The sequence below is a fragment of the Coffea arabica genome, chromosome 7e (assembly GCF_036785885.1).
Source record: "Coffea arabica cultivar ET-39 chromosome 7e, Coffea Arabica ET-39 HiFi, whole genome shotgun sequence".
Lineage (NCBI taxonomy): Eukaryota > Viridiplantae > Streptophyta > Magnoliopsida > Gentianales > Rubiaceae > Coffea > Coffea arabica.
In genome coordinates, this window is record NC_092323.1 from 3580939 (window position 1) to 3794135 (window position 213197).

The window sequence follows — 213197 nt, forward strand, 5'->3', positions numbered from 1 at the left end:
GCTAATTAAGAGGAGAATTAATTGTCTTACTGATTGTAAGCTTCTCATGAAGTTGAAGATTAGAGGTATTTGCTTTAGACGAAATGAAATCGTTGGACTAACCATGCCCAAGTTGCTATAATTAATCAAAACAAAATAGAATATGCAAATCAACTATATTGATTCGAAGTTAATATCATGATCTATATACATGTAATATATATTAGAACGTATTTTTTTTTATTGATTTGATACAGTTAGATAATTTATCACCTGATTAATTAGAACATTTAGGATTATACTTGATGCTATGGTCATATTAATCTTTTAGAATTACCACAGCTTTGATATAAAGTAGAAAATATTATATGCTTGTAAAAAGTATTGGTATTACTCCCAAAAAATTTATTAAGGAAAATCCTAAACTTTTTAAGAAATAAATGAGAGGAGAATTCATGAACTATTCTGACATTTTTACCACATCGGGATCGCATTATTTTGAATTAGCGAAAAATTAGGCTGATACAAAGTAAGCTTTTGTTTGTAAATTTGAAGAATCCGAAATTATATAATGCTAAATTTTAAAAAAGAAATTTGTACAATATTATATGTACACGAAATATTAACAAACAAAAGCAATCACGAAATATTAAAAATAATGCAATTAGAATAAATTTAAAACTCTATTTTATGTACACGAAATATTAACAAACAAAAGCAAGTAGCAACTTGAGAACAACTAAAAAAAAAAAAAAGGAAAAAAAGGGGAGGAAAATAACATAGTCTTAAAAGGCATAATAAATTATTATAGAAGTTGAGCAAGTTTAACTATTATTATAAGAGTAAAATAAGCATGAATTTTTATTTCAAGTTTTTTTTCTTTTAAATAAAAATTAAAAAAATTGATTGAAAATATATATATGAGAATTTTGAATACAAATTAATCAATGAATTATTAACACATGTCTAAATGCAAATAGTTGGGCACATGTGTATTGAATCTTGTATTTATTATTTTGAATTACTTTTAAACAAGTTGGGTATTGGGTACTCAAATAAAAAATCCAACCTGCGCCAATGAATAAGTTGGATTGTTCTTACCCAATCCAATAAAATTCATAATCCAATTGACCCAACCCATCCTTTAAAATTAATGGACGGGTTGTTAAGTTTTGGACTTTTTTGCCAGCTCTAACTCTAAGATAGATGATCAGTTGGTAGGCACTAGGCAGTAGGCAGGCAGTTTATGTGAGGAGAAAAAACCCAGAAACTGATAATTCCCATATCATATGTGATTGTCGACCCACATTTGCGCGTTTCTTATAATATCGTGTTCTTTTTTTTCGGTTAAAGCCGTGTTACGGTAATACCAGCAGACTAAAGGAGAAGCTACGCTACTATTTTCCAAAAAAAAAAACAAAAAGAAGAAAAGATTACAGCAGCAGACACGCATCACGCGTAGTCAAGAACAAAAACAAAACGATAATAAATTGACGAAGAACTTGCCGCCTAGTATTGGTAGCTTAAAGGAGTGGGAAAGTTAAAAGTTAAAACCGACAGCGTTGAGACTAAAAAAAGACGGCAAATCTTGTGCTACTACTGACAAAATTAACGAGAAATCAGAATTACTGGTACTGGTGGGAGTATCTAATAAGCCGACGCCGACCTCCTTGTAAGCAAACTCCTCGACGGCAACAGTTTAGTTTACTATACAGAAGGCTTTCATTGCATGTCCTCCTTTATGAACTAGTCATCGTAGAAAATTGAAATGGAGACAAATAAAATTGGTGCACACATATTTCCAAACATTCATTTATTGCAAGTCACGTTGTGGACTTTCTGAAGACAATACAAAGGTCAAAGTCCAAGTTAAGGGCACCCGAGTGGTCTTATTTTCACGCTTCTAGATTCCATCCATTTTAATCAAGCACTCTGACTCTTTTACAAATCGACGTGGAATAAACTCAACTCAACAAAAACTAATCCCTCTTCACATCTTGGCGGTTCTTATTAATTTACGCTTATTAGTCGTACTGGTGCGTGTCTCATTTTCATCATTTAGAACTTGCGGTGACATCCGGGAGCGTTTCAAGGATTTATTGATTTCGGCCGGCCCAGTTCCTGTAAGATACAAACACACAAATGGACCATCTTGTTTTGTAGCTCTATGTCTTCCCCACAAGTTTACTAGCCCAATTAGATATCATGAGAGGAAGCCCGTGACTCGGCCTCAGACAAGACACTTGACAAAAGTTTACAAAATGTTCAAGCACATTCTAGCCCACTCGTTAAATCTCGGACAATTGTTGCTGTAAGATGTGCAATATATTTTTTTTTCAAAGCTATCCCAGATGTGGTTTTGGTGGAACATCGTGGCACGAAACTGTTTCGGTTTCCTTCTTATCCAGAAAATTTTTCCGTAAACAACATATCTTCTGAGAGAGAACACATCTTGAAGGGTAGGTTTCAGTTTCAGAGCACATGATCGATGATTCGGCGCAACATTGAAAGGTCATGAGTCGCATCATGGGTAGGGATGGCAACTGGGGCAAAGGACTCCTCTCCATCCCTCGCCCCGCTGCCTATTAATTCCCCCCTCCCCGTCCCGTTCCGTTTCTCTCGCGGGGTTAATAAAAATGTGTTATATAATTTTATTATAGTTAAATTTTAACAAATAATTAAGTACTAAAATATCAACACATCACCAAGTTATTATTCATTGTAATTTCACAATTGTAACTCACAAAAACAATCAAACAAAAGTTATTTGAATACAATCCAATATGATGAAATATAACTAAAATAGTCAAATTTTTACTTTGGCACAAATACAATCATTAATTCATTATTGTGCTTGTGCTTCTTTTTTTTTTGAGAAAAAAGTGTTATTGTATTAAGTGTAATTAGAAATTTAGTATAAATGTATTAGTAAATTTAGTATAACTAATTAAATTTCTATTAGTAGATATATATAATTATTAGTATAATTGATAATATCAATTATATCACATATACTAATATACATCATATAATACATATAACTAATAATATCATTATCATAAGTTGTAACTAATTAAATTAAATATTATATATAATTATATACATATATATTTATTTATATATATTTTAGCGGGTGGCGAAGCGGGGGATATACCCGGCCCCGTTTCTAAATGGAGGGAAAAAATTCCCTCCCACCTCGTCCCATTAGCCCCTTGGGGCACCATGCCTAATCATAGGCTTCCATGGACCACAATTTAATGTGCACACATGCTAAGAGGGTTTTCTCTCCTCTCACCATTTCTTATAATTTATTTTTTTTAGCCTTCCGGTTCATCTCATGTATATTATATCATAGAAAATATTACAATGTTATATCAAATAATATTTTAAAATAATTTTCTATTCAAACGCACCCATAGATAGATTAGCCAGCCAGAAGGCCGCAACTTGGAAAGTTTTCGATGAAGTCCAATTTCAATTTCTATCGGGTGCCATGAGCCATGTGCAGGAGAAGCGTAGCAGCATCATAATCATTCGGTGGTGGTTGACGTGACGCGGGACATACAAACCTATGCGTTCAAGAAAGGAAAGGAAATGAAATGAAATGAAATACTACGAGTCTAGTAGTAAAATACTACTTGTATTTCTTTCAAAGAGAAGGCGACGGAGCATTGGATTGCGTGGAGTTTAGCGGGGCTGAATATCTCAGCAAGTCAAGGCAATGGAGTACTGCATCACAACTATGGAATTCTTACTAATCATTATGCTGCTCAAAGATGTTAACAGCACACCAAGAAAAAAATGTAAAAGCAATAAAAGAAGGATGATACTGGCTGCTAATCCCCCTCAGATTTCAAGGAGTTTTGGAGTTTGCATGCATGTGGGCCTGAAGTCTCTCCTGGGTCCTGATTAACCCAATAAGTTCATTACAAAATGTTGAACAGGTCAGACAGAAGCGTTTTCCTTCGATAGGGAGGACCCTAGATTTCCATGGTTTGTCGATTCATTTTCCGAGAGGCCAAAGAAAGAGGCTTTTTAATAAAAAGCCTAGTAGTTCAACATTTTTTTTATTATTATTATTTTTTCACATGCAGTTGTCATTTATAAAATTCGAATTTTAAACTTGACGGTAAAAAAGATTCCAAAAGCCTTGGCCACCGGATCGTCGAGTCGACCCCAATGATTACCTAGTACGTATTTGAACTTTAGGAATTGAAGCAGTTAGTCATGATCCAAAATCATGCAAGGGAAGTGTTCTTCTTTCTAGATCAATATGGAATTGTTCTTCTTTTTCCTTGAAAATAAGTAGTGTTACACAATTAAGAAGGCAGTGGTTCCAAGATAATCCTTCAATAATTGAATATAACTCTGTTGTATTGTTTTGGTTTTGCACATATAACATGCGTACGTTCAGACCCGTTAATATTAAGAAAAAAGACATTTATTGTAACAAAAAAATACCGCCATCTTTTCCCGGCAAAATCTTAACTACACCCAGAGAAAAAAAAAATTGTATCACAAAACAGTATAGTGGCAAGACCTTAAATAGCATTTGAATTGGACGGACCTTCATACCTATAAAGTAAATCGAATTTACCTGGATCCAACTTTCGGGGATGCAAAGTCATCCAAAGCATGTTTGGTATCCAAAGTTTCAATTGATATCAATCGCTTATTATTATTATTCATAATTGACTATCTGCTCGTGTTGGATCAGCGCAGCTAGGCTAATGTTTTCCAAAGAAGAAAAAATAAAATAATAATGGTTTCTCTCTGCATAAAACCGCCCAAGTTGTTAGCTTCGTAGAATCATTTCAATATTAGCGAGCTAGGTATTGAGTCCCGCATAATTGTCCGGGGAGATGAGTGATATTTTTATAGCATCGGAGTGAAACTGTTAGAAACCTTGAAAGGGAGGTTTCTGAAAAATTATCCCTTCTCAAAGGGTAATCGGTCCTTTTCCATGAGCCGCAGGATTAATGAAACATGAACAGAGGACTTGGTCGCCACACGGGAATTCTCATTCAATTGGCCCACATGCATGGGGCATGATGAAACGAAATATTTTAGACAGAAACGTATTCTGTCATCTGATTGGTTGTGGTTGACTTGGCGACGAGTCGCCCCTCCTCCATCTGACCCAAACATCTTTATGTCTTTGATCAATCCTCCTCAAAGTTCAGGATGTTTCGTGATGAACCCTGAACATACGTACATACATTACAATACCCTAGCATACAATCATTTCATCCCAAGCCCAGCCAGCAACATCTCGAATCAACTTAAATATATATACATATCTGTGGGTGTGTGTATCATAGAATCAGTATAATGTGTGTGTGTGTGTATATCTATATATATATATATATATATATCTTCACCACCGCCATCATGACCATATCTTCTTGTTTTTACTAGGATAGATATCATCATCATCCTCGATCACCGTCGACTTTACTAGTTTACCAACCAATTTGATCATTATGATTCGTGATGCACAAATTGTAAAAGAGTTTTTTAAATGTATAGTTTTAGTTATAACTCTCTTGTACAACCTTTTCTGCACCTATTAATGAAAGCAATTTAATGTTTTTTACTCAAAAAAAGGGATAAAAATCTGAGAAAGTTGCTCGTAAAAAAGATTTTGAAACTTGTAGGAGAACTATTCTATTACTAGCTAGAAATCGACTTTCATTAGCAGTAGTACGTAGTTCATACGAATAGGTGACTAAGGAAGTTGGTTAATATTGCATGGAAACCATAATTAGCAAGGTGAATTGCAGTAATGGATCATCAATAATGAATCAGCACATTGAATGCTACGCGGTTTTGGTGAGGCAGAGATTAGAGAAGAGGAGCTACAGACAGTCACCCAGCTGCTGACCTTAGCACATTAGCTAAGATGGATGGATGGATAGATAGGCCATTGCAGTAAATGCTCTTTCTCTTGCTTGCTGTCACCTTTTGACTCTTTGAATACACCCTTTGCTTCTTTTAGGTCAGCGTTTATAGTTAGGAGGTGGCGGAGGGGTTTCCTTTTTTTCTATATATGCTTTGCAGATCAATAAATCTTAGCGTTGGACAATTGTCTCAGCTTTTCCCAAGAAGAGAAAAATAAGCACGGATCACGACTAGTGGTGCAGAAATAGCTGTCAAAATAGAGAAGAACACAGCCCCAAGTCCAGCAAAGTTTTAGGGTGCACCGAGGGATAGCTTCTGAGAGGGATATCTCAGAAAGAGATCATCAAACGGTATCACAGACTACAAGACAAAGGGAAGGTGAATAGAGAGAGGGAGAGGGAGAGATGGGTAGACCTCCTTGCTGTGATAAGGTGGGAGTTAAGAAAGGTCCATGGACTCCCGAGGAGGATATAATGTTGGTCACTTACGTTCAAGAACATGGTCCTGGCAACTGGAGGGCTGTTCCTGCTAACACAGGTTTCTTCAACTCTTCTGCTTACATTAATCTCACATATTCTTTCTTTCTTTTTTTTTTTTACTACAAATTCTAAAATATTTGGATGCAGAATTCTGATTTCTGAGTTTGGTTTGCTACATGATTTTGACCCGTCAGGTTTACGTAGATGCAGCAAGAGTTGTAGGCTTAGATGGACAAACTATCTGAGGCCTGGGATCAAGAGGGGTAACTTCACGGATCAGGAGGAGAAAATGATCATTCAGCTTCAAGCCCTTTTAGGGAACAAGTATGCTTCTTAAATTTCTAGCCCTTCTCGTTTTTACTGACGATAATGATAACGTCGTTGAGCGTTTGGGTTCAATGTATATATGAAACTGGTGTTTTGGTTTGGGTACAGGTGGGCTGCGATAGCTGCTTACCTGCCTGAGAGAACGGACAACGATATCAAGAACTTCTGGAACACCCATTTGAAGAAGAAGCTTAAAAAGCTTCAAACGGGCTCAGACAGCAGCTCCCCAAGAAACGCGTTGTCATCTTCCCACTCCATTTCTAAAGGCCAGTGGGAAAGAAGGCTCCAAACTGATATCAAAACCGCCAAACAAGCCTTGCACGATGCCTTGTCATTGGAGGGATCTATCCCTGCGCCTGATTCCAAGCCCTGCGATGGTCATCTGTCTTACACAGAACCTGGCCAAGGATCGTCTACTTACGCATCAAGTACAGAGAATATAGCAAGATTGCTCAAGGGTTGGGTCAAAAATCCTTCACCTCGTAAATCTGAGCAATCAAAATCTTCCAGCACTCAGCAATCGTTCTGCAATGCCGCCACGGATTGTACCTCCAGCGATGGGACTCCTAGTGCCGAGAGCAAAAGCGGAATAGATTTATCCGAAGCATTTGAGTCCCTTTTTGGATTTGAGTCTTTCGAGTCTTCAACCTCTGAATTTTCTCAATCCACCTCTCCTGAGGCCAGCATTTTCCAAGGGGAAAGCAAACCGGACCAAGATGGGGCACAAGTTCCATTCTCTATGTTGTTGGAGAATTGGCTGCTCGACGGGAAAGATGATTTGACTAACTTCTCATTCGATGAAACTGCAAATTTGTTTTAGTAGTAAGAATTCTCCTTTTGATTCTTGGTGAGATATTGAGAATTAACTCTTACCATTATCTTGTTAATTTTAGGCATTGACATTTGAACGCTTTTTTTGAGTCCTAGTGTTGCCCGCCCGTTACAGATTTAAGAGATTTATTAGTGAATCATCTTCTGTGCCTTGAAACTCGTGTGTAAAAGCTAATTATGCTAAGTGAATACAATTCTAGCTCTTGATTATACAAATTGCACCTGCTAACAGTTTTTACTTTTTACCTTTTACCGTTAGAAAGGAAATTTTACCAAAAGGATATAAACCATTTAGGTTTATCATGTATGGAATGTCACCCTCTTCGACAGAATAGACATCTGCAACAATTAATTCTTGAAACGATGATTGATCCTATCTCAGAAGGAAAACTTTATTTTGTTAGTATACATACTTTGACATGCCAAAACAAAAAAAGGGTACTTGCCTTTTACTGCAGGTTGAATTCGTAGGCAGATTGGCACTTACTTTATGTTGAAAGGGTTACTGAAATGGCAAAGTTTGTATATATTTAGGAGGGCAGATTGAACGCTACATAAAGGGGTCATAGAATATTGTGAGTGTTACCTGGAGTTAGTAGAAGATGTTTTATTTTTAGTACCATCTGTTACAAACTGGTATTGATTTAAAGAAGACGAACAGGCTGATGAAACAAAACTAGAAGCACCAAGATCTTCTTCTTTTTTAACCCAACTGATAATATGAGAGCGGTTAATAGTAAATACTGAAGCCAAAACAAATGGAGGATGGAGAGCTGTGGGCTTCAGTTTCAGCTTAACACTCAAAAAACCAGGCGAGAAATAAATAAGCAACGAAAAAGCAGTGGCTGAATGCCCTTTTTGCGTCTTATCTGATGTATTAGTTGAGGACAAAATGGTCTTTCTTATACTTTCTGCCTATATACTCTGCTTAATTCCATGCCTCGTATCGTATCTATTTACAGCTTAAAAAGATAAACGGGTTTGAACAGAAACTTGTTAGGCCGCTGATCCGTATCTGATCCCCACGTCCAACAAAAAAAAAAAAGAAAACTCACAAGTTGTAGTGTTTCAAAGAAGTACTGTACTACTAATTTGAAAAGGATGGACTCTTGTTTTCTTGATTTACTAGTGCTGGACAGGTTGTAGAAAATTAATTAATTGTCAGATTATTGTTTGAGGATGTGTGGATAGCAATCTCCTTGGACATCTACAGTTCAGCCTTAAATGCTTACATGTGAAGTGTTTGAATTCTCATAAAAAAGCAAAAAAAAAAAAAAAGAAGTGGCTTGAAGCGCCGCAATAGGAAGTTATCCTACCTGTAAAACCATACACTTAGCATCACTCTTTGCCAATTGGTCCGAGTCAATTCACGGCAACAGTTAATTGGAAATTTTTTTTTTTTTTTGTTGTTGATAAGAGAATCCTCAGCCGCTCTTCGAGAGTATATACTAGATAAATTCAATTTCGTACGAAAACTCGCCAACCACACAAAGGAATAAGACGCATTAAGCAGACCATGTGTGATAGACAGATGTTTTAGGAGAGATTTGAATTCAGAGTGGTCAGAAAGACATGACACCAACTCTACTATCTTGACCAATTTAAGAGACATTTAATCACTAACTTAACCCCTTCTTAGTTGTTAAGTAACTGATTCCATTTGGATTTAAGTTACATGATTTTTTTTAATTAGTATTCCCATCGTACCATTTATTCAGTCATATTTGGGGAATCCAATTTTTTAAGAATAATAGTTTGATTGTAATGTTTATGCTTCTCTTTCTAATTTTATCCCCACAAATTCATAATTTAAATTTGAATAGTAACATGCATATGATTAGAAATAAGGGTTATATTGGAAAAAGAGACTAAAAGGTGTTTTAACTTTTCTGACATGATAATTGTTTCGAGACATTCCAAAATAGAAAGTACAACACTTTCAATGGGACGGAAGGAGTATTTTTGTGATATGATTTATATGAGTTAAAAAAATGAAAGAAACTTGAAACTTTGTGTTTAGAAAATAATTGACAAAATTTTCCCCAAATAATAATACAAATTAACAAGCAGAGAAGAGAGGCATTGAAAACCCAGATGGAGAGAGATATGGACGCTGACAAGCAGAGAAGGGGAAAGTATTAAACTTGAAGAGTCGATTCAAGAATTGTCACATGGCAAGGGACCCTACTTCCAGCAGCCAATATCTCTTACGGGTGGCGCATCCATGGCATCGCCTATGGGCAGCTACAGCAAACAAGCAACGCAAGGACGACAGAGGCATGTGCCCCTCCAAACGAATTGGCCTTGTTATGTTAACCACCGTCACCCAGTCACCTCCCCCTGCTGTGCTTGTAATTGTATTAAGTGAGAGGCACGTGCACCCTTTACGCTTGGGACTGTTCAGTACACATCCTTGTTCGTTGTTCCATTCAGGTATCCTTTTTCCCTTTCTTTTTAGGGTAAATTATCCATTTGGCCCTTGAACTTTTAGTTTAAATAAAATTAAGCTCCTTAACTATTTTTAGGTAACTTTTAGTCCTTAAACTTGTAAAATTGTGCACCCGTGACCCTTTTGGCCAGTTTATCCAATTTTGCAACCGAAAAGTCAATTAACACACGAATGGCAATAAATTGAGTGGGAGGGCATTTTTGTCCACATATATTCTAAGCAAAAGAGAACAACTTCTCCTCCTTCCCATTTCCTAACCTAGTTGGTGGTGATGGCCAGAGAACCTTTCTAGCAGAAGTGAGATCCCGATGATGGGCAGCTTCATTTGTCGACGGCGGTAATGATTGCCACTGCTAGTTGTAGTAACAGGAAAGGAGAAACAAGAATAGCCGGATCAACAAAATTCAGCTGCATTCCCACATTTCAATCAGCTACTCAACTGTAGTCCCTCCTACTATTACAACTAGCAGATTGAAGGGAATTTAGAAGCGGATTGCGGAAACAGGTGGCGGTGGTGGGGTTAGTTGGTTGTGGGAATTAACAGGCAGGCGTACTAAATCATCGAATGATTGAACAAATTGGAAAGGCGGGCAGCGGTAAAAGAGTACTCTATACTCTTTGGAAAATCACAATCAAAATTAGCACCGCCTCCGGCCGGAGGGGGCGGGGGGATTGGTCGGGTGTGTTGTTAGAATGTTAGTTTTTCGGTTATGGGTTTGTGTAGTGGAAAACTGGATAGCTATTACATTTGGGGAGGTGGGGGTGGGGGTGGTCCTCCTCCTCTGAAGTTTCATCTTCATCCCCAGACCTATTGAAATGGTAGTTGTGGATTGCTGGTGTGGTAGCATCGCTCACCCGTTCCCGTTAGAAGGAAGGAGAAAAACAGGAGGCTGCGGAGGAGTAGTTCCTTTTTTGCTTAGAATATGCGGACAAAAATGCCCTCTCACTCAGATTACTGCCATTCGTGTAAATTGACTTTTTAGTTGTAAAATCGGATAAACTGGCCAAAAGGGTTATGAGTGCATAATTTTACAAGTTTGAGGGCTCAAAATTGTCTAAAATAGTTAAGGGACTTAATTTTACTTAAACTAAAAGTTCAAGGGCCAAATGGATAATTTGCTCTTCTTTTTATCTTCTCTTTTTCCTCCTCATTTTTCCCAAACTAGAGTTAGAAGTAAGCGGCTATGGATTAATGGCTCCCTATGGATTAGGTGATTTTTTAGTTGTTTTCCAAAACATTTTGTTGTAGCATTGTCTAGGAAAAAGTTGCACTCTAATTATTTATTAGGGTGTCTTTAAAATTTAAAACTTTATTAGAATTTATATATATAACACCTATCACATTCCACCACCCCTCTCCACCGCCACCACCCCTTCCCTCCGATAGGGGAAGGATGAGTTAGGTGTTATTCATACCGGAACAGGGAGTTCCAAACCTCTCACTTACTTAAAAAAAAAAAAAAAAAAAAAAGGTCCAATTGAAATACATTAAAAAAATGGGCTGCCATAATAGTATATTATCATGACGTCAAATCACTGCAAATCAAAAGTATTCTGGATGCATCATCCCTAAATAATTATTTTGGTTTTGTCCTCTCAATATAACAACAACCAAAATAAACAAAGACTTTTTATGTTTTGTTCGCTTAAAAAAAACACGAGACAAGTGATACCACAAAAAGATGATAGGGCTTACCATGAAAACTCTTAAATAACCATTGACATCCTAAATTGTATGTACTTTTAGGGGAAAAATATACGTTGTTCAAAAAGCGCTACCAATCCCATTTTTTTACTATGGCTTTATTCTCAATTGATTTTTGCTTTTTTATTTTTGAACAATTATTTTGTTATACTCTCAACTAATTTTAAAAAATTGATTTTAGAATTTTTGGGCTCAAAAAAGTTGAAATCAGAAGAAGCAAGCCGTGACGTGCTTTTGGATCTTGATTCTGGCCTATTATTTTATGTAGACAGAATTACCCTTCAAATTTCAGTATAATTACTAAACTATCTAAAAATTATATAACCTTTTATGGTCTTTTTATTTTCTTCTTATTCTTGTCTCACTTCCAAATTCATCTATGCGACTCTGATTTTTCTCATCCACCATTTAATCTTTATAAGAAAAGTAATTAATTAAAAATTAATTAATTAGCAAAAAAATTTATCTATGTAGCATATAAGGAGCAACGTGGTCATTTTCTTATCAAAATAAGCTTTTTAACATTCTTTAAGAACACCTATGCATTTATTAAAATTGCTTTTTTTTTAAACAATAAACGATAACATATAAATTATTTCTAAAAATCTTATTTTTCAAAAATCAATTTTACAAAATCAGAATTAGTTGAGAACACACCCTATGTATCCCTAGGCCACAAAATAAACTAACCCATAAATAAGATTCGAGTACACACCTCTTCTCAAAATTCTAATATTCATCGTCTCTCAATTTCCTTTTTTCTTTTTGTTGTTATTTTGACATATAAAGCAGAGCGAAATTGCATTTCTATCACTACTTTTTAAAAGAAGGAAAGTGTCGGGAAAATTGTGATCTTGCATTTGAAACAAGTGGAAAGGGGCGAGATTCCCCTCAGACTAATACATGGAAATTTCTATTCTGTCATTTGTTTCTTTAGTCAGCCCGCTGGCCTGCGAGCTGCCCTCAAAGGCCTGAGCCCGAGGTGCAAGATCTGTCTTTGGATAAAAGTGGAAGTTGAGTGAGGCACTAGGCCCAAATGAATTGATACAAACTCTTAGCTATGGGCCTTAATGCACCATGGATTAAGGTGCTCTCCTTTGTTGGATGTTGTTGTTCTTTTTGTGGGTTGGGCTAGTTTTAACTCTGGGAGTTAAAACTCAAGATCCAACTTAGGTGATAGGTACAATTTTCAGATGACGTGAGGTTCCAATCATTAAACATTTCTTGTTCTTCCGTTTCTTGTAAAGTTTGCAATCTCCCTTCCTACCCAAAAGAAATTATGCAAGATTAACTTTCTCTAAACTAAAATTTCATAGTGAAAGATTTCAACGTTGGATAATTTTTATCGGGCATTATCATACAAAAAATTGAAATTTTCAAAACAAGTAGAAAGCACATAAAAAAGATTTGGTAGAGATATTAATAAGACATATGTGAAGTTTCTAGTTCGACTCAAGAATTCTCTTGTTGTAAGCTTTGTAATCTCTCCTTAACAAAAGAAAAAGAAAAGGCGAGCTTTGGAAATTTGTTTACTTAAACAGAAGCGACAATGTTAATGGCCGGAGAGAGTACATTTAATATGTTGCTCTCTTTTTTCTTCCGACCAATGGAGTACTTTTTTTTTTTTTTTTTTTTTTTTGAGGTTTGAACACAGGTCTTTCCATTGTAAACACTAATTAATTGGTCGAACTCAAATTGATCAAATCTGGGTCGTTCATTCAAAATTTTTTGGTTTTTGTTTAATTTGAATTGGATAGCCTAGTTCTGGCGAATTTGAGCTAGCCGAGATTGAATCCTTAATCATGAGATGCGATTGTTGGCAACCGCATAAGTCCACGATCAGTTTCACTCTCACCACCGTGACATTAGTGGCCGCATGGATGATTATGACAGAGACTAACTGATAGAATATAATCAGTAACAATTGAATAAAAACAATAAAAGTAAGACAAGAAAATTCATATATTGCACACAGTGAATGTGCATTTCATATGTAGGTTGTATATATTCAATGTGGAAAACGATTTTTTCACTGTGTGTTTAATTAGAGAGAAAAAGAAAAGAAGTGAATCTTCTTTTTTTTTTTTTCTTTTCCTTTAAAAGAAAAAAATATATATCTAACGTATTATGTAGTTTTAGTATAGTAGCAAGAAGGTTTTATGGGATCTCAAGAAAGAAAACACAAGAAGGTTTTCCTCTGAACGTCGTCACTAGTTGATACAACTGAAAGATCGAAGAAGGTTGACGCTCTTGAGTTGCACCAGGGCTTTCTCAGCATTGTCCGCTGTTACAAATGAGATCCAATTCGTGAACCGCGTTTGCTGTTCGACTACTACAAAAAACGAGATAATTTTCTATTCGAAATCCCGAATCAGCATTTTCCTGGAAAGGCCAAGCGAAGAAGTGAAGCAACTGAACTACTCTGCATCAGTATTGCGTCGTTTCCTTTCATATCTGTCAGGGCTCTCTGGCCCTAATTCAAATTGTGTCTGTGTATCTTCTTCAATTGTAAAACCATTTGAGCATTTGCAAGCTGAATGGAGATTGCCATAAAAAACATAGGAGGAGGTATCTTCTTCTTCATCTGATAAATGTTGCTCGTTCTGTTGTGTACGTAGTGCAATCTGCTTTAATTAATTTGAGCTTTTATGTTGATTCGAAAAACGCAAATCGATGTTGCCAAAACAACACAGTCGTACAATCTTCTTATCTTTGATTACGAGGATATCTCAAACTAAGGAAAAGAAAAGGAAAAAAAAAAAGGAGAAAACTAGATGAGGCCTCGAAGATTATGGCCTTGTGTCGTTGTTGATATGGTTTGAGGCTGGTCCACAATCACTGTTTGCTTCGGGATTAAGAAAGCCATCAAAGTGATGCATACTGTGAATGCACGATATGGTGAACAAACAAATACAGAAATGGGTGTCCTGTTTGTCAAGTTGCATCAATCAACGCCAAACTTTCTACAACTAAGTAAGCATTTCCCCCCCACCCCCCTTTAGTTCCATAATTAATTAAGACCATAATTATTGTCCTGTTACAGTGATTTGTTTTGTCAAATCAGATTTATCCGGAAACCAAAAGAAGGAAAAGCTGGTTTAGAAGCCTAAGATGCTCTATTAATGGTCCCAAAAACAGCTACGACGGTAAAATCTTTTTCTTGTGGGCATCAAATTTTGGATGGGTTGGGTTGGTGAGAAGCAAATTTGCCCTCAGCTTTCATCATTCTCCCAAAGCACAATCATGCTTGTGAGTCTCTGTCAAACTTCTACTCTGTCATGAATCCAGACTAACTACCTGCTTTGCCTGTCTTAATCACCATTAACCCCCACTAACTACTGTCCTGATCAAACTGCGTTACTCACCCCCTGCAGCTTTCCTGTTGGCTGTCGTACCCTTACATTCCACTTAGCACCTGTCACCTCCAAAACAAAACCTTGTACCCTCACTCTCATCTGGTACTATTTTTTTCTGCACTACCAACGATCCCAATTCCTGATGAAACTAATTTCTGACTTTGGCACCTGCATCAGAACGAAAACTAGCAGCCTTAATATTTAAGAACCCAAGCCTGAGGAATTTTTTTTCTCTTTGAAAGAGCTACAGGTAAATTAGTATTCGAAATAGGATTAATTTTGTATATATTGACGGAGTCACGATGTATATACTAGAGAATATGGATGCATATCACGCGTTAAAATTTGAAGTTTAAATTCAAATCAAGATTAAATGATATGCATCCATAGAAGTTAGTATATACATCGACAATATATTTAAAATCAATCCTTCTTTGCTTTCCTCTTATACTATTGAATGAGCCGTTTTCTTTTCCTCTTCCTAGTTAAACTAGGATGATTAATATAGGCTCATCTTGGATTGAGAGTTATTCTCACTGACTACCTTTTTTCTGTGAAATTTATAGTAACAAACTTCAAAAATAAATCCAAAAACACACTCTCAAATTCACTAAAAAATAAAAATAAAATGAACCTTGAACTTTATTTTTTCTTCCACATGCCACTACCACGGGCGTTCATCTTTTTTCTTCTTCTTCTTCTTCTTCTCTCCCTCTCTCCTTCCTCTCTTCTCTCTCTTCCTCTCTAATGCGCTAGCCGTAAACAATCCAAACGTGACCAGAGAGGAGGAGTAAGGGGAGAGAGGGAAGGATGGACCAAAGAGCTCTCTAGTTGTGTTGCTCACGATCATATCTAGTTGCAACTAGCGTGACCACAGATAGGGGAGGAGAGAGGGTTGTAGATGGAAGGAGGACCGAAAGGTCGGTGGTAACACCGGAGGAAGGTAGGGATGGTGGTGGGTAGTGAAACTTTTAAAAATATTTCATTAAAATTCGAATTTAAAAAATATCCTAAAATACATCTAGAAAAAACACTTAATTCAAACAAATAATCTACATTAGTTGTTTTTCACATATTTTGTTATGATAAAATTTTTGAAAAACACTCTAAAAAGACATCTAATCCATACGTAACCATAGTTATAGTACATTTTTTTGGGTGCATGAACGATGACATGCATCTATGCACACAACTCGATGTGTTCGAACCAAATACTCCCTCCGTCCCACTTTGATAGTGCTGTTTTTTTTTCACACAGTTTAAGAAAAAGTAGTTAACTTTGTTGGAAAAATAAATTTAGATTGCTATTTTTCTAAAATACCCTCACATTAAATAGAGTACAATTTTATGGGAATTTGAATTGATAGTAAAAAAAGAATCAACTCTCATTAAATGGGGTAGGTTTATAGTAACAATAACTTACATTGAATAAGGGCATTTTAGAAAAATTAAAATGCAACTACATTCTTCAATTGGAAAGCAGACTACAATTTGGGACAGACGAAAAATGAAAACAGAACTATCAAAGTGGGACGGAGGGAGTATAATTCTTTTAACTACATGCTTGAAGTCTTTCCTACTACTTCCTGTGTATGTTCAGAATTTCTTTAAGCTCTCCCAGAGATCTCTGCATTTACTTATTAATGCTTTGAGCTGTCCTTTGGAATGCGCAGTAGGGCAACTAACTACAAGGGGCTAGAAAGTGAGAGAGAAAAGTTCACCCCAGTAATTATTCCCTCCGTCTCACTTTGATAGTTCTGTTTCTTTTTTCACACAGTTTAAGAAAAAGTAGTTAATTTTGTTGGAAAAGTAAATTTAGATTGCTATTTTTCTAAAATACTCTCACATTAAATAGAGTACAACTTTATGGGAATTTGAATTGATAGTAAAAAAAGAATCAACTCTCATTAAATGGGGTAGGTTTATAGTAACAATAACTTACATTGAATAAGGGCATTTTAGGAAAATTAAAATACAACTACATTCTTAAATTGGAAAGCAGACTACAATTTGGGATAGACGAAAAATAATTTGGGACAGACGAAAAAGGAAAACAGAACTATCAAAGTGGGATGGAGGGAGTATAATTCTTTTAACTACATGCTTGAAGTCTTTCCTACTACTTCCTGTGTATGTTCAGAATTTCTTTAAGCTCCCAGAGATCTCCGCATTTACTTATTAATGCTTTGAGCTATCCTTTGGAATGCGCAGTAGGGCAACTAACTACAAGGGGCTAGAAAGTGAGAGAGAAAAGTTCACCCCGGTAATTACTTCCTCCATCCCACTTTGATAGTCCTGTTTCTTTTTTCACACAGTTTAAGAAAAAGTAGTTAACTTTGTTGGAAAAGTAAATTTAAATTGCTATTTTCCTAAAATACCTTCACATTAAATAGAGTACAACTTTATGGGAACTTGAATTGATGGTAAAAAAAGAATCAACTCTCATTAAATGGGGTAGGTTTATAGTAACAACAACTACATTGAATAAGGGCATTTTAGAAAAATTAAAATACAACTATATTCTTTAATTGGAAAGTGAACTATAATTTGGGATATACGAAAAAGGAAAATAGGACTATCAAAGTGGGACGGAGGGAGTAATAATTAGAGGGGAAAAGAAAAACCATTGACTTAATACTCGAAAGCAGCTTTTACGCTGAGTTTATGAGTTCATCGAAGGCCGCCAAAAAGCTAATAAACGTGGACTTTGTTAACTGCATCAGTCGGTCAATGTACATAGCTTAAAATAAATATGGTACATGTTTACCTGGAAAGTCGATCCGACGTCGAATCAGCAGAACAGGGATCACTCCTCTGCCACGACATACATAGCCACATAGGAGAAATGACCGCTGGTGTGTAGTATCAACCATCAACTATCACTTGTCGGAAATTTTTGTGAAATTTGCATTTTATCATCAAATTAAAGGATTTTTATCAGGTATTTTATATACATCTAACCTATCATACGGATATCTATTCATAATTATTTTCTTTAGTTAATTTTACCTGAATCCTTAAATGACAACTTAATAATTAGTCACTGGATACTCATTAAACAGATTTAAAATCAAAGCTGTGTCAAGTCGAATGTTTGGTGTTTTTGCTCTCATCGATCGATGACACTCAGGAAATTAGCGTTCCAAATCTCCATATTATTGTATTTGACCTAAAAAATTCTTATTATTCCTGTATTCTTTTTACAAATTTCTACAAAATAAAATAGGATTAATACTTTAAAAAATCGACCGTTTGACAAACAAAAAACCAATAGAGATATGTATAGACTACAGACGGAATGATTAAAATTTTGATTGAAAAAGATTCAAGTTATTGCTTTGAAGACAATGATGCATGCGAATATTTGCCATCATCATTACCCAAAACATTTGATTGATTGGGACCGAGAGAGAGAGAAAGCAAAGGACATAATCCACATCCCGAGAAACAAATCTCCATCCACTTCGATTCATTCGGTACTGACGGCCACGTTAGATTTTGGTGTTTCCGTAAAATTAGAAGGCCAACGGATCGCTAACCCAAAAAATTGTTACGCCAAAACAGAGTATGAACTGTTTCCATCGTTATCAAAATAATAGAGTGCGAGTTATTGACGGAGCAAATGACAAATAGCCTCTGACAGAAAAGGTTGAATCGAATTCGTTGGATTTAGTGCTTCGATTGGAGTGCTAATCGGTCATTGTGTCCTTAAACCTAAGTGCATTAGGCCAAGATCTTGTGCCTCTAGCTGAACCGTAGCATCTGCATTTGGAAGCTTTTTTTTTTTTTTGTAACTGACAAATTTTCATTGTAAAGATCGAACCCAATAAACCCCATCCTAATAAAGTTGTGATCATGATTTTACAGGGAATCTTTTAGAGTTTGATCAGTAGCCAATAGCGATAAGGCGAGTCACGTACATCTCCTGAAAGTTGAAACTGAATGTCAAAGCAAAGAATTCCTCGAGGGGACCGCTTTCCGGGCACAATTTTCCCTCCCTCCATATGAAATAGGAAAAATAGTAACGCCTTTTAAAAAAAATTATTATTATTATTAGTATTATTATTGCCAAATTGACTCGTGGTGAGTGTGGATGTAATTGGATATAATTTTTCTTCTTCACATGGAGATTGTAGACTTGGAACGAGCTCCACCATCAATTAGTGAGGGCGGAATAGCTTATTATATGTTTCCCCTTTTGCTTGTTTTTGGTCCTAAACGTGTGGTTGTGATTAAAAAAATATATATTTGAATTAATTTTGTATATTCACTAACAAATATGGATGCATGTTATTGAGGCCGTGTTTAATAATTTAATTGAACCCTTCATGTTAATGAATTCAAATAGAGTATTAATATGCTGAAATGTGTTTAATAACAAAACAATAAAAACGTCTTAATTATTTAAGTGCTTCTGAATTGTTTATGCAAAATTTACTGAAAGCAATAAGTGATACATTATTCACTTATTACTTAATGCAGAATGCTTCCAAATATTAAGATTTCAGTAACTAACAATTCAGCAATTAAATGAATTCAGATTAATTTCAAATACCCTTAATTTTTAGTTTGAATTTTAACTTCAATTCTTGTACGCACGATATAAGTCCATGCTCGTTAGTGCATGCACTTTTAGTGTATATAAGATCAATCCAAAATATTTAATGGATTTGAAGCCTGAAAAATTGTATTGAAACCCAATCGTTTTATTGATAAAAATTAGCAAGTATTGAACATTTTGGCTTTAAAAACCGGGGGATTCGATGTATCAGTAGTTAAACCAGTAAACTGTTCCTTCCACGGTAAACGTGGACAGATAGTAGCTCCACCAGAAACTTTCCAAGTCAATATACAGTGATTCATTTCCAATAAAAAATAATTCTTCCACAAGGTGTTGAAAAGAGAATGGTTTATGAGCTGTACATAAGCATTGCCCCCTAGGGTTAGGGTTTTCCCCAGAAGTAAGAATAGATTTATGTATATGTGATCTACTAGCTAGCGAACATCTCCTTCTAAATTGATCTCCTTTCAATCCTGCAGGAGGGTTCTTGGCTGATTCACCGTAGTAGTCTGAACATATACATCCATAAGGGTTCTTGTAGTAAGAGCTGGTAGAAGACATGAAGAAGCGCCAAGTGGTGGTAAAGAGAGATGAATCTTCAAAAAACGCGACGAATTCGTCGTTTACGGTAAGGAATGTAAGATATGGAGAGTGCCAGAAGAATCATGCGGCTGGCGTTGGAGGTTATGCTGTGGATGGATGCAGGGAGTTCATGGCTAGTGGGGAGGAGGGGACAAATGCTGCACTCTCTTGTGCTGCTTGTGGCTGTCACAGGAACTTCCACAGAAGGGAAGTGGAAACCGAGGCCGTCTGCGAAGGTTCTTCCCCGTCCTCGCTTGGGCGTACATAGATAAACTCTCCTAATATTTTTCTATCTCCAAAATACAAGTATGTTGATGGTTTGTTGTTTGCTTTATTAGTTATTACTATGTTAACCAGGGGTTGAGTTGAATTGCGTGTCTGCGTTTGTGTTTTTGTGTGGAAGCTCAAGAAACAAGCAGGAGTTCTTTTATGTCTTTACTAAATTATGAGATCGTCAAACTGCCTTTCATGGTTTATTACCAAGGGTGAAGTGGGTGGTAACTAGGCATTGCCATGGGCTAAATTTGCTATGTCCTTTGTTCAGAAACATATATATATGATTGCCTTATTCTGTGATTTTCTTTTTTTGTTGTACCTTGAAATTTGATTAAGCGGAAGTCCCGTGAGTTCATTCCCTTGATTCTTAATTGCTATGGAATCGAATTCTACAATTTATCTGTGCTCAAAGAACCCGTCTTTTCTCCTTGTAGTTGAGTTGTTTCGATTGATCATTGATCCTTCAAATGCAAAGAATGTTGCATGAATGCTTGATGTGAAACAACACAAGATTGATCTCATTCAGAACTACCACAACATACTATGAGATGACCTAACTAATGAATTATTAGTATCGTATGGTCATCCTTAACGTCCCTTTTTTCAAACAAACAGCGAATCTGTTATGCCATTTACCTGATACCTTCTTTAACCATGGCTATGTTTGGTGACACAGACCATGACGCTAGTCACGTCTAGAGTTGGGTGGCTTTGGATTTTGCCATGGTTCTTGGACATTTTGGCACGTCAAACACGATGATAAATATATATTGGTGGTCAGGATGAGTGGGTTCCTGATTGTGCTGATGAGGTGTTAGAAGTTCTAGGCCACAAAACTGATTGCTTGGATATGTTACAACTATAGTATACCTAACCTGCAAGAGTAGTCTTTCTCTCAAGATAATACGCGTAACCTAACCTGCAGGAGTAGTATTTCTCTTATACGATAATACGTGTAATGAAGGTTTTCTGCAACTGAATGTCCAAGTCTTACCCTACGTGCCTGTGATCGACGTGGGGCTTCTGTAGTGCCAAACGGATGAGTTTGGGAATAAAAAGAACCAAGAAGATTGGAAGAATAGCCACGTTTGTGTTCTTCCAAAAACATGCTTAATATATGCCATGTGCTATGGATCAGCAAAAAGTGCCCAAGTTAGGTAATTGAGTATGGAGGGGGGGAGCAATTATTAGGTATGCGTTGATTTAAATCAGGTGAATGTCAAATCCTCCCAAAACTGTGGCCATTGTATGTTTTTGCGTTTTGGACTGCTGCTCTTTGTCCCGAATGCCGGCGGAGAAAGGCTTCCTGGCTTTGGCCAGCTCCGGGATATAAGCGTGAGACATTACGCACGGATCAGATGCACAGAAACCACAAATTCCATTTTCATTCTCTTTACGCACTGGCCGAGTCTTACAATCCACAGTAAGGTTTTTCCCGTTACAACTTGGCCGGAGAATCTCGGAGCTTCATTATGCATTATTGACGATCCCCTCGTTACCTGGAGTCGCATGACTTCCTTCCAAGGAATATATCGGTCGCCTGCTCAGCCGGGATATGTGACTGTAACTTTTCTTGGCTCTCATTTTCAAAGGATGAAAGAAACCAAGAAAGAGTACTGCGTCGCAATTCGATTCCTTCATTGCAAAGTAAGTACTACATGATTGGTATATTGCCATTCGTTACTATGATCAAGAAAATATACAAGAATAGCAAATATCTCGTCTACTACTCGCAACTTGTAACAAGGGCTCTGAGAGTTTTGAAGTGTGTTTTTCGTTTGCGACTTTAATTAATTAGGGGTGCCATTGTCCCCAACGCGACACTCAATCAAAAAGTCCGATGTTGTTGGGCCATCAGGGCCAGAAAGAGTCTGGCAAGCTTCTTGGTTTTCTTTGGACATATGTATCGCTACATCTGGAATTGGATCTTCAACTCACCTAAAATCTTGGTCTAAAATTGGAAATTCCATTAACCGTCGGTTCCATTTTCCATTTTTTGTTAAAGGAAATCTGTTGATCTATTAAGTTTTTAGTATTTTACCATGATCAAAATCTGCACCCCCCCCCTCCCCCAAATTTTGAGAAAAAAAAAAAGGCCCAGATCACCCGTCAGATGTGAAACAGAATAAATCGAAGCGTCAGACTAAAAACAGAGAGGTTAAGATGGACACTGGCAAGCCCAATGCAAAATTGGGCCTACGGTCCATCGTTAGCGTAAGGGTGCTTTTAGATTTACAGGCATCTCGAGAAAGACGGATTGAGGTTCTGCTTATATTGTGACAGAAGATGAGGGGGATAAAAAACTCTCATTCCTTTAGCTTTCCTTTATTATCCCCTTAGCCAATTGTTATCCCTTTAGCATCTGTTATTCTCGACAAGGACCCGAAGATCCCATCAGTTGTGCTGCACTAACGAGACCGTCAAAAAAGGATTACATCTTTATACACATTCTATTCCCTGTTCGCAACCATACCTTTTTCCTTTTTCTTTTTTCTTTTTTTTCCTTTTTTGGGCTTTGGGGTGGGGGTGTGTCCTTTTCAAATTCAACTTTTGAATTCCAGATGATCGATAGATTAAGTACCAAGACAATTAGACAGCACGTAAATTTTTCCTAGTTCATGTAACTTCAAGAATATAATTTAGTATGTTGCATATATTGAGGTCTCATTGAATTAGAGAAGAAGATAGTACTAGTCCGTTTACTTTCTTGTTCTGCCGGTTGACAAGAAACTTTCTTAAAAGGTACTGCCTGATTTGCCATTGTGTCCATCAATACTGAGTTGATTGATTGGGTATGAGCCCATTTTTTTGTTTTTTAAAACCATTTTTTGGGGGTGCTTGTATCAATTTTGAATGCCTAAACGACTACACAAATTACTCATATTTTTGGGTTAATGGCCACCATCAACACATTAAGGCTTCGTTTGGGAGTGGAGGATTCGGACAGAAAAGAAAGGGAAAGAAGAGAAAGTTAGCTTTTCTTTCGTTTGTTAGTTTTTAGTAGGAAAGAAAAGAAGGGAAATGGAATGATTTAAGAGGATGAATAGTATGCAAAATTTTTCCTTCCAAATTGGAGAGAAATGGAGAGAAAGTTGGAAGAAGCTTATGAAATTTTTTTAAAATACCCATTTTATCCTTAAAAATGTCTTGAACAAATATTTAATGACTTTCATATCCAAAATCATTCCACTAATTCTCAAAACTCCCAAACAACATAACAATCCCTTCTCTTCTCTTCTCTTCTCTCATAACTTAAGTTTTCCCTTCTTTTCTTTTCTATCCTAAACTCCCAAACTTAGCCTAAGGCTTGGTGGGGTGGATGACAAAGGTTCCTCCTACCAATTTGTCACAATTAAATGTGGCGTTGTTTAAAAAATTTAGACGGATGCATGTGTGTGTGTATATTTAGGTAGGTATGTGGCATCTACAATTTTACAGTGTTTGGCTGTCGGCGTTGTCGCTAGAGCATCTTCTGTTCCGGTGGAAAATTCAGTGAGGGTTATCGGAAAACAATTATATATGTACCCTTCTCTTTTTCTTTTTTTTTTTTTTTATTTCAATTACATCCCCCCTCTGGCTGGGATACGAGAGAGAGAGAGAGAGAGAGAGAGGAGGGAATTTGATTTGTAACACGTGAATCATGAGGAAGTTAAGTTTCTAACTCTTTTCTGGACAACCAAAGTGCGAACAAGTTCATAATCATCACGTGAACGCTATACTAAATTGAGCATTTTATAAACCTTGTTAAGGACTGCATGCATGATTCCTGTCGTATGAATATTACTGCTGTCTCTGTATGCTAACATATTTGACAGATCGAATCCATCACAAACCCCACAACCCATGCCTACGTTACCTTATATATAATTAAAACATCATAACAAAGTATATATGCTAGCTGTACCTTCCTTAATTGTCGACGGGTAGCAAAAAAAACAACAACAAACAAAAAATATGTTACCTACGGAATTCAAGATAACGGCCGGGTTCAACTCTGATCACATAAAAGGGTTCCTGTAGAAGAAAACAAGTACTCCTACATAGCTGCATAGACATATAATATATGCGTATATATGGCAGAAAGGATGAGAAATGGAGGTGGGGTTATAACTTATAAGATGGCGCTCTGAGGCGGGGTTTCCTGAAAGCATCTTTCTTTCATTAAGCAGTCACTAGCTGCCGGTAAACTTTGGACAGCCATTTTTCGCCGAAAAATTGCGTCATTTTTTCGTGATCACATTTCCCAATTGCCTTTTTTCTTCACATACATCAAATCGCTACAGTGATTTTTCTACAAAAAATCCAAGAAAATGCAATCCAAACAAGGCCTTAACTAAACAACACCAATGACCAAACCAGAAGCTGGGCTACTTGCCAATCTGGCTAAACCAACAAATACTTGCTTCAACGCATTAATTGTTGACAACGATAAGCATATAAAAATGCCCTTCCTTCAAGCCATGTTCCTCGTAGATCTTGTCAAATGCAACCATGCAAATAGTAGAGTAAAAAAAAAAAAAAAAAAGTCAATAAATAGTAACTAACAAATAAATATTTTTTATTAATAAAAGTCATGTGCAGAACATAAAAATTAGACTACAGTTCTTTTCTGATTAAGTCAATCGTGTACAAATAAGAATTGTAGCTGGTTGAATTTCATTTAATTTGTCATTTGTTTTATATTTGTATAATGTTTTTTCCTAATGTTAATTAATAAAATGGTTTGGCTCATTAGGCATTTGAACTGAGAGTTTGTTTATTTTAGGAATTTACATAAAGACAAATTAGCATTTCCTTCAAGTAATATTTGAAACTTATAAACAACAATTTAAGAACTAATAATAATAGTCTATGAGGAATTTTTGAAAAGTCTAGGGGAGAAGGGCCCCTCCCCCTCCGTGTGAAAGAAGTCATCGTAATTAATTAGGCGTATTCCATAAAAAAGTTTTTGAGTTAGTGAAACTTTGAAACACATTAATTACGATATTGAGAGGTCAAGATCATTAGGAGCTTTTGAAATTTAAAACGTGCTGTTATGCACCTAGTCCTAATCCCTCCCTGAGGATACAGACCCACATTATTCAAAGTCCACTAATTGAAAACAAAATTTGCCAAATTAAGGAAGTGAACGACCGTTAAGAGAAGAATTGAGCGGTCTGGTCTGCTCAAGTCCGTAATCCATACATGCATATGTTACATAAAAGTCACTCGGCGGTAGTGAATCATCTCCAGCGACATCACATGGCCGGCCAACAACAACAACAACGAAAATAGGCCTATCATCAAATTTGCTTCCGATTTTGGTTAGACAAAGAAAGCTTTTTCTTTTTTCTATTTTTCCTCTTTTTTTGGCCCCTTCTTTTTAACACATAACTTTTCAATAATAATAATATAAGAATGCGCCTTTAAAAACGTTTTTAACATTACTTCACTTAATTAGACGCGCATGGAACCCATCGGGAGCTGTCTCTCTTTGTGATTTAGGTAGCGTGCAGTAGCTTTCCTGGATGCAGAGAGATCTTGAATACTGGACCACCGTGCTTAGACGAGTGGCGAAAACTATTAATGGCGGCTTTGTACGGACCATGTGAACATGAATACGCTTCCCTTCTGAACATTAGGGATCAAGCCACCAGCTCTTTGCCCCGGTGGTGGTGGTGGTGACTGCCAAGCACTCACTCAAAAGTTTATTAATCAACTGCTCTAATGCATCGATCAAATTGATTTAAGCAGTACATGGTTGAACAGTGCCCTCGAACAAATTTAGAAGGACGAGATTTTCATCATTCGAAGAGTTAAAATTTTAACTTTTGATTTTTAATGTTGAAACGATGCGATCAATGAATGGCGGTTAATAATCAACTTGGGAGAATTGTTCTATAGTAGTAGTATTTTAAAACTAACAGGTTTTCTGGAGTCTCGCAGAAATGAAATGGAGCCTAGGGAACCAACGAAAATGTACAACAAGTCGCCAGCTTGAAATAGTGAAAGTAACTAGTAAGTACCACTCATACATCCTTTGTAAGACGGAGAGGAAATTGAATTGGTGCGACCGCAACCACGTATGTGCCTAGCGTCTCACTCAATTACACAACCAAGGGGACCGCTTTCAAAGGGGTGTAATAAAGTGCACTGCTCTTTTTGCAGGGACGGATGAGGGGCACGTGGCCCTTTTCAGTTATACTAGTACTAAATTTCGTTATTATAAATTTCAAAGCCACGCTTTCAAATGTTGGTCTGTTTGGATTGTGAATTATTAGAAATATTTTTACTGTAACACTTTTTGTGATGTGATGTATGTGAGATAAAAAGGTAATTGGAAAGGTAAAAAGGTGTATTGAAAATTGTAATAATGATGTAAGCAAATAAATTTGGGGAAATAAAGCCTAATCCAAACAAACCAGTTATTATTACCATCATCTTTTAAAGGATATAAAACTTGTTACCATTCATTCCCAGCTTCGTGGCTTCTCAAACCCTGCGTTTGGACTATAATTATTTGAGTGGTCCATTTCTTTTCTTTTTTTTTTTTTTTTTAAATCCAACTTAAACATTCTTTCATTTGCCAAAGGACACATCTCTTGCTTTTTGATTAGCACTCGAGCCGTGATATTTGAGTTGGACTCTCTTTTTTTAAAAAAAAAATCCGTGGATCGAAGCTGCATTTAGCACAATTTCCTACTTTGAATAAATACATCAAGGAAAAAAAATGATTTTTTGTCAAATTGCCATTTACCCCATCCTGTTTCCATAGCTGTGAAGAATGATAATGCAGTGACATTATTATAATCGAGGCGAAAAGCTGTAATCCCAGGCAGGCGAAGAGAATCCAAGCAAGATATTATTTTATCATTACTATTTAGTGCCTCGTCGTCCTTTAATCCTTTTCCCCGGGACAATGTATGTTTGGTCCGATCAATACTCAAATCGTTATCACGTCGCGCGACAACTCATTTCCAATCTATGATCCTCCCCACCACCGGACGCCCCCCCCCCTTTTTTTTTTGTTTGGCCCCCTATCTCGCGTTTGCAGCCAGCCATCAACATCCCTCAAGATAGCTGAAAATTTTTTATAATCAACCAAACGAACCCTTAAGGCAAAACCAAACTAATAGGAGCACTAGCATCTCGAAGTTAATAATATTATTGTTTGGCTGCTGATGAGAAAAATTCACGAACTAAAGGAACCAATCCACAAAATTAGGTCCCGATTAGGATTTGATGATTGGCAGTGGCTAAAGGAACAATAATTAGTACTCTGTGCGTGATAACGATAGGTGTTCCCAGCCCAGCTGTATAAATCTCAAGAATATCCCCCCACAATGTTTTGAGTTAAAATGGGGAACAGACCCATGTTTAGGTTGTTGTTGGACCTTAAAACAGTTGGGAACTCGGACACAAGTTGTGCGAAGGAGCCCCCCACCACCTCAAGAAAACAATAACATTCCTGACTGACTTCACTCCTCACCAAAACCCAAACAACCCACAGAACAGAAGTTGACAGACAAGACACTACACTTCCGTCGTCTGCCTAATCCTAGCCCCTAGCATAATAATTAGTAGAAGAAGAATTGCTTCCCTTAAAAGGAAAGAAACAAGTGTCCTAAAAGAAATGCTAAACAAAGGCTTGATTGTCTTTGTTAGCAACAACATAATCTCTTCTACAACCAATGGAATGGATAGAGTGTGATTTCTAATTAAATATTAAACAAAAGGGCTTTAAACAAATACTAGTCAAAACCACATCATGCATAATCTTTACTTTAAGCAACCCCTTGAATTAGTGGCCTAGTACTACTTAATTAAATTAAGTTTAAGGTTCATAAAAAGAGATTGTCGGAATTAACAAACATTAAAAGAGATTCTCTCCACCATGTCTAGAATTGTTGCAACTGGGAACCGCTAATTATTTGATTAACCCCATTTAATTAATTAAACCCCCCCTTCCCAATCATTGTCCACCACAAAAGTTATTAATATACTACTAATACTACTAGCGCTGAGGATAAGAGACTCTCTTTTTACTTTTTTTTTAAAAGTTTTCTCTTTTCATTCCGGATCGGTATTATGCATTAAATCGGAAAAGAAAAAGTAATCGGGGTGACTGATGACGATAATAGTTTTCTAAGGGCGCCCGTAATGCTACTGCCGCTCCAAATCAAACAGCAGCTAATTCAGACTAGACCGCTTGCTGGTTTCTTTGCTACTGAAAATCGGACAAGAGTCATTAAAACACTTGTTGTTTTCTCTCTCGAATCTCCACCCCTTGGCAGTCGGTTCAGAGGATAGCTGGATAGGGAATCAAATCTCATCTTAGAGCATGCAAAGAAGATTAAAAGGAAGAAGTAGTGGTGGATCACTTTTTAACCATCACCTCCCCCACAGAACCACCATAATCAAGAGTGGTGTCCACTGAACTCAAGGCAGCAGCAGAATCCCCAGAACGAGCAAAACTTAAAAAACAAACCAAGAAAAGGTGGGAAAATGCAAGGATTTTAAGCAAATCAATGTGTCAAAACGAAAAATAAAAAATTTAAATTCCCAATTGAACAATAGCCCCTCCATTTTTATCTTTTACTAAATCTTTTTCACGGATCGCTAGTCGTTCGTTAGCTAAGAACAACATTCTCAAAATAGGGGGAAGAAAGGAACAAAAGAAAATCTAATAAAGCAGTAACTAACAGTAGCAGTCTCAGCTTAGTGTCTCCACTCTCTTTTTCTTTCTGATAGCTATCACCTACTAAAACTTATTATTCATCCTTCATCCATCCATCCATTCCAAAAGATCAAGAAGAAGAGGATGACCCGTTAGTGGCCACAACATGAGCACTAACACTATCACTATGGTGCATTAACTCGTGGTTATGACTCCCGTTTTTGTTGTCATTGTTGTTTTCATGATTTTGGTGGTGGTAGTGGATAGTGAATTCCATACCGTTGCCGTTGTCTGTCGTTGCTGCTGCTCCTGCGGCCGCGGAGTTGGCCCCGCCGGAGGAAATGTTAGCTTGATCTCTCTTTCCAAAAGTGTTTTTGTTGTTATGCATCCAAACTTTGAGCACCCCTTTATCCACCCCAATTTCGTTGCAGAATTCCGCGATCAAATCTTCGTCTCTCTTCTGAATTTTCCATCCAACTTTCTCAGCGAAATCCAGCATTTTTTCCTTCTGATCCGGAGTGAATTTTGTCCGGTACCTCTTCCTCCCATTCGAGTTTCCAGCCGTGACAGCGGCGCCCGCGTTGGCCGTGGGGGTTATGGGGATGTTGCTGTCCTGGGGCGGGCCCGACAAGCCTGCACTGAGGGCGAGAAGCATGTGGGGAGCCGAGGGGTAATATGACGAGGAGATCGGCGGAGGAGACGGAGAACTGGGGCTGCTGTGTCCACCGCTGCTACGTTGAGCTGGTGGGAGCGGAGGTGGAGGATGGTGGCGGTGGTGGGGCTGGTACTCGAGAGCTGCGGTGGTGTTAGGAGGTGGGAGCGGCTCTTCAGGCTCCCGGCGGTGGAAGTTGCGGTGGCAGCCGCAGGCAGCGCATTTGAGGGAGGTGGGGTCAGTGGGAGTGGCAGTAGGGGAAGGCATGAACTCGCCGCAACCGTCGACGGCGTGGCCTCCCAAGCTGGCGGCGTGGTTCTTGAGGCATTCCTTGTAAGTAACCAGAAGGGTAGCATGTGGGTGGTGGTGGTGGTTGTTGTTGTTGTTGAAGCTGGCGTGGTGGTGGTGGAAGTGGTGGTGGACAGCAGGGTGGCGCTTGAGGACGCCGTTAGAGAAAGAAGAGGGCTTAGATGGTTGGATCCGCGTTGGGGTTTCGGTTTCAGCTTCGGGGGTTTTGACAGATGCAGTGGTGGTGATTGTGGTATTAGTGACAGTTAAGTCCATGGCTCAAACATGTAGAAGAATTTTTAGTTACAAGTGCTAGTCTGTTTTTTTTTTTTTTTGGGTGCCTTTCCTTTAAGATAGTTGAGGATTAGAGTTAGGGTTAGGGTTTTGGACGAAAAAGATGTGGAGCTTTCTCCATGGAGCTGGAAGAAGAAAGGAGGAGGAGAGATGTAGCTAAGCTTCAGTGGGTTAAGGTGGGGAAAGATAGATGGAAAGAGAAAAGAAATGAAAGACTGAGGGAGCTGTGGTTATGGGAAGGGGAGGGGGGAGGGGTGGGGGGCAGGGGTGTTTTTGGAGTTATGGATGGGTTGATGATGGAAATTGATGCTGCTGGCTGGAGGATGGATGACTGTAGATAATAAAAATCTCGGTTTTGTGGTCGTCCTTCTTAACCACTTGTTTTTTTAACCCGAGTTCTAATCTCTGGTTAACTTCCTCGTCCCCCATGTCATGAACCGCTGCTATAAGTTTTAATGCTGCTCCTCCTGCTGCCATCAGCTCTCTCATCCGTGTCTAATAAATATACCACTCTTTTATCTTTTCTACCCCCATTTCGTCTTCTGTGATGCAATAATCTCTGAATTCAGTGGTTAAAAAGGGAAAAATAAAATACGAAAGAAATAAGACATATATTACTTTCTTTCACATATTTCCTTTTGGAGTCGATTGCAAATTTTAAATATGTTTACAGGAAAATAAAAAAGAGCAGTGATACATAAGGTAAAGCTGATTAAGAATTAGTATATATAATTGCGATGCAAGCAAAATAGTACTGTAGCACTATTGGATTGTAAGTTATTTGAGATTATTTGGGATATTTTTACTGTAGCACTTTTTGTGATAAAAAGATATTGGGAAGATAAAAAGGTGTATTGGAAATTGTAAAGATGATGTAAGCAAATAAAATTGGGGAAATATGAAGCAATCCAAACAAACCCTCAGCGAACATTTTACTATCCAAACACACTCGAACCAGAATTGAGATGGTAAACAAGAAATTGGAAATATGTTCACAGAATTGACCCCTCCCGCCCCTCCCCAAAAAAAAAAAATTAGTTTCCAAGATAGTTACTATCCAAATTGAGATAAATTAATAATTAATTATTAGAGTTTCAGCAGTCTCAATAATGGGAATTGATTGGTACATTTGATTTGAGCGAGTGATGGGCTTGTGGAATGCATCTAGGCTCTAATGCAGTTGACTTGCCCCTTAAGTACCACATTTATCAAACTAGTGGGAGAAGATTATTAGTGTGGAAACTGGACTTCTTTTTCGCTTTTTTTCCTCCCTCCTAAGTAAATGTAGAGTAGAATAGAGGCTAGCATTTGTTCAAGATTTCCTCCTCAATTAACTTTGCAAAGAAGTACGAGTGTTCGTAGTTTATCAATGATCACTTTTCATTTTTAGTAGGGACAGTATTGTAACTTGTGGCATAGCTTTCTTTCTAATAACCACACATTGTGAGATTTTATTTTTTTTTTTTCCCGAAGGGTATGACATGCTCTGCCCTACAAAATGAGAAAAAGTATCAACTTTAAGCCACTTTTGAAGCGAACATATATATAGTTGTAATAATTTCAAGCCGGTTGCTTGCAGTTTAATGGGCGGGTTTGGGCCGGCCACAAAAGGATTATTTTAAAGTTGGACAGTCGTAGTGAAGGGTGCATACACTTTTCAGCCAACTCATTAGTTCTGCTGCTCAATCAGTCAACCTCCAAAGACTGGCTAACTTCATTTTAAACTGTAGCTAGGGTAGGTCAGTTTAAGGGTAAAAAAAGAAAAAAAAAACTGAATTTAGATATAATACTACAGTACTCTAACATGGCCAAATTGCTGAGTTCATTACCAATTACTTCAGGAGGAGGGACTGGAACGGTTGTCTCATCTCGGAAGGTTCACGGCCATGATTAAGTCAAAAAAATTTATGCGGTTCAGATCACTCCTTGTAATTCGATTTTTACGTCGTGTGGGATCCACAAAAATATTATTTACTCGCTATTGTTCTGTTGTTACACCTTATGATGTTACACCTTTCGGAATGGTTGTCACCTTCCGGAATGGTTGTTCTGACAACCGTTCCAGCCCCCGGATCCATTACTTCATAGTCACTACTGAGTTCGAACAGGTGCCAAAACTATTGCCTTTTTTTTTTTTATTTCTTCATTCATTCTCCTTTGAATTTCTTGAAAAACCTTTTCAGTATAGAGGCAAGACTGGAAAACAATGCACGCAGGTCTGCAGCATTTACTGCCCTTAATTTGTCAAAGTTGGCAGTAAGCAAACAGCAGACCCTTTGTAACACTCAACCACACCATTTGCAGAATTTGACCAGAAGTCCACCCCCAGTTTTTGGTACCCATGACGTCTGATGATCACCTCTTACTGAGCACAAAAATCTTCATCTAAACACCTCAAGTTACCGAAATAACCTCTCACTGCTCTACACAGCGTGCAACATTTTGTCTTTTCATCTAAGCACTAAAGGCTGAGCACATTGCAGGCAACATTAGTCTTTTCACCGCAAGTCCAGCATTCGTCAAAGACAGCACCAACACAGTCGCCATGCCCCCCACCCCCCGCCAACACCCCACCATTATTTATGGAGTAGTATTTGGTTTGGTCGTGCTAGCAGAATTTTCAGACGTTGAACGCTTTGTCTGATACTCCTACCACCACCAGCAGCGGTAACCTGTACTAATAGGTGATAGAAACGACGTCGTGGCGCTCCTATTCGATCGCAGCCTGATATTTACTGTACTTGCCCTTTTAAGTGTAGTGGTGGCAGTATTCCAACAAATCGCAGTTGTACCTTTGTGTTCCATACGTAAGCTTTTTTGGAGTTTTAGTGCATGAGAAATTGAGTACTTCGCCATTAATTAAATAACCTGCAATTAAGCCTCCTAAAGCATGATGAAATCGAGCCACGTATGCTCAATGCATGCTTATGCGGCGACACGTGGGGCGGCAGTACTTTTGAACTTTGATTTCCAGCTGCCACGTATCACTCACCATGCTCCTTCCGTGTTTTGCTGGGATTAATTGCTTGTGTACTAACAACTCCTTCAAACGCTGTCCTAATTCATAAATCTCACTTGAGTAGACCTGATCTTCGTAGATCCAATGCTTCAAATCGTGTCACATCACTTGTATAAGATCAAATCTATAAAGATCAGATCTATCCAAGTTTTAACCATCTCTTGAAGCACAATAATGTACTACTATTATTTGGATAGAAAATTATTTAATTTTCTTTTAAATAACACTTACAAACACTATCTTATCTTATCGTGTGATATGATGTATATAAAATAAAAATAATTTAAAAATATATCTATAATATGATTAAAAGATCTTTCATTCATTTATTTATTGTAAATAATAGTCGATCCAAACATGTATACATGTTTGTAAGTGCCCAACGGGTAAAGAGATTTAGAGAGTGAAACATCAATTATGAATTGCAGGTAATGTCAAAAATTCATAGCCATGTGTATATTCTCTCTATCGCGTTACGTAGAGTCGTGCGTATAAAGAGACCCTTCATGCAATGATTATTTCTCTGAAAAGCATGTTTGAATTGAAATTTTTTTGGGTAAAAATTACTCGGCTTTGCTTGATCATATTTGTTAATTACCTTTTTTAACTCATATACATTACGTTGCTACAGTAACTTTTTACAAAAAAGAAAGTTCTAGAATATAACAATTCAAAAGGGATTTAGCTAACAAGATACACGGTTTTCTTTGTAATAAATGAATTTATACTTTTGTTTTTTTTTTGGGTAAGTGAATTTGTTCAGATTATACATCTATATATGATACCAGATTGTACGCAGGAACTAAATACGACCATGGCTTTCCCGAGTGAGTTTGCCATTGCTCCACCGAAGGCAAGGAAGGGATGAGTCAATACTGGGACGATGACAATGAAAGGCAAATTCGATACAAACGACTGGGAATGCGTATAAATACTAATTTTATGTATCTGTGAGTGAGCATGCAACAAACTGTACATGTGGGTTTGTTAGGTCAGTGGATTATTAACAAAAATTTATTTGCTCACGTCGTCGACAAACTTTTCATCCATCATTCTATATCATATCAAAAAAATATTACACTATTTAAAAAAATATATTCCAAATAATCTGTTATCCAAACACATAGGATTGTACTCGATGAAAACGATAATTTCCTTCAAAATCTTTTCCAGCCAGGTGTCGAAAACTAATTAATTTTATGCTTGAACGCTCTTCCTCTTTGACTGCTAGTTGTTTCCTTTTTCGAAAGTTTTTTAACTTATCAAAGTCTGTCGTATTAGAATATTGAATTTATTAACCACTGAATAAAATTGCTAATAGATCGTGGTTAGTAGAATTTTGTTATTGGAATTTGCTTTTCCTTATACTTCTTTTTTTTCCCAATTAAAAACTTCGAGTTGTTTCCTTGTACTTTTTTTATACGATTCCAAATAATTACTTGTGAAGAAATTTCTTTTAATGTAAGCACATTTTCTAATCACTTTTTTATAATATCTCTCATACGTTACATCACATAAATATATAATGGTAATATTCTAAATAATCTTCAACCAAAATAGACGGTTTATAACACGTATTACATCACAAATATATTATGCTCCAGTATGCATCCATCCGCCAATCAAGGGTCAAGGCTATTGTAGGAGGGACGGGGTTGGTACAATAGAAAATTAGACTCCTTGAGTTGTGAACAAGAGATAGACCAAAAAATGTTCATGTAACCAAAATTCTTGTTTGAATTGCTATTTTTAGAATTTCTTTTAAAAAGAATAAATTATAACGATTTGATGTGTTTGAGATAAAAAGATCACTGAAAAATTGATTCATGAAAAAACGCAAAAATTCACAATCCAAACACCGAATGTCGTGTGTACTAACTACACCTGTCTTCAAGCAAAGGATTCATATGAGCATCTGTAACGCCTGCCCTCCGTACACTAAGAAGGTCTTGTCTTACTTCAGAGGAAAAAAATTACAAACAGAAAAAGAAAAGGCAAACGGTTGATTGCACTGAACAAGGAAGGTGGTAATTAATTTATTTTAGCAACGGCACAATATTGTGAAAAGTGCGCGTTACCTGCAGTGAGGTTCGCACGTCAGCGGGTCGGGTGAGATCATCAATCCAATCATGCAGGTGCCAGTAGCTAAGGTTTAATCATCGATGTGTGTGTATCCAACTCCAACCAAACCTTGAAACTCGCAAATACGTTATCGTCTACGGATGACCTGATACAAATCCCAAGAAGTCACGAGATTAATTAGTTGTAATACTACCAATTAAGTAACTGATAGTAGAGTATTAGTACTACGTTTTATTAAACCGGTAAGCTGGCCCTCTTTTCAGTTTTGACATAAGGAAGAGCTACCTTATTTATTTAGTTTATATATAATAGAGAGATAGCGACATGTGACCTTAAATTATTTTAGATTGACCATAACATGCTTATAAAGTGAACTTCGGTTCATTGAGGTCAAGTTTATCAATGCCATAAAACAAACAGCTTCTTTAATGTCTTTATTTTATTCTAAGTTTAAGGAGACAATTACTTCACTATTGACCATCAGAAGACGGTCTAGACAGAGAGATTTTTCTGTTTGAATTGCAATTTTCTGAAATTTTTATAAAAAAATATATAGTGTGACGATTTAATATATGTGAAATAAAAAAATATATTCATGAAATAAAAAAAAAAAAAAAAAAAGCCTTTCCAAACAAGACATTCAACCTCACGGAACTTGGAAGTGTTAAATAACACCCATCGTTCAATTAGCTTGTGCTGATTGCCGGAGACTTGGAAGAGATCGAATCACCTCCAAATTAGACAAGCGCATTTGCATCCACTAGATTTAACAAGCCAATGACCTGGCATTTGATAGAAGGTCACAGGATTAGAACCTGCGACCCCCTTCTCATGGGAGGTACTACAGAGTAAACGAATCAGCTTAATGGATCTATGAGAGGGACAAATTTCCCCAAGTATACTGTAATTACCTTATACTAATATCTGTCTTTTATTATAATTTTGATCAATTATTCTATTTCTGAGTAAACATATATAGATCTCGAAACGATAGTCACCGGTGAATGCTAATATGTTTTTCCAAGTATATTATTGTAATTTCCAATGATAAAAGTATAATTCATTTTTCTTACTTAAAAGCTTTTTTCTCTGTGTTTTATGTATGTATACATACACTTTCAGAATATCCAACACCTGATAGAATGCTAAGGACATCCCTGCCAATTGTCGTCGTGCTCTTTTTTCTACCTGAAGATAATGATGAGAATGTTGATGATCTAGCAGCTATCAAACAACAAAGGAAACCTGTCATGGATGTTCTGCTTTCAAATTTGTCGTGTGCGAAGTTTGACATGTTGATGGGAGCGCAAATTATCACAGCAGTTCGTTAATCCTATAATCAGCTGTCTTGCAGCAGAATTGCATTTTTATTTGTGGTAATCGAGAGGATGCGTCATAGATGCTATTCCTGTATCCAACTTAGCAATTTTATTGGTGCCCTTTGTTGTATCGGGGAGGATTCTAGAACGTCATTAAATTGCTAAATGGTCTCATGCTTGCTTCCGAGATTAGCACATATGATGGTATTGCTATTTCTAGAAAATGGGTCCTGTACAAGCTGGGGTGCTCCAACAGATCAGAACCCAGAAACAAAAATAAAGGGCAAAAGATATCTCGCTTGCTATTGCGGACAAGTACGTACGTGCAAAAAAAAAAAAAAAAAAGAGTCGCATTTTCTCTGATTTTGCTGTCGCAAAATTCTGCTGGATTAGTGATGATCTGTAACCTATTCCTACATCTCTTTTCGTGTTTTTGTAAAACGAGAGAAATTAAGTGCGATTCTTTTTGAATTAATAAGCTTTTCCAAAATTCTTGAAATTATAGGACCAACAACTTCATTGCTATGTTTGGATTTCTCAATTTTTTAAAAATAAGTTTTTCATATATAATGCTATATACTAATACACAAACAAAAACAACTCAAAAAACATATTATATTCATACAATATATCATTGGAAAAAAAAGGAGAGAGGGGGGAAGGATGGTGGGGGGTGGTGGCTATGGTGGCGGTGGTGGGTGGTGTAAAATTTGAAAAAAAAATCCCAAAAATGTGTAAATTATAAATATATCCCAAAATATATTTTAAAAAACAACTCAAAAAACATCTATAATAAAAGTTTTTTATATACATAGATACTATACAATTTTTGAAAAATACCCTCAAAAACAGCTAATCCAAACAGAGTCTTCATTACTCCATATGGTTTCATTTGTTGTGATTTACGTGCAATTTTCTCTAAAAATTTGTTGTGAGTTTTTAGGGCACTCATTATCCTCCTTGTCTGTTTGAGTTGTTTCAAGGAAATATCAAGTAACATTTGATGATTGAGCACGCTACAAAAATTGACCTCAAATACGTCAAAGTGAGTTTTAATTTTGCTTCTCTAACTCAAAATTCTAACAAGTTGCCGAACATGCACATGGCCAATTTAGTTACACTATCCAAAAGAAAAAAGGACAAAATTTTGTACAGAAGAAAACGATGGGTTTTTGAGATTTTAGTTCAGATTTCATTAATTCATTCCCATATTGGACAGAGTTGTCTAATTCCACTCTATTTTCATTTAATTACATTGATGTAAATTGAAGTGAATGGTCGATAAACGTCATACCTCATCTCATCCGTGAGGAAGATGAACGGATAAGGATGTAAAAATAATCTGGCAATTTGCACTGTGTGGACCTGATGGTAACACTAATAAATGGCATTGTAAGAATTTATATATTTTAGCTACCATAATTATGAGATGTTTTGGGCCCCAGTCCAGCATGGTAGGAATCGGAAGGGCCAACGAAGGGTAGGGTAGCCCATACCTCTCCCATTACCATTACTTGGTACATGCTCCTACATTCACTTTATTACCGGTAAATAGTACTACCATTGCGTAGTTATGATACTCATCCTAATGGATTACTTCTCTACTAGTGTGAATACCCGTGCTACGCACGGTGCTGACATTATTGAAAAAGTAAAAATAAAATGTGAATAAAAAAAGTTTAAAAATTATACCAACACAATTAAAATGTAATATCTGTCTAACAATAATTTGAAATATGATAGAATGTGCATATCATTCAAGAACTGCCTTTTTTTCGGAAGATAGATCCTAAAAAGTGAGATTTTGGTTTCAAACCAAGGTCTCCCTCCTTCCTTTTCCCTTTTTAAATTTTTTTTTTTATTTCATATTTATTAAAGTCTTTCTTACTGTATGCTAGTAAGCGTTTTATATCTCCTAATATTTTACAAGTGAGAGTTTTTTTCTCTCTCCTAAGATATCTCAGTGGAAGTTTTGTTTCGTTTAGCTCCAAGAGTGTTTTCAAATCTATATGTTAGATCTAAAATTTTTTAAACCTTCTCGTCAACCTTAGCATAAGCTTTGAAATTTAACCAGTAGATCATAGAGAATAAACATGCACAGATATCCACGGAGAGCTTCAAAATTTGGGCGATTCATGTTGGTACACCAATCTTTGAGATCAGAAAGCTTATGTACAAGGCTCTGTAACTGGCCCCTAATCCTTACCACCGCAAGTGGTATACATTAGTGCAATGGTCTTCAATCAGTTGGAGGTTGAAAGCTCATCCAACAAATTACTACTACTAAATAATTAATAATCATTTGGCATGGTTAATCATTTCCAATTGATCTATCTGGGGGGACAAGATGCACTATTGGCACAGTGAAAATTAATAATCAACGAGGACAATTATGAACTCATAATCCGCTTTCGATTTAACTTGCTGAATTTCAGTGCTGGCCCAATGCATGAACCGGAAGCGAAGACAAAGAGATAATTAAAATGAAAAGGAGTTGTAGTCCAATAACTGTTACTAATTCTACATCATCTAATTTCCTTTCTGGAAGATTATGTTGCCGGGGATAATCAAGAAGAATCTAGAAAAAATCAAGAAAGAAGCCAGAAAAAGTTGTGAGAAGGCAGGCTTTAGTGGATGAAAATTACAAAAGCCCTAAGGGTCAACGTTCGTGTCGACTTTTGAAGCCCATCTGCCGTAGGCAAACAAACCACGAGCCCCTTTTTTTTTTTTTTTTTTTTTTTAAGCCTCTCAACCAAAAGCAGAGGTAACGTTTGTTTGGATAGAAATTATTTGTCAAAAAATTATTTACTTAATCAGAAACACAATTTTCAACCTACTTTTTTAATCTCATATACATTACATCTGAATAGTCACCATAATAATTATTTCAAATAATATTCTATGTAAACACCCAGATCCATAAATACCTCTCCAACTCCAACTCCGCCTTCCGAGAATGTTAATGCTTTTGACCAAAAAAAAAAAAAACTCCACCTTTGGAAGGTAATTGATTTCTCCACACACACACACTCTCTCTCTAAGATCGACTACACCCCAACTCCTTGGCACTCTTTTAGAGTTTAGTGTTCAAATGCGTTATAATTATTAGAAACGGACGCCATCCACAATCATTGCTAGTTGGAAGTGGGCTTTTCTTACAGCCCAAATAGGATGAGTTTGTTTGGTATGTTTTTGGGCCTGCTGCGACTGCCCAAGTGATAAGATTCCTCAATATCTGACCATTCCAACTCAGGGTCCAAGAAGATGAAATCAGTTTCCCGCTCAAATATTCCGCCCCCCTCATGGTTCATTATACTAACTCGGAACCTTTATTTTGAGTTTTGAAGTTCTCGACTTTAATACTCCTATTTCATTTTCATTTTGTTGTTTCTCGTTTGTAAAAATGCCGGAGGATATCGAGATGGAATCGGCAGCTCCTGACGACGAGGTAGCAGGCACCGGTTCTCATTCGACTCAGATGGGATCTAGAACTCCTAGGCTCTTCATAAAAGAGATGGTCATGAGAGATTTCAAATCCTACGCCGGCGAACAGCGCGTTGGCCCTTTTCACAAGGTTAGGGTTGCTTTGCTTCACTCCTTTGCGGTGTTTAGCCTTTCTTTCTTTATTTTTTCCCTTAATCTTCCTGTTTTTGTTCTCTTTTAATTAAGTTCTGATACAGAGGTGTATTGAGCTTTCCTGTGCAGAGTTTCTCGGCCGTGGTCGGTCCAAATGGTAGCGGAAAAAGCAACGTAATTGACGCTATGCTCTTCGTGTTTGGAAAGCGAGCAAAACAGGTGAGTGGAGAACCTCAACTGTCAATTAGTTCAATTCACTAAGAAAACTGAATATGAATTTGGAGCATAATTGGGGATTTTTCTTCTAATTACTTGATCATGAAAGTTGTTTTTGATAAAGAAAATTGAAAGAACTAATAAATTAGAGCATCATTTGAGTTTTGGCGTAGCCACTAGGGCGTTAGGAAGCTTATGCATAAACTATAATTTTCCTATCTCGCATATCCTATATCATTGTCATAATTTTCTTGTCTTCAAACTGAAAAAATCGAAGCTTGATCCTGAACGTCTTTGAAATACTTGCAGATGCGTCTCAACAAAGTATCAGAGCTCATTCACAATTCGACTAACCATCAGAATTTGGACAGTGCTGGAGTGTCAGTCCACTTTCAGGAGATAATCGATTTGGTAGTTGATTAAGTTATTTAATTGTGCATTAACATTCAATTTCGTTGGGCAGTAGATGTAAGGCGTCATTTCACTTGCCATAGGATGATGGGACATATGAAGCTGTCCCTGGAAGCGATTTTGTTATAACACGTGTTGCTTTTCGAGACAACTCCTCCAAGTACCATATAAACGACCGGGGAAGTAACTTTACTGAAGTCACGAAGAAATTGAAAGGGAAAGGAGTGGACTTGGACAATAATCGGTTTCTGATCCTTCAGGTTTGGATGTGTTCAAGACTTTTATTTGAAAGGAAAAGGTGCTGAGAATGTTTGTAATGGCAATGAACGGAAGCGATTATTGTTTCTTCAGGGTGAGGTGGAACAGATATCATTGATGAAGCCAAAGGCACAAGGACCCCATGATGAAGGATTTCTCGAGTATCTTGAAGACATAATAGGAACTAACAAATATGTAGAGAAAATTGATGAATCATTGAAGCAGTAAGTTACTGAGCTGTTTTCTGCCAAATGTGCTTTCTTTGAACTTTGATGCATCTCTTGGAGTTCTTTTTTTGAGCTAGGACATTGTTCCAGTCTACCTGAAACCTACTGCAGTTCTGACTTTTGAATGGAAGTTATTCCTGGTTGAAATTTCTCTTGTTGCTTCGGCTTAGCCTTCTTTTCTGTTTAAGGTCTATTGGAATCTGTTGGTTTACTTCTGTCCTATCATTTCTAAATTGAAGAAGCCAAAGTTGAATTTGTGCCCTAACTTATTTTTGCTTTTTTATGTATATTACCTGATGCAAGAGCATTGAATTTCTTTTGTGCCTTGTACTCTAAGATGTATTTCTTTGCATTATAGGCTGGAAGCCCTTAACGAAAGAAGGTCTGGTGTGGTTCAAATGGTGAAGTTAGCTGAAAAAGAAAGAGATAGCTTGGAGGTACAAATTAGAGTTTTGCACAAATGGATGCTCTGTAACCATTGTTTCATTCAGTTATATCGAATGTGCATTTTATCAGGGGGTGAAAAATGAAGCAGAAGCTTACATGCTTAAGGAACTATCCCTGCTCAAATGGCAAGAGAAAGCTACTAATCTAGCCTGTGCAGATAACACTAAAAAGATTGAGGAACTGCAGACAAATGTTACCAGCCTGGAAGACAATCTTAAAACTGAACGGTAATGCTGCCAGACAATTTTTTGCTACTTGTTTATGTTTCTGCACTCCCACAAGAATGATGGTGTCACTTTTCAGGGAGAAAATTCAAGGAAACCACACAATGCTGAAGGAACTTGAAGCTTTGCACTTGAAATATATGAAAAAGCAGGAGGTCCTCCCTATATCTATGTAGTTGTTTTATCCTCCTTCGTCAGAAATTTGGTTTTGGTCTTGTTAAGGAACTTTTAAATGGCCATCTATTATGAAATCTTTTGACAGTTTGAATTCATAGCTTTTTCTACATATCCTTGTGGTTGAATTTGTAGTTTCTTTGAATTTATGCCCTTACATCCAAAAGATCTTGTTTGATTGGATAATTCAGGAACTTGATAGTGGACTCAGGCATTGCAAAGACGAGTTCAAGGAATTTGAAAGGCAAGATGTGAAGTATCGTGAAGATTTGAAACATTTGAAGGAAAAGATTAAGAAAGTAGTTGATAAACTTGCAAAGGTAGCCTAACTAAAGATATCATTAACTTGATAATGTATGAGAACATTTTCAAGTAGGGACCACATGCTTCTGTTTATCTACACTGCAGGATACCAGAAAAGTTGATGACACCAGGAAGGACTGCGAAGAGTCAACAAATCTGATTCCACAGTTAGAGGCAGACATTCCAAAACTGCAGCAAACTTTGATGGAAGAGGAGAAACTTTTGGATGAGATTATGGAAAACTCTAAAGGTGCTGTCTTCTTTTGCGAAGTAGATTTTGGTTTTACACGTTTAATTTCCGATGTCCCCTTCTCTTTGTTTTTCTTTTCTTATGAAGTTTTAATCACCTCCATCTCTGCTTTTCATTTATCATTACTTTCCCTATTTTCATTTCTGTTGAATCATGTGGAGGCATAATTTAAAACTTCTATAGTGCTGAAATTTAGTTCTTGCTCACATTGGAAAACTTCTGCATGTTTTAATCTAAGTATCTGTCAGATAGATTGTTAAGTTACTTTAGTTTCAATGATGCTGATTGATGAGACATCAAATTTATGTAGTTTGAATTGAAGACTTTCAGTACCTTGTATTTTGGCCATAAATCTAGTCTTTGTGTTTTTCTCCATCCTACCATCAATTGCATTTTTTTTTGTTTTAAGTTTCTCCAAGTCAGTTTCTGATTTGTCCTCTCTTCAATGTTTTCAATGAGCAGTTGAAACTGAGGTTTTCCACAAGGAGCTTGCTGAAGTTCGTTCTGAACTACAACCGTGGGAAAATGAACTGATTGAGCACAAAGGAAAACTTGAAGTTGCATGTACTGAAAGTAAACTTCTGAGTGAAAAGGTAAGTATCCTACCAATGAGCACATTAATTTAGTTTATAATACCTTAGGGCAAGCAGACGTATCTTGCTTGCTATTCCCTTGAGTTAATTTTCAGACTGCAGACTCAAATGTTCAAGAACTTTTTGGTATTTTACTGCTTATGTTTTGAAGCTCTTCCAGTGTCTGTTTGAAATGGATGGGATTTGCCTGACCATTGTGTTTGATCATTTCAGCATGATGCTGGTCGTGCTGCTTATGAGGATGCTCAAGAACAGATTAGGGAAATACATAGGAGAATTGATGCAAAGGTCTCAAGTATTACAAGCATCCAGAGTGAGTTACAGAAGAACAAGCTAGAGGCATTAGAAGCTCGAGGGGTTGAAAAAGTGTGTCTTTGATTTGTTGATTTTGCTTTCTTCATTTGTACTTACTTTGATAAGTTGAAATGCTGCGGCATTTGAAACTTGCAGAACTGCCTTGAAGAACAAGAAAAGTTAGTTCTTCTCGAACAGGCTGCTAGACAAAAGGTTGCAGAGCTCATGTCCGTAATGAATTCTGAAAAGAGTCAAGGATCTGTCTTAACAGCGGTATTGCGGGCTAAGGAATCAAATGCAATACCAGGAATATATGGTCGAATGGGCGATTTGGGTGCAATTGATGGTGAGTACATATTTTACTTTTATATTATTGTATATTTCAATGTCTCTTTTGTTGTTGCAAGTGAGTGAATTCTGTGCTAAACCTAGAATCTGGGTGCTAAGCATTTTCATGTACAGTATCTATCTATCATGAAAGCAAGGGAAACATATGAAGTAACTTCCTTTAAATTGATTTCTGACTCTTCAGTGATTCTAGTCTTTGAATAATAAAGTGGTTCCTGCTATCAAATGGAATTCTTTTTGTTATCCTCTTTTTCTTTGGCAATGGTTAAGTATTCTATTGGTGATTTGAGTAATGCTTGAAACATTTGCACTGTTATTCTGGTCTGGCAAAAGTGTACACTTCTGTGGCAATGTTTTGTTTTGCCGTACATATCTTAATCTGTTTGCGAAATGTTTTTGCAGCAAAATATGATGTTGCAATATCAACAGCATGTCCTGGACTTGATTATATTGTGGTTGAAACAACTGCAGCAGCGCAAGCTTGTGTCGAGCTCCTTCGGCGCCAAAACCTTGGTGTTGCAACCTTCATGATTTTGGTAGATTCTTGGTCTTAAACTAAGTGGTTTGCGCATGCAGTGTCCAAGCTTTTTGTGTTAATGATTTTTTCAGAACAGTTGTATTGAGTAGCCACGTGAGTGTCCTAATTGGCTTAATCTGTGCTGGTTTTATACTTGCTTGCATTGTGGTGATTATTATAGTTCTAGGTGTTCCCTAGGGCCTGCTTCTTTGATGACGTTTTTGCTTTATTGTTGCTGTTGACACTGGAGATGCTGAATTTTTATGTACCAAGCGATCCGGTTATTCAACAATCCATTTCATTATCAGGCAATACCATCTATATGTGAAAATGGACAACTGGCAACAGTTATTGCATCACTTTACGGTTAAAGAAAATAAAACATCACTTATGGGTACTGCCACTCATGACTTTGTGACAAGTTTGACATGTACAAAGCTTTAGTGGGCTATACTAACTGTGAAGATATGTATTTAATGTCTTTTAGTTGTCTAATATTTGTCCCACTTGTTTTGCAGGAGAAACAAGCCAACTTTTTGCCAAGACTGAAGGAGAAAGTTAGCACACCTGAAGGAGTTCCCCGACTGTTCGATTTGATTACGGTTCAGGATGAAAGAATGAAACTTGCCTTTTTTGCTGCACTAAGGAATACTGTTGTTGCGAAAGATATTGATCAGGTTGATCATTACGTGTTCTGCAGGATATTTTCTTCTCTCAGTAGTTTGTAGGAACAGAATGTTCTGCCACTACCTCAGATTATCCATCTTTAGAGAAGCTTGCAGAGGTTCTGAATGTTGAAATAATATTGCTACAAAAGTTCTGCAGAATGCAGGGAAATCTAAATCGACGTGGAGAAAGGCTATTCATACTTTTGTGAAGTGTTAATTTTCTTTTTTCCAGTACAACAAAGTTTGGTCAGGAGAACGGAAAGCAAATACTTTTTATTGTTGTCGTAACTTCTTGCATAAGCCTTGATCTTGGTGAAATACTGTCATTTCATGTGATTTTACAAGAAAAACAAATATATTATCATGCATTCTTCTCTGATTATGTAGGCAACACGCATAGCGTATGGTCGAAACAAAGAGTTCAGGCGTGTTGTAACTCTTGATGGTGCTCTCTTTGAAAAATCTGGTACAATGAGTGGTGGGGGAAGTAAACCCCGTGGAGGCAAGATGGGTACAGCTATACGAGCTACTAGTGTCTCTGCAGAAGTTATTGCAGATGCTGAAAAGGAGCTCTCTATGCATGTAGAAGGTTTAAATCATCTACGCCAAACAATTGTGGATGCTGCAAAGCATTACCTGGCTTCAGAGAAATCAGTTTCACATTTGGAGATTGAACTAGCAAAGAGTCAACAGGAGGTTCTGTCCAATTTGTTCATGTGCCATGACTGTTCCCATGTTGTGCTTGATTATCAGTTTAATGAAAATCAATTTTGTCTCAGGTTGACAGTTTAAAGTCACAGCTTAGTGATCTAGAAAAGCAACTCGAGTCTCTAAAGTTCGCTTCTTTTCCCCGAAAAGATGAGGTTGATAGACTTGGAGAATTGAAGAAAATAATATCTGCTGAAGAAAAGGAAATAGATAGACTTACACAAGGTTCAAAGAAGTTAAAGGAGAAGGTATGTGATTCTGCAGTCTTGACTGGTCAGGCATCTTCACCAATTTAGTTCCTTTCTTTTGATTTTTCTTGCAACATTTAGTTTTAACTATCTTTATTCGACTAATTAGGCTATGGAGCTTCAGAAAAAGATTGAGAATGCAGGCGGTGAAAGGTTGAAAATTCAAAAGTCAAAAGTTGATCGAATTCAGTCTGTAAGCTCTTGAAATAACCAAAACAGATGTAAGGTTCTGTTAATACGCTTCATAGTTACTGAAGCTACTTATTTGGCAGGACATAAACAAAAACAGGACAGAGATCAATCGCCGCAAAGTTCAAATCGAAACAGGTGAGAAAACAATAAAGAAACTGAGCAAGGGGATTGAAGAATCAGAGAAGGAGAAAGAACGGCTTAATGGACAGAAAGAATCATTGAAAACAACCTTCAAAGAGATTGAGCAGAAGGCATTTATTGTTCAGGAGAATTATAACAAGACACAGAAGGTTAAGCTTAATCTAACAATTTTTTCATTGGAAAGTGTTTAGCTCATGGTTGTTATGCTTGTTTGTTGTTTTTCTCTTTTCTGGCATTAGTTCTAATGAACAAAGACTTGCTTTCAATAAATTGGAGAAATTTTCCTGTCCTGATATTGCAGCTAATTGATCAGCACAAAGATGTGCTGGACAAAGCCAAATCTGACTATGAAAAGCTGAAGAAAACTGTGGATGAGTTGCGGGCCTCAGAGGTTCTGTTATGCTGGCCTCTTTTTTGACTTTCACTCTCTAATCTCTCTTGTGCATGACAATGTAAATACCATTTAGTGATGCAGGTTGATGCTGAGTACAAGCTTCAAGACATGAAGAAGATTTACAAAGAGCTGGAAATGAAGGGGAAAGGATACAAGAAAAGGCTAGATGATCTGCATATTTCTCTCACCAAGCACATGGAGCAGTAAGCTATTGAATCTCTCAACGAATTATTAACCCCCCCTGTCCTCATGATATATATGGATGAAAGTTTGTCTTTTATGTCCATTACACATTTTTCTCTTCTTTTTCTTAGAATTCAGAAAGATTTGGTGGACCCAGAAAAGCTCCAAGCAACACTGACAGATGAAGTTCTTGGAGAGACTGGTGACCTTAATCGAGCTCTTGAGATGGTGGCCCTCCTTGAAGCTCAACTGAAAGAGATGAATCCAAATCTTGATTCGATTTCCGAGTATCACTCTTCGTCAATTTTATGAAGTAGGAATTTAAAATGTATTTCCTTAACTTCTGTGCTGAATAATTTCCACTCTGTCAGGTATCGGCATAAAACATCTTTGTACAACCAAAGAGTTGAAGATCTTAGTCAAGTTACACAACAGCGTGATGAGAAAAGGAAGCAATACGATGAATGGAGAAAGAGAAGGTAGGCTTTTGGTTCTTCTAATGAAGTATCTGTTTGCTTCAATCATGACAACTATATGTAGTTGTACATTTCAGGTTGGATGAGTTCATGGCAGGTTTCAACATAATATCATTGAAGCTAAAAGAAATGTATCAGGTCTGTTCAAGGAGTAGTTCGCAATCTCATTCGCTTTGTGTGCCCCATCTCCAAGCTTAGCTTTGTCTGTTGGATATTTGTGCTAGTTATCCAGAAGGCTGAATTACCAATACAACAATTTGGACTTTGTGAAATTTGCCTGAGCATAATAATAGGCACTGCTACCGATGATGAAATACCATATAGGATTGATAAATTAGTTGGTGGGCAACTGGCTACCTGTGATTGTTCTCAAACTGTTTTCAGCATTTCTTTGAACTACACTGCTGCTAGCAGTTTTCATTCATTGATGAAGGTCATTTTTTATTTTATTGCAGATGATTACTCTTGGAGGTGATGCAGAACTTGAGTTAGTGGACTCTTTGGATCCTTTTTCTGAGGGTGTTGTTTTCAGTGTCAGACCACCTAAAAAGAGCTGGAAAAACATTGCAAACTTGTCTGGAGGTGAAAAGGTATTTGGTTAGTTTTAAACCTTCATTGTTCTTCTGGCCTTTATTACATGGTATCCAACTAAGTCGATGGTTCTTTAAAAACTTATGTTTGGAGTCTAATCTTGTGAGTTGACTCTTAATTTCAGACTCTCAGCTCTTTAGCTCTTGTTTTTGCACTTCACCATTATAAACCCACTCCATTATATGTGATGGATGAGATTGATGCAGCTTTGGGTACGTTACGTGCCTATTACTGATGTTGCCTGGATTTTTTTTAATTTCAATTTGACCCACAATTTGTCATCTTTTCCATGTTTTTGATTTCTTATTTCTTTATTTGTTGAATAGATTTTAAGAATGTTTCAATTGTGGGGCACTATGTGAAAGACCGTACCAAGGATGCACAATTCGTAATTATCAGGTACATTTGAAGGGGTCATATATCATCCTTTTTACATGCGTGAGTTGTTTCAAACTTTCTGTTCTGTGCAACAATGCAGCCTCAGAAACAACATGTTTGAGCTGGCTGATCGACTTGTTGGGATCTACAAAACTGACAATTGCACCAAAAGTATCACTATCAACCCGGGAAGTTTTGTGGTGTGCGGAAAGGCTGCTTGAGGCTTTTGCTTTACATGTTGAATTTATCAATGTTGTTAACTCTCATGTCTCACTTGCCTTCTCTTGGCCAAGGTCGGACTGCATTGTGAGCTTGTAAGTTTGAATTATGTATTTATTGGCCAACATGTTTTAAATTATTGGTTTTGCCTTTCTTTAAAGCTTGTTAAAATCATCGGAAAAAGAGAAATGAAATGGAAAAAGTTGAAGCATGATAGCTGTCTTTGCGGTGGCATTTTGAGTTTAGCTGGGTTGTCCGGAGCTTACAGTACAGCCTCAAGTTCTGTCACTTGTTTATCATTTATTGTTTACTTAAATAGCCCCTTTACATATCAATTCAATTTGCAAGATACAAAAGTGTAATGCGCAACAGCCATACAAAGAAATTGTAGATTATCGGGGATTGTTGAGGTGTAAAGTTAGAGTGAGTTGAGCGGGTCTTCATCTGCAATGCTTTCCTGATTGCTCCTCATTCGCCGGAGCTGAAATGAAAGCGAATTTGATATTGCGTGAACTGGCTTGTCCGTCACCCGAATGAAATTGTAGGACCATGCTCCAAGCAATGTTCCACATACAGGTCCAACAACGTACACCCAAATCCCCTCGTAGTAATCGCTTGCTATTGCTGGACCAATACTCCTTGCTGGGTTCATGGATCCTCCCGAGATTGGCCTATCGGAAACAAGGAAAGACAACATCGTAAGTATAAGCTCGGTTGTCATTCTACTTTCTTGGTGGAAGAAAGGAAGTTTTGGCTGCTGCGTATGAGCGGATACCAAGGCAAAGTTTACTTACCCAGCCAAAATGGAAGAAATGCAGACGGCGGAACCAACCGCAATACCTGCGAGCTCCCCTATCTGCATGAATCCAAGTGTGACAAGTATTACCGTGCAGTAGTGCTAATTGATCTGTTTAGACGGATATTAGTGCTCTTACTGCTTTGGTATCAGTTGCCACTGCAGAGGTGACGAACATCATAGAGAACGTCACAACTATTTCCATTACCAGAGCTTGAATGGTTGTTCCGGGAGGGGATGTAGTTCCAACATGTTCAATTGGGTGGAGCAATACGTGGAGTGTGAATCCAGCTGAAATTGCTCCTGTTAGCTGGGCTCCTGCATAAAACGGTACCTGTTGTAAATCCAAGTCCAGCGCTTTAGTTGTGTAGCACTTGCATGTCAAAGACTGATAATTACACATGTAGGAACCATAACCTAACTCACATTTGAAGACTCATTTAGAATTACCTTTCTTTTTTTTTTTTTTTTTCCAATGAAGAGCCCCTAAGAATACTTTGTACCACTTAATTTCCTCAACGTTTTAACAAGATAAACAATTGATGATCTTTCCCACGAAACGTTGCTGTGAGGCCACTAGTTCCTTTTGGCGCTCACATTGATGACAGGATTCAAAGTATTAATACCAGGGCCACGCCTCCAATAATTACAGGAACCCAAGACGAGCGGAGAACGAGACTACAGGTTGTGTGGTTCCACTCTCATTTTTAATGAAATTTCAGAAGGACCCACAAATTTTGGATCCCACAAAAATGAAAAGCAAACAGAGAAATTAAATAAAGATATTGACGAATCCAATCGGCATTTTGTAATTATCTGGAAGCTGCTAGGCAGCACTCTGTTTTTCTTTTTTCTTTTAACCATTGTTAAAAAGCTTCTTAGGAGATTATTATCTCTACCCAAACAAACTTTAGGTTGTAACCAGACAAGAGGATTCTACATCCAGTCAACCACTGAAACCAACCTGTATGGGAAAGAGTTTGACTTAAAATGGTCGTTTCCTTGTACAAAAAGACAAAAATGTTCTGCTTCCGGAATTAAAGAGGGCAAAATATAAGACTACTTCGACGTATCTCTATTGTCTGAGTTTCTTCAAGCCAATGAGGAAATGTCTTGATTGAGTTTTAAAATTGAAAAATTTTGTGGGTTTTGTATACCAATCACCAAGCACATCCCAGGGCATATGATATGATAGACCTAGTTGGTAGTTACGAAGTAGAATAAATTCATGGAGAATATTCTTGATTTTTTATACAGCTGTGGACGCTCAAGTACAACAAATTGTGACGTCTTGATTCTCAAACCAAGCACTCATAGAATGATTATTCAGAAATGATTATTATTCATTTTACCCCAAAAAAAAAAATTAAAGATTGATTATTCAGAAAAATATTCCCTGTTCTCTTATTTTATTTTAAATTTTTTAATGCAGATGTCGCTGTTTTTGTAACTTAGGGTTCGTAAAGCCAAAGAAAAAATTTGTGATGATCAAGCAACTCAAATAGACGAGCTCTGCCACTATCAAAAAGCGAAAAAAAAAAAGAAAAAAGAGAAAGAGAGAGCAAAAGATCAATTGAGCGATTGCCCCTACCAACGGTAACTTGCAAGAGCGGTGAAATTGGAAGATGGAAGAAGATGCAATAAAATACTACTAGTAGAAGAGAAAAGAAGAGCAGAGAGTTAGATAGGGGGCTCACCTGCTTCCATGGGAAGTGTCGGACAGCAGCAAAAGCCAAGGTGACAGCAGGGTTCATGTGGGCACCGGAGATATGTCCAACTGCATAGATCATAACGGTGACGATGAGTCCCCCGGCCACCGACGCTCCCAGCTTCGAGACTTTGTGTTCGTCGCTCGCGCTTAGAGCCGCCGAACCGCATGTCACGAATACCAACAGATACGTCGCTATTATCTCCGCTGTAGCCTACACTACACTAACCTCCCACATCTCAGTCATTCATCACAAAACTCACAATTCACAAACTTGGCCAGAATTGATAATCACTATGAATTTTTGTTTTTGTTTTTTTTAAATTATGATTCCAAAATCTGATGTTTGATTTGAGTCAAGGTAGAAAACTCAAGCAAGCAACCACCGGAAACCCTACGCTGGACAATAAATAAGGAACATTGCATGCATGCGGGTACGAAGTACAAATTTTAAATCTAAGCTGAATCATGCTTTGTAAAGGTCCATTAGGTGAATGGTTATCGAATATGAATGCTTGTAAACTCGAATAAAAGGTAAATATTAAACGGATTAGATGCCCTTTTTTTTTTTTTGGTTGGCATCTCACTCGCATATTATAGGCTTAAAGTGTATACAACCTTCCTGATAAATCCAGGCGGACAACATTCTCCATACAGTCTCCCAAGGTTACTACTCAAAGGCATCTGCGATATCTGCTGTCTTTCGGTTGAAACCGATCCATGTCCCTCTTTTCTGGAAGAAGCATTGACCTTTGCCTGCCCATTCTCCATGAATCTCTGAATATATGGGGGGGCTGCAAATTAACCTGCCTCTTCAAATACAAGGAAAACCAATTGAGCTTCGTCAAGCTAGGGCGAAGAAGAGATTGACTCGCGCCTCCAAGTAAGTGTCTAATGTGGCGTACGGTTGATTTATATACACTTAGATACCATCTTCAACCTTTTCTATATATAACAAGACCAGGACTGCAATAATACCAAGCGGTGCCTTGGAGATTTTAACGTATGTTGAGTTAGGGGAAAAGCTTATTAGATGATCACATATCCTTTCCCAACCTCCACATCGGGAATAATGGACGACATGTCCCTCGTACATTTTTATTTGCCAATTTGGCTTCAGATTCCCTTGTCTGAATATGATGCTGTGTTTCCACTATTACCTAACTAGTACACTTCTCTTTCATATAATATGGTAACATGTGTGAGTGTTTTTTTTTTTTTTTCCCCTTGAAAAAGTAACACGTGTGTTTCAAACTTCCAGAAAACTAATAATATATGTTATCCGAGACAATAGAATCAGTGCGTGGTATAGTCAAATTGCCATAATATTATTGGGCACTACGATCCTCATCAAAGGACTTGATATGTTACGGGTTATATAGATCCAGAAACTTTTATTACGCGTACAACTCAAATCATAAACTACATATAGAGGTCTTTCCAATTTCCAATTGTATTTTTTTTTCACTGCTTTTGAGAATCTTATAACAAGAAAATCCATCCAAGTATTAATAATAAAGAATAGAAAGACGATAACTAAGGAAAATATCAAGTTAATAAGTCCCACTACCATTCTAGAAGGGATACAAAGTCGCCCACCGCCTTTTGAACGGTTATATCAAAAGAGAAACCTAACGTACACGCACCAGATGGGGGTCAAAAAACAAAAAAAAAAAGAAAGAAAAGAATTCCGGTCGTCACTTTGTTGCATTGTACTGTTAAATCGAAAGTTAGGAGTACAGATTAATGCGGAGGAACAGATGGCCCAATCATTTTGAGTGTTTGCTGATGTCGGAAAGTGGCGGAAGGTTGTAGCAGCTTGGATTGGAAGTCCTTCATTACTAAATGGCAACGGCTATCTCGTCCCAACGTCGTCAAGGTTAAATGGCAAAGTTAGGGGGTGAACGAACATTCATGTTTTGATTTTGGAGCAAATTCCGTTGATTAATTCTTCCAAATGCGCCCGTCCTAATGATATAGAATTTACCTCAAGTATCAATAAACGCTGTTGCCATGGAGGGCATTGTCCTTGCGTTGCTTGATCTACACATATCGGTCCAATGATCAGGACGGCTCTTAGGTTCTTTTCGGCTTTCAGATTCGTAGTTCGAATTCTGCGCTTAATAGAAAGGGGTTTCGAATTCGGTTGTTGTCAGAAGCCCAACACTCAATCAATGCGGGGTGGTTAAGTGGATCTGCTGAATGTGTTTTATGTCATGGTGAGGAGGAAACTATGGACCATCTGTTTTTCATGTGCCCCGTGTCCGCAGCAATATGGGCTAAAGTACATGCATTGTGCCCTGTAAACAGAGGATCATGCCCTGGTGCTTGGAAATAGAATGGCTAACTCAGCTTTAGAGCAGCAACTCTTTTATTGACAGAATTCAAAGGTTGGCCCAGGCCATAACGGTCTATCATGCATGGCGAGCAAGAAATCGGGTAATGTCTCAGCAAGTCCCTACCTCTCCCACTGGCATCATGAATAGTATTGCATGGCGTGTTAGTATTTCTTGGGTGAGGAGTTCCAAAATCAAGAGTTAGCTGGTGTTTAATCGTGGAATGGGGGATTACTCACAAGTTTTTTGATCATGAGTAGATAGGCTCTGGTTGTTCTTTAAAATTTGTATGGTACAGAGGTGATAATATGATGAATAGGCAGCTATCTGCTGCATTGGGTAAATTCCTTGCTCTATTCAATAAAAGCTTCACATTTGCTCCAAAAAAAAAAAAAAAAAAGGACTGCAAGACCAACAATTCCATGATGAAAACAGCTGAGCTAGGTTAAAGGAAAATCAAGATTCACCAACAAACAAACTATTGATTTAGATTATGGGCTCAGAACACCAGAGAGTTGAAGTACAGCTACAATAGCGGATGGTGTTGATTCCACTATTACTCTCCTATAGGATTTAAGTTTGTGGGTTAATTACACTTTGCTCCTTGAACTTGAGCCATATTGTAACCCTTTGCCCCCATACACTCTATACACTTTGCCCCTTGTTGCCAACTTTCGGACGGGGTAAGATGAAGTTCTAGTTTTCATGACCAAAATATCCATAGCTAATTCTCATACATACAATAATAACTATAACATAATAAACACCTATCTCTATAATAGTTGTTAAATGCATTTAAACATAATTATACTATGAAGTTTGCTCTTTTAGCACTAAAATGAATTAGATAATCTACAAAAAAAAAAAAGTCTTAACAACTCAATATGTTTATCTTAATGTCAATGGAAATACATATTTTAAATCAAATAACATTAATTAGTGCATTTAAAATGACAATTATTTGTTTATATTTTTTATTGTAGCACTTTTTAATGTATTTTATGTGAGATAAAAATATAATTAAAAAAATGTATTAAGAAGTTTACTTAGAGAATCTTTATTTTTTTAAAAAAAATATCGAATTCAAAGAAAATACAAAGCAAGGTATGAATACAACATAAAAATACCAAATAGCATCTTATTGACTCATCAAAAATTTGTGAAAGTTGCAAGGTAAACAAAAATTATTAAAACCAATTTGTTTACAATTTGAAGGAAGAAAGATAAACGCCGGAAAACTTGTGGAAAAGTTTGATGAAATTTCAAATTCTTTTTCTCTCCATAATACAAATTTTCAATTATTTGGTGTTATACCATCTTTTATTTTTTAAATTTTTTTTAGATATGTGACTTTGTATTTTTTCTAATGAGATGTTTTGTATTTCGATTAAAAGTATATCATTATTTTAGAACCATTATGCATGCACACGCTAATGTCATTCTGTTAAAATTTTGGATGGAGAATTCATCACTAATATTTGACTAGTCAATGAAGGGAGCGAAGTGTATATATTTAAAGTTTATGGGAGCAAAGTGTTATAAAGTGTGAAATTCGGGGGATCCAATCTTACCAGAATGAAGAATGGAGGAGACCCCAAGATTTGGTGGCAGATTTGGCGCAGGCAGGCACGACAAGTAAAACCCATGAAAAGGGGAAAAAAAAGGACACGTTCTGACTTCTCATCCGCACAATGGCGAGAGGGAGAGGTTTCCAGCAGCGAATGCCAGCCGTTGATATAGCAAAGGAACAAAAGATACTGCGAGGTGTTGGGTTAGACAAGCACGTGGTGCGATAAAGGAGGAGTAAATAGGACAAAATTTGGCTGCCAAAAAATTTGACTGAGGAGGATGCAGGAGGAGGAGGAGGGCTTTTCGTTTTTCCAGCAGTCCTGGATTGCTGTGTTTTTCGGAGAATAACACCAAAATTAAATGGGGGCGTAATCGCCAACAAGACAACAACAAAGGGCAAAAAGAAAAATGAAGCTGAAAAACACGGAGAAAAATTTTTTTTTTTTTTAAATTTAAAAAAAAAGGAAATAAAAAAAATACAGAGATCCATGCAAATTGCAAAGGCAACGACCACCAAACTCAAATGCCCAATTGCCGATGGGCTCTTTCAGTTTCATGCAAACAAACAAAACTTTCCAATCATCTCTCCTGCCCGGATCCTATCATGTTGCGTCTATTCATCATTCTTGTTATTGACCGAACTGGCGGCCACAAACTGATCAGCAAACTTTAGTTGAAAACATTTAATTTGATTAGCCTGAGGCTTGAGAGCCTGACCACCAAGGCAGGCGTTAGACAGATTCATGATCATAGGACCTCTATCTTCTCTCTATTAGTTTTTCTCCCTCCCTGCATCCCTCTCTCAGCAAGCAAGTAATGTGGTGCAAATAATTAACAGTACGTAGTACTGAGCGAGTAAATTATGGATCCTGAAGAACCAGGAAATGGTTTCTCAAGCAGGACCATTCCTCTCCTGGTTAGCAGCACTAGCAGTAGCAGCAGCAGCAATCACACCAGGGATCCCATTATTATCCACTCCCTTTCAACGTCGGGCAATACCTCTTTTTATAAAACTTGTTTCAACGGCCTCAACGCTTTATCAGGTCAGGTTCTTCTTCATCTTCCTTCCAGTCCTCTTCTGTTTATTTACTTCTTACTGCATCATCCAATCCTCCCTCTTCTCTCCTCCTTGTAGTTTGATTTTATTTTCCCACTTAAGCCTTGTTTTTCAATTTTATTAAAGAATCCAACTTTGTTTCAGATTTGTTACGCTTACGCTCATGAAATTATTTATGGTCCGTAATGATGTGTGGAGTTCGCCTGGAAAACTTCCAGTGTGATGTTAAAAGCGGACGGTATATTCTGCTTACTCATATTTTTAGCAGATGCATGTCCATTATATATCCTTCACCATCCTGCTTTCAATCACACACTTCAGTCTTTTATCCTCAACCACTTATTTCTGAATTCCGTCTGCTATAATTTGTAACCCTATAACACCGTGCTCGGTTATGTGGAGTTATAATCTGAAATTTCAAAACGCAAAAACCATTTGTGTCAAAATTCAACGACGCTTGTATGTAAAATTCAGTGTCACGCCTTGCATGGTTTCGTTCTGGTGTGAATGACTTGCTTGTGAAATTTGTTACTTTACTCTCTTTCCTTCGTTTAAAGTAGTTGCAAGCTACTTTATTTCAGGAAATTATGTCATAGGCTGGTAATTTGGTTCCAAAGTTAAATCGCTAGGTAATTCGTGCTTGTTGTTCAGGAGTTGGAATACTCTCAGTACCATATGCCTTGTCATCAGGCGGATGGTTCAGCTTGATGCTACTGCTAGTTATTGCATCCTCTGCTCTTTATACTGGCTTGCTTATCCAGAGATGCATGGATATGGATCCAAGCATAAGGAGCTACCCCGATATCGGTGAGCGCGCATTTGGGGCAAAAGGAAGAGCACTTGTATCCATTGTAATGAATACTGAACTCTATATGGTGGCAACCGGTTTCTTGATTCTTGAAGGAGATAATTTATACAACTTGCTCCCTGATGTCAATTTCGAAATTGGGGGTCTTAAAATCGGAGGAAGAGAGAGCTTTGTTATCATGGTTGGCCTTATAATACTGCCTACTGTTTGGTTGAACAACATGAGCATCCTTTCTTATATTTCTGCCAGCGGAGTTGTAGCTTCTCTCCTACTTCTTTGTTCAATCTTCTGGGCTGGGGAGTTTGATGGCATTGGATTTCATCACAAGGGAGTTCTAATAAATTGGAGCGGAATTCCAACTGCTGCGAGCCTTTATTCCTTCTGTTACTGCGCTCATCCAGTTTTTCCCACCTTGTACACTTCCATGAGAGATCAGAGACAATTTTCCAAGGTTATGCGATATCATATTCAACCTAATTTCCTGTGCAAGTCATTCAACACCTGCTGAGTTACTAGCTCAACTTCTGTTGCAGGTTCTGGGAATATGCTTTCTTGTATGCACTATTTCGTATGCATTGGTGGCAATTGTGGGTTACCTGATGTTCGGTTCAGAACTCATGTCTCAAATAACATTGAACCTTCCAATCGACAAGATTAGCTCGAGAGTGGCAATATACACCACATTGGTCAATCCCATAGCCAAATATGCTCTGATGGTAATACCAATTGTGAATGCCATTGAGACTAGGCTGCCGTTAAATTGTCATAAGAGGTCATATAGCCTCTTCGTCCGAACCAGCCTGGTCCTTAGCACTGTTATTGTGTCCCTGGCCATACCGCTTTTTGGGTATCTCATGTCACTTGTTGGAGCATTTCTGAGCGTCACAGCCTCCGCCATACTTCCTTGCCTGTGCTTCTTGAAGATTTCTGGCATTTACCAGACATTAGGTCTTGAGCAGCTGGTAATGGTCGGCATTGTCTTGATGGGCATTTCTATTATGATAGTTGGAACCTATACATCTGTGATGGAAATTGTAATGCATTTTGTAACGTGACTTTTACCCATTCAAGGTAATTCCCTGATTCACTGGCACGGATGTTAATATTTTTTGTGCTCAGTTGTAATGATTGGAAAAATGATTACAAAAATTGAAAAGGTGCAGGCCAGGGGGCGTGATGCTGTGTGGATGTTTGTGGTTACATAAGCAGAGAGGAGAGTTAGCACAAACTCTTGATGTTGACGAACCATAGAGGATGGGCATCTCTTACATTCCACCTGTGGCCCAGGCCCAATTTGAGTGGCAGCCCAGAATCTTCTAAGGGTGGGTGATGATAGTAAATCTTTTTCACTCACGCCAAGAAGAGTAGCCAGGGATAATCTTCTAGAAAAAGATCATAGAAAGGGGTTTTGATGGATCGAATATCCTAGAAAGGAGTCAAAAGGTCATTCGGCTTTTCAGAAATTCAGTGGTAGTACGATTCCTGAGAGGATCATTAGCTTCGCGCCCATGATTGCCCCATGCTGTTAATTGTGCAGAAAATTTGAAAGGAAAATGGAAACCGATGGTCCAATAATAAAAACACAACAGAGAGAGAGAGAGAGAATGAACATTTCTAAAGTTGCATAATTGATAGTCCCATTCAATACAGTAACTACTCATAGTTGTTGACTAGCACTAGCAGCAGTACTAGTAATTAGTGGATTTGTCTGGATTTCAAAATTTTTTTAAATAATTAATATTTTGTTTATATTAAAAATATTTTTTAAAAATATTTTTTTTATATATATCATATCATAAAAAATATTATAATATTTATTTTAAATAATACTTTATCCAAACAAATTCAGGATTTCACAGATCCAGCCTTAACTAGTAACTACTACTAATGGCACTAGTAAACTCCTAGTAACCATTTGGAGTTTTTTTTTTTTTTTTTTTTTGTCAGTAACGATATATGTGTATAATCTATTCTATCCTAATCTAGGGGGAGGGGGAGTCTAAGGAGACTGTGATAGGAGGTTAGTGAATATACAGACCTAACTAGATCAAGAAAGCGCTATGACACAATTCTTAGGTTGTGTTTGGATTGCATTTTCCGTCATTTTTCATGGAAAAATTACTGTAGCGATTTGATATATGTGAGGGAAAAAGGTGATAGGGAAATGTGATCACGAAAAACGATAATATTTTCCGACGAAAACCTTCAATCCAAGCAAGGCCTTAGATTTTTTACGATCCCAGCTACAAAATTCCAAATCCATCCACACCGCCACGACTCTTGGGCGTTAATTAATCATGCTTTCGTCTCTCTTCATTTCATTTCCACCTCCATCTCACAACACTACTGACTACACCCACCCACGCTTCACTTTGGCGCCACAACTCACCAAGCTGACTGCCGCCCATAACACCCCGTCCCCCCCTCGGGATTCCGTTCATTTTTCATCCACTGGGTATGACTATTCTGTAGTTTTTCCTGCTCTGCTGCTCTCCTCACTTCCTTGAAATCTTAAACCCCCCTTCCCCAAAAAAAAAACTCTAATTTCTCACAGTCAAATCATCGAACGCCGTAATGGCGTCGTCGACAGCGTCCTTTCCCTTCGTGATTCACCCTGCTCTAGACAATTCAGTTATTCCCTACAGTGGAAATCATCGTCGACCCAAGTTGCCTTTGCTAGCATTTAGGCCGAGGAAGTTTACCAGCGATTCCAAATTTGGAAGTTGTGGGCTTTTGAATGAAGGTATTGCGAGCCTATCTTCATGCTGCGGCTCCACCATGACTAGGAAGTGGACGCTCCAGCGCTTTAACGCCACAGGTAGTGGCTCTGGGGAAGTTCAGAGTGGGGAAGAATCGGACGATGCTTTACAAGCCACAATTGAGAAGAGCAAGAGAGTTCTGGCTATGCAGAAAGACCTACTTAATCAGGTTCGTTACAACCATCTGAGCGTTTTGCCCAAAAATTTTGATTTTGAGTTTTTTCCCCCCTTTATGAAATGTAATTTTTTTCCGGGGTAGGTAATATGAAATGTAGGCTTTTTTAAAAATAAATAAATAAATAAATGTAGTTGAGGACAACGCTTAATTGTAAAATTCCTCGACCGTTTCGTGGATGACCTATTACTGATTTGAAGAACCATCTGACTTGTACCTCGAAGGCAATTCGATTCTGTGTTGGCTTGTATGCAAGTGAAAATATGATCTTAAAAGGGAAAAGGGATTGGTGTTGCCGAATCATATGTCGAATGCCCCCCTATAGGTTGTTTGTAAGGATTAGAGTCTGTACTTTATTCTGTTCTGACTAGTCAATTTCGGCTGTTCGGTTTTTGATATGTGTGTTTGTATCAGCATTGCTTTCTCCTCGTTGATGACCATGACTTCATTTAAGCGACGAGATTGTGACCTTTCTCTTAGATAATCTACTTGGGCCTCCTGTACAGTAGTTGGCATCTATGTGCATTACTTTGGTTGCCCAGCTTCTTTTCGCTTGGAGTATGTAAGAACTTGGTATAATGGCTTGTTAACTATTTTGAACTATAATTAATTCCCTTGTATCTCTCAATTTCACTTCTTGATACTTCCTGTATTTAATGTCAGGCCCCCGATTCATTGATAGATGTTGTGATCTTCTGCTCATACTCATCATCTCAAGGCTTTATCATCAGATCGTTTGTGTAAATTCAGGTTGATGACATCATTTTATTTGGTTCTCTCTTGCAGATTGCGGAACGTAAAAAATTAGTTTCATCTATAAAAGATAGCATTATTGACCAGGAGAATGACAGCACCCTTTCAACTGTTAATGTTGCATCAGCCAATGGAACTGAAGAAGATGAGGTACTGACAACTGATGAGGTGAATGCACCTGGAAAGAACCTGCTGCGCACAGAAACTTCTTCAAGTGCAAGTTCCTTGGAGCAGTCCAAAGACACTAGCAAAGAGATTTTTCAGTCCTATAAAGATGCTTCTGCACATGTAAACAAGCAGTCTAGAAGTGCCACTTCTGCCGTAGGAACTTCCAGTTCAAAGATTTCCTTTGATGTAGATTCGGAAAACCAATTAGCGAGTATATCAACAGAGACAATTCCATCTGATCTGCCATCCTTTCTCTCAGAGACCAGTGCAAAGTTGCCTTTGGAAGATAAGCAACATGAAGATTTCGAAAAATCGAGTGCACAGGAGGTGAATGTTGATAAAGAAGATTCTGGGGGTGAAAAAGTAAAAGCCCCTCCATTGGCTGGCATCAATGTTATGAACATAATATTGGTTGCTTTAGAATGTGCACCATGGTCCAAAACAGGTAGTGTGATAACATTAAGTTTCTGGTGGAAAATATTTTATGGGGATTAACTTCTTCAGGTCTTAGGTTAAGCATGTTGCCATTTCCTTTTGATCTCCATTTAGTAGATATTAAACTTATTGACAATGTTTTATTAGTTTATGCTGAAATTATAGTGAACATATACTCCTACAAAAAGAATAGGCTGGAGTACTCAAATATGCACTTCTCCTTGACTGAAGGGTCTGTTCAAATGGATGTGCTTGACTGTTAGACATCTATTTCTCCAGTCAGTAGTTATTTCGAGGCTTGTCATGGAATAAAAACATTAGTTTTAGTAATCATGTTCAATGCAGTTTAATATATCCTCTTTCCTTTTAATTAAGATAGTGCCTTGAAGTTTGAGCTGAAACATATTCATTGCATATATCCATACTCAGTGGTGGGCGCTTGCATGTGTATGTCTGCATATAATGATAGACAGGTCTGTATATGATTGTGCCTTAGTTTTATACTTGTATTCTACTCAACATGAGAACTAATATGTCAAGAATTTACTTAGGTGGGCTTGGGGATGTTGCTGGAGCTTTACCCAAGGCTTTGGCTCGGCGAGGACATAGAGTTATGGTAAAGTTTCAGAAACTCTTTCCAAGACAAGATGGTCACATGGTGGAGTACCTGTTCAAAAGCAATTTGTAGCTGATGTCAGGATTTTATATTTTTGAACTTCTGAATAGCTCGCCAGTTTTATTTTCCTTTTTTTATTTTCCAGTGTTGCATATGGTCCTCATTTTGACGTGTATGCTGTCTATGTGGAATATTGCATTCTGTGTAAGAAATGAGAAATTTTCATTCTTCCATAAACTTGTCACTCTGCACTTCACGGTAATTGTAGTATGGTATGTAAGTTAGCAGACAGCGCAGAAATCCAGCAAGATTCTTGGTAGTTGAGTTGTACATATAAAATGAATCTTTTATTTTTTGGTGGATTTTATAGGTTGTTGCACCTCGGTATGGTGATTATGCTGGAGCTCAAGATACAGGGGTTCGGAAAAGGTATAAAGTAGATGGTCAGGTATGAAGTTGTACACCCTTATTGTATCTTAAGCAAAACATTTATGACATTAAAATTTCTGATACCTGGTTGCACATCATGCAGGATATGGAGGTGACGTACTTTCAAGCTTACATTGATAGTGTTGATTTTGTTTTCATTGACAGTCCTTCATTTCGACATATTGGAAATGACATATATGGGGGCAAACGTGTGGTAGGTTTTTATTTTTTTCTTAAACAAGTAAGCTTTGTATTGTTATTCTCTATCCAATGGTGGAAATACAGTCTTATGCCCTGATGGTATATCTTCTACAGGATGTGACTTTTCTCCCTGATTATCCTTTTCCTAGTGTTCTTCTGTGACCAGATGCTTGTGTGTTGCTGCTTCCCTTGCTTCAACATTGCATTTTCCTATTCTGCCTATTTGTGTATTTATGTAAAATATAGACGTGTATCAGAATCATAGATGTAAATGTTTGTGTTTCTTCATCATCAATTCTCTGATTCACAGATGTTAATTTTTTGTGCTGCTGGTTGTTCCAGGATGTTTTAAAGCGCATGGTTCTGTTTTGCAAAGCTGCTGTTGAGGTACAACATTATGAGGCATCATGGCCTGGCACTTCTTTTGGCCTTGCGTTCACAAGGCTACATATTTGTCAACCTTCATGAACTAAAACAGCAAGTCATGTTCAGTCATGCAATTGTACTCTTTATATCGATATCTTACTGATGAGAAGATTTACAAGCTGTCATTCATCAGTCAATGTTGGGGATGATAAGGGTTAGACTTTTTATGGAGGTGGCCGTCTGTCATGCAAGAATTGATAAAATTGTCTGGAATAAGCTTTGAGAAAGAAAAAAAATGCTTAGTCCTGTGGAATTCATGAAAAGAATGGCTGAAATGAAATAGACCTTGATTTTACTCATGATTATTTCTTCAATGTTCCTTGTTTCTATGTCCCTCGTATTCTTATATGTTATCTGGAGTACTGAAATGCTTTATTTATTTATTTATTTTTAGGTGCCTTGGCATGTTCCATGTGGTGGGGTCTGCTATGGAGATGGAAATTTGGTTTTTATAGCAAATGATTGGCATACAGCATTACTGCCCGTGTATTTGAAGGCACATTATCGTGATCACGGAATAATGAAATATGCCAGATGTGTTCTTGTGATTCATAACATAGCTCACCAGGTTTGTCCTGAGACTTATCATCCAACAGCATATAGGTATTGTCTCCAAATATAGTTGTCAAATGATCAGCCTTGGGAGTAGGTGAAAGTGTGATTTGAAAAGTCATATATGATATAGGTGCTTGTCATACATGACATTATATCAGAAGCGGATATGAGGTTGGGAATGGAGGGAGAGCTCCCGTTCACTGGTTCATGGTTTGATTAAATTTTTTTTTTCTGTTACATCAATACTTGAAAAGGTGCTGATCATTTTAGCGGTAAAACAATTTTTGGTTCCTCTGCAAAATTTGCACAATACATTTTTTTTTTTCCATTGCCCGTGTTCTCTGTTCGTTTATTGTGTGTTTTCTCATGTCTGCATCCAGGGTCGCGGTCCTGTGGATGACTTCTCTTGTGTTGATCTTCCACCACATTACTTGGACCTTTTTAGGTTGTATGATCCTGTTGGAGGTGAGCACCTCAATATATTTGCCGCAGGGATAAAGACAGCTGATCGTGTTGTCACAGTGAGTCATGGATATGCCTGGGAGTTGAAGACATCTGAAGGTGGTTGGGGCCTGGATGGGATAATCAATGAGAATGACTGGAAACTTGCGGGTGTTGTTAATGGGATTGATACAAAAGATTGGAATCCTGAGTTGGATGTTCATATTCAGTCAGATGGTTACACAAATTACTCACTAGACACCTTGAAGACTGGCAAACCCCAATGCAAAGAAGCATTGCAGAAGGAGTTAGGTTTGCCTGTCCGTGACAATGTCCCCTTGATTGGTTTTATTGGAAGGCTTGATCACCAGAAAGGGGTTGATCTTATAGCCGAGGCAATTCCTTGGATGATGGGCCAGGATGTGCAGCTGGTCATGTTGGGCACTGGTAGGCCTGACCTTGAACAGATGCTTAGGCAATTTGAAGGACAGTACAGCAACAAAATTAGAGGTTGGGTGGGTTTTTGTGTAAAGACAGCTCACCGGATAACTGCAGGTGCAGACATTTTGCTGATGCCGTCAAGATTTGAACCTTGTGGACTGAATCAGCTCTATGCTATGTGCTATGGTACTGTTCCTGTTGTTCATGCAGTGGGGGGTCTAAGAGATACTGTGCAGTCTTTTAATCCTTATAATGAGTCTGGGCTTGGATGGACATTTCAAAGGGCTGAGGCAAATCAGCTGATCAACGCGCTAGGGAATTGCTTCCTCACATATCGCGAGTACAAAAATAGTTGGGAAGGGATTCAAAGACGTGGTATGTTGCAAAACCTAAGTTGGGATAATGCTGCTGAAAAGTACGAGGACATACTCGTTGCGGCGAAGTACCAGTGGTGAGTCATGAAGCATACATAGGTACTGATTGACACGAGGAGCAATACATTTGAATCCGCAGAAAGCTAAAAACAAGTGAACTCCTTTTATCTCCACAAGGAAAACCTCTGAACAATTTGCCAGGAAAATATCCAAAGGCTTGGCTTCACTTCCGCAATGTTGAGTTGGGCAGAATTTCTGATGTCAGCATTAAAAAGATTGCTTGTACTGTTTGTTAAATTCTAAGCTAGGAAATTCCCAGATGACCGCCTCGTATGACTCCATGAATTACTTTTTAGACAACTTTTATTCCGTTGTTGTCATCTGGGACTTGAGAGGAGTTTTTAAGTCTTTACATGAAACCACATTAACTTTGAAATACACTAAAATCTCTATAAATTAATTGTCTCTATTAAATAATAATTTTTCTGTTCCACCTTAGGTTAACGAGTTAATTAATAATTTTGATAATAATAAGATATTAATTTTTTTTAAAACTTTACGCAAGTTCCTTTCATACTATAAATTATTAATTCACTAGAAGTATACGTCATATTTTTTTTTCTTAAAATATGAGCCTATTGTTGATTTGTAAGCACCATTTAGATCATATTTTTTTCGTAAAATATGAGTCTATTTTTTATTTATAAACATCATTTAGATGTAACAAATATATAAGAAGACTTTGTATTTGTTTACTATAAGAAGACCTATTTATATACATAATATTGTCAATCTGATCCATTGTATGCATTTAATAAAATGGAAGTGAATATATATCAATTAGTATTCCTAAGTTTTTTGATTTCTTGATAATAGAAAAATAATATCAGTTACGTACGTATATTGAAGACATTAATAGAGTTGAATTATACTTTTAAATTAAGTAGATGTTAATTAGTTTATATTCATTGGGCTTTTAATCTCCTTTTATTAATAAAATAATTCATATTTTTATAAAATAAAATAAAACTTTAATTGATTAAATGAGCGTTTCTTTGAATTGTAACTACACTCATCGATTAATTAAAACGCGACATTCCATTAAAAATGTATTAGTACATGGGACGACTACAATTTAACCCAATAAGGCAGAAACGCAAACGGGCGGTGGCCTTATTGATTTCATAATAGAATAACCTATATTCCGAAATTACATTTTATTTTAATTCGTATTTTAAAATAAAAAATGGCCACACTCGTGACAGCACAATTGCGGCCCCTGTAACTTGTCAACACCAATAACACATAAGACACACAACAACAAACCATCTCGACTGTGTCCAGATATCTAGGAGACTCCCCTGTGCCGATTACATTGCAAATAAGGACGACCAGAGAAGAGTCCTGCAAAACCCTTGGACAAACAGCCTTCAATAGAACAAGGAGACTTCGTGCAACCCAATGCACTGTTTTGTTTAGCTGTTTCCATGCAATCATCCGCAGCGCTCCCACAATTCTCATCACAGTTGAAAAGTATGTCAGCAGAAATAAGTTGCCTTCTCTTTGGAAGTCTTGCTCCGTTGGCGTGAACATATCCATTTAAAGATTCATGCTCTTTCTGCAAGTTATCACCCAACTTCCTCTTCAGTCCTGGTAAGCTCTTCGAACCTGCCAAATGATTACAGTCTCATAAAAGTCAAACTAATCGTCCATGTGAATTATTGATCATGGCTATAGAAAAGGTATTATACCAGGAAGAGAATCATCAAATGGTCGCTCATCCGAATCACCGCAACTGCACAACAAATAACTAGTATCATTACACCCAATCCTGCAACAGACATATAATCCGTGCCATGTTACATATCCAGATACACATGCAGGTGCCCAGATAAACTGTGCTTATGTGCAATGGACTTCATCAGAAAGTCAAAAATGTCAAGGTTTGTCTTTTATTCATTACTAATATGACGTGTTCTGAGTCACAAGACAACTAGACCAAAATGCTAGCCATGATGCTAATATTAACTGTTTTTCACACATTCTTCCATGCCTTGAAGATGCAATATAGAATCTCAGTGCCATCAGATCAGTCACAATAAATTACTCAAATAAAGATCCCATACTAAATCTTTCCTTTTTAAAATTGAAACACAAACTCTCCATTTGTAAAAGGTGCATCTTTGTCTATGATATCAAAGTCAACAATGTATATTTTTCCACACCTAGCAGTATGGATATCTTATTAATGCAATAGACCTATCTTCGCATCGAATGACTATGGAACCCAAATCTCTTACCCTTCCCAGCCAAACTAAGGGGAAAAAGGTCAGATAACATAATATCCAGATAAAACCATCTAAAAGCGAATAATTGTGGAAACACGTAGATGATTGATCAGGAATCAAACCTATACATGTGCTCAACAAAATCATCAATTAATACAGGCCAAGCTCCTGCAAGGGGGAACAAATTTAGTCAGTAAAGCAAATGCAAGTTTGAAAACCGGGTGATCATATAATGAACCACCAGTTCCTGTCCAGAATTAAGAAATTTTCTATTGTCAGGGTTGTTGAGAACAATAAGAAATGGTTGGCAAGGATCATTTATAAATACCTTCAGGATCATACCCTTCAAGATTGTCTTGTACACAGCGACTGAAGGCCAAAACTTGCCTCCATGTGTCCGCAGAAATATTATGCCGCTGATTTTTCTAAACAACATGAGTTAAGAAATCAGCTACAATGAAACAGAAAAGAAAATATCATCATGGAAAGAGGAATGGCTAACATTTGGCTGTTAAACTTTCCCGAAGGTGACAACTACAGAGTAAAGACCATGTTCAAGGCCCTAATCAATCATTTTCACAAAAATGCAACTGCACTGGCAACACATGGAGCTATAAATGACGATTAAAACACCACTCTGCAAACTCTGGGGAGCTTAACAGTGTTTTTAGTCATTTCTTCTTTCAGTAAGTAACTTGAACAAGGTTGCAGTGATGAAAATGGATTATTAGCAATCAATCACAACAATATAACCTCTAACATGTTGGATAAAGTTGGAAATATAATGAGAAAAATTAAAAGGAAAGCCCTGAATGCTCGTCTAAAAGCAAGGAAGAGATGGATGAAATATTAAATATCTACTTTTCTCAATGGGCAAATAAAAGAATGGAGACAACACGTTCCATTAGATTCTGCTAAGATAAAGTCATTATGTTCCGAATCATTTTTAGGCTTCTATACCAGACAAGAAACAATCAGTGAAGAAGGGGTTGATGATGAGAATCAAACTAGTTAAACTGAAAGTTTCCAAAGAAATGCAGAAGCATGGCAAACATTAATTGTTTCAGGAATAAGTTTAGATGCTTCTGGTGGGTTAATCTCAGAAATGCAGGAACGGCTATTCCGTACTTTCAATAGTCAAGAGAACTAATATGCCAAGAGAGTAGCGAAAATAATCAAGCAGATCATTCGACTGGGAAACAAAATCTTTATCCATGTTTAGAAGACATTTTTATCCTCTTTAATTAATAAGACAATCTTTGTTTAGGAGGAATACCTAGATTTATCCTCTTTTTTTATCCTCTTTAACGGGAGTTTCTAACAAGTCTTATTACCTCAACAAAGTTGCACCACTGATTGAGCAGTTGAAATCTACCAGCTAAAACTAATCTCCAGGCCATAACAGCCCTGCTTACAGCTGCAAGGTGAATAAACAATAAAGGCACATGAGGTTAAGAAAACTGAACTGGCATTAAACTACCTAAGGATATAATTTCATTTAAATTGACTTACTGATATTCTTCTGACCATTTTCTCGGCAAATGAAGAAAACAAAATCATAAAACCGTGAGAACTCAGAAAAGTCTGCCTGCATAAAAGGAAGACTGAGCAAAGTACACTGAGAATTTAAGCACACAAGTGACAAGTTATAACTAAGGAAAAGGGCTGCAGCTCACTCAAAATCAGATAAGTACCTATACTTGAGCAATTAGATTTTGCTATAGTCCAAAAGAAACAACATTTTGTATATATTAAAACCAATTTCACTCAAGTTACAGGAAAAAACAGAATAACTTACCAGCAAGTCTAACCTCATCATAAGTTTGTATATTTCTTCAAAAACAGAGAACCTGAGATGTGCACAAGAATAATTTTTAAGTTATGTTGAGTTATAAAAGAATTAAAATAAATAAATAAATACATAACATCTTCTTTCCCCTCATTGTAGCCAATACATTGACTGCATGCACAAACTATTGCAATAGTTTGCAAATTATAGCTACATCATGTAGTGCAAACCAACTTCCATCGATGCCTGAATCATTTAAAGATTACCACAAGAACAAACCCCTGTGCCTAAACCATACAGAGTGAACCCCCTGGGCGCAAGCCCAGTGCCCCCAAAAGCCACTTGCAAGGCTGGAAAACAGCCAGGTTAGCAATAGCAATTATATGAACAAAGAATTAAATTTGGAACCGAGCGAGAGATTTTCACTATGTTTTTCTTCTATAGGATGCAATCAACAAGGCGCACAAAAAATTTTCAGAATCTCAATGTTAAGAAGGAGGCAAACAATTCAACTTCATAGTCTTACTGTGAATCTTATGTCCTCCATACCACACACACACATACCTTGTTTGTGATCTTGAATCCACTAACTTTGAGAGTTGAGTCAACGCATTTCTTGAGTATCTACCATTCTGATATTCTTCATTCGATAAGCATCCTTCGCTCCCAGAATCATATGGCCTTGACATGATTGCTGCAATTAGAAACGCCATTCACATAAATGTTCCAATTGATCTTTAAATTCAGTAAATACATAAGTTGACATTCAAGTACTCATGAACATTACACTGAGATACCCAGGACTACGTCTGATGCATGTAAAGAAAACGATGATCTAGACAGCATTTGAGAGTGAAAAAAGAAAGGTCATCTAAGCTTTTCATTGCATAATAAAGCTCTCTAATTCTGCACGCTTTCTTGCTCTAAAACAAAACTGAAAGAAAGGAAAGCATGAGAGAGTTAAAAGCCAAAGGCCAGCGAAGCTTTTCCTTGCATACTAAAACTCTATCATTCTGCATACTTTCTTGCTTAAAACAAAACTGAAAGTAAATGACTCCTGCACCTTGTGCCATATAAGTCCCTAAACTTCAAAATTTCTTCAAAGACAGAAAACAGTAGAGAAATTCTTGTGGAACGTAAATCTTGCACTACTACCCAATCCAGCGTTATGCCAACCAAGATTGTTCCTTTCTTTTTCGTGTGTGTTTATGCTAGGAGTGCTTGATAACTGCCCAACCAATATAACAAATAAAAGAGAGGAATACTACTATCACCAGTAACGGTTGCCCGCATACATCAAATAAACACGAGCAAAACATCAGTAAAATTACAATCTTTTCATAATCCAAGTAAGCATAAACAATCAATTAACAATGAAAAGAACAAAATTACAGCAAAGACAATTGAAGACGTATGTTAGGGGGCAAAGGTACCACAATATTGTCCGTAAATCTCGAAGATGTCGAACCGAGTGGGAACAAAGGAAGAGGACTCCATGGCTGTGCGGCAGGGGAGCTCAAAACCGAGTAGTCAAAGAAAGATAGCATTAAGAAGAGGGCTTGGCTTTGGGGTTCATGGAAAATTAGAGACCCAAAACGGACCACCCCAATACTCAACTGAGTTGGTGAGTAGTGTGTGACTCGAGGAGTACTCGACTCACTGTTTGTTAAATAGGAAATGGAATGAATATCGTTGTCTCCCTGTTTCTACTGCCTCGGTGTGCGATTGCTATATTTGTAGGAATACGCGATTTGTAGCTATAGTTTTAATTTCGACGCTGGAAATTAAGTGAAATTGTCCAACATAGAAAGAAGAAAAAAGAAAAGCAGTGCTGATATATACAACTAATAGTTAAATTTAAGTGAATTTTTTTGTCATTTTCTTTTAAAATGTCAACTTAACGTCTATTATAAATTTCAAATTTGTAAAATTTGGTCATTATCTAAGTTTTTTATTATTTTTTTACTCCAAATCCATCACATGATTCATAAATGGTCTTTTTTTCAGAGACAAAAATATTAGATCCCATTTATAATTAAATAGATAATCCAATTTATATTCATTTTTGCACTTAAGAAAATAAGTTGTGATCAAAACTATATTCATTTTTCTAAGTGGGATCTGACACAATCCATATTTATTGTTGTCACTAAAAAAATGAAATCTAAACTTTTTTTGTACATAAAAACTATTACATATAAGTTAAGTAGTGATTTTAGGTTAAAAATTGGTCGAAAACCTAAGTCTAATCCAAAACTTACAAACTGAAATTTATAATGAATATAAAGTTAATATTTTAAAAGTAAAGAATGAAAATTTTATTTAATAAAATATGAATAAACTTTTGAATAATTTTCCTTAAATTTAATTATTATCACGGAAATTCTCACTATCCAATGGCAAAATTACAAAAGCTGCTATTTAAATTTCCTTGCCGGTGCATCTGAAGAACTAATACATTTGTCTAAATCGAAAAAAAAAAAAAGAAAAATCATAGATTTAATAGAAGTAAGAAGAAGAAAAATCATAAGTTCCATGCAAATTTGCGCTCCACTGTAAATCCCATTGCTATAAACTAATAGTAGAAACAACTTTTCTTAACTTTCATTTTTTCCGTTTAATAAAAGTTTTTTTGTCGTCAAATATATGATTTTTCTAATTATTCATATTTAACTCAAGATAACTTTAAAATCATCACCCCTATTTTTCCTAATTTAACCTCAAAAAACCCTTCTTATCCTGTGCAACGTACGAATCAATAAATATGTATGAGGCACCAATTTCCCAAAAAAAAAAAAAAAAGAAACCACTCCAAGTAGAAGTATATCTAAAGACCGCTGCAAGTCAAAGATACTTTGACCAGCTTCTAGACTCTTCCTCAACTTTTCTCATTTCTCACGGTCCGCGTTTCCCCAGCTTCGATATATCACCGGACTTCCCCACTTTGTCCGATTTCTTTTCTTATTGTTTTTATTTATTAGTATTTGTTTCTGTAACTATTCAGCTTCGACTTTCCCCTTGATGGCGTCAACCCCAACCGAGAGAGTGGCGGATCAATCGTCGCCACCGAGTCTCGAAGAGCTCGCCAGGAGGAGTGCCAGAACCATACTACTCCCTTTCATCATCGGCTACTCCTCCTCCGCCGCGCCGTCTGATCGACCGCGTGAAATTGCCATCATCGTAAACCCTCGTACCGGATCCTTAACTGTGATCGAAGGTTCTGTTGATATCGAATCACTTCTCCTCGGAAAAGAGGGGCGCGTGCCGGCATCAAAGGCTTCAATAGAAGCCATGCCACTGGTGAAAGTGGCGGAAGGGGGTTTGGATTGTGCGATTTGTTTGGCCGAGCTTGAAGTCGGCGAGGAAGCCAAACAGATGCCGTGTAAACATCACTATCATGCGGGTTGCATTGATAAGTGGTTGGGAATTCAAGGATCTTGCCCTGTTTGTAGATATCGCATGCCGGTGGAGCAGGACGAGAAGATTAACAATGGAGAAGGTGGCGGTGATGATAGCGATGGGGAGGCGGAGGATGATGGTGAGGAGGAGGAGGAACAAGAGGAAGGTGGCAGCGGTATGAATGGAAGGATGCCGGCTTTTGTTTTTCACATTTACTTTGCTCCGCGTCGCCGGAGCAATCAAGACTCTGGCGGAGCAATTGAGGCCGATGATGATAATTCGGCTTCAACGGGAGATGTGGACGGGTCCTCAACAGAAGATATGGAGGTTGATGGCAGGACATCATCACCAGAAATGGATATAGACCAGAGCACCTCATAGGCTTTCTTTCATTTTTTTTTTTGTTTTTTTGTTTTTAAGAAAATTCATTCAATTTGCTCTAGGGTTGTTTTGGTGAAATTGCACTGTCAATATGGATACCATCTATAGTCTAATTAAATTTTAAGTTACTTTTTTCTACCGGTTCTTTTTTTTTTTTTGTGGACGGCTGCGGCTAAATACAGCATATACTACTATTTTAAAAGCGTCGGCTTGCAGGCTTAGGTTGGTCGGTTCAGGTTCAATTCACGCGGACCCTTTTTTTTTTTTTTGTTTCTTTATTTTTTGGTGGGATATAGATATACATAGGGTTGGTCATCTGTACAATAAATAAATGCGGGATTGTGGCTTTCTTTCAACTTGAGAAATCAAAAAGACTTGGAAAACGTGTACGTGTCGGCACCCATGAGAGGGACATATTTCACAGCCCAAATTGGTTATGGGCACGCCCTAACGTTGTTGCCTACTTATTAAACAAGACTCCAATATGGCGCCGGTGGGAGGTTAGGTAGTCGGAGTAGTGTTTTCCCGGTAAATGGTACTGCTACTATTATTATGGTGTATATATATATTCCGAAATTGGAAGACATGAATGCGATTGGGGAGTGGCATCAATTATTGAAAAAATTCTAGTATACAAAATATGCTGTGAAGGGCCATTACAATTGCCAGCTCCGACTACATATCATCAGGGACCTCTTCAAGAAATGCAAGAAGCATTAGGAGTAGTTAGCTAATGCTATATGTTAGCAACTGAGAACTGCCCCCCCGGGGGGGGGGGGGGGGTATTGAAATTGAATGTATTTCTTCTTTCTTCTCCAGACTCTTTTTATCATTTCGTTGCTCACTGGTCAATCTCATCTCTATTGTCATCAATTTTCATAATCATGAGATAATTATATATAAATTTTTAATACATAAGGGTTTATGTAGTAAAGCATCAAACCACCGCGAAGTAAGAGATGTATTAGGAATCTGGGACATTAACAAAATGCAGATGTTCAGTATCTTGACAAGGGTGCTTGCCCTAAGACCAAATGTCAAATTGCCTTTTCTTCTTGGGAGTTGGTAGCACTAGGCTTTGATTGGTTGATTTTACCTTGTAAGAGGCAGATGAGATACCCAATTCAGATTCTCACAACATCAGTTTGCCCTTGTCCCACGACAAGTGATTTTGAGCAAAAACTTCAGCCACACAAACTACAAAGATTAAATTCAATTGCAACTTAGGATATAAAAAGTAACTAGAAGAGATCGGCCTCTATGAAGGAGCACCTCCTTCCAAGAAGTTGTTTGTCACCAAAAAATGGAAAAACAGACACACATGGAGCGGGCAATCACAAGAAGACTTGGATGCTCTGGGAACAAATCAACTAGATGCACCACCTGTGGCTGGCATCCAAATTCTAGGCTTGAAAAAAATTGGCTTATTCTCTGCTTCTCAAAGAAAGATGCAAGAATTATACAGAAGACAACTAGCCAAAAATAGAGGAGACTCGTGGAAATGCAGTGCTGCAACAAAAGCGAAGCAGCATAAGTAATAATGACCAATATCACGCAAAAAATTTTTTAAAAAAAATACTAATGAAACAATACGAGATTTATACCTAGAGAACATGCATTTCTGAGACCAAAATATGGAATTCATGGATCAGTAAATCCTTAAGTGCTCTGCTCTTGCACTTGGACAAGCTTTATACTTGTCAATTGAATACCGAAATGGAAGATCCCTAGCAGCATTTCATTTTTACCCAGAGAAATGTTAAGACTCGCAAAGTACTTGGCAAAAGGAGACTTCACTTTCACTTGGAAGTCAAATTCACAGAGGGTATAGCAAGGGGTTGCAGGACAAATACACTAATTTTCAATCCACCAAGCTACAAATGCATCTATCCATATCTACTTGATTAAGCAATCGGAGTCATTAGAAAGTGATGAAGAAATCAAAGAGAATATCCTATGGTCCTACATACGTACAGCAACTGGAGAAGTATTGATTTAGAATGGTCATCACTTGCAGGGTTTCTCTTCATAATAAACATACTTCTCAGCCTTTGTAGGCAACCAGAATAAGGATGTTAAAAGCTCTCCTCCATAGGAGGAGTGCAAACTGCAATCAGCAGTAAAATAATCTCACTATGGAAGACAAAATCACTCTACAACCGACCATCGCAAGTAAGTTATGTTGAGGTTCTAAAGCATTAGCCTTTTCTTATGGTGGTTACAGTGGAAAGTAAGTTCTGCAATTTGATATATGAGTCCGAGAATGATATGCTATTGCTCATTGAGATCCCTGCTTTCCATGTTCTAGCTATTAGAACTTGGTAAAACTCATACACAGTATTGCCTGCTAAGATTGATATTGTAACCCACAAGAAGAATTTTAGCTATCAAGAAACCAGAGACCAGGACACCTCTTAAGAAAATTGGACCTTATGCTTTATGTAGGCTAAACCAATTAACAACCCCAAAGAAGAAGTAATCTCAGACAGCAGAACACTATTTCCATAAATCGACTGATAGAAGCTGGAAAGTTAACTAAGTTTCAAGCATATGAACTCTGTCAGGTGATACATGGGATGCAGCAAAGGCAAAAAAATTGTAAAACTTTCCCCTATCCATTAAATAAGAAGTGACTGGAATGATGGAAACTTTGAATGCCAATAGCTTTATTAAAGGAATCTTAATGATTCAGTGGTTGGGTTGCAAAACAAGAATGGGGATCAATTCATCTATTCTGATAAGTCACAAGACAAATACTGTATACTGAAAGCCAAAGCGTGGCACAAAAATGGGTCGAGTACAAGCAAAATATTGTAAAACTCAGTACCGGTATCCATACAAGTAAATTTCAAGGAAGAAAGAACTATGGAACTCAATAATACCGTAAAAGACCATTTGTAAATTCGAACATGGAAATGGAAAATTTCCCTTTTAATATAGTTAGATCCTGGAGAGATAACAAAGAACACCCATCACAGTTGAGATTCCACTCTTGGACCTTCTTCCAAAAGATAACTGAAGAATATCATGATTGCACCTTACTGAAAGGCAAAAATCCGTGGTTCAGAAGGTACTGCTAGGCATAAAGCATACGGCAGCCACCAATGATATCAAAACCTCATGTTATCCAAGGAGATAAAAGTCACGAAAAGGTAAAGCGATGAAAATAAACAATTCCTAATTTTCATTATAGTATAATCCATGCATCTTATTCCAATAAGTTTATTGTGCAATTTTGTAATTTCGGGAGATTACCGACAAATGGTATCATCCCATCATTATAACTATGTGTATGGTGAATTTATTTGTATAAAATAATGCATCATATCCAAATCTACTTCTTAACCTTTCGAGACTTTCTTGGTCCAGGAACTTCCATTCTGCCGACAGAACATCCACATCTAGCTCGAAACACCAGTACAGCTCGCCCGTTGGGCGGTGCCATCTTCTTGAGCTCTGCTTCCAGTTCTCTATGATGGTCCCGAGGCAACTGAAATAGTCCCTTCTTCACCCCTAATTTCGCTATCCCAGATGAACTCTTCACACGGTCCTCCGTCTCCAATTGTATATCAAATTCAGCAGCCTTCCTTAGCCCACGACAACCAGGATTCCCGCATGTCCTACTCGTATAGACTGTGATTGCTACAAGTGCTAACAGAGCAAATAAAATGCTCAGCCCAAAACATCCATAGACCACTGGAGCGCGGAAAATTTCCTCTGTGAAGATATATGCAGCTTCTTCAACAAATTCAGCAGTAGCGTGGACTAAACTCTTTACACACGGATACAATAAGACTCCGCAAGCACCAATCACAGCAATCATGATGATCACATCAACGACAGCAGAGCGAGATTGCTGGCATGCTGGAATGTTCAAGTGATTCTGGGGATTGGAAGAGTTCTTTTTCCTGTGTATCTGATTGATCTGCTTCAGTTTCAAGCCAGGGTCGGTTGAGTTAACAGATTTAGCCATAGCTATATGTTGGTCAACCGAAATTGTGCTATGGAAACAGACCATTTGGATTGAAACAAAGGATTTAAAGATTGAATCTTTATTGAGAATTCCACCAATCCAAATCAAATATGGATCAGACCGACGAGCCTGCTATCAAATTCAAATTGAATCTCCTTAGAGATTGGGGAAAAAGAATCGGAACTCGAGTGCACCTGAAGATCTGAAATTGTCGGTGCCCACTTGGTCTCTTTCTGAATTTTCTTCATCCAAGACACTTGTTTTCAGATGGGTGACATGCGATCCAAAAGGGAGAAAAGAAGGTCGAGAATAATAGCTGAAGAAGAGTGTGATATGGAGATTAGGCAGTGAAAGAAATTGGAAACCGGCCGGCTCTTTAGAGGAGGGGTGTAGGTAGCAGAGACGACAAGCAAGAGTCTTTTACGGAGTCCTTAGTTATACCCGCGCTGCTTTTAGTATGCGCTGTTTCGGTCTATCCATCCCATATCAGTTACTTATCTCATTTCACTTCTCACTTCTATAGCCTAGCCTCTGTAATCTTCCTCCACAGATGAATGGTTCCTACGTTGAGAGGGTCATACACGTTAATAGAGAGAGAGAGGGTTGGTGGAGGGATGTGGTTTTTTCCTTTTCTTTTTCCTTTAATCAGCTATCGTGAGTTTTGTGGGCTGCAATTGCATGGGCCACATAGATTGAGCGTTTTGTTATTGGTATATGATTCGTGAATGATTTGCCGTTGGTTCCGTATCCGCTACCGTGTTAAGGAACTTGGGCCTACAACTGGCGTTCAGACTTTAGTCGCCGCTACCGGTACTTTTCCATTTCTCGTAATGTTTCACAAACTGCTTTTGGGGCATGTCGTAGGATTCTCTGAATAATACTACCGGTCCACTTGGGATTGTTATTGTTTATAATTTTTCTCATTCAACGATACATTATTACTAGTGGGAATACCCGTATTATATACGGTGCTGACATTATTGAAAAATAAAATAAAATGGTGAACAAACAAAGGTGAAAAAATTTTACCAATAAAATTAAAATATAATATCTGTTTAACAATAGTTTGAAATATAATAGAATGTATATATCATTCAAGAACCGTCTTTTTTCGGTTGTATGAGAATTTTTTTTATCATTGTATGAGAATTGTTAACAAAAAAATACAATAGTTAATATAGAATAGCATCAATAGAATTTAATACAATTGTGTTGTAATCAAATGAAAAATACGCACCAATTGAATTGTTATTAGCACCCATAGTTAATGAAATAATTCCTATATAAATATATTTTGGTACATGTAGTAATTGGGGCATGTCGTAGGATTCTCTGAATAATACTACCGGTCCACTTGGGATTGTTATTGTTTATAATTTTTCTCATTCAACGATACATTATTACTAGTGGGAATACCCGTATTATATACGATGCTGACATTATTGAAAAATAAAATAAAATGGTGAACAAACAAAGGTGAAAAAATTTTACCAATAAAATTAAAATATAATATCTGTTTAACAATAGTTTGAAATATAATAGAATGTATATATCATTCAAGAACCGTCTTTTTTCGGTTGTATGAGAATTTTTTTTATCATTGTATGAGAATTGTTAACAAAAAAATACAATAGTTAATATAGAATAGCATCAATAGAATTTAATACAATTGTGTTGTAATCAAATGAAAAATACGCACCAATTGAATTGTTATTAGCACCCATAGTTAATGCAGTAATCCCTATATAAATATATTTTGGTACATGTAGTAATTGGGGCATGTCGTAGGATTCTCTGAATAATACTACCGGTCCACTTGGGATTGTTATTGTTTATAATTTTTCTCATTCAACGATACATTATTATTATTATTGCTCAAGTCTTCAGAGAAGATCAAAGTCATGCACGAGAATCGTGATCCATGTTGACTCGTCTCCAGTTCTTGACTTTGGTTAAGGGATTGCAGAAGTGGTTAGTTATCTTGTTTAAAATGACTCTCGATCTGTAATATCAAAAACTGAACCAGAAAGCATCCAGAGTTGTGTTAAATTTGTAGAAAACAAATAGTAGTATTGTCCTAAACCGATTCATTCATCTTTGCTATAGAGCGATTTATAATACATGCACAAATGTGATAACGAGTTCAGTCATATTAATTGTCTAGAGTTCAAAATATTATGAAATTTATTCTGCGTGATTAAAAAATAAATAAATAAACCAAGTGCTAAAGTCTGGGGCTGCGGATACACGGTTTCTAAAGAATGAGAGTGAGAAATAAACCAAGCTCACCTGCTTGGGCTGTTATCCCACATCGAGGGTTGGGGGGGATTTGGGGTAGTTTATAAGTCTTCTCAGGAACCACAAGAGTTGCTGGCTTTCGTGATTTCCTGTGGATCTAGGGTTGTAAAATACCAAAAAGTCTTAACTGGCTTTGGAAAAAAGAGAGTGACAAATATGTCATGGACTGGAAAAGGTTTCAACGCCGTAATTTCCGTTGGAGTTTGAAGGGCCAGCGATTCCATGTAAGCTCCAAACCGCTTTCTGGGTCCTTAATGACAAAAGTCATCGAGATATCATCGTACGACAGTTCACATTCCGCTCTACTAGAAATGGACTCGTTTCCTTCGAATTCCTAACTTATTGCACTTGTTCCTTCCGCAGTTTTTTTTTTTTTTTTTTTAAACATTTTTTAGATAAAATAGTTTGTGCGTTGGAAGTAGATATGCCAATTATAACTCAATTATGTTGATTCACTCAAACTTGCCTATTAATAAGTGGACTTGTGTTAGCAATAAATTTTGAATTGATTTAAATGAGTGATCCAATTAAATCCGTTTAATTAATGGGTAGTGTGTTGACTCGTGTCATCTATTTATATTTATTTAAAATAATTGCGCACTTAAACACATTTTTAGTGAGTGTAAAAATGATAAAATTTCAAGTGAGTCATAAATAAATAATTGAATATACTTATAACCATGTATTAAATACATATGAATGAATTAATTCAATTATACTCATTATCCAATTATGACCATTTCAAACTTACTGGAATTACCCATTAATTTTTTTAAATTAACAGTGTCTACATTAGCATGTTTAGACTCATGATAAGTAATTTAAATTTAAATACAAGTTTCAAAAAAAAATTTGATACATAAAAGTTTAGATTGATTTGACTTCTATCACCTTCATAGGTTGGAATATGTCCTCACGATCATAGGGTACTTATAATAGATCTTACCAATTGTCCACTAACACATCATTCACATCGGCAATGGATTTTGAATATGTGACCTTCCATGAGAAAGTGATCCATCTATATAAGTTTTAATTTTGTCATATACTATAGAAACCATACATCAAGATCTGCTATTGTATACACTTAGTATATGAAAGATTAATTCAAGTTATTTAAGGATGTGTGTATCTTGCATTTTTATTGGTGTCGAACATACTTTTTTAATGCCCCATTCTCTTTTTCCACTTTTTAAATCTCAAATTTCCCGTATTAGAACATAGAGAGAGAGAGAGAGAGTTGCTTATGTTTTGGTCGAGGACTCCAAGGACTTCTAAATCGTTTTGGATGTCACTAAAAGACAAAAAATAAATAAGGGGTAGAAAAAAAGAAGAGGCCTGAACAAAATTTGAGAAGAAGTTGTTGCCATGGTAGCAAGTCTGCTACTGTGAAAGTTTTGGTTCAGGACTCCAAGGACTAAACCCGCGAAGATGACGAAAAACTACAAATTAAATGTTAGCCCCTTAACTCTCAATCATTTTGATTTCAGCCCCAATTGTCTTGTTAATTAGAATTCCTTGCCCTTACACTGATTCTAATCCAAACAAGTTATTTCAAATCAATGTGGATTTCAAACAGAGTCACTTCAAATACATCCATGGCTTTAAGGCTTTAGATAGTTGGCCACCACCAAAGTTTTTAAGGTTTCGTCGGATAGGAGATCAAGGATTCAACACATTGTCTTCCATTACTTACCACTATATGTAGCTTATTACTTTAAGTGGCTTCCTCTAAATCCAAACGAGTGTGTAGTACACCTGTCTGATCCGATGGTGGTTCGATCTCTGTCAGTTCTTCTGTAGGTCTAGTTGGACCCTCTTTCTTAGAATAGGCTATAATACGAGTAGGAGTATGTGTAGAATAGATAAGTGATGACTGATCAAACAAAAAAAATAAATCCATGTCAAACCCTTCCTAGAATTCAAATGCATCGATCAAAACGGCCCGAAACATTTATGTTAGATATATTATTTGATGCAGGCCCATGAAAAATATTAGCAAGCTAAGCTAATTGATACTGCTACATACGGTCTAAATGGCCTTGAAATTGGCCCAATACTAAGTTTCATAAGATGACCCAAACATGCTTGATGAAAATGGATTTGTTTAGACAGTGAATTATTTGCCAAATTTATTTTGCGATGTCATTGATACATTTTTGTAATCATTATTTTATTTTACATGCATTGTATCAAAACGTTTGTTCGTTCTACACTGAATTTTTTTAATGGTTTTATGGTAAATGGCCACTAGGTTGGAGTTCTTGCCCAGTGGACAGGTGTCCTGAAGTTTACCAGTTACCACTACTAAGAAACTAGTGGGAATACCCGTACTATACACGGTGCTGACATTATTGGAAAAAAAATAAAATGGTGAACAAATAAAGGTGAAAAAATTTTACCAATAAAATTAAAATATAATATCCGTTTAACAATAGTTTGAAATATAATAGAATGTATATATCATTCAAGAACCGTCTTTTTTCGGTTGTATGATAATTTTTTTTATCATTGTATGAGAATTGTTAACAAAAAAATACAATAGTTAATATAGAATAGCATCAATAGAATTTAATATAATTGTGTTGTAATCAAATGAAAAATACGCACCAATTGAATTGTTATTAGCACCCATAGTTAATGAAGTAATCCCTATATAAATATATTTTGGTACATGTAGTAATTGGTAATCTATAAAATAAAATAAATTGCTAATCTATAAAATTGCTAAGTTGTCTATAAATAGTATCAATAGAATGTAATACAATTGTATTGTAATCGAACAATTATAATACAATTGTATTGTATTGTATCTATAGTTGATTTAGCAAGATAGTGCAGCCAAAAAGTGTGTATGTAAGATGAGTATGACGATATAAGAAACTGTATATTTACTATGATCACGCAAAATCATTGGTGATGTGGATGCCTGGCGATCTTGAGGACAGTTAAAATTTTCATTTCTTTGATCTAGAAATAAAATATATATTAAATTAAAAATCAATAGTTTATGTATTTATTTTATGTGTAAATAGTGATACATTGTATGAGAACTGTTAACCAAAAAAATACAATAATTAATATAGAAATAGCATCAATAGAATTTAATAGAATTGCATTGTAATCAAATGAAAACAATTACAGAGAAGTAGTTACCTGAACTAAGGAATGCAGTTTTAAATGCTCAAAAGTGCCTTGACGATTGCACATATGTCAGGGGCTTGGTGAGTTTTTTGCTTCTCTTGAATCATTTTCTTTTTTCTAATTGTAATATATTACTTGCAGGTGTTAAGTAGGACTTGGCTCTAACCTTTCGTTTATGTACTTTAAGCAATGAACTATTTATTCCATGAGTTGAATTGTGCTGTTGCTAGATAGATGAATCACGTAGTTGTAATTATCATTGTTGATAAAGAAATGAAAGGCTAGAATGCAATTTTGCCAAAAGGATTTCTGACGAAATTAAAAATTAATCCAATTTTAATAATGGGCGTATAGTGCCTTAGTTATTAGTAGTATCTGAATTATTTTTCTCCAATTATAAACCATTTTTAATTATTTTTTTTAATTATCAAAAAATATTTTTTTATTTCATGCACGATCATTTTTGGAATAAAATTATGAAAATAACTATCGTAACACCTATTTTATGTGATAAATGTGCAATAAAAAATAATTAAAAAATTTCAGTAATACAAACAAATAAATTTTTATAATATACAATTTATGTTAGAAATAGTAGAACCCTCAATCATGAACCTATACCATCCGCAATTATATAAGCAAGCAATACCTTTTTATCTTTGCTTTACAGTGTAACAATAAGCAAACAACCGTTCATAAGATTTTGTAAAAAAATTTCAGAAATAATGGATGATCAAAAAATCAATGCAATATCATTCATGACAAAAAACAAAGCAAAAGCAAAACATACTTAAAAGGCAGAGGGGACTGACTTGGAAAATTAAGCCGGCCGCAAGAAGGTTGATTTCTGCTGGAGTCTCTGCACATAATATCTTCCACTACTGCTCACAAAAGAAACAAAATCAATACATTTACAAAATCAATAGAGAACCCAAAACAAATAAGAAACTGAGAGAGAGGGTGAGGGAATTAAGTCGATAAGTTAATTAAGTCGATCAGTGAAAGGAGAATTTGTAGGAGTAATTGTAGGATGAGTTAAGATAGTGGGATAGTGGGAGTGAGATAGTGAGAATATTGATTGGTGATAAGGTGATAGTGGGATATTGTAAATATTGATTGGTGATAAGGTGAGTTATAACTCACTACTTTTTATGTATTAAAATAAATACAAAAATATGAGTTAAGATAGTGTGATAGTGGGAGTGAGATAGTGAGAATATTGATTGGTGATAAGGTGAGTTATAACCCACTACTTTTTTATGTATTAAAATAAATACAAAAATCTAGAAAAAAGTATGACAAGTTTAGAAGGCATTGGGAGGATTTCTGCTAAAAATCCTATCCTGAATACATATAGATATAGATAGATTTCCAGTCCGAGTCCTGTCTTATATATGGCTTTATCCGTTAAAATAAAAATGAATCACAACCGATTTGGTGGCGTGTTGAGATTTCGGCTACATGGCAAAAATAGTGTGAGATGTGCTTTTTCTGCTAAACACACGTGTCACGATATGAGAGATGATTGGTGATCTCACACGATGACCTGTTAAGAGGCTAAAAGCACAGCCGGTTAAGGAATCATTTTGCAAAAATGTACTAAATGAAAAGACACGTGTTCGTTGATCATACGAGTGAATTGTAAAGGTAGGCTACTTTAGACTTCACTTTTTCCTAGCTGGGGCTCAAAACTTAACATGATCTGACGTGGCATTATCCAAACTGTTTGATTCCGATTTGATTTCGTTCCCACGCGGCAGTTTGGAAATTAGTACCGGTGCAATTACTCAAAAAACTAGTAAAAACATATAAATAAGGAACACTTTTGATTTGTGCTTTTTAGGGATGCGGGCTAACGATGTGGGCCCTCATCTTACGTGTATTCCTAAAAAGTGGATGAGTTGGATGGTTTTGACGATATCATTTACCCACAATTTGGTCCTTTAGCGGTTGGCGGTTTTCAAAATGTCCGCTTTCCGTCCATACTACGAAATACTCGGCAAATAATCGGGAGGCAGCTGGTATCTAATCAGCTTAGCAGTTAATTCCACTCAAGCCCTCCAAAATGTGTAAATATTGCGATCTAGAACCAACAAATTATCGTTTCAAGTCTTGCGGATCATGGGACCCTTTCCACTTTCACTGATTCAACACCGACGTTTGTTTCACTATCGCCCCTCCATTTAGTTTACATATGGCCACAATCTTATGAATAAATGGAAAAATGGCTAAATCTTCTTTTTATAGAATAAAGAAAAATGTCCCCACGGGAGAGGTTTACATGATCTCACTTCCAAGTCTACATTCGAATCTTCCCATTTTTGACAGACTTGATATAGATTTTTCATATTTTACAAGACAAAATTGAAATCAATCATTGCATACTTATTTAAAATTATTTATTTTCATATCAGTTATTTTGGACGGATTTAGATTTGAAAGTGCCAAATCTATATCTTATTCTTAGCATCAAGTGAAATTCCAATACAAGATTATAAGTAGCATATTTTCTTAAGAATTTGCATTAAACTTGAAGCTTATATATGTAATTAGTTTTGATAAGTTTACGGGATGAGAAGGGTGTGGAAAGAGGCAAGAGAGTTAAAAAAAAAAGTTGTGAAAAAATTAACTTTTATACTATCTCGTAGTGCATTGATGACACAAATTGTTTTTTCGTGAAAATTAAACTACAAAAATACTTCTATCAAATTTCTAGGTACTATGCATGCTTCAATTTGTCATTTTACTCTATATCTTGATTAAGAAATTTACTCACCTCTATTCACTAGTGTTCTACTAGTTAAATTGCACACGCTCAAAGCATTACATTTTTTGATTTATAAATATGAGGTCAAGTTGGAAATTGTAAAATCATGTACTATTTTATGTTTTTAGGCCAAATAAACAAACAAAGATTTCAAAATATAGAAATTAAAATTATGTAGAAAAGAAATGAATTGGCATTTAGCAAATATAATTTGGTTTTAGATCTATTAAAATTTAATATGGCATGTTTTGTGTGTTATATCACATAATTTTTTTGTAATGCATGCTTGAACTAGCTAATTTTTTTAGCATTGAAGGGTTGGATTTATATAGCTGGAAGGGGGAATGAGATAGCTAAAAATTGTTTGATGTTTCATATATTAAACTATTTTTTTTAAGTTTTTTTTATGTATTATGTATTCCCATAATTGTTGATTTATTTTTTCATAACATTCTTTATCATCGTACTATGTACGAGTTATTAGACTAGTATATTCTGAATAGTGGAATAAGCTTTTCCACTTCGTCATTTTAACTTTGGGAAGCCTTCCAGTGTTACTTTTCCAAGACACAAAAAGATGTCATTTGTGTACTTTATGTCATAAGGAGTTAAAAATCACAATCTTCAAAAAAAAAAAAAAAAAAGAGAGGCTCAAATACAAGTATATAGTTGGCAAATGATACTGCCGTAGATCAAAATTTATTTTTCATGATAACTTGTGTTAAAATGATAAAACTATCCCTTTGGATTGTGTTTGGATTGCATTTTTTTATATTTTTTGTAAAAAAATTATTGTAGCGATTTGATATATGTGAGGTAAAAAGGTGATTGAAAAAAGTGTTCACGAAAAACGTATTAATTTTTCTTGTCCAAACAAGGATTGCACGTGGAATTGAGAAGGACAAGCTGAATGTTTTATTAAAAATTATATTTTGTAGCATTAACACCAACTTAAAGTAATAATGAACCAAAGTAAAAGGTCCAAACATGATGAAATAAAAAGATGTACATAAGAGAACTTTTTTCGTTCGAGGAGATAAACAAATCTTCATTCTCTTTAATTGAATTGAATATAAGAAATAAAGGAACGTTTGTAAGTATGAATAAACTAAAAGGACTTTAATTTCTAACCCATTTTTTCAATAGAACTGTACAATTTCTTAAAATATTATATTTACTTCTAGTCTCTTCAGTAACCGGTAAATTAGGTGAAATCTTAACAACGTGGTGGCTCCTTAATTTTATACTTTAGCAATCAAGAAAACAGACACTGAGACACTACTGTAGAACTTTTTTAATTGTTAGGCTGTGTTCGTGAATTGAAGATTTAGGTAGAAAAGGGGAATTGAGGCCCTGTTTGGCACTTGAGTTTTTTGCCAAGTTTGTCTGCTACAAGTTTTTTAAAAGCTTTAGCTACAGTAACCTCAAAAAAACTTCTCAAAGTTTTTAAACTATACATTTCAAAATATTCAAAAATTTACACATTTCAAAATTTTTTTTAAAAACTTCTACAGTAAGTTACAGTAAAATTTTAGATAAACACTCAAAAAATTCATTTGTCAAACGGGGCCTGAATATACGCTGTGAATGGTATATTTCCCCTCAACCGCATGTTCAAAAAATTCAGATACCATATAATTGTGTTTGGATGGTAAGTTATTACACTTTATTTACACACACTGATTTGTTTGCATCATCAACACATTTTCTAATCACCTTTTTATCTCACATACATCATATCAAAAAAGTGCTACAGTATTTTTTTCATAAAATTATCTCAAATAATTTACGATCCAAAGCTCGTAAGGTGGTGGTGCTGACCCTCTGTCTTTTTTTGTTTTTGGTTGGTTTTGTGGGCTGGGGGGGGGGTGGTGTTGGTTCTAATCAGTTTGTGGATTCAATCAGCTAAAAAAAAAATCAGGTTAAATTCGTGGATTAAAGAATTGATACAAAATGTAGTGAAAGTGTTGTAAATTGGACTAGAACACTTTTAGCACTGACTTTTCTCTTTTCCTTTTTCTTTTCCCCCACTCACTAGTCTGGCTATTTCAGGTGTCAACACAAAAAGGTCTGAAACCATATGTGTGGAATGTGGCTGTGAATGAAAGTAAAATATACTAATGATCACCATACACAGCAGGCCGAGACTAAGCTGTTCCAGCTTCCATGTGGACCAAAATAAAACAGAACTTATTCCTTCCAGGACCGCTTAAAGGATGCAAGTTGAGGGCATAGGCAACTGAATTAAAAAAAAAAAAAAAATCTATGACATGAATGAAATGATGGTGACTCGATTGAGGAATGGAATAGAAGCGTCTGTTAAGCTTTTCTTATACTAGTACAAAACAAAAAAAAAAACCTGATCAAGCTTTTTTTTTTTTTCAATTATCACTTTTTATTTATAACTTAATTTAACTAAGGGAAAATCCAACTGGACCTATGTGAGCTAATGAGGACAAAATTACTATCAAAACCCCGCCAAAGCCTTTATGTGGTAATTGATGGAATCCTACCAAAGCCTTAATGGCTCGGTGGTGGCCACCCGTGCGTTTTTAAGCAGCCACCCTTTTTGCATTGGATGCAAAACTTATTAAAATTAAAAAAATATATATATATTTAACAAAAAAAAAGAAGAAGAAGAGAGAAATCGTTCAGCAATTCCATTCCACTTTTAAGCCAACTTGCGTTTCCATCCACAAGAAAATGAAACCCCTTCCAGAAGGAGAAGGGATAGAAAAATAAAGAAATGGTTTTGCAAGACTTGAGTGTGGAAAAAGATTGGCGACTTTTTGAAAAGTGAGGATAAAGGATGTGTAAAGCAGAGTTGGAGGAGAGAGAGAGAGAGAGGCTGCCGAGGAATTGGGGAAAAATACGTGCTGACTCAGATTTAAAGCCCTCCCCACCCCCACCTTTCTATAAAGAATCAAATCAAAAGCAAGAAAGAGAAAGAGAAGATCTCAAAGCCACATAAAACTTGTGGTTGAGGTTTGCTTTTTCTTGCTGACGTGGCTTGCCCACCTGGGTTTAACCCAGCTTGCACGGAGTATCCCCCTCCTCAATTCCAATCTAATCGACTCGAGCCCAATTGCCTTTTGCCCCCCAGAGCCTGAGCAGAGCAGACCCCCAATGGTTGCGTTGGTTAGTGCGTGAGTGTGTGTTGTGGGTGCTGCATCAGATCTCTCCCTCAGGGACAGGGAGTGAGTAAGAGTGGATGTGGGACGACCCATTCCCATTATCATTTATCAACGGATTTAGCTTTGCTCCGTAACTCCTGTCTCTGCCTGTTGGTACTAGCAGTTGTTGTATTGCTATTATATTATTGGTATTATTATTAGTATTATCCAAAACCCCACAAATGTCGGAAGCAAAGGACCCAGCGATAAAGCTGTTTGGGAAGACGATACAGCTGCCGGAGGCTCCGGCTGCTGCGGCGGCTTCCGAATGCGGAGGAGATGCTTCAGCTCTATCTAATGATATTTCCGCTGATGATACTTTAGTTCAAGATCGTCCTTCTTCACCGGATTCTTTACCTGAAGACAGCAACCTGGATAGAAGTGGAGCGGAGGAAGAATCCGACAAGGTTCCTACTTGAATACTTCTTTATTTCGTAAATGACCCATTACTTGAATTTGTGAAAGGAATGATGGGTTCCATCTTCGTTTTCAGATGTTTTGGGTACGCAGTATACAGTTGACTTTCCGCGACCTTCTTTTATCTTTTATTCAGCTTCTGATTTGGGGTTTTTGGATAATATGATTCAATTTGAGTATTTTATTAACTTTTCCGGTAAGTGGGTATATTTTGGATTGGGGAAACTCGTCACTTTGATACCATCTTCTTCACGTTTCTAGTGGTTTTGCGGATTGAATTGACGTGTTTATCTCTATGAGCTGGTATACGTGCTCAAATTCAAGTGAATTTATTCTTTAGTCCTGAATGAAGGTTTGCTGGAATGAAAACTTTTTCAACCTTTAGAAGCAGTCTTTTTCAAGTTTTGTAGTTGCCTGCTGATGATGCTGCCAAAAATGGTTTCCTTGTGGAGTTTTGTCCCTGGACGGACGAGACTAGCTTGCCCTTGGTATTTTGGGGTTGACAGTTTATCTGCTCATCCAGTCCATAGAATTTAAGTGACGGTACTCTAAAGGACCGTTAGATTCTTCTCCTGTTTCTGTTAATTAATCTAATAATAGGAGCCTGAACCCTAGAGACTGGATCCATCAAGGATGCTTTCATGCTTTTATTTGTTCCTTCAAATTTCAATTCCGGGGCAAAGTTTCTGTTTACTATTATGTTGGAGCCCTTTATGCAACAAAATTAAGTAGGATAGGTTGGTGTATGAGTTTAAGGTACACTCGTCTCACTTATATGTTGTGTGTTTAATGTGATCTTTACAAATGATGAGAGCTAATAATCCAGTTTAGTAGACACTTCTGGGTACCATGTGGTATTTTCAGAATTTGTGAAGAACTTTGTAATCCAGCATATTCTATGCTTTATGTCTGCTGGATTTACTTCTTTAATTGTACCTACCACTACTTCCCAGCTGATTTAATTTTTTGTATGTTGTAATGTCTGCCATTGTTGTGTCATCTCACCAAAAATGCTTTAATTTGTGGATGCTCTATTTTTTAATGAATAAGCTAAAGTTGTTCCATCGAGGAATTTCGTGTAATTTGTCAAATGCTGGCAACATTATGGAGACGTTTAAGATTAGGTCCTTCAGTGCATAACAATCAGTTGTTAAAAAGATGTGTTTGAGATATTTTAGATGCAGAGTTCATATATATACTTTTATATTTAGCCACAATTATTTTGTGTAGTTACTCCTATGCTTCAGATTTGCTTAATTTTGTGAAGTGTATCACTTTTTACTTACCAGTGTTTTACTAATCGTGTTTCATAAGCAGTGGCAATAACAAGTTGTTTTTTATGCCGCTTATGTTGTCTTCATACTTAAGTAGATCTTTTTTAGATGCAGGACTTTTCAGGGGAAAAAGGAAATGATAGTAAAACAGAGGATGGAGCCCAATCCATGATGCCTGAAGAGTTAATAGATCCAACTTTGAGTTCACTCACAAAGGAGAGTTCAAAAGCACCATCAGTAGATAGTGAAGCTGCACCTGCAAAGGCTTCAAAAGCTGAAGATGAGCAGAATGAAACAAGTAACTCACAGGATAAGACGCTGAAGAAGCCAGACAAGATACTTCCTTGTCCTCGCTGTAATAGTATGGATACAAAGTTCTGTTATTATAACAATTACAACGTGAACCAGCCCCGACACTTCTGTAAGAATTGCCAGAGGTACTGGACTGCTGGCGGGACCATGAGAAATGTTCCTGTTGGTGCTGGTCGACGCAAGAACAAAAATTCAGTCTCACAATACAGACACATATCAGTGTCAGAAACTCTTCATAATTCCCAACCAGATCTTCCAAATGGAATACACCACCCTACGCTGAAGCCCAATGGTACCGTACTCACCTTTGGTTCAGATGCACCTTTGTGCGAGTCAATGGCTTCGGTTTTGAATATTGCTGAGAAAACGATGCAGAATTGTACCCGGAATGGCTTCCATAGACCAGAGGAGTTGAGAATACCAGTTCCTTATGGAACTGGAGGGAATGGAGATGAACACTTGAGTGGATCTTCTGTCACTACATTAAGTTCAAAGGATGAGGCTAGTAAAGATAGTTTGCCAGACAAGCAGATGCCTAATTGTCAGAGCATTTCTCCTCAGGTACCTTGCTTTCCAGGGGCTCCTTGGCCTCCTTACCCATGGAATTGCATTCCATGGGGCTCTTCAGTACCACCAGCTGCTTTTTGCCCTCCTGGGTTTCCTATGCAATTCTATCCTGCTGCTCCTTATTGGGGTTGTACTGTTCCGGGTACTTGGACTGTCCCTTGGCTTAGCCCACCACCTACATCCCAAAACCTCAATTCCCGGACTTCTGGTCCTAATTCCCCAACTTTGGGGAAGCACTCGAGGGATGATAGCATAATGAAACCTGTCGACAGCAAGAAAGAAGAGCCACAGAAAGAGAGTAATCCTGAAAAATGCTTGTGGGTTCCAAAAACTTTGCGCATTGATGACCCAGGAGAAGCTGCAAGGAGTTCTATATGGGCAACCTTGGGAATAAAAATTGATAAAGTTGATTCAGTTGGTGGAGCTGGTCTCTTCAAGGCCTTCCAACCGAAGGGGGATGAAAAGACACGTGTTTCAGAAACCTCTACTGTGTTGCAAGCCAATCCAGCAGCCTTATCCAGGTCCTTAAGTTTCCACGAGATGTTGTAAACCAATAGGCAGCAAACTTAACAAACATCTCGATACTGTGGCAACAGAAGACAGGATCTATTGGTTTATGCTAGTTTTACCACACATGTTGTTGCCCCTGACCAGATCTTGATGCAAGAGATCAGAAGCATACTTGATGATTAGAGTGTAGGAAGTTGCACTGTTTTGGATGTTGTATCAATTAGGTGGTTTTGTATCTAAGATGGCATGTTGAGTTCTTAGTCCATGTACATACTAATATATGACTTAGCGAGACAATCAGAGTGAGCTTGTGTATGTGCACTAATTTTGAAATAAAATCAAGCGTTTTTCTCTTGGCATTTTCTTTTAGAAATTGATATTGCGAATGCTGCTCCTCTATTGTTGAGGAGCTACCATCTTCTGGTCTTGAATATGCGCGGGTACTTTTTTCTTTTTCTATGAGCCATTTGTGCCTTTGGTGCTGAGTTATAAGATCTGTATAGTTTATCCTAGCATCCCAAGCAGTAGATTTCATAGGTTGGCCGGAGAAGTGTTGCTGTATCAGCTGATTTTAACAACGGTGCAACAATAGGGACCGGATACCGTTTTGACATTTTGGAATGATCCTAGATTATGTATAAAACTGAAAGAAGCTCCAAGAAAGGTTTATTGCCAGTTATCTTGGTTAGCCTAACTTGGTGCTTCCCACTGTGTTATGGAGACATGATCTTAGTAGCTGCACACCCTGTTGATAAGGTACAATACAAGCATAAGCTCTTCTTTATTTTGTTTTACTTGGGGGGCCGGGGAGGGGAGGGTTAATCATCTGGATGGTACGGTAGAACCTCTCACTCCTCTTGTGACGGAGTTAGAAGTTGTAGCCGCGATTTACCCGTCAGAAGATAAGACGGGGGACGGCCGGAGTCCCTGTAGAGATTGTCAAAACAAATTGGCAAGTTGAAGATACACGCGAGAGAGAAAGTTGAAGTTCACAAAATACATCTTGGAAGGGATCAGACACTATACTGTTGGAACGTAAAGGATTTACGTTAATCGTAGTACTTGCAACTGGCCGGCCCGTTCATTCATTGGCTACTACTACTACTTCTAGTGCCGCACGGTGCGTTTGCTCGTGGGACATTAAGCAGTCCGTGACACTTGGAATCGATGCGATCTTGCTAAAGTCAACGCTTACATTAATGATATTTGATCGTTCATCATCGGATGATGGCTGATTTACAGATTCTACTCCTACTGTCTTGGGAGTCTCTAATTAATATTGCACTTGGATTAGTTGGAAACAATAATATAATTCAGACTCAACTCAGATCTGCGAGCGTACCTCTGCATCCACCAATACAAGAATTTAATGTGTGTTGACTAGAGTTGTTCATGTGATGTGCCACCCACCCGAACGTGCAATTGTATTTAATCAGCATCACAGGTGTGTTATTACAATTTATTTGCTTAAATTAGCTTATAAGCCACCGACCCCCCTTTTTTTTTTTTTCCCTCTTTTGATTCTTCACTTCTCCGTACTCTTTTATCCTGCTTCGTTTGCTGTACAGGTCATTGAACCCGTTCCCAAATACGAAGCACAGCTCCTCCGGATCCGTCTTCTTTTCCCCTTTTCTTTTCTGATAAACTTTTTTGATATACTTATTTTTTTTGGAAAATGATCGGTTTCATCCTTCACATTTCACAAAAATATTCTTTTCATCCCTCACTTTTAAAATGAAGCAATTTCATCCTTGACATTTAAAAACTGAAATTATTACATCCCTGAACCCAAATTTCAATTTGAATCAAACCACCAATCAACCTGATTACAAATTTTGGAGGTGTAATTGGTAGATCACTTGGTTAACTCAACTTGATATTTATGTGAAATTTAATGAACCTAAAAATAAAAAATAAAAAATTATAACATTAAAAAGAAAGATTAATCTTTTCTACATTATCATTGTATACACTGACAGTTTTATGTACTGCCATATCATTTTAATTTTAATTTAAACGCCAAATTTTATATTTATGATACACATGTAGATTCGCAAGCGGATATACTAACGGTGCATGAAAAGATTTATAAAAAAAAAAACTCTACTATTTCAAGACAAAGAATGGCCTTTTATGTTATAATTTTTATTTTTTTGGTTTAATAAATGTCATGTGAATATGATGAAGTTGACCGAATGATCTATCAATTCTATTTTCAAAATTTATTACTAGGTTATTGGATGGTTTGATTCATATTGAAAATTAGGTTCAAGAATGTAATAGATTTAATTTTTAAATGTCAGGGACGAATTTGCTTCATTTTAAAAGTGAGGGACGAAAAGAATATTTTTGCGAAACGTGAGGGATGAAATAGGTCATTTTCCCTATTTTTTTCGACAGTTTTTTTGATGTACTTATATACAACATCGTTTGGGTAATAGCTCGGGTTAGCTCAATGATCAAGGAAGTTCTCCCCACTATCGGATTTGAATTCTGGCTCTGATGATTGGAGATGGAAAGGGTGTAAAAAAGGAATGGAAAGTATATATATTAAAAAAAATGGAAAAAAAAGAAGAAGGCTTGGATAATTAGAGCAGCCAAAAGTAAAAGGGCACCGGAAACGCCATCTCGAAGTAGACATTTTCCATCCTCCCATAAACTTGAGCATTAATTGGAATCATTGATTATTTCTTTCTTAAGCAGTTGCATTTTGAGGGAATTGTTACAGAAGAAGTAAAAATCAAGATCCAAGGGACACTATAATACTACTATATCTCGACGATTAAAATAAGAGTATTCCAACGCAGGGAACTGTTCCATCTATTAAGTTAAACTGGTATAAATTACTAATTTAATAGTAAGTTATATACACTATCACAATTGAATGAATGATACATAAGTAAATTTTGAATTTAGCGCTATCAAAATGTTAAATTAGAAAACCATCAAAATGTTGAACAAAAGAAAACCTAAACTCGATACATGTAGTCTAAGTAACTCGGCGATCAAGAAGTTTCGACACTTATTGGTGATCAAGAAGTTTGTACTGCAGGAAATTATCTAATACAATATTTAAATAAGAAATTACCTAATACAATACTTAAATAAGAAAATTGACAAAAACTATCCTTGGCCGAAAAAAAATTACTACTAAAGAAATTGCATGCCAACATTCAGTTTTTTTCCCTCCCAAAAAGATTTGACGAAACTGATCAATTTTTAGAAATTACACATTATACGTTTTATTTAAGTCGGTTAATGGGAATAAATCTTTGTACAATTGGTGTAGGAAACTACTTGCAAAAAAACAAAAACAAAAACCCCTTGAAAAGAGGGTCCGCAGAAGTGTCAGTACTTTCATCGCATCGGATCTGAGGCCAGTCTTACATTCTTCTGACACAGCATTCTCCATTCTTCGTTGTATCTTCTTACGTCCACAATTTCGGTAGCAGAGTAGAGCAAATAGCTGCTCATTTTCAGGGTTTGCGAAACAAGCAAGATCAATCATGAGATCCTCTTGCTTTCAGGCAATGCTCCTTGTGTCAGTTCTTCTAATTCTTTCTTCTACTCATGGTAATTAGTTCATGTTAACTACGTACAGACCATCAGTAATTATTAATCGGTATAAATTTGTTGATTTTCTGAAGCTTCGTTATTTACGCCGGCCGTTTGGTTTTATGCACAGGATCAGCCAGGAAAATGACGGTGGAGACTTATGGCTACCAAGATGCTGCTGCCCCTGTTTCACAACTTTCACTAAAGGTAATTTCAAATTCCCTTTTTCTGTTTTCGGTTAGAGATAAACTTTTGATCCTCTACAAAAAATATATATATTAAAAAAAAAAGTTTTTGGGGCAGCTTAAATGTTCGTTTTCTTCGATGCCTTCTCAGGAAAACGCAAGGGAGATTATCCAATTGGACTACGTTGAAGCAGGGCCAAACTATAACTCAAGAGGTGGCTATCCTTTCACTCCACTCCCACCACCCTCACCGGAGGACTGTTTTCTTTGCCTGTTTTTCTCCCTCTTTTTAGTTGGTTTTCCGGTCCGCAAGCTGGCATCTACTCGTGTTTTGTTGCATACGGTGTTTCTCTTGTTTACCGCATGGTTTTTAAAAAGAGACTGTGTGTTTTTGGGACGAACACCGGCTGTTTTTAACTTCTTCGATAAATATTACGGGTTTAAATGGTAGTTATTATGGGTTGCTGCCCCGGGCCCTTTTTTTTCTTTAATATTTTTTATTTTTTAAAATTTAATGTTCGACCAAAAAAAGGAAAAAAAAATAGGTAGACTAAATTAGGATTTTCGAGTGTCTATACTTATTATTATGGATTACTTGAATTCGAATTTGACCAATGTCATTTGTTGACGCTTGAGTTGGACTTGAGAAAAAAAAACAAACGAGCTGAGTTTCATTCCACAAAGTGAATTGAGTAAATCGAGCTCGATCCTAAACTTGAGTCAAATCAAGCTTAGTGTAGTGATAAAAATTATATTAATTGCCCTAAAAACAGTACTATTATTTGGCAATTGGGCAATACTATATGTAAGAAATGTATAAATGTAATAAGTACTCGATAAGATCGAGTAGCATTGTAAGGAGTACATCGAACTCAATTCATCTACCAACTCGGATTACTCTAGATTGACTTGAGTTTAGGTTTGACTGAATTTGATTGAACCTTTAACTGGGTTGGAGGACCAGCTATCTGTCTAGCAACAGCATTAAGGTTGAATTAAAAAAAACTACATTATCAATTGTAAAATATTTTCTGATTGCATTATAAATATTTTTTAATCATCTTTTTTGATCTTTTCAACTAATTTTTTTATCTCGCACTCATCATATAGAAAAAAGTATTACAGTAGTGTTATTTCAATTTTTTTTTAAAAAAAATCTCCTATCCAAACACATCAATATTTTTACCAACCGTAACCGTCTTAGTGTAACAATACTAGTTTTATTTTCTCTATACAAGCATCTACACAATATATAATGAGAGAGATCTGTTGTGTGATATTAACACGTAGTGTCATTTTTAGATTTGCTTTTATACCCTAAGTTGTGAAAGTACAATGATCCCAAGTAGGCCAAAAAAAGAAATCCTACAGTTTAATATGGTTTTTTAAAACAACCTTGATAGTGTTTTAGGCACACTCGATATATATACCAGAAATAAAAAATATATTATAAAAGTTAATTTTGATGATAAAAAATGAATAACAATTTGAAAAGAGAAAAGAAATAAGAAATTATGAAAAGAAGTCCGGATAACTGATAGGAGAATCCTTTTATAGATAATTAGTTTGCAATTATAGAGGGCGTGAAAAAATAAAGAAACTTTGTATAGACAATTGAAGAAGACTTATGGATGTTTGGATAGCAAAATTTTTCAAATAATATTTCTCTTGCATCATAAATATATTTTCTAACCCATTTTTTTATATTTTTAACCACATTTTTATCTTATATATATCATATCATAAAAAATATTACAGTAATTATTTTGAACAATACTCTATGCAAACAATAAATGATTATGGCATTAGATTGTAGTCGTACACACTCTGACACTGAGTTGCGAGTACTGGGCTATTCTAATGCAGGCCCATGATACGACTTAACATTTTCGTCAATTATCATGTAACCTGTCGTAAGGCCCATGGACTCGTCAGCTGGAATATCTGAAAGTCTAGTCCTTTCTGCTTTCAAAGAAGTCACGGACTCACGGCACAAGAGGCCGTCGAAATTGAATATTCATATTCTATTTTTTAGTGGTATTTAATTTAGGTTTTGTTTGATAACTTAGTTTAGCATTTAAATTTAATAAATTTACACCTTAATATGTTCAGATGCGTATGATAGTCAAAAATTAAGCTTATGAATAAACTAAGTTAACAATGATTGATAACGTATTCACTTATACATTCAAATATATTTGATTTAATACTTAACGATTCAATAATTTATTATATTCAAACTTAAAATCTCATATTTTAAACTTAAATTTTTAGAGTTCTTAGTTCAGGTTTTCTTGTGGAAATTCCTTTCAACTTCAATTAGTATTGGAACTCATCTCGCTTGAGCGGCTTGAAAGCCTAGGACCATTGTCAGAAATGAATTGAATCGTGCCGCTAGTAAATCATCACAAGATCCCAAGAAGCAATTTTTTTTTCCTTTTTTCTTTTTTGGAATTGTCTCCTGTATTCCAATGTATTCTTCTCATCGAAATTGTGGAGTCAAAAGACAAAGCATAATTATCGCTAGTACAAAGATAACAGTGCATAACGAACAAATTGTATGAAAGAATATAATATTTTTTTGATTCAATAAAATTCCCTCCTCGCCCAAGGAGGAGGAAAAAAAAAACTGTTGAACGGGTTTCTGGGTAAAGATTACAGACTGTAAACGGTAAAAGAAGAAAAATATTTCAGCAGAAACTGTTCTCCAAAAACTTGACGAACTCAATGAAATCGATTTTGTCATCCCCATCCTCATCAACCGCCCGGATCATTCTTCTGCAGTTCTCCAACTCTGATCCTTCTCTCAATCCCAGAGCGCATAAAAGTCTCTGCAACTCGTTTGCATCAATAAACCCGTCCTTATTTTGATCGAACACATCAAAAGTAGCCTTTACCTCATCCTCACTAGGTTCCTTCTCCTCGAACAAATTAAAGAGATCATTGCAATTCAATCTCTCCTCAACTATTCTCGCACCATCGTGATCATGATGCCCTAACAATCCTAGGCTTGTGAACACCAGTTTTACGTCTTCCCCGCATACGCTTTCATCATGTTTGTCGACTTTGAAGCCAGGCTGCTGCTGCTTCACCAAAAACTCAGAAACTTGATTCTTCTTCTGCTTCTTCTTCTTCTTCTTTTCCTCCCCAACAACTCCGGAGTTCTTTAATCCATCACTGGATTGCTCTTGAATGGAAGAAGTGGAAGACCTTGATCCCAAGAAAAAAGAGTAGATCTTGCCGTCCCAGTCAAGAATTATGTACATGCAAACTTGAAGGAATCCCAGAACTAAGACGAGAAGAGGGATTGTGTTATCTAGAGACATGTGCTCAATAGGCAAGTGGTTGAGGCCGCTATGCAGAGACATGGCTGATGATGGCTATGTAACTAAGGAACGATATACTTACTGATGCCTCTTTGAGCGTTGGCTTTTGAGATTGCGAAGTTGTTCTGTCATGGAGAAACTGGAAAGCAAATGAAGAAGTCTTGGTCCAAACTGGTGTGGGAATTAGGAGGGGGCTGGGGGGCCAATATATATTCCGTGGAAGGATGGGGGCTAGAAGGATGATGTTAATTTGAAAGTCGCCATCAAGAGCTGAAGTTGAAGGGGTGTGTCTTTTTTGGAAGGGGTGGGGAAGTTGCTGGTGAGATGCAGTTGTTGAAACTTGAAAGGTGGGAAGGAATTGGTAAGTGGGATCGAAGAAACCCGACGTCTTGACTTGTAGAAATAGTCACCATTTGAGGCAGGCGGGGAGGGAAGTTTCTTTGCTGTTGCCGAATACGGGTGGTGAAGAATTTTGGTAACACCTGTAAGTTTTTTAATGAGATATGGTGGGTTCGGCGGCTGGCGGGCCTGGCCTGTCTATTTCTTTACTTGCTTTTTGTAGTACCGGGGAAAAAATAATGCGTAATTGCTCGGAAGTAAAAGGGAAATGTGGCCAAACTTTTTTGTGATTACTTTGACCAAAGGGTGATTAGAAGAAATAGACATGAAGTTTCTTGAAATTGATATTTCCACAGAAATGTAAAAAGGAAGGACAGTGGAATTGAAAATTCCTGGCGGCCTTGTACTTTTCATTTGACTCGCCATCGTGTTTTTTTTTTTCCATGCAGGGTCATGTTTTGTGTGTCTCCACGACCCGGAATTTTACGCACAAGTGCTCTACTACTATCTTCCGTGGAATTTGGGAAGCAGGTGGCAACTTTTCCTCAAGTACTCAGCTTCTTCCGTAGGATTTCTTCGAACTCTCTTTTCCCACGTTTCTTGCATTATGGGAAGGGGCGGAGGAGGAGTTGGTCTTTGGTTGTACAATAATCTATGCTCAGAAGACTTTTAGTAGAATCAGAAAAGGAAGTTAAACAATTGCGACCGTGGTAAAACTGATGAGTTGAATCCGTTTCCTGATCTCCTTTTTTGACTATTTCCTTTGAATAATCAAAGTCGTTAGTTTTGTACGAGAAAAGGAAAAAAAATAAACATTTAATGCCCAGTCTGAAATAGAAAATCATTTTTTACTCTCTCAAATCAAAATTTGGAACAAGTGAATGAACGAGAGAAGCAACAGAGGAAATGGACTAAATCAAATTATATGGACTCTTTTTTTTTTCCTTTTTTTAAAGAGAGGGCTCAATCTTGTGAACTCCCACCTACAATCTCTCTCTCTTTCTCTCGAACCGTCCAATTCATCATTCCTTCTGAATAAAATGGACCCGTTGCTTAACTTTGTTATTGTTATTAGTGGTTGAAGCATACCCAATGCGTATGCAATCAATTAACAATTATTAATATTATTTTTTGTAAAAAAGTAGTTTAAAATGGTGTAATTGTTTTAGCATTTTAGCAAGGGTGGTAGTTTTTTTTTTGTTAAGGAAATGCTAGTTAATTCAATAGATATGGAGTGAATACATGAAGGTGGATAGTTAAAATAATCTAATTGTGTTTAGAAATAGGGATAAATTAGGTACTATATTAAATGACACAATTTATTTATATCAAACCCTTCATCCTCTTTTCGCTTTATCGCCAACATAGAAGATCGTAGCGATGGTGACAAATTAGTATTTAAGACATGCACGAATGTGTGTCCAATTAATAAAATAAATTTGTGCTAAACTTTTGAGTATATTTGAAATTATTTTCAAGAGAATGAATTTTATATTCTAATAGTAAATATGGCGGAAAATTTATTAAAATAAAAAAATATATATAAAAATAATTATGCGGTAGTAATTTATAGTCAAAATTGGTAGTTACTAGTAAAAATTAAGGTTCATTAAATAAGTTGAAAAACAAAATGATAAGAACACATATTAGTTGGAAGAATGATATGTTGGAAGTTAGAAATGAGTGGTTACCAATTGTAATTTAAGGAGAACGTAAAGTGACACAAAAAAGTTTACACCAACCATGCCCTACCCCTTTAGAATATAGTATAGATATAAATATACAAGACCAAAATACTTTTGACTAATTCTTGAACACAAGTAACAATTATAACCTAACAAATAACAATATTTCAGTGATTGCTAAATTGATTTAAACACAATTACACTATTCACTCAAATTTTTAGCAACAAATAGCCTGGAAATTTTATTAAAAAAAAATGTGTAAGCAATTGAAAATGCATATCTCAATGCTAATAGTAGTGCTTATTTTAACTTAATAAAATTATTGAGTGGAGTGGAATCATTTATTGTAATATTTTCCATATATTTTGTGTGAAATAAAATAATGATTGAAAAAATAAACGTGTAGTGAAAAAAAGTGTTTGAAAAATCTCAATTTTTTTTCTTACTTTTTTTGTTTTAAAAATTCTGCTTGTGGTGCATTTTAATTTTTTTTCCAAAGAAAAAGGGTGGAATTTGAAAAAGGAAGGAGATTTAAATCCAAAAACTCTACGTTCTCAAACATTCACCTTAACTAATAGGCCTTGCTTCACCTTAATTACTAGATCAAGGTTTCCTCAACTTATTTCTCTTTTCGAAAAATCATACAGAACGAACGAGTCGAATTTGTTAGGGCTACAACTCTTTTCCATTCAGATAGATAGAACTTCCAAATCGGGCCTTTTTGTTGCACGAAATAATGAGGGAAGATAATTTAGTCTTAAATGGGCTAAAGAGCTCTCCGCATCGGTTTGAAACACAAAGATGGGTATGATCCACTAGCGACAGATGGTTAAATGGGCTGTCCAGGTGGTTAACTAGCATTACAAGTGAAGCAAGCTCTTGGCTTTATACTATTCAACAATCCCCAGCTGGGCTGACACATAAAAACAATCCAATCCGAGAAGAATGTTTTATTTTCTCTCGGCGATCTTTTGAAGTTACTACTTTACTTACTAGCACAACTCTTGGATAAGCATTTATCAAATACTAGTATTAAGTGCACACATAATGTGTATGCAGTTTAGAAGTATTAGCTTTCATGAATATATTAATTTTGTTTTTACAAAATTAAATTTCATATAAATTCTTCATGGAAAAAATTGTAATTTATTAGTTATTTTTAAAAATATAGTTATAGTTAATTTGGCAGTTACAATATCTAAAAGAGTTATGGGAGATTATATTAGCAAATGTGATTAGATGATAAGGATAAAAATTATTTTTTTAAGGACAAAATTGAAAGTTCAAAAAATGACACAAAATGTCTACCTCAATTGCCTCCTCTCTCGTTTTATTGTTGTATAGATATTTTTTTTTTTTATATTTAACTCGTCAATCTCCAAATTGAACAGAAGAAAAAACTAGAGGACTTGCTTTTTGTCAGCCTAGCTACTGTTCCGCACCAATTTAGTTCACGCTTCTTCATATTCCAAAATGGCATTCAGGCTTTGAAGTTTGAAACCAAAAAAAAAAAAAATGTGAAATTTTTTTTTGAGTGCAAGATATTAAACAAACTAAATTAAGAAGTATCGTTCCAAAATAAATGTTATATAGACTCGATTTAAGAAGAACTAAAACAATTTTACTTTAGGTAAAAGCCAAGAATGAAAGACAAAACATTCTATCTTAATGTGGGGAGAGAGATTATAAGTAGGGTTCATGGGTTCAAAACCTTCAACTTAAAAAAAAAAAAAAAAAAAACTTAATGTGCTTGTGAAAATCTTTCACGATTTTTTTTTTTTTTTTTGCACTTGTTTTCACTTGACAATTAGGTTTTTAACCCCTTTTTAAAACCAATAAATTGCTCCGGAGTCTCTAGTAAGAGTGAAAAAAATCATGGAATAAGCTCTAATCTTCCTTCAAACCTGTTGAAAGCTATCCTTAAAAAAAAAAAAAACAGAAAAAATTGAAAGCTATCGTACTGGGGTTCCAGTAACATGTGACCCAAACCCATCGACAACATCCGCACACAGAGCCTGCCGACAGAGTTAAAAATGAAGACAATGACATCGTCCCCCACATTTGAAAACATCTATTATGGGTCCTGCCATCTTAAAAGCCCATAAATATGGACTTACAAAGGACGTTACTACATTCTCCAAATGTTTAGGTTCCTCCTAACCTACTGCTATTATCAAACAAAAAAAACCTCAAAAATTAGAGCAAGAGTTGGTCTGATATTTATTTATTTATTTTTGTCAATCGACAAAACCTACTTTTACTCCTATTCTAATCTATATTAGAGGAGGTTTCAATTGGGTCAGGGGATTATAAGAGGCGGATGATTCACCTCTAAATCAAAGGGGTACACTATTATACGCTCGACCTCCAACAAGTTGCATCTTAGACTTCACTTGATGGCCAACTCTAGGAGAGTTGATTAGTCGGGCTGATATAAACGAGGATCTAAGTTCCATTGCACATGCTTTTGTCCCTCAATTTAGGGCCACCAAATATTTGGTAACACATTTTTCAAAATATTGTTGGATATGTCCATTGCAACATTTTTGAAAAGATGACTTTTTCCCTCCTAATTTGACGGCTTTATGTATGTAAATTTTTTTTACCAATTTGTACATTTAAACCGTTTTTTTCTACCATGAGTAAAAGCTGCTTCTTCATAAAACAAATTATATGTTTTCTACAAACTATGGGTGTGTTTGGTTCACAGACTAGATGAGAGAGGATTACTTATTCTCGAATTATTCATCTTGGATTGAATCATTTTCGGATGAGTAATCTTGTTGTTCAGTATTTAGTAGTCTTTATATTAGATGGGATGTTTTAGTAAATAACCTTATCCTGTGTTTGGTTGGATATATGATGAGGTTGAATTACTTATTTAAAGACCAAAATGCCCTTTTTTTTAGCAAACCTACAATTAGAAGTGTTTGGGTTTTAGTAAGCCTAAACCTGGCTTGTAAATATACACACACATACACACATATACATAAAAATATATATAATAATTGATTTGAACACGAGCTTGATATTAGTGAATAACATACATATGTGAGCTTTGTGTGCTTTGAACTCGAACCAACATATAAATTTTTGTTTTGGATCGAGTTCGACCTTATTAAATGGGTTCACAAGTCTCAATTTACATGTCCAATTGTTTATTAATTAACTAGTAGGGGTAAAATAGTACAAAATCTACGTTTACTTTTAGTAGGGTAAATCAGTTTAAAATTTTAGTAGGGCCAAATTAGTTAAAAATTTAATTTATTAACAATAGGGGTAAATTAGTAAAAAAATTAGTGATTTCATTAAAATGGACAAATTAGTTCAATGAACATTTTTTTGTGGGTAGGGGCAAATTTATCTTAGTTATTTTATTAATATGGACAAACGAGTAAAAAGTTAGTTATGTTAATCGTATGGAACAATCAATCCAAAATTATAGTATATCATTGATATGGACAAATTAGTCCAAAATTAAATTTTTAAAATTTTTAAATTAGTATGGACTAATTCATCCAAAATTTTGTTATGTGATTAATGGAGGCAAATTAGTCCAAAATTTGGATAATGTTTTAGCAAGAGAGTAGGTTTATATAGTTGTTAGAATAAAGCATCATTCTATAGTAGGGGAAAATAAGTCACAATTGTCATTAGCCCACCTCTTACTCATCTTTGGATAACTCGTACAATCTCTCCTCATGGGGATTATTTTATCCCCGATACAAGGGATTAATTCGGTTACATGGGACGTATCATTCCATACATAAATAGCAACAAAACATGGGATGACATTGGAATATAGTATTAGTAATGTAATCTTGTGTCATTTTATGAGCCAAACCAATCCTATATGTAAAAGCAAGCTGTACCGCCCTCAGTTGCGTGTCCCTCTATAGTAAATACACTAATTCACTTGCTTTGGTTTTCTGAGAAATGAAGTCCTAATAACTAATTTGTGTAGTTTTTGACTTTGGTGGCTCAGATTTCGTAGTTTCATTGTGTTGTCAGACCTGGAAGTTGGGTTTGCATGTAGTGGCTCAAACTGGATGTAATATCATCACATTCGATAAGCAGTAAAGCTGAAGAAAGAAAGTGAGGAAACTTCAAATTGTTAAATTTGACATGCATATGATTACATAGGCAAATGGATGTTATCAAGAATTTGCTGCTCGAACCAATGAATCATCATCGCCCACAGAAGTTATGACTTAAAAGAAAAGCAGATTACATTTCATACAAGCAAATAAGTATTGCATAATGTCTCACCTCTTAATGAAAACTGTAAAAGATTACAACCAACTGCCCATTATTTATAATTACTTAACCACCCTCAATTTCCCTCCCTCATCTCTTTCCATACATAAATCACACTCCGAAAACAATCCAAAAACAAAGAAAAAAAAGGGACCAGACTTAAGCCTTAAGGCCCCCTTTTTCCCCAAAAATTGGCTCATAATTAATTAAGTCATCGATCCCAAATAATTACCCAAACTAATTTTTACAGCAATAAAACTATATGAATGCAGAGCTACCGTGTAGTACTATAGCAGTATTTAAATTGGATAAGTTGTGGCAGGGCATTGAAGTTTTGATTAGTAGAACTGGCGGCCGCTATAGGTCTGGCCGAAGGACCAACTTGGAGGCGCAACGTTGTAAGAAACTACACTTCGACCATCACTAGTGGTGACCTTGAAAGATAGGCTTTGTCCGTTCAGGTAGCTGTTGCTCTGCCAATTTTGGCCCCAGTTCCTCGACATTTGTTGCCACCGGGTTCTTGATCCCTTAATGTACACAGCTTGTGCATCCCCTGCACCCCCAACATTGGTAACAAGAACCAGGTTGAAGTAGGAATGCCCATTTATGGTGAACCGAATTCCACCCCTTCTTCTGCAGGGTACCCTACAACGTATAAACAAGAGCGATTAATGCTTGTCAGACTGATAAGATAAGCACAATGCACCGATTAACAGTGGTAAACTTTTTACCTTCTGTAAACAACTGGAACGATCCCGGCTCTGTATTGGGCAATGCGAAGGAAAGCCGGTTCGGAGAGGTCAAAGTGATGATTGGGAGGGTCGCACCATCCCCCTGGCGGGCAGAAGTTGGTGGCGGTCACCATGATGCTTCCCCTGAGGCACCATCGGGGTTCATTGGCGCACACAATCTGATAGCAGGATCCACAGCTTAATCCATTGTTGAAAAGAGCCGTGCTCAGTGCAGTTGTAGCGGTCCCGTACCCCTGGCTGTACAGATTCCCATATCCGCAAGCCCCTCCTGCAACCAATAAGTAACCAAACTACCCTTCAATCACAACGTTCTATTCAATTGTATTAGAAAAAAGAAAGAAGAACTTCACGCACATTGCAGTACCAAGGCTAATTTTTAAACGTACGTACCCATTGTTCCAGAAGCATCACCTCCACCGTAGAAGGTTGCATGAGCATTCATCCAACCACCATAATACCCATGAACAGATGATACAACTGAGAGTAGCCCAACTATGAAGAGTAGTCCTCCAAGGAGCTGCATTTTTACTGCTTCACGGAGGCAACTAGTACAATCAGTATTCCTAGAACTTGTGGTGGCACATCAATACTGCTATGTATGGAGGGGCTTGAGGGAGAATTACTTACCGGCTTGAGGGAGGAGCTTGAGAGTAAGCTCGGAGTGGTTGTGAGGAAGTGAAGAGGGACGAGGGTATCGGACGGGAATAAATAGGAGTTTGGACTTCGGAGGGGTGTGACTTGTTAGAGCCTAGAGGAGATGGGGAGAGGGACAACACATCGAAAGCTGACAAGCTTGACATTTAATTTCGCCAGTTGCTTGGGACCAATATATTGGTAATATTGTTGCTGTACAGACAAAAGTCGTTAATTTGCCATTGAAAGTGAATTCTTTTTTGGGTTCTGGCAACAGCTACATACGTAGTTCGAATGGAAGAGGTCAATACTCACGCAGGATTTCTCTTAAAAGGTTAAAACAAACTTTGAAGTAGAACGGTGAATGCTGGTTCTTCCATGTACGTTTGCAATAATCCACATCTGCATTTGGGAACAATGGAAAGCAGAACGGAGATCTAAATCGGGACAAATTTTCATTGTCGGTGCATGGGATACTCCAAAATTTCACCGGATGATTGTTGCCATATTTACCAAGTAAATTACTCCATCAATTTGTCTTATTTTCAACTTAATTTAGAGAAAATCATATAAATGGTCCTTCGCATATGGGCTTTGTATCTTCCGCGTTTCTCGCATACACGGAATGATCACATATTGATTTTGTACCTTCTTCTATATCCTTTACATATAAAATGATGAATTTTCATCTCTCACATTTTTAGTCTCTTGATTCATTTTTAGCAACATTCTTGTCGCAAAAAAATCACGTGCCAAAAGGCAACATTTCACACGCTGAGGGATGTAAAAATTACAAAACCAATATATAAGGAATGAAAAATCATCATCATTTCACATGTGAGAGACATAAAAGGCACAAACCTGATATATGAGAAAGTATTTTTATGATTTTGCCGCAACTTTATAGCGAGATGGATGTTTATGGAGAATATAACCCAAAATCACCAACGCACGACTATGTGAGTTGTATTGTTAAAAATATTTTGACGTTTTTGGGTGGATAATCAATCTCATGTTCTTGTTGTCCCAGCATTTAAGAATTGGAGCATCTTCAACTTTTTCTTTTCAAGCGCGGATTTGGTTTGCAATGATCACGCTAAGTCAAAAAGGAGAGTAGCGTATTATACGTGCTTTTTCAGGCATTTAATTTTAATCAGAATTAACTGATAAGCGTGGATATCCTCTATGACCTACTAATCAGAGGACGAGAGGTGGGAATGTCCTTAAAAATGGAATCCATTGGCCAAATGCCGGAGACTCGTACGTGAAAAAGGGTTTATGAAAAAAGTTGTCAACAAAATACTCCCAAAATGTCAACATGAAGGAAGGAAAGTAATGCTGATTCCCGGTTTGACACCGAATTCTCATTTTCTTGTCATCCACCCCGTAATCAAAGGAGCAGTTCATTCCATGAATAAGGAAGACCAAGACTTAAATGTATGCCTCTGAGTTAGATTGGATAGGTCATCCGCCATGGAATTCGCGTTTCAACTTCAATCATCTTATTTTAAGAGAATTATTATTGACTCATCTACTCCATCCAGCTAACCCAATTATGCAATGGATCTCATGAAGAAAATCGGATATTAAAATAAGAATAAATTTTATATATACTGATAATGTATACATTATCACGATTTGATTCACTATATATCTGCAAAATTTGGATTTCAAATTTAAATTCGGATTAGGTATCATGCATTCAATGGTAAAAGTATATATGTACTGTTAGTTTATAGATAGAAGATTAATTCTTAAAGTAAAGCCACAGTTACGATCTTTTTTTCTCAGCAAATCATTTCTTAGATTTTAGTTGTTCGTCCTTATTTACTCACCCACTAATTTCGACAATAAAAAGTTTGATGCAGCCTGCACCCCAATAACTTTTGACTGTTGGTGGAGAATCACTGTAGAGGACCAAATGGCACCCAAGAAAGGCCTTGCATAGTTGCATGCAAATGGAGATTAAGGTGATCAAAATTGCAAAGATTGCCTAATGATCATCAGAATATAGGAGCACCCGGATCATCCTACGATAATGAAAGATCGGGGACCCTCTCAATGATTTATCTTTTCCTACGTCGGAGGAGCACCCAATGAGACACTGCACCCCAAATGGCTCTGCAGCTGGCGTTTCACTCGGGTACTATTGAATCATATTTGACGAACAAAAATTAAACTACTGCTTGGATTCAATTGCTAGTTTTTATCAATTCACGTCCACATGAATGATAAATGCAGACTTGATAGCATGTAAACCGTTCTGTCTAGTAAAAATCAACTGTCGAAACTAGACAGTAGTAGTGTCACTTCAAGAATTTTCTCAAAAGTTAAAAAACATCCAAAGAATCCTACCAGAATTAGAGTTTAGAGTTGGGATATTTCTATCCAAGCCTAGATTAGTTGGATGTACAGACCCATTCCATTCACCAGTGCTGTGTACTTCAGATAAGGAAAAGCATGAAAGAAATCACGCAGTCTATGTCAAAGGCCATGAGAGATTAAGCAACTCATTCCCAACCCAAAAGAAGGGAAAAAGAACAGAAGAAATGTATGGACACAGCTGGTAGGATTAATTGGAAAAAAGGGTCCAAAATCCTTAGCATATGGATGGGGTCGAAACTCGGAAAGCTACTCAGCAGCTGCAGGTCTCTCTAGCATTTAAATCTACATAGTGCAATAGGGTAGGAGACTAGGGAGAAATTTAGATCAAACACTTGCTTGTGCATTTTTTGCAGCACATGATAGTTCGGTTTCAGGTTGCAAAGAAAGTGACGCAAGTAAGTTGCCACATGATCTCTACACAGACATGTTTGCTGCTCGGCATCAAATAAATATGGCGTTAGGCCACCCGTCAGCTGTGGCCTATGCACATTACATTCACGCGCAGCTCCATAATTGCGAGAATTTTATTTGGATGTTTCTCAAGGAAGAAGAAGGGATATATATATAAAATGGATTTGCAATAACTTAAGGGCTTTGATTAAGTACTCGGTAAAAATTATCCTCACAATGTCTAAACTCAAGCGCAGGCCCTGGTTCCTCACCAACTTCCTCCACATTGGGTGATGACCAATTTAAGTAGTGAATTCTGGTTATTGCATATGATTGATTTTAGTTCTTGTACTTTATTTATCCAAATTCCTCCAAATTTTAAAGTTTTACCTCATCTTAGTACCTTACTTACAGCACGCATTTCGCAGCCGACAGCCATCATTCGTCATTTCTTAGCAACAGTACTGTGAATGATCTTGTCTGTGTAGCGGAAGTGCTAAGAGAGTCTGCAATGTTCACGCCCAAGCAATCTAGAGTAGTAAATTACAATCGGAATTGTAAAATTTACCATGCCAAAATCATCCTCCTTTCAACTTCCTCCGCGACCAATTGTGAACATCTTATGGGCAGGCGTGATAGACGGCAGACTTGGCCCTCCTTAGATTCTTGGAAAATTTTGGATGAGTAATGCGCAACAACTGCACCAACGTGCTGTGCTGCAGTTTTCCAAAACGGATGACTAACGAGTTATGGCCCTCCCTCCCAATTTGGGTCCAGAAATGAGAGAAAACAGTCCAACCACCATTTAATTCTGATCTGGACACCAACCAGCATCAAAGAAACACACAGTTGCGGAAGTTGTACATTGTGGTTGCAGAGATAAACCCGCAGGACGCACAGTATATTTTCCTTTTGGTGGCTGACAAGGTGGACCACCACTGATTAACATGACAACCACCAAAACGACATCTTAAGAACTAGTACTGCAATTCAAAGTTATGGCAACTAGACAAATGACAACATCTTAGAAGAAAACTTATCAAGTGTATTAACCTTTTTGATACAGAAGAAAAGTGAGGGAAAAAGGTTCAAGTTACCCCATATAAACGTTAGATCTTGTTCAAATGACATGCTCTTCCCGCCGTGCTGTTCGATGATGGGTTTTCTTTTTTAATGTTCGCCGTCATATCAGGTGCCGGTCATTCAGAGCTGCTCTTCTCGAGGGTCATTTGAGTTTCGTTTGTTAGGTTCATGGTTAAGCGTCAATTCTTCAATACAGTTGAATCTCCCAAACAAGGAGAAGAATAAATGCGGTGCGGTCACCGTCTTTGCACTCCAGCTTGATCGCTACTCCAGATACTGAAACATATGCGTTCCACTGACAAAGCTTTTTATGGACCCCAAGCACAAAAAACTCAGCCTTGCCCTCCGACGAATTCCGGAAAATATCTCAACATCCTCATAGAATATGCTTAATTGACCCATAAATGCAACTAACAACATTATTAAGATTTAGAGGACGCTTTTTACCGTGATTGATATGTTAGCTTGAGAGGCGGAAAGACTCCTCATTTTATGCGTAGGCAGAACAAATAATTTCATTGGGCGAGAATAAACACGCTCTTGTTCAACTTTCACGTTTGAGCACAGTTCCGACACCAGGCAAGACCTCTTACGGCAACTAATAAATATTTCAGAAACCAGCCTCTTCGCTTGAACACCTAAAACCACCGCCAAGCTGATTTGATCGGATTGTATTCCTCGAGTAATAGTGAATATTATATGCAGGCCCATAAAGGTATGATTGGAGTATCGTTTTTAAGTATTGAGCAATTCACATCCACCTGATCACATAAATCTCCATCTCTAGTGCGAAACAACTAAGAGCGAACGCAAGTACAAGCAGCACTAGAACTTGGAAAAAGTAAAATGAACTACTCTTCAAGTTTGATAAAAAACTTATTACTACATTGGGTCCACAGTGGCTAGGATAATAGTATATTCGAACACGAATTGTATGAACATTTATTATTAAGAAAACGGTCAACGCATGCACAAGCGGGGTAAAGTTGGTGGTCAGATCACCAGTCAAAAGATGCATAACCAAAAGCCGCTATATGATATAACCCCCGGCTGGTATATGCTATTATTAGATAACTATCCCTATAGATTATGAATACCCTTCTACGGTTATTGGCCTTGTACGGTTTTTGACAGGGAGTTCTCTCAAGACATTCAAGCAGCTCAAAACCAGTAAGCATTCTCACAGTACCAATGATTGAAAGAACCAAAAGCTCATGATACGGCACAAGTGTTTATTACAGTGAAGAGGCAGTATCCATTAAAAAGTGAAGAAAAAGAAACCAAAGAGAGTATGCTGCATATTGGGTCCAGATACAAAGTTTCTATGTTGCTTTAAAAGCACAGAGGACAAAAGACTTACCTTCACCAAAGTATAACATTACCGACGAGGGTAAGAAGGGTGACCATGAGGATAAACACCTCCAGGCAGCACGCTCAGTTGATGCACAGGCTGAAATACATGATTGGATCCCAAGAGGACACCTGTTCAATACATGATTGAGCCTGCGCTGCACCACCCCTGCCAAACCCATTCCCAGCTAGCAGTGAAGCAGCCTGAGAATTTTGCCAAACTGTTGCTGCACCAGTGAGGCTAGCTTGCTGCAGACCAAGCAATCCTGAATCTGGAATTGTATAATCTCGACTCCTTTCACTGTAAGGCTAAAAAGTTTACACAGATAATGACTTCAGTATGATGAAAAAAGATACCTACACCAATTGAAACCACAAAAATTTTGAAGAAGCATGCATCCAAGGACCAAATCTTTTTCCCTTTCAACAGTGAACAAATTCTTTTGCAGAAAGAAAGGCTTTATACAATTCATCTTAATTTTTTTCTCAAAAAAATTTAGAATTCATCTTGATACCTTTGCATTGAGATCAGTATGACGAGAGTATGTAAGATGAAGCTTACAATAGCCACCATCATATATGCAGTGACCTTCTAAAGGCTCTTTAGCTACAGCTGCTGTTGTACCATCTGCAAATAAAGCAGCCACAGGTCAAACAGAAAGAACTCAAAAAGATAGCAGCCAGTTTCTGCTGGAAACAAGCACCCATGCATATAAATTATCACAACTAATGAAAATAAGTACAATGGTTCATGTAAGATAATACACATTGTAAAGCATATTTCTTCAAGAGTACTATATCAAAATCCCCTCGAGTTCCGCATGCACGACTTTGAAGCTACCTCAACACACCATTTACCTAAAGGCATAGTATGGAATATCCAGAATATCTCCAAATGCTCACATCTGAACAAGGCTAAACCTCCTAGCCTTATCAGGGGGCACGTCAGAGTGATCTTAAGCTAGTCACTGGCCTGCTACCTTCCCGACTAACATTGTGTCAACATCTGACAAGAGTCCAACCCCCCCAGTATAACCAGGTTCACAACCTCCCTAGGAAAATATTTCTTGGGTTCACAATTCAATTTTAGATACTCCAAAATATTTCGCCGAGTATTGATATTTACTCACAAGCACAAATAGGTAACAGATCAAGAAAATTGACAAATTGCAAATGAATAACAGAGAAGTTTATTGCAAAGGTCTCAATGTTTTGCTTAACATTTCCTTCAAGTGCATTTTATGGATTAGTCCTTCACAGCATAGCTCAACATAGCTTTACTAATATTTAATAATATTATTGTTATTCATTTTTTACTTTCATTTCTGGTGTGCTGTTCCTTGCCCTATATTTCCCATAAAATCATTCAACTTTCATTACCATCACTATTTCATTTAATTTTGGTAAGCCAGCTCGATGTATAGTTGCAGTGCACTATATAATAATTATTTAATAGTCTAGAACCTTTATCTTGGAAATTTCCCTTGTTTGAAATATTTTTTGGTGCTTTACTTTAATTGTTTAATTCAATCCAGATTTGTTCCAAAGACTAAATCTCGACCCTGATCCTATATTAATAGTTGCATGTATTGGTTTACCCTTTAATTAACTCTTACTACTGATCACTTTTTTTTTTTTTTTCCATGATCATTGTGGCCAGGTGGTTTAGTTCATATTTTGAAGTATCAGGTGCTAACAATTTGATCTTACCAGGAATACTAAACGGCATGTCCAAGTTACCATCCTTCTTATGTGAGAATTTAAATAAGAAACCCAACTATAACATTTCGTGACAAGTACAGAAGAACTAACTCAAACTTGCACTTTCAATACCTCAACCATACAGTCCTTATTGTCCGACATTTACACAATTGACAATTGAGTACTGCCATAGAAAGCAGGATAAAAAACCAAAGAAACATGGGCAGAGATGCCAAGAATACTGATCATAGATGGACAAGTGCAAAGACTAAAGTATGGAGCTTAAAATACAAAAAGATAATTGTCTGACATTTACAGGAAAAATAATTGAAATGCAAACAAGGATATCAGCCACTATAAACAATGAAAAGTTCCTATAAATGGTAGTGAGAGTTTGCACAAAATTTGTGGTGGAAGAACTACCTGGCTCCTAAAGAAAGGCTCGTGTGCTTGTTCTAATCAAACCTAATGCCAAGTGATGAACAACTCGTGAACATATGTTGACAGAGAGAGAAAACATAGGGAGGGAATGAACTCCCAAGCTCCAATTTAGGCTCGAAATGCAAATCTTAGTATAAAAGAACTCGCAGAAAGCAATTACCAAGTGAATGACATGGATGCTGACATCTCCAGCTTCAACACCCTCGATCATAATAACCAGCAGGTCATTGCCTGGAACATCTCCAGGACTCTTATTGTTAACAATTTCATGTCTGTTTGAATACTGAATGTAAACAGTTTTTCCACGTACATGTGCAGGCTCAGAAGATGAAGCATAATAGTTGACCATATTAATTGCTTGACTAAGGTCCACCTGCATCAGAACTTGAAACAAGAGTTACTGTCAATACAGAACCAGCCCCTCAGCAAAAATCCCGAAATCAGCCAATTTTCCACCACTTAACTGCACTGCATAACCATACAACAAGATTCAGCTGATCACATAATTACTCCATGTATGAGTTCAAACTCATGCAATGTGATTATATAAACTACTCTAGCTACCGATGAGCAGTCTAGCCGCCAAAATTTTAATACGTCCCAGAGAATAATATTCTGCCAATTCATGCCAAATCTTCTTTGCTTTCTATAGCACTTGCTTAACGGTTACTCGTCCATTTGAAATTTCAATGTTCATCATCCAAAGGATATGGGAGGAAAAACTGTCAGTCATACACAGTTTTTTTTTAATAGATGAATTCGGTTAGACCGAATTCATTACCGTTTTCGAATTTGAAATCGGTTACGAAATGAATTCAGTTATGGCCAATTCAAAATTAAAAACGATTTAGATTTCCATTCATTGCACCGAATGCACACCACATTGAGCAAAATTTGCAACCAGAAAAACAAGAAAAGAAAGTGGAAATAAGAGAAGCAACTTACGAATCTATGAAGGCTTGGTTGCGGTAAGAGCCGGCGTTGCACTTGGCATTCACGACCTTTCCGAAAGGGTTGCATAGCTCGATTAGCTCTTCTTCACTACATTCCCATGGCAGGTTTCGCAGGTGCAGCACCTTCAAGGCGTCTGCGTTTTATATACAATTCGATCGAGGAGAAGTGGCGGAGCTCGATCTGGTTTCCAAGGAAAGCAAAGGCATTGGTACAACTCTATACTTAGTTCTAGCTCTCGGGCTCGGGGAGGTGCAAATTGCTTTCCTTCGATCCGCGTTTAAACATTGCGCCAGCAGGTTTTTTTTTTTTTTTTTTATAATAAATTACATTTACTTCCCTTAAGGTTCGGTCATATTTCTATTTCTACGCGTAAAAAATAAAGAAGTCTCCTGTGATAAATCTACTCCCTCCGTCCTGTTTTGTTAGTCTTGATTTTTTTTTCACACAGATTAAGAAAGTGTAATTAATTTGGTTGGAAACATAAATTTAGATTAATAATTTCCTAAAATACCCTTATGCTAATCACGAAGAGTGCCAATTAATATCAGTTACAGCTAATGGTGCCAATATATATCAGTTACCGCCATTAGTGCACCCTGATTGTTTCAATTACCGCCAATAGTGCCAATAAATATCAGTTGCCGCTAATACTCCACTTCATAATCCATTTCAGGCGCCAAATACTCCATTTCATTTTCAATCATCCGCCAATAGTGGATTCAAGTTATTCCCACCAAAATTATCTTCAATTTTTACACTGAACTCTATAAATACGTCAATTGATGGCTTCACCGATTTCAACTTGGGCAAAAAAATCCTCTGCATTTCAAAGACAACTTGTGCACATTCTTGACTCGTTGAGATGAGATCATATTCTTTTGTTGGTGTTTTATCAGAAAAATTGTGAGAATATGGATGGTTTTTCAAATTTTCACTCATGATTTTGTAAATAATGATGGCATTATTTGTTTCCCTTCTGATATAAATAAATTTCAAAGAATAACAAAGATAGACTTTTCATTTATCTATGTTTTGGAAAAACTCAATGTATTCAATGTAGTGGGTTAGTATTTAATAACAATGTATTAATAACAAGATATTTAATAAGGGTATTTTAGACAATTTGAAAGATTACTACATTCCTTAATGGGAAAGTGGACTACAATTTGGGACAGACGAAAAAGGAAAACAAGACTAACAAAACGGGACGGAGGGAGTAATATATAGAAAAGTTTCTTATGGTTTCAAAATATATAACACGACAACCCGTACTTTGAACTAAATTGTAAAGGTGACGAAATTCGTTAAACTTAACGGAAATGGATGAAATGACCAAAATACTCTGATATAATTAAGCAAAAGACAGTTCAAAAAAATCATTTGTTTTATATTCTAAATAGAGAGAATTGAGGGTTAAGGGGTAGAACAGGTATATTTGTTAAAAATTAAGTATAAATTTTTTTTTTAGATTCCAATAAGTCATTTCCGTTAAGTTTAACGGATTCCATTACCTTTACAATTTAGTTCAAAGTACGGGTGTCGTATTGTATATTTTGAAACTACGAGGGACTTTTCTATGTATTAGGTTTACTGCAGAGGACTTTTTTATATTTTGCCTATTATTATTAAACAAACCGTGTAATTTGACCAAAAAGACCCCTTGATAGTAACTTCTCTTAGAATAATTTAATTGAATAAGTGAAAGGTCAAAGTTGCTCCACAAAACGATCAAGAGTCCAAAATTTTATTAAAAAATAAAAATAAAAATCCATAGCAAGCTTCTCCTTGCATTGCGGTCACATAACAACCCAACATCACTTTTCACCCTTTTTGGTGCGGCCTCTTCTCCCTTCACTACTACTTTTCAGGTCTTTCTCAAAACTTCAAAATTCACCCATAAACAAAATCACAAATAAACTATAGTTAAATCGTATTAATGAAAGAGACAACCCAGTAGTTTTTTTTTCGTTCAAATTGGATCAAAATTCGTATCAATGAAATCGAAATTAGTAAAAACAATGATCTAAGAATCTATCAACTTTTGTCTTATAGGTCTGGGAATCTCATGTGAATACGCCAAAAAACCAACTTTACTATTCTTTTGCCCAAGATTATTTTAAAAAAATAGCAAAAAGATAAGCCTTTTCTTTCCTAAGATTTTGATATATTAGGTTTAAGAAAGGATAAAAGGTTGAGGGGGAGCTGATGTTATTTGGTGAAAAGAAAGAGCAATGCTATCTTTGGACCATTTTTGGGAAAGTTATCGAGTAAAAATGATTGAGGAAAAAGGGTACCTTACGAAACCTCCGTCTGGATTAGTTATTTTTTTGGGTGATTTTGAAAAATTTTAGTGTAGTAGTGTATATAAAAAATTTTTATTATAATTTTTTTAAAAATTTTTATATATTATATGGATGAGATATTTTTTAGTTATTATATATTATTGTTGTATTGTATTTGAAAAACTTATTTTTAAAAAATAGCCAATCCAAACGGTTTTTCTTTTTCATCTATTCTTAATGTCTTTTTAATGTCTCGAGATGGCAAGGGGGAATGTGATACAGCTTTTGACAATGAAAGATGTTGACTATTATTTGACTAAAGCGCATGGTTCATTTGGTTACATGGTTACATCTTAAAAGAGGCAAATGTTGTTAACTTTTTTTTTACTCTCTTTCTGGTTTTATGATTGTCTCCTTTTTCAATATTTCATTTTTTAGGCCAATTTATTTTGTCATGTTTTATTATATAAGGCCAATTTGTTTTATATGTCCAGGTAAATAATATTTGCACTCCTAATGAAGTTTTAGTTAATCTACTGACATTTGTTATTAATTGAATTAATAAATACTCCTCCCACTTGTACAACACTAGTTTGGATTGAGCATTATTTACCCAGTTTTATTTGCTTACATCATCATTACAATTTCCAATACACCTTTTTATTTTCTCAATTACCTTTTTATCTCACATACATCACATCACAAAAAGTGCTACAGTAAAAAAATCCCAAATAACTTACAATCCAAACAAACCAATAGATTTTGTTTTTCTTATCACCTCTAGTTTTGTGTAGTCGCGGTTCTCATTCGACTTATAATAGAAATAGGTTTCAAATTGGGCAAATCTCTAATCTATTGACGGCAAAAAATTCCTCTTATTATATTTTATCTTTCGCGATGATGCTCTTATAACCGCTACTACAATAACACATCGAGCTCTCTCTCTTCTTCTCAATATTTTTATGTTTGCTACCAAATAAATAAGTAAAGGTGAATATGTGTAGGACTCAAGTATGTTAGAAATTGGGTCATTATACTACAAAAACTCAATACTTGACCATCATATTCAATTTGATTTTTGTCAATTTCTTACATACTTATATGGTGCTATCTTAGGGAGGTTATATTTTGCGACATTGCTACTGAAGTGGAACTCGGATTATTGCTGTGACTTTGTAATTTTCTCATGAATTAGGGGGTTTGTTTGGAAATGTGGTTTGTTATTTACATTAAAAAAGATTTTTATTTTTTTGCTCGCGTCATAAATCTATATTTTTTAATCTTTCCTTTTTTTTTTGTTTGGCGTGTCACTCACGAGAGACGGCTCAGGCTTACTTATGGAGACCATGGGCCCCATGCTCATTGATTTCACCTCGGGCCGGGTCTGCAGCCAACTTTGCTAGTTCTAAATTACTCCTACGTAGCCGGTTCAGTCACTTGACGTTATAATCGAACGTCGGAGTCCAAAACCCTAAAAAAGACTGGTGCGAACCAGCTGCAACTTATTAGTGTTCCTGCCTGCTGCACAAACAGCAGAACAAATCCAACTCCAGGCTCCCTACTTGACGCAACTCAGATACCTAATCCTCTCTTTCTTTCTGATAAAAAAAAATATAAATCACAGGTCTCCGCATTTGTTGGCAAGGTAGAATTCAATTTAGATAAATATTGTCAATTTATTTTCCTCCTGTCTGTTCATGCCGTTGATTTGGTCTGTTGTGTGATTTTCATCCCCCTTCTTTGATAATAGCAACATCTAAGAACAATTGAAAGAGACTGATTACTCATATTCTAGGTAAATATGGTAGTGATTCCCTTGCGTTTTGATTCTTAGATCTAGCTTTTCTTTTGTATTGGGAATATTCGTCCTGCGCTTTTTTTTGTTTTTCAATTATTTTGTATAGCCGTGAATAATTTACTGCTAAGCATAAACGTATACTTGGTTCTCTATCTTTTATTTTTCTCCGTCTGTTTCTTCTTGTTCTTCTTCTTCAAAAGGCGCGACGAGAATAAGAATTATCGTTAAATCCTATATATTGTCAGAGGGATTTCTTTTTTCTTTTTGGCTTGGTTTTGTTTCAAAAAGAAAATCGGTAAATTTGCGTTTTAGCTGCAGCCTACATGCTTACTGCTGGAAATTGCTTGCGAGTTTGAGTTGGTTGTTACACATTTGACTTTTTATCTTTCTCATCCTTTTTAACAGTAGGAGCGTACCAGGTAGTAGACCTTTTGTAGAGAGTATGTTAAGTTGGTTTACCGACTGATAAATGGTAGATATCCAGACGGTGCAACCAGTTTTAAATACCTTTTTAAAGGTTTTTGGGTTAGGTTAATGCCTATCACGTGGAAGAGTTGCCTATTTTCTATATATTGATGTACGTTCTGTGTTTAACAATGAACTGATTACAACTTTTGGTCATTTTTTCAGGATGGCTGGACAAAGGAACAGCTACGGGAAGCGTTCTCATGACTATTCTGATAATGGAGGAAATAAAAGGAGGAATTCTGGTGCTGATAAGGACACGTTCTCTGTTGGGTCTGATGATACCGTGTACCGCTACTTGTGCCCTGCCAAAAAAATTGGGAGTATTATTGGGAGGGGTGGGGAGATTGTTAAGCAACTAAGGGCAGACACTAGATCAAAGATAAGAATTGGTGAAACAGTTCCAGGATGCGAAGAACGAGTTGTCACTATATACAGTTCCAGCGAGGAAACTAATGATTTTGATGGTTCTGAGGAGCGTGTTTGTCCAGCACAGGATGCTCTCTTTAAGGTTCATGAAAAAATTGTCACTGACGAAACAGCCAGTGATGATGACAGGGAAGAAACTGCACAAGTAGTTGTCAAGCTTCTAGTTCCATCTGACCAAATTGGATGCATAATTGGGAAGGGGGGACAAATTGTACAAAGCATCCGCAGTGATACCGGGGCACAGATTCGCATATTAAAGGATGATCATTTGCCTGCCTGTGCGTTGAGCTCTGATGAACTTGTGCAGGTGAGGAATTCAGTCTTCTTAAGTTTCCCACCCACCCTAACCCCTTCCCAAAAAAAAAAGTATTGAAGAGGTCTAAAAGCCACTGGCTTCCTTCTTCTTATTGAGAAAACAGCTTCATTTTTTTTTGGTTTTTTTTGGTTGGGGGGGGGGGTTTGTTCAAAAGAATTGAGTTTTCAAAACCTGAAATCCTTGAGGCATATTATTTCTCTATTTCCTACTGACCCCCTTGTAGAGAGGGAGAGCGGTCAGGATGTTGCACATTGTCGATCGATTTTGATCAGAATTAGTTTTTTGTCAGTTTGAATTTCAATATATTCGGTGGTATCATTTTATCTTTTTGAATTTCTGGATCTCATGGTTATACTTGAGTTGGAAGACCACTCAAGGGTTTTTCTGACCTTTTCTTGTGGATTCAGATAACTGGCGAAGCCCCTGTGGTAAGGAAGGCTCTTTATCAGATTGCATCTCGCCTTCATGATAATCCATCCCGATCTCAGCATTTGCTTGCATCAGCTGTTCCAAATGCATACCCATCTGGTGGGTCACTTATGGGTGCTACTGCTGCTGCTCCAGTAATGGGATTAACCCCATTGGTGGGACCCTATGGGGGATACAAGACGGAGAGTGGGGACTGGTCTCGGTCATTTTACTCTGCTCCAAGAGACGACTCATCTTCGAAGGAATTTTCTCTTAGATTGGTATGCCCAACTGCAAATATTGGTGGTGTGATTGGCAAGGGTGGTACCATTATCAATCAAATCAGACAAGAATCTGGGGCAGGCATAAAAGTTGACAGTTCAGCTGCTGAGGGAGATGATTGTGTAATATCAATTTCAGCCAAAGAGGTAGTTGTTATTCTCCCTTCTTCGATTTCGATAATTCTGAATGTAGGTATGAAAAAATATACTAATCTTGAGCTTTTCTATCATTTCCTATCAGTTCTTCGAGGATACATTCTCTCCAACAATTGATGCAGCATTACGTTTGCAACCTAGGTGCAGTGAGAAAGTTGAAAGAGATTCTGGTCTTATTTCATACACTACGCGGTTACTTGTGCCAACCTCTCGAATTGGCTGCCTTATTGGAAAAGGAGGTTCAATAATTACTGACATGAGGAAAATCACAAAAGCTAATATTCGTGTACTGACCAAGGATAACCTTCCCAAAGTTGCAGCGGAGGATGATGAGATGGTGCAGGTAAAGATTTTATGTGGCACGTGAATGCTCTGGTATAGCTATTCAGAAATTTGATTTTGAAATTAGCCGATTTGCTTTATGGGTCAGTTCAGGCCTTTTTGGTAGTCATCCAATAGCAGATACTAGTGAGTTATTGAAACTCTTTAGTTTTGAAGTTAGCAGATTGTTCACTCTGCCGTATGTGAATTCTGAAGAAAATTGACCATCTCTTATGACAGTGAAGAGTACACCTGCAATTTTTATTTTTCGTTTTGTTTACTTTTATGCTATATATTCTCGCAGATATCGGGAGATCTTGATACTGCAAAGGATGCACTTATACAAGTTACTTCTCGGTTGAGGGCAAATCTCTTTGAAAGAGAGGGTGCTGTATCTGCATTTGTACCTGTTCTACCTTATGTTCCCATGTCAACAGATGGTTCAGATAGTGTTAGATATGAAAACAGAGATGCGAAAAGGCATGGCCGTGGACATTCTTATTCAGCAGGTTATGGTAGTTCTAGTGATATGCAACCTCTTGATGGATATGGAAATTATGCTAGTCTCCAAGTAAGTATTATACTTTTTAGTTTTATCTCAGGTTAATAGTCTAATTTTTTATTGAGGCAAGTGAAACTCTTTGCTTGCTGTTTGCAGGGCGGTGCGAGTGGAACAGGTTATGGAGCCTATGGTGGATATTCTTCGGGACGGTCTGCTGGTTCTGGGTAAGGGTCGGCTTCCCAAAATAGAAAAACCGCTTAGAATAACAAAACGGATCCCATCTGTTTTCACTTGATGTCTTTTGACATCAGATTTTAATGAAATGAGTATGGCTATTTAAGAGGTTCATATGCTTGGTGAATATCATTTTTAACATGCAGTCTTATCTTTCATGCATTGAAGTCTGGAAATCCATTGTCGATCATCTGATTATGTGGATGATTTTTGTCCTTAATTATTGGCTTCTATTGCCAGGTTATCTGGGCAGAACCCTGTTTCCAGGAGGAAAAGTTTTTACTAAAGTTTCATAGACCATGCAGGTAGATCTGGGTTTTCTTTTTGGGTCCACCTTCAGTTTAATCAGCAATTTTTTGAGCACCAATCAATTGTAGGATTATGAAAATCTGCTATCCTGGCCCATCCTATCTCCCATTTATTTCATTATGATAAGTAGCCTAACTCCCATTTGAATAACTGATAATCTTCTTTTCCCTTTGTTTACTTTCCCTTCCCAACAAAACAGCTGAGATAACTGAAGCCTGAATTCTGAAGCCAGCCTCTGCCTAAACCTGAAGACCAGATGAATCACGGCTTGGAAAACTCATGGCCAACCCTGATGCTTCAATATCTGAAGATCTTACCTACAACTGAAATTGCCATGTCCCGACTCCCGACAAAATAGTCTACCAGCTTAAACTATTCTGCTTCCAAGAACCTGTGTAGCCAGCTTGCCATTGTCCATTCTTAGTTGTCCTTTTTGTTGTATAAGATGATACAATTTCTTAGTATCAACTGCGTGTTTGGGGCATTTATTGTTGATTTTATCTATTTATTGAATAGCTGTTGTCTGGGTTAATAATCTCAAGTTGTTGAAAACTTTGCGAGGCTGCTATTTTGATTTTCTTAGACTTTTATGTCTCTGGGTTATTATGTGTTTGTTCATTATTCCAACTGTCCTCTAAACCTGAAAATTGGACATTGACTCATTCAGATGAAAGCTTTTTTCCTTGAACTTTCGTTGGATTGTGCAAGCTATTACATGACTTAATGATTATATTGCTACCATTGTGCATGTTCTAATGGTCATTGTTTCTAAATGTAATTGTCTGGAAATTGAATTATTGTTCTGCTAAAGGTGCTCACATCTCTAGCTATCAGAATGCACATCCTGACCTGTTTGCAAGTTGAATGCACGGCTTTGAAGGCTTTTTTTGATAACTGATTGAAAAGTGGATTTTCATGAAGCTGGTGGTAGGTTCTATATTTCTTGAAATATTGCAAAGATTTGAAAGCAATTTCAGGTTTAGTTTGGAAGTTCTAAGTCTTTACTGCATTTGGCAGGTCAGATGAAATATTTCCTTGTGAAAATGACAGGTAACTCTTATACCTCCTTGTATATCTTGCTTTCTTTAATTGTTTTCATTGAGTCTTAAATCTGTAGTTGTGGGAGAATGAGGTATTATTAAATGTTGAAAGCGATAAGGTAATTAGATATTCCTATGGTTTCATTGGTCGAAGCTCAAAGAAGATATGTAATATTAATAAACTCAATCAGTGTATATTTAAGTGAACTGAGATTAGGAAAGTGTGAAAGTTTACCTGTTAGAACATTTTTTGATAATCACTGCACCTAAATTTTTAATGTTTGAAGGTAAAGATGCCCCATAAATTCTTGGCATTTTGCTTTTAGTTTAGTTTTATTTGTTTTGTAACTGTGTCCCATTTTCTTTCCTCACAATTGGCACCCCTTAAAACTTCCCTTGGATTGTATGCATGAGCATAGCTTCTCCACTATACCAGCAACCTCTCAAAGTCTTGTTCTGTATCACTTAATCCACAAAGCTGCTTAGAGAAGTGGTAAAAAGGAAAATATTGAAGTAAAAAGGAAAGCCAAATACAAATGTTTGCATTTTAAGGGGCTTAAAAAACTCTGGTCATGTTTTTCACTATAATTTTTTTTTGTGGTGTTGTTTGGGGGGGGGGGGGGGGGAGTTTTACAGCTTTCTGTGTATCAATGGGTTTAGTCATATTTGCTCAACTCTGTGAGGGTTACCACGATAGTAGGGAGTAGAAAATTTACAAAGACTAACAAGTCACATCTCTAGTGTTTCTGGAGTAGTACATATGCATCACTGATCAAGATCTTAATTGTGTTTACTATCATCTAAATAATCTAGTTTGTGGTTTCGCCATTGTTATCATATTCTTGTTGTGATACCCACCACCTTGGGGAGTTCCCTGAGGCCAAAAGGAAAACATGTTCCTTCTCCAACTGCAGAGATGCTTGAAGCGTCATATTGCTTCGAATGATCTCCTCCTGGAAAACTCAAAGTGATAGTCCTTTTAAGAGAGTTTTTTTTTACTTTTTTATTTTTATTTTTTTGGGGGGCTTGGGGGTTCCCCTCTTGAGGTAGCTTTTGATATGTTATTGCTGTGGATTATAATTGAGAAGGGGCGGAACTTATCGACCCTTTTGGAACGCGTTTCTCTTGGTAATGCTGTTGTATAGAAGCCTGTAATCTCTATTTTGCTAGATTTTAGATACTTTCTATCTTCTTGTTTAAGGCAAGTTGGGAATTATGAAAGTATTCTCTTGTATAAGAGCCAATGCATTGGCTTCTCACGTGAGTAGGGCTGCATGTTTTAGCGCCATGGTTGTCTTCACTAGTGCACTTTGAAGTTCTTAGCTTTCTTCTAATGTGTCCGTCTTCGCAAGTGACATTCATTGAAGAACATTGCATGCTTGGTGTCAATGGTAAGTCCCGTAGGTTTGAGGCAAATGAGGTTGACAAGAATGATAGGGCCATCATGGATATGCTGCCAGTTTTGCATCTGGTGATCGGGAATGGCCAGTTGGAAGAATTCTTTGATTGTGTTGCAGTTGTAAAAAGCTCTTTTGCGGTTCTCTCGTTATAACTAAGGTCCGGTCCTTGTTGATTTTCTGCAGCCAGACTTCAGAGTTATGGGCTGAAGCTCTCAGCTCATTTTTCTGGGAAAAAAAAAGATGGAGAACTTCTGCCCTGAGATGTCAATTGTGAATGGCTTTTCCGTTTGGGTTGCAATTTTTTTTTTGGAGTTTTCGTAAAAAAATATAATGTAGAAGTAAAAAAGTGATTGAAAAATGTATTCATAAAAAATGTAGAAACTTTTTTGGAAGAAAATATGGCTTTTCAAAATGTTTAGTTTCCTACAAAAACGGGTCTTTAGTTTTCATCAAAATCTAGGTAATGGAATCAAGCTCTGAAGCCAATAAACTCGCGACAAACTAAATTAAATGGCGAGATTCGCCCGAATTCCTGCGCCTCCTTTCGTCTACCAAATAAGTTGGTGTATGTTTCGTGATTTGTCTCCTTAAGCGCGTCTTTGCTTCAATGAGATTGTCAGAAGTCGGGCTGTTCGCCTTAGGCTATGAGCTATCTTGCACAATGTCCTTATCTTGGTTGGATGTCTTAACCCTTTTAAATCAGAAACTAAAATGAAAATGACTTCCTTTATGCACATCTGTGTGTGTGTGCGCGCGTTTTTTTTTTCTTTTTTTGGGGACAAACATTTAGGCATGTATGTGTTTGGTTTTTGGAAACTTTTTATCCATACAACAGAGGAAAGGGGAAATCCTTAGTTGCTGTTTTCATATAGTACTAATTAACACGAAGAGAAGAGCGTACGGTGATTTCACGAGAAAAAGATGCCAACTTATCAATGATCAGAAAGATCTAATCATTATCACTAGTTCACTGCTACCAGAAAGAGAGTCCTCCTTAAACAAAGAAATTGGCATGACCTTGTTGGCCGCTTTATCTTTGGTTTTAGTTCGCGGATTTCAACCGTGTTAGAAACTTAATATGACGATCTTTTTGTCTCACAGAGGCAGTGGAAGAATCAAGAATGTGATCAGTTCTATGTATAATGGTAAAAATTTCACTGCTGGAGAAATATCAGAACTTAGAGTTACCCCGATACATCTTTTGAAGTAGCACTTGAAGTTAATTCACTCACCTAATCTGAGCCCCAGAATCCGTGCAGGTTCAGAAGCGGATCTGAATGCTGACAGCGCTTTGATTACCAAGCAAATCCCTCATCAGTTCTACCGAGAAGTCCGTACACATTTGAGAGGGAAAGCTCTTCACGAAATATTTATGTTGCTGATAGAAACAGTGGATGGTCACATCTAACCTTATCATCTCCCTGAACTTTTCTTTCTACATCGGACAATGAACGAGTAGGACCGTTCAAAGCCTGTTTTTGTGCGAGGGAAAGAATTCGTCATAATAAGTAGTAATTCACTGGCAATGCATGACCATCACTGGCCAAGGCTATGAATGGCGTTAAAGAAGCTATCATAATGGTGGGGGAAATAGATTGCCATTTTCATGACAAGAGTCAATTTCTTTATAAACAGCTCCAGAAAGCTAGCCACCTCTTGCTTCAACTTCAAGCCCCCATTCCTCTTCTATGCTCTGGTCTCAAGTGGGTTTTCTAGCCCAATCGGCTTCTGTCTTCTAAAGCAAGCATGCATGCGTGGATTCCCTGTTTTTGGTGCAATCATGCTCGCTTGTTATTTGCTAGGTTGAATAAGGAAACCCCTTGCTTCATTTTGCAATTTGCAGCAGAGAATGTTAATTTCTTCTTCGGGAAAGTCCTCCAATCATTACTTTAGTGCTACTTGAGAGAGATGTGTATGCTTTGTTGGGATTGGATGGACTGCCTAGAGTTAATGTTCCCTAGAGACAAAAAAATGTTTGTCTGGCAAAAATTTTTTTTTTACCACATAGTTTATGACGTGGTCGAATTACATTTTGGGTTAATTTGATACTATCATCATCTAAGGTCTTGCATGAGGAAACGAGGTCGTGGGGATGCAGCCAAGGATGACTTGCCGGTGAGCTTGTTTATACACAGTGTTAGTACTAACATCCGGCAAGTTGTTATTGGCTACATCTTTGCCTCTTTTTCTCATGCTAGAGTTTTGATGACAAAATGAAGTGCCATCAGCTCTTACGGATCACTCAGGACTCAGCCAGAAATGCGTTTCCACGAGTTCTTCTGAATCGTGAAATGTTTAGTTGGACTTTTGCTTCGTTAGTTACCCGAATATTTTTGCCCAAAGCATTTCACTTCTGCCATACATAACTGATCGGGATCATGCTGGCCTTCCAGTTCCAGAGCATTTGAGAAATTTTATGCCAATTTTCCAGGTAGAAATGCAGTAATTGTACATTCCCACCTTCCCTCTTCACGACTCCTTGTGCTCGGAAATATCATCAGCTTTTGTAATTTACTTCTTGGCAATAATATGGTGTTTCTTTATTGATCTGACATGTTTTCAGGAAAATGGCGAACCTGTGATTTTGCTTCCTTCGAAGAAGTTGGCCAAGCTCGGTCTAATTGAAAAAAGTGTACAAAATTGATGTTCTCTTGCTTGAATGCGTTCTACAAACTTATGCGGGTGGTTGTAGCCTCAAAACTATCATGTAGCTTTACAATCGCAACTTCTAAGTAGGACATAGACACATTCTTTTTCAGAGCATTCCTAATAACTCACGAAATTCAGCCCAAAGACAAAGCAAGACATGATCAAAGCATAACGATTGAACTGGTAGAGATCCCTAAACAGGCCCTCTTCCGATTGGCACATTTTGTCTCTTAACTAATAATAATAGCTAAAAGGGTAAAAAAAATAATAATAAAAGAAGACTTTTTTTCCCCTTAAAAGGCAGATGATTGCCACTGAACATTAATGTAATCGCTTTATCTGCAAGAGGAGGCTAAAGATGATTCAGGAAAGATCCCACATATCATTGTCAAACGAGAGAGTACAAATCAAAGAGGCAAAAAAACATGATAGTAATCTTGCATGATGCATCAAACAAGGAGCTCAAGAGTACTGCATAAACAAACGCAGGGAAATAGCACTTCAAAAAGTACAAATTAGGGGAAGGGTTGAATTCCATCTTAATTCCAATTCACTACTTTACAAAATATAAGGCCGGATATAAGTTTGAATGAAGAAAAGCGTCAAATAGAGATGAGACCTTCCTTAACAAGAAGACCAAAGATGAGAACGAAGAGGCCAACTGTGATGCACTGCGTGGGAGAGATGAGAGTCTGCGAGTAGGCAGACAGAGTGATGGCTGCACCAACAATCCCAATCAGGAGGGAACTTGTGTTTGGATTCATTTTCTTGGCCCTTCAGTTCTGCTCTTTGTTTTCCCCTCCCTCTGAGCCACAGGTCCCACGATGAAACAAGTCTACAAAATACTCCCCGTTTACTCTACCACACACGAGTTTGCCTGCCTGCCGGTCCTATAATGGTGAGACTAATCTCAATTCTCACAGGCGAACCCCAAAAGTCAACTCCTTGAGATGATGAATCTGGATTAATTGCTTTGGTCTCTTGGCAAACCGCAACCTTTTAATTATTCATTTCCTCTTAAAGTAGGATTATTATTTCTTCATCCTTGTTTTGACCATTCATCATCATTAATTTTTGTCCTTCTTTCGTTTTCAAATTTTCTGCTGATCTACCCCAGAGCTGATCAAGGATTTTATTTACTTCCACGGAGCAAAGTCTACTCCTAAGGCATTTAACACGTAAATCTTTTCATGATTCTCATTAGGCCCTCTAGATTGAAAAAGAAAATGCGGGCATTTTACTATTCCTTCTTAAGCCACGGGAAGCAGTACACTGCTTTTTGACATCAACCTTAGTACTTTGTACATAGGGATAATTTCACAAACCTCCACTGAGGTTTTTAACAATTACAAAGAGTTCTTCTTAGGTTTTAAAAATTACATATATCTCCCATATTTTTAATATTTAGTAACAATGTAGGTCCAACAAGATAGATTTTTTCACAAAAATTCTAAATTACCCTTTTGTACATAATTAAGAAAGAAAAATATAGTATACTCAATTATTTTCTTCCACACTTTATATAAATTAACAAACTTAATCCTTAACAACTATCCAATCATAAGTTCTAAAATCAAGTAGCCGTTCAAAAAATTCTAAATTACATATAAAATATTAATACTTGCCACTAAAAAAAAAAAGGAAAACACACACACAAACCCAATTGACAATTGGTTGTACCAAAAATTAAATATCAATATTCAAATACCTTTTCAATACAAGCTAATCTGATCCAAAACTGTCATTACAACCCTCCTATGGTTTTAAAAATATTAATATCTCAAAAGTAGAGAATAAATTCTACCTCCATAATAAAATCTTAATAAAAAAATCTAATCCAATGAAAGAAATCCATATGTAATTATTGACATTTTATTAAAGTTTTTTTGACAACAAATAAAATATGACTATTTTCACATCTTTAGTTCTTCTTCCTATTTCAATCATCAATTTTATTATTTATTTCTCTATCACTGTGAGTCTCTTCATTTCTTTCTAATTTGACACATAATCTGCTCTCTATTGCTTTTGTAAATTTCAATTTGCTAATATTAACAAAATTAAAAATAATAAAAAGATGTTATATCAATGAGAAAAGAGAGAAGCGAAAATAGATAAGAGACAGGAAAATAGAATTTTTTTGGATTTTGTAAATTTATTGCCTTAAATTTAAAATTGTCTACCAAGTGGTGGACATTATAGGTATTTTACTATTCTAAGGGAGGTAAGTATAATTTTTAAAACCTGAGGGCAGCCGAGTGAAATTGTTAGAAATCTCAAGGGAGGTTTCTGAAATTTTCCCTTGTACATATAAAGTGAATCCTTTCAGTTTCTGCTTTCGGGCCCTTTGCTCGTACGATCTTTTCATGGTCTAAACTGCAAGATCAGTTTTAAGCGTTGATACCTGGATCTGAGCCCATTGTTCAGGCAACGACATTCAACGAAGTATGTCCAACAACTTCCGAAGTCCATTTAAAAGGCCCACACTAACCTCATAAACAACCTCGTCTTCTCTACCTTTGCAGACACCAAATTAAACAATAAACCAGGAAGAAAAGATTTCCAGGCAAAATCCAACAATGAACATTGATGAGAAGAAGACCCATATCATTGCACAGCAAGCGAATGCTTCAAACGCTCTTCAGCTCCCAGCTAAACAAACCTCCCGCCAAGCAGGTCCGACTTCAATCTCTCTCCCAGGTCTCTGTCTTTTGCTACTTTACAACTTGCGTTGAGTCCCCAGAACTATCTTTATCACCTTCTTTGATTCAAACAAACGAATCCAATGAAGGGTTGCCCTCAATTAACTTCCGTAGCATTGCAAGATCAGTCATATCAAAGTCTACAAATATTTGGGATAGCAATAAGAATAAAGGTGAGCCTTCAGTCAATCTTTCTTTAAAAGATTACTTTTTGAGACTGTCTAATATATCTCCTGAAAGTATTCGGAGGTTTTGGAGGGTTTCTGCTTTGAGACCTCAAGATGTTCTTGACATATTACTGGGTTTTGAATCTGATAGTGGGATATTTGACATTGAGCATAAAAAGATTGAATCTTTATGGGGAGTTTATAAGTGGGCTGGTGAACAGACCTCGGACTTTCAGCATCTTCCTCAGTCCTGCAAGATTATGGCCAAAATGCTTGTGCGGGTGGGGTTGTTTAGTGAAGCTGAGTGCTTGCTTTCCAGGTTGGATAGTGAAGCAATTTTCTTGGGCTATCATGAAATCTTCAGTCACTTGATTGAAGGGTATTTAGCGGATTGTGACTTGGAGAGGGCTTTGTTGAATTATGATCGAATGAGAAGGCTAGGTTTATCCCCATCCTTTTCATGTTACCGATCACTTCTTGACTCTTTGGTTCAAATCAATGAAACCCACTTGGCGTATGAAGCTTATGTGGATATGATCAAGGTGTGGATGGAAAGAAGCGCAGGAGAAAAGCGCATTTGTGAGAATGTTGCACGTCTTCTGTGCATAGAAGGAAGGGTTCAAGAAGCCAGGAATCTTGTCAAGAGCATTTTAGCTTTTGGAATCGAACCTACTAATGCTGTTCTTGATGCTATTGTTAATGGATATTGCGAGAAAAAGGACTATGAGGACATACTGAGTTTTCTTATTGAAACTAGGGGAGTGCCTGATGTTGCAGTAGGCAACAAGGTCATATGTTCTTTGAGTAGAAGCTTTGGTGCCGAGAGAGCAAATGAATTCATGCAAGAATTGGAGCAGTTAGGATTTTCTCCAAATGAAATAACCTTTGGAATTCTGATTGGTCAGACTTCTTTTGAAGGGAGTGTGAAGAATGCCTTCATTTTTCTCTCAGAGATGCTGTCCAGAAACCTCAAGCCTGACGTAAATACCTGCAATGCTCTTATGAGTGCCCTCTTCATGGAGGGCCTGTGGAAGCAATCACTGGATGTTCTTGTAGAGATGAATGATTGGGGAGTGATGCCCAAGTTATCAACATTCAGGGTTCTGTTGTCAGGATTGTTAAAAGCGAGACAATTTGGTCAAGTGAAGGCCATAGTTGGTGAGATGGCAGGTCGTGGCTTGATTCGACTCTCATTGCCCGAAGATCACCTGTCTATGGCATTAACCTCGCTGGGGATTAATTCACTGGCCATAAAGGTTAGAAGGGACAATGATATGCAGTTTTCAACGACTGAGTTTTTTGATGATCTTGGGAATGGACTTTATTTGGAGACGGATCTTCATGAGTTTGACAAAATAATGGTTAATGTTCTTCATGATGCCATGATTCCAGATTTCAATTCCCTTGTGTTGAAGAATTGTATGGATGGTGATATTAAAGTTGCGGTGAAGATGGTGGATGAAATGTCTCAATGGGGCCAAGTATTATCTACCTCTTCTGCATCAATATTAATCAAGAGGCTTTCTGGATCCCATATAAATATTAAGATGATTAACAGTGTCCTGGAGAAACTGCCTTACTTGATTTATCAACTTGATCAGGGAGCATTAAACAAGCTTGTTCAGAAGTATAGCAGAAGGGGATGTACATGCTGGGCAAAATTGATATTTGATAACATGATACGAATGAAGTTAGAAATTGAGAATGAAACATATAGTGCTCTTCTGATAAGCCTGTGCAAAAGAGCAAATTTGAGAAGCTTCCAACTCTGCTGGGAGGTTGCACATAACAGCATCTGGCTTCCTGCCTTGAAGGACGGTAAGGACCTTCTAAATTGCTTATGCCAACCAAAACTACTGAAAGAGGCTGTGGAACTGCTTGAAGCCATCCTAATGGGATTCCGTTGCAAACCATTGGATGCTTGTAACGCGCTCATTGAAAAGCTGTGCTGTAGAGGTTTCACCAATATTGCTGATGTATTGGCAAAGGAACTCTTGGAGCGGGGCCTTGTCTTGGATGATGTGGTTTACAACCATCTCCTTAGCGGATTTTGTAGAGAGAAAAGGCTTGCTGAAGCTTCTCTGCTAGTGGATGCCATGGTTGCCAAGAAGTTTGATCCTTGCTTGGACGTATCCCTTCAGTTAATTCCTCAGCTCTGTAAGGCTGGTAACTTGGAGAAAGCTGTTTTGCTGAAAGATATATGCATCAAAAAACAATCTTCTGCTCAGCTTTCTGTCTACCATGCTTTGATCAATGGACTTTGCAAGGTGGGGAGGTTGGTAGAAGCTTTCCATTTACTTGAGGAGATGTCACTGAAGAGGCAACTTCTGGACAAGGAAGTTTATAATATGCTTCTTCAGGGGTATTATCAAGTTAATGACTTGAAGAAAGTGGGAGAGCTTCTTGGTGTCATGATAAGAAAGAAAGTAGGCATGTCAACATCTACTTATTGCAATTTGGTGCAACTGGCTTGTGCAGCAGGCAAGTTTTCTTCTGCATTGAGCTTAAAAGAGCTTATGCTTAAAGAAAACAGCCTTTCCCAGATTGCTACATATAATATTTTGCTATTTCACTTATCATTAGTGCAAAACACTACTAGAGTTGTGGACACAATAGTTGATGGGATTCAGAGTAAAGGATTGCAATTTGATGCGGTAACTTACAATTCCATTGTTAAAGGCGCATCTTATGATGTGCCTCGTTCTTTGAGGTATCTTGAAACTATGATTACACAAGGTTTTAGACCAAGTAATCGTGCTCTGAGAAACGTGACGTGCATCCTTTGTTGCCTTGGAGAGCTGGGAAAAGCCTTGCAACTTAGTCAAGAAATGGAATTGAGAGGTTGGATTCATGGTTCAGTTATTCAACTTAATATAGTCGAGGCCTTCCTTAGAACCGGTAACCTTCGAGGAGCAGTGAAGTTTTTGGACAGGATGGCATTAAAAGGTCTCATCCCCAAAAGTATCAACTATGATTATATAATAAAGCGGCTCTGTCAGCATGGAGAACTGGAAAAGGCTAGTGATCTTCTGAATATAATGATAAAGAATGGAAGTATTCTTGATTCTACCAGTTTTGACTATCTCGTCCTCAGTTGCTGCGTAAATCACAAGTTGGATACAGCTCTGGATTACCACAGTGAGATGTTGTGCAGAAACCTAATTCCAAGCAGCAAGACTTGGAATGCTCTTGTCAGCAGCTTCAGTGAAGCCGGACGAGTTGTCGAAGCAGAAAGGCTACTTCATGTCATGGTTCAGAGAGGTGAAACTCCAAGCAGGGAGATGTATTCTGCTGTGATCAATAAGTATCGATCTGAAAATAACCTTGGGAAAGCATCACAACTCTTAAAAGCAATGCAACAGTGTGGCCAGGAGCCTGATTTCGAGACTCATTGGTCATTAATAAGCAATTTCAGCAGTTCCGTCAACAAAGATGATAGCACTAAAAGTGGCGGCTTCCTCTCAAAGCTTCTTTCTGGAATTGGATTTCCTAGGAAGGATTGAACGCTAAGAATAGGCTAACTTGAGCTTTCTTGATTTTTAAGTTCTGGTATACTCTGTGTCAGTAAATTCAGATAGATGCAAGGCTAGTTTCTTGATAAGAAGCATTCTTTTTATTGTCTTGATCTGTTCAGTAGTGGGCCTAAGGTAGCATAAATCTCACTTCCTGCATCAGCTATGCAGCTTCATCGTGTAATATCAGCCAAAAGGGAAAAAAAAAACCCAAAAAGAAGAAAGAAAAAGAAAAAAGACACTGCAGATACTGGAAGCTGCACGGCCGTGAGTTCAAATACGGTCTCTTCTGCTGACAGTTTCATGCTTATCTAGAAACAGTAGTGAAGGGATTTACAAATGCCACCAGTTAATGGAACAAGCAAAAGGCAGCCCAACCATCTTTGCACCCCATCAGTCATCACTAGCAAATTCATCATAGTCACTGTCAACGTTTCCTCCTACTCCTCTTGTATACATCCCCGCGAGCTTATTCTACGTATAACCCCCACGGTCATGCATAAACTTGCATGCATCTCCGTAACCGCAATAACCTGTTTGTTTATAATCTTTACGGCTGATAGTCATTTCTTGATGCAACTCTAATGTGGGCTGAGGCCCGATGAGGATCATGCCCTTTTTCTGCCAAAGGCCACGGAATCGTTAGATGCTGATGTTGCTCTACTATCATTTAAAAGTTGGATTTCCTTTCAAGACTCGTAAGTGGAATAAATTAGATGGTCGAGTGGAGAAGTATAGCTGGTTGTCAGCAAATGCTGGCTTCTTCTTACCATCATCAGCATGTATTCTCAGTTTCCACCAGTGAATCTTCAAAAACAGGAGCAAGGCTTTTTCTGAATTATTATTATTTTTTAAAAAAAACTTTGAATCACTTCTTCAAGAAGCTGCAAACTTGTACAAGTCTCTGTGATTCCTCCTCGTTTGAGGCTGCCATTGAACTTTAGAAATTGGCTAATTCATCAGTCCGACACCCTACTTAAAACAATCTAAATTCAGGTATTAGAAGCAGAAACTTTCACTCAATCCTTTTCCAGGCCATGTATTACAAGCTTTTAAAGACAAGGAAGGTTGGACTCTATTCTACTAATTAGGATAAGGAATAGATTCCAATTAAGAATAAAGGGAAACTTTTAAAATATCAAGAAAAATCTGAAGACCACTCTAACATGTCGTTGCTCATGAACTGAGACTGACAATGGCGTAAATCCGGTTGGCCCACATCCACATCGACCCATCAAGTGCAAACATTCATGTAGTAAAGTGGACAATAGGTTGGGCTGAACATGTTTTGAGTACATGTTGGACTGTACATGTTTTGGTCTCGAGAGTAGAAATCCCATGGATTGAATGCTAAAATAGGAAGATCAGAAATTACGATGCTAATTAAGGTTGTGTAAACATTCTCATTTAGTTTGGTGTTCTAGTAGTCTTGAAGGATGAATTTCAATTTAGCCCTTACAAAATAGACCAATGTATCGATTCTGCCCCTAAAAGTGAGCAAGTTCCAATTAAACCCTCTAAACTGGCTTTTTTTTTTGTTTCAAACTAGCCCTCCTGTCAATTCAAGTTTGATTAATAACGCATAAGCAACTTTAGTAGTATAGTGACATCTCCCAATTTTTTTAGGGACTTTGGAGAAATTAATGTCTATTTAAATGAGTTAAAAAGGATAGTGAAGTGCTATTCTAATCATATTTAAAATAGCAATTTAAATGATGGAAGGGCTTACGCGAAACAAAATTTTCACTTTCAGAGGCTAAAATAAATTGAAGCTTTGATCTACTTTGAAGGGCCAAATTGAAATTCACCCTAGTCTCAATATACTAGAAGAGAATATTCTTCTTTTTTTGAAAGGTAGTCAGTGCTTTAACTAATATGGAAAAAGGTACGAGGCTGGCAGATTACCATTACAAGGCTTCAATGAAACGTCCGGCAGCTTATCATGAAAGGTTGTCTTGCATGATTGTGAGGGAAAGAGAATTTGTTGGGATGGCTATTCAAAGTGGTTTAGTTAATCGCATGCACATGTACAAGAACGCGTTCCAAAATGGGGCAGGATCCCGAGTTTCCTAAGAAGGAAAACTGGCTAGGTTGGTGGAGTTGGAATCTGGAGGATATACTGCTTCCGGACCGGCTCAAAAAAAAAAGGGGGAAGAGCAAATACGGGCAGGTAAATGAGACAGAGTCCACTTTAGTAAGTAAACCAAGCACGGGCCGGCCAAGTGGCCACTATGATTAACTCCTTTTTTAACGTGATGCATGGGTGAGCCAACCCCGCTCGTGTATAACTTCCTTCCGTGCATCCGTCCCTCTTCTACCCAGAACGTACATAACATCATCTACATTTTCACGTTCGTTACCAGTAAATTCATTTAGCGATTATCCTTTCTTTCTCTCTCTTTTTCCAGTACTAGTAGGAAAATGAGGAGTGGTGCTCTTGAGATGGGCAGTGAAGTGGCCAAGGGTGCGGCTTCAGGTCCAGTGAATAGAGGAGCTGCTGTGGTGGATTTCTTTCTGAGGGTTTTCGCGATTATTGCGACTTTAGGGAGTGCCATTGCCATGGGAACAACTAATGAGACACTCCCCTTTTTCACACAGTTCATTCGGTTTAGGGCCAAATACACTGATCTTCCAATGTTCACGTACGTACTCCTGGACTAGTGCTCAATTTACTAGTATATCGTGTTAGTTGTCCCGATTCCTGACCAACTTCGACAGTAACCCCCCCTTCCCAAAAATAAAAAAAAAAGTGCTCCCACTATCCGTATGGATTTGAACAAATATAATTCTTGATGTTTAATGCAGGTTTTTTGTGGTCGCGAACTCTGTGGTGAGTGCATACTTGGTTCTTTCTCTGGCACTATCCATCTTCCACATCATGAGGAGCAGGGCGCATGCCAGTCGAATCGTCTTGATATTTTTTGACGCGGTAGTACTTAATTAGTTACCTCCGCTGACAACGCGCAATACACATATGTGTGCATATACATAAACATGTATATGTGTGTATGTGTATTGCCAATCATATATATTACAGAGGGAAAGAACAGCTAGCATAAGTATTCCTAATTAGTAGTAGTATTTCTTTTTGTCTGGTGTTGACATATATATATATATATATATATATATATATATATATATATATATATATATATATATATCAGTATGTAAACTAACATATCAAAATTTGGTTGAAGGGAATGCTGGCGCTTCTGACCGCAGGAGCATCAGCTGCAGCAGCAATAGTGTACCTAGCTCACAAAGGCAATAGCCGGGCAAACTGGATTGCCATCTGCCAGCAGTTCAACTCCTTCTGCGAACGAATTTCGGGTTCCTTGATTGGCTCTTTTGGTGGAATACTTATTTTTGTTGTGTTAATCCTGTTGTCTGCTGTTGCCCTCTCTCGTCGCTAACTTGATATATATGCTCAAGTCTACAAGGATCCGAGGATGAAATGCCTAGGACAACATTATCAATCACATCACATGGTTGGTTCATTTGTTCCTGTTTCTTTTAGCAGTTTGTGTCCCTTCAATGCTTTGCCTTCCCCTGTTTCTTGGTTGTAAAGGAGCCATGGTGTGTTTGCCATGGCCCTGAAATTAAGGTGGTCAATGTATTTCAATTTATTTTATATTCTGTGAAATATTTTCGAGTCATTGATTGATTATTTGTACAATAGTACGTACGACATTAAGAACGTGTTTTGGGCTCTCTTTACAGATTTATTTCTTTTCCTCCCATGCAATTCTATCCTTGAAGATACCTCGTATCAGTTTCTTAGTCGATTCTAGGGGTGGAGTTGAACCGAATAGCTTGACTCGAGCTCGCAAGCTACTCGGTTAGTAGCTCGAGCTCGAGCTCACTTGACCGAGATCGAGCTCGATATCGATCTCGATCTCGAGCTCGAGCTGCTTGATAAAGTTAGCGAGTCGAGCTCGGTCTTATATATGTGAATTCTATCCTTGAAGATACCTCGTATCAGTTTCTTAGTCGGTTCTAGGGGTGGAGTTGAATAGAATAGCTTGACTCGAGCTCGCGAGCTACTCGGTCAGCAGCTCGCTTGACCGAGATCAAGCTCGATCTCGAGCTCGAGCTGCTCGATAAAGCTAGCGAGTCGAGCTCGGTCTTATATATGTGATACTCGAGAGCTCGACGAGCTCTATCGAGTATCTCATAAAAAATAAAAAAAAAATTATATATAATATATATAAAATTACTAATACAGATAAGCAACTTATGAAATTTACAATGAACCATTCTACCACATTTATTTATTTGTGTGGGCAAAGTAGGAATTTCATAAAATAGGAATTCTTATTTCTTGTTTTTAGAGAACTTAATTTGAAAACATTAATCGAGCTCATTTTACGAGTTTAGCTTGAATACTCGAGCTCGAATCTTTATACGAGTCCGAGCTCGAGCTGTTTTTAAATACATTGAGTCGAGTTCGAGTTTGAAGTGTGGGGCTTGTTCGAGCTCGAGCACAAGTTCGAGTAGTGCTCATAACCTTCGAGCTCGAGCTCGAGTATGGTACTTGAGGATGCTCACCTCGGCGACCCCGCATGTCCGAGGTGAACCTACCTCTTCCCTCATCGGAGCTCATCCGTGTCTTGGGCATATCCCCTAAGCTCGGCCGGATCCCTAGTCTACCGTGTAGGTGACCTCGGAACCTCCACCTCAACTGCACGCTGATGATGTCAAGCCACCTGACATCACCCGGGACCAGTGTTTTATCTGAAAAGCACTGTCGCACTTAATGACTACTGCGTAAGACTCCTCGTCACCCTGTCCAGGCGGCTACAGTGTCAGAGTCAGGCCACCTGACAGGGAGCAGAGTCGTAATGGCAGGGCATGGGTCCCGCCGGCATAAGACCCCCGTCCTACCCTCCACTCTCACTCTATAAATACCCCTCATGTACTCCTAACAAGTAAGCACACTGTTCATTCTCATATACTACTATTTTTCTCGTTCTCATACTAACTTGATCGTCGGAGTGAGACCAGGGGAGAAGCCCCGCCATCCACTTCGAACGTGCAACCTCACTTCATTCTACCCGAGGTGAGATAATCGAGTTCACCTCACCACATCAACAAGAGAGCTGATTTCGGTTGGACTAATTACCTGCCAAAAATCACCTCTTCAATTGGCGCCGTCTGTGGGAACGAGATTACTGCTAAAATGAGATCCACGCGCTCCAGAAGTGGAAGAGTCCCCTCGACTGGGGCTGGGCAGACATCGAGAGCCCAGCAAGATCATATTTCTGAAGAACAAGGGTCCCCAAGGACCCAGCCCAACAACGAAGACGCCATCGCCAAGATGGCCGAGTTCGTGGCTGATAACCCTAACATTTTTGAAGAACTGGGGAGGTACTTCAAGAGGCAGGGGAAGGAAAAAGCTGAATCCTCCAAGAGGAGACCGACGAAGTCCCCTGAAGTGCCTTCCGGCGAAGACTCCGATGAGGGGCACCTCTCTCGGAGCAATTCCAGGCGCGCCTCTTCCAAGGCGACTTCTAAAATTGCCACCATTTCCCGGGCATTTTCCCGGGGTCTTCTGGAAAAACGAGCTGAGGACCCACCTCGGCGTCCCAGAGGCTTAGCAGCCGAATATCTGAGGGCACCGCCCTTCACGGATGACATCAATGGGGAGATGGTCCCCCCAAATTTTAAACTTCCCGCCCTGCGTTCCTACGATGGCCGAGGTGACCCTGAGGATCACCTCCGCGCCTTCCTCTCCGCTTTTTGGCTCTATTGCGTCCCCGACGCAGTAATTTGCCGAGCTTTCCCCATCTTCCTACAAGGCACGGCCCGAAAGTGGTTTTGGGGTTTAGAACCAAGGAGCATTTCCTCACTAGATGAGTTGATAGATCAGTTCATCCATCGCTTTGTATCATCTCGTCCGATCACGAAAACTTCGGCATACCTCTTGAACCTGCAGCAAGCCCCCGGCGAGTCACTGCGCTCCTACGTGCAGAGGTTCAATGAGGAGAACGTGCAGATACCTGATCAGCATGAGCAGGTAACCATAGCTGCCTTCACCAATGGGCTGATCGCGGGAATCTTCAATACTGAGATACACCGGGATTACCTCCGCACGCTTCGGGAACTCTGGGATCGAGTAGACCAGGGGATCCGAAGTGAAGATCTAAATCGCATGAAGCGAGAGGCTCAAGCCACTCGTACCGGGCAAGATTCCCGGAGGAAAAAGGATGCCAGTCGGGCCGAACAAGGCCCCAGCGGATCGTCGGGTCAGTTCCGAGACCGCCGAAGTGTCTTTGATCAGATCGTCAAAGGCAGGTCGTCCACCTCGGACGCCGAGCTTACACCACTCAACTCCAGCCGGACTCATGTCCTGGCTGTGATGAGGTAGAATCACCTCGGCCGAAACCCACCTGAAATTCCAGGGAGGAGAGATAAGAGGAACTACAACCTCTATTGTGCCTACCACCGGGATGTTGGGCACGAGACTGAAGACTGCAATGATCTGAAGCGGGAGATCGAGAATTTGATCCGGCAGGGGTACCTGAAACAGTTCATCCGCAAGGATGGAGGCTTCAACCGAAACGTCTCCCACCGGGAGAACCGGGGCCCCCGCCGAGACGATAGACGGGACACGAACATGCATTGCCGAGGTCCCGAAGACCATAGGGAGGACAAGCAGCCTCCACGCGATGGGTCACCGGGCTACGGCCCAAACATCGCCGGGGTGATCAACACCATCGCGGGAGGAGACAGCCAGAACTCCCGGAAGCGGACCTACCGCCAGGCCGGGATGGAGGTGGCCGAGCCGAGCTCTCGGTTGTCCGAGGTCATCACCTATGGTCCCACTGACCCCGTCCCCGCCGCTTCCAGTAACCACGAAACCCTCGTGATCGAAGTCCTCACCAACAATTATATAGTCAAAAAGGTCTATGTTGACCCCGGAAGCTCGGTAGACGTCTTGTACTACCGAACCTTCGAGAGTTTGAAATTGACCAGGGAGCAACTCATCCTGTCAGAACTCCCCTCGTTGGATTCGGGGGACACGTCATCCACCCGGAGGGCATGGTGACCCTGATGGTAACAATCGGGCGTCATCCACGCTGCCGAACTGTGCCTGTCAATTTTGCAGTGGTCAAAGCAGACTCTCCCTACAACATGCTGATAGGCCAGCCCACGCTCAACGCCTTGAGAGCCGTATACTCCACCTACCACCTGAGCTTCAAATTCCCAACACATGAGGGGGTGGCCGAGGTGAGCAGCGACGTGGGCGCCGCCCGGGAATGCTACCTCGCCACCATTCAAGCAGCAGTCACATCCCGACCATCGCCGAAGTCAGAAGAAAAGAGGCCAGCGGTCCTCTCCATAGACTGCATCGACCCTCAGAAGGCAGGAGAGCCCAAGAGGCTTGAGCCCGGGGATGAGGTGGAACAAGTGGTTTTGGATGAAGCGAAACCTGACCAATTGGTCCAAGTAGGGGCCGGACTCCCCTCACCCCTGAAAGAAGAAATGATCTCCCTAATCAAGGACCACCGAGACGTCTTCGCTTGGTCCGCAGATGAAGTGGTCGGAGTGCCACCCGAGTTCATGATTCATCAACTCAACGTTAACCCACAGGCCCGACCTGTGCGGCAGAAACGAAGGCACTTCGGCCCCGAACGTAGCAAGGCCATATCGGATGAGGTCGACAAACTCTTGCCCGCCAAAATGATTCATGAAGTCCAATACCCTACCTGGCTGTCCAACCCAGTCATGGTCAAAAAGGACACCGGTGGTTGGAGGATGTGTGTGGACTTCACAGACCTCAACAAGGCCTGCCCCAAAGATTGCTACCCTCTGCCGAGAATTGACGCCTTCGTCAACTCGGCAATGGGACTTGAGATCCTCTGCTTCCTTGATACTTTCAGAGGCTATCACCAAATAGGAATGAGTGAGGAGGACCAAGAGAAGACAGCGTTCTACACCGACCAAGGTGTGTACTGCTATACTACCATGCCCTTCGGCTTAAAAAACGCCGGGACGACCTATCAAAGTTTGATCAACCGCCTCTTCAAGGATCAGATCGGCCGAAATGTGGAGGCCTATGTGGACGATATTCTCGTCAAAAATTTAACCACTTCGGCCCTCTTATCAGATGTAAGGGAGGTTTTCGGCGTTCTGCGGAACTCAAGGATGAAGTTAAATCCCAAGAAGTGTGTCTTCGGTATCACCTCAGAAAAATTTTTGGGGTATCTGGTTCCCACCGAGGAATCGAAACTAACCCCGACAAAGTCAAAGCCATCCAGAACATGTCCCCACCTCGGAACCTCCGGGAAGTCCAGAGGCTGAATGGACGCCTGGCTGCACTGAACCGCTTCCTATCCCAATCCGCAGAAAAAGCTTTGCCCTTTTTCAAGGTACTTAAAAAGACCGATCAGTTCGCCTGGACTGAGGAGTGCCAGGCTGCCTTCGACAAGCTGAAGCAGTACCTGCATCACCTACCCACCCTCGCTTCACCTCGGCCCGAGAAGAAGCTCTATGTCTACCTCTCCGCAGCGGACGAGGCTGTCAGCGCTGTGCTCATCCGGGATGAGGGCACTCAAGTGCCAGTCTACTATGTCAGCGGAGCTCTCCGTGGGCCGGATACTCGATACACCCAAGTGAAAAAACTTGTGTTAGGACTAGTCCACGCCGCCCGGCGACTAAAATCCTACTTCCTAACTCATCCCATCTCCGTCAGGACCGACCAGTCTCTCCGACAGATACTGGTGCGGCCCGAGGCCTCCGGGCGCCTCACTAAGTGGGCCGTTGAGTTGGGGGAGTACGACATGTCGTATGAGCCGCGCACCGCCATAAAGGCTCAAGCCTTAGCCGACTTCTTGGCCGAGCTCACCTTCACGGAAGGTCGAGAATCCACCTCCGCCATTGCCGAAGTGTCCACCTCGCACTTGTGGACGTTGTATGTGGACGGATCCTCTATTGGAGAAGGCAGTGGGGCGGGACTGCTCCTGGAGGGCCCCCAGGGAGAAGTGTGCTCGTATGCCCTCCGCTTTGACTTCCCGACCACCAACAATGAAGCCGAATATGAGGCCTTGATCGCGGGACTCCAGCTAGCCCGCAGGCTTGGTGCTCAGCGGATCCACGTCCGCAGTGACTCCCAACTTGTAGTCTGCCAAGTCTTTGGTGAGTACGAGGCCAAGGATGAAACCATGCAATGGTATCTATCCAAAGTCCACCAACTCATCGCATACTTCGAATCTTTCGATATTCAAAGAATCCCCCGCTCCCAGAATAGGCGGGCCGACGCCTTATCCCGGTTGGCTTCCACCTCATTCTCTGACCTCAACAAGACCGTTTTGGTTGAAGTGTTGAGCGAGCCGGCATACATGGAAGAGGTGGCCTGCCCCGTGAACACGGGAGAAACATGGATGAGTCCGTTCATCCTTTTCTTAGGGCAGGGAGTCCTCCCCGAGGACCGAGTCGAGGCGAGAAAGATACAACGCAAATCTGCTCGGTATGCGCTCCGCGATGGAGAACTGTATAAGCGCTCATATCTTGGCCCATGGCTGAGGTGCGTTACACCCGAGGCAGGACGCCAGGTCCTCCGTGAGATACACGAAGGCCTGTGTGGGGCTCACGTCGGCCACAGGATGTTACCCAGGAAGACCTTACTTCTTGGGTACTTCTGGCCTTCCGTTCGACAGGATGCTCAAAATCTTGTTCTCAGCTGCCCGTCCTGCCAAGTCCATGCCCCTGAGCTTCACCAACCCTCGAATTTCATGGTTCTAATCATCTCACCCTGGCCGTTCGAGTAATGGGGGACAGACATCATCGGTCCATTCCCTAAAGCGGTCGGGGGCTATACCTTTCTGGTGACCGCTGTGAACTACTTTACTAAGTGGGTCGAGGCCGAGCCTCTGCGGACCATCTCAGGGTTGGCCATTCCAAAATTTTTTTGAAAATGCATTATCTGTCGTTTTGGCATACCTCAGATAATCATCTCGGACAATGGGAGACAATTTGCCGAGAACCCATTTAAGACTTGGTGCGAGAACCTCGGCATCAAGCAACACTTCACTTCGGTAGGCCACCCTCAGGCTAATGGTCAGGCAGAAAATTTTAACCGCACCCTCTTGCATGGACTCAAGACCCGACTACACCGAGTTGGATCATCTTGGTTGGAGGAACTCCCCAGTGTTCTGTGGTCATATCGGACCACGCCGAGGTCATCCACGCAAGAGACCCCTTTCTCCTTGACCTATGGAGCCGAGGCGGTCATCCCTGCGGAGCTCCTCACACCCAGTCCTCGTCTAACAACCTATGTAGTCGAGGTGAACGGAGAAGAGAGGCGGCTGGATCTCGACCTCATCGACGAGAAAAGAGACCTTGCCTCAGCTCGGATAGCTTTCTACAAAAACACCATGGCCCACTACTACAATGCCCGCATCAAACATCGGCGATTCTTGCCAGGAGACTTAGTGCTTAGAAAAAACTCGGTCAGCCGAGCTGAACCGCAAGGGAAATTAGGCTCGAAATGGGAAGGCCCTTACCGAATTGTGGAATCTAGTCTAAGTGGGTATTGTAAACTGAGTTACCGAGATGGCACTCTAGTGCCGAGGACTTGGCACGCCGAGAACCTCAGACTGTATTATGCTTGAAAATTTTACAAAGTTATCATTTCAGCCGCTTAGTTATTTTTCAATACCAAGATGCTCCACATCCGTTATTCAAAAATAAGGGGGACAAATAGGGGACGAAGCAAGAAATCAAAGGAGCCGAAGTGAGAAGAAATAAATCTTTCATTCAATGAAGAAAAGGCATTACAAGAAGAATATAAAAAACCGAGGTCAGGAGTATTGCTAATGCTCTCCTCACCTCGGATTTACATTTAAAGCCCTATGAGCTAAGCCTCCGCCTTGGCTCCCTATTGGCCAGTTGCCTCCCCGGCTTCTTCCCCGCCGGGGTGAGCATCTCCTCCTCCTCCTCCTTGCTCTTCGACACCCTCCTCGCCGACGTCGCCCCCAACTCCTTCTCCTCCTTCCTCTTCAAAGACCTCGTCGAGCTCAGCTAGCCATTTGTTGAACTCATCTTGGATTTCGGCCAAGTTCCTTCCGGCTTGGATGCCCTCGGCCATCCGATCACACATCTCCTTGGAGTTCTCGTTATAGTTGGCACTGTTCCTCAAAGACTCCAAAGCCTCAGAGGGTAGATGAGCTGCGGCCTCATCAATAGCCGACGTGAAGCCAAGCATGAAGCTCGGCCTTGTCAGTTGGCCGAGATCCCCAAGGAAGGTCTCGGACCTCCGGAAATCTTCTACAGCCGAGATCCTCGCACTCTCGAGAGCCTGCTCGTGGGTTTCTTCGCCTCCTCTGACCTCTTCTGCTCTTCTTCCAGAGCCGACCTCAGGCTGTTGGCAGTGGCCTCGGCCTCCTCCTCCTTAGTCTCGGCTTCTTGAAGGCGTCGTTGAAGCTCGGACTTCTCGGAATCAGACACCACCAGCTTTTTCTTTAACTTGGCAATCTGATCTTGCAGTTTGCCGGTGTTCTGCTCCTCAAGCAACTCACAGTACCGATGTGCCATCTCGGCCACAAAGGCTGTGTTGGAAGCCGTGGTCACCATGACGCTTTAGAGCATCTCGGCCGGAGTCAGCTTCCTTGTGAACTCCAAGTCCCTTGGCAGGGTGGACTGCATCACCAGGTCCTGTGCAGCCCGAGGGTGGCTGCATCGGTCGTTGACCTTGAGCGACCAGTCCGGACATCAATGCTCGCCGGGGTGAGATTTTCCTTTCCCAGAAAACACTGGGGGGCTTTGGTAACGGTTCCAGAGCGAAGACGCCGTCACCGCGTTGACTGGAGCCTTCAACTGTTTGTCTCGGCCGTGTGGAGGTGGAAGTGCCGTGGTCACCCCTAATGGCACCCCTTCCGGAACTGAAGAAGTGGACCCTGTAGCCGCAGCAGCCGAGCTGCTCTGGGCTGCCGTGGTGGGGGTGGTGGGGGTGGTCTTCTCCACCGAGGTCTTAGAAGACTGCCCTTGCGATTTATTTTTGGGCGGAGGCGCCGATGTCTCGTCCGAGCTCTTCCTTTTCGATCTCTTTGCCACCTCGGCACCTGAGCTCGACGTGATGATGTCGGACAATTTGGTCACTGCACAAAGAACAAATATTATCATTTGCTATAGCCGAGGTAAAAGAAAAAGTCATGAAAGAAAAATTACAAGGTTTTTTAAGTTTAATGGAAAAGAAGGGAGTCTTGTTGGGAGGTAGTAGAGCTCGGCTAATTCCCCCATCGACCAGCACGGCCTCGGGGTGGTCCCAGCTGAAGATCCGAAGTCCAGACCCCATCAATTTTTGGAAGGACTCCTCTTCGAGATCCCCCGCGGAGGCGTCAGCCTTCGATTTGATGGGCCTCCACCAAAAATCCCGTGGGAAGTCCACGGCCGAGACGAAGATGAAGTCACGCTTCCAATTTTTTATTGAAGTGGGGGCGCCGATGACTAATTTCGAGATGGTTTTGTTCCGGTTGCAGACGTAGAACCATCCCTTGTCTGTCCCATGAGCCTTGAAGGTATAGCATCGGCGGAATAGATCCACAGTCGGAGTCACCTCTTGATGTCGGCACAGCATCTCGAATCCTACGAGAATGCGGACCGCGTTTGGGACGAGCTGAGTAATCCTCATGCCGAAGTGACGAAGTGTGTCCCTGAAGAACCTCGACGTCGGCATCCTCAGCCCGGCTTCCAGCTGCTGGATGTAGACTGCCACCGTCCCCATGGGGGGCTTCTCGGCTGAGTCATCTGGTCCGGGCGAGGTGATGATGTACCCCGGTCTGAAAGGGTACTTTCTTATCACCTTCTGAGCCCTGTCTTCCCCCACTCGACTTCTGAACTTCGGCATCTTGCCGAAGTCAATCTTGGCCGCGTTTTTCGGAGCTACTGGCTCCAGTACTCCCTCATCATGGGGTATCTGAGCTCCGAGCTCGTTATTGAAGACAACCTCGGAACCAACTTCACTCATCTCGGATGACTCTGACACCGAGGCTGCCTCGATGATCTCCACCTCGGTTGAACCCCCCGCAGCACCGGACGTCGATCCCCCAGAACTGGATGAAGTTGCTTCTTCCGAAGTGTCAGGCACCTCCTCGGCCTGGTAGCTCGGTTTTACGGTCTCCTTATGGGTTTTAGCCGTTTTGGCCATATGTGAATGATGAGATGAAAATAGAAATACTTACTGTTGACTACGGAATCTGACGAAGTGGATGGCTTCGGCTGTGATTTCGGCTGGCAGGGCTGGACTCACCTCGGCAACACTCGTAAATTTTGCAAGTCGCAGGCAAAGAAAGAAAGTGATGGGCCATGCGGTGAAAAGGACCCCCTATTTATAAGGGTTTGGGGGGAATCCGAAGAGGCGGCAAGAATGCGAAAAGACGGCCACGTTCGAATTCAAAACGCCGTGCCTCCCTCTCTCCTCATTAATGCCCCGTCCTTTCGACTGACACCCTCTGCACGAAACGTCCCACTACTTCACGACGCGACGGTTACCAGTGACCACGTCCTGTCAACTGACTAGCCCACGTGTCTCGTCCCCACATCTTCCGGAGCAGTTTCGGGACCCCGACTCTTTACGAATTCGGCACAAGGAAGCCTCGGTACCTCCCTAACCCGGAGCTCCCGAGGCTTGGGGGGCTTATTGAGGATGCTCACCTCGGCGACCCCGCATGTCCGAGGTGAACCTACCTCGTCCCTCATCGGAGCTCATCCGTGTCTTGGGCATATCCCCTAAACTCGGCCGGATCTCTAGTCTACCGTGTAGGTGACCTCGGCACCTCCACCTCAACTGCACGCTGATGATGTCAAGCCACCTGACATCACCCGGGACCAGTGCTTTATCTGAAAAGCACTGTCGCACTTAATGACTACTGCGTAAGACTCCTCGTCACCCTGTCCAGGCGGCTACAGTGTCAAAGTCAGGCCACCTGACAGGGAGCAGAGCCGTAATGGCAGGGCATGGGTCCCGTCGGCATAAGACCCCCGTCCTGCCCTCCACTCTCACTCTATAAATACCCCCCATGTACTCCTAACAAGTAAGCACACTGTTCATTCTCATATACTACTATTTTTCTCGTTCTCATACTAACTTGATCGTCGGAGTGAGACCAGGGGAGAAGCCCCGCCATCCACTTCGAACGTGCAACCTCACTTCATTCCACCCGAGGTGAGATAATCGAGTTCACCTCACCACATCAACAAGAGAGCTGATTTCGGTTGGACTAATTACCTGCCAAAAATCACCTCTTCAGTACTACTGGAGCTCGACTCGACTCGACTCGACAACATCTCTAGTCGGTTCCAAATAAAAGGTAAGGATCAAGAATGCCTGCCTAAAAGCAACTAATCTCCAAATTACTAACTGATACGTCTCGACTGGGCCAAAAACTTTGCGCTGCTACAAATTGGTAAAGCCACTTTTAGGTGTCTTGAGGAATGTAATGGGGAAATTAATAAGAAGCAAAATTTGTAGATTTTATAATGTCCTAGCGTACGTGTTACCTTAAATTGTTCTGGAGATTCTTGGTCTTATTAAGGCATTATTTAAACAGTTGTAGCATGTATCATTCGGCTCTATAGTTTTATACTTGATTGTAATTGATAGGGCATGAGTTTTCCCTTTTTCATGTTTGTTACTTACTCCTACTTCCTTTGAAGAAACGTAGCAACTGAGCCATTTCCATCCTCTACAGGTTCTCTTCTCCGTTCAAAAGATAAAAAAAAAAGGTATATCGATAGCAATAATAAATAGAGAAATGTTATTTGCACTCTTTTTTTTTTTATCACACTCCCACTATCATTCTAATCATATAATATTTATTTATTAGATTATTCATTTTTATTAATCACACTCCTACTATCATTCTAATCATATAATTTTTATTTATTAGACTATGTAATAAAAAAAATAGTGATAGTGCAAATAACAAAAAAAATAGAGTGTAAATAATAAATATAAGGCTTGTTCGTTAACCTTGATAATGAGATCCAATCAAGAAAATGGGCATGGTTGTGCTCATATTTTTAGCACGTATATAATTCTTTCAAAACGCACCCAAACGCCACACGATGGGCTGCATGGTACCACTAAATGGTCCTAGCATTGGGTTCTTTTATAAAATGGAGTAGAGTGAATGTAATATTTCACAAATTGGACTAGAATAGCATAATGGTCTTGGATCATGCCACCTCAGTATGATCTTGGGCTCATATCCATAAAAATTACCTCAAATACAGCGAGTCATGTTTCGGAGCCTATCTTAAATTTGTATATTTCCTATATTTTCGTTCACTATAAGGCCAAGGTAGGAAACGGACATCAATGGAATAGACTGCTTGAAAATTCAAAATTGGATTAAGTACCAACATCTGGTACCTGACCACCAATTAATGGACATTTTTGGTCGTTGGCCAAAAACTGAGTGGGAGTCTACCTCCCAATTTAGTTCCGGTTTCACCAGCGGCGCAACTCAACAACAGGAATCGTATAAATCGAAGTTGCATTCTTCAGTTTAATCGCACCATAATCTAATGATCTAATCTACCACGAAAATACCCCAGTTTCATACTCCCTGAAATTGGTTGCAAAATGCCTTTCAAAAAGAAGACAAAGGTATCGCCCGAGCCTGAGGTCGACGAAGAGTCCAATGAGTCGGCTCCAAAAGCCGGGGCTAACAGAGGGATTTCCAAACTAGACTTGGTTATGAGAATGGTTGCGGCAATTGGCACCCTTGGGAGTGCTCTTGCCGTGGGAACGGCCAACGGGTCTGGCCCGTTTTTCGCAGGGTTCTTTCGTTTTGGGGCGGGATATGATGATCTTCCTACATTCACGTATGTCATTTTTAACTTGTAACCGCATCTCTTAATTAGGAGTATCATATTAATCACTGATCAATGATGATCATCCCCTCAAGACAATTGTCTTGCTGCGTTGCATTTAAGCAGTAACCCTTTTTTTTTTCTTTCCTTTCTAAAGTAGTTCTCGTTTCAAACAAATATATGTGGCAGGTTTCTGGTGGTTACCAATGCAATAGTATGCGGCTACCTGGTTCTTTCTCTCGTACTGTCCATCTTCCATATTCTGAAGAGTTCTGCCCGAGTAACTAGAGTGATTTTGATCATTTTGGACACGGTAAACAACCACCCCCTCTCCCCCCCACCCCCCTCCCCCCAAAAAAAACTCCTATTTACGTTGTTTGGTTGAGCCCAGCACGAAAAAATGAAGCAGTTTAGATAAAAACTCCTGGTCCTGGCTAAACGGTCAATTTATTAGGCTTAATTAACTAACTAAAGCGATGTAGTGATACGTAGTGATGGTGTAATGTTTGTTAGGTGATGGTGGCATATCTGACGGGTGGAGCTTCCTCAGCAGCCGCCATGGTGCATTTGGCCCACAAGGGCAATGGTGGGGCCATCTGTCAGCAGCACAACTCCTTCTGCGACAGAGTTGCGGGGGCTTTGGTTGGTTCCTTCATTGGAGTTGTCGTGCTCCTGCTCTTGATTTCCATGTCCGCCGTTGCTCTCTCTCGCCATTAGTTCAATTATTCGTGTGGCACCAACCGACGGATTCTCATGGCTCAAAAATCCGACCTGCTGCAGTGCTGGGGGTGACTTTTTCTGGGTCATCCCTAAATATTGAGTGCTTAGATTGATTTTTTTTTTTTAATTTTTCATCATTTTGTTTATCTACTTTGATTGTGTATTTGTCAAATTAGGATCCAATAAATTGTTGAGTATCAGTATATCATATTATTTCAGGCTAATTAAAGAGCCTGGCTGCAAAATGAGCCACTAATTAGCGCACAAGCAAATAGAAATATTTATGTAATGGCTAAATATAAATTAGCACTAGTATTTGGCTTATGGTGGACTTATTTACTTGTAGGCCAAAAAGCCACATGCATGATGTACCAACAAAACTTGGCACTCAAAGCCAACCACTCACATTTAGAACTCACATTTGTGAAAACAGTTTAGACAACTTAAACATGGGAATATCAAATTTGAGCCAAGCGGAGGGAATGTACATATCTATTTGTGGACCAAAATTTGTAATTTCTTGAACAACTTGGAGCCGGTCCATCTTCTCACACTATTATGAATATGAAAATACTGGTCAAAATCAAATTCAATTGTCAACTGCCCTTTATCGAAAATAGGATTGACTATTGATTCTGAAGGTTATATTTCATCCCTTCAACAAGTTTAATAATGAGCATAACGGCTCTATTGTTCTGATGGAAAGAAGAACCTACGATTAGCAAAACCAACAGACGTCCTACCATGCCTCAAATAACAAGTGATTTTTCTTTGTTTAGAAAAAAAAAAGGCAACAAAAATTTAAAATAAATGGAAATTGAAACTAAATGTTGTACCATTTCCCACAAAAAAAACACACACACACACAAAATATATTATTAAGACCAGGATTGGTCAATTGGTAAAAGACCTTGATTTCTTGATGGAGTAGATCTCAATTCTTTGAGCCAGTTCGCTAGATGGTTGCAACTTTGCCTTCATCGTGCGGTATGCAAAAGTTACCCTTGTGCATGCCGAAATAAGCACGCGTTGGACACATTAATGCATCCTTGATATCATCCGTCACGTGGTGGGTTGATTGAGTCAATAAACCTTCAGTCCTTAATCCTTTAACCAATTAGCATTTGTCTTTTGGTTTAAAACCAAATCATTTGATGCTCTACTTCGTAGTTGGGACAGGGATTCGTTGATATTCACTCACTCAGCATACCGGACGTAAAAATCTCTTTCCATTCTAAGACGATAATTGATTGTTATCCTTCACTAGTCCTTCTTTTGGTTCGCAATTTAAAGAGGTGGCATGATTCTGTGCATTTGTGCACCCCCTCTGCCCTCCTCAACCTAAAATGTTAGAGTAATAATTGGCTTCTGTGCAATGAATGATGGATCTTTGGTGTTCCGTCACCGCCTAACTTACTTCTTCAGTTCTACACCCAAAAAGACGAAAAGAGAAAGGCTCACTTTTGGTTTCTCATTTAGCACATCTTCTTAATTAAGTTTTGACTAACCAGAAGCATCGCTTGTCTCCTTTTAATAGTGTTGTTGTATACTAGCGGTGGGTATAAGTAGGGCTGACGCTCTCAATTGGGTTCGAGCTCGACTCAAGTTCAGTTAACATCGAGTTCAAGTTGATTAAGTCGAATTCGAGTTCAAAAATACTAAATTTGTTAGTTTGCGAGTCGATTCGAATTCGATTATATTTATTTATTTTTATTTTTATTTTAATAGTAAAATTACATATATATTCCTAATATTTTATTATTTGTTAAGAAAAATTATTATTCTATTTATTTTTTAAAAATAAAATAATTATTTTAAATTTTTTTTAAGTTCGAGCTCAACTCGAATTTGAGTCGAACTCGAGTTCGAGTTTTATATTTTGAACTCGTCAAGTTCAAGTTTCATAAACTTATGTTAAGATTCGATTCAATTAGATCAAAACTCGACTCGACTCGACCCGTTTGCAACCCTAAATATGAGTAGGGCATACTTGTGTTTTGGCCAACACCCATTCTATCCACCCAAGCTCACTCGAGAGCAGGGTGCAAGTAATTATATCCTTGCATGGCCATATATGTTTCTTCTTCAGCTCAAAATATGATAATCAAGGTTTTTTCTCCCCCAATACCCCCCCCCCCAAAAAAAAACCAAAAAATATATATAATAATAAGAAAGAAAGAATAAAGTTACTCTTCCACCTTCTTATCGTGCCTCTCTAGCTTCTATAGACCTTGTTTAATTTGCTCAAAATCAACGGACAAGGCCCCAAAGAAAAATAATACTCCTAGTAAAGTGTTTGTTATCCGTTAAATCAAAGATATTACGGTAGTATTCCAAAAGTGGAGGCTTTTATCTCAAAATTGTTAGCCTAAATTGAGAAACTTTACTAAGATTAGAGCCCCGCAAAAAATCATCGCACGCAACTTGGGGGCATTAGACGAATAAAATTAGGGCACGTGCTTGTTCCCTTTGGCGGTTTCATGTTGGAAGTGATGAGACATTATCATCTAAATCGCCAGTTGAGCTTAAAAAATACTATTAAAGTGCACTAGTCAAAACTTAGCTAAAGCGGTAGGTTTACTTAGACCTCATCGATTTCTTCTTTTCTTTGTTTACTTAGACTTCATCGCTTAACCATCGATCTGAATAATTGATCGATCCGCGTCCAATGGGAACTCCCCATTTTAGAATATGGGGATGATGGCTGTCCGTCGGCGGTGGAGGCACAGTCAATTCTTCTCCTTCTCACGCCAGAGTAAGATGATTGTATTATTTTAATCTAGTCCGTCTGACGCAAAAGAGTTGCCCAGGAATTTGAAATTCCCAAAACTAGTTAAAGGTGCTAACACGCATTTGACAAAGATCACCCTCCGGTTGCCCTGTTCAGCTATAGACGTCTATTTTGACATGTTAGCCTTTGCTAATTCTTTCAAGGTAAGACTAGCATATGATAACAATTGACTTTTTTCTTTTGCTTTTTTTTTTTTGTTTTGTTTTGGTAGAAGGTGATAGACACTCGTCTCCATTTTACGTGATATAAGATTTACGACCCATATAGTTTTTTTTTTTTGGGGGAGGTGGGGTTGAAGAATATCTCGAACCTAGGAAGGTTTTAGTCTCAGGAACATATTACTTCAATTATGTGCTACAGGGCCAAGTCCTTAATTTAGCCTGATCAAGAACATGGAACTATTCATTGCGACAATCGAGTTGCTAAACTTTGGGGATATTCAAGTTGGTTTCATTCGGCAAATGCATGGTTCCTGACAAACTCCAAAGGGAAGCATTTTCGTATTACGCACTGCCAGTATTACGTCCAAAAACTAGGATAATGATGCGTAGTTATTATAATTATAATCATCCAGTGACTGTTAATAGAATCAGGTCAGCCCAAACTTAGCCTATTCAATCCGAAAAAAAGCCCCGATAAACTTACCTTTCACTGAGTTGGTCAGAGTTTGAACTTAAATATCAAGTCATAATTAAATTTGACCCGAGATTAGGTCTTATTAGGCTCAAACCGAATATAGGCTCGATCCTTTAATCCATTTCTATATATATAAATTATATATAATATATTCATATTTTGATATATACACACACACATATACATATATGCGATTATATGTCTAAATATATAATATTAATACTTTATACTTATGAGTTATGTGTCAAATTATATTAGTATATATAAGAAATATTAGATATACAAAATTATGTCAAAAGATTTAGAATGACAAATCTTTGTACAAGCAAATTGAAGAGCTTTGAAGATGTATTGAGCGTTCATTATATTTTAGTACTATTTTTCATGCATTTTGAACTAATTGGATTTATTATTGCTGAACATTTTTTAGTTTATATACTTTTTAATAAACTATTACTAGTTCGTGTGTAGTTTTAATGTTGTAGTTCTGTGGATGTTAAACTAGTTTTAGAATTTAATAGTTGTTGTAAAACTAATAAACTACTATAGTATAAATGGAGATATTAGAGAAAGATGTAGAGAAATTGAAAATGATATTCTTATGATTCCAACTAATACAAAAGTCTTCCTAAAAGGTGTCAATGTACCTCTATATATAGGTACTACAAGATTAAAGGTAAATCAATTCTATTAAACACCCACTATTACAAGAATATGAAGAAACCTATGAAACGGTTTCTCCACTATATGAATAGATTTATGGATTGTAACTTATATACATAATGTAACCATAAATCAAGAATTAATCCTCTTGAGAATACAAAGGGACATCCATACTTTTAATTGTTTCATAACACTCCCCCTTGGATGTCCATTACACAAAGAATATGCCTCGTTAAAACCTTACCAGGGAAAAATTCATTGGGACAAAAACCCTAGTGAAGGAAAAAGAGTACACTATTATTGTGTATTAATTTCTTCCTCTGATGCAAACATCATTTGAGATCTTTTAATCGTCGCATTCCAATATTCTTCGCTAATTGCACTGATATATGGTACTTCAGGATCAAGTATCTCTTCATCTTCCTCTCGCGATCTAAAAGGATCTTTATTAGGATATAATGATCTGACGACCATTGAAGTATTTAATATATGTGTCTTATCCATATAAAACCGCTTTAATACCTTCCGGGTATATGCAGTTTGGTGGATAAAAATTTAACTTTTCAAATGTTTAATTTGTAAATCAATGCAGAATTTTGTCTTTCCAAAATCATTGATCTCAAATTCTTTCTTCAAATATTCAACACTATTTTGAATCTCTTCACAAGTTTCAATCAAATTTAGATCATCAACATATACAACAATTATCACAAAATTTGATCCATTTTTCTTGATAAAAACACATGGACATATTGGATCATTGGTATAACCTTCTTTAGTTAGACATTCATTGAGGCGGTTATGCCACATACGTCCAAATTATTTGAACCGATACAAAGACCTTTATAATTTAATAGAATAAATATCTTTAGCATTTGATTTGCATGCTTCAGGCATGTTGAATTTTTCAGAAATTCTCATATAAATATCATTTTCAAAATTTTCATATAAAATAACAACGTCCATTAAACGCATCTCTAGTTTTTCATGTACTGCAAAACTCACAAGATATCTAAATGTGATAGCATCCACTACAGGTGAAAACGTTTCATCATAATCAAATTCAGGCCTTTGTGAAAATTCTTAAGCTACTAACTTTACACCTTTAGGTGTTTGGACTACAAGTCCAAAAATTTTTCTTTTAACCAATAAATCTAATTTAGATTGGATCGCATCTTTCCACTTTGCCCAATCATTTCTATACCGACATTCATCAACTGATCTAGATTCATGATTCTCATCAACTTCAATAATATCAAGTGCTACATTTCATTAGATTCCAATTAAATTTTATATGATTTCATTCTCTTCAGGAGTTGGCTCTTCAGGAGCGACCTCTTCAAGAGGTTAAATTTGTCATGATATTTATTTAATCTCCGGAGATATTTGAAATCAATTTATACCTTATTTAGGTAGGCCGGTCTTAAATTTATTTGTAGTACTTGTGCATGCCCTTCAGGGACATTAATTTTAACCAGAATATTTCCTGCAGGACTAGTTGATTTAATAACTCTTTTGAAGTCGATAAATATAACTTTCTACAAATGAAGAATTTCTTGAACTTTTAGTTCATATTATTTTGTATGAGGATCGAGGAAATCCAATTTTTCAGATGATTTTCTTTCGGTTGATTTTTTCCTCCCCCTAATGTCGGGAATCGTAGTTCATCAGAATAAATAAATCATTCAATAGATTACCCATCAATATTTTACAATACTTAATCGTAAAAGGTGATTCATACCCAACATAAATTTTAAATTTTTTTTAGAGCCATATATAATATGAAGGGGATATGTATAAATATTTGTCGGCTCTCAAATATTTTCACTTTTGTCAAATTATATATCTATTGGGATCAGTAAACTTTTGGTTTACTGCAGGTGATGATTATAAATCAAATGAGAATGAAGACAACTATATCCATAACCATTTCTCTCTCGAATGATTAGTATGATATAATTAACCTTTATCTCATTTGATTTCTAAACATGATCTTTATCATTGTCTTATTTAATGTCTCAATTTGATATCCATTTCGACGAATATTCAAATTCAATAAATTTTTCGAGATATCATAAAAAGTAGTGCTTTATTTATGATAATTTTTTCTCCTACAGTGAGAAATATAGTAGTGACTCTTCTGGAGTTTTCAATCATTTGAGCACAACTATTGATTGTGTTTGTCTATCTTACTGGAATATAATGTATGTAGTAGCACTTATTAATGAGACACATATCATTGTCACCATAATTTTTATGGGACAAATATCATCACCATAATCTTTTGATCTCAAATATTTAACATCCATTTCTTCTTCAGGAAAAAAAGTCAATTACTATTATAAATTAAATCAATCATCATACACCTTCAGGGCGTTTAAAGAAATTTGTCATGTGAAAATGCTATTATAATTTTGATTCGTCAAATGTACTTCGGGACGTTTATCTTCAGGATCCTTACTTTCTTGTCCTTATCATTATTATCCCACTTCAAGTGGTAACTTTTTCTCTTGTCATGGTAAAATACATATTTACCAAAATCATAGTTATGGCATCAACCATAACTAGTAAATTAAAATTTAGTCACATTCACTTCTGGGAATGGACTAGAACTAGCATACAATAAGTACAGAATACTTCTAAGATTTTCTCTCAATATTACTACTACAGGAGCATATTCGAGAAATTAATTGTGGAGAATATCATTTTCAATATATCTTATGAGTAAAATTTTTTCGACACAATTTCAACTGAGAAGTAATTCTGAAAATTACAGAATTATGTTCTTGTAGCCATAGGTAAATTTATCATACCAGGCTTTTGAAATAATGAGCATTTTCTGGTGGCCAAATCTTTTTGTTTAAGAACGACCATCTTCAGGTGATCGAATCTTTTTCTTTAAATATTTCAAAGGACAAGTAGATTCTGAAATATAATTGATTTTCTATAATAACATCTCCAAAATTCATTGCATCAGAATATAAGTATTTATAACAAATAATTCTAAAGATAAATAAGTATAATTAAAAGGAGAAATATTACCTCAGAGATGTCAAACAGTATATATTTGTGTTTAATGATTGCTCAACAATAGACACTTGTATTTTTTGATCATTCAAATGTTAGTCATAAGAAATTGAAATAAATTTATGTGTCAAAAATTTACCTCAATAAGTAGACCGAAGTTACCAAAAAAATATGGGCAAAATCTCTTGTTTCACTTTTACTCAAGGTAGAGGCTCTGTTTTCACCTTTTGCTAAAAAATAGAGACTCGAGAGACTCGTGCTGATAACGTGTTGTAAAACTAATAAACTACTATAGTATAAATGGAGATATTAGAGAAAGATGTAGAGAAATGGAGAATGATATTTTTATGATTCCAACTAATACAAAAGTCTTCCCAAAGGGTGTCAATGTACCTCTATATATAGGTACTACAAGATTAAAGGTACATCAATTCTATTAAACACCTATTACTACAAGAATATGAAGAAATCTATGAAACGGTTTCTCCACTACATGAATAGATTTATAGATTGTAACTTCTATACATAATGTAACCATAAATCAAGAATTAATTCTCTTGGGAATACAAAGGGACATCCATACTTTTAATTGTTTCATAACAATAGTTATAGTAATTATATTAAGAAAATTAAAGAGTAATAAGTGAACTTGGAATAAACTTGAATTAGACTCACAACCCGAATATTTTGTAAGTCAAATATAATTTTCATATTTATCAATTCGAAACTCTTAATTCGAAATTCGAAAGTAACATTAACTTATAAGTCGAAGTTTAGCTTACTAAAATCCGATTTAGGTGACCCGATTGACAGGTCTAATTCGAAACTAGTTCTGTGGATGTTAAACTAATTTTAGAATTTAATAGTTATAGTAATTATATTAAAAAAATTAAAGAGTAATAAGTAAACTTGGACTAAATTTGAATTAAACTCACAATCCGAACATTTTGTAAGTCAAATATAATTTTCATATTTATCAATTCGAAACTCATAACTCGAAATCCGAAATTAACATTAATTTATAAGTCGAAGTTTGGCTTATTAAAATCTGATTCAGATGACCCGATTGACCGGTTTAATCATCCCGCACTAGCCCAACCCCTATCCTTCATTCTTTACTCTTTTCTTTTCTTGGGGTTAGGTAGCTAGGATTATCCACTGATTTGTTTACATCTTTGTCAATTATTGGATGATGGGATGTCTCATGCGACAGATTATTAGTGTGTTCTATTATTGCTCCCTAGTTTTGCACGCTTGCTGTTAGTAAAATTTTTCAAAAGTTACTGTCGTACCTTCTATTCTATTGCCAAGACTATGAACTAGAGGGAGAAGCAAAAAAAGAATAGAGAAAGGAAATTGCTTTTGGACTTCAGCTAGAACTTCCAAAACCAAATGACTTCTTGAAACCATGCGTCTGGGTTATTTTTTTTTTTATTTTTGACTATAATCCTACTCGGAAAAAGATTCTTGCAGGCCAAACCTGATCTTATAGAAGCTATACTAATAAGCATAAACAACTGTCTCTTGAGTATGACTTCGAGGTGAAGTCCGGATCAGAACGAGGTTGCTGTGGGATTAGCGGGGATGCTGACGGTTTTCTCTCTTGGTCGGTCAGTCATCAGTCAATAATGATGGTTAGGCAGGTTGTGTTTTATGCTGAAGTACCCTTTTTACCCAGCCCTGAGCATCAAGCGTATGAGAGAGATAACAAACACCCCGGTGAAACGGAGACAAATTAATCATTCTTGATAATGAATAGTAAAAGATGATTATAAAAAATGAGTACGATTTTAATCCAGCCAGTACATGCAAATATATATATATATATGTATATATATTTTGACAAAAATATAAGAAACCTATTAAATAGTAGTGTTAAGAATTTACACTAGTATTTTGCAGGCAGAACTCGTGTCCTGTCCAGTAACTTAACAGTTGTAGTACACAGTTCAAAACTGGCAAACAACTGTATATTGCTGCCAAACCCCAACCACTCGATGAGGGAAGTCGGTTGCATCTCGTCCCCAAATGCATCAAGCAACGAATAGTGAAACGTAATCCCATGCATAAAGAATTTATGGCTTACTTTGCCTAGATCGAAAAACACCGCAGGGAGTGGGAGTGGACTTGAGAATGGAAATAGAACCATCCAACCTAAAAAGTCTACAAAGCAAGGCAGGAAGATTTGGACATTTCTTCATTTTGCGTTCAAAAATTAACATTCATTATTAAAATGACTTTTGCTGAAAATCCGGGTGCAGCTATACAAGTATGCAACGTAACTGTGCTCTATACTATACTTTACTGTCTTGAATCTTGATTTGAGTAGGCGCATGCGGAGAGCAAAGGAATCCGGAATTTTAAGGCCTCCCGTCCAAACCTCAGCCCCCTATCATTCGTTCCCTATTTTTTTTTATTTTTTTAAAAAAAACCTTAACATTGGCATGCCAATCATGCATTCATTTGTCGATGATGATAAGGTTGACACCTCAGACTTCACACTGAATTTGAAGACTTTCAGCAGACTATCATTAATTGATCGTCATCTGAGTTCTGACAGAGTGCATGACATGGAGAATGCACATAAAGAAAGTAAGTACGGTTTAGAACCTCAAGTTTGAACACAAACTCAAAGCGAAGAGTTTCAGGTCACTTTGAGTTCACTGGGCTACATTATTGATGCAATCATCCTTTTTCCTTTCGCTTCTTAAATTTCATCATTTTCTTGCTTTAAAAAGAAAATAAAAAAAAAACGTTTTTAGGTATGTGATTCGATATTATTGTCTCTCAACATTTGTACGTAGTTTTCTTTATCCTTTTCCAACAATCATCCGTACTGGAAATTCAAGAAAGCAGATGGAAGGAACAAGTCATATTTATCCGGCGCGGGTTTGTACAGGTTTAGTCACACGTGTGGTCTCAGTTAACCATATTGGCAAAATCCTTTGATTTCTTCTCTGACTTCACCTGAAAGTCGATAGCTGATTTAGTGCTGCAGCCTGTTAAATTTGACGGGTTTTTTTTTTGTTTAACGTACCTTTAAGAAGAGAAGAGCAGGGTAATACGATGTAAATCAAACTATCAACTAATGAACCAGGTTTAAAGATCCTAGGCAAGCCATCAACTGATGATGATTATGCCATGAATTGAACGTGGGCTTTTGTGGTCTACGAGGTTGTTGATATGATATGATAGTAAGTGTATAATATGTTCCAGTGGCAGTACGTAATTCTTTCTTCTATTTTTAAAACGAGAAGAACGAGGGTGAGCACTGCAAAAATTGAGTAGTTATCTTTGCTATGCGATTGTTGCAAGTAGATGACTTTGGTTAAACAAATGGCCAACTAACTGAGCAAGTCTGAACCTTTAAAATTTCCTTCTTTACCTAATAACTACGCATATGATTGTGCACTTGAATTAATTTAATGCAACTAGAGTTGTAATCATATGCGATAGCAGAGTAGGAAGATAAGGTGTTCCAGGTCAAATGATAGACTAAACTGCCAACCTAAGTTGCCTTACAAACCACGCTTCTTTCTCTCATCTCATGTGGGAAAGCACTCTCTATTTATGCAGTTGTGCTCCTCATATTTCCAACTTTCAACCTTTACACATCCCAAACCCACTTCTCTATGCTTATGGTCTTCATTTCTCTTTTAAAAACAAAACATATATATCAAGAATCCATAACAATCCTTGCTTGCTTTCTTTTCCCCTGTATTGATTGTCTTCCACGGTGGGATTTTAGAGGTCTTCAAAGCCTAGTTTAGAACTTTGGGCTTAATTAGAGGGTTAATTCTTCTTCCTAAATCCTCTTTCAAAGACTGTTAATTAGCTAGGTTCTTTACAGGGAATTTGGATACAACTTTTAAACCAAACTTTACCTGCTGGAAATATATTACTTGAGGTAGATATTACTTATAAGTGACGCGAGAAATGGAAAATGTCTCTGCTGTAACAGATGATGATGAAAAGATGGAATTGCCTCCAGGGTTTAGATTTCATCCAAGTGATGAAGAGCTCATAACTCATTATTTATCTCCAAAGGTTCTTGACTACAGTTTCAGCGCAATAGCAATTGGGGAGGTGGACTTAAACAAGGTTGAGCCTTGGGATTTGCCATGTGAGTGATTTTCTATACTACTATTCTCTAAAAATAGTTTTTTTTTCTTTCTTTCTGCATGCACAAAATCTAATTAGCTCTTGCAAAATGCAGGGAGAGCGAAGTTGGGAGAAAAAGAGTGGTATTTCTTTTGTGTCAGAGACAGAAAGTACCCAACAGGGATGAGGACAAATAGAGCCACTGATGCGGGATATTGGAAGGCAACTGGTAAAGATAAGGAAATTTTCAAAGTGAAAAAGCTCGTGGGGATGAAGAAGACTCTGGTTTTCTACAAAGGGAGAGCTCCCAAAGGAGAGAAGACCAATTGGGTCATGCATGAGTACAGACCAGAGGGGAAGAATTCCATTCATGGTGCCTCTAGAGCAGAAAAGGTAAGAACATCGATCCTCTGTTTCCCTTCTTCTGTTACTATTGACTACTGGACGATGCTTACCGGTCAATGTTTCTGATTTTATCCTCCCAGAATGAATGGGTAATCTGTAGAATCTTTAAAAAGAGCTCGGAAGGGAAGAAAATACACATTTCAGGGCTAACCAGGGCGACAAATTGTCGTGATGATTCGAGTTCTTCGGAGCTGCCTCCCTTAATGGATCTGTCCTCTGATGAAGCTCAAACGAGAACCACAGTTGCTGAGGCATCCAACGTGACCCGCTTCTCCAACCCAATGGAGGTGGAGGACCAAAAGCCCCAGTACGCCGACTTGATCAAAACTCCTTATGCAACTTCGGCTTCAAATATCTCTGCTTTCTCCCCTGCTTCCTTGATTTCGCCTAAATTTTCAACTCCAAATTCAATTCTTGCTGCTCAGATCATGCCGCATATGGATCACCTGCACTATACAGATTCTGTTTTCATGCAAGATCAGTCCATACTGAAGCTTTTGTTCGATGATTACGAATCAAATGGAAATGCCAAATCTGAAGTCTCCCAGAGCACTGGTGGAATTAGCACAGATATGTCCTCTTCTCTTTCTGATTTCAGGCCTTTTGGCTATCTCGAATGTCCAATCACTTCAGCTGGACCCGTGGACCTCGAGTGTCTCTGGAATTATTGAATTTGATTATTTGAAGAGACAGCCCAAAAAAAAAAAAAAAGAGATGAAGAGATCATGTTGAAAAGATGGAGTCTTAATTCTGGCTGAAGTTGTTGGCGGAACAAGTTTGTGTACAGATTTTTCTGAAATCAATTATTGTTATTGTCATTGTTATGCAAGAACTGCATGCAATCTATTAGCTCCAAAAAGAAACTGCAGTGTAGAATGTGGTGTCTATTTAGTATTACAATAATTGTGCCAAGGTATCCCAGGTTAAAACCCTCCTCTAGTTTTTGCCTTCATCGCCAGGGTTTGTTACATGCAAGTCTTCTGTTATACATAAGAGTTTTTCATATTAAGATTGAAGATTTTTTTAATTTAATGTTGAAGAAATTTGATTAGAAATATTTTTTTTTTCTTGTTTACATGCATAAGACGGAGAGGAATTGTAATTTATTTATTATGAGAAGTAATGAGAATCACGCACTTGAAGAAACAGTAAAATTAGGCGATACAGCTCACATGACATGAGCGTCAATTCTTCATCAGGCTTTCCCGAAAGGCATCATTAAATCTCCTGTGGAAAAAAGAAAAAGGATATAAAGGCTGCCAAGTGTGATTGGATAGCCGTTATTTGGTCAAAAATTATTTACTTGTATCACAAATATAATTTTCAATACATTTTTTTTTTCCTAATCATATTTCTATCTCACATACATCACATCACAAAAAGTGTTATAATAATTATTTCAAATAATCCCCTATCCAAACAGAGATAAAGTTGTTTATTCAGATATTTACTAGAGATATTGTACTCGAATTTTTTATTCTGGCTGAGGAGACGTTTCAAAATTATCCATCAACCCACTCCTTATATCAGAAATGAGGTTCGAATACATAACTTTTTTTTATGACAAAATGATTCGTTCATACGAACCAAAGTGATGAAGTGCAGTGGTAAAGATATTATACTAGTTGTTGTGTATTTGGGTTCGGGTATGTTTGGATAGGAGTTCTTCATCTAAAAATCATTTGATTATATTATAAATACATTTTTTATGCGTCCTTCTGCCTTTTAAATCATATTTTTATCTCATATATGTCACATCGTAAAAAAATATTATACTAATTATTTTTCAAATAATCTCATGTCCAAAGTCCAAACGGACAGGGATCCCAACAACTTGGGACTCCCAGGCCAGTTTAAATAAAGCCATCGAAGTTAAGGATGGCCAACGAGGACCCATGTCTTTTGTTGCAATTGCTCAAGGCTCGAAACGTTGCGATATAGGGGCCCGATCCCGTAGCCCCACCTTCGGGAAGATGCCAGAAGAGCAGTAGGCCCACAAAACGTTGGAGATGTGGGTTGGGTATAGCCGCAATTTTCTTGCCACGTCATCAACATCCATGCTCCATTAATTACCATGCACGTCATCAACATCAACATCTATCCTCCATCAATGACCACGCCATGCGCTGATCGCATGCACGTCGCCGTCGCTCTCTGTGCACACCCTTATCGTTTGTCTCAGGACTTGTGAGCCCATCTGATGATTCCCAATGGGACGATATAGGGTTTTCCCTAAATCAACTCGTAGCAACTATCTCTTTTTTTTTTTTTTTGGCCTAGAAACTTGAGAAAATTGTTCATGCATCCTTCTATACATAAACAGTCTTCATTTCGCTAAGATGCAGTCAAGCAATGTATTCCTTGATATTAAATTGATTTATGATTAGTACAGAAAATAATGCGGGAAATGTAAAACTAGCTTGCAATTTTGATAATCAAGAAACGAGAAGTAGAAGGTAGTGAACATACAAGAGCAAAGTTATTGGTTCTTTTTAATCACAAAAACAACATGGCAAAGCTATCCGCTGATTAATCACAAACACAACAAGAAAGGTACGAGAGGAATCAAAGATTACTATTCTATCGACCCCAATCTTTCAAATCTAGCCAGATTCTAAACTAACTCAATCTCTAAAAGTAGCTTTACTAATTACTACCGCTTCTTATTCTACTTCTAATTACCCTATAACATCTCTAATTCTGAAGCTAGTAAAATTTTAATGATGCTTGGTTTATTTTTTCTGTCAACATTTATCCGATCATACTATTGTCAAAATAGTATTACAAGGCCATGAACACTCTTAAGTCAATGTGTAACAGTACCTTACTAGCTTATTTCTCTTGCCTTTTTGCGTTACGTAACATAACCAAAGAAAGGTTAGGAAAAGTTTGGTCCGTAAATATCGTAAATATCATTTTCTTTGGCTAACTCATAAATGTTAACTCAACTCTCATTATTGTCAACTGGTATCCAACTATCCATCAGTGTTGTTAGATCCAGACCGAGCCAGCTGATTCGACCGGTCTGACCGTGAACCGGCCTTCTTCCTGAGTTCGTTTGTAGCGTAAAACCGCTTCAATAAAAAATGAGTCAAAATCATCAAAAACCGACTAAACCAATCACACGATTCAACTAGTTGATTCGGTTCTCAAACTTTTCTTTTTTGTTTTCCCCAAACAGAATTTGAATTACCTAAATTGTAACACTTTCATTTATTAATAGAAATAAGAAAACACCACCCATTTAATGTAAATATCAAAATCACTCACTTTTTTAAATGATTTCTAAATCATGATGTTTTCATCTTATTAATTTAACATCAGTGATTTCAACTTGCATTAATTTGTTTTACTTCAGTTTTTCATGTAGTTTTGGAAAATGGACATATTTAGCCATGAATTTACATTTTTATAGGTGTATATTTGATTGCAAATCTAATATTTTTGGAACATTTTTTATGATTGAATGAATATAACTAAGAACTTGATTTCAATATTTTTGAAACTTATACAAATATAAAATAATTATGATATCATGTTGGCATCAATGGGTTTTTAAAAACAGTCCGACCGATCCGACCAATAGACCCCTGACCTAATAGTTTAGACGAGTCACTATCTGGTCCAAGTTTAGCTCAAAATTGTGGATTACTTACGGTAAAAGTGGTATAATTTCTTTTGTCTCGAAGGAAATCAAAGTACATTATGATGATTAATTTCTTTTGACTACATGAATAAACCCTCTTACAAGATCCGTGTAAAAGTAAACTCAGTTTCTTGTACTGTGCCACTGCCAGAAAATTGACTGGTGATTCTACACAAAACGTCATGCCAACATTTCATACTAATCTCTCCTTTAATCATCCTGTATTTGGAGGGATAACTGAGCTCCTTTTAATGGGTCCAACACATATGACTCTGGTTTGAGGACCCGATGACCCCACGAGAAACAAGTGAAAGCAAAAGCTCCTGCACTAAAAAAAAAGAAAGAAACAGATAGAGGAAGAGAGAGTTGGCAGTCTCCATCTAAAGTTGCAACTATCGTCCCAGTCCCAGGTTCATGAATCATACCTTTGCACATTAATATATTCAGGCGGCCTTTTAAGGTTTTACTAGTTGCTGTATATATATATATATATATATATGTATGTATGTATTCGTAATGATGACTCTCCTGACTATTTGCTTATTATAATACGATTGGATTGGGAGGAAGATCAAGATTAATCCGGGAGTTTAGAAACTTGGAATAGTTAAGGATATTTGTGCCTTGGTTTGGATAGACCAAGAGCCACGCAAATCACCATGCAAATTTCTTGAGGACTATGTACCTACGTCTGGCACTGTAGGGAAGAGACGGGGACCTTGACTATTCGACTGTGTCCTATTTTCAGACGTAACTTTCCTACTAACGTCATACATATCAGCTATGCCGCTTGACCTTTTCTTTTCTTTTTTCCTCAGGAATATGGCTGATCAAACTTCAACTAATTAAAAAACACCAGAATAATAAACTTTCTGACAGCTTTTAATGATTGAATGAAGGTTGCTTAATTAGATCAACTAATCAGTAGCGATAATCTTTTTAACATATATATTATGCGGTCTCATGAATAAAGAATCAACTGTACTAGTCAGTCAGCATGTCCAGAATGTGTTATTTTGTAACAGAAAATTGTAAGAAAAATGTGCACAATGTGCTCTAAAGGCTAAAGGATACAGACAATATTAATGCCGTTGATCGGATGAGGAGGCAGCCTCTCCCCTCCCCCCCACAACAACAAAAACACAAAAAAAAAAAGAAAAAAAAAAACTCCTTTCTTTCAATTCCTATCGTTTACAGTGTTCTTGTTGCTTAGCGTACCATATCCTGGACGAAGGAAACACACAAACATACCCATGGTCGTCACTGATTATTCTTTCTGGTCAAGGGTAGTTTATATGCTTTGATACTTTCCTTCAAAAATGTACTGCCATCGTTTCACTATAACAACAAATTCAGGTGACACTCCAAAACTCGCAAAGAAAGGTTAATTTAAATCATTATGATCTTGGGTAACTAATCAAGGCTCACGAAACACTTGGTTAATTTAGAGAAAATTAGGATAAGCATTCATGCATGTTATATATTTAGGGCCATCAGCTTTTTCTGATAATCAGTAAAGAAGATAAGAAGGCTCTTGAGGGAGGACTCGATGTATTGATTGGATTAATCAAAGAATAGCATATTCGGCTAATCTGACGTCTAGTTGGTTGTGAAGACAAGAGCGGGAAGTGATCAAGTCCGATGGGAAACTGAATGCTGAAGGAACTAATGAAACGAGTGGGGGTCCTCCTGAGTGCCTTTCCGCCTTTAGTTTATCTCTTCCTTTCTGTTACGTGGGATTTGGGAATGAGTATTTGATTGATAATATGAGGAGAGGGCTTCGCCGGCTTTGAAATGCCGACAAAATCAAACATCTTAATACGCTGTTGACGTAACCCATGACCATACTTCACATTATAATTGCGTCATCACATAATTACATGCATGTGTCATCTACTTCTCCTTGCGGCTGCCGCCAATGTATTTGCAGCACCTTCCTACGCTCCTATTAAGGGTTTATTTCACTTTCGTACCGTACCTCTTTTAGTTTTAACTCTACCGAGTTCTCACTTTGATTTTCAAATCTTAAACCGGGGGCATTAATTCCGGTCCCTATAATATAATTTTTGTCCTACTTTAAATCCTAAAATATTATATGTATACATTTTTTTTTCTTAAATTAACAGGCCGGGGAATGTGAAATTTAAGAAGTAAAGAAAAAAAAAGAACGGAATTAAACCCCACTTTAGTATAATATTTGTCTCTCTTAATCATAACATATGTCATACTTTAGTTTTCAAAGTGTAATAAAATCCCGTCAACAATTTAAAAATTTAAGTGGAACGTATTTTATGCTTTAAACACTAAAGTACGGTGCTTTAAAGTTTAGGGTTTAAAGTAAAGAATTCAGGTATAGTTAAAGGAAGAAGCAAAATAGAATTAACCCACCAAACTACTAGTACTGAACAATACGTACGTATACATCAAGGGCACTCAACGGCCTATGACAAATCATTGGAACCAAAACTAATGAGAAAAGAGGGTATAGCCACTAAAAACTGCCCAACTCATACGTTTTTTCGGCAACATGTTGGATCCAAAAGTCCCATAGGCCAACTGCCAAGTGGCCGTGGCTTAGCCGCAGCCGCAGAGAGAGAGAAAGAGAGAATTGGTGTCCAGGTGACTGTAACCTAGACGTTTAGGATATGGAAAGTCAGACACAAAGTTTAGCTCACCTAACTGTGTAGTTTTTGCTTTTAGCTTACGTGGATCTTTCTTCTCTGCTGAATTCCTCTTACCCAATTTTCTGCTGACCTACCTCCGAAAAAAAAAAATTGACAAAAGAGATTTTCTGCTTACGAACCTTTCTTTTTCTTTTTCTTTTTTCTTCTTATTAATGTCTTTCTTCTAACAAACTTGCTTTTTCTCGGCTATAATACTCCAAATTCTGGACAATATAAAGTAGAGCGAGCAACAGCAAAGCTACTTGCTCAAGGAGAGCTAAAACAGTCCAGCCCAATACTGTGACCAAATTTGTTAGTTATTCGGCCGGCCCACTGTAGAGCTGGCATCTTGGGCCATCAATGATAAACGACAACAAGAAGGTTGAGTTTTGCAAATAAGAACCTATTTTTGATTAAATTCTCTTTGGCTTGATGAGGTTGAAGTTTGAAAATAAATTCTCTTTAAAAAAAAAGGAACTAAAAGAACAAGTTTTAAAATTAAAAACGATCTTCAATGTCCAGTTGGTGGTGTAAGGTATATCAATGATAGTAGTCCACATACTGGGTGGATGTTGTCGGCCAATTAGGCCCTAAATAACAGATCCCATTCAGTCCGGAGGCCCAGATTCAACTTAAGTTGGTTTGAACATTTGTCTGCCAGATTTCTTTGCCAGGACCGTGCGATTTTTTGCTTCGTAGGATTGGACAAAGCATGTGTGGGGCGAGCAAGCCGAAGGACAGATTATGGGTCAAACATCTAAGCCCAATACGATCGCCCCCATTTTTGGGACGAGAATCCCGTGAACGCAGCCTCTTCAACTACGTCTCAAATATACAGAAAAATGATAAATAAGAAAAATCCTACAATAAATGGCATACGACTCATATGACAGATACAAGCAAAACACTGTCGTGATTTTTAGTCATTTTTTATAGTTGAATTTTGATAAATAATAGTGGACGAAGATGGAGTTTTACTGCAAGCTCACAAGGACGATTATTAATCTAATAATTGGGTGGTAAGATGAAAGTAGTTGTAATTAAGATGTACTAATTTTAAGTCCTCTCACTTACAAAAAAAATTAATAATTGATTAAAAAAAGACAGAGAGAGAGAGCACAACAGATTATAGGGCAAGCAATGCTCTACATGCTGCTTCTATCAATATTCGAGTGCATCACAAGTACATTTAAAGCAATTAAAATATATAAAAATATATAAAAAGCTTATGGAGGCACAACATAATTAAAATAAACTGCACTTGTATTAATAAACGAGAACAAATACAACTGAAAGGAAAAATGGATGAGTTGGATGATACGAAACAAAGGAGAGCAAGTAAAAGATTTCGAGTTCAAGACCACTCACTCACTCGTCGTAACAAAAAGAGAGAGAAGGTATAACAAATACAACAGGTTGTATGAGAAAACATGCACTAAAACTAGATTATTGCATAATAGGAAGATAAGATAGAAAGGCAAAGAACGATAAGGCGAAAGATGTAAACTATTACAGTTTACAAAGCACAGTTCTTTCTTTAGGGAAATGCTTCTATTTCTTTTTGGAATTTATCTGATGTCAATATATCTCTTGTTTCTTAGACCCCCACGTGAATGAGCTGGTGGTTGGCGCCTCTTCCTTGAGTCCTCATGTCCCGGGGTCGAACCTCCGCAGCAACATCGGCTTCTCCGTGCATCTAACGTGCTAGGTCTGGTTGGGGCGCTGGGCCGGGCTGAAATGGGATTAGCCAGGCCGCCTTTAAGAACTTGACCCGGACATCCACTCCGTCAGAAAAAAAAAAAAAAAAAAAAAAGATAGTAGTACTACATCACTGTCCGTGCTAGATATCAAATCAAGGGTGCTACAGAATATTAACAAGAATGACCTTTGCTCAAGGCAGGAGCTATCAGGTCCTCGTAGTAGTGTTCCCCGTCCGAGATGAAGGTTTAAATAGCCAAAAAGGACCTCCACAACTCAGTTGTGAATAATGTTGCACAAAGGGTTGGTGCCCAAATTTTACCATATATGTACAAATAAAAGTAGATCATATATATATATATATTTTTTGATATTGTATATAATATTATGTTCTAATAAAATTGGTGTTTAAATTAGTTGTCATACATCTAAGATTGTTGACAATAATTAATGTATACACAAGTAATGTATAAAAAATTAATCTTTAAAACGTAATTATAAAGCAGACAAAAAGAAAAATCGTCAAGTCTCCGAGTCTTGAAACAAACACCATCGCCGTTGTCCCCCCAGCGCCGGCTTCGTTAGTTTTTTCTCTCGGTGTTTGAGATGGGGCAGGCATGAAAGCCCCAGAGACGGGTGACGAAGTGTTGAGTATTTCCTGACAATCATTACCCATCCCTACCTTAATCAGATGGCCTAATGACCACAATTAGGTAGAAGATTGGACATTGATGTAAAATCATTAAAAAAAAATAAAAATTGAAAGCAACTTCCAATTTGATTTCATCTCAGGAACCTTGTCTGACACATCTGACAACAATGGGGATAACCATGCACCCATCGCTACACCATGCGGTCCATTCCCTGAGTCCATCAAATCAAACCCATTGCCTGGCTGGTGGTGGCGCTATGGTCCAAGTTCCATAAACTTCCCTTTCCAACTTGCTTTTCTTATTTACTCTCTGAGTTACAACTATATATATATATATATATATATATATATATATATTTATCTTTTAAATATATGAAAATAAAAGGTGTTCAAATTGATTGATTAAATAATGGTTAGATGTACAAACTTTCACTTTTCAAGTGATTATTTTGTTATGAAATTTGACAAAACAAAGGCATGATGATGCGCATGGAACTCTCCAAGTCCCCACTGGTGGTAAAAGTGGCATCGTCCAAACCCGCTTTATTTTTTGATTCATAGTTTGTGTTCACAAAATTTGATTACTTTTTAAGTGTATATATAAGAAAGTGCAAATAACGAGTTGTGATGAAAATTGAAGATTAATTAGTAGCAGTATTAAATATGAAGAGTGCAAAATAATGAGATTGGTCCATTTATTTTTAACGAATTACCGTCCTCGTAAAGATGAGAAAGATCCACATTCGGTCATTCAATGAACCCACATGACCTGCCTCACTTATATGGGATACCAAATTGATCATAATACTCAAATTAGTGACCTCGATGTAAAGCTTATGGTGTCCGTCGAAAAGTGAAATCGCCTTTCCAGTCGTACATGCAACCATGTGAGGATTCGAACGAGTTCTAATCAAGTCGAACACTTTTTTTTTTGTTCAAGTTTGATCTGATTATCCGTACAATCAAATTCAGATGAGTTTTTATTAAGCTAAACTTGAATAGAGTTCTAGTAACTAGAAATTTTTTTAATTGTAAATTTTAATCTTATACTAATCAAGTCATTGCTCTAGTCGAGTTTCAATTTTATCAAACACAAAAAATACTGTTTAAACTTGACTTGATTAGTTGAAAAGCCAAATACAGAAATACTAACTGTTTAAACTTGACTTGATTAGTTGAAGAATCAAATTCAAACGAGTTCTTACGAAGTTCAACTAAATTTTAGTAATTTTGTTTGTCTTATAACCATGTGTATAATCATCAAATTCCTTTGGGGTCAAATGGAATGATAATTGGGTATGTGTTTTTTTTCCTTTTTTCACTGCATGCAAGCAGCAAGACTTAGGTTACATTATTATTACAAGATTACTGTTAAAACAAAATAAACGGCGATGGTGTTCGAAATCATTGCGTCAAATTAATTTACTAGAACATGGATGGCCATTATATGCATTAATCATCAAAGGTGCAACATTTATTATTATTATTATTTTAGATTATTTTCCAACGGGTTTAATATTTAATTTGTTTGAGGAGGAATTGGCCACGTTGGAGCTCCTTGCCAAGGGTCTTGCCTTGTGGGGAGATTATTCAATGGAAGAATTTAAGACGATGTTGGACCATATGTATCAAAAAAAAGGCTGGAGCTGGCAGCGATCGGAAAGAGAAGTTAAGGTGGGAGACCCCATTGTCCTCCCCGCTCTTCCCTCACCGGCAGCACATTTGTTTCCTTTGCTGCCTTTTGCTCCTGGGGCCCTTTTCCCTAACTTCGGCAACAAACAATCACCCAAGATATCCTTCGCAGGTGGAGAGGTCCACACCACTAAAATCTCCCTACCTCGCAACAACTTACCATTGTAACCTTATTTATTAATAATCTCTATATATATATCATGGACCTACCGACCGGCCGGCCGGTTTGCAGTGTAACCAGCATGCATATATTATTATTTGTTAGGAAAATATTTAGATAGACTTAATAAACGTGTATGTTTGTAAACTACAATTAAGGGCTATATATATCACATGCTATAATACGTCTAAAGAGGAAAAAATTTCTGATATTGCTTTATAACATTAAAATGTATTATATTAAATGAAAAAAATAGTACTATCAAAAATAAGTTTTCTTTTGAAGGTAGAAGAAACTTCCAAACAGACACGTAATAAATTTTTGTGTATCTCAATATTCACGTCATTTTGCAATATGTGTCACCACAACCCAAGTAGAAAACGTAAAACAAGAAATAACATTCACCAAAGCAGCACATTTTGAAGCACCAAACTTTTTTTTTCTAATGATGCAATTGGGTGACCGTACAAGTAATAAAATCCATAAAAAAAAGGGATCCAAATGGTGCCCTTTGTGTTTAACTTTGACGGGCAATAAAAAGAAATGTCTAAAAAGTTATTTTGGGTGTAGATTGGAGAAAAAATTCATGCAAAGAATGTTACTGGCCAATACTGAGTATTTAATCTATGACTTCAAATTCACAGATTAATCTTACTCAGACAGCCAAAATAAAAAATATATATATTGCCTTGCTTGCCCTTTATACATCAATTACATAATTAAATGACCCCTTTTTTTCGCAGTGGCCAAAATTAATGGATTTGTAAGGTCAAATGCTTGTATGTAGGTAGTAAAAACCTGAAATATGACTACTGATGTTAAACTCAGACCGAATCGATCGATTTGACCGGTTCGACCGTGAATCGGCTTTCTTTTCGAATTAGTTTGCAGAACAAAACCTTTTTGGTCAAAAATCAATAAAAAATGTAAAAGATCGGTTAAACCAGTGACCCGATTTGATTGTTGACCCAATTCTCAAACTTTTCTTTTTTATTTTCTCCAAACATAATTTGAGTTACCTAAATTGTAACACTTTTATTTACTAATAGGAATGAAAAAAATGCCACCTATTTAGTGTAAATACCAAAATCACTTGCATTTTTGAATGATTTCTAAATCAAGATGTTTTCATCTTTGTCATCTCATCAATTTAGCAAGAGTGATTCTAACTTACATTAATTTGTTTTAATTTAGTTTTTCAAATATTTTAAAAAATGGACATATTTTAGTCATGAATTTATATTTTTATGTATAATTATTATGTGTGTATTTGATTGTAAGTCTAATATTTTTGGAACATTTTGTATGTTTGACTGAATATAACTAAGAACTTAATTTCAATATTTCTGAAACTTATAAAAATAATAAATAAATTATGACATCATACTAACATTAACGAGTTTTCGTAAATGATCGATCGATTCGATACATTAATCCATAATATAATAGTTTAACCGAATCATTACCTAGTCCAAGTTTAACAACATTGAATATGACAGGACAAGTTAATCAGTTTGAGGTCCGGACAAAGCTTGCGCTGCGTCATTAATGTCTGCGGTGAAGGAAATGCATTGATTGCGACAATGGGCTGCCAGGCTATAAACAAAGGCAACATGGGGAAACTTGTAACCCTGCACCAGAGAGCGGTGTGGTTGGATTGGACCATAAGGTCGAAGATTATAAGTAAAAAGTCTCGATTTAAAATCTATTGTGTTTGGATTGTATTTTTCGTCATTTTTCATGGAAAAATTACTGTAGCGATTTGATATATGTGAGGGAAAAAGGTGATAGGGAAATGTGATCACGAAAAACGACAATATTTTCGGACGGAAACAAGCAATCCAAACAAGGCATAAGATCGTAAATAAAAGATTTAAATTTAAAATCTATCTCTTATAAAATGAACAAGTAATAATCCATGAATCACAGAAACTGGCCTCTGTGCCTCGCCAAATGCACACAGGTGAAATAAATTCATTCCTCCTTTACAAGGATAATGTGGAAAATAAATCATATAAAAATATAATAATAATTCACACAAATTTTAAAGTTTTTTCGATTGGTAATATTTTATAAAAATATAATTAAAAAACGTGTTTAAATAAAATACCACAGAAGAACTCCCCCCCCCCCCCCCACAAAAAGAAATAGATACTTTCGAAGAGAGAAAAAAAAATGGGACGCTTTCATTATTGTTTTAACTCATAGGAGTACTGTACGTGCAGCTCCAAAAACTAAAATGGTCCTAAAATCTACTTGCTGTAAATGTCTATTACTATTAGTACAGGGTAGTTAGTCTTTAGCTGGTGACTATCAACAAAAGCAAAAGATATTAATTTTTTTTTTTTCGATTGTCATCTCTACTCTTACTCCTACTCCTACTCTATCAACGGGGGAGACTTAACTGAGCTTATAGGGACCAATGGGGACAGAATCACCACCGGACCAGTGCATCCGTCTGAATTTGAAACAGAGCCACAAGAGTGGCATTTTTGGTGGGAGGCAAGGTTCTCCACCAAAGCCTTAAGGGCTTGGTGGTGGCCACCAGTCCAAGAGCCGGTGGTTAGCAAAAGATATTAATTGATGTCGTTACTTTATGAATTATGTGGTGAAAGCCGTATCACATTTTTCAATTAGTCCTCTTGCGGTTGGCACAGTCCCTGTCGATCATCAACAGCGAAGAAGATAAGCCCGAAATAATTTCAGCCACGACACACCCGAAATAACATCCAACTTCAACTATTCCTCCTGAATCATGAATTTGAACTTCATATAATTGTCCTGTCAGGCTGATGATTTGTTGAATTAACAGCCAAACTCCTTTTGTTGTTTGTTTTTTTTTTTGGCCCTTTCTGCGGTCGATGAATTTGCAGTCAAACAACTACTGCTATTGGATTGCACCACTGAGAATTGAAAATACTTGCTCTGTTCATGGGCCGACAGATACTGATACGGTCATACTAGCCTATTCTACGAGTTATAGGACTTCAAGATCCAATCATGAGAAAAAAAGAAAAAAATACAATCATGAGAAGAAATTAGTGACAAGTAAGTTACCTGCTATTGTGACCAAAGGCAAAAGATCACTACTCTTATTTCTTTGGCAAAAGTTCTGTTCCATTCAAATGGGATCCTCACAACTCAATCATATGCATATATAGACTGTCTAGAGTTTGAAATGCAAAGAATTTATAATACTAGCTGTTTCTTGTTAGTTACTGGCGTTTCCTTGAACAATTTTACGCTGTGAATCAAACAGAAATATCCCTGTCACTTCATTCCATATCGCACAATCGTTGTCAAGTTGTAATTAAAATGAAATTATAAGGATATTTTCATGTTTTTACGTCAATAGAAAATCTAAAGAGGCTCCAAATAGGGATAGTTCCAATGACCACGCCCATTGAGTAAAAGGTAGTTTCACACGAATCAAGATAACTAGTGAAAAAAGCACACTCTATGGGTGTGCAAATTAGGAAAAAAATTAAGTTTTTTTATTAAAATTAATAAAAGTTATTAGAAGGGCATTTTTTTCGATATAAAACGAAGTTAAAGTATGATTTTTTCTGGCAAACAAACAAACAAACAAAAAAATAGAAGTTATTGAAAGTAAAAGTTGTTAGAAGTCACTAAACTTAAATAGTTACCATCTTTTAGGAATTCTTGAATCTTATATGGGTGAGATTGAAAAATGAAAATATAATACAAAATTTTAATACCAAGTGTCTCCTCATATACTGTAATACGTACAGCAAGATTTAAAGGGAGAAGAATGATTGAGGAATGAGTACGTGTGGTATACAAGTCCCTCAAAAGCCTACTAGTCTAGTGTTTAGAGAGAGTATTTTGGGGAAAGAAGAAGGAAAGAAGAAGAAGAAGGAGGAGGAGGAGAGGAGAGGGCAATCGTGTCAAAAGGAAGCCCATGGCCATATGGTTGATCGAATTAAATATCTTTATCCCACCTATGTCGCTGACCTTTCTTCCTGGCCATCTCTTTCCCTGTATTTACTTACCGCTCCGTCTCTTTCTCTCTCTCAGTCCTAAGACATGGAGAGTTAATTACACTACATTGAGCTCTCTCTCTCTCTCTCTCATCTCTCATTTTAGAAACCGTGCTTTGGTGTGACTGTGTGAGTATAGCAGCAGTATATAAAGAGCCGCAAGAGCCAGAATCTTTTCGTTGCTGATCATCACCAAAATCATTAGTCGCCGAAATGGGGCGATCTCCATGCTGTGATAAAGTAGGCCTCAAGAAAGGGCCATGGACTCCTGAAGAAGATCAGAAACTGTTGGCTTACATCGAAGAACATGGACATGGAAGCTGGCGTGCCTTGCCTGCCAAAGCTGGTGACTTGTTTTACTCAATTTAACACTTCCTACTTTTTTTTTTTTTTTTTTTGCATTATCAATCATGCTTCATCAATCAACGGCTAGCTTTTGCATGATGATAATCAGTGTACTAAAAGTATGTATGATGCTTCCCCGCTTGCAGGCCTTCAAAGATGTGGGAAGAGTTGCAGACTTAGATGGACCAACTACCTCAGACCCGACATTAAGAGAGGAAAATTCAGTATACAGGAGGAACAAACCATCATTCAACTCCATGCTCTCTTAGGAAACAGGTGAACCATTTCTTCTTATGTTCCTCCATTAATTTTAACACTGTTGTTGACAAGTACAATGAGTAATTAGCTTCAGGGAATCCAAGAGACCATATTTCTTATAGGTTGGGATCCTATGTATGTATTCCCAATTTTTTTTTCTTTTTAGTCTTAAAATTCTGGGATTCTTGAGTCTACTTATGGCACTGCCCATTTTGTGAATCGGATTTTATTTCATGGCAGTAATTTATGTATACGAGCCTCTCAAATAGCTTGCTAATTAGTAAAGCAAATGTATTTCATCAGAGTCTCATTAATTAACGACTGCTTCAATCATTCCAATTCAAGGGTCGGTGCTTCCTAGCTAGTTGCTTCCATAACATATACTTATGTGGACGAGTTACTGTACGAGTAATTCTGCTCTGGAAATGCACAAGGCTAAAAATGTGGCGTATGGTTCTTCTGTTTTAGTGATCTGCCTCATGGATCTTGTAATTTTCTTCAACGTGGCGAAAGAAAACAGGATTTCGGCATTTGCTTGTACATTGGTCGGGCATTTTTGTCTTTGTCGTCACGGAAGGAACTGAAAATTTTTGCTTTTTGGTATTCGGTTGATGTTAAATTTTGATATAATCAAGGGTTTTGTTCTTTTGCTGTTTTTGAGTTTGTCTTCTTATGTGCCGGTTCCCTTAATTGTTCTCAGGTGGTCGGCTATAGCCACTCACTTGCCCAAGAGAACAGACAATGAGATCAAAAACTACTGGAATACGCATCTCAAGAAACGACTGGCCAAAATGGGGATCGATCCAGTCACCCACAAGCCCAAAACCGACGCAATCTTGTCCAACGACGGCCAGTCCAAGCATGCAGCCAACCTCAGCCACATGGCTCAATGGGAAAGCGCCCGCCTAGAAGCCGAAGCCAGATTGGTCAGACAATCAAAGCTACGCTCCAGTTCATTCCACAACCCCCTTGCTTCTCCAGAGTTTTCCTCCCCCTCCAGTCCTCTCACCAAGCCGGCCCTGGTCCCTCCGGGGCCGCCACGCTGTCTCGACATACTCAAGGCGTGGAACGGTGTATGGACCAAGCCCAACGATGATCAAGCCGGTACAAGCGCTGGTGGTGCCGCGGCGTCAGTTACCGGGCTAGCCGGTGACCTGGAGTCCCCCACATCTACACTTAGCTATTCCGAGAACGCACCCCAAATGTCATCCAACGGAATTGGAGATAGTTCCACGGCTTACATCGAGTTCGTGGGGAATTCATCGGGGTCTTGCGAGGGGGGAATGATGAAGGAAGAGGGTGAAGAAGATTGGAAAGGCATTGATAATTCCATGTCGTTCACTTCTGGACTTCAGGACATGGCCATCACTGTGGACAATACTCATAACAGTGCATGGACGGGGGAGTCCCTCAGGCCAAGTCCTGATTCTCATCAACATGTTTCTGGCGGCGGCAATTTTGTGGAGAGATTCACGGACCTCTTGCTTAGTAGTTCCGGTGGCGGCGACCGGAGCTTTTGCGAGGGCTGCGGAGAGTCTGATAACGGTGATGCTAGTGGGAGTGCCGGCTCGGGAGATGCAAGTCATGACTACTTGGAAGATAACAAGAATTACTGGAATAGCATTCTAAATTTGGTGGATTCTTCACCCTCTGATTCGCCTATGTTTTAGAAGTTACGACTAATGAGAAGCCTTATGATCATCAACTGTTATAACCACAAAACGAAGAAGTGTTGTTTCAATTGTCCATCAATTGATTTGAGTCACGGTCGTCAAATGCATGCTACGGAGCAGTAATATTTCTCATCATTCGTAGGGATGATGAAGTTAACTAGGTATATTCATCGAGTTTCCGGAGTCTCTCTGGTTTCTTTCTCGCGTCCATTGTCAATAGCTCTGTGTTATTCTACTCCTTCCAAAATTGTTACTCTCTGGTGTCAATTGATGATTCTCCTCTTTCTCTGACATTATCAATTACTTGCTTTCTTTACAAAGATTTTTTTTTTCCTGAATTCCGGGGTTGAGAAGGAGAAATAAATAAATCGATCTAGATTACTGAGTTATTTTTAATTCTATGAAAGAAAACAATGAATGAGTAGTTTTCCTGCTATCACATAACCGCATGGTTGTCAGCAGCAGACGATGCTCCCTGGCTCTGCAATCTGCACAAGAAAATTTTCCTAACGAACTAAAAGGAGAATTCTCATGCAAAGAAAATGGAATTGATCATCGCGAATAGATGCCGACGACTACATAATTGTCCGGATGAAAGAAAGGCGTATTTATGATGGTCTTTACTGCTGTTGGTTACGCGTCACATTCTTGGTATGGAGAAATATCCGAAGCCTACTTGATTCAAACCCCCCAAACTCAAAAATCATACTACTGCTGCTACTAATACTGCAAATTTTGGGCATCAATAACTACTCCATTATGATTCATGTGCAGAACAACCATTGAGGATAGCCAATGTGAGGAAACAAACCTCTTTGCTTCTATATTCTACTGCCTTCCTGATACTGTTAGATTTTCTAACTTCAACCCGCTTACTTTTCCATCCATAGCTTTCACAGATTAGGTTCTGCTGTGATATTTCAGGCATATTAAGACATTTGCCGGTCCTTCTCGACAATGATCTATCCTATTCTTACTTAATTTGGTATATTAGGGTTTGTAAGCAACAGAGTTTAAAGATCTGACTTGCATTAGTAGTCAGGTCCTAGAAACTCATACGATCACTGTGGAGGCCAATTGTGGATTTGTCCACCTCGGCACCGTCTTGGGGTTAAGGGTGCTCAATGGGTACCAGGCATTCAATCCAAAGACCTTTAAGGTCAAGGGTTCGAATCCTGGAGAGGCCCCCCAAGGTACACCAACAGGGTTTAAAGGGGTGCTCAATGGGTACCAGGCATTCAATCCAAAGACCTTTAAGGTCAAGGGTTCGAATCCTGGAGAGGCCCCCCAAGGTACACCAACAGGGTTTAAAGGGCTCACCCTTAACCCCAAGACGGTGCCGAGGTGGACAAATCCATAATTGGCCTCCACAATCACCTTATTATATATTCACCTTTCTAACTATGAAAAATGGGATCTAAAGTCTAAACTAAGCGTACATCAAATTTGCCCTAGGGATTGATCGACGTGTCAATATTTTTCCCATGAAAATCTAAGATAATTTGGACAACAATATCGATCAAAGTCGTCCAAGAAGCGATATTCTCACAATAACAAGCTTAACCCTTAATGCTTAGATCAAAAAAAAAAAAAAGAAAGAAATTTACGTAGATTTAAAACTTGGCTCATTACTCCACATGCTATTTCTACTGTGCAAAGTATTAACTTATGTACGTGGCTCAGTGTCGAGAGGTCGTAATCGACCTCGAATTTTAATTCAGAGAGATTGCTATGGCAGGGAAGATGCATGTGCCAATGGAAGTGGTCGACCCGAGTCCTCTGGGATGCCAATGGCCCCATGCTCATCCACACTACTTGTACGCATAGTTGTCAAAATCGCGATCCGGATAACTAAAATCGATCCGGATCGTATTCAAAGTCGCAAATCATATTAATCTCTGTAGGATCGCATAGAATCGTAGCAGAATCGGTAGGATCATGTAGGATCGGTAGGATCGTACGATCCTACAATTTTTTTGTAAATTTGTGAAATACGAAGCTTCATTCTGCAAGTAAATGAAAATATTTGTGGTATATTTGTAATTTATCAAAGAATTGCAACCTTTAATTGCAATTAGGAGCTTTTTGGTAGGATCTTACGATTCTACGATCCGATCCTGTGAAACTAAAATCGATCCTACGTAGGATCCCGATTTTACAAACCTTGCTTGTACGTCGTCAATGGCCTATCAAGTCTCACCGGATTTCTCTTTGTACACTCTTACTTTGTCCTTCAAAGTTCAAAGTATTGTTTGTTGAAGTTCAAAGTTCAAATTTGGGGTACTTTCCAAGTGTTGGTGTGTCTAATTAACTTTGGGATACTAAATTAAATAAGGTCCCGTTTATTAGTTTTTTTCAGGACAAGTGTAGTTAAATTGAAATATATATATATATATATATAATATTTATATAATTAATCTTTTCTACACTGACAGTATATACACTGTTAGCGTCGGATGAATGATAAACTCAAATTTTAACCATGTATCATGGATTCAACAGTGATAGTGTATACACATGCATATATATATACACACACACATATACACACATAGACACACACACATGTGAGGAAATAGAAAGAAATAAATGTGAATCCATACAATATTATTATAAATAGAGAAAGGTAATAATTTGAATCAACCTAACTTAATCAGGGAAGGAACTATTTTGGCTAAAGCTTCCTCGTTTTACTAGTACTATTAGTATTAAGTCAGTGCATCCAAAGGTTACTGTTTTTCTCAAAGCTACCCTTTTGGACAGGGGCAGTGTGCCGATCAAATATTTTTTCACCAGACATTCCAGGGATAACCATCTCCTCATATTGTCACAACTCATTATACAAGCTCCATCTTCCAGTCCATATCTCTAGTCCTGAACTTTGACTTAAACACCTAAAAGCAGCCAAATTATTAATACGAAAAAGTTCTCATTTTCGGTAGTTGGACGTTGAAAGCTCGTTTGCTGATAATCAAGCTGGAGAAAATCTGTTCCGGGGAAATTAGAATTACGGCTGCCAATGCTAGCTGTTACCTAGATATATTTCTAAAGCCACAATAAGTTCATATGAGCTTAAGAATACCTTAATGACCACTTGCTAATGCTGTTACACCGGTTATTTTCCGTAAAATTGGAAGAATTTTAACGTTTAAGCAGCCCAAAAGTAAAAATAAAAAAAAAAGGAATGAATAGAAACACTCAGCCCTTTCATTGATCACCCCTAATTGCGAGTCTCAAATCTTGGTAGTGGCTCACGGACTTGCGAGTGTTTTGGAGGAGGGGTACAACCAGGTTGAGGAATGCTTAAAATATATATATATATATCATAGTAAGATATTAAACGTGAAAATGGTTTTGTTAAATTTTTAATGGATTTTTTCATCAATTGATACAAGGATCCCTAATTTTAATAAGAAACAGTGGATTGACGATTAAATTGACAAAATGACAAAAAATGCGCCATTTCTGTTAATTCAGTAGGTGTTTTGAAATTTCAAATAGTTCAGTAGTCAAAAACACACTACTAGAATGATTTAATGGCTACTGAAGTTTTTAGTTTTTTTTTTTTTGGCCCCCAAAACAATTACGTGAATGAGAACAAACGGAGGCATCTAGTTAGCGGACTTGGAGATATATAATTAAGAGTTGCAGCTTAAAGTTATAAATACACGTTCATAAACGATTATCGTACATTTTAGTGAATGGCCAAAATTTTTTTTGCAGGTATATGATTTGTCAAAATGCTAGTCATCTCATAGAGAAGGATGGGTTGCGTGATATGAGAGAAGGGAATTTGACATTTTCCATTTATACTAAAACAAAAAAAAAAAGCTTATAAAAAATGCTATTCATCTCTAAATTATGTAATTATGTAGTAGCACTTGTGCCTAAATTTGCCAAAAACATAAATGACTGAAATCTTTCATTTTTTTTTTCAAAAGTTAAAAACTTATGGACCGATAATATTTTAAATTTATCCAAAATAAAAGAAATACCGTTAAAAATCGGATGCAATTAAATTGTTAGACCGTTTCACGTTCTTTTAGTTTGATGTAATTCAAGTGATGATGTGTTTTCTTGTGGTTGGTGCTAAAAGCTGTCTGGTAACGTCTCGATTAATTGATGAAAATAATGCCATCAAAATTCTGGAAGGATAATTTCTTCTCTTGCATTTAATTAGATGAATAATGAAGCCAGGCTGTGAGAAAAGTTGACCTTAAAAAAAAAAAAAAAAAAAAAAAAAAAATATTGGCCACATTTAGGCGGGCAATGAATCGCCTTTTTTATTTTTTTGGAGTACAATTTTCCCGAAGCAGCGCCGGCGCGTGCTTGGAGCATTTATATCGTCAAGTCATATTAAAGACCATATCACATGGGCTTCCTTGAGTCAGAGAAGCCACGACCAATCCGGGGGCTTATTGAATGTACTAAATGGTAATTTTGTCACATGGATTTCTTGCATTTTCTATTGCACGCTCGCTGATCTGCTTAGCCACTCACCATTGCTTAGCTTATCAAATTCGTAATTAATAGGTCTAATCTTATTGATAACTAACTTTAGATTTGATTAGGAGATATAATATAGCATCTCTTCCTAGTTCCTTCCCATTGGTCATTGATGTCCAAATTACATGAAAGTTACGCATACCTTGTTGTTCTTATTAATAATTGTTCTGCAACCAATATTCTGAGCGCTGTCTCGTGGAGGGTTTCGTCTAGTGATTAAGGTTGAAATTGCCGAATATAAAAATGCTGAATTCAAATTCTCTTTTCTCTGCCCAATTTCTTAAAGAAATCTCATCACTTTTCTAATGTGAAAAAAGCTGAGTGCTATGTGCAAAGATTAATGCAGACACAATTCAAAGCCTTATGAGTGGCACGCCCTAAGATTAATGTAGACACAATTCGATGAAAATATGTACCGACATCAATTGTCAAACCTATTCTTGTAGTACGTTTTAGACGGCAATGATGAGTTCAAGTTGAAATCAAGAGATAGATGAGACTGTGAAACCGATTTTGTGCAGTAAATTTCGTGCACATCTGAAATTTCTTAGATCGTCATATAGTTAGACTGCAGTGAAGATCTTTGATGTTATGATTTTCTTTTGCCATGTGGAAACAAATTCCGGAGGTATCGAACTGTCTTATTTTAAAGCCGGCGCAAAAAAATAAACCAGAAAGCTACTCAACGAGTACGTGTATATGATAGCTTGGTAAGTTATAGTGACTGCCCCACTTATGTGGATTTATTTGTTCCCAATATATAGCTTATGCATATTACTGTAACACAAAAACGAAGTGCGGGTTGATCAAAGAAAAACTCCAGGTTCGAATTTGCTAGATTAAACTTGGACAGGGCAATCCAGGGGATCGAATTAAATTCCATCATAAAAGCATTGGTTCAGAAACCTGCAAAACATTTCCAGTCTGCAGGGTTCTAATGCAGTTCCGGAACTGGAGCTTGCTTACAATTTATCTGTCAAATGTCCGTTGATCCAACACCAGCTAATGTCTTATTTGTCCATCCGAATTGACTTGATTCTTGCAGAAACTCTGCAAGATACGCTCGCAGTACATAGCATCAGAGAGGACCTGTGTGACTTACAAATTTACTTTTACAGGCAAAGGCAAAAGGGAAGTAGTGGAATTGGAAATGCAGCCCGATTGATTAATTTCCAAACGTATCACCATCAGAATCCGTCACGGTTTCTGCATTTGAGTGATGATGGCAGTGGTGGGTATACGAGTACTACATGAGTGAGAAATAGCAGAACCCCAGAAGCCTACTTTCTGCCGTTCTGGTACATGTTGTACTTTGCTAGAGAAATTATGAAGCCTGGATATGGAAAGCCTCTCAGCCGCTTTTGCAGATGCACTTCTCCCTCTGATGAGCAATTAAAAAGGGGTCTAAATGCAGCCTGGGAAAAAAGAGAGGTTGGTTGGAGGTATTCTCCAGCTTCATTCAATTCTTTCAAGACCAAGTTCGGGTTGAGTTTGAAATTTGCATGCTTTTTCAATACAATCTATGGAGCGTACGAAGTGGTTGGATGTTTCTGCGCGCTGTACACCAAACCGCCCCTTTACTCGAATGACCATTCATAGCTCAGCAACCGCGTCAAATTCGCTTTTTGCAGTAAGAAGCATTCCCAAAATGAGCAAGGCAGCACCACCGTGCCATCAATAGCTAGGAGAAGATGTCTTAATCCCGAATTGGACCTTTTTTTTTTCCTCCTCTTTTTTTTCTTTCCTTTTCTTCTCCCTTAGTACAAGAGGAGTAATAACACTGCCAGCAATATCTTGGAAAAGATGTCCGAATCCAGAATTGGACTTGAACAAAATGATTGTTGTACTTTTACACCAAGTCCCAGTTTCAGTTTTCTGCTTGAAATCAGCAGGAGAACAGGTCCCCAGACCATTCAGGGTATAGTAGTACTAGTAGGAAGATGCCATGCTGTCTCTGGACTATTCTTTCGGAAAACCTATATACAGTATATTTTTATTGCAGTAAAAATAACATTTTGCAATAATATTTGCTGACTGCTGATGGTGACTTCGAAGACAAATGCTCCTAGAGCCAAAGATCCATTCCTTAAATACGCCCACGACAGGATCCATTCCAGGGACAACGAGGACAGCTCATAATTTTAGATTAAGTAATAACAACTGAAATGAAACCTGATATGAAATGTCAATAGATTCTGAGATGTCAGAATATTTGATGTCCCGTAAACTGCATCGAAAACCATATTTGATATCCCGTAAACTGCTCAAATATTTCGCCAGAAGTATCTTCGTCACCATCAGCGAAAGGAGGGAGGGGGAATTAAAATATGACACTTAAATTTTACTACGACTACTACATTACTCATGACTTTCACACATTTCAATTTACCCTTTTTTTTTTTGCGTTTTGGAGTCTCTTCTCAAACTAATCTGCCAATTCAGACCGTTTTATTTCGATTGATGAGAAACCAAAAACAAAAGCAGGAACAAAAGAAGGGCAAAAGGCACCAGCAATTGAGCATATGTATGGGCATAACAGGCAGCATAAGCATAAGGAGAGTTTAGGCTGCAAAGCGAAGCCCATTGATGCTTTGTTTAGTGTTTGCACTTTGTAAAATTAGGCAGCTTGGCCATCTTTTTACGGCCACAGAGCCTCAGTACTTAGTGCAGCTGGCAAGTAACAAAAGACCATTTTCATCAGAGATGCAGAGAAAAGAAAAGATCTACGAAAACAAAGAACAACGTTGACAATCAATTTTAGTACTCAACAGATAAAAGGTTCCCGGGAGTGGAGTTTACTGTCGGAATGATCTCCAGGACAGATTCATAGGACTCACAGCTGGAGAGGTGCCGTTTGCGTTTTATAACTCACACAAGAGGAGCTTCAGCGAGCTGCTTAGGGTTTCATTACCCAATTACTCCTACCAGTTCTTAACTTCCAATGTTTGAGGTTTCCGCCCCCTTCTTAACTTCTTTGTCTAGCACATGAATACTTTTTGGGCTCATCCCTCTATCCTACCGTCTGCCCATGTGTGTGTGTGTGTGTGTGTATATATCTATCCTTGATCCATCTAACCAAGATTGTGGTTTGGGCTCTGTTTTATGCTTCTATCCGCGGTCCAGCTACTTGCTTTCTAACATCCCTCTGTTGCCCAAGCCCATAGTTCCATGGCTATTCTTCGCCTCACAACGAAAAAGCACTTATCCATAACCTAAACCTGCTAACATATATATATATATATATATATATATATATATATATATATATATATATATATATATATATATATGTATGTAAAAAAAATAAAAATACATTGATAGCATATAAAAAGTATTACTCTTAACTGATTATAAATTTTGATTTGAAATACTCAGTTTTTGTGATGTTCTCATTTTCTTGTTTGCTTTTGTACTCAAATTATAGATTTTTTAGCAGTTAAAAAAGTTGAAATACATTAATCCTAATCAACTAAAGAGTAACTTTTGCGGATTCTATAATCACTTTTCATAATTAGAGTTTATGAAATCTGAAGCAAACAAGAACGAGGTTTAATTAGTACCTCATCCACAAATACGGTAGTCTGGCGAAATTTTCTAGTGAATTGAGTATGCAGTGAGCAATTGTTAGCATGTTTAAATTACAACTAACTTGCTACACACGCAATCCCAAATTAACTATACTTTTCTAAAAGACCAACATCTTAGGCCACTCTTAATGGAGCACAGGTGCCCGTTAGCCAAACCCTAGTCTCATAATTCAATAGTCATGAACATAAAAATCAAAACCTTCACTAATTTTACTAAGAGAATTTAATCATAAAATGGAGTGGTTATAATATTATTGCCAACAAACCATTTCACCTCTTTTTTTTTAAGTACTCTTGTGGTAAAGTTGTGTTCATAATTTCCGAAAGTGCACGTGCATTGCTAAAAGATTTATCAGTATACGTATCAAAGCTCCATTTTAAATCTAATGTCCGCCTCAATATTTAATAATATTCAAGATTCACATTTGGATAAACTCGATTTTCAACAACCCAATGAATCAAATTGTGTCACACCATCTTATCTAATGCGTGACATAATCTAAGTCATTGAGTACTCGAATATACCCAAGTTTTGGACTTCAATAATCCATGTGAAAGCATTGCTTCAACTCCTATCCGCAAGTTGAACATGAACCCCAAAAATCAACCTAACCCGTAAATGGGGTAATGGGGCGACTTCACGCTAATCGTTTTCTGCAGGCACGGTGTCACGACACGGAAGGTAAACACAAATAGGGAAACCTTTCCGAACTCTGAAGTAAGTTGGAAAGGCGTGGAAGGCACAACCGCACAACATACTGATTTATCATCCCTAAGTTTTCGGCTTTCCAGAAATTAACTTGGATTCTACAAGTGCTGTGTCTTTTTGCTTTGAAAGTTTGCAGCATTTTCTGTTCAATATTCCCGTCATATATTATGCAACCATCTTTTTAAAAAAATAAAATAAAAATTCGGGGACAATCCAAAGAATTGCATGCCACCCAAAACGTACTCAAATGATGAACATCAGTCATAAATCAGGTGTTGCTATGCTACTCAATTATTCGGGGAAAATCTGAAGATAGCTTGCATCCAAACCGTACTTTACTTTTTGAACATTGATGTTAATTATATACTGATCCTTTTTCCCAATGACTAACTTTGGAAATTAACTTAATTATATACTGATACTTCCCATTGATGAACATAGACGCCTTTAAAATACTTTCGTCGAAAGTTTTTTTTGGCATTAACTCATATATGATATCTAACTGTTTTCGGCAAATTTCTTCAAATAATGTTGAAAAATATTTGCCACAAAAGCGGGATGCGTTTGGGAGTTGTTCTCGACTTAAGGTCGTCGTATTTATCCAATATTTGTTTGTGTTAGAGACAATTTTTTTAAACAAAACAAAAAAAAATCGACAATTTGGCTACTTATACCTTTTTTTTTATGAATATGTTATCCTAGCCGTTGATCGCTGATACTCACAAGGTTGCGTATGGAACAAAAGATAAAGAAAGAAAGTCATTGGATGAGAACAAAATATCTCCCATTTCTGAAAATTAAACCCACACCATCCTCAATTCTATACCTCCATTTCCCTCTTCCATTCCCAACTCTCCAACTCCCTCTATATCATTCGGTGTTCTCTCATTCAATTCCAACCATCCACAATCTTCTCTTTGTCATCGGCTTTCTGTCTTTATTGTCTCGGATCGCTATTTTCTCTGCCACCGGCTTTCTCTCATCGGCTTTTCGCCTTTATTGCGTCGGATTGCTGTTTTCAAGAGACAACCATTTGTATTTTGATGTAATGCCTCTTGAACCAATACTCCTATATAGGTATGTAATCGAGCCGAGTCGAGTTCGAGTATGATCTATAAATAACTTGGCTCGAGCTCGATCGAGTCAAAAAATCTCAAACTCGAGCTTGACTGGAGGAAATCTTTAAAAGCTCGAGACTCGACTCGATAAGGTTCGACCTTTAGTCAAGTCTTATCAAGTCGAGTAATCAAGCTTTTTGACTCGATACCTTACTTGTAAATTTAGTATAAATTATACCTATAACGGTCATTTTATAATTATAATATATATATTATTTAAATTATTTATACTCGTCGAACCACGAACTGCAAAATCTGACTCGAATGTGTACTCGAGTAGCTCCAGACTAGGCTCGAACTCGGTTTAACCGAATTCAAGTCAAGCCATTGATCAAACTACTCGCGAGTAGCTCGGCTCACGTACATCCCTACTCCTAGAGTAGGGCTACACACGAATTTAACTGCTCGGGAGCAGATCAAATCAAATTTCGCCTCGAATTCAGTCAATATCGAATTCGAGCAGATCAAGTCGAACTCGAGTTCAAAATTAGTCAGCATGCGAGTCGACTCAATTTTATAGATATATATTATTTTTTAAAAGTAAAATTATATGTATATTCTTAATATTTTATTATTTGTTAAGAAAAAATTTATTATTTTATTATTATTTTTTTTACAAAAATAATTATTTTTAAATTTTTTAACCTCGAGCTCAAGGCCAAACTTTACATTAAGAGTTCGTTAAGTTTGAATTCGAGTTCGAACTTGATAAAATTAAGTCGAGATTCAATTCGATTAGGCCAAAGTTCGATTCAATTCTGCTCATTTGTAGCCCTAATTAGAGTAAGACTGCTTTGAAATCTACTTTTTTTAAGTGTTATATATAATTCATTTAGTTGCTATGTTAATTCATTCTTATGAAGAAAAGAAACTATTACCATAGGGTTTCATTTGGATTCTAAATTTTAGGAAAAAAAGTTCGAAATATTTTAGCACATATTTCAATTAAGTTTTTTTACCTCATATAATACAATATATATTTTTAAAAAAACTCCAAAAAAGTTGCAATCGAACCAGACTCTAAGTTGTTTAAACTATCTAAACTTCGCACCTTTAACCAAATTGAAGATATCCAGGAAAACAAACTTTGATTTGTACTTGAGCATTTGATATTCTAAGGTCACACTCAATAAGCACCTAACAAGCCAAAAAGTGGAATAACTTTTTTCCGGGGATAAAGCATACCAAGTACTTGCTCCGAGCATGTTCCAAATGATTGATCAGGACCAGAATATAATTTTCTGATTAAGTATGATAAGTACTTGTTCCAAGCATATTCCAAATGATTGATCAGGGCCTGAATATAACCAAATAAATAAAAATCCTATTATACCCACGGAGACACAGACAAAGCTTGATAAATGTAACCAGAAGAGGATCTTAGAGACCTCCTCAGTATTAGGTTCATGATATGAATTTTTAAGACCCCTCGTCCGTACTAGATTTAGGGTTTGAATTTTGTGTCTAATTGTTAGAGATAAAAAAGGCCTGGAAAAGGATGGGAAGGGGTAGAACCCAAAAAAAAAATCCACTAATATATATATATATATATAGGAATAAATCTGTGTAGGAGGATTGAGCAAATTTTCACCCTTCTCAATTGATGACTACAATAAAACTCCCTAGTTATAGATTAGGATTCTATATGGATTCAGTTTTTTTTCTTTTTTTTTTGCAAAAACAAATTTTGCAAATACAATACTATGATAATAAACTTCTAGAAATATCTAATCTATACAAATCTCAAATATGACTAACCAATAAATAAATAAACTTATCATCCTTATTTTCCTCCACCTGCTACTTATCACTCCTCCCTTCCTTCACCCACCGCCGCCGCCTCTCCCCTTCCTCTCTTCTGCCTTTTTGCCTCCTTTCTCTCCTCTCCCTCATTCCTTCTTCCTCCCCCTCCCTTCTCTTCTATCGCCAGCCCATCCTCTCTCTCTAGCCACGATCAACATGTCATAACTAGATCGCAGCCAGAAGTTGCGACTATCGCAATATGGTTGCACCAGTTGCGGCTTCTAACCGCAATTAGGTTGCGACTTGCTGGTCATTGCTAGAGGGAGAGAAAGAGGGTCTTTTGGCGGAGGGGAGGGGAAAGGAATGAGAGAGAAAAAGAGAGAGGATGAGAAGGGGGGATGGTGATGACTGTGGTGGAGGAGGGAGAAGGGGAGAGACGGGTAGTGCTGGTGGGTTTGGAATCTTTTTGTTTAAATTTTCAAAAACCCTCTAACAATATTTGAAATTTTAAAAACATCCCAATAAACAATTACATTAACAATTTTCTCATATATATTGGTAAAGTAAAATTTAAGAAAAACAGACGCAAAACACAACTAATCCATACGACAATTTGGTAAACAAGTCTTCACCACCACAATAAATTACTTAACACAAAACCAACTCCTAAATAATAGAGCTACCATAATTTGACTTGAATAAATTACTAAAAACTTGATTTGATTAAAATACCACCAACATAAAAACTTATTTTTTAGACTTGATTTAATATGCCAGAAGCAGGTTAAAAAACAAAAAACCTTGACAAATGTTTGGAAATAATTAGTAGACCTTCCCGATGGATTAATCGCTGCTAACAGTGCTATAGATGCACAAATGATTCAGCATTGGCTTCCAAAATTACCACGCATTATTTACATGGAGGATCAGTACAAGTAGTGCTACTCCTTAACTGTAGACCCCATCTCCCACATGCTTATCTTAAATCTAATCGAACAATTAACAAATCACAAGAAAGATAAATTGTTGATTGGAAATTGTAATTGTGCTGTGAATAAAATAATATATTTAAAAGAAAACTGTAATCCAAGCACACTCAATTATTATTTTTATTTTTTTAGCAAAAAGAAAACACTGTCTCATTATTATTAATTAACCCAAGAAAGTCCTCCTGTATGTTAGTGGTTGGACCACGGGCAGATGCAACCGTTTCTAGTGATTTTGTGTATTTTGCACACTACATAATTTTATTTGTACACGGCGTAACTTTTGTACAACATATAATTTTAGAACAAAATTTTGTGGGCTTCACACACATTGTTAAAAACGAAGTACAAGAAATAATTAAACCGTATAATTTTTTTTAATCAAATCTTGACCGTGAACAGTTCAGGAGCCGTCCATCTGATTTCCGCTCCTGCCCCTCATCCGTTGTGGTTCCTCATCTGATGTGACTTGTTACACCATTTTGGATCACGGACTAAATTTGGGGAACCATGATTATCTTTAATTTACAGCTAAAACTAACTAATTATTGAGAAAAATGGTCAACAAACTTGAACTTGCGCGGAAAGGGGAAAAAGACGACCGTAAAACGACACCAGTCTTTAGCCCGCCCCGCGTATTCTCAGAGTTCGGTGAGGAAAAAAGAGAGTAAACAGATCATCCAACGACTTCTGATCTCTCATTCTCTCCCTTGCATTCCTTTTGTTTCAGAGACGCGGGCAGGCCGCCAGGTTGAATTTCCAATTTTAACCTCCCAGCCACCAAAACCCTGATGGCTGTCTCCAGCTGCGCTAGCGCCTTCCGGCCGTTCGAGTGCCGTTCGGATCCCGACTTTTCCGGCCGTTTTCCTCGTCCGGAGTTCCCTACATCTGGCGCCGCTCGATTCTCCGCCAAGGCAAACTCGGTGACTCAGGGATTTCCGGTTGGCAGTCTGTCCTCTTCTCTCATCTTTAGGTTTCCGCCGAACTTCGTCAGGCAGCTGAGCACTAAAGCTCGGAGGAACTGCAGCAACATCGGCGTCGCTCAAATCGTCGCGGCCTCGTGGTCAAACAACCAGCAGGGGGGTTCCACTTCTCCCACTCCAGCGGCTAAGGCCGTCGATGCCGCTGCCTCAGCCTCTGTCGTTGCGCCTGTTGAGTTTGAGACTGGCGTCGTGGAGGAGAAGGTGGCTGCTGCGGTGGAGAGTGGTTTTTCTGATGGTGTAAATGTACAGCCTGACGATTTGGTTGATGCCAAATACTCTTCATTTTTGACCTGCGACGGCAGCGTCGCCATTCATGCTGGTATGGTTATGAGAAAATTTAGGTTTTCGAGAACCTATCTTCTTCCCTGATCTATCTATATTAAACAAATTTCTCTATGCAAGTTTTCTTTGATTTACAGCTATGCAGGCATCGTTACGTCCATAAAAGCGTTTTTGTTTGTGTGTGCACAGATAATATTGCGTGATCATTCAGATTTGTTGTCTTGTTTTTAATGTAAAAAAGGAAGTTTTTTATTTTTTAACTTTTAATTTTTTTATTTTGTTTGGGAGAGAAAATGGGGGTCCACTTTTGCAGGTTACCTTTGTAAAGGTTTACAAGTATGCATGGGAAAGTTACCTAACAGAGTGATCTTATTGTGTTAATTATATGTTCAATTGCTCATTTTTCTCCCTGTTTAATGTAACTAGAATGGAGCTGTTTACGTTTTATGCATTAACTTGTACTCTTGCTTTCTTTTGCCAGGTGAAAGATTGGGTCGCGGCATTGTTACTGATGCGATAACTACCCCTATTGTTAACACATCTGCTTATTTCTTCAAGAAAACTCAAGAACTCATTGATTTTAAGGTATCTTGTAGCACTAGATTATCTTCTAGTCGTGCATTAAGCGCAATATTCCTGCTCCTGAAATAAGGCCATGTTAGAAATGACCAGCGTGCACTTGATATACATGCAATGTTAGCATAATGACTATGACGGTAGCTGTTTGGTAGGATGCCAGATGTCTAATGGAGTCATTTTTCAGTTACGAGTTCTTTGCTTTTCTGATGAATGTATTTTTGTTTACATGAATGTTGCTTCTGTCATCTTTTGCAGGAGAAACGCCATGCAAGTTTTGAATATGGACGCTATGGAAATCCCACAACTGTTGTAGCAGAGGAGAAAATAAGGTCTTTTCCCCCTAAAACCGTGTTCTATTATATATTCTGGGTTAAAAACAAAAAAGGCCCCTGTGGTATACCTTTTTATCGAAATCGACACACCCACCTAATTTAAACAAATGCAGGAGTTAATCGAAGACCGGCCCTGTGGTATACCTAATATATAAAAAGTCCCCCGTGATTTTAAAACATACAAAACGACACCTTATGTTTTGAACTAAATTGTAAACTAACAGAATTCGGTAAATTTAACGAAAATGACGGTCTCGCCTGTTAAACTTACCGGATTCCGTTAAGTTGATCGTTAAATTTATTGGATTTCGTTAAGTTTATTGGATTCCGTTAGTTTTACAATTTAGTTCAAAATATGAGATGTTATTTTGTACGTTTTGAAACCATAGGGGGCTTTCCTATATATTAGATATACCACAGGGAGTTTTTTTGTTTTTAACCCTATATTCTGTATTAACATGCAGCACTTTAAGAGTTGAATATATGTAAATTGATGTGTTCGTTTAATTGACACAGTGCACTGGAGGGAGCTGAGTCAACCTTGATAACTGCCTCTGGTATGTGCGTGAGTACTTGCATGCTCTGGGCTTTGGTGCCTGCTGGGGGGCATATTGTTACAACCACAGACTGCTATAGGAAAACTCGGGTATTCATCGAGAGGGTGCTAATACCCAAAACAGGAATCACGGTATGGTAACTGCATAGAAATTGGTCTTTCATGCATGGTATTATTCTTCCCTTGAATTTGTTCCCCGTGAAGGAGCTTTTTGGTTCTTCCTAGGGCAGGGATTGGAGTTGCGGATATGTTTCTCATCTAATTTATTGTTGTCTGAACCAGCATCATGCGCATATGCAATTATACTTTGTTTTGCAATTTTTGTGTGTAGTAATGTACTTGCTTGTCATATTCCCAAGTGCAGGCTACAGTCATTGACCCTGCTGATATTGGAGCTTTGGAGGCTGCATTGAACGAGAAGCAAGTAAGTTTGGGTGCATCATTACCCTGTTACAATTAATTAGTCTCAAGCTTAGGGAACAATTGACCTGAGTTAAGGCACACTTGAGTAATTCGAGCTGTATATTTTTAGCTTGACATACCTGAAATCTTTCATATTGACTTGGCTTGATTTCAGCATGTACAAGTCAACCATTGATTTGAAACAAGGTTTTTCTAACTTATATTGATTTGAAACATTATTAGCAGTCTTGATTAATTTCGCCACTAGTAAAAATGCAAGATCTCGAGGTTTGAATTTTATTCAGATGATTTCTGTAGCAATCAGGCTTACAATAGTTGATTCAACTGTTTTGCTGCCATGCTCAAGTTTCTAGAGCAAGTAACTACTGTGCTGACTGAGTGTTATCACTTTTCCATCCAGGTGTCCCTTTTCTTTACGGAGTCTCCAACTAATCCATTTTTGAGATGTGTAGACATTGAGCTGGTTTCAAAGCTTTGCCATGAAAAAGGAGCCTTGGTTTGTGTTGATGGAACCTTTGCATCTCCAATCAACCAGAAGGCCCTTGCTCTTGGTGCTGATCTTGTTCTACATTCGTTAACAAAATATATTGCAGGCCACAATGATGTATGTGGGGCTAATTTTTGTTTCTAATACTGTCATTTATCAATGACTTTGAAGCTATTTTAATGCAGGTAAACATTAAGAGCATGTCGTCTTTTGTTGCAGGTCCTTGGAGGTTGTATCAGTGGTCCAGAGAAATTGGTCTCTGTAGTACGTGATATGCATCATATTCTGGGTGGTACCCTCAATCCTGTGAGTATACTTGATTGAGATTTATCCCATGGTGTTTTACTTTATTTGAGGTTTAGAACTTCAGGTCTTGATGTAAAAGATATCCTGGGCAGTAGTTGATCTTTGTCTTATTTGTTGGAGAGGAGGCTTATAATTTGTATTTGCTTTTGTCATTTTTTTAAATTGTATAAACAATGATGCTTTTTTCCCATGGTCAGAATGCCGCTTATCTGATCATTCGAGGCATGAAGACGCTGGATCTTCGCGTACATCAACAAAATTCAACAGCATTGAGGATGGCCGAGATTTTAGAGGCGCATCCTAAGGTTCTGGTTTTAGTACTGGTTTTCAAACTGAAAGTTTAATCTGTAAGCAAAGGTTCCATAATCTTCTTAAAACCGGGGGGCTTCCTTTCTCTAACGTAACTAAATAAACATGAGTTGCAGGTGAGACGTGTCTATTATCCAGGCTTGGCAAGCCATCCAGAGCATCACCTCGCAAAGCGGCAGATGACTGGTTTTGGTGGCGTGGTTAGTTTTGAGGTGTGTTTTTCTGCCTCCTATTTTCCCTGTTTTGACGTTGATTTTCCGGTATCTCTGTATTAAGTGAATTACAATTTACTTATTAGGTTGATGGAGAGCTATACACGACTGCAAAGTTCGTTGATGCGCTGAGAATCCCTTACATTGCCCCCTCTTTTGGAGGCTGTGAGAGCATCGTGGACCAACCAGCAATAATGTCTTATTGGTATGTATCTGGTCTTACTGGTATACCAATTCTTGTTGCCTTATTTGTACTAAGCATTGATTGTGTATCCCCCTGATATTGGTGCTTGCAACATGTTCCAAATTTTTGTGTTTCTTCATCTGCACTACTCATGATTTGGGGGAATATGATATGATCAATAAATTCTGAGAATTGATGCTCTCCTCAAAATATCCCAGCTGCATGCCAATAATGATTTTGGAGAATTTGATATGTTAGGTAGATTCTGAGAATTGATGTTGCCTCAGAAGTTCCCATCATTGCGGTGGTGGTTTACCAATTGGCTTTTGAGCCACTACTTGCATTAATAAACTTGTATCCTATAAGAATACTATAAATGATGAAGCAGTATTGGAGTGATCAAATGAGTATGCTATTGAATCAATTTTCCTTAGAAGCAGCCTAGGCCATCTTGATCGTGTTTTTATCAGGCCATTCCCATCTGATAGCTAATGAAAACATTGAATGCTAAAAATGTGAAGTATAAACTTTGTGGCACCAAGTATCATTTTCATGATGCTAGAAGTTGATGGTTGTTATTTTTCCATTAAATTGCAATCAGGGATCTTCCCCAGTCAGAGAGGGCTAAGTATGGAATTGTGGACAACTTGGTTCGGTTCAGCTTTGGGGTTGAAGGCTTTGAAGACCTGAAGGCTGATATCCTTCAGGCTCTGGAGACTATATAGGACGTCTGACCTGCACCAACATTTTTCACTGTCTTTTCCAAATGTGCCATTTCCCTTTAATATGTTTTGATGTTCAGTTGATGTTTAACTAGGAAAGTGCTCGCTCAATGTAGGTGCAAAATCACCAGAAGAATCCTTCCATTTGTTTCCTATTTTGTTCGAGTAAAATGATTTGCTCAATATTTATTGTTGGAGGAATAGTTCATGGAGTCTTGTCTTCATCGCATATTTCTTTTTTGAGTTGTAGCGTTGACTTTTCGCCTGTGGGGGTTTAACACCGGAGTCGTGTTGACCTGTGCACTAGATTATTGTGGAGGCAGGGCAACTTGAAGAGTCATATGGATTTGTTTGGATTGGCTTTTATTTTTCCAAATATAATTGTTTATATCATCATTACAAATTTTAATACACCTTTTTATCTTCTCAATTATTTTTTCATCTCACATACATCACATCACAAAAAGTGTTACAGTAAAAATATTTCAAATAACTTACAATCCAAACAAATCCATAGTTGTTCCTTTGGGCTTGGATAAGAAATTTTAAAAATTTATGCTTAAGCTGTCCTTGAAAGTTGTAACACAAACTTTATTTAGTCATAAACCCTAGATCTGATTTTATGCTAAATTGCCCTTCTTATGATCTACATACAGTGTCAAAGAGTACAAGCTCTTTGTTGATTAGTAGTATACATTTGCCAGTCTTTGACCATGCGTTCCGAAATAAGCTTCCTGGAAGGGGGAAGGATCCTCAATCATCATCTGGTAACCTGCTAAACCAAAGAGTTTCGAGTTTCCCCATAGGTTAAAATATGTGGGGGGTCAAAGTCCAGAAAATGTTGCAAGTGGGAATAGGCCGGCGCTGCGCCTGCGCGTTTGGAATGATCGAGAAACTGTTAATTTGAAGTCTAATTCGTCTTTTTGGTGCAACTCCAAATCTTGAGTTTTGATCTGCGCATACGGTCTCTTCCTTAGAAGTGTCTCCGTGGTGCTGAAATGATATTTATATGTATACCATATATACTATAGAAGAAGGTGATTGGGGTTGACATTAGAATAACATTTATGGTCATTATATGAAGTTTCATTATGGTCACTGTATGAACTCTCATTTTTGTTCCTATAAACAAGGTTTTGAAACCCAGACCGTTTATTGATCCAGAAAAATGAAGGGATCAAGAGTCTGATTCAATCGTTGGGCTGTTCGTTATTAATCTGTGATGTTATAAATATTATTAATAAATATTAAACATTCAAAAAATAAATAAATATTTGTAGAAATTTAATTCATATTATTAAATGTAATCACTTCAATTCTTATTCTATTATTCTAAGTAGTATTATTTGTTTAAGACTCAAAAATAGCTTTTAAAGTTAAAGGATTTTAAATAGCATTATTTCATATATTTTTAATTTTTCTAAATTATATGAGTGCTAGTTTATATGTTAAAAATTGAAACACTTAAAAGGCATTAACAAATAAATGAAATGCATTCAAGATTAAAAAAAATAATATAGTCAATTATATATTATAAATGTTAAACAAGAGTTAATGTGTAATTGTGGAGGAAAAAGAGAAATGAGTAGAATAAGGTAATAATTGTTATTGTCTAATTAATTGAAGATAATTATGCATTAATGAGATTATTGATAAAATATGAGATTAGTGATAAAATATGATAAAATATTATTGTCTAATAATTATGCATTATTGATAAAATATTAAATTTGAAATGTCATTAATGAGATTAGTTGATCAAATTCAAAATTATTGACTTAATTAAGGTTGGATATTGAACTAGTCGGTTCTTCCAAAACCGTTTCGGGTCAACATTCAATGGTGGAACCGAATGGTTCAACTGGTTTAAATGAAAATTGATATAAATTGGTTTTTTAAACAAAGCCAGACCGAAAAGAAGGCGTTCGACGGTTCAACCTATTCGACCCGCCGATCTGAGTTGAATTTTAAAACATTGTCTATAAAAACTACTTTTATTTTAACTACTTATAACTATTCATGACTATTTTTTACTTTTAACCATTTAAATATATGTTTTCAACATAACTACCTCTAAGCATTGTGACTACCAATATAAAATTATTTCATGAAAATTTTTAAAATATTAAAGTTTGCTTCAATAACAAAAATTTTATTTAAAATATATGATCATAAAAATTATGTATTTTTTGATTGCACACACGATGGGTGCATTGAACGCTAATGCTGTGTTAAGGCAACTCGAGATTTGAGAATTAAGGAGGCGCCGCGGGAGAGCAGAAGATTGATTATGCTTTTTGGTATTCCTCGGCGAATAATTAGCCGAAAGGAGAGAACCTTGGTAAGCTCCAAAAAAAAAGAGGGAAAAAGAAAAAACATAATGCACTGGCCCGTTGTCGTCGTACATCTTTTTATTATACCTACGCCTAAATGCGAGTACGACAAGGAGAATAATATGTAATGTATGCTCCTGGGGTGGGCTGCTCCGTCATGTCATCAGTCTCTATCCTTGAAAGTCCGAAATTCGAAAATTGTTGCATCCTCGTCCTCATGTCATTGCCATTATGGTCCAATTCCCAGAAGAGAATAGCATCCCCATCCCGTCGATGTTTATACCTCCTTCATAAAACCTGAGCGGCGCTAATAAGCAATAACCACTCTCTCTGTTACTCTTTTAATTAATATCCTGGCCCCGGGAAGTGGGGAATCTCATCCGAGTCATCCGTAATTCTCTGTTGGGCTCTCTTAAATTTGATTATCGTCCAAAATAAATACGTACCACTGCTTCTCCAAATTAGATGAAGTTTGGGAAAGAATTTAAGACCCATCTGGAAGAGACCTTGCCTGAATGGAGAGAAAAGTACTTGTGTTACAAGCCCTTGAAGAAGCTCCTCAAAAATATCCCCACCCCCGATGCCGCCCCCGCCCCCGCCCCCGCCCCGCTCCCTCCTGCTGACGGCGACAACTACCCTCCTCCAGCTCCCTTCCCGGAGCTCCAGGACTGGTTCGTCAGAATTCTCACCGAAGAGCTTGAAAAGTTCAACGATTTTTACATTGATAAAGAGGAAGACTTCATCATCCGCCTCCAGGTCTTATCCCTTTTCAATATGTGCTCCCTCTCTCTTACTCAATCGTCTTCTCGTTCTTTCTCTGTGTATTCTTGTATGTGCCTGAAAGATTAGGTTTTTGTTCTGCAATTAGTGGAAAATTTGTGTAGTTTGATCTCTCTCTCTCTCTCCCCCCAAAATTGTTTGTTGTGCTTAATAATTTGGAGCTCTTGACTAATTCAAAGGTCGCGGAATATGGAATCCTAGACAATGCAAGTGGAATAGAATCTTTGCTTTTTCTTTTCCTAGCTGTTGTAACTTAGTTGGCTACTAAGCTCTTATATTTGTTAGGTAGATAGGATCACATGTGCCGTAGCGGATTTTGTTTTGTGAGTTACAGATAGTAGTTTGATACCAGCATTCATCTGTTCTTGTTATTGTAATTGCGCTCATGTTTGTTTTGGGGTTTTTGTTTGCTGCGAGTGAACTAAATGATTCATCCAACTAGGATGATGTCTCCCTGACTTAAGAGGCCTTTAAATAGACCGGGTAGGAGTAGTTGACTGTTCATCAATTAGCCAAACAAATCAGAGAAACCGACCTTAAATTCATTTCCTGACCATATCTATTACTAAATGCTCTCCTTTCTGTGTTGGCCCAAACAGCTATTGTCGAACTCATTTTCTTTTCCTTTTAATTTCTTTAAAAGCCTTGGATTTTCAGGGGAATTCAAGTGGAAATATTCATCTTGATGATAATATATATTGAGCAGTTATGACAGAACTATATGGATATATCTTATCAGTATATGTGCACTATTACCTTTAAAAAGGTGGCAACCTGCTGAACTATCTTGTTCTGGTATTGTGCTAATACAAGTTAATTGGCAATATGACAGAAACTGAAGGAAAGAATTGAGCGGGTTAAGCATAGGGAGATCCAACATGGTGCTTCATATACAGACCGTGAATTTAGTGAGGAGATGATGGACATACGTAAGGACTTTGTTTCGATTCATGGGGAAATGGTTCTTCTGAAAAATTATAGCTCCCTAAATTTTGCAGGTAGGATGGTTGCAAAATCTCCTTGTTCTATAATTAGATATGCAATTATCAGTAAACCTTATTTCAGTAACTATAGTAGCTTTTAAGATTAAAAGGTGTAAGAAGACATTGTCATGAATATCTTTATCATACTGTTGGAGAATGTGAATAACTTCTAAGGGAGTCCTCTGTGCGTGCTTAGGTCTTGTGAAGATTTTGAAGAAGTATGATAAACGAACTGGAGAATTGTTGCGTTTGCGTTTTACACAGCTTGCTTTCCATCAGCCTTTCTTTACAACTGAACCGCTCACTAGATTAGTACGAGAGTGCGAGGCAAATCTCGAACTTCTTTTCCCGTTGGAAGCAGAAGTTGTTGAATCTACTGTTGTTGCAGAAGATAAGAATGGAGGAACATCATTAAATACGTCTATGGACACAACGCTGCCACTTGGGAAAGAAACTGCAGATATTTATCGAAGCACGCTTGCAGCCATGAGGACTATTCAGGGCCTAAAAAAGGCAAGCTCTACCTACAACCCATTGTCATTGTCAGCTATCTTTGGAAATCAGGATAATGACAGTACAGGTGATGTAACAGCAGAAAATTCTGCCGACTCTTTGTCCAGCCTGCAGAATGTGGACGAGGTAAACAGCGAAGTGGCCTCTTCTCCGAAATAGGTTTCAGTGTTCTGGTTGCTTTATATTGAATAAGTTTTGGAAGTTGATATTGAAGACGTGTAGGTTTTCGGTATGCTAGTTTTTTTTTTTTTTTTTTAACTTTGTTATCAGTTTTTTGTAGTTCAAATGATCTCTGTGCCTGTGTTATTATAATTGTGCAATAAGCTGCCAGCCAAATATTGTTAGTGGCAGAAATGTTGGGCATAAAATTGCTTAGCATCTTGGCTTTCTTTAGACTTGGAAAGGATTTGTGCATAAAGTTTTCAAGTTTACCGTGAGCCCCTGTTCTGTTTATTTTTTTTCCTCTCAAGTAGGCAATCACTTGTTTAAATTATTTTAGATGCTGAGTTGCTGAAGATAAGCGATGGAGGTAAGTTGGAGCTTTCAGCAGCTGCATATGATGTTTGACTTTGTTTACAGAGAAACTAATCTGAACAGATTAAAGGGCACTCATGTTGGTTGATGACTGCAACGGATTTACCATTGTTAATCATTTTAGATTTTTTTTTTTGTACCTTCCCACCCACAACTGTGAGGCATAGGATTTGAACCTTGAATCCAGCTGCAGGGAAGACTATAAAAGCCCTCTCCTGAATGCTAGACCAACCCTAGTGGTTCATTGTAGATTGCTTATTGGATATTTTTCTGACGTAAAAGCCGTTACCTTAGAAGTATAGCCATCTGGAGATTCCTTTGCCATCTTTGACTTGGTATTGCATTTTGATATGTTGCTGTTATCTGCCTCTGTTCATTTCTTCAAGACAAAACGGGGGTTATCCTCCCGCAAATTTACATTTATATGTATGTCTGTACAAACTACTAGCACTATATGTCTCTATGCATACCTACTAAAAGAGAAAGCTGCAATGTAATACTTCCTTGTTATAGATCAGCGGATACAGGCAGTTGTGGTTAAGAAATGTAAAAAGATGAAAGAGGAGCATTTTTCTTGTGCTGTACTGCTTTGTATACAATCGCGTACTCTTGTCCCCATCATGGTGAAAAAAGGTGTGGTACTGACTTGAACGCCCTGTACTTCCCAACATTGTTCAAATGCTAGTTCTCCAACCTGAACAGTCAAAATACGGGCACATTACCACCGGTAATGAGCAAAGTTTAGAATAGTAATTTATATGCGGCTAGAATATATTCAGTTTGGCCACCCCCAAGAGTAGAGTAGGCTAGACTAGATGCGCCGTTACGGAAAAAAAAATTTATATGCGGCTAATGTACCATGCCTTAAGAAACATGGGTTATATATGCAGCTAGATGCAGTGCATCAAAGCAACGAGCGCATCCATCTGCTTGCTCTCAGTTCTTCGGCCTCAGTCCTCAATTCACTTACCTTTTCCTGACAACTTTGTTAAATCTCATCATCCAATCACCACAGAAAGAATGCAACCTTTCCCCGAAGTTGGCAACTGAATTAATTGTAAAACACTGCCCTGATCTTTTGTCATCTGATTTTTCAGCTTGTAATTCTTCGGCCCCTAACCCACCTGTCCTACCCAGCTTGCGTGCTACTATTTGAACTAATCTACTGATCTGACTGGGTAATCTTTAACACCCCAACCCCCTCTTCCACCTCCACACAAGTATACCAGATTTAATGACGATGTGAAGATTCATGATTAGAATGAAATTCTTTGATCACCTCACCTGCCATTATTGAGGTCCCCAAAAAATGAAGAGCAATCCAGTTGAAACTGGTCCACCCAATTCAATTCAATGGTGCTAATTCCACTCGTTAATCTGGTGGTGTTCTTCGTTCCGGACGAGAAATGAGTGAAAGAAAATGAAGGGTCTGATGTGCAAACGTTTTTGTTGATTAATGCCTTATCTGCATTCTGTGGGATACTCATCAGCAAGAAAAAGAAGAAGTCAGGAAAATCAAACAAACTAAGGCAAAAAAAGATCAATTACATTACAAGAGATCATTACTAATCTCTGTCACCCAGATGCCATCTCACCTTAAAAGGTACAATGGGGTTACCTATTTTTCTCTCCGTCGTGGTAAAAAGGCAGTGGTACCGACTTAAACGCCCTGTACTTCCCTACGTTATTCAAGTGCTCGTTTTCCAGCCTGCACAGTCAATATACAGCGACATAACCATCAAGATTCAGCAACTTAAGTATGCTGCTAAATTGCCGCCGTGCACCAAGATTACTTTTCTAGATTTCCTGGTCCTACAATTTGCATTTCTTACTGTAACGAGGACAAGTAACATCTATAGCAACTGCGAATGTCGTTCCTTCATTGTAAATGCATCAGACCTGAAGAAGTTCCAGATGCCTCGCCGAAGGATTTCGAGACAGGCAACGACTGCAACTAAGGCTTTCCTGTGGAGGAATGGTGCTTCTTGCAAATCAAGAACCAGCTGCATCCACACAAGTCTTAACAGGATATTAATGACCTGCCATCAGGTGATCAGATTCCTTAAATAAGGCCCCAAAAAAAAATATTCTTTTGGTTACTGAATTGACAAGAGCCGTTTAGTGAATGGCAGTACTTACGATGGCAGCAAAGTAAATCTTCTTGTTAGATATGAGGAGCTTATCTCTGAGCCAGGGGTTTTTGGAATTTCTTCGCAAGAGACCCCAATCCATTACAATGTCCCAGTACGCGCTGCCAATTGTAGTAACTCCAGAACTGGCAGCTGCCATAATCTTCCAAAAGGTACCTCTTCTGAGATCATAAATAGTCCTCATCACAACAGCAACAATTGTTGAGAAATACTTGAGCCCATTAAGCACTTGCACAGGATCGCCTTCCTCCAACCACCGACGCAGACACTATTTGTACAATAACATTTTGTAGTACATTTAGTTGTTTGAGTTACGGGTATCAGAATTTGACCGAAAATATAGCATAGGTACCTGAAGAAAGCGAGCCCAAAAAGGAACGACTGCTATAATGATGTAAAAGATTTGATAAACTTGACTCTCCTGGCACCTGTTTGATCTCCTTTTGAAGTCTCCCCAACCATAGTAACAGACATAGAATTCCAGGCTCCTGAATGCCTGAATCTGTGTTCACATAGCAGACAATCTGGGAATGAGTTAGTGGGGTAGTTGGAACTCTTAAAAGTTGCAGAGAGCATTTTTCGGACCTGGCTAGTGAGCTGATCGGCCAAGAAAAAGTCCGGGAGAGTAACCTACAAGATGCAACTCGGCACAACAACATCAGATGATTTTTTATCCGGATCAGTAGTTAGTATGTGCAGTTCTCCATTTGAAGGTTCCGCAGATACCTTGTAAAGAGGGGCACAGAGACAGCGCCATGAGCATTGAATAAGAAAGAAGCGGCTTGAGCGATATATGGTGTTGAAAGGACAAAAGAGTATAAAAAGCACTACCTGCAAGTTATGTTATTGTCAAACTACCTTTACCAAATGGTTAAAATCAAAAGTATTAAATTCCCTTGCTGTTTGGACAGTTGAAACTAGTCCTGTAGAAAATATCCTTAATAAAGCAAATATGATTGTCTCCAGTAGGCTTACAGTTACAAGGCCTAATGGCACCAATTCAGTGATTGTCCTGTAGCTTTTGGTTCCAGAGTCCATTTCCATATCCAGGTTTGAAAGCACAGCAGCCAAAGTGAGTACTGAAAGACCAGAAGCAAGGAGGAGGACTTCTCTATAACCAACGAATTCTTTGAATCCAAATATAAAGGGATAGTTAACTCGAAAACACCTCCAGAGATACATATTCACGGCAAATAGGACCATATGTAGGACGATGTAGCCAAACAAGCTGCAATGATGATGTCCTTCGTTATTAAATTGAATGTGATATATAAAATTCTCTCATATCATTACTAACCAGAATGACACTAAAGAAGGAAAATGAAACAATATATTTTTCTAGCCAAATATCACCTGTAAAGTGGGAATATATTTTCCATGTATCGTCCTCGTTCCTTACTATTAAGAAGGTTTCTTGCATGGATGGAGACTATAATGGCTGCTACCAGCGCGATCGAGCAGCCAGAGAAGAGACCTGCATGGCAGATTGGTTCAGAAATTTGCAAGTCATGTAAATGTGCTCCAGGATAGTTGGTGAAAGATGACCGCTTACAAAACTTACCCAAGAAAAATGTTACACTATGCCTCTCTCTGTAAGGCTGTGGCCTTAAAAGTCTCATGCCTTCCCTGTGATTTCCATTGGCGAAGTGCTTTATGATCGTAGCCTCCACTCTTTCTGTTAGTCTAGTAATCTGATGGAATCACAGAGAAAGACAGAGCAAAATGTTCATATATTGTGCGTAATTTTGCTGAACTAAATGAACGTGTTATGAATCAGATTAAAACCTCATCAGAGTTCCCTAGACAAGAATTGTCAACCATTTCTAGATAAGTTTTTGATGCACTCCTTGATGTGATCTGCTTGATCACAAATCAGCTAAATTTTAAGATTCTGGAAATCAGAAGGAGACTTTGAATCTTGAGTTGACTGAAAACTTGCAATTTATACCTTGTCATACTTCTTCATGATCTTAGAGAAAGCCAATAAATTCAAGAAGCTGGCACAAGAAGGAAGAGGTAGTCACACTACTAAATTCTGCATAAGCCTCTATTTATTTATTTATTTCATAAAACGTTGATGAAGGAAAGAAGAAGAAGAAAAGTTGATGAATGTCTAGCTAAACAACAGCAGATGAAGAAGAGAAGTTATTATCTTTTATTGGTACCAGTAACTTTTAAGGAGTCGAAGCTTTTGATGAAATTGAACAAATGCCTGTTTGATTTTGTCCTCTGCTTTCTTTAACTCCTCCTTGCTGAATGACAGATCGGATTTTGAGCTCACAAAGACGTTTTTCAAAGTTGAGACAGGAGTTTCTGGTTCAACATTGACCCTTACATGATCCAAGACTTCTAATTCAGGAAACGCGAATCCCTCAGCAACATTTAAATTGCTTTTGTCTCGCATCCTCTGATGATTGCTCTTTGATTCCCTGCCACCTGTTCTCATTTGATCCTCAGAAATCCCTTCACTGCCCATCTCAACTTCTTGAATTGCATCCATATGAGACATTGCTACAACTTTGTGAAAAGACCAACATCAGCTCCTACAGGATAACAGAAGCAGGTAGTATGGACTATCCTGATAATATTATTTACCTTGTTTGCCAACATTATTCGAATGAACAACCGAATCTGGTGGTGGGGCTCTACCATTTGTACTCTTGTAGGCACCATTTAGTTGCATCAATGGATTATCAACCTTGATTCTCAGAGCAATGAGAGCATCCATCTGCTTACTCAATTCATCTGCCTCAGACTTCACTTCATTTAACTTGGCCTTGTAGAATTTGAGTACTTTGTTGAACTCGCCATCCAACCTCCTGAAGAATACAAGCTCATATTCTCCCCCTTCTTCAGAAGACATTAAGAACATGGTTTGGTAGCTCCCTTCTGAGTCATGGTCTTCTGGTTGTTGAGCTGCACTGACTAGTATTACCTCATCCTCGTTATTCTTTCCAAGGGAACTTCGCAGACTGTTGTGATAACCGGTCAGGCCACTGAAGGCTCTATACAGGGAGAGCCTTCTCTTTAAGGTACCTTTTGGGGTCATCAAGTCTGATGCTGATGTTGATGCATTTCTGTGTCTGAAATTCCAGACATCTTTCAGCAACTTCTTGAGAAAATTGTAGTCCATATAGGCTTGCTGCCATTCCTGCACCATCTGGGAAACAAACTCCTTTCCAAACTTCATCTTTTACCTATTGAGTTAGGGAAGGCACCGTCTTTTGTTTGTGGGATGGCTATGCAAATTTTTCTCTAAAGAAAATGAGGAAAAGTTTTAATGCATTGTTTTTTGTTTTTCCGGACGGCTTTGCAAATGCAGGTACATGAGAGAGAGCGACAGTGTGATTGCCTTGACAAGATTGTACATCATCAGTCCTCTTTATTCTTAGTTGGCGTTTTCTCTTTGTCTTTGCCTCTCGTTGTCTCTAGTGATTAATCATTACTATTTCATTTGATCAACCAATAGCGAATTGGTCTGCTCTTTATTAATCATTTCAGGGTTATCAAAGTTGTTAGACGCATTCTTTCAAAGAAGAAATCTTTCTGAACGCCATTTGTGCCAAAAACAACAACTACTACTCAATTAGACAGTATGGTAGTAGTAATATTAGTACGCAACCGTACAACATGCATGACGAGTTCATGCACGTCTTAATCTGGCAACATTTCTCCAAACATGGAGGTGTCAGGTCCCTCCTTTGACTGTAAGTTGAGGATGTTTGCGTTTTCAATTTAGGATTTTCTTAAATATTTCATCTGCAAATATTTGAAGTGAGTGTTTAGTTCCTTAAGAATCTCTCAATAACTCCTTTAGATCTACTCCTCTCGTTAATTTAGAATAGAAGTAGAATAAAACTATTGCGTCGATTAAAAAAAAAATAACTGAACCAAAAAAAAAATCACTCCCTCACCCCGAAAAAAAAACCCCACTCCCTCCCCCCGAAAAAAAAACCCCACCAAAGGAATTGTTTTTCTCTATTTGTGAGTCACTAACGTTTAGCACTTGGGACAAATTTCTCTAACTCATTCCACGGCCACCTAATCCAAAATTAGGAGCAACAGCTGTGTGTAACACTAGAATTGAAATGACCCGCGAAGAAGAAAAAGAAACGGTAAAATAGCTCCAACGTACTTACTTCCTACTTAATCACCTTCCTTGGTTGAATAGGTCCTCAGACGTTTCCATGCAATTCAATGTTTGCTAACCCACTCCTGCCTGCTCTCTGATAATTTGGTAAACCTGCCGCTGGATTTAAGCTTCGGACTACTCAATAAATTAAATGAAAATTCAGGGTCCCGTGAAACGCTTAGTACTCGTTTCTTATCGCACTTAACAACAGAATAGATACTACTTTCTTCATTGGCATGTCGGAATTCTTATTACAACTTGTCCTATTATTAGTGGGCGATCGACTCATTTGGGAGTTTGATTGGAAAAGACAATTTACCTGTATTGTTGTATTTAGCTGGTGCCCTGTTGATGCAATGGTTGCTAGTAGATTTTTGTGTTTTAAAGAATTCCCAAGCAATGGACCTCCATCCTTCATTTTGACCTTTGCCTGTTACTATAGTTGAATTCATCGTTTGTATGGTTGACCTTTGCTTGTATGGTTGACCTTTGCTCTGAGTCTTGCTGTTACTATAGTTGAATTCATCGTTTGTATGGTTGCTGTCGGAATCTATCCACTCTTTTCTTCCCGTTCCCTTGTAAAAGAGGGATCATAGATTTTTATACATATCATTCCATTTTTTGTGGAATCTATCCACTCTTTTCTTCCCGTTCCCTTGTAAAAGAGGGATCATAGATTTTTATACATATCATTCCATTTTTTGTTTTCCTCATTCTGAGGTTTGAGCACAATGAAATTGATGATTATGCTGCCACAATTCAAATGATGCTAAAGGTCCCGCAGAAAATGACCTAGAATGAAAAAATTGCCATACAAGATTTATATTGACGTCCAGGACAAAATGAACTAGAATGAGCAGGCCTTGTATGATTACTTTTTCTTTCCCTTGCTCACCTTGTAGTTTTATGTACAATCTATTCTTTTACAGCAAGGGAATGAGTATGATCGTTCAAGTACATGGCATTGTCGAGATTATTCAATAGCCAAAAGTGTATCTTAAAATACTATTACATTGTCGAGATTATTCAATAGCCAAAAGTGTATCTTAAAATACTATTAGACAGACGTTGCAAGAACATGGCATTCTTCTCAGCAAGGGAATGACATACTATTACAGCAAGGGAATGAGTATGATCGTTCAAGTACATGGCATTGTCGAGATTATTCAATAGCCAAAAGTGTATCTTAAAATACTATTAGACAGACGTTGCAAGAACATGGCATTCTTCTCAGCAAGGGAATGACATACTATTACAGCAAGGGAATGAGTATGATCGTTCAAGTACATGGCATTGTCGAGATTATTCAATAGCCAAAAGTGTATCTTAAAATACTATTAGATAGACGTTGCAAGAACATGGCATTCTTCTCTTGCTTAATTCCCGAGATGGAAGAATTCCAGAATCAAACCATTACGCGAAACTTTAAAGCCACAAAAGCAAGTCATGGAGACCAAAGCCAATAATTTTCAACTTTGACATGAAAAGCAACTTAGCTGCACTTAATCAGACAAGGGGAATATCCACAACACCTTCCCAGGTACTTGGAATTTCACTTATCAGCTTACAATCAAAAGCAAAAGGCTGACGATCTCACACACAATTAACTTGAGTCTGTATAGCTCTAGTCTATTTATTTCTTCTCAAAGATACTGCAACAATATATGCTTAAAACACGCGAACACTGAAAGGAAGCATGCCAACCCCTTATTCAGTAATAGTAGTGGATTGAAATAACATGAACCCCTAACAGACCACCACTTGCCAGTTTGCTCACTCATCATCATAGTCTTTGCGGTGGTGGTGCTGGTGGTGATGCTTGTTGCGATGTTTCTTTTCCTCATCATCATCAGAGCCCTCGCCGCCCTGCCAATGTAAAAGCATGACATTGTAAATCAAACCAATCGTAACAAGTACATAAAAAAAAAATATATATATATATATATATATCATTATACATAATTCCCCCCCAACTCTTCTTGAGTATAAAATATACTTAAAAAGAACATCATCAGTGTAATGGTGACAATAACATCTGCAGCATGATCTACATGCTGATTCCCCTGCAACGGACTAGTTACGGCAAAACAAAACAGAGACATCATTGAGCTACTGTCCTTTGATCTCAAAATAATTCAATCATCTTCTAAGTTTTCTCTGTTGTTATACGCTTTATCCTTTCATCCCTCCGTTCTCATGTTTTTTATGTGAATGCATGGATATGCGTAAGTGCAAAAAATCACTCTTATTTCACGGTGATGCTTAAACAACGCATGACAGATTTATACAAACGTCAAATGCATCTCAGTGCTCAATCAATACGGAAATTCACATGAAACAAGGACACTGGTTTACACAAATTCCCAATCTTAAACACTAGTAAACCACGCAGGATAAGAAACAGAACCACTCCAATGCCCCTATTCAATCATAAATTAGTTCTGCCGCCAATAAACCACAAAAAAACAGGGATAAATATGTTACCCCCGACTGCCTTTAACTGCAGTAGTTTCTTGCCATGCACAAAAGCTGTAATCTATAAGGCAGTGCGTACTAAAATGAAGAGAGTACCCAAAACAAAATTCCAAAGCACTAGCCAAGTGAAGTAGGAGTATGTATGACAGCCATAATTTGAGAACAAATTTCTAAAGGGAGACACAATAAATCCGAATGGCAGAATAATGGGCAAAGAAAACTGCGGGAAAACAAAGGCAAGAAAAAAGAAGAAAAACTAGAGCAAAAGTTGGGAATGGCTTTACATATTTCTTGCGGCCATAGCCTTCGTCGTCATCATCACGGCTCCCATAGCTGGGCTTCCTGTACTCCTCTTCCTCAGACCTTCCATAGCTGGGCTTCCTGTATTCCTCTTCCTCAGACCTTCCATAGCTGGGCCTCTCATAGCTTGATCCTCCATACCTACCCTCACTCTCCTGACTCTCGTAACTCGGCCTCTCAGGTTTCCTTCCATACCCACCACTCTCCTCCTCGCCATAGCTCGTCTTCCTCGCATACCCGGATCCATACTCCGACGTGGGCTCCTCATACCAGCTCTTCCGGCCGTATCCAGATCCATATTCGGAAGTTGGCTTCTCATAACCACCGGATCCTAATCCGGAAGTTGGTCTCTCGTAACCACCGGATCCATATTCGGAAGTTGGCCTCTGGTATCCACCGGATCCATATTCGGAACTTGGTCTCTGGTATCCACCAGATCCATATTCCGAGCTAGGCCTCTCATACTCCGGTTTCCGGCCGTACCCGGATCCGTACTCCGAGGTAGGCCTCTCGTATTCGGAGCCGGGCCTCTGGTACCCAGATCCATATTCAGAACTAGGTGGCTTCGTGCGACCGTATCCCTCGGATCCGAAACCGCCGCCTCCGTACTCGCTCTCTCCACCATAGCCACCGGCTCCGGGACGGTTCACGCCAGGCTGGAAGGCGTAGTTGGGCTGAGGGTTGTCATGCCCATAGCCCCCAACATCCCCAGATGGGGCCCCGTAGGAAGGTGGAGGGGGACCAGGGCGGGGCTTGGGGCGAACATAACTTTTGTACTCATTTTCGAGGGCCTGGTCACCGTAGGCGGAGGGCTCAGCATAGGAGGAGTACTGGGGGCGGTCGTAATCGAAGGATTCGGAGGTTGATGAGGAGCTGCGGTAGCAGGTTTCCTCGGAGGGAGGAAGTGGGCGGCCGTAAGTCAGAGAAATGTCGTATCCACCACTGTATGGGGTGGGATCGTACTCATCAAAGTCCTCGACGTCATCGCTGTGATCTTTTCGGAAGTAAGACATGGTTTGTTGATTGGTCCTGCTGCTCTTTTGCTGAAGAAGAATGCAAACTGGTGATTTTGATCTTGATTATCCGGTGATCAACCTTCCTCTCTTCCCTTCCTCCAATATATACTACATGTGAAGGGTAGAAGACGGAGGAGAGATTCTCGTCTTGTACGGTGTCGTTTTAGATGGGCTAAAATGCCTAAAATTACTTCGATAGCGCCACGTGCCTGCTGATTTACTATGATTTTACGTATATGGACCCTTAATGACCAATTTACCCATGTCGACAACAAGATTCCATTCCTGCCCTCCTCTCAACCTGACAACATTTCTCCATTCTCGATTGATTTTTCCCCTGCTTTTTTGTCTCAGCCGTTGATATGCTGCCCGTACTATTCCCAGTTCCCCGTATGCATGCCAAGTAGCAGAGTCGGTCCACCAGTATCTACTTCCACCATTATCGACCTGTAGCACATATTTTGCTGGCTAAAACAAGAGACAAGAAAACTTGTACGAGCATCAAATATATTAAATTAAAAAATAAAAGAATTATAATCTCTGGAAATTCTAAAATCTGAAAAAGCTAATTCTGATATTTCTTTTTAAAAAGGCTTGTTATTTCCTACAATTTGAGTGTAGATAACAAATAATTTGGTTGATGATTGAGTACTTGAACCTTCCATCGTCACTCGAACCTTCACTTTCAATCTTCAAGCCTTTGACGTGTGCGGAAGAATTTGTTCAACTTGATTTGGACTTGAACAGAATGATTTGTTTGACTTTATTTGTTTTTTCTTTTTTGGACCAATCGGTAATTTCTACACTAACCTATTTAAGGGATGAAACAGGCTCTGTTTGGATTCCTTAATTTTTTAAAAATAATTTTTTCATATACAATGTTACAATAATATACAAGCAAAAATAACTTCAAAAACACCATATTCATATAATATATCAAAAATAACTTCAAATATATAAAAAAAATTACATCACTATCCATCACTCTCTACCATCAGGGCTACCACCCCCACACCCATGACCCTCTCTCCTCTCTCGTTCTCTCTATCTCTCTCCGCCTAGCCTTACTCTCCTTTCTTCTTTGCCTTTCTCCGTCCCCCAATTTCCTTCCCCTCTACTGACCGCAACCTTCCTAGTCATGATCAAATCTGATCGCAATCAAAAGCCACGACTAAAACGATCGTGGTTAGAGTGATGGCTAAAGTTGCAGCCACCACCCGCGAGCAGGAGAGGGGTTTGGGGTTGGGGGGAAGGAGGGGAAGGGGAAGAAGGGAGATAGGAGAGGAAAGAAGGGGGAGGAGAAGTAGGAGGGGGAGGAAATAGAGGGGAAGAGGAGAGGAATAGAAAGGAAAGAGGGGAGAAAAAAGGAAGGGGTGGTCGTGAATCGTGCAAAATTTTAAAAAAATTATAAATTATAAAATATTCAAAATATATTTTAAAAATACCTCAAAAAAATCCAAAAAACATTTAGAGTAAAAGTTTTTCATATACACAGTTACAGTAAAGTCTTTGAAAAATACCTCAAAAAACATCTAATCCAAACAGAGTCGCAATTATCTTAGAGGGGAAGGGTCCTAAGATATCTGACTTATGACCCATTTCACTTTACCACCTAATCTAGGGGTGCGTATCGAAATCGAAATCAGTAATTTGAATTATTGAATTCAAAATTTTGACATCAGAAAATCTGACCGAATTCAATTTTGAATTCACCAATTTTAAATTCAAATTCGTACCGAATTCAATTCAAAATTCGGTAAATTCCGATTTCACCAAATTTTGATAATCCTTTTTTTTCTTTTTGGAGTTTTGTTTTGTATTTCTAATTTTTTATTATAATTATATAAAAATTTTGCTAAACTAAATGCTAA

At 37.8% G+C, this 213197-nt stretch overlaps 24 protein-coding genes, 2 long non-coding RNA genes and 1 pseudogene across 35 annotated transcripts; 16 read left to right on the forward strand and 11 right to left on the reverse strand.

The window, feature by feature from the left end:
- The first annotated feature begins 5403 nt into the window (after positions 1-5403).
- Positions 5404-7733, forward strand: LOC113699014 (myb-related protein 306). Its single transcript, XM_027219040.2, has 3 exons — positions 5404-6417; positions 6554-6683; positions 6795-7733. The coding sequence occupies exons 1-3, from the start codon at positions 6285-6287 to the stop codon at positions 7504-7506; spliced, it is 975 nt and encodes a 324-aa protein (XP_027074841.1). The 5' UTR covers positions 5404-6284; the 3' UTR covers positions 7507-7733.
- A 12086-nt stretch (positions 7734-19819) lies between these two features.
- On the forward strand, positions 19820-20746 carry LOC113700031 (mini zinc finger protein 2-like). Its single transcript, XM_027220444.2, has 2 exons — positions 19820-19988; positions 20068-20746. Exon 2 carries the CDS (start codon positions 20148-20150, stop codon positions 20436-20438), a length of 291 nt encoding a protein of 96 aa, XP_027076245.1. The 5' UTR covers positions 19820-19988; positions 20068-20147; the 3' UTR covers positions 20439-20746.
- An 8210-nt stretch (positions 20747-28956) lies between these two features.
- LOC113699134 (zinc-finger homeodomain protein 8-like) lies at positions 28957-30599 on the reverse strand. Its single transcript, XM_027219258.2, has one exon. The coding sequence runs from the start codon at positions 30316-30318 to the stop codon at positions 29233-29235; it is 1086 nt and encodes a 361-aa protein (XP_027075059.1). The 5' UTR covers positions 30319-30599; the 3' UTR covers positions 28957-29232.
- Positions 30600-40073: 9474 nt separating this feature from the next.
- Positions 40074-48952, forward strand: LOC140004127 (structural maintenance of chromosomes protein 4-like). Its single transcript, XM_072060404.1, has 28 exons — positions 40074-40330; positions 40462-40551; positions 40858-40959; positions 41043-41219; positions 41311-41441; positions 41803-41881; positions 41961-42118; positions 42195-42270; positions 42481-42609; positions 42698-42842; positions 43305-43435; positions 43649-43801; positions 43886-44075; positions 44480-44613; positions 45113-45271; positions 45650-45958; positions 46042-46218; positions 46328-46411; positions 46491-46700; positions 46853-46942; positions 47027-47148; positions 47260-47415; positions 47500-47607; positions 47682-47742; positions 48060-48194; positions 48320-48407; positions 48522-48594; positions 48674-48952. Exons 1-28 carry the CDS (start codon positions 40160-40162, stop codon positions 48792-48794), a joined length of 3759 nt encoding a protein of 1252 aa, XP_071916505.1. The 5' UTR covers positions 40074-40159; the 3' UTR covers positions 48795-48952.
- Positions 48953-49062: 110 nt separating this feature from the next.
- On the reverse strand, positions 49063-52340 carry LOC113699311 (aquaporin NIP2-1). The gene is made up of 5 exons (XM_027219593.2): positions 51915-52340; positions 51286-51510; positions 49728-49922; positions 49587-49648; positions 49063-49463 (listed from the first exon to the last, which is right to left on the reverse strand). The coding sequence occupies exons 1-5, from the start codon at positions 52065-52067 to the stop codon at positions 49211-49213; spliced, it is 888 nt and encodes a 295-aa protein (XP_027075394.1). The 5' UTR covers positions 52068-52340; the 3' UTR covers positions 49063-49210.
- A 3468-nt stretch (positions 52341-55808) lies between these two features.
- On the forward strand, positions 55809-58739 carry LOC113698224 (amino acid transporter AVT1I). 3 transcript variants are annotated; one of them, XM_027217965.2, is made up of 4 exons: positions 55809-56244; positions 56910-57517; positions 57600-58137; positions 58230-58739. In XM_027217965.2, exons 1-3 carry the CDS (start codon positions 56064-56066, stop codon positions 58119-58121), a joined length of 1311 nt encoding a protein of 436 aa, XP_027073766.1. In that variant the 5' UTR covers positions 55809-56063; the 3' UTR covers positions 58122-58137; positions 58230-58739. The 3 variants fall into 3 exon arrangements, with proteins under 3 accessions (XP_027073766.1, XP_027073765.1, XP_027073767.1); XM_027217964.2 differs by having other exon boundaries at positions 55810-56244; positions 58224-58739; XM_027217966.2 differs by having other exon boundaries at positions 56182-56244; positions 56840-57517; positions 58224-58739.
- Positions 58740-59341: 602 nt separating this feature from the next.
- Positions 59342-65159, forward strand: LOC113698156 (granule-bound starch synthase 2, chloroplastic/amyloplastic). Its single transcript, XM_027217862.2, has 8 exons — positions 59342-59994; positions 60787-61366; positions 61908-61972; positions 62343-62420; positions 62505-62615; positions 62945-62989; positions 63423-63596; positions 63964-65159. The coding sequence occupies exons 1-8, from the start codon at positions 59641-59643 to the stop codon at positions 64918-64920; spliced, it is 2364 nt and encodes a 787-aa protein (XP_027073663.1). The 5' UTR covers positions 59342-59640; the 3' UTR covers positions 64921-65159.
- Positions 65160-65973: 814 nt separating this feature from the next.
- LOC113699348 (defective in cullin neddylation protein AAR3) lies at positions 65974-70637 on the reverse strand. Of its 2 annotated transcripts, none has more exons than XM_027219646.2 (9): positions 70350-70637; positions 69481-69610; positions 68926-68977; positions 68640-68715; positions 68462-68544; positions 67456-67552; positions 67250-67295; positions 66591-66634; positions 65974-66507 (listed from the first exon to the last, which is right to left on the reverse strand). In XM_027219646.2, exons 1-9 carry the CDS (start codon positions 70411-70413, stop codon positions 66188-66190), a joined length of 912 nt encoding a protein of 303 aa, XP_027075447.1. In that variant the 5' UTR covers positions 70414-70637; the 3' UTR covers positions 65974-66187. The 2 variants fall into 2 exon arrangements, with proteins under 2 accessions (XP_027075447.1, XP_027075446.1); XM_027219645.2 differs by having other exon boundaries at positions 66591-66670.
- A 1095-nt stretch (positions 70638-71732) lies between these two features.
- On the forward strand, positions 71733-72832 carry LOC113698319 (E3 ubiquitin-protein ligase MPSR1-like). Its single transcript, XM_027218103.2, has one exon. It carries the CDS (start codon positions 71938-71940, stop codon positions 72694-72696), a length of 759 nt encoding a protein of 252 aa, XP_027073904.1. The 5' UTR covers positions 71733-71937; the 3' UTR covers positions 72697-72832.
- A 3025-nt stretch (positions 72833-75857) lies between these two features.
- Positions 75858-77294, reverse strand: LOC140011037 (uncharacterized). Its single transcript, XM_072058904.1, has one exon. The coding sequence runs from the start codon at positions 76712-76714 to the stop codon at positions 76031-76033; it is 684 nt and encodes a 227-aa protein (XP_071915005.1). The 5' UTR covers positions 76715-77294; the 3' UTR covers positions 75858-76030.
- A 10506-nt stretch (positions 77295-87800) lies between these two features.
- On the forward strand, positions 87801-91490 carry LOC113698999 (cyclic dof factor 1). Of its 2 annotated transcripts, none has more exons than XM_027219013.2 (2): positions 87801-88458; positions 89851-91490. In XM_027219013.2, exons 1-2 carry the CDS (start codon positions 88234-88236, stop codon positions 91168-91170), a joined length of 1545 nt encoding a protein of 514 aa, XP_027074814.1. In that variant the 5' UTR covers positions 87801-88233; the 3' UTR covers positions 91171-91490. The 2 variants fall into 2 exon arrangements, with proteins under 2 accessions (XP_027074814.1, XP_027074815.1); XM_027219014.2 differs by having other exon boundaries at positions 87802-88458; positions 89857-91490.
- A 2970-nt stretch (positions 91491-94460) lies between these two features.
- LOC140011428 (uncharacterized) lies at positions 94461-95210 on the forward strand. The gene is made up of 3 exons (XR_011818585.1): positions 94461-94704; positions 94817-94893; positions 95023-95210. It is a non-coding gene; the product is annotated as an uncharacterized lncRNA (long non-coding RNA).
- A 2217-nt stretch (positions 95211-97427) lies between these two features.
- Positions 97428-98618, reverse strand: LOC140011429 (probable calcium-binding protein CML46). Its single transcript, XM_072060250.1, has one exon. The coding sequence runs from the start codon at positions 98237-98239 to the stop codon at positions 97562-97564; it is 678 nt and encodes a 225-aa protein (XP_071916351.1). The 5' UTR covers positions 98240-98618; the 3' UTR covers positions 97428-97561.
- A 5815-nt stretch (positions 98619-104433) lies between these two features.
- Positions 104434-105999, reverse strand: LOC113699121 (expansin-A10). Its single transcript, XM_027219238.2, has 4 exons — positions 105859-105999; positions 105622-105759; positions 105211-105499; positions 104434-105124 (listed from the first exon to the last, which is right to left on the reverse strand). Exons 2-4 carry the CDS (start codon positions 105752-105754, stop codon positions 104818-104820), a joined length of 729 nt encoding a protein of 242 aa, XP_027075039.1. The 5' UTR covers positions 105755-105759; positions 105859-105999; the 3' UTR covers positions 104434-104817.
- Positions 106000-110879: 4880 nt separating this feature from the next.
- LOC113698856 (polypyrimidine tract-binding protein homolog 1-like) lies at positions 110880-117807 on the reverse strand (annotated as a pseudogene).
- Positions 117808-117839: 32 nt separating this feature from the next.
- On the forward strand, positions 117840-123997 carry LOC113699032 (KH domain-containing protein At4g18375). Of its 6 annotated transcripts, XR_003450357.2 has the most exons (9): positions 117840-118095; positions 118879-119449; positions 119866-120294; positions 120389-120646; positions 120929-121195; positions 121283-121350; positions 121601-121665; positions 122481-122596; positions 122687-123997. XR_003450357.2 is itself a non-coding variant. In XM_072058427.1 (8 exons), the coding sequence occupies exons 2-7, from the start codon at positions 118880-118882 to the stop codon at positions 121644-121646; spliced, it is 1638 nt and encodes a 545-aa protein (XP_071914528.1). In that variant the 5' UTR covers positions 117840-118095; position 118879; the 3' UTR covers positions 121647-121665; positions 122481-122599. The 6 variants fall into 6 exon arrangements, 4 of the variants coding, with proteins under 4 accessions (XP_071914528.1, XP_071914529.1, XP_027074870.1 ...); XR_003450358.2 differs by lacking the exon at positions 121601-121665; XM_072058427.1 differs by lacking the exon at positions 122687-123997 and having other exon boundaries at positions 122481-122599.
- Positions 123998-127117: 3120 nt separating this feature from the next.
- LOC113699033 (uncharacterized) lies at positions 127118-127757 on the reverse strand. Its single transcript, XM_027219070.2, has one exon. The coding sequence runs from the start codon at positions 127520-127522 to the stop codon at positions 127361-127363; it is 162 nt and encodes a 53-aa protein (XP_027074871.1). The 5' UTR covers positions 127523-127757; the 3' UTR covers positions 127118-127360.
- A 1590-nt stretch (positions 127758-129347) lies between these two features.
- Positions 129348-133130, forward strand: LOC140011078 (pentatricopeptide repeat-containing protein At5g15280, mitochondrial-like). The gene has a single exon (XM_072059199.1). It carries the CDS (start codon positions 129348-129350, stop codon positions 133128-133130), a length of 3783 nt encoding a protein of 1260 aa, XP_071915300.1.
- A 2430-nt stretch (positions 133131-135560) lies between these two features.
- On the forward strand, positions 135561-136737 carry LOC113698426 (casparian strip membrane protein 1-like). The gene is made up of 3 exons (XM_027218250.2): positions 135561-135781; positions 135945-136068; positions 136337-136737. The coding sequence occupies exons 1-3, from the start codon at positions 135561-135563 to the stop codon at positions 136550-136552; spliced, it is 561 nt and encodes a 186-aa protein (XP_027074051.1). The 3' UTR covers positions 136553-136737.
- Positions 136738-148639: 11902 nt separating this feature from the next.
- On the forward strand, positions 148640-149999 carry LOC113698026 (casparian strip membrane protein 1). Its single transcript, XM_027217691.2, has 3 exons — positions 148640-148967; positions 149145-149268; positions 149469-149999. Exons 1-3 carry the CDS (start codon positions 148726-148728, stop codon positions 149670-149672), a joined length of 570 nt encoding a protein of 189 aa, XP_027073492.1. The 5' UTR covers positions 148640-148725; the 3' UTR covers positions 149673-149999.
- Positions 150000-160593: 10594 nt separating this feature from the next.
- Positions 160594-162134, forward strand: LOC140011176 (NAC domain-containing protein 92-like). The gene is made up of 3 exons (XM_072059766.1): positions 160594-160915; positions 161009-161286; positions 161379-162134. The coding sequence occupies exons 1-3, from the start codon at positions 160729-160731 to the stop codon at positions 161967-161969; spliced, it is 1056 nt and encodes a 351-aa protein (XP_071915867.1). The 5' UTR covers positions 160594-160728; the 3' UTR covers positions 161970-162134.
- Positions 162135-175798: 13664 nt separating this feature from the next.
- On the forward strand, positions 175799-178386 carry LOC140011487 (transcription factor MYB16-like). The gene is made up of 3 exons (XM_072060463.1): positions 175799-176156; positions 176302-176431; positions 177114-178386. The coding sequence occupies exons 1-3, from the start codon at positions 176024-176026 to the stop codon at positions 178081-178083; spliced, it is 1233 nt and encodes a 410-aa protein (XP_071916564.1). The 5' UTR covers positions 175799-176023; the 3' UTR covers positions 178084-178386.
- A 5036-nt stretch (positions 178387-183422) lies between these two features.
- On the reverse strand, positions 183423-185833 carry LOC113697765 (uncharacterized). Its single transcript, XR_003449983.2, has 2 exons — positions 185362-185833; positions 183423-185262 (listed from the first exon to the last, which is right to left on the reverse strand). It is a non-coding gene; the product is annotated as an uncharacterized lncRNA (long non-coding RNA).
- A 5541-nt stretch (positions 185834-191374) lies between these two features.
- LOC113697989 (cystathionine gamma-synthase 1, chloroplastic) lies at positions 191375-196322 on the forward strand. The gene is made up of 11 exons (XM_027217633.2): positions 191375-192037; positions 192482-192585; positions 192835-192908; positions 193428-193599; positions 193832-193891; positions 194291-194494; positions 194597-194683; positions 194881-194988; positions 195109-195204; positions 195291-195409; positions 195990-196322. Exons 1-11 carry the CDS (start codon positions 191527-191529, stop codon positions 196111-196113), a joined length of 1659 nt encoding a protein of 552 aa, XP_027073434.2. The 5' UTR covers positions 191375-191526; the 3' UTR covers positions 196114-196322.
- A 2239-nt stretch (positions 196323-198561) lies between these two features.
- On the forward strand, positions 198562-201156 carry LOC113700080 (SPX domain-containing protein 4). The gene is made up of 3 exons (XM_027220527.2): positions 198562-199199; positions 200056-200221; positions 200403-201156. The coding sequence occupies exons 1-3, from the start codon at positions 198909-198911 to the stop codon at positions 200876-200878; spliced, it is 933 nt and encodes a 310-aa protein (XP_027076328.2). The 5' UTR covers positions 198562-198908; the 3' UTR covers positions 200879-201156.
- Positions 201157-201625: 469 nt separating this feature from the next.
- Positions 201626-206761, reverse strand: LOC113700079 (phosphate transporter PHO1 homolog 9). Its single transcript, XM_072059573.1, has 15 exons — positions 205999-206761; positions 205569-205920; positions 205352-205400; positions 205189-205260; positions 204965-205094; positions 204757-204877; positions 204379-204631; positions 204130-204234; positions 203989-204033; positions 203756-203905; positions 203393-203671; positions 203153-203292; positions 202849-202961; positions 202538-202725; positions 201626-201947 (listed from the first exon to the last, which is right to left on the reverse strand). The coding sequence occupies exons 1-13, from the start codon at positions 206591-206593 to the stop codon at positions 202868-202870; spliced, it is 2385 nt and encodes a 794-aa protein (XP_071915674.1). The 5' UTR covers positions 206594-206761; the 3' UTR covers positions 201626-201947; positions 202538-202725; positions 202849-202867.
- Positions 206762-208982: 2221 nt separating this feature from the next.
- Positions 208983-211514, reverse strand: LOC140011091 (uncharacterized). Its single transcript, XM_072059240.1, has 2 exons — positions 210295-211514; positions 208983-209401 (listed from the first exon to the last, which is right to left on the reverse strand). The coding sequence occupies exons 1-2, from the start codon at positions 211321-211323 to the stop codon at positions 209309-209311; spliced, it is 1122 nt and encodes a 373-aa protein (XP_071915341.1). The 5' UTR covers positions 211324-211514; the 3' UTR covers positions 208983-209308.
- Between the last annotated feature and the right edge of the window lie 1683 nt (positions 211515-213197).

Excerpts from the sequence above, each read along its gene's own strand:
- LOC113699014 (XM_027219040.2), top strand. The coding sequence starts at position 6,285 with ATGGGTAGACCTCCTTGCTGTGATAAGGTGGGAGTTAAGAAAGGTCCA. Across the intron at positions 6,418-6,553 it reads GGCTGTTCCTGCTAACACAG|GTTTACGTAGATGCAGCAAG; the intron begins GTTTCTTCAACT and ends TTGACCCGTCAG. Across the intron at positions 6,684-6,794 it reads CAAGCCCTTTTAGGGAACAA|GTGGGCTGCGATAGCTGCTT; the intron begins GTATGCTTCTTA and ends GTTTGGGTACAG.
- LOC113700031 (XM_027220444.2), top strand. The coding sequence starts at position 20,148 with ATGAAGAAGCGCCAAGTGGTGGTAAAGAGAGATGAATCTTCAAAAAAC.
- LOC113699134 (XM_027219258.2), bottom strand. The coding sequence starts at position 30,318 with ATGGACTTAACTGTCACTAATACCACAATCACCACCACTGCATCTGTC.
- LOC140004127 (XM_072060404.1), top strand. The coding sequence starts at position 40,160 with ATGCCGGAGGATATCGAGATGGAATCGGCAGCTCCTGACGACGAGGTA. Across the intron at positions 42,843-43,304 it reads GATTATGGAAAACTCTAAAG|TTGAAACTGAGGTTTTCCAC; the intron begins GTGCTGTCTTCT and ends TTCAATGAGCAG. Across the intron at positions 44,076-44,479 it reads CGATTTGGGTGCAATTGATG|CAAAATATGATGTTGCAATA; the intron begins GTGAGTACATAT and ends ATGTTTTTGCAG.
- LOC113699311 (XM_027219593.2), bottom strand. The coding sequence starts at position 52,067 with ATGGAGAATGGGCAGGCAAAGGTCAATGCTTCTTCCAGAAAAGAGGGA. Across the intron at positions 51,511-51,914 it reads CGCCTGGATTTATCAGGAAG|GCTACAGCGGAGATAATAGC; the intron begins GTTGTATACACT and ends AGTGTAGTGTAG. Across the intron at positions 49,923-51,285 it reads GACACTTCCCATGGAAGCAG|GTACCGTTTTATGCAGGAGC; the intron begins GTGAGCCCCCTA and ends GATTTACAACAG.
- LOC113698224 (XM_027217965.2), top strand. The coding sequence starts at position 56,064 with ATGGATCCTGAAGAACCAGGAAATGGTTTCTCAAGCAGGACCATTCCT. Across the intron at positions 56,245-56,909 it reads CGGCCTCAACGCTTTATCAG|GAGTTGGAATACTCTCAGTA; the intron begins GTCAGGTTCTTC and ends CTTGTTGTTCAG. Across the intron at positions 57,518-57,599 it reads ATCAGAGACAATTTTCCAAG|GTTCTGGGAATATGCTTTCT; the intron begins GTTATGCGATAT and ends CTTCTGTTGCAG.
- LOC113698156 (XM_027217862.2), top strand. The coding sequence starts at position 59,641 with ATGGCGTCGTCGACAGCGTCCTTTCCCTTCGTGATTCACCCTGCTCTA. Across the intron at positions 61,367-61,907 it reads TGCACCATGGTCCAAAACAG|GTGGGCTTGGGGATGTTGCT; the intron begins GTAGTGTGATAA and ends GAATTTACTTAG. Across the intron at positions 61,973-62,342 it reads GGCGAGGACATAGAGTTATG|GTTGTTGCACCTCGGTATGG; the intron begins GTAAAGTTTCAG and ends TGGATTTTATAG.
- LOC113699348 (XM_027219645.2), bottom strand. The coding sequence starts at position 70,413 with ATGGAGTCCTCTTCCTTTGTTCCCACTCGGTTCGACATCTTCGAGATT. Across the intron at positions 68,545-68,639 it reads AAATGGTCAGAAGAATATCA|CTGTAAGCAGGGCTGTTATG; the intron begins GTAAGTCAATTT and ends TTCACCTTGCAG. Across the intron at positions 67,553-68,461 it reads AGTGGTGCAACTTTGTTGAG|AAAAATCAGCGGCATAATAT; the intron begins GTAATAAGACTT and ends CATGTTGTTTAG.
- LOC113698319 (XM_027218103.2), top strand. The coding sequence starts at position 71,938 with ATGGCGTCAACCCCAACCGAGAGAGTGGCGGATCAATCGTCGCCACCG.
- LOC140011037 (XM_072058904.1), bottom strand. The coding sequence starts at position 76,714 with ATGGTCTGTTTCCATAGCACAATTTCGGTTGACCAACATATAGCTATG.
- LOC113698999 (XM_027219013.2), top strand. The coding sequence starts at position 88,234 with ATGTCGGAAGCAAAGGACCCAGCGATAAAGCTGTTTGGGAAGACGATA. Across the intron at positions 88,459-89,850 it reads CGGAGGAAGAATCCGACAAG|ATGCAGGACTTTTCAGGGGA; the intron begins GTTCCTACTTGA and ends GATCTTTTTTAG.
- LOC140011429 (XM_072060250.1), bottom strand. The coding sequence starts at position 98,239 with ATGTCTCTGCATAGCGGCCTCAACCACTTGCCTATTGAGCACATGTCT.
- LOC113699121 (XM_027219238.2), bottom strand. The coding sequence starts at position 105,754 with ATGCAGCTCCTTGGAGGACTACTCTTCATAGTTGGGCTACTCTCAGTT. Across the intron at positions 105,500-105,621 it reads TGATGCTTCTGGAACAATGG|GAGGGGCTTGCGGATATGGG; the intron begins GTACGTACGTTT and ends TATTGGTTGCAG. Across the intron at positions 105,125-105,210 it reads GTTCCAGTTGTTTACAGAAG|GGTACCCTGCAGAAGAAGGG; the intron begins GTAAAAAGTTTA and ends TATACGTTGTAG.
- LOC113699032 (XM_072058427.1), top strand. The coding sequence starts at position 118,880 with ATGGCTGGACAAAGGAACAGCTACGGGAAGCGTTCTCATGACTATTCT. Across the intron at positions 119,450-119,865 it reads GCTCTGATGAACTTGTGCAG|ATAACTGGCGAAGCCCCTGT; the intron begins GTGAGGAATTCA and ends TTGTGGATTCAG. Across the intron at positions 120,647-120,928 it reads AGGATGATGAGATGGTGCAG|ATATCGGGAGATCTTGATAC; the intron begins GTAAAGATTTTA and ends ATATTCTCGCAG.
- LOC113699033 (XM_027219070.2), bottom strand. The coding sequence starts at position 127,522 with ATGAATCCAAACACAAGTTCCCTCCTGATTGGGATTGTTGGTGCAGCC.
- LOC140011078 (XM_072059199.1), top strand. The coding sequence starts at position 129,348 with ATGAGAAGAAGACCCATATCATTGCACAGCAAGCGAATGCTTCAAACG.
- LOC113698426 (XM_027218250.2), top strand. The coding sequence starts at position 135,561 with ATGAGGAGTGGTGCTCTTGAGATGGGCAGTGAAGTGGCCAAGGGTGCG. Across the intron at positions 135,782-135,944 it reads ACTGATCTTCCAATGTTCAC|GTTTTTTGTGGTCGCGAACT; the intron begins GTACGTACTCCT and ends TGTTTAATGCAG. Across the intron at positions 136,069-136,336 it reads TCTTGATATTTTTTGACGCG|GGAATGCTGGCGCTTCTGAC; the intron begins GTAGTACTTAAT and ends ATTTGGTTGAAG.
- LOC113698026 (XM_027217691.2), top strand. The coding sequence starts at position 148,726 with ATGCCTTTCAAAAAGAAGACAAAGGTATCGCCCGAGCCTGAGGTCGAC. Across the intron at positions 148,968-149,144 it reads GATGATCTTCCTACATTCAC|GTTTCTGGTGGTTACCAATG; the intron begins GTATGTCATTTT and ends TATATGTGGCAG. Across the intron at positions 149,269-149,468 it reads TTTTGATCATTTTGGACACG|GTGATGGTGGCATATCTGAC; the intron begins GTAAACAACCAC and ends AATGTTTGTTAG.
- LOC140011176 (XM_072059766.1), top strand. The coding sequence starts at position 160,729 with ATGGAAAATGTCTCTGCTGTAACAGATGATGATGAAAAGATGGAATTG. Across the intron at positions 160,916-161,008 it reads TGAGCCTTGGGATTTGCCAT|GGAGAGCGAAGTTGGGAGAA; the intron begins GTGAGTGATTTT and ends TGCAAAATGCAG. Across the intron at positions 161,287-161,378 it reads GTGCCTCTAGAGCAGAAAAG|AATGAATGGGTAATCTGTAG; the intron begins GTAAGAACATCG and ends TTATCCTCCCAG.
- LOC140011487 (XM_072060463.1), top strand. The coding sequence starts at position 176,024 with ATGGGGCGATCTCCATGCTGTGATAAAGTAGGCCTCAAGAAAGGGCCA. Across the intron at positions 176,157-176,301 it reads TGCCTTGCCTGCCAAAGCTG|GCCTTCAAAGATGTGGGAAG; the intron begins GTGACTTGTTTT and ends CCCCGCTTGCAG. Across the intron at positions 176,432-177,113 it reads CATGCTCTCTTAGGAAACAG|GTGGTCGGCTATAGCCACTC; the intron begins GTGAACCATTTC and ends AATTGTTCTCAG.
- LOC113697989 (XM_027217633.2), top strand. The coding sequence starts at position 191,527 with ATGGCTGTCTCCAGCTGCGCTAGCGCCTTCCGGCCGTTCGAGTGCCGT. Across the intron at positions 194,989-195,108 it reads TTTTAGAGGCGCATCCTAAG|GTGAGACGTGTCTATTATCC; the intron begins GTTCTGGTTTTA and ends CATGAGTTGCAG. Across the intron at positions 195,205-195,290 it reads GTGGCGTGGTTAGTTTTGAG|GTTGATGGAGAGCTATACAC; the intron begins GTGTGTTTTTCT and ends TTTACTTATTAG.
- LOC113700080 (XM_027220527.2), top strand. The coding sequence starts at position 198,909 with ATGAAGTTTGGGAAAGAATTTAAGACCCATCTGGAAGAGACCTTGCCT. Across the intron at positions 199,200-200,055 it reads ACTTCATCATCCGCCTCCAG|AAACTGAAGGAAAGAATTGA; the intron begins GTCTTATCCCTT and ends GCAATATGACAG. Across the intron at positions 200,222-200,402 it reads TAGCTCCCTAAATTTTGCAG|GTCTTGTGAAGATTTTGAAG; the intron begins GTAGGATGGTTG and ends GTGCGTGCTTAG.
- LOC113700079 (XM_072059573.1), bottom strand. The coding sequence starts at position 206,593 with ATGAAGTTTGGAAAGGAGTTTGTTTCCCAGATGGTGCAGGAATGGCAG. Across the intron at positions 205,401-205,568 it reads CGACTCCTTAAAAGTTACTG|CTTCTTGAATTTATTGGCTT; the intron begins GTACCAATAAAA and ends TTCTTGTGCCAG. Across the intron at positions 205,261-205,351 it reads TCATGAAGAAGTATGACAAG|ATCACATCAAGGAGTGCATC; the intron begins GTATAAATTGCA and ends GTGATCAAGCAG.
- LOC140011091 (XM_072059240.1), bottom strand. The coding sequence starts at position 211,323 with ATGTCTTACTTCCGAAAAGATCACAGCGATGACGTCGAGGACTTTGAT. Across the intron at positions 209,402-210,294 it reads GCTATGGCCGCAAGAAATAT|GGCGGCGAGGGCTCTGATGA; the intron begins GTAAAGCCATTC and ends TTACATTGGCAG.